The 242836-nt window shown below is 50.1% G+C and overlaps 6 protein-coding genes and 1 long non-coding RNA gene across 16 annotated transcripts; 5 read left to right on the top strand and 2 right to left on the bottom strand.

Annotated features, from left to right (window-relative positions):
* Window positions 1-9007: 9007 nt before the first annotated feature.
* POR (cytochrome p450 oxidoreductase) lies at window positions 9008-72153 on the top strand. 5 transcript variants are annotated; one of them, XM_019717669.2, is made up of 16 exons: window positions 9008-9139; window positions 36906-37097; window positions 59966-60014; window positions 63429-63557; window positions 65088-65237; window positions 65808-65932; window positions 66357-66446; window positions 66834-66932; window positions 68023-68139; window positions 68244-68362; window positions 70149-70330; window positions 70490-70639; window positions 70929-71199; window positions 71275-71420; window positions 71500-71585; window positions 71675-72153. In XM_019717669.2, the coding sequence occupies exons 2-16, from the start codon at window positions 36919-36921 to the stop codon at window positions 71817-71819; spliced, it is 2037 nt and encodes a 678-aa protein (XP_019573228.1). In that variant the 5' UTR covers window positions 9008-9139; window positions 36906-36918; the 3' UTR covers window positions 71820-72153. The 5 variants fall into 5 exon arrangements, with proteins under 5 accessions (XP_019573228.1, XP_019573226.1, XP_074184511.1 ...); XM_019717667.2 differs by having other exon boundaries at window positions 9117-9621; XM_074328410.1 differs by lacking the exon at window positions 9008-9139 and adding an exon at window positions 31641-31754.
* Window positions 72154-72306: 153 nt separating this feature from the next.
* Window positions 72307-78694, bottom strand: TMEM120A (transmembrane protein 120A). Of its 2 annotated transcripts, none has more exons than XM_019717671.2 (12): window positions 78490-78694; window positions 76726-76844; window positions 76412-76528; window positions 74404-74463; window positions 74079-74174; window positions 73911-74000; window positions 73443-73508; window positions 73278-73339; window positions 73081-73173; window positions 72884-72948; window positions 72722-72789; window positions 72307-72583 (listed from the first exon to the last, which is right to left on the bottom strand). In XM_019717671.2, exons 1-12 carry the CDS (start codon window positions 78568-78570, stop codon window positions 72325-72327), a joined length of 1176 nt encoding a protein of 391 aa, XP_019573230.1. In that variant the 5' UTR covers window positions 78571-78694; the 3' UTR covers window positions 72307-72324. The 2 variants fall into 2 exon arrangements, with proteins under 2 accessions (XP_019573230.1, XP_019573229.1); XM_019717670.2 differs by having other exon boundaries at window positions 72307-72644; window positions 72721-72789; window positions 78490-78691.
* Window positions 78695-80052: 1358 nt separating this feature from the next.
* On the bottom strand, window positions 80053-136145 carry STYXL1 (serine/threonine/tyrosine interacting like 1). Of its 3 annotated transcripts, none has more exons than XM_019717673.2 (9): window positions 135992-136145; window positions 125221-125324; window positions 115218-115279; window positions 110552-110708; window positions 105700-105845; window positions 99768-99913; window positions 89034-89131; window positions 87320-87432; window positions 80053-80295 (listed from the first exon to the last, which is right to left on the bottom strand). In XM_019717673.2, exons 2-9 carry the CDS (start codon window positions 125321-125323, stop codon window positions 80164-80166), a joined length of 957 nt encoding a protein of 318 aa, XP_019573232.2. In that variant the 5' UTR covers window position 125324; window positions 135992-136145; the 3' UTR covers window positions 80053-80163. The 3 variants fall into 3 exon arrangements, with proteins under 3 accessions (XP_019573232.2, XP_074184513.1, XP_074184514.1); XM_074328412.1 differs by having other exon boundaries at window positions 99768-99918; window positions 105705-105845; window positions 135992-136132; XM_074328413.1 differs by lacking the exon at window positions 135992-136145 and adding an exon at window positions 134985-135058 and having other exon boundaries at window positions 99768-99918; window positions 105705-105845.
* A 93-nt stretch (window positions 136146-136238) lies between these two features.
* On the top strand, window positions 136239-153966 carry MDH2 (malate dehydrogenase 2). The gene is made up of 9 exons (XM_019717672.2): window positions 136239-136425; window positions 143114-143282; window positions 144748-144831; window positions 145281-145390; window positions 146783-146908; window positions 149687-149764; window positions 150739-150838; window positions 151186-151337; window positions 152835-153966. Exons 1-9 carry the CDS (start codon window positions 136360-136362, stop codon window positions 152964-152966), a joined length of 1017 nt encoding a protein of 338 aa, XP_019573231.1. The 5' UTR covers window positions 136239-136359; the 3' UTR covers window positions 152967-153966.
* A 9199-nt stretch (window positions 153967-163165) lies between these two features.
* LOC141570382 (uncharacterized) lies at window positions 163166-167340 on the top strand. Its single transcript, XR_012494386.1, has 2 exons — window positions 163166-163385; window positions 167036-167340. It is a non-coding gene; the product is annotated as an uncharacterized LOC141570382 (long non-coding RNA).
* A 4791-nt stretch (window positions 167341-172131) lies between these two features.
* On the top strand, window positions 172132-226706 carry SRRM3 (serine/arginine repetitive matrix 3). 3 transcript variants are annotated; one of them, XM_074328408.1, is made up of 16 exons: window positions 172132-172349; window positions 192431-192710; window positions 199262-199363; window positions 207726-207854; window positions 207955-208035; window positions 208572-208601; window positions 209052-209114; window positions 209223-209258; window positions 211088-211138; window positions 211665-211772; window positions 212149-212326; window positions 221831-222192; window positions 222902-223126; window positions 223269-223406; window positions 223835-223913; window positions 225179-225390. In XM_074328408.1, exons 2-16 carry the CDS (start codon window positions 192463-192465, stop codon window positions 225248-225250), a joined length of 1902 nt encoding a protein of 633 aa, XP_074184509.1. In that variant the 5' UTR covers window positions 172132-172349; window positions 192431-192462; the 3' UTR covers window positions 225251-225390. The 3 variants fall into 3 exon arrangements, with proteins under 3 accessions (XP_074184509.1, XP_074184508.1, XP_074184510.1); XM_074328407.1 differs by lacking the exon at window positions 223835-223913 and having other exon boundaries at window positions 172135-172349; window positions 225179-226706; XM_074328409.1 differs by lacking the exons at window positions 172132-172349; window positions 192431-192710; window positions 199262-199363; window positions 223835-223913 and adding an exon at window positions 199414-204680 and having other exon boundaries at window positions 225179-226706.
* A 7399-nt stretch (window positions 226707-234105) lies between these two features.
* On the top strand, window positions 234106-235543 carry HSPB1 (heat shock protein family B (small) member 1). Its single transcript, XM_019752763.2, has 3 exons — window positions 234106-234564; window positions 235081-235144; window positions 235234-235543. Exons 1-3 carry the CDS (start codon window positions 234195-234197, stop codon window positions 235421-235423), a joined length of 624 nt encoding a protein of 207 aa, XP_019608322.1. The 5' UTR covers window positions 234106-234194; the 3' UTR covers window positions 235424-235543.
* The last annotated feature ends 7293 nt before the right edge of the window (window positions 235544-242836 follow it).

The following is a 242836-nucleotide window of genomic DNA, read 5'->3' as shown; positions in this document are numbered from 1 at the left end:
ACCAAAGACCATGTTTGTTCTTTCATTTCAGGGCAACTTCTTTGAAATTTTTGAACTTCGGTCCTGGTTACAGAGAACTCGGTGTATATGGGCAGCGGGGAGAAAGGTCTGGGGAAGTTTCTTTAGCACCTCAGGGAACAAAGCTGGTCATCACCTGGGCTTCACCTTTCATCCTCCTCTTCATCTGCTTTCCTGTTTGGATCCATCTGAGCCATACTGTGGACACCCCCACCCCCACCCCCACCCCACCCCACTTCTGGTCAAGTTAACCCAATAGGCGATGGTTCTCATATTCCAGTGTGGATAAGAATGAAGCTTATTTAAAATTTCAATTTCTGCCTTGCCTCCAGAGACTCTGATCCAGGGGCTGGGGGTAGGAACTGGCAGTTTTAACAGACCCCGTGATGATTCTGATGTAGGTGGCTCATTGATTACCTTTTGAAACATCCAAGGCCTCTCCTATCTCCTGTATTTTCATGGTCCCTTCTGGAAGCCCCCAGGTTGCAGTGACTTCTTGTCCAGCACCCCAGCTGCTTCTGCTCTATCCTTTTCTCAGCTGTTTCCAGGAGCAATTTATCCAGTCCTGACAGCACTGTCTACAGACAGCATATCCACAGCTGCAGCCAGCTGGCCAGCTCCCCCTGCAGCCAGCAGGTCACACACATCTGGCTTATTAAATCCAGCAGCCAGAGCCTCTGCTCTGTTTTCTAAGGACCTGGCTCTTAACCAGATAGGAGGCCTGAGCTTGGAGGCTTCAGGCAGGATGAGCCAGCTGTCCCTGACATCAGAAGGGAACCAGGATGTCTGGGGCCCTTTGTAAAAGAGGCTTGGGCAGAGAAGCATCCCATCTGTGGAGAAAGGGCAGCCTTTGGAGTGTACCAACAAAATGAGGCTGTTCCGCTTCTCTGCCTCAGTTTCCTCAATTGTAGAATGGGGCAAGACCAAGTGCTCATCAAAGAGCTTCAGGAAGTTCAGGGTCCTCCGAGCCACAAGGTCAAGTGTGAGGGTTGGCCGGGGGCTTAGATGTCCGGGAGGTGCGTCCTCAGGCTCCTACTTCCTTTCCTCTTTCACAATAAGACTCACAGGTGTGCCAACCTGCCTGCCACCCTGCTGTCACACATTCATGCTTTGATTATCACCACAAACCTCAGAACACCTGGGAGAAGTGACAGGGACAGGATTCCTCCCACCCCCAGTTTTGCTGATAAGGAAACTGATTTCTTATTCAGGGAGGGAGATAGAGAGACTTGACCAAGACCATGCATCTGGTTAGCAGTTGAAGCGGAATTTACCCCTAATCTCCAGATGGAGGTTCTGCGCTTCTGTGCTTTACTGACTGCCCCATCCCTGGCCCTGTAGGTGTCAGGGATCACAGCTCTGTGGGGTCAGGAAATCTGCAAACTCATTTCTCCTGCACTTTCACGGAAACCTCCCAAGGGAAAGGGCCAGGGCAATGCTTAATTCAAAGGGCTTGGAGTAGCCTTTCCAACACCATGCCAGAGAGCTGGTATGACAATTGTTTTTGAGAAATGAGGAGGCTTACATCAGAGGCTGACATCAGTTTCTCAACCACATCCCTCTGCATCTGTGGGGGATGTCAATCCAACTTCTCTGAGTGCCCAGCTGACCTGGGATCCTCTTTTTCTTCTTACTAAAAGAAGATCACCCCTTTCAGGCCTGCTTGGAGTGAGTTACTGCTCAAGGTAGGGAGTGGCACAAACTCTGTGTGCCCATGAAAGAGGAAGCCGGGGTCAGAGGGAGCAGGGGAGAAGCAAGGCAACTGGAACAGAAGCCCTGAGAGGCTGGAGCCCTGAGCCGAAGGGGCTGTCCAGGGTGTAAGTGTGCAGAGGCTGCACGAGCATGGGGAATGGTAGTACTCCAAAGTAAGAGCTGAACAGAGACCCCAGGGGCTGGGTAGTTACGCTAGGGGAGCCAGACCCATCACTGGGGAAGTTCAGCTCCTGGGCCTGGAGTTAAGTGGGAAGGCTTTGGACGTGCTTGACAAGCCCCCTGATAGGCGCCAGGCCTGCCACAATTTAAATACTTAACAATTTAAACACTTAATAGTTGTGGGGTCTTGGGGACTTTGGTACAAATCCCTTCACCTCTCTGAGCCTCTGTTTTTGCACCTGTCAAATGGGAATAATAGTGTATACTATTGAGAGAAATTTGTCGTAATGTGTGTTATAGAATGTTTAGCACAGCGCTTAGGATCTAGTTAGTGCTCAATAAATGGTAGTTAGCCTCTCCCCTCCATCCCATAACAAGTGAGTGCCCATTGTGAGTACTTAGGAAATGCTTGGTTCTATAGAACAAGGGAAGGTTTCGAGGAATCGTGCTGATCAAAAGGTACTGATACAGGGTAATGCCTCCCTTAGCTTCATGGGATGCTACAAGTTTAAAAGCTTCTTCCGGGGAAAGAAGCTTTGCTTTAGGGACCAGCTTCTGGCCCCCCAGTGCTCAAGTTTTCCTGTCTGTTGTAGGTGCCCTGAGTTTTCTGGTTGTTCACATTCAGGAGAAATCTGGCGGGGCGGGGGGAGGCAGTGTGGGTGTGGGACTGAGCTGTCTGCAGTAGAGAAAGGCCCACTATCCTGGTGGCCCCCTATCTCTCCCTTAGAAGATCACACCTTCCTGATGAGTCCTTAATGCAGACGCACCTACACCTACACCTGGACAGAACCTTCTTCCATCTATTGGAGAGAGCCCCAGAAAACCAACAAAGCGGGGCCCTGGACAGGCCACACGGTCCTTGTCCTGCGATGACCGTAGTCCAGTCCTCCAGCTCCCTCCCACCCCATTTGGCAGGACTTGGGCATGGAGAGACAGAGAGAGGAGGCCTCTACTACAGATCTGCCCTGGAGGGACAGCAGTTGACCACTGACAAATATTCTGGAGACATGATTTAAAACAAGAAATACTCTGGGCCTTGGAGGGCTGGACAGTCATTAGGCCATCACTTCCAGAGGGATCAGGGCAGCTTTCTGGGGGTAGGAGTATTGGAAGGGTACGTACATATAAACATGGAGAAGAGCAATATTCCTAATGACTCAGAGGAATCAAAACACAGCATGTATGAGGATTTGCCCACTTTTGCTAGAGTGTAGAGTTTGTGGAGGAAAGTTATGAAGGTCAAGCTGGAAAAACAGGTTGGGACCAGATTTTGAGTGCTCTTGGGTTCCAGACTAAGGAGATCCATTCATTCCACAAACTTTGATTGTGTACCTGCATTGAAAACTGAAAACCAGATAAGAATTCAGCCTCCATCCTTGACAATAGTTAATCTGGATGGGGGCAGTGAGCTGAGACCCTGGAGGAGGTCTCTGGAGAAAGCTTGATATACCAAATCCACGGAGAGATTGAGGATCTGTTTCTTTTCAATCACGCCAGAACAAAATGAACCTCTAGGAAGAGGACCGCTGCACAGGAAGAGACCTGTAATCTTAGAAGTGGTTGGCTCGGCTGTGCACACCCTAAACAATGTTAGAACAATGTTAACGCTGCTTGTTGATTTGACTTTTAGGCACAAGTGACAGACAAAGCAAAGAACATATACGGGGTCTGACAACTAAGTTCGCGAACTTGCCGCCATGTGCTTACATTGGCAGCACTGTACAAACAGCTCCGTAAGGTTTCATAACCTTGGTATATCAGTGTCTCACAGCTGTGCTCATGTCGACATGTGGCGGTGTCTTGCTGAGTGGCGTTCATTATTGTTGTTGCGTGTTTTTGTGTGCCGGCACGAGAATGTCTCAGCTTGAATTAGAGCAACGACCAAACATTAAATTTCCTGTTAAACTTGGCAAAAGTGGACGTGAAATCAGGGACATGTTAGTCCAAGTTTATGGGGATACTGCCATGAAGAAAATGGCAGTGTACAAATGGATTAAACATTTTTCTGAGGGGAGAGAATATGTCACTGATGAAAAGAGGCCAGGGCGGCCAGTAATGAGCAGAACTGACAAAAAAATTGCAAACATTTGTTGAATTGTGCATCAAAATTGTCACTGACTGTGAAAAGCATAGCAGACCAAGTAAACATTGATAGAGAAACAGTTAGGAAAATCTAAACTGCAAATTTTGGCATGAGAAAGGTGTGTGCAGAAATGGTCCCGAAGGAGCTCACCCATGAACAAAAGTAGAGTCAAAGGTTGCCAATATCTTTTGGAGAGGCAGGACGATGTTTTGGGCTGTGTTATCACTGGTGATGAAACATGGCTGTACCGATACGATCCTGAAATAAAGCGTCAAAGTGCACAATGGCAGTCAGCCAATTATCCACGACCAAAAAAGTTCCGTCAGTCCAAATCAAGAGTCAAAAAGATGTTGCTAACTTTTTTTGATATCAGAGGGATTACTCATTATGAATTTGTACCAACTGGATAAACAGTTAATCAAGTTTACTATTGGAAGTGCCGCAAAGGCTGCGTGAAAATGTTAGACGAAAATGACCTGAACTTTTCGCCAACAATTCATGGCTCTTGCATGACGACAATGCACCAGCTCACACGGCACTGTCTGTGAGGGAGATTTTAGCCAGTAAACAAATAACTATTGGAACATCCTCTCTATTCACCTGCTCTGGCCCCCGATGACTTCTTTCTTTACCCAAGATCAAGGAAATAATGAAAGGAAGACATTTTGATGACATTCAGGACATCAAGGGTAGTACGACAACAGCCCTGATGGCCATTCCAGAAAAAGAGTTCCAAAATTGCTTTGAAGGGTGGACTAGGCACTGGCGTTGGTGCACAGCTTCCCAAGGGGAGTACTTCGAAGGTGACTATAGTGATATTCAGCAATGAGGTCTGTAGCACTTCTTCTAGGATGAGTTTGCGAACTTAACTGACATGCCTCATAGACAGAATGTAAATGTTACCAGATTCAGTGATGAGAATGTCCAGGTTCAGACAGCTGAAGCTGGGAGGCAGAGGTGGAGGCACAGAGCAAAGGGAAGGGCAAGGAGGCAGATAGCGTCATCATATATGAGGTGTGATCAAAACATACAGTGAGTGTTTAAATAAAAAAAATTATTACAGTAAAAGACACACTGCCATTAATCTCCCTCAAAATACTCCCTCTCACTTCGAACACACTTATCCCATCGTTCTTGTCACTTTCTGAAGCAGTTCTGGAAGTCCTCTTTCATGAGTGTCTTTAGTTGCACTGTTGTGGCTGCCTCGATGTCCAATTGATTCAAAACATTTATCTTTCATGGTCCTTTTGACTTTGGGGAAGAGCCAGAAGTCACACGGTGCCAGATCTGGTGAATAAAGTGGATGAGGACACACCATAAAGTTTTTATTTGACAGAAATTGCCATACCAGAAGTGATGTGTGACATGGAGCACTGTCATGATGGAAGATGAAACCATTTTCTCATTTCATGTTAATAATGTGTTGTTTGTGATCCATGATTTATGGCACACTTTAAAACACACCCTCTCTCAACCGTAGCTCACACCCGACTGAAAACACTGAACAAGTTGAAACTTGTAACACACTGTTACTAAGGTTTGACACACCACTTCCGGAATTGAAGATCCCTGCCTTTTCGTTGGATAGCACTCGGCAGCAGCATTCACCATATTTTGTGATCACAACGGAAAAGCTCCAATTAATGGCCAACTGTCTTTTACTATAATAAATTTTTAAATTTAAACATTCACTGTACTTTTTGATCACACTCATAGCATGAAGAGATACTGCCAGCAGTGGGTGGACAGAGAAATGAAAGTCCCAGACCTATGTCAAGTATAAAGATGACTAACACAGGCAGTAAAGTAGCTATATAAATAATTATGCTGGAATGTGTGGGCAAGGAAGGCAGGGCTGTGGTTTTAATGACCCAGCTCATCATTAGCAGGACTCAAGAGGTGACACCTAAAATATAAGACAACAGTCAGCCACAAAAACATTTATTTACTGGCATGGAAATAAGGACCAGAAGAAAGGACTAAACAAGGCAAGAAGTGATTCTTTCTAGGCAGTAAAGATAAGAAACAGGGGAGCTGGCAGGAACTGTCTATAACATCACACATGTCTAATTTTGCTTTAAGAAAAATGAAGTGTATAGTCACTATTTAGGTCAGTAAAATAGTTGGTTCTTTGGCCAGTGACAGGTTACTTGGGTATTAAAAAAAGTATTTATGTATTCAACTCAGAATAAGTAAAACATTCATTAGGCACGAAATGTGAAAGATACAAAGATCACACAGTAATGCCTTCTTTCCCTCCTGGTCCCAATTCTCTAGAGAACCAATGTTACCTTTTTTTTTTTTTTGAGGAGGGCACAGCTCACAGTGGCCCATGCAGGGATCAAACCGGCAACCTTGGTGTGATTAGCACCCTACTCTAACCAACTGAGCTAACCGGCCACCCCAACCTTTTTTATTATTTTTTTTACTTGCCAGAGCGGTCATGCACATACAACCAAACATTTATACACAGTAGGTACATGCTTCCTCCACTTTCTCCACCTGCTGTTCATCACCTTGCTTTTTTTTTCTTCTATCAAGTTGTCTCAGAGATTGTTCTGTATCAGCAATGAGCTTCCTCAATTGTCTTTTTTACAGCCGGATGATACTCACGTATGGATGTAGCAACAGTAAATGTCAGTGCCTATTTCCACACAGCTCCACAACAGTTTGAGTCATCCAACTCGGATTTTGTCATCATCCGGGGTAAAAACTGATATCTCACAAAGTTTTAATTTGCATGTCTTTTACGTGTGAATGGGGAAGCTTTTCCTATGGTGAAGAGCCATTCAGATTTCTTTTACTGTGAACTGATGATTCCTGTCTTTTGCCCATTTATGTTAATCAGATTTTTTCTTATTAATTAGTAGGGGCCCTATTAGGAAAACTAGTCCTTTGACTATTAATAATTGCAAATATTTCCTCCTAGTATGTCATTTGTCTTTTGACTTTGCCTAGGTCTTTGCCACACATCAAATTTCGATTTTTATGTAGGCAGATTTCTCAGTTCTCTCATTTATGGTTTCTGTCATAACTCAGAAAAGCCCCTTGGAGATCAACACAAATTCTCCCATGGTTTCTTGTAGGACTTTTCTTTTTTTTTTCTCACTCTCTTTATAATCATTTAAATCTTGTATCTGTCAGGAATTTATATTAGTGTAAGGTGTGAGGTGTGTATCCAAGCGAATTTTTTTTTTCCAGCTGGCTAGTGAAAGTGTGTTTTGAGGAGGAAGGGTAAAAGGACAGGAAAGTGGGGCAGTGAGCACAGCAGTATATGAAGAAATATTCCTGGCAGTGAGTATAGAAGAAACTGGAGGAGACATGCGCAGTCAGGAGCTGCTGAGATTAACCAGGTAGACCTGAACACCACACATGGGCAGGGGCAGCAGGAAAGGTGAGAAGGGGGAGTCTTGGAGATAGACTCCATAGGACTCAGTTGGTTCAATGGGAAAAAGCAAAAGAAGATGCCTGCCTGTTTCCTGCCTCAGAGATGCTATTAGAGAGTGAGAACTCAGTGTTATGAGTTCTGGCGTCACAGAGTAAGGTGCAAGGATCCAGAGTCAAAGTTTGAAACCTCACTGGGACACCCATGGGAGATGGTCAACAAGGTGTTGAAAAGGTGGGAGGAAGTATCGGAGATCTGGGTGATGAATTTCCCACTGCTCTCTTGAGGATCTAGTATAGGAGTTACATGGTCAGTCCCTAAGGTGGACACGGCACACCCCATCCTGAGGGCTACTGCATTCATCAAACCTATTGGAGGGACTGGTTCCTGGATATAGGAAGCCTAAAACTGGGATCATGGTAACAATTCCCTCTGTGTAGGTCCTTACTATTTTCAAATCATTTGGTTGGTCAGTCTCGTTTTCAAAAAAGAACAGGCTTTGAAGGAAGTGAGTTGTCCACTGTTCCAAAAGAAATTTGAGGCAGAGCCTGTAATAATAATAGTAAATAATAATGTCAGTGGCTTACATTTCTAGAGCACTCACTATTTCATTGAGCTAAATCCTTCAGGAACACAAAGTATGTCACTTAATCCTCAGAACCCTATGTGGATTAAAAGGGGTTTCTACGGAAAGTGACCTCAGTGTTATCTAATCAGAAATTCTTAACTGGGCAGGTCATGGTGGGTAGTTATGCCCCAAGCATATAACTTCTTTGGTAAAAGGCATATTTATCTTTGTTTTAAGCAAAGCCCTGTCCACTGTTTCTGAACACCTAGGTTAACACACCTTTGAAATATCTTTTCAGATCCCTCCTTCTGAATTGTGACCACCCTCAAGAGAGCATATAATCTTGTTAAGTGCCCTGTAATCAGATCCCCAACTGCCTCGCTTTCTCCCACTTTTATGTAATCTTCCTTACATTTCCTCCTTAAATTCCAAATGCATAAAAGAAGCTACCAATTGTCATTTCTTGGAAGCATTTTTCTCAGTGTAAGATCTTGCTTCCAGGGTATCCTCTGTTTGGCGCAAATAAATTATTATAAAAATTCTTTAGAGGTTTGGACATTCTTGGACATCAACATCTATAATGTAGGAACTGCAGTAGGAGGCAGGGGGACCAAGGCTGCCAGACCTGTGAAACCCAAAGCGCCCTCTGTCCCTTCCCGCGTGGGTCCAGTCCTAGCTCCTGCTTGATCACTTCCCGCCCCGACCCAAGCAGCCACCATTCCCATCCCTGGTCAGGCAGGAGGGACCCCCGACCATCTGTGCACGCAGACTCAGGTCAGGGAACTGAGGGCCGCAGAGGAGAAAAAGCGGGGAACACACACGAGTGGAGGTCAGCAGCAGGCCAGACGGCGCGGCGCACAGACATAGCCCTGCGGTGACCCGGGAGAGGGTGGGCAGCGGGCCAGGGGGCCGCAGTGACCGGGCAAGAGACGTCACCCAGCCTGAAGTCCCGCCCCGCAGGGAACTACGTGCCTGGCCTTCAGGCCCGTAGCCCAAAGAGAGACGGAGGGGGCGGGGCTGGGCCGGGCCGTACCAAGAGCTCGGATTCGCAGGGGGAGACCTGGCCCAGGGAACACGCTCGTGTTAGGTGGGGCGGTGCCGCCGACGGCCACGCCCCTACCCCCGTGACCGGCGCGGGCAGTGGTAGCACCTCAGTGGTGTGGGCTTGCCGCGGTCTTGCGCAGGTGCGGGGAGTGCTACCGGGCCGCCCGTGGTGAGTGCGCGCGATCGCGGGCGCGGGGTTTGTGAGGTCCCGGCGCCAGGTTCTGCGGCTGCCGGGGCTCCGGGACCCGACTCCTTCTGGTCTCGGCCGCCCCGGCCCTTGGCGGTGGGGCAGCTTCGCGGGCCGGGTTGCTGAGTGTCTCATCTGGCGCTCGCACAGAAACCGCAGCTCCCACCTTGGCCCATCCCGGGCTGGCCCTTCCCCTCGAGCTGACCTCCTGCGGCAGCTTGACTGTCGGGTTTCCACGGCCGGAGGCGCTCGACAGGCCCTTCCACCGAGTGTTAAGTCTCGGCGTCAAAGGGCTCGGGCACCAGGCCCGGTGCCACCACCTAAGGGCTAAGCTGCTTTTCCTCTCCAAGCCTCAGTTTTCCCGTCTGTACGATGGGCCTCGAGGCAAACAGTTTTGGGGGTAACTCACGTAGGAGGCGCTCTGTGAGTGCGAATGGGGCCAGAATCCGATCCTGCAGCATTAGGTGGGCTCAGTCGAGGGCTCAGGGGGTCCGGCTAGCCCGGCCTCCCCTGGGAATCGCTCTGCGTGCTGGCGAGGCCCGGGCATCTCTGGGGATCAGTGTCCCTGGTGGGCAGGTGTCTTGGCGGCCGCTGTTACAAATCTTTGCTGAGCTCTCCTGGGCAGCCGTGAGCACCCTTAACTCGTGGCAGCATTTGGGTAAGAGGTCGAGGTTTCCTAGGCAGGTAAGATGGGGGTGGGGGCTTCAGGGAAATAGACCTCGACTTTGTTTTTTATTTCTTAAGGCAAATCACCATTGTGTAAGCTGGCGACCAATACTGAGGAGTTTGGGGTCATTTCGATGAACGCGACTGCCTCCTCCGTTAGACCCCCAAAAGGCAGACTTCCCTCTGAGTTTGGCCGCGCTAGAGAATAGTGCTAGCACTAAGGGAGACGGAGTGGAGTGGGTGGTCCTGGGTCTGAATCTTGGCACTTTGTCAGGATGCTTAACTTTTTGAGCCTCTTCAGTAGCACAGATGGTGATACAGCCCACCCTGTCCCCACAGGGTTGAGGTTCTGAGGATCAAAAAAGAGTCTTGAAGGGGAGGTGACATTGAGAATTGTCCTTTAAGCTGAGCAGCCTTTAAGCTGAGCAGTTAACTAACCCTCTGAGATCCATTGTCCTTACTGTGCAATGCTGTAATTCCTGTTGTTTGGGGAGGAGCCATTGATTCGTGAACCACTCACAAGTTATGCCTACACAAGTCCCCTCTGAGTGGTTGTTTTAGTAAAGCAGAAAGCCCAGAAGGGATTGCTTTCTTTGTGTCCCTCTAAGGAGTTCTTATTTCCCTTTTCAGAGAGTGGTCAGTTCTTGAGTTTCTCATGATTTTCATACACGTGATGTAGGAAACTGTTTCATGGGACAGATAGCTTAATCATTTTCTCAAGTGTCCAAAAAATAGGCCTGCATTTCAGAGCATGGAATCTTAGCTTCCAGTTGTGTTGTGCTGTTGAAAACTTCAGAGTGGTCTTAACTCTCCAAAATTCTTCATGTCTAGCACTTGAAAAAAAGGACAGGTAGGTTTGAAATAAAAGGAACCCCAGGGATGGACTTCAAGCCCTGGAAATAGCAGCATTGACTGCAGCCAACAGGAGTCAGGCAGGTGAATACCTCTGGGTTGTATGAGTTTATAATCAGCCAGAGAGGTCAGTTGCCTGACGAACTTGAAATTTTAGGACCTGCCAATGACTGGGTTGATCCTCCCTTAACCCCTTGAAATTCAGGATCTGAGTTAGATAGACCATGTGTATTTGGGAGATAGACTATTTGAAATCAGAACGGCTTGGCAAATCCAGAACGTTTACTTGTTAAACCCATGGAATGTTTCAAGTTAGTAAGAATTCAGATTTTAAGCAACTTTTTGTTTTTCCCCTGATGGAAGCTTCTGTAGTTATAGGACCTTTCATGGTTCCAGAGAACCAAGTTGCCCCTGCAATATCTTCGCTTTCTTGTACTTTAAGAAGGAGCAGACCCACTGGATTGGGAGTCAGGGAACCTCACTTTCAGCTCTGGCACAAGCACTGAGTGGCTTTTGACAAACCACTGCAGGCCCGTGGGCCTCGTTTAGTGCTTTGGCATTTAACTTATATGTCAGATTCATTTAAAATTTAAAAAAAAAACTGAAATGGAGAAATGACTGTTTTCATAAAAATGTAATTTTCTGTTTTCAAAAATACGTGCTTATTTCAAAAACTATTACAGAAATATGCCATATAGATAATGAGCACCCCTCATATAGCCTTACACTGGGACAAAAAGTCACTACTAGTGGTATAGTATATATTCTCCAGAGAGTTTTCTTCACGTATAAAAACATTATCTAACATTTTAAAACTTAAAGCAACAGAAATTGTTTACTATTTAAATTTTAAACACATAACCAAGATGAAACTAGTCCTACTGTTCTGGGGCTTTCTTTTTATTACTTAACATGATGAATTTCTATATCACTATGTAGAGATCTACTTCATTCTTTTTAAAATGACAGAATATTCCAGTAACCAGTATTATTGAAAAAGTAGGTGGTTTGCAGCTTTTTGTTATTATAAAGTCTGCCTGAGTAGTCTTGTTCTTGTGCAGTTGGGCAAGTATTTTTGCACAGTGAATTCTTAGAAGTGGAAGAGTTGGAACAATGTTTATAAGCTTTTAAATGTATTCATTTAACAAATATTGAATAGGAAGGCAATATTTGAGGTGTTGAGGGTATAGCAGTGACCGAAACAGACAAATCCTGCATGAATCTGATCTTCTAGTGCTGGGGGGAACAAGCAACACAAGGTTTGTCACATAATTTCGGATTTAACTTTTCGTTATATGTCAGATTCATTCTAAAATTAAAATCAGAAAAATGAAATGAAGAAATGATTTTTTGTAGAAATGTATTTTTTTCTGTTCACAAAAATGTTTAAGTGCTCATTCATTATTACAAAAAAGACTATTACAGAAACACGCAATACAGATAGGCATCCTTCATAGCCTGAGACTGAGACATATTTTTCTATGCAGAAAATTAATACAGAAAAGGGAGGGAGGGAGGGAGGGAGGGAGAGAGAGAGAGAGAGAGAGAGAGAGAGAGAGAGAGAGAGAGATTGCAGAAATGGTGTGAGTTTAAATATCAATAGATATTGCCAGACTCCCAAAAATGATACCTTGTTATGTTACCACCAACAGACTCATGGTTTTTTAATTCATAATTCTAAGGCCGGTTGTGAAGATTAACTGCTAATGGAGAGATGCTTTATTTCAGGAAAATTTATGCAGACTGTGCTAAGTGTGTGTGATGTATGCATGTGTGTACACACACACATATTTAAGTTCTGGTGACCCCCAAAGGTTGGTGTGTCCTTGCCCACTTCACAGCTAGGGAAGGGTCTCAGAATTGAGGTCACTTGCTCAAGGCTCTGAGGGTGAAACTGAGGCCTCACCAGGGCCGCCTTCTTTCAGTGCTGTGTCTCCTTTTCTGACTGGAGAGGATTTCTTTGTTTGTTTGTCCTGATGGAAGAGAAATCTCCTAACACATATAAGTACTTAATGATACGATTGTTCCTCCTCACTTCCAATACCACAAAGCACAAGTATGTGTGTTTTGTATGTTCACTGTACATACTAGTTTCATTCTAGTGTAAGAAACATAAATGAAATGAGTATATGATAGCTAGACGATGCCAGTTCTTTATTAATTACTATTATATTACTATTATTTTGTTGTTATATAGGCTACAGAACAAAACTTGTTTTCCTGTACAATTCGGTTATCTGGTATTTTATGGAAATTAGAGGCAGCTGAGCAGATTACACATCCATGCAGTAGGGGAATGGAGTCCGGCTCCACCTGCCTCCCGGAGCAACAGCTCAAGAGGTGTTTATTTTCCTGCAGTTAATGCTCCCTGTTCTTGGTAATGTTTCCATCCCTGTGGAATGACACTTAAAAAAAACCATATTTGACTTTCAGGGTCTAAGCTTCATGTTTAGAACCTGGTTCAGGCACTTGAGAACTCTGCTGGGGTGGGAAAGAAACATAAAGGTAAACAATTATGACAGAGTTGTGGAGTTTATTCTTGAGATAATGCACATGAGGCTCTTATTCTTGGTGCTGAGCCCCATGTGGGGGCGTCATGCAAAGCTCCACAGAAGAGATGACATTTGAGATGGTTCTTGGAGGGTAGTAGGTATTCACTGAGCCCACCAAAGCGCAACCCCTCTGGAGGGTGGAGGTGGAGGTTGCAGGTTGTGTGAGGCTTGGAGCAATCGGGACCTCTCTGAAGGTGGTTTGTGAACCCTGCTAAGTGATGGCAAGGCTTTTAAATAGGTCAGTGATGGGACTAGCACAGAAGCGTTTTTCTGTATGGGGTGTTCAGACTTTCTTCCTGCCTAGTGTCTTTCTCTTTGAATGACTTCATCATCTGGAAATATCTTCCTGTGCCTAAATCTGAATCATTACCATTTTAGAGCTCTACATTCTAAAAATATTTCTCCTCCCCCAACCGCCTTCCCAAGTGAGGTGTTTACATTAGTTGTGTACCTGTTGGGGTGTGTGTGTGTGAAGGTGGCAGAGGAGTCCCATGGGCAAACCATGGCTTTTTGCAGGCTGGTGGCTCCTGTTGGTTGGGTCCATTGGAGCCAAGTTCATCAGCCTCTGTCATGCCTGATGCTGGTTGGCAACTTGGTGAACACTTGGGTATGTTTTGAACAAAGGACCTGGGGAACATCGTTCTTGTGAGTGGCTTATGGATAAAATGGTTGATAAGGGGAGATAACTTATTTTGCTTATAAAGAGGTGACTATGTTGGGGGAAAATAAAAGAGTTATTCTTTAATTGGAGTGCTGGAGGTTGAGGCATTCTAATCTCCTTTGCACAGCATCGTTACACAGCTGAAAGAATGTACAGCTACTTCCCATAAATTAATCCATTTCAAAGGCTAAACTAGAATATAATGATGGGCCAAACTGGTGGCATCAGCCGTGAACTGTTTCTCAGAGAATTGGACTTTTTAGGAGACATCCTATAGTAGGAAAACAAACTAGAAAAAGTTGGATTTTGTCTCCCTGGTTGTAACAATGGAGGGAGATGGACTCTGGAGTGTGCCCTCTGATGTGGGACTTACGTAATTCCACGTGAAATTTCTGAATTATGTTTAGTCTTTTTTTTTTTAAAGATTTTATTGGGGAAGGGGAACAGTGTGTACTTCCAGGACTTTTTTTTTCCAAGTCAAGTTGTTGCCTTTCTATCTTAGTTGCAGGGGGTGCTGCCCACCATCCCTTGTGGGACTCAAGGAATTGAACTGGCAACCTTGTGGTTGAGAGCCCACTGGCCCATGTGGGAATCGAACCGGCAGCCTTCGGAGTTAGGAGCACGGAACTCCAACCGCCTGAGTCACCTGGCCGGCCCATGTTTAGTCATTTTAAAAATTCCCCTAGCTTTACCTTCAGTGCCTTTTCTTATGGTTCTGCGCACCCCACCCTGTTTGCCGAGCTCAGCTGTCCACGTTCCCTCGTCCTTTGGTGCTTATGTAAGAGCACCGTGATCTTGAATACTTTGATCCTCCAGGCATGCATCATCGTTGCATTGGGTAGGCGGGGTCTGTACAAAGGTTTGAGGGCTGGGTAGGAACCCATGAACTCATGCTCACCTTCTCTAAACCCAGATGTGTTGACTTCGTATCTGTAGGTCACTTGGGGTCGGTTTTCAACACTATAAACATGGATGATGGTTCTTGAATACACAGGAGAATGTATTAGCCAATCATGCCCAGGACTTTCGGGGGTGGGGTTTAGGTTGGGACACATTCCAGGCATCACGTCAGGTATTTGTGGTCTTGTGAAGGTGAGCATTTGTTGGTTTCAGTTAAGGGTTTCAGAACCTTTGCTTTGTTTAAGAAACCACAGTGCTATGTGGACATGTTGGATGCAGTCCCTTATGTAATGGGATTTGCAAACTCTAAAAGGTCAGTTAGCATGGCAACAGAGATGAAAAAGCCCATCCTGCCTACCTGACCCCACCCCACCCCACCCCACCACACCCCACCCCACCACACCCCACCGGCAAGGTCTCTATCCCTGTTAGTGACCTTACCATCCTCTTGGTCTCTGAAGCTCTAAGGACAAATGACGTCTGCCCACTTTCCCTGTCTTCATTCTGTGTTTCCGCCACCATGAAGTCCTGTCCGTTTTTAGTCTTTGAATCTCTGTCCGCTGCCATGGTCTTATTGTAGCCCCTTGTCATTTCCTGGTTGTGCCAGACCCCTAATTGGCCTCCTGAGTCCATAATTCCTCCTCCCCGTTCCCCTCACTACCTCCCGGTACTATTGCTAGATTGATCTCAAAGCCCTGCTTTTATCACCCCTCTTTTGCTCAAGAATTTACAATCGCTCTCACTGTCTTACTGCTCTGTGTTTTTCTTCCCTTCTCCATCTACTTCCATAAAAGATATGGAAGTGGCTTATAATTATAGGAGCCTAACTCGCCCTCTCCCTCATGGCAGTGTGCTTGGAGTAGAATGTGAATTAAGTGAGGACAGGAACTTCCCCGTCTTTTCCACGATTGTCAGCCAGTGTGTGCGGCAGTTCCAGGGGGAAGGCAGGCACTCAGGAAATACTAACTGCGTGAATGGAGGAGTGACTGGATGAACGATTATGGCTTCTCTCATCCCGTGTCATGCGACGCTTTCTCCTGCGTACTGACCGTCAATATTGGGTCTGATCTGTATTTTTCAAGATTATTCTGAGGTGCCATATGTTCTTTTTGTAAGATTTTAGTTTTCTATCTAGGTGTGAAATTTTAAACGTTTCAAATTCTCCCCATAATTGATAGTTTACTGAATAATTAACCATTTTATAACTGAAGAAGAGAAAGAACTTGGGTACCCCCTATAGTATTCTGTCTTTCTAGATATTTCTAGATCAGTTACCTGGATGCCAAAAACATGAATAAACTTGTTTATTTTTAAAAATCTAATTAAAATGAATAAAAGGGATCTAATTTCACCTTTGAATGTCTGTTGTATGTCAGGTCCTGTGCTGGCTGTTTTATATCTCATGCGATGATCATAATGCTGTGAGGATGGCCGGGCGGGACTGAGGCTGAGGTGCCCCGTGGTGTGCAGGCGGCACATGGGGGGGGGGACGGGCCCTGTGGTGTGCAGGCAGCGCATCTGGGGGACGGGCCCCATGGTGTGCAGGTGGCGCATGGGGGGGGACGGGCCCCGTGGTGTGCAGGCGGTGCATGGGGGGGGACGGACCCCGTGGTGTGCAGGTGGTGCATGGGGGGGACGGGCCCCGTGGTGTGCAGGCGGTACATCTGGGGGGCGGGCCCCGTGGTGTGCAGGTGGCGCATTGGGGGACGGGCCCGTGGTGTCCAGTCGGCACATCTGGGTATGAACCAAGGTCTGTCTGTCTGCAAGGCCCATGTTGTTCATGGCTCCACTGCATTTTAAGTTTGTTTAATTTCAAGGCCCACACTCGTCTCAGCAAAACCAAGATCATGGAAAGATGTAGTAATTGAGAGAAGGACCCTGGGAGGTAGGTAATTGTACCAAAAAACAATCAGGGGAAGCTTGTGATTGAGCACAAAACTCAGCTCAGACCTTTCTAGAGGGCGAGGCAAAGAAGGATGGGATTGCACAGCAAACATTGGAAAAAGGAAGCAGATCCGTTTATCACAAGAAGCACTTTTCCCTGGGCCTTCATATAAGCTTTGCGAATAAGGCAGAGGGCAGCAGCCTCTGTACTGGTTGGCGTTTGTAGAGCACCTTGTGTGCACCAGGCCCTCTGTGAGGTGCCCGGACCGCGCTTGTGTGTGGGTCATACTGACAGGGTGATGACAGCTTAGGCCACGGAGGAGGGAATGTCCTAAAGAACAGGAGCGTGACCCACAGGTAGGCCTTTCTGGGACCCACATGGTTCAGGGCAGGGAACTTGAGGCTCTCGTATAATAATAGTAAGGGCAGATCTTTGGGGCATGGGAGCAAGAGAATAGACTCAGAGTGATGTATTTTATCAGCAGGGGTAAAGTGGGAGAATCTGGGAGAGTGAGTGGGGAGAGACCCTTTGCCTGGGATAGGAGGCAGACAGTCCACAGTGAAGCTCCTGAGGTTCTTGGCACATCCCATAGGCAGTGTCCTGCCAATGTGGTGTGAAGGTTAGAAAGCCTAGCTTGGCTTCTTGCCCCTTAGTGGGGGACTGTAAGCAGAGCCAGGAGTTCTCAGAAGATGGCACTGGTTCTGTTCAAATGCTCCTGGCTGCAGGCCACGGTGCTGTACCACTGAGTGCAGAGAGATGACTGGTCTGGAACATTTTGTTGATTCAGTCATTGAGCAAATACATGGACTGAGCACCGTGTTATGTCAGGATTCTTGAGCACTAGGGGAACAAAATACAAGATTGCTCCAGCCGGATAGCAGCTTCTGTCATGTCTCCACAGGTTACTTAATTTTGAGTAATACTGTCATCTGATGGTGCAGCCAGAATGTTAACTGCAAAATAAACCCCCAGGTCATTCAATGAAGCAACTTCTATCTATAACTTTGCCCTGCTCTGAAAAGATTTTGAAGGAAATGCACATGGCTGATAGGATGGCTGTGACGCCACTTAGCCTGGGTTGGAATCCTGGTTCTACCACTTACCAGTTCCCTGACTTTAGACAGGACTTTGACCTTTGTGATAATTACAGCTCCTAGAACTCAGAAGGCTGTTGTAAGGATGAAATGAAATGGTAGGATGTCCGAGTGTGAAGGCTTAATACATGTTAATTATTGTTAGTATTTACTTAGAAAAAAATAGATGAGGCAAATAGGAAATGATGGGGGTTGACCAGGCTTAAGGATAGCCAGAGGCTTTTTCGATTTGTTCAGTTTCTTGATGTCCAGAGCAAAGAGGGGAAGACAAGTGAAGAGTGGAGAGTGACTGCTGATGGGTACGAGAATCCTTCTGGGGGTGATGAAACTGTTCTTGGAATTAGCGGTGATGGTTGCACAATGGGTGAATATGCTGAAAACCACTGAACTGTATGTATATCTTTAAATGGTGACTTTTATGGTATATGAACTATATTTCCGTTTTTAAAAACCCGGTTTATACATCATGAGTCTTTGAGGAGCTGGACTCCCACTAGTTCTGCCTCCATCTCATCCCTCAGGTGAGCTCTGCACTCTGCGCAGACGCACTCACTGCTCACTGCGTATTCCTGTTCCGCCCCCACAGCTCTGATCCTCTTGAAGTTAACTTTCGTTGGTGGCCTGTGAGAGCGACTGATGGGTGTCACTTCTGGCCTGAAGCATTTAAGAGCTGGGGCTGAGTCCCCAGTCTTCTCCCCATCACAGCAACCCTAGAAGTTACACATTGAGGTGCTGAGTCCCCTTGTGGAAGCCAAGTGCCAAGCAGGGTCCCCTTGCCTACACTGGGCGTTGCATGCAGTGATGCCTTAAGGCACGAGGATGTGGGATTTCCCAGTCCTGTCACCTGGAGAAATGTCCTCATTGCCCCTCTCACAGGTGCGCTGTGTGATGTGGTGGGCGTCTTTTCTAACAGGAAGAAGCCACAGCGGATGCAGTGGCACAGGGGTGCTCATCACCCAGCTGTGCCCCACAGTTTGCTGCAGCCAAGTCTGCAGCGCTCCTGGCAGAGGGAGCATCACACTGTCAGCCTTAGGGGCGTCTTGCAGGACCTGGTGCACCTGTCCCAAGTGACAGCTGCAATGTCAGGCAGCACCGGAGTGTGTTTGTCTTCCTGCTCCTTAAGAGAACGCGGTCGGGGCAATAAACTGTCGTCAGCTAATGGTTTAGTGCTGAGGCACTGTCTTATAAATGGAATGTAATAATTGTGGGTGCTTTTATAGACACCACAAGACAGTCCTCTGTCACCATGCCATCTGATTGTTACTGACTTGTTCCTGTTGTGAGTGTTTAATAATCCTGCCAAAGTGGTTTGGAATAAGTAGAGGCTACTCTTCACACCAGAGCAAACTGGTGAGTTTGGATTAAGGTGCCATCGGTTTTCCATTCTGGCCAGTGGAAGTTTGCCCCGGTGGAGCTGATGTTTAATGATGGTACAGTAATGAGGACAGAGAGGCATGGGGTTTGGCGGGAGTTCAGAGTCCTAAGCTACACGGAGTGATCAAACAATACAGTGAATGTTTAAATTTAAAAAATTTATTACAGTAAAAGACACTTTGCCATTAATCCCTCTCAAAATACTCCCGCTTGCTTCGAACACATGTAGCCCATCGTTCTTGCCACTTTCTGAAGCAGTTCTGGAAGTTCTCTTTCGTGAGTGTCTTTAGTTCCCCTGTCATGGCTGCCTCAATTGATCCTGCATCAATTTGAATTGATCCTGAATCAATTCAAAACATTTACCTTTCATGGTCATTTTGACTTTGGAGAACAGCCAGAAGCCGCCCGGTGCCAGATCTGGTGTGTAAGGTGGATGAGGACACACTGTGATGTTTTTATTCAACAGAAATTGCCGTACCAGAAACGATGTGTGACATGGAGCGTTGTCATGATGGAGGATGATTTGCGGCACATTTTAAAACACACCTTCTCTCAACCATAGCTCACAGAACAAGTTGAAACTTGTCACACACTGTTACTAAGGTTCGATGTGCCGCTTCCCATATGGAAGATTCCTGCCTTCCCATTGAATGGCCCCCGGCAGCAGCAGTCACCGTATTTTGTGATCACAACGGAAAGGCTCCATGTCACACATCGCTTCTGGTACGACAGTTTCTGTCAAATAAAAACATTACGGTGTGTCCTCATCTACCTTATTCACTGGATCTGGCACCTTGTGACTTCTGGCTCTTCCCCAAAGTCAAAATGATTCAGGACATTGAGGCAGCCACAACAGGGGAACTAAAGACACTCACGAAAGAGGACTTCTAGAACTGCTTCAGAAAGTGACAAGAATGATGGGATAAGTGTGTTCAAAGCGAGGGAGGGTATTTTGAGGGGCATTAATGGCAGTGTGTCTTTCACTGTAATGGATTTTTTTAATTTAAACATTCGCTGTATTGTTTGATCACACTTCGTATGTGTTCTTGACAAGAAGAGCTGTTGCTATCTATACTTTTTAGTCATTTCAGACCTTCTGAGCACTCTGCTGTGCCTGACCTTCACCAGGCATTGTCTTCTTCTGTCTCCCTCACAGTAGCTTCTGGGGCCTTGAACCACCCCCTGCCCTCTGCTGCTTTATCGAGGGACTTGAACCGCATCACCCATCACGTAACCTGACCCAAGCGTACATTAGGCTTTCCTGTTGGAAGTCAGGGTGAGCTGAGGCTCTGGACACGTCCTGATGGTTCAGGCTCCCTGAAAGGCAGGGTTGGACAGACCCTGGGAGCTTTGGGCCTCAGAACCCAGACCCTTACTTACCCTAAGGAAAGGTCGGGTTTCTCCAGAGCTTTTGGAGATCCTGTTTTTTCTAAACTCTTAAGGAAATCAGGGGCTTTTGGGAGCCACTTAGACTGGCTTCCAGGGGCAGAGCTGAAGTACTCTGCCACTTAACCTGCGTTCTCCCACTTTGAGCACACCCAGTACACGAGGCACAAAACTGAACAGTAGTGAACAACTTTTTTTCTTCTGTGGGTGTCACACACGGGGCACATCTATTGTCCTATATACTTCTGACAGCCCCTGGGAGGTTGGTAATGTCATCCTCCTTTTATAAATGAGGGCATTGCAGCACAGAGAGATATGTGCATGTGTGTAAATGTTGTCATGGCATAAGCAGTTTAAATGTGTGACGTTTTTAAACATAAATCATGTGTAAATGAGTATTGAAATGTGCTTCCCCGGGACTCTGATTCTTACTTTCTGGGTCACCCACTACCCTGCCTTGACAAGCTCCCCCCCAGCTGTCTCCCGGAGGAGGACTCGGGACTGAGAAAAGCAGACGGAGAGCTGAGTGGTGCATCCATTTGCCCCCAAGCTGTGTGGTCCTCAGGCTGGTGTGTGGTTGCGACTCTGGGCCCACATCTCCCACTGCAAACCTCCCACTTTCCAGCAGAGGGTCCTGTTTCCTAGGAATGGTTGCCATTGCTGAGACGGCCTGTCTGGTCTGTGCATCCGTTTCGCTGCCCACCTTCTGGGCCACAGGTGTTGTGGCCTCCCTTGAGTGCTTATTGAGTCTAGTATTTAGGGATTTTCCTTTTTATTGTTTAGTTGTTGTTGTTTTTCTCCTGTTTCCCTCCCAGGCTTCTGTGGGCACAGTGCTTTATAGCTCTGCTCCCTTGTGTCTTGCAGAGTTAGAGCTGCAGAGACATGTGGAAAATAAATTGCTTTTTGGAAAATAATTTAACAGTAAATCAAGAGGCTTAAAAATATTTACTCTCTTTGATTCAGAAATATTTCTAAGATAAATTTAGAGACTCTATTTTAAGGAAATAATCAGATGCACAAAGATTTATCTTGAAAAGATATCAATCATCATGTATTTATGGCATTATATGTAACAGAGAGGATATCCTGGAAATGACACTTTTTATAGGTTGGAATAACATTTGAGAATTTATGATGTTCACAATTGAATAACTGAAAAAAGCAGAAAAAAATTATATGTAGTATAAAAACTAGTATTAAAAATAAATATATTTTATAATGTACATGTAAAAACATGGGTAGAATAAAAACAAATAGTAGATGTTTGGGTTGTTCTCTTTTAACTTTATATTTTTTAATGTAGCATATTTTCTTCAGTAAGCACATATTTTTAACTTTTTTTTTTTTTTTAAAGATTTTTTATTGGGGAAGGGGAACAGGACTTTATTGGGGAACAGGGTGTACTTCCAGGACTTTTTTTTTCCAAGTCAAGTTGTTATCCTTTCAATCTTAGTTGTGGAGGGCGCAGCTCAGCTCCAGGTCCAGTTGCCGTTGCTAGTTGCAGGGGACACAGCCCACCATCCCTTGCGGGAGTCGAACCGGCAACCTTGTGGTTGAGAGGACGTGCTCCAACCAACTGAGCCATCCAGGAGCTCAGCGGCAGCTCAGCTCAAGGTGCCGTGTTCAATCTTAGTTGCAGGGGCGCTGCCCACCATCTCTTGCGGGACTCGAGGAATTGAACTGGCAACCTTGTGGTTGAGAGCCCACTGGCCCATGTGGGAATCGAACCGGCAGCCTTCGGAGTTAGGAGCATGGAGCTCTAACCACCTGAGCCACCGGGCCGGCCCCTATTTTTAACTTTTTATTCTGAAATAGTTTTAGATTTACAGAAAACTTGCAAAAATAGTGCAAAGTATTATGGAATACTCTTCATTCAGAATCCCCAAATATTAACATTTTACCATGTTTGCTTTATCATTTTCTCTTTTTTTTTTTAACACTTTTTTTGTTGACCCATTTTAGAATAAGTTGCCCATGCGGTGCTCATTTACCCCTAAATACTTCAGTGTTTATTTCCTAAAATTGAGGGACATTTTCTTACATAACTATAGTACAATAATCAATAGCAGGAAATTAACACTGACAACACTGTATTGTCTAATTGTAGAGTTTATTCAAATTTTGCCACTAATGTCTTACATCAAAAGAAAAATCTCTTTTCTTCCTGGTCCAAGATTGCATTTAACTGTTACCACCGTTTACTTTCCTTTGATCTGGAGTGGTTCCTCAGTCTTTTTTTATCTTTTGTGACCTTGACATTTTTCAAAAAGTCAGACTATTTCTTTGTAGAATGTCCTTCAGTTTGGATTTGTCTGATGTTTCCTCATAATAAGATTCAGATCATGTATTTTGGGCAGGATCTCACAGAAATGGTATTGTGTCCTTCGAGCACCATATCCGGTAGCAGGTGGTTTTACTTTGTCCCAATATTGGAGCTGTTCAGTTTGATCACTTGGTTATGGTGGTGTCAGCCAGGTTCTCCACTAGAAAGTTCTATTTTTCCCTGTGTAATCAATGTTTCTCATCATACTTTCACCCACAAGTTTTAGCATTCAGGATTCTTGGCTGAAACAGTTGTTACAATAGTGGTTGCCAGTTGGTGATTTTCTAAGTCTTCATTCCTCTTCATTTATTAGTTGGCATTCTACTGTATGGAAGAACTCGCCCTTTTTGCCCATGTACTTATTTATTCATTTATATGTTTATGTCAGTATTGACTCATAAGTTATTCTTTTATCCTATGGGTTATAATCTGTCACTATTGGTCTTTATTTTTATACTCAAGTTGTGCCAGTGGGAACCCCTCCCCACCCCCACCCCTGCAGCCTCCTGTGTCCTTTTGACACGTCTCCGTCATTCTTCAAGCCCTTTCTTATTCTGTTTGCACAGCCAGGTTAATTCACTGCTTTTCCTGCCCCAGTTCTGGAGTCAGCCATTTCTCTAAGGAGCCCTGATTCCTTTTGATGGAGAATGATGTTTAGAAACCAGGATGTGGGTGCTACATGGCTCCTTGTTTCTGGGATATCGTTACTTCTAAGCCTTCTCAGCAGACAAAAGTTGGAAATGCACATAAACATATACGCACTTCTATATCTTTCTATATCAAAAAACCATTGTGCATACTGATACCTCCAATTTCAATTCAACACTATGGTGTTCGTTTCTCGTTCTCTCTTTCTGTATTTCCAAACTCCCTTCTTCAATAGTAAGAAATACATCTCCCATGTATTATTTTTAATTTTGGAAGTAACTCATGAATATCAGGCGCCTCATTATAAAGGGACAGACAAAGCAAAGGTCCTTTTAGATACCCTTCACCTCAATCATATTCTAGACATTCCCTAGAGGAAATCACTATTCAATTATACTATCCTCCTGGATCATTTTCTAGAAAAATACATAATTTTCCTTTTATTTCATTAATGGTTTCATAATGAGAATATCACTTTTTATATAATGTGTTTTGGCAGTCTTTCAGCAAAGTACCTTTAGTTTCATCTAATTATTTTTAACTACTGCATAGCATTCTATTATTTGGAATTGAAAACATAAGTATCCAATTTGGGGTTGGTACAAGCAGTGCTATGGTGAACGTGTTACTGGGCCCAGTGAGAAGCACATTCCAAGAAGAGGATCACTGAACCCGAGGGCCTGGGTGTTTTATCCCATATGAAAACAGCTTTAAAAATATTTTTCTAGTTAGGTAAATAACACATGCTCATTATTTTTTAAAAAGAAAATAATACATTTTTAAAAAAATGGGGGGGAGACCTCTCACCCCTGAGACAATGTTTTTGTAATAATCCTTTCACATATCATCTTATGTATACAATGTCTGTTGACAAGTTTGAGAACTTGTTGCTAACCTTTGTTGATATCAGAGGGATTATTCATTATGAATTTGTACCAACTGGACACACAGTTAACCAACTTTACTATTTGGAAGTGCTGAAAAGGCTGCGTGAAAAAGTTAGACAACCTGAACTTTTCGCCAACAATTCATGGCTCTTGCATCACGACAGTGCACCAGCTCACACAGCACTGTCTGTGAGGGAGTTTTTAGCCAGTAAACAAGTAACTGTATTGGAACACCCTCTCTACTCACCTGTCTGGCCCCCAGTGACTTCTTTCTTTACCCAAAGATCAAGGAAATATTGAAAGGAAGACATTTTGATGACATTCAGGACGTGAAGGGTAATACGATGACAGCTCTGATGGCCATTTTAGAAAAAGAGTTCCAAAATTGCTTTGAAGGGTGGACTAGGCGCTGGCGTCAGTGCATAACTTCCCAAGGGAAGTTCTTCGAAGGTGACCGTAGTGATATTCAGCAAAGAAGTACGTAGCACTTTTTCTAGAATGAGTTCATGAATTTAATTGTTTGACCTCGTATGTACACATACACATCATTGCATCACTGGGGCCATAGCACGTATGCTGTTGCATTGTGGACACTTACTTATTTTGTAGTGTAACTTACGTACAGTAAAGTGCACAAATCTTCAATGTACCACTTCACAACTTACGCAGATAAACTCCCCGGTAAATGCTTGGTCATGATAGTACACACTATCCAGCATGCCAGAAGCTTCCCTGTTGTTTTCTACTCATGACCCCCACTCCAAAGGTAACCACTATTCTCATGTCTCTCACCATGGATTACTTTGGTCTGTTCTTGAAGTTAAACTATAAATAGTACTCTTCTATGTAAGGAACTCTGATACGTTTGGCTTCTCTTGTTCAACATTATGTCTGAGATTCCTCCATGTTATTGCATGTTGCAGTAGCTCGTTCTTTCTCATAGCTGCAGGAACTTAATCCTTTTTGTTGTTTACTTCTTATTCAAAAAAATTTTTTATAAATTCATTCATTCATTCATTCATTTTAAGGAGGGTGCAGCTCACAGTGGCCCATCTGGGGATCAAACCGGCAACCGTGGTATTGTTAACACTATGCTCTAACCAACTGAGCTAACCGGCTACCCCCAACATTTTCAATAGTAACAGCTACATTTATTATAGCATATACTCTGTGCTAGGCACTGTTCTAAACCCTTTACAAATTCAGCTTATTTAATTCTCACAATAACCCGACGAAGTGGGTACTGTTACTGTACCAACATGTCCATGATTCTATCAGATAGAAGTAGTTCCCTGTTATTCCTAGTTTACCCAGTGTTTTCATCATGAATGGATGTTGAATTTTGTCAGTTGCTATTTCTCCATCAGTTAGGATGATCAGAGGGATTTTTAAAGCCCATTGATACAGTGAATTACATTGTGTTTGAATATTGAACCAACCTGTATTCCTGGAATAAACTTCACTTGATTATGAGGTAGTGTTCTTCTTCTATGTTGCTGGATTGAATTTGCTAATATTGACAAGATTTTTGGATCTCTGTTTATGAGGCATGTTGGTCTGTAGTCTTTCTGTCTGTCTGTCTGTCTATCTGTCTTTGATTTCAGGACGGGGCAATACAGGCCCCATGAAATGAGTCGAGGAGTCTTGTTGTTTTCTGACAGATGTTGTGCACATTGGTATTATTTCCTCCTTAAATGCTTGATAGAATTTACCAGTGAAGCTGTCTGCTCCTGGTGTTCATTTTTGGTGATGGTTTTAACTACTAATTTAAATTCTTTTAGAGAAATCTTTAGGTTATCTACTTTTCTTGGGTGAGCTCTGTAGTTCATGTTTATTAAGAAATTTGTCCATTTCTTCTAAATTATCAAATGTTGGCATATTCTTGTTCATAATTTCCCATATTATCCTTTTAATGTCTGTGGAATCTAATGATGTCCCCTCTTTCATTCTCTATATTTGTAATTTACATCTTTTTTTTTTCCTTTTTTTTCGTGATCAGCTTGGCTGGAGGTTGATCCTATTTGAAGGCAACATATGTATCAAAAGTTATATGAATTCAAATCTGGTTGAGAATTTAAGGATTTTTTTTAAAGAGAAAAGCTTTTTGTTTAAAGGTGCTTTTATTAATATAATTACGGAGGAAATCAGAATGGACTTCAGAAACAGACACACATTTTAATTCAAGCCCCACCACTTTCCAGCTGTGTGACTCCCACAAACCACTGACACTGATCTGAGCATTGATCTCCTCACTTAGGAGGAGATGATAGTAACCTCAGTGGAAGGAGGCTGACACCCTCACACACGTGCATCCGAGCACTGCCCGGCCCAGAGCTTGCGTGTAGCGGGGAACCGCTGTACTGCCATTTAGCAAAGTGAGCCTTCGGAAGCAACTGCTGAAATTACCCGTTTGTGGAGTATTCCTCCATTTTCCTGGGCAAGTTACTCCTTTGCTATCCCCACAGCACTTTGAAAATGTTTATTTCACTGCATTTCTCACCTTTGACTGCAGTGTTTCCTTGACCAGACTGGGAACTTCCGCACGACGGGGCCATGTTTCTGTCATCTTTTCTTCCTCATGCCCGCATATATTTACGTGATCAAAAATACTTCAGTAAATAAAGACTAGGGAAATAATTAACAATGGTACATCAAACCAGTGGACTATTGGGCAGCCAAAAAAAAGTCATCATAAAGGATCCTCTAGCAGCATGAAAAAATATTTTATAAAATAGAATATACTTTATCTGCTTTTTATATGAGTATATGTATGTATGTATAATATATTTATGTATGGAAAAAATGAAGAAGACTCTGAGAGAAAGTAGCCATGTGGGTGGTCAGCTTCTGGCCTGACTTCACCCTTTAACATAAACGTTTGAGCAGGGGGAGATGAGGCCAGGAGGTGGTCAGTGTCCTGTGGCTGGAGGCTGCGCAGGGAGAGGCTGGAATTCCTGGCACTAAAGGTCATGGAGGTACCTGGGTGTGGCAGGCACAAGAGTCCCGCCTTCCTTTTTCTCTGTCATGGTTTGCAGATACCAAGTCTTCCGTCTTGGAGCCAGAAGGCAGCAGCATCTGTGTGCAGACCGCATTGGGTTTGCAGTGACACAATTAGGATGTAATGATGGTGTGTTTGGGGGAGCCAGAAGGCCAGTTACCCCAGAAGAAGCTCCTTGTTAAAGCTGAAAGCTAGCTCTGTGTGAAGCACAGACTGTTCTTGGGACCAATTTTTTAATTGAAAGAGTTAGTACTTCCCCCTTCCTGCCTTTTCTCAGAGGTCTGCCCTAAGCCTCCCTGTGTTTCTTCCTCTTTCTCAAGTCCTTAGGATACGTTGTGGGATGATGTATCACTGTGTATGTCTGCCCTTGCTTTCTGCAGCTCTTATTTAGTGTAAACTAGAACTGTGTGTGCGCACGCACGCATACACTCACGTTTAAAGGGTTCAGTGAAAGAGATCCAAGAATCAATATTTAAGTATTAATTCAGGTCAGAGAGTTGGTGTCCCCTCCTCCCCCACATTATCACAAATCAGCAAGTTCAGTTTAATGAACATTAATTTGGTTGGTCTGTGTCCCAGGCTCCTGGAGTGGCAGGTACTCTGTCATCAAACCCAGATTACCCAGCCTTCTGTGGGCACACGCCTGATGGGGGGCTGTGCCTCACAGCAGCTCATTCTCTTTCCAGGCCCCTTTGCCAGAAAGTTACGTCTCTGCCCTCCATTACCAGGCCCCACTTCTGCACTCTGAGGCCTCTCCCACCTGTTTGCCGACTACCCCAAGAGGAGGTCAGCTGCCTCTAAATCTTCTTTTCTTTAGGGTAGTAAACCTTTCCAGTTCCTGGACTGTTTCCCATGTGGTGTGTTTTGGGGGCTGTTCCATTCCGGGGACTCTTTCTGATTGTGTTGCAGTTCGTCTTGATGCCAAGTACGGAGCCCACCTGTACGTCTATTAACGAGCCTTTAGTTCACTTCGGAAGGCTGTGTGGGCATCGGCCCATCCCACTCCTGTTTCTGTAAAGTGGGGCTGTGGCAGCATCACCGTCCGTGCTGCAGGCGTGCTGCATGGAGGCAGGACGGGGCCATGTGGGCTGTAGCATGACCTGCCTGAGTGGGGGGTGTTCTGATAGCTCTCTGGGGGTTCCTGTCAGACTGTCACCCCTGTTTCTGCTGATGCATCAGAGGCAGAAGCAGCCTCCAGAACTGGTCTGCCCAGCATCTGAGTAAACTAAGGCATGTGTGGGGGCAGAGCCCCAGAAAGTAGTTTCCAGGCTCTCGGCCTCACATAGACAGGTGCTGGCTCAGGTAGTAAATGGCCAACTGTGATTGCATGGCCATCAGCTGTGGCTAGTTGGCCGTCAGCTGTAACCAGTGAGCCATTGGCCACTAATATAACTGCTGTGGCTACGCCAGCAAGAGAGGGAAGGAGAGAAGAGAGAGAAAGAATGGGGGCTAGCAAGAAGATGGCGGCTGGGCTGGCAAGTGTGGATGGCGGTTTGCGGACAGTGTGGATCCAACCTCCAGTGAGAGTATAGTGCCGCCAGAGAGAATATAGTGGTATGACTCCCCTACCTATGGCTCCGTGGGTGTTCCTTTTTGGCCTCACCATATCCTGCGTTCTTGTATGGGGAGCGGGAGCTGAGACCCTGCAGGCCTCCCCGCATGACAGCAAGTCCTCAGCTTTCTGTGTTTCTCTTTTCCTTGTTTGTATTCAGAATTAATTGAGGCAAAGGAGGGGTCAGGAGGATGAACCAGTATGAACTTTGTTAGAAAAACCTGGTCCTTCCTCCTGAGTCTCTCCTTTCCTCTTACGCGGCTCCCACACTCACAAACAAGCCTTTATTCTCTGCAACTCCCAGCTGGGAGGCCTGCAATTTAACTCAGTTCTGACACTACCCGCCTGGAGATAGCATCAGACCCCACAGGTTAAGGTTAAGGGCTCAGTTCCACGTAGCTGCTCCCACCCACTTCAGATGCCAATCACAAGTCCAGGTTGTCACCTGTGCTTCTGACCAGTAGGCTACAAATGGCGCTTCCCATGACCCCCTCCTCAGGTTCAATTTTGCTAAAACAGCTCGCGGAACTCAGGAAAGCAGTTGTTTACCAGTTTATTGAGAATATGATAAAGGATACACAAATGAATACCCCGATGAAGAGACACAAAAGGGGGGGTCTGGGAGGGTGTTAAGCACAGGAGCTTCTGTCCCCGTGGAGTTGGGGTGTGTCACCCTCTCAGTACCTGGATGTGTTCACCTGGAAGCTCCCCAAACCCGGTACCATGGGGATTTTTATGGTGGCTTCTTCATGTAGGCATGGGTCAATTATTCACTCCATTTCCAGTCTCCCCTCTCTGGAGACTGGGGCGGGGGTGTCGTGGGGGAAGACTGAAAATCCCACGCTTCTCACTGTGGCTTTGTCTTTCTGGTGACCAGCCCCATCCAGGAGCCCACCCAGAGTTGCCTCATTAGAACAAAATACACTCCTATCACCCAGGAAATTCCAAGGGCTTTAGGAGCTCTGTGCCAGGAACAGGAGGCAGAGACCAATATATATATACTTTCTATTCTCGCACAGAACTGCTGTGAAGTATCTTGTACCCATAAATTGCCCTGTGCTAACTTTTAATAGTGTTATTAAGTTATACCCACAGAAGGCCCTGGAGTACGTTGCCAAAGGCTTAGGGGAACAGTGGGTTCACCTCAGTTGGGGTTCAGGCCAGGTGGCTGAGGCCCCAAAGAGGCTGATTGAAACAGGACCGAGTGGCTCTCCACAACCAGATGCAGTTAAATGGCAGCCCCTGCGGGCTTTGTCAGCTCGATTTATGCTGAGTGATGCTGGCTCTTCTGCCTACTTCTTGCCAAGTCATGCTTTCACAGACCAGCTTTCCTGGCTGCCTTCCTCTTTCACATCATTGCATCAGACACAGTGGCAGTCATGTGTCTCCAGATCATACCCATAAGCCCTGTTATCTGGGGGAAAGGTCGTCAGCTGGGGGCGTTTGGGCAGCTGCTATGGCCGGTTAACCTGAGCGTGTTCTAGCCTCGACTGCCTTGGTCAAGGCTCTGTGACTGTATTGATGTTGTGGGTGCAAGCACCATTGTACGGGTCACTTCCCTATGGCATAGTCCTTTCTAATCATGCCACACCCTCGTCCTGTCAGCAACAGCTGCCCACGGCCCAAAGACCTTAGCCACTTCTCTTCAAGGGCTTATCACCCTTACCCACACACACAGAGGCGCCCATCGTGCCTGCTTGAGTCACCTCAGATGCTGCAGCTGCTGGTCTGTCATGGTTTAGGCCTTGGTACATGCTTCCTCTGCCTGGAACTTCTCTTATCTCTCTGTCTGACTGGTGGACCCTGTTCATTTCTCATGACCCAGCTCAGATGTTGGTGCAACCTCTTTGTTTTGGACCGTCTTCCCGTCTTCAACCTCAGAGCTCTGTTTCCCCCCACACCTGGCCTCCCCGTGGCATTGTCGCTGTTGGGATATGCCTATAAGTGACAGCAGTGAGTTGGCGCCCTGCATCCCCCAGCAGTGTAGTGGCAGACACCTGATGAAAGACAGGATTTAAATACGATGTAGAGTGTTGTAATACACGACATGTTCAGGGTACAATAAAACGGTCACTTACCATACTAAGAACTAGGAATATCTGAACTTGCTTGGGAGCAGACAACAGATGGCAACATCCAGACGGCACAGACGTTGGACTCATACAAGATACAAAGAAGAGCCAAACGGACGTCTTAGGACTGGAAGATACAGTACAAAAAACACCCCAAAAAACTCAGTAGCGGGCTCTGCAGTAGAGTGGAGAAGACAGAGGAAATCCCCAGTGACCTTGAAGATAAAACAGTGGAAATCATCCAGTCTGAACGACAGAGAGAAACCAGACTGAGAACTGAACAGACCCGCAGGGCTGTGGGACCTAATAAAACACACTTATGTCCTAGTCCCAGAAGGAGAGGAGAAAGGGTGAGGCTAAAAAAGTATTTGAAGAAATAATAGCTGAAAAGTCCTCCAATCTAATGATTCAAGAAGCTTAGAGAACCTGAAACAGTATAAACCCAAAGCAATCTACACTGGCCACATCTTGGTTTGGATGATAAAGTTTGTGGACACGAGCTAGAGAGGAATCTGTTCTGACTGCTCTTTTGAGCACTGCCCTTTAGCAGGCTGCCTTGGGGAGGCACTTTCCTCTGGGCTCTCAGTCTCTGGAGAATGAGCTGTTAGGCAAGAGCAGGCATTGTTTCCTTTAGGTTTCCCTCACCTTGAAGCCACTGAACCTTGGCAGAGGTTTGTGAACCTCAACAGACCTGTTCCCACTGCAGCTGGGGGATGGATGCCAGACCCTCTTCTGGGATGCCTCAAGGTGACAGTGACTGTTTGCTGCTGGGTGATTTGCCTGCTGAAGGGGCGGACTAACGCGCCTGCTGGCTTCTTTCCTTCCTTGTTGCTGCATGACATGATGGGCTCATTCTTATGTCAGTGGCGGCTTGGTTGGTCAGTCTTGTTTACTGACCAGAGATTGCATATAGCAAATGAAAGCCCCAACCACTTCCTGGAAGGGAATTTTATGCTCCAATGTTATAAACAGTTGGATGGGGAAAGGACCCTTCTGTTGTTGCCTCTTTGCTCTTTCAGAAGCTGGTGAAGCGCCTGCCGCACTCCTGGCCCACAGTGTGCCAGGCGGCCTGCTGGCTGGCACTAGGACTAGAGTTGCTAACCTTGGGGCGCAGGATCAGCAGGAACTGGCCAGCTGCTGAAATTCAGGGGGAATAGCACCTGTCTGTCTGTCTGTCTGTCTGTGCCCTTTTCTGTATGTATGTTGTCTTTTATAATAAAAATGAAAACTTAATTTATAATAAAAGATCAAATCAGATCTGCTCTATTTGGGTGGTCTCTTGACCTACCCCCTTTTCTATGCCTGAGTTTACAGATGGGGGTCATTAAAGCCTGTTGCTGGGAAGGGATTTGCCAGAGGTGGCAGGGCTGTGGCAGGAGCCTGGTCTAGTTAAGAGGTTACTCTTTCTATTTTCTCATGTCCATTTCTTTTCTTTTCTGTTCCGGAGAAATGTTGCACTTGGCCCCACGAGCTCTGCCCTGGCTAGTGTTCTTCCTTTCCACTAAACATGGAAAGAAGAAATAAGTCACAGGGCAGCAAGATCACATAGGGTTCCCCTAGTCCCCTTAGGGTGCCTGTGGGGACCTCAGACAGTCTTGTGGTCACTCTCCCACACCTGAAATGGAGAACACTCATCAGGCAGGATGTCCAAAATTGTCCCATCAGAATATTTCACAAGTGGTTGGAGTGCTGTGCTCCTAACACAGATCACTGGTTCGATTCCCAAATGGGCCAGTGAGCTGTACCCTCTGCAGCTAAGATTGTGAACAACAGCTCTCCCTGGAGCTGGGCTGCCATGAGCAGCCAGAGGTTGGCGTGGGCTATTGTGTGCTTCCATGAGAATGAGTGGCCGGCAGCTGGCAAGAGCTGCAGTGAGCCGCTGTGAGCAGCCGACCGGCGACCGGCTGCCTCAGCTGGGGGGAGCGCAAGGCTCATAATCCCAGCATGGGCCAGGGAGCTGTGTCCTACACGACTAAACTGAGAAACAGCGGCTTGAACTGGAGGGCAGGGGGAGGTGGAAAAAGGGGGGGGAAAAAGAAAGAATATTTCACAGCAGAGGAGAGTGACTTTGTGTTGTAGGGTCTTGGGTCCCAGACTGCCGAGGTGCCTGCCGCAGGGCACCACAGCAAACTCCCAGCAGTGTCTAATTTTCTAACGCAGGGCAAGTCCACTAGTCAACAAACTAGTACTAGCTGGGGTGCTTCAGTTTCAGTGTTCGGCCTTCTACATTCCTTTTGATGACTTGGTGTCTTACAAAGCTAGGTTTTTGGTGGTTGTTTAGACCTAACTATTTCCCAGATAGAACTTAGTTTGGGCCTAGAGTACCATGAAAATTTTACTGAAATACCAGGGGCTCCATGACCTGAGAAAGTTTGGGAACCTCTGTCCTAGGGGGTTGCCAAATAGGAACACTGCCACCCCAAATTTGTTTTAAATCTGCATGCTTCAAGTTACCGATTCTTGGGCAGGGATTCAGAGATACAGGCTGGAGAGGTGGGTGGGTGTTTGTGTGCGCTTCAGTGTGAAAATAATGGTTTAGGTGAGATAATAATGGTTTAACAGCTTGTTCACGGCTTCAGCCCCCAGGCACATACCCTAGTGTGGGGAGTGTGGGATCGAGGTGTTTCCTCCCAGGTTGACTTTCTTCTTGCCAGCCTGCGAGCCCTTCCCTACCACCGTGTGCCAGATTCAGAGGTGCCCACAAGTCTGGTCTTCCCTCAGGAGCTCACAGCAGAGCAGGGGGGAGACACATGTGCAGTAGGTCTTCCTACTCGGGTGCTGAGCGTAGCCCTCCCCTGGGAAGCTGGGGCCCCTGTTCCAGTTTGGCCATGCAGGCAGCTCCTCACCCATTTGGACCCTCCAGTTCCTCATTGTAGACCAGCCTCAGATAAATGAATGCCAGGTCCTTTCCAGGGCTCTGCAGCTCTTGTCTGTCTGAAGTTTCACACCTCAGAGTCAAAGCTCCTGGGAGCAGTCTCAGTTCTGCTGAGACCCCAGCTCCGATTGCTGGCAGTGTGCAGTGTGCTGGGGAGGGCTTCAGGGCCCGAGCCCCACCCCACCTCCTTCGGGGAACCAGTCACGTTCCCAGTGGGAGTGCCTGCTTGTTTCCACAGTGGTGCAGGGATTTGTGGTGTCCTGACTCTGAGCTAAGATGGAGAGGCCTGAAATGCTGCAGGAAGCAGTAAGTGCAGGTATTAGAAACAGTAAGAATGGAAAAGAGTAGACTTAGCCTCACAAACTGTGTTGTAATGATGTATTTGCGTTGTGCCTTTCAGATCATAAAATCGGTCCATAATCTGTGTGCCATGCTTTGCTAATCCAGCTACTCTAGGATCCTATGCTCATTTAGCCACACGTTTGTACTAGGGGCTCATTATCTGCCAGGGTGTGAACACAGTGAAGTCCCTGCCTTTGTGGGCTGACCTGGCAGGGAGATGGCCAGAGGGGGAAAAAATGTATGTCAGGTAGTGGTCGGCGCGTGAGGGGCAAGAGAAGGGAGAGTGACCAGATAGCTAGTCAGGCAAAGTCTCTGAGATGGTGACATTTGAGTGGAGACCTGAAGGAAGTGAGGGAGAGAGCCCTGGGCAACATGTTAACATGTGCAAAGGCCCTGAGGCCAGTGTGATTGGTGAGTGTGAGGAAAGGGCAGAGCAGTGAGAAACGTAGTGGGAGTGGTTTCAAGGGGCCAGATAAGGACTCTAGGTTTTGTACTAAGTATGAAGCCATTGAGGGTTTTGATTAGGGAGGTGACGTGATCTGACTTACTTTTTCAAAGGATCCCTCTGGCTGCTGCGAGGAGAAAGGCCTATTAAGAGTCTATTGCAATGGTCTGGTTTGAACCAAACATATTAAAAGAATGGAATTGTGTGAGCACCTACCACAGCCTCCCTTGCTCTCCATCACACCATCACCCAGAAACCACCCACCAGGAAGGAGCTTTCTCTGGAGTTCGCAGTCAACTTGTTTGTATGTGTCAACAAACAGTCTTTTAGCTCCGTGTGCATTAGCTCCCCCCTTGGTAAAGTAAGGGCACAGGGTGACCTGAGTTGGAAGGTGGGGGGACGGAGCGGATGTCCACTGACTGCTGCCCTTTGAGGGATGCCAGCTAGGGGCTTTCCCATGTCAGCACGTTAGTTCTGGTCGGAACCCCCAGCTGGTTCCGGCAGGGCTTTGAGTGTCTGCTGCCTCCTGTTTGTGGTCCTTCCAGAGTCCATGAATCCATCCCAGCAGGTCCTCTCTCTCCAAAGCTTTGTGAGAGCTTGACAGGAGGCTTGTGGGCGTGACAGACGACTGACAAGGTTGGAAAGAAAGACCTGACTAACACTGGGTAAATATTAAATGTGTTTATAAGTTAATATTTAAATATAAACAGTACTCTCTGTGGACCCTGGAGTTAGGTTTGGCCTTTAATGTAAGATATCAAAAGGAAGAAGCTGAGTTTATCTCAGGAACTCAGCCATTAGACAGCCCCTCAGATTGATGAGAAAGCAAAGAATGAAGTTGGAGGGCCCTTTCTGAATGGCCCATTCCCAAGAGGGCTGATGCCAGGAGCCTCAGACGCTCGGGTGCTCTAACTGCTCAGGCCGGCCCTGTGGTTTCCTGGAGGCAGTGTCAGCTAACAGAGGTCAGATATGAGGCGGTCTCCTATTGCCTGAGTTGCTGAGATATGACAGGCGTTCCTGCCTGTCTGGGAGTCACGGGTGTGGCGAAAGCAGCCCCATTGTAAGAGCAGTGATTACCAGCAAAATGGAATGGTGCAGTTTCAGAGCTGAGCCCAGCCTCATTGCTCAGTGACAAAAGTGGACTTCTGAGGTTGCATGTACTTTTTCTTTGGCCTTTGTTGACTCATACCAGATCTGCCTACCTGCCAGGTTTCAAAGGTAGAAGGGCCAGTTGAACATCTTTCAAGGGATCTAACTAGTTTGGTGTGAACCAAGACCACCCTCGGGTTCGGTGATTCACCAGGACTCACAGAACTCAAAAAAGCTGTTCATTCCCAGTTATGGTATATTACGGCAGAAGGGTACAGACTGAAATCCGCATAGGAAAAGGCTCCATAGGGTATAGTCCAAGAGAAACCAGGAAATCTGTCTTTGTAGCTTCCAGTTGTCCTGGAGTCACATGGACAGTACTTAATTCTCCCAGCAACCATGTGTGACAGTGCCTGTGAAGTAGCGCCAGCTGGGAAGCTCACTTGAGCCTGGTGTCCTGGGTTGTTTTCAGGAGTCAGCCTTATAGGCGTGGAGCGCCAGTGTCTCTGAGCTTACTTAGTCTCCAGCACCCCACAGGCCAGGCTGATATGTGATTCAGAGTCCCAAGCATTCACCCTGAACGGTGTTGCTGGCATAAACTGTCTGCATATACAAAGACATTCTTACTAGGCATCGTATTCCAAGGGCTCAGAGGTTATTCCCCAGGAGCCATCCAAGAGCCTCTCCTGAGGACCTGAGTGTGGAGTTTGGGGCAACCCCAGCCTGCCGCACATTTGGGGAAAGGGTTGTGGTGAAGTGCTCACATCTCTCATGTGGAACCAGCCCCTCTGCTGTGTCTTATGTGACTGGACGATGCTTGGTGGTCCCAAGAGTCGGTGGCTTCTGTTCTCTGTTTGCAGGGGGCCCAGTCCTAGCTCCAGCTGGAGCCTACACCTAAGGTACACCCTAGGCTGGGCAGGGCTGGGCCCATGAGGGCCACTTGCTGTTTTAGTTGCTATTCAGGGCTACATCCGTGTCCTGGCAGGGGCCTTGCTGAGAAGGAAGCTTCTGCCCTGGTGCTTAGCCTATTCCTTCAGCCCTTGGGGCATGAGGCCCAAGCTGAGCTTTCGGGGAGGGTCCTCCCCAACAGGCCTTAGGTGGACCCTGCCCTTCCCTACTGAAGTCTGTCATTTTTTTCTCCCGACAGTTTCTTGATCAACATGGAGGATTCCAACATAGACACCAGCGCCACCACGTCTGAGACGATAGCTGAAGAAGTGTCTCTTTTCAGCACGCCGGACATAATTCTGTTTTCACTCATCGTGGGTCTCCTAACCTACTGGTTCCTCTTCAGAAAGAAAAAAGACGAAATCCCCGAGTTCACCAAAATTCAGTCAACGTAAGTGAACTGCTTGGGATCCCTCTTTCTTGGCATTCTAGAGTGCTTGGAAGTCTCCATCGATCCAAGAAGCATTCTGTACTTAGGCCTCTGTCAGGATTGAGCCAGCTGAGAGAGACACAGGTTCCTTGCAGCATTTGGGGTCCAGTCTTGGCTTTTGCCTCATGGGTAGACAGACGGTGCATCAAATCTACCTTATATTTACACCGTACTTTAGAGTTTGCAAGGTCCTCTTATGTCTGTCTTACTTGAACTTCACAGGGACTATACAGAGTGGAAGGCACCATTTTACAGAGCAGACAACCTGAGGTTCGGGGGTGTGAGAGGCACTAGCCGCGGTCACCCGCCCAAGCAGAGCTGAGGCTGGCACTGTTTTTGTTTTACTCCAGGCCCCTGCGTGACCTTTCCATTTTGTAAACAGATGGGATCATAGAGCTGCTCTTTGCACAGGACCATAGAGCAAGGCAATTATTTCTTTTGCAATTTCCTTCCAATCCTTTTCATTACTGACAAGGAGAGAATTGCAGTTTGGTACGGATATGTCCTTTTTACCTAACACTTGCTAATTTCTTTTTTTACATGAAGAGAGCCACCTCAAGCTTAGAGCTTTGGGCAGCGACAGTATAAGAGGAAAACTCTTTTTTTCCTCTACTCCCAATACTTCAGCGACCAGGTGTGGAGGACGTTTTCCCCACAGCACGCAATTCTCCAACTCTCGTGACACCACCTGCCTGGGGTTGGCATCAGATCCCACAGGTTAAGGGCTCGATCCCATGAGACTCCCCGCCCCCTGCGATGCCCGTCTCAAGTCCAGGTTGTCGTCTATGCTTCTAACCAACCAACCAGCTATAAATCAGAGGTTCCCAAACCTCCTTTTCAGGTTTCATTAATTTGCTAGAGTGGCCCACAGAACTCAGGAGAAGAGTTGACCTACTAGGTTATAGGTTTATGATGAAAGGAGAAGTTACTAATTCAAGGTCCGTGTGCCCGACACTCAAAGGGCCAAAACTCAAAATGTCAGAGTTTGGAATAAGGGAAGTGTTATTGATCGAGAAGGCACCAGCTTGAGAAGACAGGGGACTTGAATGCTGCTGCAAATCCATTTTAGGGGCGTCCCAAATTCAGTGGTCTGATGTCAGGTGAAGGGAGGAGGGGCGGGGCCAGAGGTGGGTGGGGACTGGAGACAGCAGTGGGTGCCCACAGGGATGCAAGGGGGTGTGAAGTCTCCTTGAAGCACAGACTCTTCCAGCTCTTCAGGAGCGGCCGTCTGACTAAGGGCTGTTTTGTTTTATTTTGTTTGTTGTCTTTAACTTTTTTTTAAATTAGTTTCAGGTGCACAAAACAATATAATAGTTAGACATTTATCATTTATATCCCTCACACAGTGACAATCCCCCTGCCCCCATCCACTATTCCTCTGATGTCGCATACAGCCATTACATTTCCACTGCCTCTATTCCTAATGCTGTACTCCACTTCTGGTAACTATATATATATATATAATTGTAGTTGACATTCATTATTGTTCAGCTTCAGGTGTACAGTGCAGTGATCAGGCATCTACATCATCCCTGAGGTGGTCTCCCTAATGACACAAGTGTCCATCGGATACCCTACATCTTTACAACATTATTGATTACATTCCCCACATTGACTTTCGTATCCCCGTGGCAATCTTGTGATTACCGACTGTGCTTTCTAATCCTGACTAGGGGCTGTTTTTGCAAAATACTCAAGCCTGAAGCAGCATTCCTCTAATTAATTAGCATACCTGTAGCAGGAGCTGTTAGCCTGCTACAAATGCAGGCTGGCGCCTTTCACTGTTATAATTCTCCCTTTTTGTTTATCCCTCAGTCTTGAGGGAAATAGGGCAACTGGGTTCCAGGCTCCACAGGAGGGAGGAATTACCTGTAAGAAGGAGTCAGATTTGTCTGCCCATCGTGCCCCTTTTATCCGGCTCTTACAGTGTCACACGCCCACTTCTGATGGTCCCTGAGCCTTGGAGAGGGTAATCTGGGGATTCAATTTATAAGCAGAGACCACAGCAACAGTAGAAGTGGTAGGACAGGAACCTACTATGAGACAAAGAATAAAAAGTAATGAAGGCAGGCAGTGTGACAATCTGATAGATTCTCCTGGTCCGAACTCTGAATCTGTGATGTCATCATGGGCTCAGCTCAGGCAGACCTTCTGTGTTTCTTACACAGCACCAGTCACTGAGACACGGCTGATGATTTCTCTGAAGTTTACACCGTGTCATCTAGCAGCAGTCTGCAATTGCAAGGGAAAACAAAACAAAACAAAACAAAAACAGTTTTAGTTCTCAATAATTCCAAGACAAAGGATGGAAGGAAAATGAAACACTAGTTGAGAGGGTTGCATCCAAATACTTTCAGTAGAAAAATTCAGTTCACAGGTGAAAAATAAAACTACAGATAATTAACTAAACTAGGGTCTAATATCCACAATTGCGCATTATGGTTTCTATTGAAGCAATTTTTCTCTCTAAAGTCACCCTCATTTTTATCAAAGATAGGCAAATGAAGACTAATTTCATTGCATAGTCTACTTTCAATAAAGTTGGTCTGTTATTTTCATAAGTACAACAAGAATAGCAATTGATCAGACTTGTACAAGCTCCTTTAAATCTGCTTCGCTGGAATTTCATAAGGAATCTCCAGATTGAACTTCAGTTAGCCCTTCCTGCCATTAGACTTCACTTGCACTACCTTTAGATTTGGTTGTATTTCTCAGGTTCTTGAGGTCCCTGAAAATGTCTGGAGGTTGTTCCTTTGCCATCTCCCAGGAAAGCAACCTTTGTTCCTTACCAGAAAGACTGCTGTGAAACATGGAAGCAAGGTCCCAGGCTGTTTTTCCAACGGGCTTTTATTGGCTTCCAAAGTCGCTCATAATTCCTTAAAGCTTTCTGGTGATAGCCAGAGTCTGTGCATGTCTCTTTCAAACATGATATTCCAGCCTTATCAAGAGTTTCCAATTGTATCCTATCATAAAGAGAACAGATTCCTATTGAATTTATGCAAACAACCATATTGCCATGAAAATAATAATACTTATTCAGTCTCCAGATTTCTGGATGGATTAGGTAGGAAGAAAAATATAAGTGTTTCAATACTGCTTACAAAGGTAAAATTTATCAAACTGCTCTAAGGAAAAAAAAAAAGAAAACAAGTTACCTTGAAACATACTTGCTAAAGTACCAGAATAAAACAATATGGTGTCTGCTCGCTCGGGTCCTGAAGGAATTCATGAGACAGGTAGACATATAGAAGGAAGATTTATTAAAGTAAGAGAAGGATTGGCTGGCAGAGTCTGCTGGAAACTACTGCAAATCACTGCCTCTCGACTTGTTTTATATTTTCTAACCAGGATGTAAGTTGCTTTGGCCTGTAATGGAATTTTCTATTGAGTTTGGCTTTGTCCATTGGAATGGGGGAAAGTACAGTTAAACCGGTTATTCCAACCTTTGCATATGTTATTTAGATTTAAGTTGGAGCTACTAGGAGTGGATCCCACACAGACACAAAACCTCTCCCAAGTCACAGGCCAATGCAAATAGAAACATTGAAACTGGTATGCATAGTAAATGTATAGGAAGCAGAATCATTAAGAGGCAAAGAAAGAAAAGAAAGCTTTCAGAAAGTCCCAAGCTAAGTTACACTTGTTAAATCAAATTATACCAGTGATCCAAATCTCAAAATAGAAGATTTAGTGACACCATTACAATTCCTCTGTCTTTACAATATGTGTGTGTCTGTGTGTGTGTGTATGAGGTGTGATCAAAGTGTGAATGTTTAAGTAAAAAATTTATTTCAGTAAAAGATGCATTGCCATTAATCCCCCTCAAAATATTACCCACTGCTTCGAACACACTTATCCCATCATTCTTGCCACTTTCTGAAGCAGTTCTGGAAGTCCTCTTCGTGAGTGTCTTTAGTTGGCACTGTCATGGCTCCCTCAATGTCCTGAATCATTTTGACTTTGGGGAAGAGAAAGAAGTCACACGGTGCCAGATCCAGTGAATAAGGTGGATGAGGACACACCATAATGTTTTCATTTGACAGAAATTGCCATACCAGAAGCAATGTGTGACACGGAGCACTGTCATGATGGAGGATGATTTACGACACACTTTAAAACACACCTTCTCTCAACCGTAGCTCACACCTGACTGACTGCACTGCACCGAACAGGTTGAAACTAGTCACACACTGTTACTAAGGTTTGACGCGCTGCTTCCTGTATTGAAGATCCTGCCTTTCTGTTGGATGGCACCCGGCAGCAGCATTCACCATATTTTGTGATCACAAGGGAAAGGCTCCATGTCACACATCGCTTCTGGTACGACAGTTTCTGTTAAATTAAAAACATTACTGTGTGTCTTCATCTACCTCATTCACCAGATCTGCTACTGTACGACTTCAGGCTCTTTCCCAAAGTCAAAATGACCACGAAAGGTAAATATTTTGAATTGATTCAGGACATCAAGGCAGCCACGATAGCACAACTAAAGACATTCACAAAAGAGGACTTCCAGAACCGCTTCAGGAAGTGGCAAGAACAATGGGATAAGAATGTTTGAAGCGAGGGGGAGTATTCTGAGGGGGATTAATGGCAATGTGTCTTTTACTGTAATAATTTTTTTTAAACACTGACTGTATATTTTTCCATACCTCATGTTGTATAATAATTATTCCTAAAAAGTTTTATCAACCTTTTAATTACATCTATTTGTTAGTTCTTAATAACTCTATGAGATTTCAGTCAATTAATACCCAAGCTATTTTCTTGACAAATTTCATAACAATAACAAGAGCTTTTTTTTTGGTAAACTCACTTAAAACAAAAATACCATATTTAATGTTAACTCTAAAAAACATGTGTATTTAACCAAACCAAACCTAAACCAGCTTTAATATCAAATATTTTCCTAGCTCATATGATCCTGAAAGGCATTTGGGTTAGTTTCTATTATATATCCTTATTTATATAAGCGCTTAATTCCTTCACGCTAATCAAATATTATAAACTACCTTCCGGAGGAAAAAAACACCATGCCATATATAAAACACAGATATCACAAACAGAGGTCATACACATACACAAAATTATCAATAAGTGTAGAGAAAACAAGATTTTTCATTTGCCCTTGACAATTTTTAAGGAGGCTGGGAAATGGAAGGGGGTGAGGGTCTGGCATGTGAGACTAGCAGCTTGTGTTTTTAAAAGTTTTCTCTCCTTTTTTCCTTTCAGTCACCTCAGCCACAGGCAGCAGTGGCTGTGTTTACATTTCTGATTAGCCAGCAGGAAGGTCTTGGGGGGCAACGCTGAGACCTCCCTTCCCCCCTTTTTTTTCCTATCAGACTTTGAAAAATCAGCCTCTAATTTTGCTAAATTTCTGATCAGTTATTAAATCCTTTAACATCTGTTCAGCTATACTAATTCTCATAACCTCAGAAACTTTTAAAAAATTTCCACCTTGTTGGGAAATCTGTTGATTTTTCCTTCTGTCTTTTTGAAAATTCTCTTGTTAATTAACCTAACATCTGCATCAGCATCTGTAAGATCCAAGAAGCTTAATAGCAAATTCAAAAGTCGTAAGACTAGTTATATGTTTGAGAATTCTCATATAAGCACGTGTTTGTTTAAGCCAGTTTAATACCACAAATTAGCAGTACCATTTAGTGGTAGAAATATGCCATATCTAGAACATATTAACATAGAGATCTCATAGCTTTCATTTTGAAATGCAAGCTTTTGTGTCCCAGGTACAATATAAAACTCAGAGGTAATTTGCTCAGATGACCAAAGCTTTGCCTGCTATAGAAATTCCTTTAAAGCCCTTTAAGAGTTAACCTATACTCAAAGGATGCATTCTGTTTTCTCTGAGAGGCCTGAGAAAGTTGGAAGGCTCAGAGTTAAAAAAAAAAAAAAAAGCGGCTTCAGATCGCCTGAATTTAAAAGTGACAGATCCTCCTAGAGGAAGACGGTGCCAGGATGAAGCCTGAGCACAAGAGAGCGGTTACCACGTCTGGAGACAAAAAGGATGAGGAGTAGGGGCAAGCGTCAGGCACCGTGTCCTTTCTCACTTCCCAGTCAATAAGGGAAGAAGAAGCCTCAGATCCACACATAAATGATGCACAAGACAATAAATTGAGTGCTCTCCTAACTAAGCCTCAGGTACTCCAGACAAGTTACAAATTTCAAATTCAAATAGCCAAATAAACAAATACAAATGAACGGTTCACAAATCAGGTACAAGTCCTACAACTTTTCCCCCTCCCAACAAGTTACCTCAAACGAATGCAAAACAAATTGGCTTTTCCCATAGAAAAAGCCTAAATGAAGGAGGAAGTTCCCGGTTGCTGGTTGGCTGTACACATGGGGTGACTTACCTCCTTCTAAATTGAGCCTGTTGGCTCACAGATGCAACATGGGTAAATTCCCAGCAGTCCTTCCTTTTTTAGACGGAAATGCAAATATCTTTGGAGAGAGAGAAAGGGAGAAAGAGAAAGCCAGGATAGAGAGGAAGAATTCCTTCCGTCAGATGGAGGCCTCCCAAAATGCAAATGGCCTTGTTCTGAGGACAGAGCACCCAGATTGAGAGGAAGGATTCTCTGCTGTCCATTCCAGAACTACTCGACAGCTGACTGACAGACAGCTGACTGAAGTCCAAAGATGTTTCTTTACTCCAAATGTGCTGTGTGCCAAAGAGAGACCAGCGCCCACTGGGGAGTCCCTCCTGAGCCCCCAAGCAAAGCGGCTCTGGCAGGTGCTCAGGACTCACAGGGGGCACCCACCCAGGGTCCATCTACCCCTGGACACCAGCTCCAGGCTGTGGCTCGCCATTTGTTACTGGTTCAAGATTCGTGTGCCCAACACTTCAAGGGGCCAAAACTCAAAACATCAGAGTTTGGAAAAAGGAAAGGACATTGATCAAGAAGGCACTAACTAGCTCGAGAAGATGGGGAGCTTTAACGCTTCCGCAAATCCATCTTAGTGTTACCGGGTGAAGGTCTGGTTGCCTGCTGCTCATAAGCCAGTAACCTAATGGAGAGACAAGGATGGTGGAAAGAAAAGCAGGTTTATTCAAAATGCCGCTATTCGGGAGGGTGGCGGACTCCTGTCTAAAGGCCATCTCCCTGTTCCTAGGATGGCAGAAAGTTTGATAGGTTCACAAGCAGCAACAGAACAAAGGAAAGGGGAGTGAGTCTTGTTACTTGTCCGGGAGAACGTCTCCTGGGGTCCGGTATGTTCTGTGATGGTTATCTCGAACCCGGTCTTAGGGGTGATTCATAGTCATCTGACAAAAAATCACAGTCCAGAGTTGCAGCCTGGTTGCCGGTGTCCAGAGGGCTGACTCAGTTTCTTGCAAGTTAGTGTTCTGATTAATTAGATTAAGGAGGTATGCATGTAGCCTTGGAAAAACACAGCAATTAAATTGGACAGTGAGGGGGAGAAACAAAGAAGAGGGGGAAAAATGAACTACAAAATAAACTGTAATTCAGCAAACCACGCCAGGGTGCTAAATCCTTAAAAGTATATGTCATGCTTACATTAAAAACGCCCCAAATTCAGTCCTCTTTTATGTCAAGGGAAGGGAGAAAGGGTGCGGCAAGAGGTGGGTAAGGCCTGGAGACAGCTCGGTGCAGACTGGGAGACAAGGGAGAGTGAGTCTAAATCTCCCCAGTGGATCCATTGACCCCCACTGATCTCAATCAGGGTCTTGAGGCTCCTGTAAATCTTTGATAAACAGTCATTATTTTGTACATGATTTACCAGCTCTTCAGGAGAGGTACCTTTGGACAAGGGGCTGTTTTTGCAAAATCCTCAAACCTGAAGCAGAATTCCTCTAGGTAACTAATATACCTGTCCCAGGAGCGGTTAGTCTGAAGGCCATGGGAGAAATGCAGGCTGGAGCGTTTCAGTCTGTTACAGATACAACTCAGGAACAGCCAGATGGAAGAGATGCATTGGGCAAGGGTAGGAACCCCACTCTCCAGCACCTTCGCCTTTTAGCAGCCCTGAGGCTCTCCAAACCCCATCCTTTGGGTTTTTTATGGGGGCTTCATTATGTGGGTACGATTGATTAACTCGCTGGGCATGGGGGATTAATTCAACCTCCAGCCCCTCTCCCCTCCCTGGAGATCAGGGATGGGGCTGTGAGTTCCAACCCTGTAACCACAGTGTTGGTTCCCTTGGCTACTGGCCCCATCCTTAGAGGCTTTCCTAAGTTACTTCAGTAACATGAACTCCAGCGTGATAGAAAGCGGCTTGTTTTGAATAACAGAAGACTCCTTTATCTCTCTTATCACTTAGGAATTTCCAAGGGGTTTAGGAGCTCTGTGCCAGAAAGAGGATGAAAAGCAAATATATGTTTCCAGACAGTATCCAGCTTGACTTTACAAACACTGTTTTTATTTTGTTGATTTTTTTAACCTTCCATAAAGCTTCCTTTTAAGAAAGTTTAACTTAAAAGGTAACTTAGTTTAAATACAAATATTAAGGATGTAAGAGTTCAGAGGGTTTCTAGATATGAAAAAATGGTGGTGGAGGTGTGACTAAGTGACTACACCACTGTCTCCTCATGACTGAGTTCCGTGTCATGGCTGCAACCCGGTCATGTTGCAGGGAGGTTTGGGTGGGACCTACGAGGCCAGGCCCTGTGCTGGGAGAACCCCAGGGCACAGCTCTGCCCTGCAGGGCTCCCTGAATTCCACAAGGAGCTCTCTGGTAACAGTTTTCTCTCCCAGAAAAGTATAGTTCTTGGACTTGAAAGCAGATATTCAGGGAGTACAATTCTTGTACAGTATGTACAAGACGTTGCTAGGATAACAAAACCAGTTTTACCACAGGCTAATTGATGTAATGAAAGTCAAGTTCCTAGGGCATCTCATTAATATAATAAAACCACATTATTGGGGTCCTGCTATACCATTGACAGGGCATTCGTTTTACAGTTTAGAACACTCAGCAACTGTTTGCAGAGGCCCTACTAAGTGCCAGATAGCCATGAATAAAATAGATGAAGTCCTCATGTTTACCAAGCTTGCTCTCTAGTGCTGAGTAGATCCTGGGCAAGACCCTTAACCTCGCTCTGCCTCATTTCCTCATCCGCTAAATGGAGTCAATAACCCCAATCTCACAGAGCTCTTGAGAGTATGAAGTGAGGTGATATTTATGATATCGCCTAGCATTGCTCCGTGGTCGCTGCTTAATGTTTGTAGCAGAGTGTATTTTGCACCAAGCGCTAGGTGCTACAGGAATAGGGGTAGCATTTACGTTAAAGGAGCTGAGAAGTCAGGATGTTGAAATGTGCTTTTTTTAAATGGTTTATGAAGTGCTTTCATGTGCATTACCTAATCTGGGCCTCTGCGACAAGAGTGTGCGCTAGGCAGGGTGGGCGGCCTCATAACTCATCGGAGAGCTGGCTGGCAGGGAAGCCACGGGCTTCTGGAATTCTAAGAAAGAAGGAAATCCCCCTGACAGAGGGATGAAGATCTGCTGTGTGTGTGTGTGGGGGGGGGGGGGGGTTGCGAAGGTTCTAGAAAGTGGTGCTGTACCCGAGCCTGAGAGGTCTTTTGCTGTCAGAGGGCCTGAGGATGGGTGGGAGCTGGGCAGCTGAGCTGGCAGCCAGCCTTTTCCAGCTGGCGCTGATAACAGGTGCATTCCTGGTGGAGCAAAGTATTTTTGGTGGGAAAAAACGTGGTGGTTAAAATAAGGGGACTGGTGTCCAGGTCCCAGCTTACAGTGAGTGGCCCTGCACTTCCTTGTCTGTAAAATGGAGGTGTCCCTCCACCCCACTCCCCCCACGAGTGAGGAGTATGAATGTGCCACGGGAGCGCGTGGAGCCTCCGTTCTCCCCATCACTTCTCTGGCCTTGCAAGATCGACTTGAAATAAAACTCCTAAACTGTGGGAGCACTTGTATCTGGTAGATTCTAACTGTTTCTCTCTGCCAGGATGCTGAAACTGTATTTCCCTCTTCATAATCTTCAATTTTTAACCTTAAGTGTGTGGTGTCCTACCCTGCACAAATCCTTTCCCAGCCTTCATTATATCATGTTGACCACCTGCTGTGGCCGGGGGTTTTATGGCAACACTGTACAGGGAAGTGTTTAAAGTGCAGGGGTTAAGTCCTGGGCCGTACAGCTGGGTGACTAAGGCTTGAATCCCGACTCTACCACATAGGAGCCATGTCACGTTTGCTGTTACTTAATCTTTTGAAGTCCACGTCCTCAACTGTAAATCGGAGATAATAATAGTACTTATGTCATAGGGTTGTAAAAATTAAATGGCGAGCTGTTGTAGAACTCTTTGCACAGGTCCTGATGCGTGCCCTCAACTGGTATGTCTCCTTATTTTCTCCTTCTTGTTAATACCATCTCCAGTCTTACAGGAGACCTTCAAGGAAGGCGTTATAATTCCATTTTTCAGATGAGGAGACTGAAGCACTTTGATGAGGAGCTGGCTCAAGGCCACCTAACGTAGAAGTAGCAGAGTTGACTTTTGAACCCATATCTGCAAGCTTCACACCCCGCGTTTTCCCCACTTTGCCATGCTGCCTTCAGTCTCTTAGACGTTACTATCCCATTTCAAAGATGAGAAAACTGAGACTCAGAGAGGCCACTTAGCTGATACAGCTGGGCCACAAGCCTGGACCTCATGTTATAAATCCTGCATCACTGTCGCTGAGCACATACGTTCAGTGAGCACAGGTGATTTTCTCCACAGCACAGAGCTTCTCTTACCCACCAGGTCAGTGGGGTGTGATGGGGCTTCGTGTGGGGACTGTGTATGGCCCAGGGCTATGTCAGGAATTCTCACCACAATTTCTGGTAGCTTCTAGTTGGTGTTTTAAGGTCTTTTAGGCCTTAGCCACCTGGGATGCTGTGTCCAAACCTTTGGGCATGGATATTTTTTAAAACCAAACAAATAGGACCAACTGTGTCTGACCAGCAAGCACTTTGAATAGCATGGAAGCACAGGACACATATCTAGTCTCACCGACCCTGGACTTCTGGGTACAGGGCATCCAGGAGGAGGCTGTGTGCGCCGATGAATCTCCCCAGCTATGCTGGCCCCCAGGGCCCTCACCACCAGTCTGGATTTAGCTTTCAGAACCTCAGGAACCCAGATGCCTTCTGCTGCCACTGTCCGTGAGTGGCTGACAGAGACACCACCTGTGGACTCTTCTGGAGCCTGGAGTTTGCTCTCTGAGCCAGAATCAGCCTCAGTCCAGGAGTGTACCTGAGACAGTCTTTGCCCTCCAGGGTGGGGATGGGAGAGGGTTTAATACATCAGCCAGAGTAGACTTTGCCCTAACCCTCCTCTCCGGCAGAGTTCCGGTTCAAGAGCAACAATGTGGGACTGTAGTGCTGACAGGAGTGCAGGGGAAGCTGCCCAGCCTCTGGTAAGAGGGGTGGTGTGGGCATGTGGTGATATCGCAATACTGGCTAGCATCCTGGGGTCCATCAGTCAGGCAAACATTTATACGAGACTGTGCCAAGCCCTTGTGACAGACAGATCAATAAACCGGACCCTGCCCTCCGATCCCATGGGAAGGAAGGGCAGTCATGAGAATAGGTTCATCTGGAGTGGGTTACGCTGGAAGACGCGCATGTGAAGAGCAAGAGGCAGGGTCAGGCTCTGACGGGTTGTGGAAGGCTTTCGATGGGAGGGGGCGTTGGAGTTGAGTCTTTAAGAGGAGCGGGGTTTGACAGGCTGTGGTGGTGGATCTGAAGCCCGGAAGAGAAGGACCCTGGGATGTGTTGGGGCGCCAGTGCGCTGTTTGGTGAGGTCACCAGGGTGTGTGTTTAGGGTAGGGTGGGGCCGGGGCGTGGGAAAGCAGGCCGGAGCCGGATTGGACAGTGCTCTGTACACCACTGACATGGTCACACCCAGGCCTCACAAGGCCCCTGTGGGCAGCATGGGGGACACGTGGAGAGGGCTGTTGGCAGCGTTTCTTTGATGACCAGTGACCTGTTCATGTATTTATTGGCCATTTATCTTCCTTTGTGAAGATAAATGTCTGTTCAAGATCTTCTGTCTGTTCAAGATCTTGCCTATTTTGTCTATGTGGTTATCAGATACAGGTCCTTCGTTAGGTTGATGTATTGCAACTATCATCTCTGTTCTGTCACTTGCCTTTTTACTCTCTTAATAGTGTTTTTGATGATCAGAAGTTCTTGACTTAAACTTAGTCCAATTTGTCAACCTTTTGGGTGACCTTAACCTTCATTTCATGGTTAACGTTTTTGTGTCCCGTTTAAGAGGTCTTTACTTATCTTGAGGTCATGAAGATGTTCTTTTATAGTAGCTTTTAAACTAGCTCTGCCATCCTGCTGAAATTGACTTGGGGAATTGTGTGAAACACTTTACAAATTTTTTTTCATTTTTTAATTTTGTGGGTATTCACTCAACCTGGCACCACTTACTGATGCTTTTCCGACTGCTCTTCAGTGTCACTGTTGATATCAATCACGTGACTGTGTATGTGGGGGTACGTTTCTAGACTCTTCTGTTCTATTGATCTGTCCTTTATCCTTTCACCAATAGCTCAGTGCTCTAGTTTCTATGATTTGACAGTTACTCTTGACTTGATATCTGGTGGCTAAGTCCTCCAGCTTTGTTCTTCTAAGATTCTCTTGGCTTTTTTGGGCCCTTGACACTTCCCTACAACTTTTAGAATCAGCTTGTCAATTTCTACCAAAACTAAACAAACAAACAAAAAGCTGCTGGGATTTTAGTTGGGATTAGATTGAATCTATAAATTGACATCTTACAATATTGAGCCTTTTAATCCACAAACAAGATTTTCTCCCCCGGGGGCGGTCTTTTGAATTGTTTTTAATAGCAGTTAATGACTTAAAGAGGAGCAATTACAAGCAACAATTTCTCTTAATAATAATAATTTTAAAAGTGGCTCTTTCATATGCACTCCCACTCCCTCCTCAGCCTGTACCTCCGGACAGAGCATCCCGTGCCAGGCAGCTCCTGATCGAAGGGGCCTGGGACAGTGCCAGTTCCCACAGGAGTCTGAAGCTCCGGGGAGCCCCTCTGTGCCCCGCATACTTTGCCTCACGCATGTGATGCAGCGCTCTGCGTGGAGCCACCCATCTCATTGGATGGGCAGCTGTTTCTATTTCTGCTGCTCATGGTGCAAAGATAGCACCCCATTCCTGTCTGGGCCCCTGGCTGGGCTCAGGGCCTAGTGAGAGTGAAGATACGCAGAGAATGGCTGTTGAATTAGTAAGTAGTAAACTTGTGTATGTGGCTGCCTCTTGGGCAAACTGGCCCACAGGCTTACTCAGTATTTTTAAATTTTTAAATGAAAGGCTGGCAATTTCACATAAAACCTAAGCTTACAGCTTCTTTTGAACAAAAGTCAGAGGATCTGGCCACGTCGAGCCCACCGCGATGCCTGCCGGCCGTGGCTGTGGCTGAGCAGGGCCATGTTTCCAGATGGGGCCTCGTCCACAGCCCCCGCCCCCGGCTGCCTGGCGGCTGTGCCCCTCTGCTGGCTCACTGCCCTGTGCCCCATCCTCCACGGCCCCACCTCTGCCACATTTCTGGTGTCAGAGCGCTTTAAAGGAAAACAAAGCTTGTTATGGAACATTTCAAACAAACACCAAAGCTTAGAGCATAGAAGAGGGAACTCGTGCACGCATCACCCAGTTTTAACAATTATCCTCTCCTCACCCATCTTGCCTCCTGCTCCCGCCCCACTGTGCCTGGATTCTCTTCAAGCAATCATATAATTTTATAATTAATCATATAATTTGTAGGAATTATGAATAAAGCAATTATATGATTTCACAGAAAGCTGGAAATATTTCCTGTGAAATTATATGGAAATAAGAAAATATTTCAGTCCTCTAAAATTCAAGGACTCGCCTTTTTAAACATAACTTAATGCCCTATTCCTGAAAGTCAGCAGTAAGCGTCATTATCGTCAGATATACAATCAGCATTTGTTCATAGTTCCCTGTGGACTGATAAAATTTTTTAAACAGTTTTTTAAAAATTCAGGATCTAAACAAGGCCCATACATTACACTTCATTAATAAATCTTATAAGGCTCTCTTGGGGGTCAGGTATATTGAGGTATAATTTACATGCAATAAAATTCACCTTTTAGGAAAAATTAAGTAAAATTCACTGTGTAAGTATAAAGTTTTATGAGTCCCATGGGATGTATGTGGCTGTGTAACCAGTGTTACAACCAAGATACAGAATATTCCATCATCCCAAAAAACTCCCCTCACCGCCCTCCCTCTGGGCAACCACTGATCGGATTTTGGCCCCTGTAGTTTTGCTTTTCCCCAAATGTCATGCAAATGGAATTATGTAGCTACAGCATGGGCTTTCCCTCCATCCTTGTTTTTTCCTTGAAGTATTTTTGAAGAAACCAGATCATTTATTTCACAGAGTTTCCCACAGTCTGGATTTTGCTGATTGCATCCCACTGGGGGTGGCTTCTGAAAAGTCTCAAAAGAGCTTGTTTTCCTATGTAATCTTTATTTGGGGACTTGCTCTGGACAGAAAGGCCAGGGAAGCCAGGAGTCAGGGCTGCTGGCTTCGTTTCCATCCGTCTTTATCTTTTGAGTGCTGACATGTGGAAAGTGAGCTAGAGTTCTTTCCACATCGAGCTCAGGGTCACCCTCTTTATGGAGAGGTCCTTGGGTCTGCCAAACATGAAAATAGTAACACAGATGAGTTTGACAAAGAGAAAAGCACTAGGAGAAGGCCCTTGTGGACGTGGAGAGTGACCGTGCCTGAAAGCTCCCGTCAGGGCAAATGGCAAGGAGATGGGCTCCGGATAGTTACTCTGCCCCTGCAAGCACAGGCCTGGGCTTTGTCTCAGGGACTCAAAGTCCTCAGGGACTTTGTCTGCCTTTCCTTCTGCCTTGTCCCCCGATGAGATTGGGGTGGTGTTGGCAGAGCTAAATAGCCCAGCAGCTCCTTGGACCTCAGTCTCTCACTTCGCTCTCCTGCACAGTAGCAGTCACCTGCCTAACACGTGACAAGCCAGTCACCGCCCAGTGGTCTCGGGCTCAGGAGAGAGGCCAGAGGGCATGGCAGGGTGTGGGATCCCGGTCTGCCTATTGGGGGGTACATGTCGAAGGCTATATGGGTGGGGGGGGTGTCTATGAGGGAAATAGCAGCCCACTTGAGCCTGAGAGCACCCCACATGACCTAGGATCCCTGGGAAGGACTGTGAAGTATGATTTCTGAACATGCCTAGGGACACACCTGGGACTTGTGGGACAGGGAGGCACAGCCGTGCTCAGTGGGAGCGGACATGAACTTTCACAGGCCTGGAGTTGAGTTACTGCTTCACGCCCGAGCCTCCCTCTCCTTGGTTCCCAAATGGGGATAGAAATCCTTGCCCACTTCACAGGCTGGGGAGGATTCAATGAAATAAAATATAAAGCTCCTTGAATACTAGCTGGCATGCATTCAGCACACAGCAAGTAGTACTTCCCGTTCCCATCTTTTGTCTTTGCCTTGTGGCCTCCGACACCTGCTTTAACCTCCCACCTGCCAAAGGCCCGTGGTCACAGGAAGCGCCTTCACTCTGCTCATCCATCACTGCTGGTTTCCGTTCTTCACTCCATCAGTAGAGACAGCTGCTGTTGTTTATTTAAGCACCAGCCAACCACTCTGTTTTCACCAAAAGCAGCTCCCGTACCATCAGCTTTCTGCCCCAGGGTTCGGGACTGTGTTGCCCACGATAGAGAAATCGGGGCCTGCTTGTGGAACTGACTTTCCTGTAGTGGACGCCTCAGAGTCAGAGCTGGTCCTGTGCCGCCTGCCCGCCTCACAGCTCCAGGGCCATCATATGTGTGTCGGCTCTCCTTCCCTCTCTGACGGTGGGGGCCTGCTACCCTGGCGGGTGGAGAACTTGCCACCACACACTGGGCTCCAGAGGGGAGCCATTCAAAAGCAGCCATCCCGTGTGTCACCAAGGGCAGGAAAAGTCCCAGAAGAAACCACTTCTGCTGTGCAGAAGATTAAATCTGAGTTGCAGTTTTCAGAAATCCTTCTGAGTGCTGCCTGGGATGGGAAACAACATGAATCACACTGGGACGTCTTGGTTCATCTCTGTCCAAGTGACTCAGTGCTTTTGTCCACCCTCCCTTTTGTCTTCCCCACACAGCGGGCTGCAGTTGACTTCTGAAGCCTGAAGCGGGGAGACTCCTGCTCCCAATTTAGGAGTGGAGAGCCCTAATTGAAACCTTTTGTGCTCCATTCCGGAGCCGCATGGTCTCTGGGCTGGGAGCTTGGGCCAGATGCGGCCTCGGAGATGGGCGGCTTGTACTTGGGTTCTTTGACGGGTGCGCCTTAAAACGAAATCTCAGCAGCGAACAGTGACCACCTGGCCGGCGTACCCCTGCTGAGCAACGGAGGGTAAGATGTGCTGGTCTCACAGCACACAGGGTGCTCCCAGGTGACGGGCCGACTAGTGTCTTAGGCTCTGTTGCCCATAGTTCCTTTGCAGGGAGGAAGACATGAACCAGATCTAATTTAATGTGATCCTGAGGCCCCCTGGCAGCGGGACCAATGCAGCTTCCTTTATGGAGAGACGGCCCTGCCATAGCAACCTGCACAGCTGCCTTCTAGTGTTTAGAAGAGCTTTATTCAGCCTCCATGACTTCCTTTTATTTATTTTTTTTCAAATGGGAAAGGGGGAGGATGTGGAGAGAAAGGGCTTTGATATAAACAGTTTCCAAGGAGACCCGAGTTGGGGTTGGGAAGGCTTTCTCCTTCCCTCCGTCCATACCGAAGAAGGAGGGGTGTGTGCCCCAAACGCAGGGGATCACGGGAGGTTTCAGTCTGGAGTCCTGGTTCCTCCCTGCTGGAATCTCCAGATGTTGCAGTGTTCTCAGGCTCGTGGGGACGGATGCACGCAGGGCCTGGGCTGAGATTCCGAGAGGACTTTGGGGTACCCAGGAGCACATGCAGGGTTTGGGCCCTGCCAGCGCTGTGTCAAGGATGGATAGGACCCGACCTCCTAGCTGCTGGCTCCCAGCCCAGTTCCAGGAGAACACTGCAACCTGCCTTCTTCCTTAAGTCCTGGAGTTGGGAGTGAGAAACCATGGGGTGCACGTACTCAGCTCCACCGGACGAGCCCACCCTGAGAAGGTCAGTTCCAGACAGTGTCTGCGGCAACAAACTGTGTCGATGCCCCTCTGGCTGGGGGACACCTGACACTTATACTCGAGTGTGGATGGAACTCCTTCCTGGTCAGGAACACCCTGCAGGCGCGAAGAGGGTGCTGTGTAGAGTTAACCAGCAGAGCTGCGGGCATCTCCGGTGGGGTGGGGGGAGCTTGGCTGGGCAGGGGCACTGCTGGCCCTTCCAGTCCTGGATTTGCAGGCTGCATGTCCCTGTTTCCAAAGGACGGGATTTGGACTGGAAACCAGGAAGGCCCCAGTCACCAACTCCTCTGCCCGTGAAAGATCAGATTCAATGTGCAAATTCCGGTGTGAAGCTGTCGGGCGATAAAGCCAGTTGAGGGCACTCAGGTGTGAACCCCATGCGGGTGAGCAGCAGTGGGCAGACAGGTTCAGCTGCGCCCCAGCAGGCGAGGTGTAACTAGGAGGAATAGCAGGAAAGTGCACTGTTGGGCCAGTGGCTAGAGGCACGAGGTCTCCTCAGCCGCCTTGGGTTTCCCTTCCCCTCACGGACCTCAGTGTGCCCAGGATCTCTGGAAGCCATCCCTGGAGGGGGGGAGTGTTCTTCCTTTCCCTGGGGGTTGAAGCTAGTGAAGGGGTCAGAGCTGGCCTTCAGAAGTGTCTGTGCCTCTTGGGAGAACCCTTCCTCCGGGGACAGGCCGGGTAGCCCTCCTGCCCGCCTCTGACTTTCTAGCCAGATGTGCCTGGAGGCCTTCCCTCTCCACTCCCAGAGCCGCCAGCCTGTAATTCCAGCCCTGTGCAACTGCATCAGGAGGCCACACTGAGGCCCTCCTCCCTGCGCCCCTCCCCACACACGTGTGGGCCTCATCCGGGAGCCCCTCGGCTGCCAGTTCCCATGGCTTTCTCTCTCGGGAGGCATTTTGTCTCTGAGAACAGAGCACAGCACTTCTGAGAAACCCTTCCTGGTTCTCTCGCCATAGTGCCTGCCCCCTCTGAAGCCCTGTGGCCTGGGCCAGCCGATCCCATCGTTGGGTCTTAACACCGGCCACCTTGTGCTGCTGGGCCATGGGTATCACAGAGTGACCCAAACAGCCTCCTTCTAGAGAACACCCTCTTTATCCCTGAGAGTTAACCAAGTTCCAGGTGCTGTGCAAGGCACTGGAGGAGGCTGCAGAAGCCAAGAGGCAGTGTTTTCAGTAAGAGGAATCTGAGGCCTTGAGAGGCCACGACTTGTCACAGGCCCATTCAGTGGCAGAACGAGGATTTGAACTCGAGTCCCTGCTCCTGATATGTGGCCCCTCCCATCCTGCCTTGACTCCTTGGGGCCTGTCTTTCCCAACTTGGTGATTGGCGCTTGGAAGGTAAAGGCTGCCTTGTTTAGTCTCATGCCTGTGGTTTAGTCTCATGCCTGTGGTGCTGGCACAGTGCCCTCCCCACCCAGGCTGGCACACATACCCTGTAGGAGGAAGAGCAGCCCTGCACCACTGGGCAAAGGGGTGCCACTTGTCCCTTTCTTCAACAAGTCTTCAGATCCACCTTCTTCGAGATGTAGCTTCTGTAGAAGCCTGTGTCCTTTCAGACGAGACAGTTGTTGGCTTTTCGGCCCTTGAGTGGGTAGGGGAACCCTCCAAAGGCCTTCTCAGACCACCTCTGCCAACCTTCTGCTGGGCAGAGGACTCGTCAGCCCAGGAAGCCAATAAAACATGCTGAGTACTGGGCACTGTGCCAGTGGCAAAGAGATACATGGGTAACTCCCCCCAAATTAGTAAAGCCAGACCTCTGATTGAGCAATGAGAATACATTGAATTAAGTGCCTGGACGGAGGTGTGTGATGTACCAAAGATGGTGACAAATAACCTTACCGTCTGCGGAGCAGGGAAAGTTACTCCAATGAGGAAATCATACGTTCTGTCCAAAGTATAGGGAGGAGTTTGTGGGGACAGGTTAGTGGAAGGATATTCTCGGCGAAGGCAACAGTGTGTCCAAAGGCAAAGAGGAGCCAAGAGAACTGAGTCGTCTGTGTGGCCCAGAGCATTTGGCAGGTGGAGTTCAGGAGATGGGGCTGGGCCACGGTGTGAGATGTATTCCGAACCGGTGGCCTCCGTTCCCTTACCTAGAATGTCTTCTGTGATACGGGTCTCTACGTGGGCCTAGCTACTCTAACTGTCCTCATTAGAGCCTTCAGAATCAGTCTGTATCCACGCTCAACTTTTCTTAACATAAAAGGTAACTTTCATTTTCCTTTTACAAAAACATTACATGTTCATTATAGAAAAGAAGGGTGGGGGAGTTGGGAATGGAAATTAGCAAAAAATAAAGGGGATGGGGAAGACTCATAATTGCTCCCCTAGGAGAGAACTTTGAATGTGTTAGTGTGTATCCTTCTTTCCTTTTAAACAAAGGGATTGTGTCACCCATATTGTTTGTAACCTGCTTTTCCACTGCAGTAATGACCTGCGCTGCCCTGTTTACTAGTGAACGGTGTGTGTCATGTGGCTGTAACGTGTGTAGCCGCTCGCCTTTTATTAGACATTGGAATTACCCCCTCTTTTTCACTATAAAATGTATTTTGAATTATAAAAATGTGAAAAACAAAAATTGGGAACATTCTGGAAACCATCTCATTCATCCTTTATCCTAACCCTTCCATGTTGTCTCTCAAGACACATTTCTCTTCAGGTCCTTTTTCTGTGAATAATTAATAGTGTGCACTCTTTTTTAAGAGCACAGAGTCTCGCTTTCCTCCCGCCAGTCATACAGGACACCCTGGAAGAGGTTGAGTGTGAGGGAAGGTGTGTTTACAACCTTGGTGGCACAGCCATAGCTTATCTGTATGCCTGGCTCTGCATTATTCTAAATTTCTACCAGAATTTCTACCAGAGCTTCTGCATCCACACACCGTGACCGGGTGCGGTTGAGAAGTGGCAAAAGAAGTGTTCCATATAAGTAAATATTCCAAAACCTCAAGCCCAGCCCCTTTTAGATGTCAAACAAATGCATTTAGTTTGTTCTTGTTTTTCAATTAAGGTAAAATTCATACCCCTTAAAATTCACCATTTTAACCATTTTAAAGTGTACAGTCTTGTGTTTAATAATATAATCACACTGTTGTACAACCATCGTCACGATCTAATTCAAAAAGTTTTCATCACCCCAGAGGGAGACGCTGTCCCATTATTAGCAAGCTGGTCCCGCACCCCCAGCATCCCTCATCTACCTTCTGTCTCAGTGGATTTGCCTGGTCTGCACATTTCATATAAATGGAAATTGCATTTAGTTTTGTTTCTGCCTTTTTTCTCATAATACTTCGTCAGAAACGTTTGTCTAGGTTGCTGATAGTTTTCTTAAGTATCAGTTTAAATTTACGCTTGATTTATATTTGGTGGGTAATATATTCTCGTGACTCAGAATTCAAAAGGAACCCAGGGGCTGGGGTCACACCGCTGTACTCCTCGCTGTCGTCACCGAAGAGTGAGTCTCGCCAAGCCTGTCGTTAGTGCCGATAGGCAGTGAGTGTTCAAGTGTGTGTTCTAGTTCAGGCCGTGCATGATGTGGGCGGGTAGTAAGACATGGCTGTTGGTGGCTGGGCATCAAGATGTCCAGGCACAAGACCCCTTCGGAGTCTGTATCACTTGGAGCTGGGAGTGGGAAGAGAATGGGGCGGGCCTGAGGGCCTCCACTCCTGCTCTTGGCCTGGCCCTGCTCATGTCAGGATGGACCTGCCCTGGGGACACTAGAGTAATGGGGAGGCAGGGGGCAGCCGTCGCTGGGTAGGGAAACCTGGGCAGCCGGCCCCCAGCTGCCTCCCTCTTGCCCCTCATGGGGCCGCTGCAGTGACAGTGCCTTCAGAACAGAGGAGAGAAGCTGGAGTGGCCGAGTCAGGCACTGGGCCTTGCCTCCCATGGGGCCCCACGTGTAATATTGTTTAACATTAGGCCCAGAAAATAGCCTACTATTTCGTGCTAAAATAGGTTAGTAGGTCCTAATAGTCCTGGGCCTACTAATCTAGGAAAAACGCAGCAGGGGCTTACACATGGAACTTCTGTCTCTATGTTTACAAATACGTGTCTAAACAGCTTCTCAGAGGCATCCTTAAAAGACACTTTCACTTACGTAACTTTTTCCATGGACCCCAGGCCTCTAGCCCTGAGGGATATCACTTTTATGCAGTTGTGACACATGTGTACACACCCACTGGCACTCCACCTTTTAGCACACTTTCCCACTTGAGGGAGGATGTAAGGGAAAGAGCAGGCATCTCTGAGTCAGGCTGGGATTGGTCCCTGTCTGGCAACTTACTGGCCAGGGAACCAGGCACAAGTCTTGCCATCAGGCTTCTGTCAACTCGTCTGTAAAATGGGCGTTCAGGTTCCCCTGTATGGGGGTGGGGAGGGGCCTGCTTTGTGGCAGGGGCTTTCTGGGTGTGATCTCGTTACCCTCCCCGAGACCCCACATCTCCAACATGTCGCCCAGGTCTCAAAGTGCCTGGCCATCTCCGATTGCATCCTTGCCCCTTGGCCAGCCTGCCTGACCGGCATGGACTCCTGGCTGGCAGGCTGAAGGCAGAAGGGAGCCAGTGAGCTCTAGACGGCCTCCGGGGCGCCCCGATGTGGGGAGAGGAAAGATGGAGGCTCTGCACCTGCCCTGAGGCCACCCTCTTCTGATCCCAGCCCACCCCACCCAGACAGTCGACAGTGGGTGTCTTCATACCTCATCGAATCCCTTTGGCCCTGCTCTGATCTTATCTGTGGTCCATTGTATTTGATGAAAAATGCAGCTCCTTGCCTGGACTTTTCTGAATCGGAAATGGGGATAGTCTTGGCCACTCTGTGAAAAGGATTTGCTAAGTAAATAAATGGCATGAATGGAGAGGAGGCCAGCCTTCATCTAACTTTGGAAAAACTGTGGGAATACTCAGCACCTGCCTGCACGTCCGGCAGCCAGTCTGCACCACAAGCTTTAGCGTGAGGAGCTGGCACCCTCTGGCCACCCCGAGACCCTGCTATTGGCTGCGGGCTGGCAGGGGAGGTGGCAGGGTGAGTGGGAGCTCCCTGGAGGAGATGGGGCCCAGTTCAGGGCGCTAGAATGTGCCAGGATGACAGCAGGGAACAAAGAACTGTGGCCTTACTGCAGGGGTGGGGCGGAATCCAGGGGAGTTGGGACTTGGGCAGGGCCTTGGGCGGGGACAGGGGTCCGTGGATGAGGAAGTGGGGTGAGGGCGCTGTGGGTGGGAGCGATGGCTTGACGGGATTCTGAGCCATAACGGAGGGAGTCACGTGAGGTTGGGCACAGAATCTGAAGGGACTTGTGTACCCCTGTGCTGTGGGGCCTGGGAGCCATGAGCGTTTGCGAGTGGAGCAGGCAGCGGTGTGGTCAAACCTGTGTTCAGGAGACTCGGGCGCTGTGTGAGGCAGGGAATGGAGGTGAGAGAAGGCTGTGGGAACCGTTGCTGTGGGTGTTGAGGGATGGGAAGGGAGGCCCTTGACTGTTTTGTTCTCGTCTATCCGGGGGTAGGGGGCCTGGCTCTGCTACGTTGTTGGTATCTCGAGAGGCTTTGGATTTACTGTAGGGGGCGGGGGCGAGGCCTGGCAGCCCTGGCACTGGCCCAGAGGCAGCTGCTGGTGTGGTCACTGGGGAGGCGCAGGGCTGAGCTGAAACGCCTCGATGCTGCCACACGCATCCCATGTCATCGGGCACTTTTCTTTTTTAGGCCCTCCTCTGTCAAGGACAGCAGCTTCGTGGAAAAGATGAAGAAGACGGTGAGTTTTCTCTCTGTGCTCTTCTCAGTGAGTCTTGGCCTGGTGGACGCCTAGGGGACCCCAGCAGGTCAGCTGCACTGGACAGGAGAGGGTGGGTGGGAACCCGGGCCCGGCCCCCTATGTGTACATTTTTGTCTAACCAAAGCCCCAAAGCTGCTCTGTTGTTGCTGGGACAGTTCATTTTGGTTTTGAATGTTTCCTTCTTGAACAAACCAAACTATAAGAATAGACTGTCCTCACTCAGGATGCCGTCCCGTCTCCTCCCTCCCACGCCAGGCTCTGTCCGCGAACATATATGCACCCCACGTGGCTGTGATCGTGGCAGACACAGTTTTATGTTTGTTTTCATTTATTTAAGTGTTTAACTTGATGACAGGTTCTACATTCACATGGTTACAACCCCAAACATAAACTCTGCGGTGGAATGCCCATCTCCTGTGCCTGCCACTGACCCCCAGTGTCCTTAGTATTTTACGAATCTTTCTAGAGCTTCTTTGTGCCTGTACAAAAAAACACAGAGGCTCTTACACTTTTTTAAAACACAAAAAGTGGCATATGACCTACACTGTTACAGACCCTGCTGTTTTTCTGACTTAATGACATATCTCGGCGATCCTTCCATCGCAGTTCAAATACAGCTCCCTCCTCCTTCATTGCAGCTGCATCATGATTCCATTGTGTGACCAGAAGCGCTGTGGGGGTTTACACACGGCCCTTTGACGGGCACTTGGAACATTTCTCACCTTAAACTCTTACAAATGATGCGGCTGTGACTCTGTAGATCAGTGTGCACATTTGCAAATACAGTAAAATCCTGGAAGTGGAATTACTGGATCAAAGGCATATGCATTTGTAATTGTGATAGAAGCTGCCACGTTGTCCCCACAGGGGTCACACCAGGGCATGAGCAATGTGGGAGAAAACGTGTTTCTTGCAGCCTTGCCAACAGAGTTTATTATCAAAGTTTGGGGTTTTGCCCATTTTCTAAGTTAAAAAAAATTGTGTCTCTGTAGAGTTGTAATTTGCATTTTCCTTATGAATGAGGTTAAGCAGATTTTCATGTTATGATGGCCTTTTTTTTTTTAAATAGATTCTATGTTCAAATATTTTGCTCAATTTTTCCATTGGAATTGATCTTTCTCGAGGAATTCTTTAAAATTATTAGGGAGCCTTACCCCTTGTCTGTGATATGAGTTAAAAATATTTTTCCCAGTTAATAGTTTGATTTGACTCGGCTTATCATGTGTGCTTATTTGTTTTGCCATGTAAAAGTCACACAGTCCACTTCATTCTTCTTCCTATGACTTCTGGACTTTGAGTCATCATTTGAAAGTCCTTCCCCACTCTGAAGAGATAAAGGAAATTCTCTCGTGTTTTCTTCTAGTACTTTTACAGTTTCATTTTTCATATTTAAAATTCAATCTGTTGGGAATTTATCTTGGCATATGATGTAAGGTACTCAGCACTGCTTTTTTTACACAGCTGAGTTCCATGTAATGGAGGCCATCTCTTCCCCCACTGATTTTATCATACACATAATTCCCATCAGTTCTTTGGGGTCTATTTTCTTACCTTCCTATTCTAGTACTTTGATCTAGCAGTCTGCGTAGGTACAGTGCCGTACTGTTTTAATGGTTGTTTTAATATCTGGTCATGCTAGGCACTGCCTCACCCCGTCCCATCACTTTTTCAGTTTTCTTGGCTATTTCATATGTATTTATTTATTTTGGGTAATGGTTTTTATTGAGATATAATTCATATTCCATTCAGTCCACCCATTTAAAGTATACACTTTAGTGTTTTTTAGTATAGTCACAGAGTTGTGCAAACCATCAATCACCACAGTCAATTTTAGAACATTGCATCACCCCAAAAAAGAAAACCCATACCCGTTGAGTCACTCCCATTCCCTAATCCGCCACCTCAGCCCTAAACTGTTAATCTACTTTATGTCTCTGTAGAGTTGCCGATTACAAATGGCATCATATAACATGTGACCTTTTGTGTTGGCATCTTTCACTCAGCATCATGTCTTCAAGGTTCATCCATGTTGTAGCGTGTGTCAGCACTTTATTCCTTTTTATTGCCAAATAATGTCCCTACGGATGGAGTTATATTTATTTTTCCACAGGACTTTTAGGGTCACTTTGTTGAGGAAAAAAGAGTTCTTAAAATTTATGTTAGGATCATGTTACGTTTCTGTATTGATACAGGTAGAACTGACATCTTGTATGTTGAGGTTTCCTCTCCAAAATCAGAGTGCTTTCCATTTGGTTGAGTCCTTTATCACTCGGTAGCTTCTCATGTATTTCTCATAAGGTTGATTTCTAGGTACTTTACATATTTTTATCCTACCGTAAATATTTAGCTACTATTTTATATCCTGTTTGAGTACGTTTACCTGATATCGTAAGCATTTTCTCCTTTATGAAGTAGTTTTTATAGTGATTATTTTATAATGCATTTTTAAATGATTTGTAGAAAATTCAGGAAATGTAAAAGGTATGAGAACACTTTAAACCAATTGTAATCCGTGTTTTATTTTGTCCTTTGTACATGTATCAGTTAGGGCTGGGTGCAGAGACCCCAAACCTAGGTACTGGGTTACATAGGTGCAGAAATCCAAAACCTAGGGCCCTGGGTACCACTGCAGAGAACTCTCGTGCCTGCATAACCGGAAGGTGGCCTGTGCCTCACTTCTACCTTCCAGATCTTGCAAAGCACATCCAGTTGCCAGACCTAATTTGCTGCAGCCCTAGCTACAGGAAGTCCAGGGAACGGGATTGGGGCTTTTCAGTAGCTGCTGCAGAGGCACAGTTGCCCGGGGGGGGGGGGGGAGGGGGGCAGGTTGAAGAGCCGTGAGCCAGTCCATATGGTTCCTTTTCCTATTCTGTAGATTTTTTAAAGTAAGTATTACTTTTATATCATCCAGAAAAACTCGCCCATAATTCCCCATTTAGAGACTCTTGGTGTATTTCTTGCCTGTCTTTTTCTTTTGTGTATGCATGTATATACTATACAAAACATATACATAGACACATATGTGGGTGCGTGTATATAACAAAATTGGATTACACTATACATACTGTTTGGTCACCATTTTTCACTGAGTGCATTATGTTGTATTTTTTCATATGTCATTTTAAAATCTGTCCGAAGTGTGACCTTGAGTAGCTGCATGTGTAAGATTACACTGATGGCTGCAGTCAGCTGGGTGGCCTGAACCCCCATCCACACCACAAGAGCTGTGGCAGTGAGCTGCCAGCCCGGAGTGACCTAGAGAGGACTTGCGGCAGGAAGGAAAGAGGCTGCCTTTGAGGCGCCCCCCTGCCTGGCCTGCCCTGTGGTCACCTGGCGTCCCCGTGAAGCCTGTGGATCGCAGCCCCCTGACCCTGCGTGCCTGGCCTTCCCTAGGGCAGGAACATCATCGTGTTCTATGGCTCCCAGACGGGCACCGCCGAGGAGTTTGCCAACCGCTTGTCCAAGGACGCCCACCGCTACGGGATGCGGGGCATGTCAGCAGACCCCGAGGAGTACGACTTGGTGAGCTGTCCCCACGCTCTGGCCCTTCCTCCCATTAAGGAAGGCGTCCCTGGATCATGGAGATGCTTCATGGGCTGAGTTAACCAAAGGGACAGACAGGAATGGGTGTCTCCTGTCGTTTGTACTAGCAGCCAGGTGGCCCCAGTTTTAAGGACATGAAGAACACCTGGCCCAGGTGTGCACTTGTGAGCTCCCAGCACTGCTCACGCCCAGCCGTCCATGTTCTGCATGCTGTGCGCTTTACAAGTGCTGGGTGGCTGCTAGCAGAAGTGTACTGGGTGTGGCTTTAATAATGAAACGGTCTCAGCAGGTGAGGAGAGGACCTGTTTCCCATCTCTCCCCCACACCCCCACTCAAACCACAGCGGCAGGGGAACTGGATTGAGGAGTCGGGGAAGTGCCCTGATCCTGCTCTGCCCTGACTGCCTGTGTGACCCTGGGACAGCCCCTTCCTTACAGATGAGGAATGAGGGTGTTGGACTTGGACGGCCATCTCTGGGAACCCTTCTGCTGGGCTTTGAAATGAGGCCGTAAAGTCCTGTGTCTGGGCCAGGGCCGAGGAGCGGGGACAGAGCCTGAGGGAAGAGTGCAGCTTGGGTTGGAGCAGGAGAATCTGAGAACTGGGAAAGGCTTTGGGGCTGCGGGATCCTTTCCCTGCCGCCTCAGCCTCCGCCTGTCACTCCTTTGGGCCACTGCGGGACCATGCAGGGTTCAGTCCCTACTTCTGGCCTCACTGGCCTCAGGCTGTCTGAGGGCGTGGGGGAGGCTCTGCCTGCTCATTCTCCTCCTGGATTGGCTCCTTTGTCCTGTTCTTCCCCTCACGTGCTTGCATTCTCCAGTGTGCAAGAAACTTCCAGCGGTGTGCTTGCCTGTTTCTGGGCCAGGAGAACTAATGTCAGCCAGGCCACCTGCCCCAGGTAGAGGCAGTGGGCAAGGAAGCGGGAGCTGGTCCTTAGGTCCCAGGCGGGGAGGAGGCTGGCAGGGAGCATCTGGTCCTGGGAAGAAGCTTCCTGGGAGCTGCCTTCCTGCGTCTCCCTAATGGGGTCACCGCATCATCGCCCAGCTGCTCCTGCAGCTCCAACAACACAACAGATGTTCTTTCTCTCAGAACCACTGTCTCCTGAGCATCAGCTGCATGGACTCCATCTCCCAAACCAAACCGCCCACACTCACCCCCACCCTCTGTCTTAGGGACGGGCACCACCACCTGTCTGTCTCCAGACCTGGGTTTTGAGTTGGTGAGCCTAGGAATCAGTGAGAGCCTAGGCCCTGTGTGCTCCAGGGACCTTGTGGGACAGTAACGTCCACCTGCGGTGGCCCAGCGCCAGTGCACAGGGAACCATGTTCTGAGTGCCAGCTGGTAGCACGGAACCCAGCCGGTCTGTGCCTGTCCACACCCTTTCCTCTGTAAATGCACCCCCTGCACTTGAACCCTGGACTAGCTTGTCTGCACCCCATCGCGTACAGACCTGGGGCACTGAGCAGACTGAGTCATGGTCACTGGGCCTGGGCCCTGCCCTTCTGTCTCCAGGCCGACCTGGGCAGCCTGTCAGAGATAGAGAACTCCTTGGCGGTGTTCTGCATGGCCACCTATGGCGAGGGGGACCCCACTGACAACGCTCAGGATTTCTACGACTGGCTGCAGGAGACGGATGTGGACCTCTCTGGAGTCAAGTATGCGGTGAGTCCCCCACCTTTTCTCCGGTGGCTCCCTGTGGGCTCCCAGGTGGCAGCCTGTGGCGCTTCCCCTGGGCGCCCAGACCCCCATGTCCAAAAGGAAATCCTCCAGGTCTCACCTCCTCGTGATCAGCCAGGGCAGGCCAAGGTGTCAGGACAGGGGGCCCGGTAGGGAGCTCGTGGCAGGGAGCCCGGGACAGGCTGTTTATAGGGCGAACCCCTCTTCCGCTCGGGGCCCCAGCAGTAAGAGAGCTTCTCCGTCCACGTGCCCAGCCCCACTTGGCTCCAGGGGCATTTGTTGCTGGAGACTAAAGGCAAGAAAGGGGTGGCGGGGTGACCAAGATTCGGCTGGGCGAGGAGAGCCGGATGGGGGGGTGAGTTGCCCCTGCTGGCCACCCAGGGTTGAGGTTTAGAGCCTGGCTGTGGAGGGGAGTTCCGGGCTGTCAGTCACCGAAACAAAGCCACTTCCAGGGCTCAAAGGTGTCCCACCTCACAGTGCTGCCCAGTGGCTGGGCCAGCACTGCATGGAAACCTACCGCTGGCCAGGCCTCAGACCCACCCCTGTGTCACACAGGTGTTTGGCCTTGGGAACAAGACCTATGAGCACTTCAATGCCATGGGCAAGTATGTGGACAAGCGCCTGGAGCAGCTCGGTGCCCAGCGGATCTTCGAGCTGGGGATGGGCGACGATGATGGGAAGTGAGTGCCCCAGACCCAGCCTGCACGCGAGGCCCCCCCAGCTGTCAGGTGTCAGACACCCTCGGGGTTAAGGGTGGCTGTGGCACGTGAGGGGTGTACAAATCACAGTGTCTGCTGAAACGCTGTGAACACAGAGGAAGAGAGTCACACCCCCCGCCCCCCAACCCCTAGCGAGCGAGCCTTTGCTTTTCTTCATCCTCCTGGCTTGTCCATGGTTAGTGCAGACATCTAGACACTTCCTGATACCTTGGGATACATCACTGGGCAGGCAGTATGCAATGAGCCCTCCAGCTCTGGGGGCTGCTGAGAAGAAGAGGGCCCGGCAGCGCCACCTGACACCCAGGTGGTTGGGAAGCCAGCCCAGCAGGGTCTCATTGCCACAATTGTGTGGCCTGGGGCCTGGCTCATTACCTCCTCTCCCCAGCCTGGAGGAGGACTTTATCACGTGGCGAGAGCAGTTCTGGCCGGCTGTGTGTGAGCACTTTGGGGTGGAAGCCACTGGAGAGGAATCCAGGTGAGTGTGTGCCCAGAGTGGTCTGTGGGCCATGGGCGAGTTCCTCCTGAGAATGGGAGACCTGGCCTGGTGGGGTGGTGGTGGGAGAGAGGGAGAGGCAGTCTGGTGGAAGCTCGGACAGATGCAGGAGGGTGCCAGGTCCCAGGCTTATGTGTTGGGCTTTGTCTGAAACGACAGGCTTTCCTTACCTTCTCACAGAACCACCTGGAAGTATTCTGAACCCGTGGCTGCCCCACCCCTTCCGCAGCTGCGCTGGCTCCCTCCCACCTCCTAGGGCCTATCTGGACCCTCATGCACTGTCTCCTGACAGTTTCACTCCCTGACTCAGCCCCCCTCCCCCCTCCCCCCTGCCAGCCCCCAGCCTCACCCTCCGTCCCTCCTTTTCAGCATTCGCCAGTATGAGCTTGTGGTCCACACCGACATAGACATGGCCAAGGTGTACGAGGGGGAGATGGGCCGCCTGAAGAGCTACCAGAACCAGAAACCGTGAGTGGAGGGCATGGTTGGGGACCAGGCCCTGTGGCGCTTGTGCACCTGTCTCAGGTGCCTGGGGACAGCAAACAACTGGTAGTCCTGTGTGTCCCGCAGACCCCATCCCGTGGGGCATCCTTATCTCCACCCTTGTCCAGGAGTGGGTGTAGGTGGGGGCACCCACGTTTTCATCTCCACTGCACAGCAGTGCATGAAGCTCAGAGCAGAGACGGGAAGCTGCTCGGTGCTCAGGGCCCACAGGACCCCCCCCACACCCAGAGGTCCCTCGTCCAGGGCACAGCCTCTGAGAGACTGGCACTTGCTCAGCTTGTACTTAAATGCTCTGAAGTTTTGCTGTGAATATGCTGGGGTGGGGGGTGCATAGCAGTTCCTGGACCAGGACATAGTAATTTCAGTTTTGAGTCTATGTTGAACTTTGGCAGAAGGACACTCTTCCTTAAATTCTGCCCTAATATTTGGACTTTTTATCCAAAAACATAGTGTTCCTCTCCTGGGCCCCTGACTAGCCTTACCGCTGGGCACTGCTGATTCTGCTGGAACCACTCAGAAAAGTCCTCCTTTTACTCCCAGATCCAAGACCCAGCAGCCCTTCTTTAGTCAGTCCTGCTGCAGTCCTACTGTCACAGGAAGGCCAACATTTCAGTGACTTTAGAGCATAAAAGTTCATCTCCTGTTCATGTTGCCGTCCAGGGCAAGTGAGGGAGGGACCTCTGCTCCATGCAGTCACTCGGGGACGCAGGCCCCTTCTGTCTCGGGCATCTTCAAGGACTTAGTCCTCTTTGCTGTTAGCTCACCAATGGGTACACAATGTGGAGGGTCTCCCAGGTTCTTAGGGGCCAGCCTCACTTTCCACATGTGTAAATGGAGACACTGATAACCCAGCTCTGCCCACTTTGTGGGGTTGTCAGGAGCATTGCCTGGAATTGGGCTGGGGGAGCCCTTTCCATACATGAGGTTTCCTCCTAGCCCTTGGAGGCCGGCTCTGAGGTTCCCTGTGTTTTGTGACACCAGAAGGGTGTCTTGGGGGCAGGGTAATTCAGATTGAAGACCTAGCCAGTCACTGAGCTGCTCTCCTCCCCTCCAGGCCCTTTGATGCCAAGAATCCATTCTTGGCTGTTGTCACCATCAACCGGAAGCTGAACCAGGGAACTGAGCGACACCTCATGCACCTGGAATTAGACATCTCAGATTCCAAAATCAGGTACGAGCTGCCGCCACCCACTTCCCCGCACCTTCACTCAGGCCTCCTAATCTGGGTCCAGGGCCCCCTTCCATCCTCCTCCTGAGCCTCACGTCTCCCCCTAGGTATGAATCCGGTGACCATGTGGCCGTCTACCCAGCCAATGATTCTGCCCTGGTCAACCAGCTTGGCGAGATCCTGGGTGCCGACCTGGATGTTGTCATGTCCCTGAACAATCTGGATGGTGAGTCCTGGAATCAAGGCCACCCTCCCTGTCTGCCTGGGCCTGAGGCAGCTGGCAGGAGTGGGCCCCTTGGCAAGGCCTGTAGGTTGAGCTGTTTAGGCCTGGAGCCCTGGTGCCTGGAAGGACCCTTATACCCAAGATGCCACAGTTACAGGTTTTGGAGCAAACTCCAGGGTGGGGGGTCAAAATTAGCTGTGGGGTCTGGCCCTCTGCCTTGGGGCTCCCGCCATTCCCCACACTGGCTAGTCCCTTGAGGGAGGGAGGGGTGCCTGCAGGCAGCTGGCCCTGCTGCCTGCCCAGACCCCATGTCCCGTGGGGAAGAGGGGGCTGCAAGCCAGGTCCCTGGTCCCCAGGCTCGGATCCAGCACAGCTGATCCCTGGGGCCTGGGGCTGCCCTCTCCCTGCTCCCGGGGCTGCATCTTCTCACCTGTGACGTTTGGCATCACAGTCAGCATCCCTAACAGTCCTCGGGGTCCATTCAGGGTGCTGAGTGCAGGAGGCACTAAATAAGGCACAGGGTTTTCCCAAGGCCGGGGTACCAGCTGCCCTGGGTGCTGCCCACTCGTCCTGTCTCCCTCGCCTGGCCGCTCCTTCTCACCAGCTCAAGTCAGCCCTTAGGAACAGCATGAAAGGGGGCTGATTTATATCAGAGTTCATTGTGCCAGCAACAGGGGACAAGCCATTGGGTCTGTCGTTCTGTGGGGCATGTCCCTTGTACCACCAGAGACAGGAACTTGCTGAGGGAGGCTATGGAGCTCACTCCCCTCAGGAGACTCTGAATCCCTGCCGGGGGCCCTTCACTGCCAAGAGCGGCTGAGAGGTGCAAAGGCTCAGAACTCCCCAAGGCAGATGGGTGTGCGGCTTTAGAAAAGATGTGCTCACCCCACCCCCAGCCCCGTAGTGCGAGGCCTGAGCCCTGCTTCTGAGCTCAGCACAGAGGTCGCTGGGGTGCTGGGAATACCCTCCTTTTTGATCTGGGTGCTGGATACACAGGATGTTCAGTTTGTGAAAATCCATCAAGCTATACATGTATGACTTGTAGATCATACTAAGGTCAAACGCCTCCAGGAATTAGAACCAAACCCCTAAGTGCTGAGCCCACCCTGGGCCAGGCCCTCAGCCCTGTGGGCGGTTCTGCAGCAACTCATCTGTGCACAGACATAAAGAGCCCTGCAGTCTCACCTCTAAGAGGTGGAGCCCCTTCTCAGCTGCTCCCCAGCTGGGGGCTGCTCTCGTCTGACTGGGGGAGGGGGTCAGTAAAGCTGGCTTGGTGACTGGTGGCAGTAGACGGCTGCAGCAAGGCCTGACAATGGGGCCTGTGCCATGGCTGCACCTGGAATGGACAGGATGCTGCCCCAACAGCGCAGCCGTGGATCCAGGCGTAAACACCCATCTGGAGGTGGCCCTGCATCACGGTCCAAGCCCCTGTGTTGGCATCGCACGGTCCTGAGCCTGGGTCCCTACGGTAGACCAGGCCCAGCCCTCTGAGCTGCTCTAGGCAGGCAAAGGGCCCCTGCAGGGACTGAGACTCTGCTGGAGTGGGGACAGTGAATGCCAGGCCTCCCCCAGCAAGGTCCCGCTTCTGACAAGGATGACATGTGTGGCCTGAAGCTTAAGCCTGGCTGAAAGCCTGAGGCTCTGCCCCAGGGCCAAGGAAGGAGCACAAAGATCTGGCCTTGCTTCCGGTGCCAGCTGGGCTGCCTGCTTCCTGCAGAGCAGCCTGCGGCTTCCCGTCCCCTCCCGTGACACCCCACTCACCCAAATCCTGCCTTCTGTCTCCCTGCAGAGGAGTCCAACAAGAAGCACCCATTCCCCTGTCCCACCTCCTACCGCACGGCCCTCACCTACTACCTGGACATCACCAACCCTCCGCGCACCAATGTGCTCTACGAGCTGGCGCAATTCGCCTCCGAGCCCTCGGAGCAGGAACAGCTGCGCAAGATGGCTTCCTCCTCTGGCGAGGGCAAGGTGTGCCCGCCCCCCCGCCCCCCGCCCCAGACTGCTGCCCCCTCTGCCCTGGGCTGCACTCCCAGGCTACCCCCACCCAGCCACTCTCCACGCGGCTTGGGCCGAGCTTCAGCTCACCGCGTCCCCTCACGCATGTCACCTGCGTCCTGTCCTCCCCAGGAGCTGTACCTGAGCTGGGTGGTGGAAGCTCGCAGGCACATCCTGGCCATCCTGCAGGACTACCCGTCCCTGCGGCCCCCCATCGACCACCTGTGTGAGCTGCTGCCTAGGCTGCAGGCCCGTTACTACTCCATCGCTTCGTCTTCCAAGGTAGGCAGGCCCGGCCCGCCGACAGGAAGCATCGCCTGGGCTTCCTTGAGGTGCACGGGCGCCTTGGGGGGCACTTCGCTGGATCCCCGGGCAGTGCAGCTAGTAGGCCGGGCTGTAAGACTGCACACTGCTCACAGCCCCGCTGCCAAGAGCCAGTCAGGGAAGCTGTTTGGGCAGCACAAAGGGTGTGGAGAGACCCTGAGCAGGGACCCAGTGCCGAGGCAGCCTGGGTGACCGGGAAGGGGGCCTTGGCACAGCTGCTGCACTCACTCCTGCCCCCCGCCCCCAGGTCCACCCCAACTCCGTGCACATCTGTGCCGTGGCTGTGGAGTATGAAACCAAGTCTGGCCGCATCAATAAGGGTGTGGCCACCAGCTGGCTGCGGGCCAAGGAGCCCGCTGGGGAGAATGGCCGCCGGGCTCTGGTGCCCATGTTCGTTCGAAAGTCCCAGTTCCGCTTGCCCTTCAAGGCCACCACGCCTGTCATCATGGTGGGCCCTGGCACTGGGGTCGCCCCCTTCATAGGCTTCATCCAGGAGCGGGCCTGGCTGCAGCAGCAGGGTAAGTGTCTGGGCCCGGGCTGGGGGCAGGGCCAGGGTCAAGGCAGGTTCCACACTCACCGGCCCACCCCCCCAGGCAAGGAGGTGGGGGAGACGCTACTGTACTATGGCTGCCGCCGCTCTGACGAGGACTACCTATACCGTGAGGAGCTGGCCCAGTTCCACAAGGAGGGCGCCCTCACCCAGCTCAACGTAGCCTTCTCCCGGGAGCAGCCCCAAAAGGTGAGGCGGGGGGCAGGCATATGTGGCGGGGGGGGCGAGCTGCGGGGCGGGCCTCACAGACACCACCCTCTGCCCTCAGGTCTACGTCCAGCACTTACTGAAACGGGACAAGGAGCACTTGTGGAAGCTGATCCACGAGGGGGGGGCCCACATCTATGTCTGCGGGTAAGTGAGGGCAGAAGACAGGGCTGAGGCCCTGCCTGACCGTGGGGGTCCTTGCCCGGCCCCCAGTGCCACCTCCTTTCTCCCCCCAGGGATGCTCGGAACATGGCAAAGGACGTGCAGAACACCTTCTACGACATTGTGGCCGAGCTGGGGTCCATGGAGCACGCCCAGGCCGTGGACTACATCAAGAAGCTGATGACCAAGGGCCGCTACTCCCTGGACGTGTGGAGCTAGGAGCTGCCCTCGTGCCCTACAGACTTGCTTCCCCATGTAATCACTTCCCTCCCCCTTCTGCTTGTCTCCTGGGTGGGTTCTGCTGGGCCATCACAGGAGGCAGGCCCAGTGAAAAAGACTGCTCTAGGTCCGAGATGTGCCCTCCAGAGCCCCTGGCCACAGGGCACATAGCCAAGGGTGACCGGGCCCACACTTTGTGAACACCTCAGGCCCCCAGTGGCTGTACAGAAGGGGCTTTTCTCAGCTGAGCAGGAGCTTGGCCCCTCCACGTGATTTTCAATGAGTGTAAATAATTTTAACCTCTGCTCCTTGGAATAAAGTTCTGTTTTCTGTATTTGCCTGATGCTATTCCTTGCACAGGTCTGGGGCCTCTACCTGGGTCTACTAACTCAGACCCCAGAGAGACCAACAGCTCAGGAGTCCCATGAGCCCGTGCAGTGGTGGCACAGAGAGCCACTTGCCCTCAGTACAATACACACCGAGCCACTTCTCTGCCTCCCTTCCTTTATTGAGGCCACTGGCCCCAGATCCCCGCAGGCTGGGACACAGGTCCAGGTCTTCTTCTCCAGCATAGCCTTTGGGGCCCACAGAGCCCACAAAACCAAGGGAGAGCAGAAGAGACCCTCCTGGATGAGGGGAGCACGCACCCCCTCAAACAACACATGGGGTACAGAAGCCCCTTCCAGGCTGATGGCAGGGGAAGGCCCAGTCTCATTCTTTCTTGCTCCCGCGCCTCTGACTGTGGAATTTCTGGTGCACGACCCGCAGGGTGGTGAAGAAATTGCCAAGGAAGAGGATGAGGAAAGGGAGGCCGCACATGAGCACCTGGGGGAGGAATCAGGTTGAGGCCAGAGGCCAGACACCGGCCCTCCCAACGTCCTTCCCAGGGCCTCCAGCTCACCTGCCACTCCTTACACTCGGGGTCCCGGGCCAGGCTGAACAACGTCAGTGCGTTAAAAAACTGCCAGAACTGGGAGGGAGGAGGGTTTCCATTAGAACACAGTCCCTGCTCGAGCCAGAACGGGCTGGACAGCCAGACAGACGGGGACACAGATAGAACTTACATGTCCAAAGAAAAGAAAGGGCAGCAGGAAGGTGAGGCCCCGCCACATCCAGGACTGGAAGCCCTCTGCAGGGAGAAGGGGCAGGGCCCAAAATAACCAGGGACAAAAGGGCACCGCCACTCAGACCAGCTCTAGGGGAAAGGACTCCCTTCCCAGCTCCCCTTCAGGATCCACAGCGGGGGCCACGGCCGACTCACCCACAGTGAGGTCCATGGTATGCCTTTCACCCAGCGCCCGCAGCCGGTACAGGCAGCCGCTCTGGTAGTAATACTGGAGGAACTGCACAAAGCCTGGGGGTGCGGGGGCATCAGGACTCATCTGGAGCCCCCAGTCCTTTCCCCACCCCTGCCCGTGGGCAAGTCCTGAGCTGCGCAGGGACCTCCGAGACACTTACTCTGGTACATGGAGAAGGACAGGAATTGGTTCCGGAACTTCTGGTACATGAGGCCGTCGGGCCTAAGGCATAAAGCAGAGGGAGGGGGCGGGGAGCTTGGGGGTGCCAACTGTCCCTGCCTCCGCTCCCCGCACCGAGGCTCTGGAGCCAAGCTTGGCCACTCACCATGTCAGCATGACTCCCGATAGGAACGTAGACACGTAATGATGGAAAACCCACCAGCCTTTGATCCTGTGTCAGGAAGCGGCCATCAGTCCTGTCCCCTCAACCCCCAGGACTGGTGCTCGGGGATAGGAAGTGGGCTGAGGTGAAAGGAAACCAGCACCCCAGCCCCATTCCTGCTTCTAGCGGGCCATAGCTCCCTCCCTGCCCCAGGAGCTGGACCAGACCCTTGCCCTTGCCCTTGCCCTTGGCCTTGCCCTTGCCCTTGCCCTTGCCCTTGCCCTTGGCCTTGCCCTTGCCCTTGCCCTTGGCCTTGGCCTTGGCCTTGGCCTTGGCCTTGCCCTTGCCCTTGCCCTTGCCCTTGCCCTTGGCCTTGCCCTTGCCCTTGCCCTTGCCCTTGCCCTTGCCCTTGCCCTTGCCCTTGCCCTTGCCCTTGGCCTTGGCCTTGGCCTTGCCCTTGCCCTTGCCCACCGCGAGCCGTTGTTGATGAGGATGCTCTCCCGGATGGTCAGGGTGCAGTAGTACCAGACCAGCAGGAAGTTGAAGGCGGCGTCTGTCACCCTGTGGAGGGGGACACAGCGTTGGCAGTAGAGCCTAGAGAGGGCACGGGGTCTGGCCCCTGAGCAGCAGGACACCCACCTGGAGTTGAGGAGGAAGCGGCAGGTGAAGGAGATGAGGATGAGGATGATGGTGAGGTAGAGCTTGAACTTCTCGTACTCATCTTTGTAGGCAAACCTAGGGTGGGCACACACCCGTGGGACAGGCTGAGAAGCTATGCTGGCGGGACCCAGCCCACCTCCGCCAGAGGAGGGGGTGCCTACTCCGGACACACTTCCATGCATGGCATGGGCCAGCATGGGGGAGCAGCTGCTGAACCCCCAGGCTTAGCCCAGGCAGCTGGGACAGAGCGGAAAGGGAGCGGGAGGGTGGGGAGCAGAGCTGAGACCCAGCCCACACCAATTACTTAGCCTGCTTGCTCAGGAGTGTCACGTTGACGTTGCCCAGAACCAGGCTCAGGTACAACCTGCGGGAGGGGGAGAATGGGTGAGGAGAGGCCACGGCCGAGAGGGAAGCCAAAGGGCAAAGGGCACAGAGCCCCCAAGTGGGCCAGTGTCTGGGTCACGGCCCCTGCCCGGCCTTCCCATGGCCTTGGCTACGGGCTTTGACCTTGGGAGGCTGCAGATAAGCTCCATGGGGAACACTGACGCCCAGCCTTTGTCCTGCCTGCTCCCAAATCCTGCCCCAGGGGAAACCAGCATCCCCTCCCTCCCTTGTTGTCACCCACCTCCGCCACCTCAGGGCCTCCAGAGCACCTAGCTCTCCCGCCATGGAAGGCCCGCCCACATCTCACATCACCCCTGTCGCCTGGGCACTAGGCTTACCGGCTACGTGCGTGATCAGCATTTGTCACCTACCCTACAGTCCTGGCTACTTCCGAGCCTGAGCCCCAATCCACTGCAGCAACCCACACCCACCACCACACCAGGACCTCCTCCCAACCCAGAATGGCTTCCTCACAATGCTCATGATATTCTGACCCCCAAGAGCCAAGCCGCCCAGCACATGTCACCATATGGACCCACCCCTTCACTGAGGCCCCCAGGCCCTGCTGACCCTGCTCCCCTTTCCTGAGCCAGCTAAGTCCCCAAGCCCTCTCTCACATGTCAACCACTTTCCTGGCAACCCATAAGTCCCAGCTCCTGGCACTGCCACACACCCACCAGCTAAGCTCATCTCATCCTTCTCTGCCAAGGAAACTTCAAGAGGTGACCAGAGTCATAGCTGTGTACTAAGCAACTGCACCTCTATGTGGGCTCTTGTTCACACTCAAGCCACGTGGACGGGCTCAGAGTGGTCAAGGACCTTGCCCAAGGCTGCGCAGAGATTAAGGGGCAGAGTGGGGACTTGGACGAGGCTGCTAGGCTGCTCAGCGCCACCACCGGCTTCCTCTCCCATCCCAGCAGTGGCCTCAACCAACCCTCTCTTCCAAACCCTTCGTCCTGTCTCCCTGGCAGCTGACATCGCCCCTGCCTGCCTGGTCACACTCGCCTCTGCGCCCCCTCCCATCCCAAACCACAGGGACCCAGGCCCAGCCCTTCCCTTCTCCCTGGGGTTTCCCTCCATTACTTAGTGCCCCTTTTCTGATGAGCTCCCCTCTGCTGGCCCCACCTCTCAGCAAGCAGATATGCTCAAGTCTGTCCTATGTACAAAGTTACACAGACACCCAAACAAAAGCTGCCCCTCAGCCATCACGCTAAGTTCTAGGTACTATAATAGTTTCTCCTTCCACTCACAGCCAAGCTTCTGAAGTGTGACCTAAAGTTGGCTGTCTCCTCAGCTCTTTTGTCATCCCCAATATCAACTTCCAGCCACACCGCCCTGTGAAGTGGTTCTCGCCAAGGTCACCCTGACTTCCACGAAGCAGTTCCCCTGCATCACGGCCTCTGACCCCCTCCCCAGCCATCTGAGCTGAGGCTGCTGGCCACTCCTTCCCTTGCCTTCTGGAACACGCTCTCTCCCAGCTGTCTGGCTGCCTGCCATCTCTGATGGATTTTTTTTCACTTGGCCCAAGGTTCTGCACCATCCCTGCCCATCCTCCCTGGCGGCGGACATTCGTACTTGACCTGTCACTCTTCCCACACCGACTGGGCCTGAGGCGAGCTCTGCACTTCCCTGCGGTTATTGCCTTCCTGGCTCAATCCTGTATCCTTTGACTTGGCTGAGGCCTCACCTACTCCAGGTGGGCTGGGTCCCTTGCTCCCCCATTCCCTGTACTTCCACCACAAAGCACCCATCCTCGTGAGCTGTCACTGTCACTCAGCTGTCTCCCCCGAGGTAGGACTGGGCTGACTGCTGAGCCCGGAGTGGGCCCAAGGAACATCTGCTGACCAAATGATCACGCACAGGAAGAGTGCACTTCAAGCTCTTCTCCCAGGAGTAACTGTGAACTGAATTTGGGGGAGAGGTCTCACCCATTCTTCTTGGGCAAATAGGCCTCCATATCGAAGAAGAGGCCTTGGCGCTCCTTTATCTGGTTCTCCAGCTCCTGCACAGTCTCCTTGGCCCCCACTGGAAGGGAGGGTTTGCATCTGCAGGTGGGACCACAGAAGCCAGAGTCAGAGCAGGAGGCCCCAGGTATCACACTGACACTTGTGGGGCAGGAGGGTTAACGTGGCCCAGAAAGGGGAGCAGCCATGCCAGGGAGTCAGCACCAGCCCTCCACCCCCCCACCAGGTCAGACACCCAACCCCAGACAGAGGCTGAGGGAGGATGGTGGACTCCTAACTTCTTCAGGATGAGTGTCAGCTCCTGGAGCTGCTTCTTCTGCCGAGTGATGGAGCTGGTACAATTGTTCTGCAGCTTGGTAAGCTCCTCTAGCTTCAGACGGTACAGCCGGTGGGTCTCCTGGGGATCGGGTTGAAGAGAAGGGTCAGGCTGGTTGGGAGGGCCATTTAGCCAGAGCCTGCTGGCAGGGGACAGAGCACACACTCCCGTAGAGCTACTTGGGAGGGTCTCAGCAGGAAAGGAGGCAGCCAGCTGTGCCATCCCAGGGACCTCCTTAAGGCTGCTCTCTCCCCAAGGCAGGCAAGGAAATGGGGTTTTCCTGAAAGCCCAGAAGCCCCCACAGCACCCCTCTCCCACAAACAGGCTAGTTACCTGAAGGATTTTTTTTCGCTCTCAGCTCATCTACTAGTTGTTCCCACCCCTTTCTATCCCATGCCGAGTCTGGATTCTAGGCCCACAGGTCCACCTTCTGGACCAAGCAGGCTGCCTGAAGCCGCTACTGCACTCTCAGATCCTGTCCATCCAGCCTGCAAGAGCAGGGGAGCTGGGGTTGTCCAGGATGGCTTCGGCTCTGGCACTCCCAGCATCTTCCCCCCAGGTTAAAGGTCATCAGGCTTCAGCCCTTGGACCTCCTGCTGTAAGGCCAGTGCCCTACCCTCCCCCAGCACCATTGGCGCGAGGCTTCCCAGAGCACTTTGCCCTGGTGGGTGAAGTCTTGAGAAGCAGCAGCCTGAAGACAGGGCAAAGGACAATGTGAGGACAGGGTCCCAGGCCAGCACGATGGCAGTCAGGCTCGGGGACTAGGTTTGCTCTGTTCAGGACTCTAGGGAGAAGCACTAATAGCAGCAGGCTTCACTGGGCCAGGGGGCGGCCAGGCTTCCCTGCAGACAGGAAGGGGCTGAAACCAGTCCAGGAGGGGCAAAGGCCTGATCCAGCGCCCAGCTGGTCTGAGCTCTGCCCTGTCTGGGTCTGTTTCTCATACCCAGCGGGGCTGCCACGCCCCCTCAACTCCTCTGCCCATCCCCAGCCACCGCCTCCCTTGTCCAAAGGAGGCCAGCAGCCTCTTCCTCCCTGGCCTCCCCTTGGAACAGCACAGTAGCCCATACAAGCCAGATCCACTCAATTCTTCCTGCGGCTTCCCACTGGTCTGAGAGGCTCCAGCCGGCCAGGCCCATGAGGTTCCTGCAGGGTATGGCCCACCCACTTCTCCCCTCACTCTCTGCAGCAGCCACACGGGCCTGTCTTCGCGGGCGCTGTCCTTCACCCTCGATCGGCACCGTCCCCCTACAGGCCGGGGACTTCACCTAAACACCACTTCCCCCAGCCCAGGCCCGGCTGCCTCCCGGGGCGCTCCCACTCGGCACTCAGCCCCGACAGCGGGATGGCCCTGCTCCGGGCTCCGGCCCAGCCGGCGTCCGGGGCATGTTTGCCGAGTGACTGACCCAAGACTGGGCCCGGCCGGCTCTGATTCAAGTGGCCACACCCCTGAAAAAGACGGGGTCGGGTCTCTTTCCAAGGCTATCGCTGGAGGCCCGAAGTCCGCCGGGCACAGTGGGGTCCCGCCCGGATCGTGGCGGACGCTCGCGCGAAGGGTGCCTCCGTCGGACACTCAAGTGAGGCCGAGAGGAGGGTCCCTCGGGAGCGACACCAGGGTCCCCGACCCCTGACTCGAGCTCCCCGGTGCCTGACACAAGCCTGCCCGACCCTTGACCCCGAGCCAAATAGACGTGGCTCAGGACCAGTGGGCACCCACTTTGGCGCTCACCTGGATGCTCTGGAAGTCCTGCTGCAGCTCCTCCCAGTCCCGCAGGCAGTCGCCCAGCGGGCCCCGGGGCGTGGGATGCATGGTTGCCGGGCCCCGCGCCAGCTGAGCCGAGGGTCGAGGACGCCGCCGCAACCCGGCTGGCCGGAGGCGCCTCAGCCTCCACCGCCTTCTCCCCGGTCCGCTTCCGGGCTCGCGCCGCCGCGACCACCAATAAGAAAAGGTCCTGGAGCGGCGAACGCGCTGGCCCCGCCTCCACCCGACCCAATCCAAGTCCGGGGCGTGGTCTGGGCGGGGCCAAGTGCACCCAACACCGCTCGCCCAGCGACTCCTGGCCTGGACGAGGGCTGGGGCGGCAGCGGAGCCTCCCAGGGCTCCACGAGTCGTGCTAACCGCGTGATGCAGCCTGCAGTGACCCGGACCGTCATGCTGGGAGTAAACCAAGACCCAGGGAGGTGACACTTGCCTCAAACTCGTTCATCCTTGGGAAGCTGCGCCTCAGCGGGGAGGGGATTCCAAACTTCCTCTCCATATTTACAGTGGCTTCCTTACTGTCTCCTTGCCTTTAGCTCATTGCTACTGTGCCTTCACACAGCTACCAGACTGCCATTCCTAAAATACGAGGCTAATCTCCACCATGTCCCTCCTGAAAACTTTCCAACGGCTCTGCCCTGCCTACCAGGATGTCCGTAACCGACAGAGCCATCGCTCTGCAGCCATCCCAGGCTCTGTTCCAGCTCAGATCCTGACTAAAGCCTGCGTTGCCTGAAAAGTCCTTACTCCTCTGGCAAACCCCACTCCTTGAGGGTTTGGGCTTCCGTTTGGGATAGGGGAGACCTCCAACCCTCTGCAAAGAGTCCTAGGAGATAAAACGGTGTTCATCTCTATGTCCCAAGCCCTGCCCAGGTGGCCCAGGAATATTTGCTGAATGAACATTGAAGGACATTCCAAAAGCCCCATCAGTCTCCTTGTCTGTGCCCTCTCATGGCTCCAGGCTTGTTCTGAGGGCACTACCAGAGCTCCAAAGCACATTCGGAAGAAAACTCCCTTTAAGACGTGAGGAATTTCTAGACACCTGGGTGTGGGCGATGGAAGGGGCAGGAATCTCTTCCTGGTAAACACAACCAGTCAGAAATGAATGGGAGCACAGAAAGGAAATCTGTGCAAGAGATAAACCAGTGGAGAAATGGGGAATGCTGGGGCTGGGGATGAGGCAAAGGTGTGCCATATGCCAGGAGACTCTCAGAGCTGTGGAACCTGGGGCCTGGGCCTGGCACCTCTAGGTGGAGGGGAATCTCCACTCACAGGTGGGTATTGTGACACCCCTGTGAACCAACACAGAAAGCAGGAACCCCTGGAGCTCCCCCCAGGCAGCCTTCGAAGGGTCCAAGTCATGGGGGGGGGGCAGCTGCTCTGGCAGCCAGATGCTCTTTCAGAGGCAGCCTCAGGAGTGCAGTGGGGGTGATCCAGGAAAGGGGGTGCTTACTAAGTCTGAGCAGAGTGCACCTGCTATGTGGCGTGAACAAGGACCCTGGGAAGAACCAATATAGGAGGCTGACAAGAGGCTCCAGGTAGCGAAGACCTTTTCCACATCAACCTGGTTACACAGCCTTGGCCCACTACCCAGAAGAAGCTCTCAAGCAAGGTTTTTCAGGACCCATAGCTGGGCCACAGAGATCAGTAGAGTGGATCCGAGATGTCTGTGATAAAGTCTCCGAGGACAATCTTCTCCCACTCCAGCAGCTGGGCCACAAAGCCCCGATTTGGACGCATGTTGTTTTTGCACTTCTTGACGTAGGCCCAGGACCTCTGTTAATGCAAGGAGAGAAAACAGATTTCAGGATTGGACCTGGGCCCTTTCCTCTTAGATCAGAGCCAGCTCAGGAGGGAAGGGAGGCATTTGCTCAGGGGCCAGCAACATGGCTTAAGGGCCAGACACAGAAAAAGCACGGGTTAATACATTAGGGCAAAGGAATCACAGGAGCTGGCTCTGCCTTAAAGCCCCTCTGCACCTCTGCTTCTTAATATGGAGACCGTAACCATTCTCATTTCAGATAGCTTCTGTGAAGGTTGAGACAACATATGTGAAACTTCCCGTGGGCAGGAAAGCACCATGCCCATGACTGGCACATGGTGCTGCCTCAACAAAGGTTTGTGTTGTAAGTAGATACATTAATGGAAAGGGGAAGAAAACTGGACAAATTCTCTGAAGACGGAAGATCGAAACTGCCTTCTTTCAGGCATCCACCCTAAAATGCAGGAAGGTGACAAGCTAGTCTCAGGTGGATCGAGGACAGAAGAAAAAAGAAAAAGGCAAAAGTAGTGCCTCAACAAACTAGGAATAGAAGGAAACTACCTCAAAATAATGAAGATCACATATGAAAAGCCCACAGCTTATATCATACTCAATGGTAAAAGTCTGAAAGCTTTTCCTTTCTTGGATCAGGAATAAGGCAAGGATGCCCGCTTTCACCACTTCCATTTAACATTGTGCTGGAAGTCCTAGCCAGAGCAATTGGGAAAACAAAAAGCAAAAATAAATAAAAGGCATCCAAATTGGACAGGAAGAAGTAAAATTATCGGGATTTTTTTGCAGATGACATGTTCTTATATGTAGAAAACCTTAAAGATTACACTATAAATACTGTTAGAGCTAATAAATGAATTTAGCAATATACTAATATGCTAACAATGAACAATCTGAAAAGGAAATTAAAAAAACAATTCCATTTACAATAGCATCAAAAAGAATAAAATACTTAGGAATAAACTTAAACAAAGAGATGGAAAACTTGTACCCCCCCCCAAACTACAAAATGTTGCTGAAAGAAATTAAAAAAGACATAAATGAAGACATCCCATTTACATGGATTAGAAGACTTAATGTTGTTAATACTACCCAAAACAATCTATAGATTTAATGCAATCTCTATCAAAACCCCAACAGCATTTTTTGCAGAAATAGAAAAATATATCCTATAATTCATATGAAATCTCAAAAGACCTCCGAATAGACAAAACAATCATGAAAAAAGAAAAACAAAGTTGGAGGCCTCATACTTCTTGATTTCAAACCTTCAAAGTTATAAAACTATGATAATCAAAACAGTGTGGTCCTGTCATAAAAACAGACCAATGGAATAGAACAGACAGTCCAGAAATAAACCTTCACATATATGGTCAAATGATTTCAGTGAGGATGCCAAAACCATTTAACAGCGAAAGGACAGCCATTTCAACAAAAGGTGTTGCGAATACTGGATATCCACATGGAAAAGAATGAAGTTGGAACCTTACATTACACTATGTACAAATATTAACTCAAAATGACTGAAGACCTAAATAAAAGAGCTAAAAGTATGAAACCCTTAGAAGAAAACATATAGAAGGAAAAGCTTCATGACATTGAATTTGGTAATTATCTCTTAGATATGACACTAAAAGCACAGGTGATAAAAAAAATAGATAAATTGGACTACATCAAAATTTAAAACTTTTGTGGATCAAAAGACACCATCAACAGAGTGAAAAGGCAAGCTACAGAATGGGAGAAAACATTTGCAAGTTATACATCTGCTTTATATCCAGATATATATCCAGATGTTACTATGAAGAATATAAGGAACTCCTGAAGCTCAACAACAACAAAAACAACCCAGTTAAAAAATGGGCAAAGGACTTGAATATGCATTTCTTCAAAGATATACAAATGGCCAATAAGCACACGGGAAGATGACCAATATCACTAATCATTAGGAAAATGCAAATCAAAACAACAGTGAGATATCATCTCACACCCACTAAGATAACTACTATATATATAAAATAAAATAAAAACAGAAAACAAGCGTTGGTGAGGATGTGGAGAAATCAGAACCCTTATGTACTGTTGGTAGAATATAAGATGGTACAGCCACTGTAGGAAACAATATGAAGATTCCTCAAAAAATTAAAAATAGAATTACTATATGACCCAGCAATTCTCCTTCTGGGTATATAACCAAAAGAATTGAGAGCAAGATCTCAAAGAGATATTTGCATGTTCATACCAGCATTATTCACAGTAGCCAAAGGTGGAAGCAACCCAAGAGTGCATCAACAGATGAGTGGTAAACAAAATGTCATATATACAGTTGACCATTTAACAATGCAAGGGTTAGGGGCTCCAACCCACATGCAGTTGAAAATTCACATATAACTTAAGTCAACCCTCCGCATAAATTGATTCCCAACCACAGGTCAAAATTACACTTGACACTTGCACAACACAGGTTTGAACTGCACAGGTCCACTTATGCATGGGGTTCAAATCCGTGTTGTTCAAGGGTCAACTGTACATACAATGGAATTGTATTATTCGCAATAAACAAAAGGTGGAGACAAAAGGTGGACTAACCCAAGTGTCTATCAACAATGAATGGATAAATAAAATGTGGCTTATACCTGCAATGGTATGCATCTAGCAGAGCATCAATATACTCATGTGTGAGGCAAAAACTTATAGAGATACAGGGAAAGATAGATGAATCCACTATTGCAGTGGGAGACTTCATGGACAGATCCAGCAGGCAGAAAATAAGTAAGGACATAGTTGGACACAACAATACCATCAATGAACTGGATCTAACTGACATAATAGAACACTTCACCCAACAACAGCAGAACACACATTCTTCTTAAGCTCACATGGAACATTCACCAAGTTGAATGTTCAACTAAATCAGTCATCTAAGCTTCCTCCTTCTTAGTAAACTAAAAATAAAAGAGTAAATTAAATACAAAGTAAGCAGAAAATAAAAAGAAACAATACAAATGAGAGCAGGAATCATGAAATTGAAAACAGGAAATCAGTAGAGAAAATCAATGAAACCAAAAGCTGGTCCTTTGAAAAAGATTAATAAAATCAATAAGCCTCTAGCCAGGCTAACTGAGAAGAGAGAAAATCCAAATCACTAATATTAGAAATGAAAAAGGGGACATCACCGTAGACCCCATGGACATTAAAATGATAATAAAGGGATACAATGAACAACTCTATGCCCACATATAGTCTAGATGAAATGGACCAGTTCCTTGAAAGACACTATTTCCCAAAACTCATGCAAGATCACACAATCTGAATAGGTTGATATCTATTAAACAAATTAAATCAATAAAAAATCTTCCAAAACAGAAAGCACCAGGCCCAGATAGGTTCATTGGTGAATTCAGTCTTAAAAAAGGAAATTCTGACACGTGCTACATACAACCTGGGATGAATCCTGAGGAAATTATGCTCAGTGAAATAAGCCAGTCAAAAAAGGACAAATACTGTATGATTCCATTTATATGAGGTACCTAGAATAGTCAAACTCATGGAGACAAGGTGGAATGGTGGGTGCCGGGGCTGGGCGCTGGGGCTGAGTGCAACACGGGGGAGTTATCGTTTAATGGGTATTGAGTTTCAGTTTGGGAAGATGAAAAAAGGTCTGGAGATTGGTGGAACAACATGAATGTACTTAACACTACTGAACTGTACACCTAAAAATGGTAAAGACAATATATTTTATGTTAATGTGTTTTGCCACAATTTTTAAAGAAACAAAACACAGTGATGCCAGGGCAGAGCTGTGCAGTCGTAAGGTTTACTAAGTCCGGCCAGGTCAGAATAGGTTCTCGAGACCAAGCATAACTATAGCCCCACATACCCAACCACACACCCCATTTCCAGCCCACAAAGTGTCTGCTGGGACTCACCACACATACAGCAGTCAGGAAGGATGGCCCTTATGCTGTCTACCAGGGAACAGAAAGGGGAGGGGACGTGCCGAGGTCACTCTTGGTGAGGAGCAGCACCCAGCCATGGCCCCACTTTTCAGAGGCCAGGCCAGTGCTTTCCCTGCCACTTTAGGGCCCTGTGAAAAGCCCAGATTCTCCAGCTGGGTCATCTGGCTTTGAATTCCAGCTCTGCCATTTACAGCTGTGGGTCCTCAGGCAAGTTAGCCAGCCTCATATGCCTCCTACAAAATGGGGATAACAACAGGCCATGGGGTCATAGTGTTTCCATTACACATAAAGCAGGAAGCACTCTGCCAATGTCAGCTATTATTATGCCTCAGGAGTCGGCTTTTTGTTTTTCTCTGATGATCTTTAAGGGACAAAGCTACTCCCAGCAGTTGAAAGGCAATGACATTGACTTATTAAGGTCTTGCTGGCTCTGGGATCCTACACAACCTGTGTCTGTGCTTTGATGCCCAGGACAGGCAGGGGTGACTGGATGCCAGATTCTTCCCAGCTTACTGCTCCTCCTCACCCTTGGTACCCAGAGTTGCTGAGCGGGGACCATAAGGCCCAGGAAGCAGTATGTTGAGAGTGGCCCACATTCTTCTTTCCAGTCCTGTGGGCTCTATCACAGCTGAGCTGACAACACCCAGGGGACAGCTTCCCTAGTGCACCAAGGAGGACCTATCCCCCCCAGGACCACTCAGACAATGGGAGGCAGACCTGTCTCTCTGGACCCCAGGCAGCAGCAGAGCTGAGCCCAGGGCAATCCAGGGTCCTTGCTATCCAGGCAGCAGGAAAAGCTGACACCACACAGGACTCAGTCGGTCTGGAGAGGACCCAGCAAGGTCACAGCGGCAGTGCCTCCTCCCGCAGCTCCACGAGCTGCGCAGCTGTTTTGGCCAAGAGTTATCTAGATGGCATCGCAAACAACAGGACTTCTCTGCAGATGAGAGGATGATTGCTAGTCCAGGAAGGAAGTGCCAAGGTTCTCCTGAGAGTGGGACTGACCTTGACCTCAGGGGGCCAAGTGCCTGGCGACCCACTGACCAGGATGACCATGCCCAGGTGTCCCTGACCCTCGCTGCCGGAGCTGTGCACCTCCGTGCAGGAGCCAGTGGATATCTGTGTGTGGGCCTGCACATGCCCCATCGCCATGGGGACCTGGCCCTTGCTACTTAGAGGAACTGAGTGGGTGGAGGAGACTCCTCTCTCTGCTCTCACCCAGCCCACTCTGGAAGTGGCTGTGACTCTGTGACTCTTGCTTTGGATGTGGCCAGAGAGAGGACTGTGGTTTGCTTGTCAGGGCGAGGACACATCACTAAGTGTCAGAGCTGGAGGGCTCCAAAGACCTTCTTGTGCTCACGCCACCCTGTGAGCAATGAGGACACCAGGGACCACAGCAGGGCCAGGCTTGGTGACATTCACAGCCCGGCCCCATTCAAACTCCAGGGGAGTGCATGTCCTGGCACCCCAACTCCCTGCAGGCGGATGGGCTCAGCCTGCTTTTTGCCAGCTCCCCACCTTCTCATACCAGCTCAGAAAGGCAGCGAAGAAGAGGCCCCTCTGAGGATAGAGCCCATTCCTGGGAAGGTGGCTGGAGAGGCATCTCTACAGGAGCATGGCACAGTCTGCCTCCCAGATTTATCAGTATCGTCACCCCTCCACAGAGGGCAGTGACCCAGTGGGAGGGCCCTAACGATTCACCTTCACTGTAGGTGGGGTGCGAGAGCACACATCTGGGCCTCTCTCTCCAGACTCTTCTTTTTTTAATTGTGCTAAAATACACATAACATAAAACTGACCATTTTAACCATTTTTAGACACAGCTCAATGGTGTTGAGTACATTCACTGCATTGTGCAACCATCATCCATCTCCAGAACAGTTTCTTCTTCCCAAACTAAAACTCTGTATTCATTAAACAACTCCCCATTTCTCTCTCCCCCTCAGCCTCTGGCAACCCCCATTCTACTTTCTCTCTCTCTGAATGACTACTCCAGGTACCTCATATAAGTGGAATCATACAGTATCTGTCCTTGTGTGTCTGGCTTATTTCACTTAGCGTAACGTCCTCAAGGTTCATCCACATTATAGCATGCGACAGGATTTCATTCCTTTTTAAGGCGGAATAATACTACATCGTAGGTTCATACCACATTTTGTTTATCCATTCATGTGTCAGTGGACACTTGGGTTACTTCTACTTCTTGGCTATTGTGAATAATGCTGTTAATGAACATGGGTGTACAGATATCTCTTTAAGTCCCTGCTTTCACTTCTTTTGGGTATATACCCAGAAATGGAATTACTGGATATCCAAGACTCTTTTCAGCCTGCAATTTCACCCCCATAGAGCACACTGGGTCAATATCCAAAACCACTGGCAATGGGCCCTGACCATGGTTATCCTTGGCCCCTCCCCTTCTTCCTAGCACACTCATAGACAAATGCAGGGCTTCTTTAGGTCCTACCCAGCCCTCTGAAATCATGCACAAGCTGTGCCAGGCAAGGCTCCCCCATCCCCTCTCCTCAGTGTAGGCCTGCCATCTGGTGCAATGGCAGTGGGGAAGCCCTGCCCTGGGAGTCAGGAGCCCTGAGTTTCCACAGGGTTTGCTATGATGGGTCCCTGCTTCCTTCTCCTCTCTGGGCCCTGCTCCCCTCAAGTGTATAGGAATTGTTGGAGTGGGTGCCTGCTGAAGCCCTGCCAGCACGGCAATTCTGTAACTCCAAGCAGCAGCTAGGATATACCTCCCTTGGAGAACCATGAACAGACACTGGTGAATAGACTGATGGTAGTGGGGACTCACAGAAGGTGCTACCATCTGCAGCCTTGCCCAGCCTGTGCCCGGGCCTGCACCATACCCAGCCTCAGGCCTCCAGCCCTGACCGTTAGGACCTTACTGCTGTGCCGAGTAAAGCCCTAGGCATGGAGCGCCTCTCCCTGACCCTCCCCCTTCTCATCCCCAAATTAGGGCCCCAAGGCAGTATGGGATCCTGTCCCTCCCAGGTGCAGCTCGGACCCCACCTCCTGGAGGAGGCTTTGGTCCGAGCCTGGACCAGGGAATGCATACCTTCAAGCTCTGCTCATTCTGGTGCATGAGGTAGGCCAAGATGGCCGCACAGCTGCGACTGATGCCCAGGGTGGAAAAGACCAGGATGACAGAGTCAAGCTGGAGGTGGATCCCTGCAAGAGGAAGGAAGGGTGGGGGGTCACGTGTGGCTCCTTTCCCTGTGGACCTGAGTTACTGTAAGATCACTAGGTTCAAGAGTGGGTTCAGAACCAGCATTCCATGTCCTAGGCAAGTCACATGACATCTCTAGGACACTATTTCATCGCCTGGCAAACAGGATCCTCAGACCTAATTGGCAGTTCAAGAGAATCATACCTGGGCTGTCAGCATTATCATGTAAAGGCCTTTTCTTGGCTCTCCAGGCTTCCAGACCAGGAAGGTCTTCTACCAGTTGGCCTCCCCAGGTGGGGATGAGAGGATCACACCTCAAGGGCACTTGGGAACTGACAAAGGCAGTGAAGCCTGGGTATGAATCCTGGCTCAGCCAGTCAATGCTTGTGCGGTTTGGGCACGTTACTCTAAGCCACAGTTTCCTCGTCTGGAAAATGGGATAAGAGTATACTACCTACCTCCTAGGTTTTGTGTTGTGCTTAGCCCAGTGTCTAGTACAGATATGTGAGCTGTAATCATACCTAAAAATACCCGAGGCTGTGAGTCTCGCCTAGTGAGGAGTGCGAAGGAAAGCTAAGCTGGCACCCGAGGCTGGCCTGGTAATCCCCAAGAACTGAAGATAAATATTCCAAATGCAAAATCACATACTGTCAATGCTGGAGCAGGACCAGAGATGATTAAGGCCAAGTGCTTCAGTACATGGATAAGGAAAATGAGACACTGAGCAGTTCAGGGCTGGCCCAGAGTCACCCAGTGAGGGGGCGCTGGAAAAGGGGCCTCTTTGTGCCATGGACTCTGTCATCTCATGGTGGGACACATGGCAAGTCTCAGTCTCAGCTCATAGTCAAGTGATAGCTGCAGCATCCTGGGCAAGTAAGAGATGTTTGGGCCAAAATGTCATTCTCTGGCCCCTTGTGCACTAGGGGCTGTGTGAGTGCCAAGTGGGCAGGCCTGGGGTAAGGCCTTGGACCTGACTCAACCTTGCTGACTCCAGAGACCTTGCTCTCCTTGGGCAACGCTGAGCCCTGGGAATGACTGAAAAATCCAGCTGCAATGAGGTTAAGCAACGGGTGGGAACTGCTGTGTTTGGTGGGAGGACAGAGGGCCACAGGGTACACACACTGAAAATCAGGGACGTCAGAGGCTCTGGAGTCTTCCTTCCACCTGCCCCAGCTGACCAGACAAAAGAGCAGGGACAGAATGAGATTCACCTCCAGGATACCAGAGCACAGCCCAGAGCAGGCCTCCATGAGCATATGCACAAGCTGGGCCAACAGCCTCCTTTCACGACGGGCAACAGGTGCAGTGAGGCCAGGCCCAGGGCCTAGGGGTCCAGCCAGGGCTAGGACTCAGTGCGCTCAGTTCACTGTCTGGAGCTGTGGCCCCACTGCCCCCGAGGCAAAAGCGTAGCTGCCCATGTTACTGAGGGCCCCTGAGAGATGGGCGTGTCCTGGAGGTTGTCCACACCGGGCTGGGCACGCGCTGCCCCTTCTCTCCTAGCATTGTGAGTCGCCATCAGGAATAGGTGAGCAGACGAGGTGTCACAGTCCCTCTGCCCCCTGGGCACAGGACAGTTGCTGCCTGGTTAGAGAATGCTCCTTACCAATGAAGTGACAAATGTGGCGCAGAAAGGGGACGATGTTGGCTTCCAGGGAGTCTTCTATCTGGATGTGCAGGAGCTTGTCTGCGTCGTCCAAGAAACTAACAGAAGAGAAGCATAGGCAATCGGGCAGACTCACAAAGAGACCCCTGCAGTGTCCCTCATCCACAGAAACAGGACCACAGGGAAGGGATGCTGAGTCAGCATCAGGTGACGTGGGCAAGGAACCAACCTCAGAAAAAAAGCACCTCCCTCATAGGGGTAGGATATGGATTAAGTCAGTTAATCTATGTATTTATATGTCTGCTTGGCACATAGTAAGTGCTCAATAAATGTGACATTATTATTATTAATGAAACATGGTACTTTCCCAGAATAAGGTGTAGATAATAAAATGAGGATGGGAAGAAATATGTCATGACTTTGGAGAATGAGTCTGTTATGTTAAATGGAGAAAGCAAGGTAAGCAGGATGGAGAGTGGTAAGGGTGCTGTTTCACGAGTTATGACAATTAAATTCATGAACTTGCCACCATGCACTGACATTGGCAGCACTGTACAAACAGCTTGGTAAGGTTTCATAACCTCAGTATACTAGTGTCTCACAGCTGTGCTCATGTCAACGTGTGACGATGTCTTGCTGAGTGGCGTTCATTGTTGTTGTTGCATGTTTTTGTGTGCCATCGCGAGAATGTCTGAGCTTGAATTAGAGCAATGAACAAACATTAAATTTCTTGTTAAACTTGGCAAGAGTGGAAGTGAAATCAGGGTCATGTTAGTCCAAGTTTATGGGGATAATGCCATGAAGAAAACGGCAGTGTACAAATGTATTAAACATTTCTCTGAAGGGAGAGAATGCATCACTGATGAAGAGAGGTCAAGACGGCTAGTAACGAGAGAGGAAGGAGATGAGATGTGTGGGATGGTTAATAAGAGCATTCCTGCAAGGAGCCTGGCCCAGTGCCTGGCATGGAGTAAGCACTTAATAAAAGTTATTTGTGAAGAATATGACCTACTGATGACATTCAGCAGTATGCAGATCACTGTGGCCTGCAGAAAGTTCAATAGATTCAGAAACAAAAATAGACTGGTTTAGTTTCTGCATGAGTACTTCTTGTGACAAATAAAAGCGCAAGTCACCATCCATCCACCCATCTATCTTTTTGCCTCCATCCATTCCTCTTTCCTTCCCCATCCAGCCATCCATGCCCATCAATCCAGTCTTTCCTCAGACACTCACTCAGTCCCTATTGTGTGCCAACCTAGGGAGGGAAGACCCTAGTGGACACAAGAGGAACCAAATAGGGCCCCTCCCAGCTTCAAGGAGTTCCCAGTCGGATGGTGGAAGCAGACACATGAAACAAATGGTGTCAACTCAATTGGCTGGATGTTGGGATAAAGACCTGCACATGATACTAGACAGGAGGGGCATGGAGAAGCCGAGGGAACTGGGGAGAGCTTCACAGTGGAGGAGGTGCCTGGATGGAGAAGGTTTAATGATTGAAGGCTAATATATAAAATTCAATTGGATTTCTAGATACTAGCAGCAAACACTCAGAAATTGAAATTTTTAAATATCCCTTAGAAACACATCAAATACTTAGAAAGAAATCTGACAAAATGTGCAAGATATGTACACTGAAAACTATAAAACATTGCTGAGAGAGGTAAAAGAGCAAAGTAAATGGAGAGATAGACCATGCTCATGGATCAAGAGATTTACATTGTCAAGATGTCAATTCAATCCCAATCAAAATTCCAGTGAGCTTCTTTGCAGAAACTGATGGGCTTATTCTAAAATGTATTTGGGGGGCCGGCCCGGTGGCTCAGGCGGTTAGAGCTCCATGCTCCTAACTCCAAAGGCTGCCGGTTCAATTCCCACATGGGCCAGTGGGCTCTCAACCACAAGGTTGCCGGTTCAGCTCCTCGAGTCCCACAAGGGATGGTGGGCTCCGTCCCCTGCAACTAAGATTGAACACGGCACCTTGAGCTGAGCTGCCGCAGAGCTCCCGGATGGCTCAATTGGTTGGAGCGTGTCCTCTCAACCACAAGGTTGCCGGTTTGACTCCCGCAAGGGATGGTGGGCTGTGCCCCCTGCAACTAGCAACTGGCAACTGGACCTGGAGCTGAGCTGTGCCCTCCACAACTAAGATTGAAAGGACAACAACTTGACTTGGAAAAAAAAAAAAAAAGGCCTGGAAATACACACTATTCCCCAATAAAGTCCTGTTCCCCTTCCCCAATAAAATCTGTTTTTTAAAAAAAATGTATTTGGAAATGCAAAGGAAACAACTTTGAAAAAGAAAAACAAGATTAGAGGACTAACACTACCTGATTTCAATATGGTTATAAAGCTACAGTAATCAAGAGTATGGAAATGGTATAAAGAAAAACATAGATCAATAAAAAAGAGTAAAGAATCCGGATATAATCCCACACACATGTGGTCTCAAAGCAATTGAACAAGAAAAGGATCATCTCTTCAAATGATTTTGCATATCTCCATATGCAAAACAATGACCTTTGTTCCATATCTCACACCATACACAAAAATTATTTCAAAATGGATCAAAACACATGAAGGTTAAAACTATAAAACTTTTAAAAGCAAATACAGAAGAAAATCCTTGTCAAAATTCAAGTGTCGGGCCGGCCCTGTGGCTTAGGTGGTTGGAGCGCTGTGCTCCTAATGCTGAGGTTGCCGGTTCGATTCCCACATGGGCCAGTGAGCTGCACCCTCTACAGCTAAGATTGTGAACAACATCTCTCCCTGGAGCTGGGCTGCTGTGAGCTGCGGTGAGCAGCCCGCAGCCGGCGAGAGGTGCCGTGAGTGACCAACCGACCACTGGCTGGGGACCGACTGCCTCAGCTGGGGGGGAGCACAAGGCTCATAATACCAGCATGGGCCAGGGAGCTGTGTCCTACACAACTAGACTGAGAAACAAGGCTTGAACCAGCGGGGTGGGGGTGGGGGGGTGGGATGGGAGGCAGAAGAAGGGGGGAGAAATTCAAGTGTCTATATATGCATGGGTCTGTGCTTGCACTCTGTTCTGTTCTACTGGCTTATTCTTCTAGGCTGTACCAATATCACAATCCTTGCTGATACATGTCTAACCACTATGCTATATACCTGAAAATAATATAAAATAATATTGAATGTCAACTGTAATGGAAAAATAATAAAATAAAATATGGAAAAAAACTAATCCTTACTTGCTGTGGTTTTTAAGTCTCAGTATCTAATCAAGCAAGTTTTCCCACTTTTTCTTTAATATTCACCTATTTTTGCCCTTTGTATTTCCATATAAATTTTATAATTACTGTATCAAGTTTTACACACCTATTGGCATTTTATTGGCATTACACTGAATCTATAGATCAACTGAGCAAGAATCAACATCTTTACAAAATTCATTCTTCTAACCCATGACCACAGTATGTCCTCTGTTTATTCAGGTCATCTTTAACAAGTCACAGTAACGCTGTATATTTTATGTGTAAAGATCTTACACATCCTTCATGAGTTATAATCCTAGGCATTTAATATTTTTGTGCTATTGTAAATCACATGCTTTTAAAATTTCAGTTTCTGTTTTTTATTTGTATGCAGAAAAACAATTCATATTTGTATACTGATCTTATACCCAGCAATCTTATTTAAGTCTAATAAATAATTTATCTGTAGGTTGTTATATGACTTTTCTGTGCATACAATTATGTTGTCTGGGAATCATGAAAGGTTTTTTCCCTTTTGATTCCTATTTTATTTCTTTTTCTTGCTGTATTTCACCAACTAGGACCTCCAGTGCAATGCTACATAGGAGTGGTGACCCTTTGTCTTGTTCCCAGACTCAGAGGGAAAACTTTCACCACTTCACCATTAAGTGTGATATTTGCAGCAGAGATTTTTGTAGGGTTTTTTTTTAAGATCAAAGAAGTTCTCTTCTATTCCCAGTTTGCTAAGAGGCTTTTTGTTGTTAATCATGAATGTATAGTGAATATTACCAAATGCTTTCACTGCATCTGTTGAGATAATCCTGAGTTTTCCTCTACGTTATTGATATGGTAAATTACATGGGTTGATTTTTCAGATTCTAAAACAACCTTATAACCTTGGAATAAACCAAATTTAGTCATCATGTGTTATCTTTTTCATATATCTCTGTATTCAATGTGCTCATATTTTGTTTAGGATTTTTACATCTATGTTCGTGAAGAAAATTAGTGTATAAGTTACCTGTATTATAATGTCCTTGTCAGGTTATGAAATCAGAGTTACACTGGTCTTATAAAACAAGTTGAAAATTGCTCCTCTTTCTTTCTCTTTCTTTCTTTCTTTCTTTCTTTCTTTCTTTCTTTCTTTCTTTCTTTCTTTCTTTCTTTCTTTTTATTTTATTAGTTTCAGGTGCACAAGACAAAGCAAAACTTAGACGTTTATCATTTATATCCCTCACACTGTGTGAACCCCCCCTCCCCCCGTCCACTATCCCTCTGTACGTTCCCCAAATTAATTTTCAAAACCCCATGACCATCTTGTGGTTACCGACTATTTTCTAAAACTCTCACCTTCCCCTTATCCCCACCCCCCCGCCCCTCTAGCTTCTTTATTTTTTTAAAAAAATTTAATATTGGCTTTATTTCCTCCTTAGATATTAGGTAAAATTCATCACTGAAGCTATCTAAATCTGGAGTTTTCTCTATGAGAAATTTGCTTATTAGTTATTGAATCAAGTTTTCTATTTTGTCTGATGTCAGTTTTGATAGATTGTATTTTTAAAATATGTTCATTTCATCTAAATGTTCATATTTATTACAATAAAGTTTTCATAATACCCTCTTAAGACCTTTTTAATACCTGTAGGGTATGTACAATCCCCTTTTATAAATGATTATTTGTGCCTTCTCTTTTTTTTATCAAATATATTTTTTAAAAGCATTTTGACTTTTTTGACCCTTTCTATTTTGCTTCCAGTTCAGTAATCTGCATTTATTATTCCTTCCTTCTTTTCTTTTTCCCGCTTTTTCTGCCTCCCCAGCAACCTCGGCATTAGAAGCACAGTGTTCCAACCTCCTGAGCCACCAGGCCAACCCCGCCTTCGTTCTTCTTTATTTGGGTTTAGTTTTTGCTGTTCCTTTGGCAATTTCTTGAGATGAATGCTTAACTAGTTGGTTTTTAGCCTTTCTTTTCTTATCTAAATGCATTAAAGGCTATAAATTCCCCTCTAAACACAGCTAGGCTACATTCCACAAGTTCTGATATATTTTCATTATCAGGTAGTGGAAAATATTTCAAAATTTCCATTGTGAGTTCTTCTTTGATCCATGGGCTATTTAGAAATTTATTTCTATATTTCTAGGAATTTTCTAGTTATATTATTTTAAATATTATAATTTTTTTTTAAATTAATGCTTTCTACATTAATTTCACAGTGGTTAAAAGCCAAATGTATATGACTTTAATCTCCTGAAATTCATTGAGTCTTGCTTTATGGACCATCATATTGTCAATTTTTATAAATGTAAATATAAGCTTTTTTAAAAATACAGATTCATCAGCTGCAGGGTACCATTTTTTTAAAAATTTATTCTGAAGACAATTTTTCTCTTCTAGTCTATTAATATGATGAATTACATTGATTTTCTAATGTTAAACCAACCTTGTCTTCCTGGAATAAATACATTTATTCATGTAATATTATCCTTTATATATATATTTTTTGATCCAATTTGCTAAAATTTTGTTAAGAATTTTTGTTCATGATGATATTGGTCTGTGGTTTTCCTTTCTTGTAAAGTCTTTGTCAGGTTTACGTATCAGAGTAATGATGGTCTCATAATGAATTGGCAAGGATTCCCTCCTCTTTTATTTTCTGAAAGAATAATAGGTACTATTTCTTCCTTAAATGTTGGGCAGAATTCACCAGATAAGTCATATGGGCCTAGAGTTTTCTTTGTGAGAAATTATTTAACTATGAATTCAATTCATTAATATGAGGCTATTCTATTATCTATTTCTTAAGTGAGCTTTGGTAGCTTGAGTCTTTCAAGGAATTTGTTCATTTAATCTAAATTTCAAAATTATTGGCATATAAAGTTGCTCAAAATATTTCCTAATTATTTTTATTTTTTATTAAAATTTTATTGATATCATTGTAGAGTCACATGAAATTATAAGAAATAATACAGAGAGACCTCTTGTACACTTTCCCCAGTTTACCCAATGGTGACATTTGCAAAATTATAGGATAAAGGCACAACCAGGGTATTGACACTGATACAATCTGTCACTATTATTTAGATTTCCCCAGTTTTCCGTGTGTGTGTGTGTGTGTGTGTATGCGTGTGTGTGAATTTTATACAAATTTATCACCTGTGTAGGTTCATATATTCACCTCCAGTCAAGATACTGAATAGTTCTAAAACGAAGGATCTTATGTTCCCCTTTTGTAACCATATCTCCCTCCCTTGGCCCCCTTCCCTAACTCTTAATAATCACCAATCTGTCCTCTATTTCTAAAATTTTGTCACATTAAAAATGCTATATAAATGAAATCATTATAGTATGTAACCTTTTGGAATTGGCCTTTTTTTTTTTCTGCTCAGTAATAATTTCCTGGAGATTTATCCAAGATGTTGCATGTACCAATAGTTCATTCCTTTTATTGTTGAGTAGCATTCCATGGTACGTATACACCACAGTTTGTCTAACCATTTACCATTTGAACAGCTGCTACAATCATTTGTGTACAGGTTTTTGTGTGAATATAAGTTTTCACTTATGTGGGATAAATGCCCAGAGAATGTCTTTTAATATCCATAGGATCTATAATGATAATGTTCCTTCTATTATATCAAATATTGGTCATTTTTGTCTTCTACTTCTTCTGATCAGTTTGCTAGAAGTTTGTCAATTTTATTGATCTTTTCAGAAAACCAGCTTTTGGTTTCACTGATTTTCTCAATTGTTTTGTTTTCTATTTCATTTCTTTCTATACATATCTTTATCATTTCCTTCTTTCTGCTTACTTTTTCTAATTTTTTAAGGTGGAAGTATAGGTATTTGAGTTGACTTGACACTCTTCCTCTTTTCAAACATAGCTATTTAAGCTATAAATTTCCCTCTATGCACTGCTTTAGCTGCATCCATAAATTTTGATATATGGTGTTTTTATTTTCATTCTGTTCAAAAAACTGTCTAATTTCCCTTTTGATTTCTTTTTGACCCATAAGCTACTTAGAAGTATATTATTTAGTTTCCAAACATTTGAGATTTTCCCCAGATATCTTGCATTGGTTTTTAATTTAATTCCATTATAGTCAGAGAACATAATTTTTATAACAAATCCTTTTAGGTACACTGATACTTGTTTTAATGCCCAGAATAGTCTATCTTGACAAAACTCTCAGGTTCTCTCAAAAAGAATATTTATTGTAGAACACATTCAAGGACTAGAAAAACATTACTGTTACCTGGTAGAGTGTCTTATAAATGTTAAATAGGTAAAATTGGATGATAATGTTCTTTCAGTCTTTGAAATCATAACCAATTTTCTTTCTATTGAGAGAGATGTAGAAATCTCTGATTATAATTATGGGTTTCTCTATTTCTCCATCAGTTTTCACTTTATGTATTTTAAGCTTCTTTATTAGCTGCATACACATTTAAGACTATTATGTCCTCTAAAATTTAGAACCTAGGTTAATAGACCACTTTCCTATAATGAAATGACCCTTTTTATCACTGGTAGTATTCTTTGCTACGAAGTCCAATTTATCTAATAATAATATAGCCACTCAGAAGTTCTTTTTTTTAAAAAATTAGTCTTAGCCTGGAATATCTTATTCCATCCATTTGGTTTTAACCCATCTTTGTCTTTAAATTTAAAGTACAATTTCTTGTAGACAGCCTACAAACTCTGCCTTTAATTGGAATATTTAGACCACTTGCACTTTGATATGATTGAGTTTGAATCTATCATCTTGCTATTTGTTTTCTACTGGTCCCATCTCTTCTTTGCTCCCTTTTTCCTCTTTTTCTGTCTTTTGGATTGAATTTTTATATGACTCCATTTATCTCTCTTGTTGTCTTATTAGTTACATTACTTTGATTTATTTTTGTTTTGTTCTATGTTTTTGGTGGTTGCTTTAGAGTTTATAGAATATATCGTTAACTTATTATGGTCTCCCTTCAAGTGACATTACACCACTTCATGTAAACAGAGTAAGAATCTTATAAGTAAGTGTATACTTCTGTTTTCCCTCTTCCTGCCTTAGTAAATTGTGGGCATACACATTACTTCTACATATGTTATAATCTTAAAATACATTGTTATTTTTTCTTTATAAATAATATATACATTATTTTTTCTTTAAATAATTATATTTTGAAGAGATTTAAAAACAAGGAGACAGTTTTTTACATAATTAACATTTCTGGTGATTTTGATTCTTTTTGTATAGATTCAGATTTCCATCTGGTATTATTTTACTTTTGCCTGAAAGACTTCATTTAGTACTTTTTTGTAGTGCACATTTATTAATCATGAATTTTTTCAACTTCTGTATGCCTGGAAAAGTATTTCCCTTCACTTTTAAAAGATATTTTCAGGGCCGGCCCGGTGGCTCAGGCAGTTAGAGCTCCGTGCTCCTAACTCTGAAGGCTGCCGGTTCGATTCCCACATGGGCCAGTGGGCTCTCAACCACAAGGTTGCCAGTTCAATTCCTCGAGTCCCGCAAGGGATGGTGGGCAGCGCCCCCTGCAACTAAAATTGAACATGGCACCTTGAGCTGAGCTCCCGGATGGCTCAGTTGGTTGAGCATGTCCTCTCAACCACAAGGTTGCCAGTTCGACTCCCGCAAGGGATGGTGGGCTGCGCCCCCTGCAACTAGCAATGGCAACTGGACCTGGAGCTGAGCTGCGCCCTCCACAACTAAGACTGAAAGAACAACTTGAAGCTGAACAGAACCCTCCACAACTAAGATTGAAAGGACAACAACTTGACTTGGAGAAATGTCCTGAAAGTGCACATTCTTCCCCAATAAAGCCCTGTTCCCCTTCCCCAATAAAAAAAAAAAAAAAAAAAGATATTTTCACTGGTTATATTTCTAGATTGACAGTAGTTTTTTTCCTTCAGTACTTCACAATTTTCTCATTTTCATTGTTTCTAATATGAAGTTTGCTACCAACCTTATCTTTGTTCCTTAGCATGTAATATATCTTTGTTTTCTCTAGTTACTTTTAAGATTTTCTCTTTTTCATTGATATTAAGTACTTTGCTGTGGTTTTCTTCATGTTTTTTATGCTTTAGTTCTGTTGAGATTCTTGGATCTCAACAGAATTTATAGATTTTGTTAATCAAATTTGGAAATATTTTGGCCATTATTTCTTTAAATATGTTTTCTGTCTCCCCACTTTCCTCTCCTTTGCAAATTCCAATTACATATATGTTAGGCCACATGAAACTGTCTCAATCTCATTGAAGTTCTGTTCTTTTGTTTGTTTGTTTTTTAAGCCTTCAAGTGTTTCATTTTGGATACTTTCTATTGTTATATCTTCAGATTCTTTTCTTCTGTGGTGTCTAATCTGCTATTAATTCCATCCAGTATATTTTTCACCTCAGACATTGTATTTTTAATTCCTAACCTATGGCTAGTTTTCCCTCACTACTGAGACAATACTCTCCTGAGTACTCTCTTTGATGCCCTGTATATTGTGAGTTCTGTCTACTCTGACTTGAAACACAAAGTACACATCATCTCTGGGGATTGTGCTGTCTATTCATTTCTATTGGTTTTTCTTCCAGCCTTGAGTAGTTTCCTCACATCATGTGGTGATAAGTACTCAGCTGTAGACACCGGGGGACTCTCTGCAGGTGTCCAGAGCTTTCTTTACATTCAGCTTTCTATTCTCCACGCAGGTCTCTCCTGAAAATTCTAGCCAAATGACCTCTGGATTCCTAACTCTGTAAACTCAGAAAGAACACCAGGATCTGCTTTGACCCCCTTCCTGTACTGTGTGACCTGTAAGCAACCTCCATGAAATAAGCTGAATTGATGGTGGAGCTCCCCCCTCTCAGGCATCACTGTCCTACGCAGTTGTTGGCCATTGTCTGAAAACCCTTGTTTTAGATGTTTCGTTTGGCTATTTTTTTCAGTTGTTTAAGGCAGGATTATAAATCTAGTTGTGAGGATGAAGTCTCCGGAATGGGATTAGTGCCCTTATTAAGAAGGCCCAGAGAGCTCCCCGCCCCTTCCACCATGTGAAGACGTAGTGAAAACCCAGCTATCTGTGAACCAGAAAGCAAGCACCAAATCCGGCCCTGTGATCTTGGATTTCCCCACCTCCACACCATGAGAAGAAATTTCTGATCTTTATAAGCCACCAGTCTACGGTATCCGTTACAGCAGCCTGAAAAGACAGGGTTCATTACTCCGAGGGCCTGAGATAGGCAAAGCAGGGTAGAATAGGATGCACTGTACCGTAATGATCAATACCAGGAAAGCATTACTTTTGGTGAGATTTAAAGGGCGAGTATGGGGTCTCTGTTGGGGCAGAGATTATCATGGCCAAGCCGAGAAACAGACTATAGCCCAGGAACAGGTAAAGGTAAATACAGACCCTGCTCCAGCGTGTGCTGACTTCTAAGAGACTTTTCAACTCTATAAATGATTGGCACTAGGAATCTTGTAAACACAAATGATACTTAACATTAAAAACATCAATAGTATTTCTACTTACAAAGGCCCTGTCTCCATGGAGATGTTGACATGTGCTTTGATTTTCAAATCTTTCTGGATTTTAGGGTTGCAGGCTTGCACGAAATTGCCCAGGTAGATCTTACCTGGCACTATTTCAACAGGGTATGGCTGAAATTCATCCAGTTCCTGAGGTGGGGAAAGAGAAAGGTTGCTATAAATATTCCCCAGGGAAGAAGTTGTTTTCATTTGGGATTTTTGTTGCTGTTTTGCTTTTTTTTTTTTTGGTTTGTTTTTTTGTCTCTTGAAATGTGGCTCAGCAAACAGGCTTGGAAAGATAATCCAAGACAGTAAATAACACTGAGATCTAGGCATTCAAAGATATTGGCAAGTAACAATGTGCACGAGGAATTAGAAGGACTGAGCCGTAGCATCACGGTACAGCACGCTGAATCTGAACACTGACGCCCCACTTCCCTCCACGGCACCTGTTTGCATTCGGCCAGGTGCGCAAAAATTGAAGTCTGATACCCGATGGCCAACAACTGCATAAACCCAGGGTATGTCCAGCTGCGGGCAGGACAGCCCTTTTATTACAGTTGGAGGCCACCAGAATTTAAAATACATTTAAAAATAAAACCAAGAATCTTTCACAGGAGACTATTTGCCATGAGGAAGTGAATTCTGATAAAGTTCCGATGACTTCTGATAGAGAGGCAGGGAGAGCAGGGTACCACTTAAATGGAAGCTTACTGAATTCCAGGTCCAAAGTTATAAGAAGAAATATTTTGGTTTCTTTAAAAAACAAAGAGAAGCATTATTTCTATATTTCCCAAAGCGTGTTCAAAGAAACACTGGTCCCTCACAACACACTATGAAAAAAGGGTTCAGAGAACCAAGTATATATGGGAAGCAGTACCTGTGATATTCCCCTCTTAGAAACTCACAGTGGACATTAGCAATGAAAGGCTCAAAGAAATCTGGCAGTAAAGAAATCCACTAACTACAGCCACTATGGAAAATAGCATGGAGGTTCCTAAAAAATTAAAAATGGAACTACTGGGGTGGCCGAATGGCTCAGTTGGTTAGAGCGTGAGCTCTGAACAACAGGGTTGGAGGTTTGAGTCCCACATGGGCCAGTGAGCTGCGCCCTCCACAATTAGATTGAAGACAATGAACTGCCGCTGAGCTTCCGGAGGGACGGCAGAATGGCTCAGTTGGTTACAGCGCGAGCTCTCAACAACAAGATTGCTGGTTCAATTCCCACATGGGATGGTGGGCTGTGCTCCCTGCAACTAAGATTGAAAATGGCGACTGGACTTGGAGCTGAGCTGCGCCCTCCACTACTAGATTGAAGGACAACGACTTGGAGCTGATGGGCCCTCGAGAAACACACTGTTCCCCAACATTCCCTAATAAAAATTTTTTTAAAAAAGAAAGAAATTAAACTGTTTTTTTTAAAAAAAAAAAAAAAAAAAAAAAAAGATGGAACATATAGTCTAGTAATCCTACTTCTGAGTATTTATCCAAAGGAAACAAAATCACTATCATGAAGAGATATCTGTACCCCCACGCTCCCTGGAGCATTAGCCACTATAGCCAAGAGATAGGAACAACCTAAGTGTTCATCAATGGATGAGTGGATAAAGAAAATGTGGCACGCGTGCGCGCACGCGCACACACACACACACACACACTCACCCCGACAATTAAGTTCATGAACTTTCCGCCGTGTAAGTACAGTAGAGAGTTTACAAACTTAATTGTCCGACTTTTCATATTCCTGTGTCTATAATGGAATATTATTCGACTGCAAAAAAGAAGGAAATCTATGTTGGTGACAACATAGATGCGCCTTGAGGTCATTATGCTAAGTAAAATAAGCCAGACAGAGAAAGACAAATATTGCATGATCTCACTTATATATGGACACTAAAAAGCCAAACTCATAGGAACAGAATGTATAGTGATGGTTGCCAGGAGCTGGGAGGCAGGAGGCAGTGGGGAGATGCTGGTCGAAGGGCACAGACTTCCAGGTATAAGGTGAGTAAGTTCCGGGGTCTGATACACAGCCTGGTGACTACAGTTAGCAATGCTATATTATATACTTGAAAATTGATAAGAGTAGATCTTAAATGTTCTCACCACACACACAAAAATGTAATTTTGTGAGGTGATGAGTGTAATCATTTCACAATATATACATATATCAAATCATCATGTTGTACAACTTAAATGTACACAATATTATATGTCCATTACCTCTCAATAAAGCTGGTGGAGGGAACTATAAAATCTGATTGTTCCAAGGAAAGATTATTAGAGCACCAATCATGTTGTTAGAAAAAATTATCATCAAGTAATAAGACTAATTTTATAAATAAGTTTTAAAACAGCCAGAAAATCATGCCAGTCGAAGATTGTTTTCAAAGACTTCAAAGATTGTTTTCACCAGCTTCCGGGGAACTGAGAGCCGGTGAAAATCTTCCTAATGGTTCCTTGGGCTGAACTCATGTAGCTCAGATGTTTGTCGTAAAACTGTGGCTACATCGTTATTGTTGGCATGAATTACAAATCTACTTGTGATATTCAGTAAAATAAAATCTAGGCAAAACCTCAAAAAAAAAAAGAAAAAAAGAAATCCACTACCATCAGTATAAACTGATGTTTCTAATACGATCTCTCTGTTTAGGTGATATTTTTTTCCATCAGTATTCCATGGGAAATGCTGACCTATGTAATTTCAAAGGTCGAACCCAGTTCTAAAAACTCCTCTGGCTCCAAGTCTGACTCAGAAATAACATCCTAAGTACCTCACGCTACTCTGCTGTCCCCTGCGTCCTTCACAGCACTGTGACCACAGCACATCTCCCCTCCCAGGGAACACACGTCAATTCACTTTCCTCCCAAGCTGGCAGCCTCAAAAGCCTCCATCCATCAAAGAACAGACACCAGGCTGAGCCAATCCTCAAGTCTGCGAAAGAGACTTCTGATCCTTTTCCCTGCAGGCAGCCCCCTACGTGCAGATGTGACCCAAAGCCTCAGAGCGCAGGATGGCCTCGGCAGGATGCTCAGCCTGCTGGAGCCGAATGAAACCCTCCAAGTTCCATCCTCACTAAACACCCATCACAAATCTCTCAACTCTCCTCCTGCTGCCTTCAAATCAGCCTCCTTTCCTGTGATTGTACGGGCCGCAGGGGGAAGGGTGTGTATGGATGAAAACATGCTTTGCTGGCAAGGGCAAGCCCATGTTCATTCTAGATGACACAATGGTGACAGCCACATCGACAAATGTAAAAGAAACAGGTATCTGAAATGAACGTGTCTAAACTGAGCCCATTGCCTTCCTCTCACACTGCCTCCTCCTCCTGTGTCCGCCACCTCAGTGGGCCACATCACAGGCCACCGGTCACCCACACCTAGACCAGGGCATTATTCTAGATTCCTCCCTTTCCTGTACCAACCCACACTAATCCATGCCACTGCCTAAGCATTTCTTAAATCTGTTGTCTCCTCTCCATCCCTACCTCCTACTAGGTCTCCCCAAATCCTCCCTGTCCCCATTAATCTGCTCTCTGTACTGCAACTAGAGTTGATCTTTCTAAGGGAAAGCTGACCATGCCACCCCTCAACTGCAAACCATTCCGTGACTCACCATCATCTCTCTCTAGTGTGGCTTTCACGCTTCTTTTAGCCACAGAACCGTTTTGCTCAAGATGAAATCTTATTTTAGGGATGCCACATATGGAACAGGAAATGATAAATCACTCTGTCTAAGGCAGAGGAGCAGTCTCAGAGCCCAGAATCTATGACACCATCTCCACTCATAGAAGGAGTTCCTTGGGGAACAGTAAGAACACCCCTGCTTTACAGGAAGGGAGGGGGCTTTAACTCTCACTCCTAAATTAGTAACAAGGCAGGAAGAGGCAAAGAGTAGGCACCTACATTCTAGAGAGGGCCACACACAACTAGGGTAGAACTCACCCACCCAAGCCCTGCTAGCTACCACCAGCCACCACCCCACCCGTCTTCCCAATCTACATAAGACTGGGGGTGAGGCAAGTCACACATGTATACACATATCGAATGGACCAAATTGTGCATTTTAAATATGTATAGTTATTCCTATGACAATTCTACCTTAATGAAGCTTTAAAAGGTGGGAGCAATGAGTTATCAGCAATGTGATGTTTGAAGAGAAATACTCCCTCAAACACTGCAAATCCAGTAAGGGGTGCTCTTCTAGGAAGGAGGAGGAGTGCCTGCAGGATGGGGAGACCATCCGCTCCTTGAGCTGAAAATCGTAGTGTGGTTACCTCAGTGGAAGGAGAGGAGGTGGTCCTTTGATGAGCTTGACACAAGGACCCCGGATTTGGGAACGGTTAAGACCTCAGACATGAGTCCTCACCTTTTCACACAGGCTGATGTGAGCTGCCAAGTCAGCAAGGCAAGGAGGGGCTGCAGTGAGGTCTGCCTGGGCCTCTTTGCCCATCACCACACTCCCTCGGGGCTCGTTCCAGGATTCAGGTGGAGTATGGATGCATGGATGGGTGGGGTCACGGGCTCCCAAGGGAAGGGAAGAGAATCAGGCCCAAGCAGGAAGGACTTCCCCACCTCTGACAGCAGCCAAGCACACAAGCCAGGCCCCACTCTGGGCCCTCAGCACCACAGGGGGCCCGGCCCTGAAGGGGGAAGAGAGGGGTGTCCTGGGAGCTAACCCACACCCTCCCCACTCCCAGCCCCGGCAAACCCCAGGCTGCCCAGCCCCAGGGACGGAAAGAGATGAGATTTGGTTTGAGACCAGAATGTTAATCTAGCCTAGACTGGACTGGACTGATTGTTCTTACGCCCTTTTAAAAAAATATTTCAAAAATACACAGAAGTAGATAGAATAGTGTAATAAACCACAGGACCTATCACCCCTCTGCAAACATTATCAACTAAAGGCCAATTTTGTTTCGTCTATACTGACTGCCCAACCCACGCTGGATTATTTTGAAGGAAATTCCAGATATCATATTATTTTACCCATAAATATTTCATTATGTATCTCTAAAAGATATGGACTCATATTTTTTAAAACATAGCCATAATAATTCATCACAACCTAAAGAATATAATAATAATTCCTTACTATCATCAAATATCCAGTTAATACGCACATTCCCCCACCCCATTGTTTTATAATATGACTAGGTTAAAGTTTTCATCACTAAAAGTGGCCAGAAACTATGAAATCTGCCCAAGGCTTGGGTAAGGGCAAGGATGAAGGCACAGCTAAAGGCAACTGTTGGAAAACATGAAGGCCCTGCATGTTTACATCCCATTGCAGTCAGATTCTTCAATAAACCTGCCGCCCACAGTGCCCCCCAGGGACCAGTCCCTGCCTGCCTGTCACTGCCACCCAAAGCTTGCTTTCTACGCCCTCACCCCTCTTCCTCACAAGCTCCTCCTCCCTCAGGTTTGGCTCCCAGAGGAGGTCTCTCTCCTGGGCTCCATACACCTGCTGCGCCCTTGGCCACACCTCTGTCTCCCCACTAGACAAGAACTTCTCAGAGGCAGGGACTGCTTTCTCACCCTTTCTGTATCCTCTGGACCTAAACAGCTAAGAATGGCCAGGGATCCTTGAATCATGACACCTCTCCCGGCCTTTTGACTATGTACAGCCCACCATCCAGAACTCCCCTGGGACCCTGCCTTCTGAAAGGACCCCATCTCTTAAACACCATGCCGGCTTCTGCCCACATCTGACAATTCTACATTCACCGTCTTGGCAGGAACCTCCTGGATACCCTGAGTTCATTTCCCAAGCCCTGTCTTCAAAATTTCTTCCATCTTTTCCATGATGTCCATCTCCTCCTCTTCGTCTTCCCACTCTGCCTCCCCCGCCACGCCCCACCCCCACCCGCCTCGGGGTCCTCAGAGGAAGGTCGTGCTCCCATCCAAGCCCACCTGTGCTCAGCACGCTCTCTTACCTGAGGCATCCAGATAATTTTCTGCGTCCGAAAGAAGTGGTATATGGCTGAGAAGCGCTCATAACCCCCTTTCAGGATACGGATAGGGTGGCGGGTGAGGTGGGTCATGGCTCTGCCACACTCAATGGCAGCTCCGGCCACCAGTTCTAAGAATGGAGACCAAAGAAATGAGTGTCCCCATTTGTCTAAAGCTTCAGTAGATGGCTGCTTTATTCTGAAAAGCAATTATCTAGGAAGCTGGAGCAAATATAAATAAAGATGAGTGTTACAATTAAAATGTAAAAAGCCACTTACCACCAAGAAAGTTAATCTCTGTTTTTCTGTGAATACATACCAGGGTGCCAACAAAATGTGTACAAGTGGACACAGGTCAGCGTTGCCCAAGCAGTAGTTCACCGTAATCAAAAGTGTCTGGACGCTGATGGTAACCACTGTGAGCACCTCTTGTAATTGCAGACGTCAGACGTGACTTGTATTCGTCTCTTGTTGTCGGTATATATTGAGTACTACAATGTCAATACACTTTTCCTTTCTTAAAATGTGTATACATTTTTCTGGCACCCTCTGTATATAATGCATATATATATATATATATATATATATATATATATATATATATATATATATTCTGTGTGTGTGTGTGTTGTGTGCCACATGTTGTATACCATACAATTCACCTATTTAGAGTGTACCATTCAATGGTTTTTAGTATAGTCACAGATATCTGAAGTGAACATGTCTAAACCGAGCCCACCGTCCTCCCCTCACACTGCCCCCCCTCCTGTGTAGTAAGTCAGTGTTGTGTAACCATCACCACAATCAATTCCAGAACATTTCCATCACCCCAAAAAGAAATCCTGTGCCAGTTAGAGGGTTTCACTCTCATTTCCCCCATAAACGCCCAGCTCTTGGCAATCACTACTCTCATTTCTCTCTATGAAGTTACCTATTCTGAACCTTTCATGTACATGGAATCATACATTATGTGGCATCTATGTCTGACTTCTTTCACTTAGCATGTTTTCAAAGTTCATCTATGTTGCAGCATGTATCAGTACCCTGTTCCTTTTTATGGCTGAATAACATTCTATTGTGTGGATATACCCCACCTTTTGTTTATCCATTCATCTGTTGATGGACATTTGTGTTGTTTCCATTTGGGGCTGTTGTAAATAATGTTGCTGTGAACGCTCATGTGCAAGATCTTGTGTGTGCGCTTTCATTTATCTTGGGTACATACCTAGGAGTGAAATTGCAGGAACATACAATAACTCTACATTTAACTTCTGAGGAAAACGCCAAACTGTTTTCCACAGTGACTGCACCATTTTACATTCCGATCAGCGGCGTATGAGTGTTCCAATGTCTCTACATCCTCATCAACACTTGTTATTATCTGTCTTTTTTATTATGGCCATCCTAGTGGGTCTGAAGTGATAGCTCATGGTTCTGACAACAGTTTATTCTAAAACGCCTTCATTGAGCTGTAGAATTACTATTATATTAGACTGTATGTAAATTAGATATATGATAGGAAATCTACATAACGAAGGCAATGCCAAGATATCCTGAGAGCAGGATCTGACTCCTAAAGAGAAATGCTGTGTAGCAGACTCTGGAGAGCAGGTTAAAAGGAGCCGGGAAGGGCATGAACTCGGACACCTACATTGAACCTTTGTCTAAGGATAGAAGGCCAATTCCAGCAGGGGCTGCTAAGGATGTAAGTGGCCTTAAACCCGTCTGGAGAAACAGTATTTGGAGCAAGAGCCTATAGACGACAGCCAGGCCAGGAGAGAACCTGTAGCTGGCGAGACAGAAGCCAAAAACCACCCTTGAGGGCCTGGCTTGGAAGCCAGAGAGCTGAGTCTCCCAGGGTCTCACAGCCCCATTTCCCTCTTAAGCAAGAGACTGAGAATGACTGCGCAGGTCACAGGCCCCAGGGAGTGAGAGGGGAGCTACAGCCTTTAAACCAGACGGCTGTTCCCCCTTCAATGTTACAGACCTACTGGATGTTTATTCATGAGCAGGGGCCATGGGGTCAGAGTGGGGAGAACGCCAGTTACCAGGGGACAATTAGAGATTCAACCAGGAGACCACCCCAGGGCCTAAGTTATCCAGCCAAGGATGCAATGGGGTTAATATTTTTAAAACATTAAATTCGTTCATTTCTATTCCCGTTAATCCTGAGTTCTCAGTTGACATGAGGTTTCTCACACTTTGATCTGGGGATGGGGGTGACCACCTCTCAGCCTGAGATTTAAGTTAAATTGTTTGAGGTCCTTAGCCAAACAATTATTTTGAAAGTCAGGCTTCCTTGAAGAAGGAGAAAAGGAATTCCAACAGTCTCAAAGCTTCCCTTCACAGTTGGTGTGAATGTCCTGGCCCAGGGAACTCCACCTACACATTATCCCAGCGTGGTGGTCTATAACCCATGTGTTGCAAGGAAGGGTGACTTCACAGCAGGGAAATACAAGAAGGGGGCTTCCCTCTGCATGCAAAAAGCAGCTTGGAGAGAGGGTCCCAGAGGTCAAGACAAGGCAAGATACTTCCTGGATTCCTAAGAAGACACATAGCTGAGGGGGTAGAAGCATACTGGCTGGGGGTGGGGGAGGGGACTACAAACAGCTTGCGCCCCATTTCCCACTAGGATCCTGAGACCCCCAAAGCAGAGGTGGGGAGTGGTTAACCTAATGCTGGAAACAAGGGAAGCAAGAGCAGGCCTGGGGACCAGGAGCATGTGTGGAAGGCCAGGGCAGCCTACGTAGGAGGGCACAGGGCTGAGTGCCCCAGGAGCCATCGCCACACACTGCCAGGGTGGAGGGGGCCTCTCCTGACTTACACTAGACATGGACATTTTGGCCACAGGCACAGCAAGGACAAAGGTATATGGCCAAAGGCCACACAGGCTGATTGCACCTCAACCAGAGGCCAGAAGGAAAGAACTACACAGAGACTGACACCTGCTTCTAGGATGTGATGAAGGCTCACCCCACGCCCAGATCTCCTTGGGGATCATGGAGGTGGGAGCTTACCAGTGGAAAGGAGAAGGGGTGGTGAGAGAACCCTTGAAATGGTCTTTTACAAAAGACTCTGCATTTACCTGAAAAATGCCACTTCAAAGGGGGAAAGTCGCCTTGAGTGGGCAAGGTGTGTGCATGTGTGTGCTTTTGATTTTTGTTGTGTTGTGATTGTGCTTTCCTACCCAGTGAGAATGGGGCTCCATAGCACAGTGAGGTCATTTATAGAATGCAGAGGGGGTTCCTAGAGTTTCAGGGTGCAGCCCACAATCCTAGGATTGCAGACCAGAGCCCAGCAGAATGAGCTTGGGGAAGAGGGATGATTTCCTGGCTAAGAACCTCCTGGGAAGACTGGTTTGATTCAAGGTGGACGCCTAGTGCCACCCAGTGACCGTTGCTGTGAATGTTCCAGCCCATGGAATCATCACACATATCAGTGACTGAACCACACACAGCAGAGCCCCCATGCCAACGGCCAGGGGTGGGAAGCCCAAAGCAGGAGCTGAATGGAGAACGCTGTGGAGCCTCAGTGAAGCACATTAGAACCGACCACAGTTTAATGCTCCAGCTTGGGGCTGGACTGACTGTGCCTTGATCTTCAACATCACCACCCAGGCCTTAAAAGATTGGACAGAGCCAAACTGCCTGGGTTTGAATACTGGCCCCACCACTTACTAGGCATGGTGATTTTTCAAAAGTCTAAAAATTCTTTCAAATGCCTCCCTTTAAAAGGTTGAGTCCAATTCCCCTCCCCTTGAGGGTAGACTATACTCAGTGACTTCCTTTTCATGACTAGAATGTGACAGAAGTAATTGTATCAGCCCCGAGACTAGGTCATAAAAGGTGTGTGGCTTTCCATTTCTCTCCCTCTTTCTTAGATCACGGGCTCTGGGGGAAACCAGCTGCCATGCTGTGAGGCCATGTAAGCAGTCCTACGAAGAGGTCCTTGTGGCAAGGAACTGAGATGTCCTGCCACGGCCAGTGTGAAACTGAGGCCTCCTGGCACTCACCATGTGAGTGAGTCATCTTTGATACAGATCGTCCTGGCCGAGTCAGACTTTCAGATGACAGCAGCTCCGGCTGACATCTTGACTACAATCTCAGGACAGACAATATCAGACCCTTCCAGCTGAGCTGTTCTGGAATTCTGGACCCACAGAAACTATGAGATAAGTAATATTTGTTATTTAAGCTACTGAGTTTGGGGGTAATCTGCTGTGTGGCAACAGGTAACTAATTCACTAGGAGTGGAACCTTGGGCAAGTTACTTTGCCTTTCTGGGCCCCAATTTTCCTGTGTATAAATTGGGGATGTTACGTATTAGGAAACAATTCTCCATGATGTCTCGCATTTCTATATGTCCTTTGAACAAAGGCACTAGCTTTTCAAAGATATTTGTAAAACCAACCAAGGATGGGCAGGCTTTCTGACCATTATTAAAAATTCAGGTCCCCTAAGCTCAGAGTTTTTTCCTATAATACAATGTACTATGTGGAGAGTTGTACTTGGCCCTCTTCATGTCACTGGGGTTGGGGGCACCAGCGCAGGAAAATGATGACATTCTGGCTACTTCGACTGCTGTGAGTGATAAAGTTCTTTGTCCCTGACCCGGGGCTGCCTGTCTTCGGCCAGCATCCATGAAACTGTGGCAGGCTCACTTGTCATCTTGCAAGAGAGGAAAACTCTCAGCGCCTTCCCAGGTCTTCAGAGGGATGTTGTGCAGACTGCACGAGTCGACCCAGGTAGAGCACTTGGCATGGTTCCTGGCATGTGGCAAAAGTGTTCAATAGCTGTTCATTCTTATTCTTATTCTTGCAGCCAGTGTAAAAACCCACCTTCTCTGCTATCGGCAGACTTGCCATCATCATCGTCATCGTCATCATCATCATCTTTCAGGGTTGCCTCCAGGTGGCTGGTGGTGTTGTCATACACCACACAGTACTCTACACACTCCAGATCCACAGACTCTGGGATAAGATATGTATCTGCCTTCTAAAGAAAAGAAACCACAAGAGAGGCCTGTTGGAGGGTGGGTTCAGCTGAACAAATATGCCCTATTCAGCAGCACTGGTTGGAGCCAGAGGTGGGACTGTGCCCGCTTTCCTGACTTTATTCAGGGGCACAGAAGCACTGAGACCTGACAGAAAGTCTGCTCAATTATAAGGCTTTTCCACACCCACATCCTGGGCTGTGAAAAGATGACCACAGCTGACTGGACCAGGGATAAGTGCCTGGCCAAAGAACAGTTGGTCTACTGACCTGCCAACTGAACTAACACATCGTCTCTCTCTCTGGGGAGTGGGGTGAGGCGGGAAGTGGTTGCCCACAGGGGCCAAAGCCAAAATCCCCCATCAGAGGGCAATAAGCAGAAGTCGTAAGCAAGCAGATACAGTGAGGCCGACTGTAAACTCAAATGTAAGTTCTGTGAGAGCGGGAACATTTGCCCTTTTGTAAGGTGTATCCTGAGCTTCTACAACACCGCCTAGCACATGGTAGGCCCTAAATACGGCTAAATGAAGGAACGGGCAAACAGGTCCATGAGGTCCTGCCGAGTAGTGAGGAAGTGGCTAAGGCACCATGATGGCGGACCACAGGGCAGGAACAATGGGTGCCTTCTGCCAAGGAGGGAATGAGCTCTTGCAGAGCCAGACCTGCCCGGGATCCCACAAGGTATTCTAGAGCTGGGGGAGGCCGGGCTGGGCAGCAGCTGAGAGTTTAGTCCTTCTTTGTTCTCAATGCTTCCTGAAAGCCCTCACCACTCAGGGGAATCTGAGCCTGACTCTGTCCCTTATGACCTGTCTTGCTGACGTAGAGGCACTGACAGAAAAACTATGGGGGCGACAGGACAAGTGCACATCTACCAGAGGCCGTGAGGTCAGGCTCTGAAGGTGTAGACCAGGGAGGTTCCCTGGGACTCAAAGGGGAGAAATCTGATGTGTCTAAGTGAACTAGGAGACCGCTCGCGCTCGAGGGGCAGCGGGATTTAGACAGTGATGATGAGGAAAGTGGGGTTGTGGGTGTGAAGAAGAGCATGAGCAAAGGGAAAAGGTGGGAGCAGCCCACAGAGGCTGGAACAGGCGGGAGAGCAGCGAGAGATGTGGCTGTACATCTATACATTCATTCAATAAACGTTCGTTCAGGACCTACCTTGCACTGCGCTAGGGACTGGAATGCAGAGATTTTATAAAAGGGGGAGGGAATGCCTGCGTCGGTGTGGAGGACTCAGAAAGGCACATGAGTTAGGAGACATCTGAGCTAAGACTGCAAGGGCAAGTGGAAATTTGCCAGGTGGACAAACGCTGAGGGAATGTTCCAGGCAGAAGGAACAGCTTCCAGTCATTCATTTGAGTCAACAAACAGGTCCTGAGCACGTCCTGGATGCCAGGGACCAGGCAGAGCGTCAGGGAGACCATGATGAGCAGAGCACACACTCCGCTGTGCTCACAGGGAACCACACGTACCATGTTTCCTAGATCTGAAGGGACCACTGGTTGTAGGATGCACCACCGATTTACCAACAGTTACAATCAAGAGTGTACATTAAAGGAGGGATTTATGGGCATATAACAATATCTCAGGCAAGGTGGGGAGCAACTGGTCCCCAGGAAAACCTGAACCAGGGCTCCCAAGTCCAGCCCTCTCTCTCAGGCACTGCTCTACCCCTGCACCCTCACTTCACCCTCTCAGACAACTTCCTCCTGAGGCCCAATGGCCACGGGCGCTGTTCAGACTCCCATCCTCCAAATTCCACCACCAGAATAGAAAGAGCCGCCTTCTCTAATTCCAGTTCTGATTTGCTCAGTGTCCATTCTAGACCCATGTCTAATTACTGTGTGTTAGGCACACCGGAGGAATGAGTCGCGGGAGACCAAAATTGGTCTATTAGGATTTATTTGGCATCTTTGAACTGCGGGAGGTCAGGTTAGAAAAGACCATAACCTGCCCGAGCAAAAAGGGGTGTGGAGTTTTATAGGAGGGAGAAACGAAGCTGTTCCCCCTTCAATGCTTCAGGGGGTTTCATTGTATCGTCTCCCACAACAAAGTGTTTTGGGGTGTGACCGAGCCCTCTGGTTCCACATCCTGGGCCCCAGGCCGCTGTCTGGACCCCCAGTCCCACCCAGGCCTACTGATCAAATACCACCCAGGCCCCTAGGAGCCAAAGAACAAAGCAAGACAAAATGATTTTTAGGATAAGATGGTTTCTACATTCCAGGCGGCTTCTCCAGGCCTAAGGCAAATACAAGCCAGCAGGTACAAAGTACAAAGCAAGACAAGATAAGGTTTCTTCTCCTAGCCCAAATATGGCCTAACACTGTGGCCAGGATCTGGATACTATTTTAGGGCTCACCACTAGACTCCCACAGTTTGAACAGGGAAAGGAGTAGTTCCCCTAAAAAGGGGGTGGGGGGGTTGCCAGGCAGAAAACAACAGATGTCTACCACATGCGCTTTTGGAGAAAAAGACACTGCCACATTAAAAGAACAAATCAATTGTCAGATATATTTCAATTTCAGAAATGTTAAAATATGAAGGAAAGTACATGCATCTTAGAACCAAGGACACACAGCAGGGGAAGGCTATTGAGGTGTAAGAGGAGAGGGGAAGCTTGCCAGCGGGGAGGTTGGAGGGGGGGGTGGAATCACACCTGCAAGACCTTGAAGTTGAGGGGCTCTGTGTCCTGCTGGGGGTTCCCTGCAATCTTCTGGCAAAGGCGTTGGGGAGGGGAGGGGAGAGGTGTCAGTCTAGCTGAGGGGTTCTGAGGGGCTGAGGCAGAGAGAATGTCTCTTTTCCAGAGTTGAGGGTGCTGCCAGAGCCAAAGGAACATGCAGATTTGAGAGCTGAGTTGGAAACTTAGGGCCATGTCTCATCAAGGGGCTCTGAATAGTCTGTAAAAGCAGAGAAAGGTCTGAAATGGGGATTAAGAGCTAGAGGAGGAGGCAGAATTGAAAATCCAGAGGGGAAAAAACGCCAGATAATGATGGGTTGGGTTGGGGGAAGCTTGTCCTGTAAATACACTTGAGCCAGGGCCCACACTCCCTGCCCAGTTCTGGGTGGCAGTGGGAGTTTTGTGAGACAAAATTTTAGAAGTAAAATCGACAAGATAGCTAACTGCATGTGGATAGTGAAAGCTGGAAGCTTAGGTGAAACCTCTGAGCAAGAAAGTGAGAACAGAAAAGGGGACACAGGTTACACCTGACTAGGTCAAGAGACTGAAAATAACCACATAAGATGGCGTGAACATACACACACACAAAATTCATAACTAAGGTGGGCCATGGCGGGAAGTCACATCTTTAGCCTGAAGCTTCCTTCATAAAGTCAGTCTTCACCTTAAGTGGGCCTGTCTATTGCCTTATTGCACCTAAGATGGTACCCTTGGAATGTCAGTAATCCCTTTTTCTGGACCAGAGCAGGAAAGCACAGAGTCCCTCATTATTATTATTGTCCCTTGGTTACCATCCCTATGGGAACTATTAACTGTGCTGCACCCACCTGTGTGAAAGAAGTCCCTGTCTCTCCAATGTACTTTTATCCAACCCCAGAGATTTTCCCCGCTTTGCTTTCTCCCACCCCTTAATCTACCACCAGTGGATTTCATGTAACCCTCCTCCTTTGCTCCTATGTATAAAATAAGCTGCAAACCACCATTTCGTGGAGCATTTTCTCAATCTGTTGAGATTGTGCTTCCTGGCAACTGTCTTCAGTTTGGCTCAAATAAACTCTTACAAGCTTTCTCTTAGGATGGATGTTTTTCGTCGACAGAAGTATACTGACAGGTATAAAGGAGACCAAGGATAGAGCAGTGGTTTTCTTTAGAAGAAGGACAAAGTGAAGCTAAACCAGAGACAGAGAAGAAACCAGAGAAGCAAGAGATAACCCGGAAGTCAAGGGCGGATAATGTGGTCAGGACTACAGAGCTCAGCGATGGGTCCTGAGTGAAGGCTGCCAGGCTTGGCAATGACTTGAGAGAGAAGCTACCCTGTGGGGGTGGAGAAAAGGGCCTCCCTGCAGGAGTCGGGGCATGGTGACTGCTGCGAGGCTGTCTTTTTAAAAAGTTGGAATGGAGAAAAAGGAAGATGAAAAGGGAAGGGATGGAAAGCGAGAGAGGGGCCTGCCATCTTTGGGTTATAGTAACCATCTCTATGGTTTACTGTCTGTTCCCTAAGTAGAACAGAAGCTCTGTGAGAAGAGTGACAATGAATTAAGGGCATCTTGCATTCTCTTCTGTCCCCAGGGTCTGGAACAGTGCCTGGAATGTCAATGAGTTAAATCAAGATTTGCTTCATGAAGCAGCTGACCATGCTGCAGGGTGGGGCACCTTAGGGAATGTGTGAGAAGTGTGGGAGGCCCTCGTGGTGGATGCACGGGGGGGAGGGTTCCTGCTTCTGCTGCTAAGTGTCCAAGTAGATGCCATCTCCTGGATCTAGGATGAAACCTCCCATTCTCCCCCCACTGCTGTAAGGTAGCCAGCGGCCCCAGGTTCTGACCCTGCCAGTGTACCTTCTTCACTCGAAGGGCTGTAATCACATGGCTTTCATCATACTCCTTTTTGGAACGCACATCTGAAAAGGAAAAGGATTTATAATAAATAACTGTATTTGCAAAAGAGTGTATGACCAAACTACTTAGAGAACTTACAACATCATCATCTACTTGTTTGGCAGATAGGTGATAGTTACCATCGGTTTAAAACTCAAGGTGTAATTCCACTACTCAGAGCTGCCCACACCATGCCCCCTGCCCCATCACACCCACACCCACACACCCCCTTAAGGAATAGTGAGATTTTGTGTCTTTGATTTAGGAGGAGTTTTATATGAGGCCAAAGAGCAAGGAAGGGAGAAATCAAAGCCAGAGAGAGCTCATACTAAATGCCCCCATGGAATTTTAGATCCAAATTCAGATTCTAGAACCTAGGAGCTGAGGTTCTAATGCCACCGCAAGGACAGAAGTTGTGTTTTCAATGGTCCTTAAAGTTGGGAAGAACATAGAATAGAAATTGAGCCTTATTCATAAATACTAAAAAACACTGTTATCCAAAACATACAGAGTTCCTAAAATTCAACAATAAAAAAACAAACAACCCAGTTAAAAAATGGACAAAATATAGGAACAGACACCTTACCAAAGAAGATAAAGATAGCAAATAAGCATATGAAAAGATGTTCAACATCCTATGTCATCTGGGAATGGGAAATTAAAACAACGAGATACCACTACACACCTATTAGAATGTTGGAAATTCAAAACACAGAGGCTGTGAAGCCACAGGAACTCTCATTCATTGGTGGTGGAAACGCAAAACAGCCTGGCCAATTTGGCAGACGGTTTGGCAGTTGCTTTTTTCTTTTCTTTTTTTAAAGATTTTTATTGGGGAATGTTGGGGACCACTGTGTTTCTCCAGGGCCCATCAGCTCCAAGTCAAGACATTGTCTTTCAGTCTAGTTGTGGAGGGCGCAGCTCAGCTCCAAGTCCAGTTGCCGTTTTCAATCTTAGTTGCAGGGGGCGCAGCCCACCATCCAGTGTGGGAATTGAACCGGCAACCTTCTGTTGAGAGCTCCCACTCTAACCAACCGAGCCATCTGGCCGCCCCTTCAGTTTGGCAGTTTCTAACAAAACTAAACATTCTCTTATTAGCAATATGCTCCTTGTTATTTTCCCAAATGAGTTGAAAACTTATAACCACACAAAAACCTAAACACAGATGTTTATAGCAGCTTTATTCATAATTGCCAAACCTTGGATGCAACCAAGATATCTTTAAGTAGGTTAATGGCTAAATAAACTGTGGTACATCCAGACAATGGAATATTAGGCCATACGAAAAAGAAAAGAGCTGCCAAGCCATGAAAAGACAGAGGAAAGTTAAATGAATATATATAAGTGAAAGAAGCCAATCTGAAAAGGCTATCGCTGTATGATTCCAACTGTATGACATTCCTGAAAAGGCAAAACTGTTGAGATAGTAAAAAGATCAGTGGTTGCCAGGAGTTAGTGGGGAAAGAGGGATGAAGAGGGAGAGCACAAAGGATTTTTAGGGCAGTGAAACCACTTTGCATGATCCTATAATGATGGATACATGTCATTATACATTTGTCCAAACCCACAGAATGTACAAGACCAAGAGTGAACCCTACTGTAAACTATGAACTTTTGGTGATAATGAAGGTTCAAAGTAAGTTCATCAGTTATAACAAACATACCACACCGATACCGGATGTGGATAGTTGGGGAGGTTGTGCATGTGGGGCCAGGGAGTATATGGGAACTCTCTGTACCTTCTGCTCAGTTTTGCTGTGACCCTAAAACTGCTCCAAAAAAATAAAGTCTGTTTTTTAAAGACATAAGAGAGCACTAACCACAAGAGAAAATATTGATAAATCGAATCCTTTAAATTAAGAACGTCTATCTCTTTTCATCAAAATACAACATTAAGAAAGTAAAAGGGTAAGCCACAGAGAGAAAATATCTGCAGCACAAATCACTAACAGAAGACCTATCCAGAATTTATAAAGAACTCCTAAAATCAACAGGGGAGAAAAAAACTTGAGACATCTGAAGATATCTTTACGTGATGATATCTTTAGTATAAGACATCTTTAGAAACAGCTCAAGGTCACATCCCTAGGATGACCTCAGCCCCTCTTAAAGTGCCTGTTGAGAAAACTCAAGGTTGTCACAAGAATGTATTGTTTGTTCTACCCAACCAATACCGGATGGTATGGGGCCCCTGTCTCCCAGCCTCTGGGGAGGGTAGGAGCCTAATGTTGATAAGCACCAGTTAGCAAACCCAAGTGGGCTTCACATGGGCCAGTCCCCCTCCCCTTTTTGTAATTTTTCACTTCCCTGACTCTACTAAGCCCTTGCTTGCCCCCCTCCCTATGCTGACACTCTCCCTTGAAAACACCCAGTCACCTCTGTACAACTTGGACTCAGTTCACTCTTTTCTCCATTGCAATCAGTATATTACTGATTGAAATCTGTCCTTACAACTTTAACTAATGTCTGGCATTGTTTATCTTTGACACCATTAGCAACAAAAATGCACTAACTACAGTACATTTACATACTGAGTGAATCTTAGTAAAATAATCTTGAACAAAGGAAGTCAGCATATGGTCTGTATGGCTTAAAAACAAGTGAAACTAAGCACAGTACACTGTAAGCTAATTTCACTCATTAATGTAGTTGCAAAAATCTGAAATGAATAGTAAGCCAAATCTAGTAGTGTGCACAAAAAATATATTATGATCTAGTAGGAACCATGTAATGCTTGAAAAATCACATTAAGATATTAAAGGAGAAAAAATGTACTTTCACTTCAATAGATGTAGAAAATTTTCAATTCATAGCATGAAAAACATTCTTAGTGAGTTAGGAATATAAGGCAACTTCCTTAACCTGCTGGGCATCTTACTAAATATCTACAGAAAACATCACACTGATCAGTAAACTGAGAAGACAAAATGTTCACAATCACTGCTCCTCTTTAACACTGCACTGCAGGGCAGAGGGCACAACAATGTAGTGAGGAAAAAAAATAAGTGTATAAGAATTGAAAAGGAAGAAATAAAACTGTCATTATAAACAGACAATATGATGGTCCAAGAGATTCACAAACAATTAGAGTTAGTAAGAGAGCACACCAAAGTTGCTAGATACAATATCAATATAAAAAAATCAATAATAGTCTGTAAAAGTGGAGAAAAAAAGATAATGTTTCAAAAGAGAAAATGCCTGAGTGTGGGGACAGAGCCAGGAGTACAGTGTCCAGGCTCTCGGCCTCACATGGAAAGGTGCTGGCTCAGGTAGTAAATGGCCATCAACTGTGATTGGATGGCCATCAGCTGTGGCTAGTTGGCCGTCAGCTGTAAGCAGTGAGCCATTGGCCACTAATATAACTGCTGTGGCTACACTAGCAAAAAATGGGGGCTAGCAAGAAGATGGGGGTTGAGCTAGCAAGAGCGGATTGCAGTTAGCGAGGTTGGTTGGTTGGCAGAGAAGCAGACGGCAGGTTGTGGATAGTTTGCCTCCTGTTTCCTGTGTCTCCAACACAGCCTCCAGTGAGAATATAGTGGTATGACTCCCCTACCTATGGCTCCATGGGTGTTCCTTTTTGGCCTAGCCACATCCTGCGTTCTTATGTGGGGAGCAGGACCAGAGACCCCACAGGCCACCCCACACGACACTGAGTAATGCCTCAATGACCCAAGTGTCTACCACAAGTTGTAAATCAACAACAAAGACTAAAGAGATGGCTGTGCATACAGACAATTATTCAGAAAAATCCTGTAGAAAATAAGAAAAGCTATAGGAAGATAGAAGCTAAGCTCATTCCTGTGAATGATGAAGAACCTGTAACAAAAAAAAAAAAAAAAAAAAGAAAAAGATGGCGGGGACCGGATGGCTCAGTTGGTTGGAGCGTGATCTCTGAACAACAGAGTTGCTGGTTCGATTCCCACATGGGCCAGTGAGCTGCGCCCTCCAAACTAGACTGATGGACAATGACTTGGAGCTGATGGGCCCTGGAGAAACACACTGTTCCCCAATATTCCCCAATAAAATTAAAAAAAAAAAAAAAGGTAGAAAGCAGATTTAAAAAAGCAGTACCAAAAGGTGACAGCAAAGTAGAAGAGAATAAAAGCAAAATACCTGCATGAAAAACCAAGCTGAACATAATTCTTTCAACGAAGGATATAAAGAAGAAGCCACGATGAGACTGGTAGACGAGACTGGTAGGAGGGGCAGAGACACAGAACAGGCAGGTCCCACACCCACATCCTTGTGTGGCGGTTAAGAATCAGGAGGAATATCCAGTTGTGGAGGTGCCCCCCTGAGGAGCCAGGGGTCTGAGCCGCACACTGGCCTCCCCAGCCCAGAGCCCCAAGTTGAGGAAGAGGAGTCCCCACAACAGCTGTGAAAGTCAGCAAGGACTCAGTCCAGGTGAGGGCTGCAGAAGACTCAGGCATCCTCTTACATGGCCTGAGCACAGACTCACTCTCTCACACTTGCCCTAAGCAGGCGCAGGCAGAAATGCTGGCAGGCACCATTGTTCCTTTGTCAAGTCCTCCCATCCCACAGCCTACAGGTGCAAGTGGTCACCAAACTGAGTCTCCATCAACCTGGCTAACACAGCTTTCTCCTCACTCTGCTGATTCCCTAAGACCCCACCCCACCCAATTCACACACCCAGCCCAAACCTCTTTCAGAGGCTAATCCACACAAGTAGCTAGCCTAGGCCCACACTGCAGACTTTTCTAAAATCTCTCAAAGGTTCACAAACCCCAAACAAGCAGTGGCTGGCTTCAGCGTCCCTTATACCTCTTACTAAGCAGCCCCAAGCCTGGCACTAGTGGCAGCCAGCCTTGGTTCACAGCATAACCACTCCTAGGTGCCTCCAAGCCCAGCACAGGCAGCTACCAACTGCAGATCATTTTGTAGCTCCTACCAGGTGGTCCTGGGCCACACATAGGCAGCAGCTGACGTTGGCCTGTACCAGAGCCCCTCCCAAGAGGCCCCAGAATTAAAATACCTGGTGGCCAGCTTCAGACCACACCAGAGCAGCACCCAACTAGCACCACAAATGACATACCCAAAGAGTGGATTCAGAAGGCACCAAGCCCTGGTAAAGCAAATCCTGCTCTGTGGGGTCAGCCCCTGCATAACAGTTTGTTCACTGTAGTCATGGCCAGTCCTCACAGTCAGTCAGCCTGAGGGTCAATCCCACCCATTGATGTGGCAACAGAAATCAAGGCTCAACTACAGCACGAGAGCACACACAACCCACACAAGGGACACCCCCAGAGCACCCAGCTCAGGTGAACAGGAAGACTGTGCCACTGGGCCCCACAGGATATCTACTATATAAGGCCACTCTGCCAAGACTGGGAGATTTAACAGATCTACCTAATACACAGAAACAAACACAGGGAGACTGCCAAAATTAGGAGATTAAAAAATACGTCTCAAATGAAAAACAGGACAACACTCCAGAAAAAGAACTAAACAAAATGGATGCAAGCAATCTACCAGATGCAAAGTTCAAAACACTGGTTATGGTTACAAAGCTACTCAAAGAACTTAGAGGAAATATAGATGATCTTAGTAAGAATTTCAACAAAGAGATAAGAAACATAAAAAAAGAACCAGTTAGAAATAAAAAATATGATAACAGAAATGAGGACTACATTAGATGAAATCAATAGTAGATTAGATGAAGCAGATGACTGAATGAGTGATTTGGAAGACAAGGTAGGAGAAAACACCCAATCGAAACAGCAAAAAGAATCATAAAAAATAATGATAGTTCAAGGGACCGCAAAGATAACATCAAGTCTAATAAAGTTCACATCATAGGAATACCAGGAGAAGAGAGAGAGCAAGGGATTGAAAACCTATTTGAAGAAATAATGACAGAAAACTTCCCTAACCCAGTGAAGGAACTAGACATACAAGTCCAGGAAGGCAGAGAATCCCAAACAAGATGAACCCAAAGAGGCCCACACCAAGATACATCATAAATAAAATGCCAAAGGTTAAAGACAAAGAGAAAATCTTAAAAGTACCAAGAGAAAAGCAGTTAGTTACCTACAAGGGAGCTACCATAAGACTATCAGCTGATTTATCAACAGAAATTTTGCCGGCTAGAAGGGACTGGCAAGAAATATTCAAAGTAATGAAAAGCAAGGACTTACCACCAAGATTACTCAACCCAGCAAGGCTATCATTTAGAATCGAAGGGGAGATAAAGAGCTTCCCAGACAAGAAAAAGATGAAAGAGTTCATCACCACCAAACCAGTATTACAAAAAATGTTAAAAGGACTTCTTTAAAAAGAAGAAGAAATATTGAAAATATCACAAAGAAAAGAATTTTTACTGACAAAGACAAACATCATAAAAGCAGTGGATCAACCAATACTAAAGCTAGTACAAAGGTTAAAAGGCAAAAGTAGGAAGATCATATGTAATTGCAACAGTAAATTAAGGGATACACACAAAATAAGTAAAAAAAAAAAATAATGACAAAGACATAAATGTGGAGGTGGTGAGTAAAAATGGTAGTGATTTTAGAATGTGTTCAAATTTAAGCAACCATCAACAAAATGGACTGCTATAAACATAGCGTGGTATATGTGAAGCACATGGTAACCACAAACCAAAAATCTGCAAGGAATATACAAGAAAATACAGAGAAAGGAATCCAAACACAACACTACAGAAAATCAACATACAAGAGACGAGAGCAAGAGAATAAGAACAGAGAACTACAAAAACAATCAGAAAACAATTAATAAAATGGCAGTAACTACATACCTATCAATAATTACTTTAAATATAAATGGATTAAATGTTCCAATCAAAACAGGAATGGATAAAGAAGATGTGGTACATATATACAATGAAATATTACTCAGCCACAACAAAGAATGAAATCGTACCATTTGTGACAACATGGATGGACCCAAGGGTATTAAGGTAAGTGAAATAAGTCAGAGAAAGACAAAACCATATGATTTCACTTATACGTGGAATCTAAAAGGAAAATAAACAAACAAACAAAACAGAAACTCTAGCTACAAACCTGTGGTTGCCAGATGGGAGTGGGATTGCGGGGGTGGGGCTGAGTGAAAAAGGTGAAGGGATTAAGAAGTACAAACTGGCAGTTACAAAATAGTCACAGGGATGAAAAGTATAGCTTAGGGAATATAGTTAATGATATTGTAATAACTACAGTGTTTCCCCGAAAATAAGACCTAGCCGGACAACCAGCTGTAATGCGTCTTTTGGAGCAAAAATTAATATAGGAACCAGTATTATATTATATTATATTTTCGGGGAAACATGGTATATATAGTGTCAGGTGGGTGCGAGACTTATCGGGAGGAATGGCTTCATAAGTTATCTAAATGTCTAATCACTATGCTGTACACCTGAAACTAATATAAAATTGAATGTCAACTGTAATTGAAAATTTATTTTAATTAAAAAAAAAATTAACTTAACCAAGAGGTAAAATACTTGTACATTGAAAACTACAAAATGTTGCTGAAAGAAATTAAAAAACAAACAAATAAATGGAAAAATATTCCATGTTCATGAACTGGAAGACTTAATATTGTTAAGATATTAATACTATGCAAAGCAATACACAGATTCAATGCAATCCCATCAAAATCCCAATGACGTTTTTTGCAGAAATAGAAAACCCATCCTAAATTCATATGGAATCTCAAGGGACCTTGAATAGGACAGTCTTTTCAACAAATGGTCTGGGAAAACTAGATATCCACATGCAAAAGAATGAAGTCGGACCCTTATCTAACACCACATACATAAATTAACTCAAAATGAATCGGAGACCTAAAAGTACGAAACTCTTAGAAGAAAACATAAGGCAAAAGTTTCACAACATTGGATTTGGCAATGATTTTTTGGATATGACACCAAAAGTACAGACAACAAAAGAAAAAATAGACAAAATGGACTTCATGAAAATTAAATCTGATAATATCCAGAATATACAGAGAACTCCTAAAACTCAATTAAAAAAATACCTGATTCAAAAATGGGCAAAAGACTTAACAGACAATTCTCCAAAGAATATAAGTAAATGGACAATAAGTACATGGCAAGAGCTTGACATCACTAATCATTAGAGAAATGCAAATCAAAATTACAGTGAGATTCCACATCCCACTCATCAGAAGGGTTCACACACAAAAAACACCAGAAAATAACAAGTGTGTCAAGGGTATGGAGAAATTGGAATGCTTGTGCACTGTTGGTGAGAATGTAAAATGGTGCAGCTGCTATGGAAAACAATATGGCAGTTCCTTAAAAAATTTAAAAATAGAACTACCATATGATCCAACAATTCCACTTCTGGGTATATACGCAAAAGAAATAAAAGCAGGGTCTCAAAGAGATATTTGTACACCCATGTTCATAGCAGCATTATTCACAAAAGCTAAAATGTGGAAGCAACACAAACGTCTATCTAGCAATAAGTGGATAAGCAAAATGTGGTATATAATAGAATATTATTGAGCCTTAAAAAGGCAGGAAATTCTGCACTATGTTACAACACTGATGGACCTTGAGGACATTATGATGCTAAGTGAAGTAAGCCCATCACAAAAAGACAAATACTGGATGATTCCACTTATATAAGGTACTTAAAATAGTCAAAACTATAGAGACAGAAAATAGAATGGCGGTTGCCAGGGGGTTAGGGGTGGGGAATGGGGAGTTGTTTAATGGGTACCGAGTTTCAGTTTTACAGTTTACAAGAAAAGAGTTATGGAGATGGACGGTGGTGCAGTGTTGCCCGACATTATGAACGTATTTAATAACACTGAATGGTAGATTTAACAATGGTTAAGATGAGGGGCAGCTGGATGGCTCAGTTGGTTAGAGCATGAGCTCTGAACAACAGGGTTGCTGGTTCGATTCCCACATGGGCCAGTGAGCTGCGCCCTCCACAACTAGATTGAACGACAACGACTTGGAGCTGATGGGCCCTGGAGAAACACACTATTCCCCAATAAAAATTTTTTAAAAATGGTTAAGATGGTCAATTTTATGTTATGTGTACTTTATCACCATTTTTTATATTGGGAGAAACAGCATAATACCAATTCACACCAATCAGTTTGCAAAAATGTTAAAAACTGACAAAACCAGATATTGGTGTGTATGTTTCTTACACTGATGATGGAAGTATAAATTGATACAATCTTTTTGGAGGGCAGTTTGATAATAATGTAATGAAGCTGAATTTGCAACTCTGCAATTCCATTTCTAAGTAAATATCCCGAAGAAACTTACACATGAATAAGGAGGGATGTACAAAGCTGTTCACTGCAGCGCTATCCTTAAGAGTCATACAATGCAAGCAACACACTGCAATCCACTAGGAATGGATACATATCCCAACTAACAGTTAAAATAAATAAATTAGATCTTCACATTTAGACATGGGGTGGAGGGAATCTCAAAATTTTGAGGGAAAAAAAGCAAGTTGCATAATAATTGTACATTACGGTACTATTGGAATAAATGTTTAGACCACACATTATTTTGGGATGGCTGCATGTGCAGTAAAGATGTAAAAATATGGAAGCAACTCTTTTTAGGGAGCGACAGAAAGGGGATCAGGATGGGGTACAAAATAGGGGTACATCTGTATGTGTAACATTGAATTTATTATGTTAAAGTTGAGTTGCGAGTACATGGGTGTTTATCAGAATTATTATATATTTGTTAGATGTTTGAAATATTTCACTAAAACAAGAGGACTCAGAACACGAGTCTTGCAGGAATTTCTAGATTTTATCTGGAATGATTTCCAAGTCATGTGACGAAAGCAGCATTTTAAGCTATGCCTAATGAGTCTAATAGATTTCTAAAGTCATTTATTCCCCCATCCCCAAAAGTTTGTTGAGTCATCAAAAATAATGTTTGAAGGATGCTATCCACAAAATATTTTTTAAAAGTACTTACCCAATAAACAGAGATAGTTGGGTTCAGTCAATCTGGATAGTTTTGTGACCTGATTCAAGATGTTGTAAAGCTCTATTGGTTCACATAAAACCAAACGAGCCATCCTATTGGGAAAAAGCAATAATATAAAGCTTAGTACCTCTTTCTATTTTAAATGAATAGTCACAAAGTAAGATACTGATTTAAACTCTTAACACACCTTCAAACAAAGATGAAAGTAATCACGGAAGTGATCAGGAAAGCTTCGAAATTTTGTAGTGAAATGTGTGTAGAGGAGAATAAAATATTGAACACAACATGTCTGAGCCATATAAATACGAAGTAGGCTGTAAAATAGTCACCAACTCATTTGTTCTTTTAGCATATAATACTGAGCACCTACTACATGCCAGGCACTAGAAATAGGGTGATAAGCTAGACGTATCTTCATGAAGGTTACAGTCTAGTATGGAATGTAGACATTGGACAAAAAATACATTACAAGAGGAAAAGCACTATAAAACAGTCAGTGTCCTGTGTAGAGGAACAGCTTACGGGCGTGGGTGGGGGGGGTCTCACCTCGATGGGGGGGATCAGAGAAGGGCTGTCTGAGATCTGGCTGCTAAGCTGAGGTAGGAGGCTAGGCAATCATACCCAGGTGGAGGAGGGAGAGAGCATGAAGAAGGCAAGAACATCAGTACCTGAGCCTTCAGAGGAGCCTGGTGTGGCAAGAGCAGGGAGAGAGGGACCAGTAAAGATCCTGGGGAGGCTTGTAAGGCTCATGAAGGTCAGTGTTGGGTGGAGAACCCCCGATGTGTACTGACAGAACCACCTGGCCAGCCTGGGCTCTGGCTCCTGACTGCAGGGCTCCGCTTGAGATACTGGTTCCTGAGCACAATGGTCTCTGCTCCCCGGAGGACAGAGGGGGAAGGGCAGGGCCTGTGCAGCAGCTTCCTGCAGGGAGGCCTCCTTTCAGCAGGGTGGAGGCTATGGGAGCTACCCAGCAGGCCTCTGGAGCCCAGCAGGGGGCAGGCAGGAGAGAGGTTAAGGCCAGGTAATCTTGCTCAAAACAGAGCCCACTTCAGAGTGAGCTGTACGATCCTCCCAGGAAAGGCCAACCCCTTGACATTGGCCCTGGATCCTGCCCACTTCCTCCAGGACTTCAGTTCTCAGCCTCCCCTCCATCAATGTCAGCCTCCACATGGATCATTCTGATTGGCATGCAAATCTTCTCTGTACCTGTCTCTGTTCTCTTTTACAGCAAGACTTCTCAAAAAAAAGGGTGGTGTTGACTCACTGCATCCACTTCCTCACCTCCAAAATCTCTAGGTCCGAATCCCAGCTATGCCGCTTACTATGGGCTGCTCTATGGGGAGTAATTAGTCTCTCTGTGCCTCAGTTTCCACCTCTGTAAAATGGGGGTAATATTAGTATTGCCACTTCTGTAAATAAGCATAATAGTACCTACCTGTTGTATGTGGATTAATGAAATTACACGTAAGGCATTCTGAGCAGGGAGGAGATAAACACCATGTGTTGGCTACTGGTACAACTTCCTCCCTGGAACTTCTAACCCCATCACACCCCAGAAACTGCTCTTGTCATGTCATCAACAATATCCCTCTTGCCTAATCCATTAGTCACTTCTCTCTGTGCTCAAACAATGGAGTTTCTTAGCTGCATTTAACCCAGTTGAGATTTCCTCCTCCCCAGCACTCTCCACTTCCGGGATTTCTCTCTCTCTCCCTCTCTCCAAGCTTTCCTCCTACCTCTTGGACTGTTCTGCTGTCTTCTTTGCAGAAGGCTCTCTCTCTTCACACAAGAATGCCTTTGGGCATAGCACACTCTCACCCCAGGGCAGGGCTTCTCAGCCTCAACAGCACTGACCCTGGGAGCCAGATAATTCATTCTCTGTTTTGTGGGCTGACGTGTGTCCACATCGGAGGATGTTTAGCAGCAACCCTGCCCCCACCCAGTTATAACAATCAAAAATGTTTCCTGATGCTGCCAAGTGTCCCCTGGAAGAAGCGGGCAGAGTCCCCGCTCGTTGAGAACGACCACTCTAAGATCTAGCATAGGTGAGTGCGTCTAGCTGGCCCCTTGTACACCAGCGTCCCAAAGCGCAGCTCCTACTTGACCTCTCCACTAAGCTCCACACTCCACTCGGATGCCTGTTGGGCACCTCAGATATGACATGGCCAATATACAATTTGTAATTCACACATGCACACGCTTCCAATACCTGTTTATCTTTTGTCTTCTCGGTCCCAGTAAACAGCACCATTACCATCTAGTTACACAAGGCCACCTCCCTAACCCATTTCCCTTGGCCCCTCACTTCCAATCTATTAGCGCGAATACCTACATATGCGCCAAATCCACCCACTTCTCTCCATCTCCAGGGCTAACATCCGAAACCAAGGTATTAGGTTGGTGCAAAAGTAATTGCAGTTTTTGTAATTTTTTTAACTGCAATTACTTTTGCCCCAACCTAACACTATCATCTCTCTCCTGCGGATGTAACACTTCAGGCTGGACTTCGTGCTTCTTGCTTTCTCCCTACAGTTTAATCTTCACATGGTAGTCAGGGTGATCTTCTTCAAAATACGAGTCTCTTTGTCTTCACCTCCCTTGCCATTACCTGACATTTATCATGCTCTTTTGTCTCCTGGCTTTATGTCAGGCTCCTCCCACTGGGGTGTCTGGTTTATAAGGGCAGGGACTTTGCCCTTCGTGTTCACTGCTGTGTCCTCACCCAGTGCCCGGGATCTGGGGTAGAGTAGAGCCCAATAAGCATGTGTTGAATGAACAGTCACCATTCCTGCCTTCACCAACGGGGCCATCTCGACCTGATGCCATACGTAGATGCCACATGCAGATCCGTCCTAAGCACCTCCCCTCTCTCACCCCCGTCAGGGCCTCTGCCTCCGAAAGCCCGTTTTGGAGGTGGTGAATGCAGGGGAGAGAGGATGGGCTTTGGGTCGAGTCCCACAACTTCGTTAAGCCAACCTAAAAGCTGGTCTGTCACTCAGAGCCCATTCTCAAGCTCCCGCCTCCGTTCCCCCATGACAACCGCCATCTCTTCGTTCACTAGCTGAGAGATTGTCTCTGGGCACACAGGTTAAAAGCCAGCCCCAGGCATCACCTCCTCAGACTTCTCTCCTTTGCAAAAGGTCAGGTAAGAACCGCCCCTCACGTGCTGGTAAAGTGCAGGAAGGATGACAGCAGTCCCTGTAGCTCACAGCAGGGTTCTGGGAGATGACGCAGCCCTGTGAGCTGAGATCAGGGCCACCACGAGCCTTTTGGGTGACTAGTCAGCACTCCGAACTCGGTTGGGTTTCAGATGTTCTTGGCTCCACCACTGGGGCCCTAAGAAAATTTTGATATTGAACTTATACATAAAACCATGAAACTATGGATGAGTTTTTGCCCAAAGTATTTTCCGTAATGAATTCCATTAAGCCAATTGATTTTCTATATTTCAGTTAACCAATTCCAAGTTTTTTCATTTTCAATTTTGTTTAGCCAAGATTATTTTTCCCAAGATCAAGTCTTTTTTCCATGTGAATTTTACAATAAAGATTTGATTCCTCAATCAGATTTATTGTTATTGTATCAGATTTTACTGAGTATGGTTTCTGCCACTGTTTCATTTGTATTGATTATTTCTACAAGGTCTTGGTTTTTGGTGACCTGTTTGAAACAGTGGAGTCAAAATGGCAAGTTTAAGACATTGCCCTTCGGACTCTTTCAGCACAGCATATATGGCTCTTCTTGAGAGACTTTTAGGGTGTTTAGTGCATAGTTCCTGCAGGGTTGATGGGGAGGCAGGTGGCAAGGGAGGTCAGAACGAGCCCCTTCTGAGGATCTGGTTTGATGGTGTGAGAGAGACCAAATTTCTGATTAATCGGCCCATCTGGAAAATCCTCACAGCTTTCTGAGTGGCAAGCAAAGCCACCCACTTATCTGTCAGGAGAGCAGGGGACCAGCACCGGCCGTGTCCCTATACACCAGACACCCACCAGTAGGATGTTACACACTCTCCCTGTGATGACCTGAACTTTCAACCAGAGGACTTGTGTGTGGCTGTCTCTCCCAGTCAGCCCAGAATGGTCCCGCAGTTGGTCTGGCGAGCTCAGCGCCAAGGAGCACACAGGTCTACATTTGAGGAAAGCAGCCAATTGGGAAGGGGCTGCCATAGCCTGAGACTAAGGGGGAAACCAGCTGGACACAGCCCTTCTTCTGTGCCTGACCACACCTGGGGCCTTCCATTCTGACAGACGGTGTCACTGTCAGAGGCTAGGCCTGACCGCAGGCTCCTCACAGCAGGTGCAGGACCCTGAGAGCTTGGTCTAATGCTCATCCCCAGTCAGTCTGGGTGGATACAGTTGACGGGCATTTGCTTCTGGAGAAGAGACATTGTTTAATTCTCCTGGAGAGGGCAAACCATGGATGTCACCTTGGGCTCTTGGCTCAGGCTGAGAAGGGACCAGAGGACTACACAGATATGAGTCGGGGTCCACAGCCACCCCCATTAGCCCCGGTTCTCTGTGGGAAACTAAGGATGACCAAGGATTAAATACAGTGACAGGTATCAATGCCCTCACCTGCATACTGAGACAGGGATACACACTGGCAAGGCTGTAGGAATGTTACACTGAGATATCCGATATACATTGCCCAGCACGGGCCTGGCATAGAGCAGGAGCTTAGGGAACAGAAGTTCCTTTACTCCCATCCTCTCTCTCTCTTTTCCACTTCATCCAGGAGGCTGTGATGGCTACTAGTCCAATAGACAGAAAGCACCATTCAAAGAGCCTCAGGCCAAAGACCAGAGCAGGATCTGGCCAAGTTTATATGCGATTGGGGCAGGGGGCGCTGCCTGAGGGTCAGCACCCTAAGGGATCTGGTAGTCTTTCCTCGATCCCCGCCTGACACCTCCTGTGTGGCCTGAACCTTAACAAAGCTAGAGGTCACAGTGCCAGCCACAGTACCCCAGATCTGCCTGGTCCTGAAATCTCTCAGTTCAGAGGGGCACCAGGTCCCCTTGTTAGTGATCACTAGTATCTCTGTATTTCAGAAGCAGCAGGTACGGGCCTGAGGCCTAGACCCAGATGCTCACATCCCGACCCCTTGCCTTCCATCTTGCCTTTACTTCCACGTTTCCAAACCTAGGCCCACTGCACACCCTGAGGTACCCAGTGGTCGTGTGAGGTTGGCAGGCCTACCCATGCAGCAAGTCAGCTGTGAGAGGGAGGGGCTGGTGGACGGCAACAGTCTCCTGAGGCTGCGGCCCTGCTGGTCTCATCTCCTCCAACTCTGCCTCCAGCACTCACTTCTCTGGGCTGAGCCGCACCTTCCGCTCCTCTGACATGGGCCCTCAGCCCTGACCAGGCTCTGGACTCAGCTTTGCCCTCACTTCCCTGACCTCTGGCTGGCCTGGGGAATGTAGGCTCTGCTCCCGACTCAGATCTGCCACCAGCGGGGCCTCAGCTCCTGAGGGCCCTTTGCCCGCAGCTTCCTGCTGCCTCTGCTCTGGCCAGCCCACCGTTCCCACCTGTGCTGCTGGAGCGTAGCTGGGACAGCCACAGCCTTTTCACTTCCAGCAGGAATGGGCCACAGCTAAAAGTTCAAGCTATGTATGTAAACATGGTTCTGTTTTAAAATATATGTTCCATTTTCCTATACCCCGTGCAAGGTCTAATTCTTTGTTTTAGCTCCAAGGACCTGAAAGGAAAGATTTAAAATATTTCACTTGAGGTACAATTTTCGGGAGAAGGTAGGTTGGCATATATGTACCTAGTAGCAAAAATCTAATAGTTCAAAACATTCAGGATATGTGCATGTGTGTGTCTTGTGTATGTGTGGGGGTGGGGCCAGGAGAGTGTCAATGTATTTGTATATTGTTTATAAAAATATACAATGAAGAACAGACAAAATGAATCTGTGGTGATAGATTCGTCTACCAGAAAGTAGCTGTCTTGGGGGACTGATGAAAGGAGCATAAGGAAACTTTCTGGAATAAAAATGTTCCATGGCTTGTTTACGATGGAGGTTACAAGGGTGTAAATTGTCAAAACTAACCAACTGAACACTTAGGACCTGTATACTCTATTGCATGTGAACTATATGGTCATAAGTAATTCAAATAACTCTCCTGCAGATCCATGTGTTTACGTGTTCGAGGCTGTGAATACGCAGGTGTATGGCTCGAGTTTGTGTGCGTAGCCCTACCTGTACGCCAATGACCTGGGTGTGGGATCTGGGAACGGGACACCATGTGGACTGGGGCACAGAGTGTTCACTACAGAACTTCAGCGTGGCCCCACAGCTGCCCGCTGACCCCTTTGGCATCATTCCTCATTTGCCCAGCACTTCCCCAAGGCCTACAGCTCCTACCCAAACCTCCTCAGCCACCCTTGGGTCCCCATGAAGCTACTTCTCATTTTTAAATTCCTACCTGGGAAGGTTAAGGCCACTGGGTCTGGACGGCCCTTCCCCGCTAGCTGCCCCCAGGCTGCCCTTTTAGCTTTCTCCCAGAGTCAGAGGGATAAGCTTCCTCTGACTTCATCCTCTCCCACCCAATCCTTCCTCCTCCCCCTCTCCCCGGAGGCCCCTTTCAGCATCTCAAAGCTCCCACCATTAACATCCTTCTCTCTTTTTGCAGACATTCACAAGTCTCAGCTTTCTTGAAACAATTCATGAAACCAGAAAGAAAACCCCTAAAATAGCTTGCCTAGTGCCCTCTGAAGCCTGTGCGGGCACAGAAACTGGTTCTAGGCCTTTGCCTGGAAAAGTCTGAGGTTGGACAGCTGTTAACTAAGCAAGGAGACGCAGTTGCATTTGAACTGCCTGCACCCCCAGAGTTTCTTGAGGCAAAAGATGTGTGTTTCCTATAGACCAGATCTGAGCCAGGCAGGAGACAGGGCCATCTAGAAGCCATCTCAAAGGGACTTGGCCCAACAGGGCCACCTGGAGGGACAAAGCACCAATCATAGGTAGTGGGGGATTCCAGAAACCAGGGGCTGTAGGAGCAACTGAAAGCTGCAAGACAAGCGTAACCACCTAGGTAAAGCAAGGGAACCGCAGGTAAGAGAGACCCACAAAAGCACTGCATGGAGGAAAGAAGTCAGCTAAACTCTCATCAAGCTCAGAGACTACTAATGTCAGATGACAAAAGGGACCTTTCCTGCGCCATGTCTACTCTGACAACCCTCCTCCACCAACACTGATGGGTCTGAAGCCTGTCTGTGAGGTGGGGGTGGGAGACGGGTGAAGAAGGAAGATGAAGAAATGGAAAGTCAACCACTCTCCTCTCTAGAGGTGGGAGCCTAGTGGCAGCTAGAGAAGGGGAGTTGCTTTCACTTCAAATTAAGTTCAGAGCTTTGACTATTAATGTGAACTGGACATTTAGGCTATTTCATAAGTCTGTCCTGGCGACTAGATATAATCCAAGGGCAAGCAAAGATTTCAAGAAAGAGCGGGGATGAAGACATAAAGCTGTTTTATGACGGCACTAGGCTTCCTGAATGCCGCCCAGCACGTTCAGTGTAAGTTACAAAACAGCACAGCACCTGGCACAGAGCCAATGCTTGGTACAGCCGCTGTTAAGACTGTTACAATATTGGGATTCAAAGGGTAGCAGATAGGAGCTGAATGTGAGGACGGCTTTGCTGTCAAGTTGTTAGGGATGGCCTGGGAAGTAGTGAGTTTGTTGTGGAGACGCTGACAGGGCCAGTTTGACAGGGATGGGGAGGGAATCAAGCCCCAGATGTGGAGTGAGCCTGAGAACCTGTGATGCTACCTTCTCTCAGGGCCCCAAATCTCTCCTCTGTAGGGGTGACTTTAGCCCTAGCCTCTCTCCTGAGTTTCAATCCCTCATTTCTTCTAGGGAATAACTCCCCATCTGTCCACTCATAGTTCTATGAAGTCGGACAATTAAATTCATGAACTCATCCTAGAAAAAGTGCTACAAACCTCATTGCTGAGTATCACTACGGTCACCTTCGAAGTACTCCCCTTGGGAAGCTATGCAATGATGCCAGTGCCTAGTCCACTCTTCAAAGCAATTTTGGAACTCTTTTTTTCCGGAATGGCCATCAGAGCTGTTCTCGAATTACGCTTGATGTCCTGAATGTCATCAAAATGTCTTCCTTTCAATATTTCCTTTATCTTCAGGTAAAGAAAGAAGTCATTGGAGGCCAGATCAGGTGAGTAAGAAGAGTGTTCCAATACAGTTATTTGTTTACTGGCTAAAAACTCCCTCACAGACAGTGCCCTGTGAGCTGGTTGGTGCATTGTTGTGATGCAAGAGCCATGAATTGTTGGTGAAAAGTTCAGGTCATTTTCATCTTTTTCATGCAGCCTTTTCAGCACTTCCAAATAGTCACTTTGGTTAACTGTTTGTCCAGTTGCTACAAATTCATAATGAATAATCCCTGTGATATCAAAAAGGGCGAGCAACATTGTTGCAACAAGTTCGCGAACTTAATTGTCGTACCTCGTATGTAGACAACTCACCATCACTTCCAATCCAGCCCATCTAAAATGGAGCTCTTTATTTTGTTCTCCACCCAGCTCTCCTTCCACACAAACCCCGAATTCCGTTTCTGTACTTCTCTCTCTCAGACTGATTGTCCACATCACTTTCATTCATTTCTTCAATTCGGATGGGCATAAACTCTTAATCCTTCCCTTGAGATGGCTCCCTCTGGCCCCACCCTCTCCATTCCTATGACCACCAGCATCACTCAGATCTTCGTCATCTCATAAGATAATGGCCTAAGCAATCTCCCTGCTCTCTACATTTTTCCCTTGGAATCCTTAGCATGCCCAGGTCAGTCTAATCTTCAAACACCCTTCTGGTGGTGACATAAAAGCCTTTGATACACACTTGTTTTCTAAGGAATAAAATATGCACTTCTCAGCAAATGTTCGGAAGTCTTGCACAATCAGGTTTTCCCAACCTTATCTAAAACCATTCAACTCCCCTAATTCAAAGACCCACTCTCAGCCTGGCCAGTGCTGGACAATAAAGACACAGAGATGAAAGACACAGCTGACCCCAAGATGCTCCAACTTCTAGTGGTGAGATAGAGGGTAAATAATTAACCAGAGAACAGTCAGTGGTAAGAGACAGAGCATTGCGCGTCCTCATGGCCCCATTCCATCAGAAATTACAGCGGTACCTCGGTTTTCTAACGTAATCCGTTCTGGAAGACCGTTCAAGTTCTGAAATGTCAAAAACAGCCAACAGCTAGGCCTCAGGATCTTGCACTCAGAGGAAGCCGCATGACATGTTCGACTTCCGAGTCGTATTCAAAAACGAAGCATTTACTTCCGGGTTTATGGCGTTGGTAAACTGAAATGTTCATCAACAGGGACGTTCGAAAACCAAGGTCCTACTGCATCGGTTCACTGTCCCCTGAATATAGGCCTAGGCTTTCCTACCTCCAGGCTTTTCCTTGGGCTCTTTTCTCCCTCTTTCTCATCTCAACACTTTCCACTGTTAAAGGCCCAGCTCCTAGCCCCCTTCCTTTGAGAACTCCGATGCCCAGGCCAGGATCTCTCCCTCTCTCCTTCAGAGTTGACTGGTCCCATTGAATGACTCCTACTCCTGCTGTACGGCTCAGCTCAGGCTCAGCTCAGACGTTTCATCCTCCGAGGTCCTCTCTCACATGGCCCCCACCTACACCCCAAATCTGGGTTAGATGCACCTCCGCAGTGTTCCCACGGCACCTCATAATTCTCCTAGTGCTATCCTCATCATGCTGCTTGCAATTTACCTCTCTCCCACTAGACTCCGAGCATCTTGAAGGCAAAAAAATGTGTGGATTTGTTCACAGTTGAATACCCAGCTCCAACAGTGGGCTAGCACGTCTTAGTAGTTCAACAATCAAGTGAAAGGGAGGGAGGGAATAGTTAAGCCAGTCACGGAGGACTCCCTGGCTTTAGCACTCATGCTGTTCTTTTCACCCTCACCACTGTTGCCAAGCAAACTTAGTCATAGAGCTTCCCCACCCCCCACAGGGTTTGTGCATTCCCAGCTCTAGACGATGACCTGCAACACATCTATCCGCCCCACCTGACTCTGAACTTTTTGAGGGCAAGGATTCTCTGTGTGCCCAGAAAACAGTGTGTGGCGGGGTGAAGCTTAAATTTAATTTATAAATTTAAATTATCAACTCCTTGTGAGCAAGAACCATATCGTCACTTTTTCTGGGTAAACTCTGAATAAAACCCCTTACGCTCGGCCACAGTTCCTTCGTCCTAAAGCAGAATCAAAGTGTCCGTGTTCACAACGGTGCTAAGCAGACCTGAGGGGTAGGGACTGGGTGACTTAGATCTGTTTCCTCCTCCGTTAACACAGGGCTGCTGTCCTGTGAAGTTCGTAGAACAGTGCCTAGAGCTATCGGTGCTCGGTGTCAGCCACTCTCGGTGGTGATGTCTCTAAAGCTTTTCTAAACCGGAACGGAAGGTCCTGTGCACCTCGAGGGGCGACGGCACAGGTGGATGGGCCGCACGTGTGTGTGAGCAGCCGGGTGCACGGCAGGGGCCGATTAGAGACGCCCCATCGCCCCATCCTCCCACCCCGCCCCCGGAGCGCTCAACCTCTCCTCCTCCTCCCCCTTTTCCTTTCCAGGCTTTCCAGAGCTCGGAGGCCCCTCTCGCCTTCCAGAGGCAGGAGGAGTGGGTTTGGCGGAGGTTGGGGGCTCGGACCGCACCCAGTCAGCCGGGACTGCTGCGCGACCCTGGCGGGTCTCCCTGTCAGAACCTCTGTCTGGGGCCCCACCTGGAAAATGACTCCTCTAAGGCTCTTCCAGCCTAAAGTCCGTCCTCTTCCACCTTTCGGGTGCGGACTCTCCCTCCCACTCCGACCGCGTCTCCCCGACCGACCGCAAGGAATCGGACGCGCGTTAGGACCCAGTCCCAGAACGCGCGCCAACAGAGCTAGGAGCGTCCCTCCGCCTTCCTGCGCGACAGCCCGGAAGTGGCCGTGATACCGCGAGATCTGGAAGTGGGCGGGGCCGGAAGCCGGGCCACTCTTGGTAGGCCAGGCGGAGCGGAGCCAAGAGGCGCTTTGCAGTGTGGAGGTCGTTGGAGTCACTTGTCTGCCGCCTGCTTCTTGGCTTGCTGGTTCGCGCCCCGCCCGCCCCAGCCATGCTCTCCGTCCTCGCCCGGCCTACCGGCGCCGCTCTCCGCCGCAGCTTCAGCACCTCGGCCCAGGTAGGTCCGACGAAGGGCTGACTGAGGCTTGCGTTCCTGGCTCGCGAGCAGCCCTGACCCGGGAGGCCAGCCTGCACCGCATGGCCGCCGGGTAGGGGCCGGCGGCTGGGGCGCCCTGGGCTGGCCCTGCTACCGGGCGGGAAGTGCGGGAGAGAAAGCCTAGGAGAGAGAGGGGGAGGTAGCCCAGCTCCAGAACTGGTGCGGTTCTCGTCCCCCACCTCTTCTCCCGGTGTCCCCCAGAGGGCCTGCATTCCGAGGTTGAGAAGCCAGGGTCCTAGGGCCGGAAGTAATTTATGTTTTTATGCAACTTTCTATAGTACTTTGACTAATATCGTTCTTCTTGCAGTATCCATACAGATAATTTGTAATTATTAACTCCATTGTGCAGACAGGCATGGTACCGAGAGAGCTAGTCCAACATTAGTTATTTGGCCAGGTGTTTAAAATTGGGCTCTCCTGACCATTGTCAGGGGCTTTGGGATCACCAGTCCTTCCCTCTGTGAACCTGAAGACTTTGCTTCCTCCGAAGGACCTTTTTTAAAGGTTTCTTTATGCCGTAGGTGGACTGGGCCTGCCCCCAGGTGTTGTAACAGTACATTGGTTGGCCTGGGACTACTAAAGCCTAAGCTATTTTTAGTTGTTTCTTTTAGGACAGTGCTTCTTCACAAACTGGGGTGTGTTTCAGAATCACCTGAAAGCAAAGACTGGCGGCCTTACCCATGAAGGAGAGGGTAAGACCTGGACCTCTGTAATTTTACCAAGTACCCCAGGTGATTCGAATACAACCAAAATTAGAGAACCTAGGAGATGCCTACATTGCCACACCCAAACGGGAGGTGATTATTAAAAGAGACTCCACATTTCTTATTTAGCATCTGTCTTTCAGATCACTTTCCTGTGCATTTAGTTAACTTGAAAAATAAATATACAAATAAGTACATTGAGTATCCATGCTTGCCAAGAGCTGGACTGGGTGTTGCAGGGGATACCAAGATGAGTGAGAAGGGACACTTGACATCAGCCAAGAATGAGTAAACTTAAGACAGGCGGATGAAGATTGATGCTGAGGAGTGTGGGGAGGGAACTGACCAAAGGTAAGGCAGCGGGATTTGCTGACAGATGATTTGGTAAGGGGAATGGAGAGAAAGAGGAGCATGCAGGATGCCAGAGCTTTGGAGTTTGCTGGGAGGAAGGGACTACTGAGCAGGCGAAGGACATCAGGAGCTGGGTTTTAGATATGTTGACTAAAACGCCTGTACACATACAATTAAAGATGTTAAGAAGGCAGTATGTCAGAAAGATGAGCTTGAGCCAAATGGTACATTCATCTAGAGACTTTGGATCCCGTATCCTTAACAGTAAACAATGTGTTGAGCATGCAACCTCAATAAATTTCCACTGATATGTACTAATGTATATGTTATGACACAACAAATAGAAATTTAAAAACAAAATGTACCAAAAAAAAACCACAAAAACCCAGCAGACTTTAAAAAGTGAACGTGAATGAAGGAAGTGTGACTCTGTCCATTTTTGAAACAGTTGCTAAGCAGTTACTACTGTTGACAACCACTCCTCAACCTGCTAAAGGTCAGCAAGTTTGGCGACGGCTCTTTTTACAAAGAGATCATGACATAACCTCTGCAATACCAATGGTTCTCACTCACCCCTTTGTGAGGCTGTGTTTTTATACATATTAACTAAATTGATGAAATTTTGTAATATGCAAATAACATCACCTCAGCACACTGAAAGCAAGGGAGTGAGGTCACCTCCCTCCCGGTGTTGTGTTCATCTTGTGTGTATCGTGGGACTGATTGGCTTAAGGACCCTCGTGAGGGCATCACATCAGTGTTTCTTGGTAGGGTTTAATTATCAGTTAGATAAAAATAAAAACACAAACTTTGATATTTTCATTTTGTATCCCAGTGGATACAAACATGGAATTGGCTTATGCTTCCTACGTTGGAACCATCGCCCTGCCCTGGTCAGCCTTGGCAGCCAGCATGAGTCATCTGGCCATGAGGAACTTCAGGAGCTTTTTGAGCAAGGGAATGACTAAAACTTTGAACTTTATGAAGAACAGGTTAGAAGTGGTGCTGAGGACGTAAGTTAGATAGGAATCTGAGATTCCGAGTCCATCTGATGCTTTTTGAACAAGGAAATAACTAAAACTTTGAACTTTATGAAGGACGGGTTGGAGGTAGTGCTGAGGACCTGAGTTAGATCATAGGAAGCTGTTTGAGAGGCCGAGTCCTTTGTGTCCTAACTGGGTTGGTTCCAAAGGTTTGCATTTGGGGGAACACAGGTGCCATTAGGGAAAAGGGATGGGAGGGGTAGAGGGGATAAATTTATTTAGACAGTTGGGTTTGTGGGACCAGTGGAATGCCTAACAGAACTGGGAATGTGGAATTGGAATTTGGGAGTCCCTAGGATTAGAGACAAGATATGGGACTGATAATTGAAGATCTGGAAGTGGGTAAGATGGCCAGACCTCAGGTTCTGGGTTGGCCGGGCCCGTTTTCTGTGAAGTCACCTTTAAACCACCAACTGAAAAAAAATATTTTTTTTTTCAAATGCTTTTAAAGGTTTCACTCCTTAAGTAGATTGCACTGTGTGGAGTTGTTTTGGTTTGGGGTTTGTTTGGTTTGGGTTTGTGACAGCAGAATCCTGTTATTCCTACCACGATTGCGGTAAAGTACAGTGTGCAGCATACGGAGTGTAAGGACCCAGTGTAGACAGCTGCCCTAGATCGCCGCACAAGGTGCTTTGAGTTCTTATGTCGGCTGTTTTCTCAGTTTGTCCCCTAACTTCCTGCCTGCCAGGGATAAGCTCCCCTTCTCGTTTGTGAGTTCAGTTTAGAAACGACATCACTGCAATCGGCTGGAGTTTTGGTTAGGCCTTGAGTGAGACCGAGAGGTGAAGGATGCCTTTTGTATATAATGGGAGTGAGCTGTAGGGTAGGACTTAGAATAGATCTGTTTTCTCTAAGACTTTTTTCCCAAGAGCCCATATGCAGGGTTCGCATCAGCTATGTTTGGCTTGTATCCCCGTCTCATCACCTGGTAACTTTGTGAGCCTGGCTATATTACAGCCTCTCTGCTTCAGTTCCTCGTGTGGGACGTTGGTCTGTTAATATTACTAATGGAGTTGTGAGAATTCAATGAGGAAAGACTAAGCTCTGCCTGTCACAGAGCAGACCCGGATAAATGGGCCAGCTGGTACCATTTTGTTTCCAGTGTTCCTAGTAAATGAGGTGGTTGCATGACTTGCGTTTCAGGTGAGGTATTGCTGTATGCTAAGTTCTGGCCTTCATAGGAATGGCCACCAAGGAGCAGTCGTTGAATTGGTTGTGAAAACGTCCGGGGTGTGGGTGGCCATAAGTGCCAGTTCCTCCTTCCCAGACTCCTCCCTCCACCCCTTAAATGCTAGTGTCCATAGGGTTCTGTCCCCAGTACTGTTCTCACTCTGTGCCCTTTGGTGCCTTCTCCATGTCCGCGGCTTCCATTAATCCCAGTGCAGACACCGACCTGCATCCAGATCAAGCCCTTTGTCCAAGGACCTACTGGGCACATGTGTGCGTCTCGATGTCTCAAGGGGCACAAACTCAACATGCAGAACAATTCATTCTCCTTTCTTCCCAACCCTTTACCCCCCTCCTCAGTTCCCTCTGTGTAGTCACACAACAGCCTAGCCAACTGTCCCCCGTGTCTTTCCTTAAGGAAAGAAGAGTCTGTGAGACTGTGCCTTTCTGGGACTCTGTTCTATCCTTATGTTTACACCTTATGTCTATCTGGTCACCAAAAGATGGTTTGCAGCCAAAGACAGGTAAGATATCTCATGGGAGATACAACCCAAGTCAGGCGGAACCAAGTGGAGACCCCCGACGTGATGCCTTAGAAAAATATGGGAAGGTGCCTTGCCTCCTCTTCCCCCTGCCTGGGAAAGCTGTTGCCGTCTCTTGCTTTTCCCTGGCACCTGTTTGTGAGAGAAGTCATGAGGGCAACAAAGATCAGTTCTCTCCACTTATCTCAACGGAGCTGTTACAATATGAGAGACTTGACCCTGAGAAGGTACATACCTTAGGTAAGACTTCATGGGACCTTGTGCTTCGGCTGTTGACAGACAAAGGGTGATTGGAATAAGCATTTTTCTGCTATAATGTATGAGTCTCACAGACCGTGTAAGAAACAATGTTACTTTCTTGTATTTGTATATCTATCAATAAAAACCTCCAGTCGGCCTTATTCTGGGCTCCAGTCCTCTGAGACTGAGACGGCTGGCCTTCGGAGAGATTTAACTGCATTAAGTCTCTGTTTGTTTCTTTCTTAAAAACTTAACCCAAAGCCGCCCCTTCTCGTTTCCTCACTGCCTGTGTTGCGCGGGGGGACGCGACACCTCTGTTGCTTAAAGGCAGTGCTGTTGGCACAAGGCAGAAAGTTGTCACCCCAGGTTCCTCCCTCTTCTCACCATTTGGATGGATGAAGAAGGGGCGGGATGACTGAAATCTGTTGCTCCTGTTCCTCAGATCACTCATTACCTACCCATCCTTGCTGCTGCCTGCATCCCACCCGCAATCGTGCTTAGACTCGTGCTTAGTCCCCCTGCCTGCATTGTATATTCCCGGTCCACCTTCCACTCTGCCTCATGTCTTCCTAAACACACATCTTGTCATGTTCTCCCCAGCTTTTGAGGCCCTTCAGGGGCTCCCCGTTGCCTGCAAGGACCAGATTCGCTGTGCGTGTCCCTACCTTCTTTCCTCCGCATGCATCCAGCGGTGCTCACACCGCAAAGAACTCTTGGGACTGCTTCCCCTGAATGGGCCGCACTCCATGTCTCCTCCCCACACACCCACCTGTTAAACTCCTCATCCTGCTAAGCCGCCTTTAACAAGTCATCGCCCCCACCCCGCCCCAATTTGTGCTACTGCTCTTCCTTCTGTCTGCCTGTATGACCTTGTCACGCTAGGCGCTATTGATTCGATTTGCACGCCTTTCAGTTTGCACATCTCACTAATGCCAGCAAGTTCGTCGGCACGTGCAGGTAGGAAGTTGGTGCCTGTTGAGTTGTGGTGGATAGCAGCTACTTTGGAAAACAGTCTGGCAGTTTCTCTAAAGGTTGAACCTGGAGTTGCCACGTGACTCATCCGTTCCACTCCTCGGTTATATACCCAAGAGAATTAAAAACATGTCTACATACAAACTCGTACGCGCATGTTCATAGCAGCACTTGTCATAATAGCCGACAGGTGGAAACAACCCTTTGTCCATCACGTGGTAGGTGGCCAAGCAAAATGTGGTCTCTCCACGCGGTGAATCTCCAGCTGTAAAAAGAAACGGGGACTGACACCCCGGATGAAAACATTGTGCTGAATGAAAGAAGCCCACACTAAGGCCACGTGCTGCGTGATGCCATTCATGTAAAATGCCAGAATAGGCAGGTCCATAGAGACGGAAAATAGGTTGTTATTCGCCAGGGGTTGTGGGGAAATGGGACTTAAGCTAGTGGGTAAGGGGTTTCTTTATAGGGTGATGGTTGTGCAACTCTGAATATACTAAAACCATTGGATTGTACATTTTAAATGAGTAAATTGTATGGGAAGTAACATCTCAATGAAGCTGTATTAAAAAAATGAATGGGAGTCTAAAAAAATAAAAATTAAAAAAAAAAAAAGAATGGAACCAGTTGTTTGATCCACTTAGCTCTGAAATGGTTGTTGAAAGTCAGGTTTCTTGACTTTAGTTCCAGTAAGTTGCCCAATAAAGTGATACAGATGCTTTTAGTTCTGGCCTTTTAGATGTTAACGAGGCAGTCTAGTCTCTTTAGATCCCCACGAAACTATCCCCTTTTACACTGCTCCCAGCTGCCGTGCCCAGGGCCCGCTCAGCTGGGTGTGGAGCAGTAGTGATGCTCAAACTTTGGCCCGTGTCGGAACCACCTGGGGAACGTGGTAGAAACACAGAGTCCTCAGCCAGATCCTACTCCAAGGAGCCTGACCCCCTGTGGCCTTTCTATAGCTTAGCAGATGCTCCTGTACACGTGTACACCAAAGTGTGAGGACTGGTGTGGGGTGTAGGGTCTGAGGCTGCAGATCTGAGTTATCTGGTAGAGAAGGAGCCTTTTCAACATACACATCCCGCCTCAGGCTCCAGCTGAGATTGTGCTGCCTGGATGGAATCTTCCCTGATCCCTCATCCCAGCTGAGTGCCACCCTACTCTCCACCCTTCCTGCACACAGTACTTAGCTCTTCTCCACATCTTATTACTGGTCCCCTCCGAGCCAGCGGGGTCTTCTTCATGCCAACAGTCCCAGTGCAATGACTAGCCCCTTGGTGGATGCTCAGTAGTAAATGTTTGTTTATTGTTTTTAAAGCTGCAGATGGAAGGTAAGGCTGCTGTGAGCAATCCCGCTACCTGAATGAGTAAAGCTTACTCATCTTTCAGAGGATGTTTGAAGTATGACCCTCTCACAGCCCCTGTAGACATGAGTTCTCCCCCATTTTCCTGAGACAAGCCTCTAAATTTCAGAAGGAAACTGGACCTTTGGACTGGTAGAAATAGGATTGTGTCTTCCTTTGGCACCTGTGCAGTAGGAGACCAGTACAATACTGCAGGGAGATCCTTTTAATGTGAATCCTTCTAGTGCTGATTCCATCTTAAGAGTCCTTTCTTCTGTGCCTCTTTTTAGAACAATGCTAAAGTAGCCGTGCTCGGGGCTTCTGGAGGAATTGGGCAGCCCCTTTCGCTTCTCCTGAAGAACAGCCCTTTGGTGAGCCGCCTGACTCTCTACGATCTTGCTCATACACCCGGAGTGGCCGCAGATCTGAGTCACATCGAGACCAGAGCAACGGTGAAAGGTACTGGGCACGCTGGCCCTGGAGAACTTACATCTCTTCTCCCCAGTAGACCAGGAGCCAAGTTTAGAGTAAGAGTCTTAGATGAAACTAAATGTTCAGAGACTTGGGCTTTCCGTGTTCAGTTTAGAAGTAAATTTTATAAATGATGACACCTTTTTGGACTTGAGTCTATAAAATTTTAAATAGCAGTGTCTTTCAGAAAAGCAAAGGTGGTCTAATCTTCCCATTCTAAATGTTTTCTAGCTTCAAAAGTAATGTGATGGGGAGGGGACTTCTCCTGCAGGGACTCAGGGCAGTAAGAAATGCTGTTCCTTGTCGCTGCAGGTAGCCTTCCAGTGTCATGGCCAACCCTCCATCCGGTTACCTTTGCCAGCTTCTCCAAAGCACAGCCACCATAGGGAAATCTGCCTTCCTACTAGGGAAACGTAGGTGTGTTATCCAAGAAGTAACTCATAATTACATATAATTATACATCCTGCTTATTTTACCCTCACATCCTTGCGACATTGGTCCATGTCACCAAGTTCTTGGTGAAATCATTTTTAAAGATACACTATAATGTGTCTCTTATTTGTTATTAATACCCATGCTGTTGCCCATTGGGCTCTTCCCTGCTTTGCTCTACTGTAAATTGAAATGTGTAACAGCTGTGAGAAACATCCTTATCTTTTATCTTGTTTCTTAGAGTCCTCAAAGCAGCATTAGTAGGTATGACTATTTGAAAGCTTTCACTATAAAGTACCAAACTGCTGTCCAGGAAGGTTAAACAGGCAGGAGGCTGACTGCCCGGCCTGTTTATGTGCCTCCCCGGTCCCTCTGAATCGATGCGCTCGTGTTCTTTTGGGTTGTGTATTGGAGTTTCTGAAAGCTCCTGCAATAAGAAAAAGGTTAGTCAAAATCAAAGCAGATTTTGGTCCCTGGGGCACATTTCCCTGGAATCTTCAAAACGGACCTTTTTTCCCTCGGGTGATAGGAGTAAACAAAGCAGGTACTAATACTTAGAGTCCTTGTTTATCAGCGCAGGGCTTTTCTTTTGTGGCCGTTCCGATCTGACCCTGAGACGGAACTTTTGTTAGGACGACTGTGACGGATTAAGCAGTTCTTCTAACCACGAGCCCACAAGGACTTCCAGGTGCCCGCAAATCAGATAAAGACAAGCAGCCACCTTGGTCTGGTTTTGCGGAAACCTGGAGGGTTGCTCCGTCCTGAATCCAGGGCCTGGGCAAATGGAACCTGGAGGAAAGCAGAGTAAAAGGGGAGCCTTCGTGCAACCAGAACTGTCAGACTCACAGGGTGGTGTCCTCAAGGAAAGGAACCACAGCACAGGCGGGCCTTCCAGCCTTTCTTGAGGCCTGTGGTTGGCATTGGACGCAGGTGGCCATTCTTCCCGGGTTCTGACCCCGTAAGTGTGCTAGCCCCTCCAGGTCAGACATTGCGACATGGCTCTCATGAGTGTGTTTTCTAGGCTACCTTGGACCTGAGCAATTGCCAGACTGCCTGAAAGGTTGTGACTTGGTGGTTATTCCAGCTGGAGTCCCGAGAAAACCAGGTGTGTGTTTGAAAGCCTTGCCTAGCATTTCCCTGCAAGTCAGATGAGGAAGTGGTTTTCCATGAAAAATGGATCTAGTCAGATCTTTCTGCTGCAGAATAAATTCCCAAAGCTCCCCATTGCCTGTGGGATAAAGATCAAGGGCTCCCTGTGTGTCATCATCGCCCCTTGCCCCCAGGAATGCCACGCGTCTCCACCCTGAGACTTGTTCCTGATCTTTGATGACCCTCCTCACACATCACGCTCCCTGATTCCCGTGCCCGTGCTCCACCCCACAGACCTCTATTTTGGCCCTAGTCACACTGGACTGTTTTCCCTTCAAGATACATTAACTTGAAATGGGGACCCTGTCTCACTTATGTTTGAATTTCCTGTAACAACTAACACGCATGTTTGGAACTTGGAAATTGGTCCTGTGCTTTGTGAACTCTGAATCGGATCGTTCTCAGGCATGACACGGGATGACCTGTTCAATACCAACGCCACAATTGTGGCCACCCTGACTGCCGCCTGTGCCCAGCACTGCCCTGAGGCCATGATCTGCATCATTTCAAATCCGGTGAGTGCCGCTGGCAGGTAGGCTGTTGCTATTCTAGGAAAGCTCACCATTAGCCAAAGTGCTGATGTGCTGACTTGTAGGGAGAAGAATGAGACCGACACACTGAAACGGCACGTTGGATGAACGAACAAGAAGTCCTTAAGTTTATTTCCTAAGGATTCCTTCTGGCATGGACTGAGTTTTAAGAGGTTTTTCCATCAACTAACTATGTGCCTTTGGGCACATCACGTCCCCTCTCTGAATCTTAGTTTGTCCCCCTGGAAAATAAGTCCATTCTTAAGGCTCCTTTCCGCCATGCTTGTGGTAGCCTCTGAACTCCTTTTACTGTATTTTCCTCAGGGTTTGCAGTTCTGGTTCCGCATCATTCCCTTTCTCCTCAAACGTGCACACTCACCTCGTACACAACCACCCAGGCCCTGCTCACTGGCGTTTGCTGGGAGCTTATTCTTCAGCTCAGAAACTCCTGAGTGCTGTATCCTGTCTGAGAAGACAGCTGCGCTTCCCACGCCCGCCTGGCAGGTTCTTGGGTTGCATGCACTTAACAGCAGCCCTCTTCCATCCTGCCTCCCGGTTGAATCTGGATTCTGGTCTCTGAGTCTGAGGAGGATCGGAGTGACCTTGGAACACTCCGTGATGTTGACTAAGGAACGTGCCCGTTGATAAAGGCCCAGAGCTGGTGCCAGGGGCCTCAAAGAACAGGCTCCCGTCTTGCCCACCCGCTCACCCTTCCTCAGGGCCCGTTGGTCAGAAGTAGGAAGCAGTTGCTGCTTTTGTCGGGGAGCTAACTAACTAGTGCCTTATGTGTATCTATTGTTTCTATGAACCATGAGGTGAAGTGGTAAGCGCTTGTCATTTAGTAAGTCATGGACTCTTCACAACAACCTCATGAGGTAGTTGTCTCCCCCACTGACAGATAGAGACCATCCTGGGAGTTGACCTGGCTTGCCCAGGATTGCCCAGGATGACAGAGCCGGACTTGACCCTGCGCCATCTGAGCTTCTAGCCCTGTGCTGGCTGTCTTTTTTAGGAATGGCCATTCAGGTATAAGTCCCAGCTGGAGCTGAAGGTGCCCTGTGGAGCCATCGTCACATTTTTCAGTTGCTAGTTGAAGGGTCATTTGCATATTTGAACTACGGGCTCAGAGGCCGCCAAGGGGAAGAGTGCCTCCTGCAGTTCTTGTGGAAAGGGCAAGAAGCACTCTATGTAATAGGAAGTCCACTCACTATGACGTGTTCCATCACCAAGCCTCACTTGCCTATAAACAGAGTTGTCAGGACATTTTAATTTGGTACTTTGGACTTGTCGGTGGTCTGGCAAAAAGATTGTCCTTTTGCTACACGGCTTTGCTCTCTGGATGCAGGGCCAATTATGCCTGTCTCTTGGATTTTTTAGGTTAACTCCACCATCCCAATCACCTCGGAGGTGTTCAAGAAACACGGAGTCTACAACCCCAATAAAATCTTTGGCGTGACAACCCTGGATGTGGTCAGAGCCAACGCTTTTGTTGCACAGCTGAAGGTAAGAGCTGTATCGACTGTCTTTCTGAACTTCTCTGTCCATCCTTGGCTTGTTTTGGGGCATAGAAGACACCAGGCTGCTTACAGGTCACTTGTAACTGGGAGTTTTAAATGTTTTTAATAGCTTGTCCCCTTGGTGGGAAGTAGCTCTCGCATTTTCTTGGGGACTCGAAGCAGCAGCCCCTGCAGGTTTACACCAGCCAGCTGCAGTCTTGACCCAGCTCACGCTCTTCTCCCTGGTTCCTCAAGGGTTCAGGCTTTGCCTGGGTTTCTCACTGGCTGGGGTGAGTTGTGCTCTCCAAGTTCGTTGCCTCTGAAAACTAGTACTAACAGGATTTGCCTGCTAATCATTAGACAGAGTGATAAAATCAATAAACATGAAGAATTTGGGGACGTTCCCCAAATCCTAAGATACCAGAACTGTCCCTGGGCTGTAGTTCTGACCCCTTTTTGGGCTACCTGTAATAGGTAGCTTCCTGCAGACCGTTCTGACCTTGCCAGTTGCCTGCTGCATCATAGGCTGCTCAGATGAACTGCCAGGCTTGGCCTGAGCTGGGTTTGGCACCAGTGCCAAGTTGGAGTCCCCCGTGCCTTTCACAACTCACTGTCTAACCTTCTCTGTTGTCGATCCAGCAGAACCACTTTGGCCCCAAGAGTATCCTTCTTGAGCTTCAGACCATGTTTTTTTTTCTGACTTTTGAGATGAGGGGTGTCTCTAAAGTAGGGAACATTGTCATGGAACAGCTCAGTGAGAAGTGCACACACAGGACCACTGACCTTTATTGTGCTCCACTGTGCACCAGACAGATCTGCTTCTGAACTGTTGCCAAGGCCCCACTTTAATTCATACTGTGGCGTGTTCCCCGGGTTTGGTTCTAGGTGTGGGGGTCACCAAGATCTACAAAACATGGCCTCACGCCTTAGGAGCTGAGTGGAGTGGAGAGACTTTAATTAAGAGACAATTGAGTGACAGTTCAATTCAATGTGTATAGAGTGTGATTGTCTTTGAGTCAGGAAAGGCTTTATGGAGATTACATTGAAGCCAAGTGCGCAGGCCGGGAGGGCAGGGCTCCCAGCTTCCTGAGGCTCCTTCCCCAGCTTCCTAAGGCTCCTCCCCTAGCTTCCTGAGGCTCCTCCCCCAGCTTCCTGAGGCTCCTCCCCCTAGGACACCTGTGGTGCTCCCAACTCGCAGAGCAAACCATGTCCCCTGGGCCCCTACTCGTGCACAGTACAGTAGCTACATGTGGCTAGTAAATTAGAGAAAATTAAATCAAATTAGAAATTCATGTTCTCCATCGCACTAGCCAAATTACAGAGGATTGATAGCCACCTATGGCTGCTGCATTCTTGCCAAAAGCCCTATTAGACAGTCCTGTCTTAGCCTAGCTTTACTGTTTGGGGTGGAGAAAGAGGGATCCTGGTCCTGTCGGAGCTCGACAAGCTTCATTTGAGGGAACTGCCCTTTACCTCAGGCTGTCTGACATTCTGAAAAATTCCTAAAGAATCCAAATTGACCCTTAAGCTCCCAGTGTCTGGTTCCTCCCTCAGCCCTCTCAGCTGTCTGGACCTTTTCCTGCAGCCTTCCCTTTCCACTGGGCTCGCAGAGGTTGTCTTCGTTTACATTTCATAGTCTGCCAATGTCATATGCGTTCTATGCGTTCTTCATGCCCCTCGGCCTTTGCTCTTTCCGCTCCCTTTGCCTAGAATGTGCTTCCCTTGGTGAAGTCCTCTGTCCCTTCCCAGGTGGAGTTGAGTCTGTCCCAGGAAGCCCTCCCCCTTGCTGATGACATGCTCTCCTAGCTTCCATAGCCTCCCTGTGCGTCCCTCTGAGCACCTTGCATTGGGATGTCCCTTTGTGTCTGTCTCATGTTGGACAGTAAGTTTCTCAAAAGCAGGGCTCCGTCCGTTCATGCCTGTGTCCCTGATGCCAGCCAGCATGGTGCCTTGGTGTATGAGCTGCCTGGTCTTGTAGTGTCTGCCCCCTCAAGGCCAGGCCTTCCTGCCTGGGCCATGCTGGTTCCTAACTTGGGGCTGCTCACCTCCGGCCCCTAACTCCCACCAGATTCTGTTTTCAACTGTCGTTAGGAAATAACTGGTTCACAGATTCTCGGGAGCATTGGAGCTCGGTGTGACAAAAGAACCCGCCTCTCTCAGCCAGCCTGCCAGCCAGCCAGCGTGTTCTGAGCCTTCCCAGTTTGTGTCTTTCTGTCCCAATTGCTGTTTGAGTTGTCAGACTTCTCACCCCTGGATTTCCTGGAATCGTTTTGAATTTTGCTCTGAAACAAGGGAAAGGGAATTTGACTTGTTCTTGATGACAAAGTAGGGCACGTGAGTCTGGGCTTGTGCATGGGAATAACGTTAGCTGTGGGAAATAGGACGGTCATCCTTTGATTCTGAGAAGATAGCCGACTGATGGGGACCGATGGGGGTCCTTACAAGGAGGCAGCTTTGAACTCATCGTAAAGGGAAAGCCTCACAGTGACCTCACAGCACAGCATGTCTCACTGCGCGCATTCCTGTCTCGCTGCGCACGTCCCTGTCTTGCTGCCCGCGTCCCTGTCTCGCTGCGCGCGTCCCTGTCTCGCTGCATGTGTTCAGACTGACATGAGACCTGGCGTGCAGCCGGGCAAGTCTGAGCACGGCTGCATCAGTCTCTCTGATTTCTTTGTTTTGAGTTCTGTGGATTTTCCCAGTACATTGGTGCGTTGGGTGGATATGATATGTTTTATAATCAAAGAGCTTGTTAAAAACTAATCAAGCTTCACATTTTGGTAACTAGGGTTTGGATCCAGCTCGAGTCAACGTACCTGTGATCGGTGGCCATGCCGGGAAGACCATCATCCCCCTGATCTCTCAGGTACGGTGTGACCTTGGGTGTGACCTTGCCAGAGCTCCTGGAAGAGGCGCCACCTGGAGGCCCTCAGGACAGACTGACACGGATCTGTCCATTGTTGGACTTTGAAAGGATTCCTGCTATGACTGCAGTTGTCTGGGGGGTTCTTGACTGGTGTGGGGCTCCAGCGTTTTGGGGCTCCACAGCCGTGTGGGGAGAATGTATCAGAAGGTGCTCAAAGAGGCCAGCTCCAACGCACAGTGAAAACCGCTATTAGAAACGTGAATCAGGTCCTGCTGAGGTCAGAGCAGGCAAAGGGGCTTTGTTTAAAAAGTAGAGACAAAGGAAACACCACTAAAAATACATCAACCCCATACGCCTTGAGTATAATGAAAAAAACACAAAATATTTGTGGTATTCTTGCCAGAAATGTATAACCTTACAAGAAATCTGGAGGAAACACCTTACAAATCCAAATGTATAGACATTCTACAAAACAGTACTCTTGAGTGTCACAATAGAAGAAGGGAAGCCTAAGGAACTGTTAGAGAATAGACTTAAGGTGGCGTAACTGATTGCCGGGGTCCTACTCAGGACCGGGAACAGAAACGGAACAGTAGTGGGGAAACCGGTGAAATTTGAAGGAGGTCTGCCGTTGAGTTAGTCACGTACTGATACTCGTTCTCTATTCTTCATAATTACGCTGTGGTCCTGTGAGATGTTAACATGAGGGTAAGCCCAGTGAGGGAAATCTTTGTAGTTTTTACGACTTGTCTCTAAGTCTAAAATGAGTCCAGAATATAAAAAATTCTTTAAAAATGAGTAGGGAACTCACTCCACCTCCCCACAAAGTTGACTTGTCCTTTAAAGAAAGGCTCTTGGTTTCCCATGTAGTGGTGATGTGCGGGGACCCGCTGTGAGTGGGGTGAGGACAGGGTGGGGTCGGGCGTGGTGACAGCCAGAACCTGCTCATGGGTCCCTGTGCCTTTGGCTTGCAGTGCACCCCCAAGGTGGACTTCCCTCAGGACCAGCTGACAGCCCTCACTGGGCGCATCCAGGAGGCCGGCACGGAGGTGGTCAAGGCTAAAGCTGGAGCAGGTAGGCTTCCGGGGCAGCCCCCGGGGGGGCCGATGACGCAGAGGCCCTGCTGGAGTTCAGAGTCGAAAGCTGCGAGGGCCTTGGCAAGGAGCAAACCCTTTTCTAAGTGTCCTGTATGTTCGCTTGATGGCCCTGTGCCAGAGGGAAGCTCAGCTCAGAGGAGTGGTGTTTGAGGATGGCAGAGCTGATCCGTGCCATTCTCGGGTTTGTGAATTGAACGACGCTGACCTAAATTCTCTACGACTAAAGCTAGAGGTTGTACAGATGCGTTAGTTAGCGGGCACGGCAGGCTCACCTGGATTTTACAGTCTCTGTGCTGGCCTGCTCACCTTCCTGTGTCCTCCTAGGCTCTGCCACCCTGTCTATGGCATATGCCGGAGCCCGGTTTGTCTTTTCCCTTGTGGATGCAATCAACGGGAAGGAAGGAGTTGTCGAATGTTCCTTTGTGAAGTCCCAAGAAACGGACTGTGCCTATTTCTCCACACCACTGCTGCTGGGGGTATGTATCCTGGAGGCTGGGCCTCTTGACTGTGGAAGGAGAGTTCCCTCTAGTTAAGACTCAGGAGCGCTGTCCCATTCATCTGTTCCATAATTCAGAGTTCCTTTGTGCAGTAACTGCATCTCACTGCCTGGTGTGTGCTTGGGTTTTTGAGGGTGGAAACGCATCACAGAATTAAGAGCCAGGAGAAACTGCAAACTGGGGGGTTGGAACCTCCTGGCACAGGAATTTCATTCCCCAGAGGTCTGGCAGCTGGCCATCAGTGGCTGCCTGGGTGTGTTTCCTAATGAGACCCACGTTCCATCTCAAGGCAGCCCACAGGCAGCTCTGAAAGAAGAGGCTTCCCCACCAGCCTGCAGGCCGTCTCCCTGCAGCTTATACTTGTTCTTCTGACCTCAGAGCCTGCTCAGCCTAATTTCTCCTCCAAGGAGGTCTGGGGATGGCGCACAGCTGTCACACTTCCAGTTCAGGCGTTCCTGGTCCCTTGCTCCTCATCTCACTGGTTTTCCCTCTTGGAATGTGCTACAGATTGTCCCCTTGCAACTGTGGCGTCTGGGACAGAGCCCATCTAGTCGCATTGCTGGCTTTCAGCCAGGCTCTTTTTTGGTCTGGTGGACTCATAACGGATCTTCAGTGAGCTGAAACTCCTAGGTCTCACTCACACAAACCATCAGACCCAGGATTCCATTCCTTAGGTGTGCGCCACTGCTGAAATCAGGCAGCTGTGTGGTGGACTCAGCTTTGTGACTTGCTGGGCCATCCGGAGGCCCTTCCTTTGAACTAGGATGTTCAAAGATCAATGAGACGCGACCCCAGGCCTCAGGGATTCCCTGCAGCAGAGAGACTGACACCAAACATTAATTCAATCACAAATTCAGCGTGGTGTGTGCAGAGTGTGGTGGGGCCTGGAGGAAAGGAGCACACGAGGCTGATCGTCCAGGTCAGGGAGGGCTTTCCGAGGACGTGGCCTGGCAGCTGAGGCTGCTGGGGCAGCACAGGTAGGGCTCAGCTGTGGGGCTGAGACAGTGGCTACTGTCAGATGTTTACCTGCTTAATGACAGTGGACACACGTGGACGTTAAAATATTTCTTCAGTCCTTTACCGACTTGGGAAAGAGACTAGAACCCGAAAGTACTCGTGTGCTCTGTGACAGGGAGAGCATGAAATGCTACTGGTCATTGAGCACTGGGTGTGCCGAGTTGCCCACATGTGTCCACAGTCTCCCCTGAGGTAGAGTCCACTCGTTTTACAGATCAGGAAGCAAAGTTGGTGTGGAAGCCATTGTCCAGGGTGCACACGTAGCGACAGCCTGCTCCCGCCTGGGACTGTGCCAGGCCTGAGCTCCGGGCGCTTGCAGCTCCTCAGCAGGCTGCCCGGCAGCCACGGCAGATAGTCTGCGGGGAGGTGATGAAGCTACAGGTTGGGTTTGCTGTAACAGACTCATTCGTGGAAACTAACTTTGTTGTAAAATTTGACTGCCTCCCCTCTCTCCTTCAGAAAAAGGGCATCGAGAAGAACCTAGGCATCGGCAAAATCACCCCTTTCGAAGAGAAGATGGTAGCTGAGGCCATTCCTGAGCTGAAGGCCTCAATCAAGAAAGGAGAGGAGTTTGTAAAGAACATGAAATGAGAGCAGTTAGTGAGCGATCCGTTTCCTTAACTTATTAAGGCATCACGTCACTGTAAAGCCATTTCAGATACCTTTGTATTTCTGTTTGCTTTAATGATGAGTTGTATATCAATGTTATCATCCCTCCCCATTTGCGGTCAGTCTACTGGTGCATCCAAAAGTAGGCTTTGATTTTTCTTTTTCAAAGTCTCTTCCATAAATACAGTGCTTTCTTCCCCATTAAAACTGACTTCAGAGTGTCTGGTGTTTCTTTCATCACGAATCAGAACCAGATGTTTAAATATTAGACTGAAGCAAGACAGTTTCATCAGTAGCTTCAAGAAAATCTGAAATATCTATCAGTAACTACTCCTACTCTGCACCATTGCATCCCTCAGCTGTGTAAACTGAAAGAAGGGTCAGCTCAGGCCAGTTCCTCATAGTCCTTCCACCCACGTGGGTGCCAGGCCACTTCTCTGTCCCTGGGTCTGTGCAGCATTTCCCAGCTAAGCGAACGGCACCACCTTCTGCATTAGAGCTATCTTGGCTGACCTCTGCCCCCCTCTGAATTTTCTCCTCTCTCAATGGAGCCGTAATACTTAGTGACAGCCAATATTGTGAGGAAAGCTCGACAGGCAGGAACAGCCGAAATGCCAGCTGCCGTGCAAGGCTGAAGACACTGCTGTCTGTCCTCGGAAAGTGGCCTGAAAGGGATGTTGTCGCACTAGCTGGGCTTAGAACAAATGTGAGGAATTAAAGGGAGACCTGATTTCCTGTAGTGTTGGGTGCTGTCTGCTCCCCAGAAGCCATGGCCTGTGATACAGAAACAACTCCATGTCTGAGAAAACTTGCTGGCAACAGGTGATAGCCTTCCATTGATGTGACAGGGCAGGTGGGGGTGGAACTACACCCGGTGGATCTAAAACATTTTACAATCAAGTATGTCATTGTCTTAAACGAGTAATGTTCATTGTTTAAAACCTGAAATGGAGCCAAAAAATAAAGCAGGAAATACTCACTGGTTATTTGTCCTCTTAATTTTGCGTATTTCCTAAGTTGAGACAATGTTTCATGTGCCATTTTGCAATCTGTTCTGGTAATCTGTATCACACACACCGTGGCTTTTAAGCCATTTTACTAGGTCTCATGATTCTGCAGTTTCTGCTGAAAAGTTCTGTGGGGGCCTGTGGCCTGGCACATTCATGATAGCCGAGGCACATCGCTGGTGTTTGGGGGGTACAGGGACAGATGGGCTACTCCCTGAGGTCTCTGGCCTCACTTCATGGGGCCCCTACTACAGGTTGGGCAGACTTCTTACTCGATGGCTCAGGGTTCCCAAAAGTACGAGGGCAGAAGCTGCCTGACATTGAGCCTTAGGCTCAGAACTGACATGGCATCACTTATGCCACATCGCTGCTAAAGCGAGTCACAGGCGAGCCCAGGTGTGTGGTAGCAGGGCGCTGACCTGTCTCAGAGGCCTTACAAGTCAGACACGTGAGAGAAGTGTAGATACAGGACTGCAGGACTAGGGAAGACGAGGTCGCTTCTGGATGATTGGCAGAGGAAAGGATCAGAGACGACTGCCCCATCTAGATATGCCAGAGGGAGGAGGAGGCATGGAGCTGGCCTTGCAGTCTGGGCGGAGGGCAGCCTGCAGGGAGGGCAGGCTGGGTGCGCTAGGCTGCGGCAGGAGCAGACGCTTCAGAAGGGGCTCAAGATGTGTTTGAGGGATGGTGAAGTGTTTGAGTTGCAGCATAGGGCACACGATGAGGGCAGTGAGGCCATGGGCGGGGGTGTCTTAAGTGCCAGGCGAAAGCGCTTGGACGTCATCCTGTGGGTAGTGGGAGCAGAGGGTTGTGAAAGGTGCTGAGCAGGGTGGGGACACATCCAAGCATGGGGCTCGTTAACTCGCAGATTGTGATTCAGGAGCCTGGGGGCCCCCCCCCCCGCACTGCAGGCCACGCTTAATAGGAAATTGTCCACTGAGAACACGCAGCAGAAGAGCTGAGGGCCCAAAATGGGATGGCGGTGAGTGGGAGGAGTGACAGGGACGTGGAGAAAAGCAGCCTCTCGCAGCCCCGTTTCCACCACCCAGAAGTCCGTCAGCCAGTTAGCAGTGTGGGTTAGACTAACCGTGCCCCCACTTTCAATCTCCAATTATACGCCTCCCAGTCGGAGCACAGGCTGCCATCCCTGCCTTCTGGTCGCCTCCTGACATATGACTCCTGTCCTGCTCAGCGAGGAACAGAAACCCAGGGATTGAGTGTATGGTATTCATGACCATAATAAGCTGGCCGAGGCCCTTGCCAGGGGAAGGCAGGAACCAGCCGTTAGAAGAACAGAGAAGAGGCTGATGTGGAAGCAGTGGGGCACCCACGACGGTAATTAGATGGCAAAAGATTTGGTCCTTCAGAGGCTGCCGTTCAGGTCCGAGCTAAGTTAGGTAATTACAAGGAAAGCCAAGTATCAAGTCCTCGCTATGAGGCCAGCAGGTGGACGGCTTAACCTAGAATGACCCTGACCTCTCCCAGGAGGGATCTTTGCTGCAGTTCTTCCAAATAGCCTGGAGAGGGAGCCAGAGGCTCGTGCCACAAAGCCGCTCCTTGGGACTGTCTAGGTCAGGTAGTTGGGTGAGGATTAGCCTTCCAGGGCCAAATCTGGCTCCCTGCCCTGTGTGGGCTCTGCTCACCCAGATGAACGGGGCAGCCACCTTCAGGCAGGGATAATTCAGGTGGGAGTGAGTCCAAGGAGGGCTGTGGAAACGGGCTCCCAGGTGCGGAAGGAGGGCCTAGCGACAATATCAGTGCAGGGTGTCCCCTGGGGGAGTAGATCTGGGAAGATACACACACACAGACCCCCATTAGCCTTGCCCAAGAGACTCAAGGCTGTGTCCTCCAGGATGAGTTGGCAGAGCAGCGTGGAGGATAACTTCCCACTTCTGTTAACCAGGAACCTTGGACTCCTTCCTGTGTAAACAGCAAGGCAGGCCACAACTTCCAGCACCCCAGTGGGGTGGGGATTAGGTAATCCACACCCAGGGTGGCCAGGAGGGAAAGGCCCGGACCAGAGGCCTGCAGCCACGAGGGTGAGGGCGTCTGCAGCTGCTGCTCCGTCAGACTCTGCGAGGGCCTCCTCGCGCTTGCAGCGCTGAGTTCCAGAGGACGGCTTTCTGACAGCTGCAGACAATCTCAATTCACCCACTTTCAGAGGCCGCCCACCGCCTCCCCTGCCTGCCATCCTGGGCCTGTGGACTCACTAAGGAGGCAACTTCCAGAAGCAGGGGAGCTGACCTACCAGAAAAGGGTTCTTTTTTCCTCCTCTTCTGGATGCTGAGTTAAATCCCCTCATGAAGTCCAGTAGGATAACCCAGAACCAGGTGCCGAAAGTAGGGCCAGGGGCGTTGATCTTTGACTGGCCTGTACCAGTACAGCTGGTCTGGTTGTGAAACAAATACCTGAACCAACTAATCAACAGCTGCTGCCCCAGGCTGCCGGTCCCTCCCTGGGACCCCCGGCCCTCCCCATGGTAAAGGAGTAATGCCCGCAGCATCGGTCTCTAAAACCTGATTAGCCAGTGCCAAAGTGTTCCTGGTGGTTAAATATTTAATACCATGGTGGAGCAGGGCCCCTTCTGCAGGTGTGAATGAAAGAGGAGCTACATGGCAGGCCTGACCAGCCCAGGGGGCTACATGGCAGATCTGACCAGCCCAGGGGACTACATGGCAGATCTGACGAGCCCAGGGGGCTACATGGCAGATCTGACCAGCCCAGGGGGCTACATGGCAGATCTGACCAGCCCAGGGGGCTACATGGCAGATCTGACCAGCCCAGGGGGCTACATGGCAGATCTGACCAGCCCAGGGGGCTACATGGCAGATCTGACCAGCCCAGGGGACTACATGGCAGGCCTGACCAGCCCAGGGGGCTACATGGCAGATCTGACCAGCCCAGGGGGCTACATGGCAGATCTGACCAGCCCAGGGGGCTACATGGAAGATCTGACCAGCCCAGGGGGCTACATGGCAGATCTGACCAGCCCAGGGGGCTACATGGCAGATCTGACCAGCCCAGGGGGCTACATGGCAGATCTGACCAGCCCAGGGGGCTACATGGAAGATCTGACCAGCCCAGGGGGCTACATGGCAGATCTGACCAGCCCAGGGGGCTACATGGCAGTTCTGACCAGCCCAGGGGACTACATGGCAGGCCTGACCAGCTCAGTGACAGAAAGTATCCACCCAGGATGGTCTGATCATAAATTCCTAACTGAAAGCACGTCACGGTGGGTAGGTTGTCCCAGGCCTCCAGCTTCCTTAGCAAAGGTCAGTCTCTACCTTAAGTGAGCCCTGCCCATTGTTCTTATGCATCTAGGATAACATACATCAGTGTTTCATTTCCTTTTGCAGCACCCTCACAGGCACAGCCACAGCACCAGGGCACAAGCACGAAACCCCGCGTTATCATGTTGCCCACACACCATCTCTATTTACTGCAAATGTTAACTGTTAACTATCCCATACCCACCAGTGTAAAAGAAGGAACTCTTCATTTTACTTTTTATCCAATCCCAGAGATTTCCCCACTTTGCTTTCTCCTACCTTCTTAATCTGCCACCAATGGATTTCATGGAACCTTCCTTACTTTCTCTCCTTTGATTCTAAAATGCATAATTGCCATTCTCCGGAGCATTTTCTCAGTCCGTTGAGATCTTGCTTCTAGGCACGTCCTGAGATTTGGCTCAAATAAACTTATAAAATTTTTCTATAGGTTTGTATTTTCTTTCATCAACAAGAGGAACAATCTCCCCACCCCAGCACAGCCTCAAATTATTGACCCTCCAGCCATGCTTCAGCCAGAGGGAGGGTCCAGGTGCTGGGTGGTTTCCCCGCTGGTTCACCTACCCCATCTCTCTCCCCAAGACCAAAGCTAATAAAGCACTGAGCTGACACAGAAGGCTCTCCACAACCTATTAAGTGCAAACAAACGTGTATATGACTCCATGTATGGTAAAACACACACACACAACCTCCCAAAAACCTGTTTGTATTTTAATGTGAATGCATAGAAAAAGGTCTTGAAGGAATACACACCAGTTGGTGTCTATGCTAGAATGTATTCTAGAATTTGTAGGATGGGAAAGGGAGTTGCCTTTGGAATGTGTGCTGTATGTAGGGTGCTCTCAGCTTTTTACTCTATATATTTTGTGTTATGAGTTGAATTGTATCCCTAAAAATTCGTTTGTTGAAGTCCTAACCAGCACCTCAGAATGTGACCTAATTTGGAAATGGGATCGTTGCTGATGTAATTAGTTAAGATGAGATCACACTAGAGTAGGGTGGGTCCCTAATCCAAAATGACTGGTGTCCTTATAAAAAGGGGACATTTGGACGCAGCCATGCACGCAAGGAGAACGTCATGTAAAGATGAAGGCAGAGATGGGTGATGCGTCTGCCAGCCTAGGACCACCCAAGTTTGCCCACAAACCACCAGGAGCCAGGGGCAGGGCCTGGGACAGATTCCTCCTGGTGGCCTCAGAAGAAACCAGCTCTGTGGGGCCTTCACCTTAGACTTCCGGCCTCCAGACCGTGAGACACTCAATTTGCGGTGCGTTGTTACAGCCGCCCCACGAAATAAATACACTTTGTATAGTTGAACATCGCACCATGAGAACTCCCTCCTGATAGCGGTCAGACTGCACAATGAGTGTTGCTTGTGAAATTAAAAATCACATATGTATCTTTCCAAAGCATGTTACTGAGCTAACCCCACACTCTAGCACCACTCCCTGTGCTGATGCAGAGGTCTTGTCATTTAACACAGCCACCACCCGTTACTGCCCCTTTTACGGATGGGGTGACCTTCCTGTGCTCACACAGCTTGACTGAAACGGTGCAGGATGGGAGCTTTGGCGCCTGGACCCCAAGCCCAGTGCCCTGCGTACTTCTCAGGGGCTGTGCCCACCCCCTTTCTGGCCTCTATCCCATCATGCATTTATCAGCTGTGGTGGGCAGAGGCACCTAGGGGGTGGGGTGAAGACCCTCTAAACTGGGAGTCAAATAGTCCTGGAATCAATTCCTGACTCTACCATTTATACCTGAGTGACCTTAGGTGAAGCGTCATTCACTTCGTGAGTCTCAGTTTCTTCATCTATGAGATCATAAAAAGCCCTTTACAAACTGTAAAGAGCTGAGCACAGGGATTTGTTATAATGCCTTATCCTGATGTCACTTTTGCCTAAAACACAGCCAACTTTCCCCAGCAGCCCCTGCAAACCCCTATTGACTAAAGCATCCCCAGCTGTGGGGCTGGGAAACCCTCCCCAGGCCGTGAGCACTTCTTTTCTCTCTCAGGTCTGCTGAGCGCTCCCTACTTCCCAAGCGTCCTTGTGGGAGGTAAAATAATGGCCCCCATAGATGTCCACATCCTAATCCCTCGGACCTGGGAATATGTTACCTTCCAAGGCAGAGGGGACTTTGAGGATGTGATAAAGTGAAAGACTTTAATTAAGATGGGGAGATTCTCCTGGATGACCTGGGTGGGCGTGATGTGATCACGATGGTCCTTACAAAAGGGAGGCAAGAAGGTCAAAATCAGAGGAGATGTGATAACGGAAGCAAGTCAGAGAGAGAGATTTGGAGATGTTACACCTGGAGCCTTGAAGAGGGAGGGAGAGGCCAGGGGCAGAGGAGTGCAGGTGGCCTCTAGAAAGGCAGGCAAGGAAACACATTCTCCCCTAGAGCCTCCAGAAGGAAAGCAGCACTGCTGACACCTTGATTTTAGAACTTCTGACCTCCAAAACTGTTAGATAATAATAAATTTGTGTTGTTTTTAAGCCATAAAATTTGTAGTAATTATTGTAGCAGCCACAGAAAACTAGTATACCCCTCCAAGATGTTTTGCGGGCATATTCCCTTTAATCCTCATCACAACCCTCTAAGGTGGATACAACTAACATCTCCATTCTAGAGCCAAGAAAATTGATGCCCAGAGAGGTTAAGTAACTTGTCCAAGGTCACACAGCAGGTAAAGTGAGTGGGATTCTAACCCAGGCAGTCTAGCTGCAGAGCTTTCCCCCTTCAGCAAGGTGACTGCAGCCTGTGCAGGTCTGTGTCTCAGGCACCTCCTGTCTTCCAGTAGCTCCCTCCACCGCTGGGCAGACCCTCCCTGCAAGTGGGTTGATTCTGTCTCTTGAAACCAGACCCTTGGATTTCTTGAGTTTCTGGTTCACCATGCTCTGATGTCTTACGTGCTTCTGGAGGGGGTGGGAGGATGCCCTGCCGTGCCCTCTGCTGGGAGGCAGCATCTTGGTAGCACTTCATAAGGGATGGGAGAGGGCATTGACCCCAGATCAGGGGCCTGCATGGAGGGGACCAGCCATTCAGAGTGACTGACAGGCCCTGAGAAAGTCATAGCCCCTGCCACTGCCCAGCTACTCTCAGAGGCCTGACAAAGAAGCACCACCTTGCTGTCCCACCCTGTGTGTGTGTGTGTCTGTCTGTCTGTCCCCTCTGCAGGTGTGGGAGAGGAGCTGTCAGATCACACAGAGCCCTCTCCCCAGTTTAGAGTCATTTCACATTCGCCCCAGCTGGCAACTCAGCCAGTCACAGGAAAGATCTGGTAGGAAGTCTTGGCAAGTCCCTCTTCCATTCTCTCAGCCTGTCCCTCCCTTCCGGGAGCCTCAGGCTGCCCTGGGCTCTTGGAGAGGCCACAGCCAGGCTGCCTTGTCCCACGGACCTGAGCCCTCCATCACTCTGGAGCCCCCTCCTGCCTAAGCCACCAGCCCAGCTCCACTGCAAACCCCGCCTCCGTTACCTAAAAATAACTCCTCTCCGCCCTACTCTCTCCCTCCTGGGCTTCTGCGGGTGTTAATATTCTCCCAGCCAGGCTGAGAGCCTCGTGCTAGGCAGACTGCAGGCCAGTAATTAGGTTAACTCCCCTCCTGCCAAGGACAGAGGCCGGTGGGCTGATGGGGCTGGGGTAGGGGTGATCGGAAATGCTCCTTTCATGAGCTGAGGTGATTTTGTGTGTGTGGGGGGGGGGGGGGGAGTATGTGGTGTGTGCAGTATGTAGTGTATGTATGTGTGTGGTGTGCTGTGTGTGGGATGTGTATGTGGTATGTGATGTTAGTGTATGAAGAGCCTGTTTGCATCACAGAGGATCTTGTCCTCGCCCAGAACATTCCATAGCTGCCGTCTCCCAGTGTGTCTGTGAGGAGGCCTCTGTTACAAACGGGAAAGCAGAGAGGGACTGTCCAGCCAGCCCCATCTCACTAGGAGCCCAGTGCAGCTTTACCCACTTTTGGGGGGCAGCGACCCAGTCCCAGGCACCTACTGAGACTTAAGTCAAGTGACTTTGCCTGCAGTGATTGGTGGTGGGACCTGAGTCCTCCCTGAAACCTGACACTAGCCCTGGGCACTTTCCTCAGGGGAGAAGCAGGGTCGTGCCAGCCTGTTGGAGGGCAGGGGCTGTCCAAGCAGCTGTGGGAGAGGCCCCAGGAAGGGGCGCTGACCTCACACTGGAGAGTCCCGGCAGCGAGGCAGAGGCCAGGGCCAGTGCGGGTGCCAGGCCAGACATCTCCAAGGGGCCCTGACATGATGTAGGCACATTTATTGTGATGTGTGTCTAAGTGTTAGAAACAGCACGTCAGGCCTGTCATCCTGGGCAGCACTGCTCATACAGGCTGAGTACAAACACGAGCTGATTGAAAGAAAGAGCTAAGTGGCATTACAGAAGGTATGCAAAGGAGCAAAATGTGGAGACAGAATACAAACTGCCCACGTGTCAGTGATACCAGGCTGCTTTATAAATTTGACTCCATGCATCCCAGTGCAACAGAACCTTCCAGAAGGAAGAATCCAGCAGGGCTGGAGTGATCCATAAGGACAGCCTAGAAGGTGAGACTGCTGAAGGCCAACAAGAGGTCACCTCACTCCGGACCTCCCCACTGCCCCCCACAACCCTCCAAGGCTGTGTAGCCTTGAGCAAATTACTGAACTTCTCTGGGCCTCAATTTCCTCACTAGCAAAATGGAAATGATAAAGCCCATTGCCAGGCTTGCTGAGATTAAGTATCCAAGGCCCACAACACACAGTAGGCGCTCAATAAATGGCAACTTTGCCTTGATTTTCTTCACGAGGCGGTCAGGGTCCTCCTGGGCTCACAGGGAGGCTCCCGGTCTGAGGCCGGGGCTGCTGAGAGGAGGGCTCTGGCTGGACTGCACAGGACCAGAGGTGAAGAAGCAGAGATCACCCGAGGGGCAGGGGCAGCCGCAGGCCCAGCAGATGCACAGGGCCTCACTGCTCCCCCCGCAGGCCTGGGCCAGCATGAGCACCGGCTTTGTCTGAGCTGAGCAAGCTGCTGGGGCTTAGGAAGTAAATTCAGCTGCCAGCGTCCCTGGAGGAGTAATTAAAGCAGGACCAAGGGAGAAGAAAGAGACCCTGCTGCCGTCAGTGCATTGGGAGGCTTTTCAGTGTGAAATCTATACACCATATTTATACCCGCACACACGTGCAGGCCTTTTCCAGGGAGCCCAGCTCTCTCCCTGTCCCACACTGACAGCCTGCTCCAAATCATCCATCTCTCCCCAAAATACAGCCGCCGGAGTGGGCAGGCTGGGGTTGGTGCAGGCCAGGACCCTGGAGCTCCGCAGGGCTCCCACGTGGCTCTGCCTCCAGCTCACTCAGCCTGCCGCCCCAGCTGGGGCAGGGCCCAGGGTTCTGGCAGATCCCTGCAGGGACATGAGTTTTCTGTCCTTTCATGTACACTGGACTTCTGCTGCTCAGAGGGGGCTCCTCCTGGGCCACTGGCCAGGCAGGAAAGGCCTCATAGAAGAGCTGGGCCCAGGTTAGAACCCCAAGAGGGGACCCTCAGTTGATCCACGCCTGCCTCTGGGTACCTGGGGATCTGGATCACTGAGTGTGTGCTCCTCTAGCCATGTCTGTCCCACGGTCTGATGTGTCGGTGCATGTATTTGTGCACGGATGCACATTGGTGGGGCCCATATTGATGTGGGGGGTGCTGTGTATGTCAGGAGTTGCTTGATGTGATGTGTGTGTCTGAAGTTTGGGTCATACAGGTGCAGAGGAGGTGTAGATATGTTCATGAGTGTATGTACGTGGATGAGTGGCTATGGCGTGGGTCCTAGAGCAAATTAAGCCTGAAACGTCGCTGGAGGCAAAAATGACAAAACTAAAGCTGTCCTATTTTGGGCTCATCATGAGAAGGCAGGGTTCTTTGGAAAAGAAAAAATGCTGGGGAAAATGGAAGGCAGCAGGAAAAGAGGAAGAGCAAATATAAGATGGATTGATTCCATTAAAAAAGCCATGGGCGTGAGTCTACAGGAGCTGAGCAGGGCTGCTGAGGACAGGACCCTGTGGACGTCACTCATTCACAGGGTTGGCAGGAGTCAGACCGACTAACAGCATGTAAGAATGACAATGAGGTATGTATGTGGAATGTGTATGGGGCATGTGTGTTGGGTGTGCACATGAGGCAGGGGTATGGGGCGTGATCGGGATGTGTCTGTGAGACATGTGCATAGGGCATGAAGGAGCGCGGGGGCCTGCAGGTGGCATGTATGTGAGGCACCTGTGAGCTGTGCGTGAGTCTGGTGCGTGTGTGTGCCATGCGCTTATGTGCAGTGGGTTCAGGCGACTGGAATCTATTCTGCTGGCAGATGGATGCTGGAGATAAAACTAGGTCACACCCTCCAAGACAGCCTCAGCTGCCATCTCTGCGCCCGTCCCCACCCATTCCCTCCTCCCCCACTCAAACCAGTGCCCTGTCCTGGTCTGAACATGGTGCTCAGGCGTCCGAGGACAGTTTGCTGCACACTCCTTGGGGATGAGGGTTCCCAGGCCAGATCCCTGCCCAGGGAGACAGCCTGAATGTTTCCTGGACCTGGACACAGAAGGTGCCCAGCAGTGATGGAGGGGTGATGGGTGGTGGGTGATGGCCTGTGGTGGCCTGTCAAGGAAAGAGAGGAAGCACACATCCCAGGCCGCAGTGATGGATAAAGGAGCAGGGCTGCCCTCTGCCCTGACAACACCCCTCCTTTGTCCCTCTGCTGACATTCTCCACTTGTTTCTATCCCATCTTTTTTCATGTGTTTTCTCTCCTCATCCTAATCCTCCCTCTCCTGAGCATTAAATTTTTTTTCTTGAAATACGATATGCATACAAAGAGTGTTAAAATAATTCATATACAGCTCAATTAATTTTCTCAAACTGAACACACGTGTGTACCCAGCATCCGGATCAAGAAACACATTACCAGCCTTTCTGTACCCCTTCTAGTCACCACCCCCCAAGGATAAACACTATCCTGACTTCTAACACTACAGACTAGTTTTATCCAAATAGTCATTTTAACCCCAACACCTGAGTCCCTTCCCCAACCCAGCAGCAATGTTAACCCCTCCTTGAATGTGAGAGGTAAGGAGAAAGCTGTGAGCTTATGCTATCTGTCCCCACCTCTCCACCCCCTCACCCCCCTGCCCCGGCTTGCAAGCAAAGGATGAGGGACTGGCTGGCTCTTGTCACAGATGTCTGTTGAGTCTCCACAGCCCCTGCTTGAGTGTTTTGGGGCTAAATTCCATAGCTTGACAAGGAATAATTAGCTTCTGTAAGTGTGTCAAGGCAATACAATCTGCTATAACGAAGACACTAAAATTTCAGTAGCTTATTACTACTTATTATTATTTCTCATTTTCTAATAACCTTACACTGATGTTCTTGGTCAGCAAGCAGCTCTCCTCCACGTGATGATACAGGGGCCCAGGCTCCTTCCATCTTGTGGCTCCCTCCCCGCTCCCCAGGGCCTTGGAGTCTTGAGCATCCTGTCAGCAGATGGGGGAAGAGAGGCCAGAGAGGGCACACCTGCTTCTTAGGTGCCTCTTCCAGGAAAATATCACTCTGTCTGCATTCCATTCGTGAGAATAGTCACATGGTCTATCTACATGCAAGGAATGTTAGGAGATATAGTCCTTGCATGGGCATTCACATCCTATTGACATGCTTCTGGAAGGGAAGCATGAACGTTGGGTGGACTTCTGTCACAGTGGGCTTCATGGGGAGGGAAAGCCCAGAGAGGATACAACCTCTTTGCTCCTGCCTCTACTTTGCCTGGTGGGCAGCGTTCACTGACGCAATGCCTCATTTACTTATCCCTTTGAGTGACTTCTCACTCATTCATTCACTTGCAAATTCATTCACTCATTTCCCCCAAGCCCTTTACACAAATATCCACTCTTCTGTGCACACACATCCGATACACCTATAAGACCTAGTCAAAGCCAAAGGTGCAGAATAACTGCTCCAGCCAGAGTCACACACCCACCATGTGGCCAGCTCTCAGGGGTACAGGCTCTGGGGTGCCAAAATGTCCAGGGAAGAGCCAGGGAATTGACAACCTGGTTCTAGGAGGTAGGTCCTTCCCACAGGGACAACATTCAAGGACCTGAGTGAGTTCTAGCTCCAGGTGTGCCCTGGTGAGGGCAAGGGCCAGGACCCAGGAAGAGAAATGAGACTGTGCACAGTTTTGAGGCCAGTGATTCAGGGGACAAGCCTGGCTTTGGTCAGACAGGTGGTTTGAGTCACTGCTCATGTCACCTATGGACTGGATGGCTATGGGCAACTCTGAATCTCTCCGGTCTTCAGCATCCTCACCTGTGAGATGAGACAATGATGCCCAGCCACAGGCCTATTGTGAGAATTAGAGGTAATGAGGATGAACATAATCATGGGATATAACCGTGTTCAAAGGGGGTCATTCTCACTCCTGGGCCCAGGCTCAGGGACACTTGCATCTGTGGGGGATTTGATTCCAAGTCCCCGGAGTAGATAAGGCTTAGGCTGCTCATGACAGTCCCCCAACCCCAGCCCAGGATAGCCTTGGGCCAGGTTGGGGACTGAACTATTGGGACAGTTGTGAGGCCTTTGTAGGGGAGGAGAAGTCCCATGTAAAACCCTAAGACAGAAAAGTATGGCCCTCTCCCCCCTTCCACCTCTTCCTCTGGTCCCAGCAAAAGTTTCCTTCTTTCCCACTACCACGTCCCAGGGATCTGCACTCTCCAAAAGGACCCTAACGAGGGCAATGCTTAACCCAGAGCAATGGTCCCTTATGATGGATTTACAAGTAGAGAAGAAAGCAAGAGACAGGAAGGAGGAGGCGAGTGGGGGAGGCTGCCGCCTCAGCTCATTTTTTATTAAAGATCTGCTTCAAGGTCAGCCCTGCCCGTCTGCCACAAGGGACTCCTCAATTTCTCTGCAGAGAGAGAGAGAGAGAGAGAGAGAGAGAGAGAGAGAGAGAGAGAGAGGCTGGGAGCAGGGCTAGGAAATGGAGAGGAAGAAGCCTGGGGTAGGCCAGGCAGAGAGGCACAGAGAGAAAGAGGCACAGAGATTCATGAATGCAGTGTAGACCCAGCAGAGTGCTGGGCACTGAGGGAGCACCAGGGCAACAGGGACGGGAGTGGGGAAAGAAAGGACGACAGCAGAGAAACACTGATGGGTTTGGCCGGGGCAAAGAGTGAGCAGTTATGGTATCAGATTAAGGGAGGGACCCAGTAAAAGGCAGCAGGACATCCCTGGCCTTTCATTTGCATCATTAATTCACTGTAGGCTATGGCAATGAGCAGACCCATAGTAATTAGAAAAGGAATACAACCCTCAGAGACAGGTATTATTAGCCTCGTCTTACAGATGAGGAAACAGAGGCTCAGTGAGGCTTTCCAAATCCACACAACCAGCAGCAAATCTGGGCTTTGGGCAAGGGAACAGCCCGGGGCACGAGGAGCACGAGCTCTCAGGCAGATGAGGGCCACAGCATCCGTTCTCAAGCTCAGGACAATGATAGTGGGTCTATTCCAAAGCGTAGGACTTGGTAGATATGGCAAATTAAAGATGGCCACCAAGAGGGGGGATCTATGTCTCCCACCTTTGAATATGAGTGAGAGGGCATGATTTTAAATGCAGTGGGCTCTGTAACTGCTTTGACAAAATAGAAAATGGGTAAAGTAATGTCATGCCTTCTGAGCTCAGGTCTTAAGAGCTTGGCAGGTTCTCTTTCTCCTCTTTTTGGAACACTTGCTCCCAGAACCCTGAGCTGCCACGTGAGAAGTCTGATGGTCTGTTGGAAACAGCACATGGAGAGGCCTGAGACGACCTGGAGAAGGAGTGAAGTCAAACTGAGCCCAGCCCTCCACCCAGCCCCACCTGGGCCCAAGACGTGTGAATGAAGGTGTCTTGAACCTTCCAATCCACAGCTCATCCATCAACTGAAACCACCAAGTGACCACATTTAATGCCTCGTGGAGCAGAAGAATCACCTAGCCAAACCCTACTCAAATTTCTGACCCACGAACTTGTGATCTATAATAAAATGGTTATTGCTTTGAGTCATTACGTTTTGGAGTATTTGTTATGCAGCAACAGATAGCTTTAGAACAGGTCTGGAGAGAGTGCAGATACCGTCACATTTAACAAGCACTCAAGGTGGTTCTGATACAAAGGGTCAAGGAAACACTTTGAGAAGCACTAGAAGAGAGGGGCTGACTTCAAGGCCAAGTGCCCCCAAGGTGTGTGTCTCCATCACATCATACAAAGAGATAAATGGAAAGAGACAGGGCAGAGCCAAAGGAAAAGGGAGCAGAGTAGACCTGGGGGTAGAAAGGGGGAAAAGTGGAAGGGGAGGACAGAGAACAGCTTGGTGACAGACAGAAAACCAGACAACTCAATTCATCAAGCAATGATTCCTGCCTCCTCTGTGCTAGTGTGGGCTATATGGAGACAGGCACGACCCTGCCCTGCCTTCACGGAGTTCATGTTTCAGATACAGGATGGTCCAAAGAGAGCGCGGCAGAGACAGGGAAGAATAAGAAAGGGCAGGGTGAGTTCTGTGGTCCAGGCGACTCCCTATAAGCTGCTCTGTGGGCGTGGGAGCCCTAGCGAGTGAAGACATCAGCCTGGCCTGGCCAGGTGTCTCATCACAAGGCCTTTCCCTTTCTTGCCTCTGAGCATGAGCCCCCTGGAAGGGCGAGGTGGGCACCAGGATGGGTGGGCACCTGGAAAGGAAACTTGCCCTGGACAGGGAAATCAAAAAAGGTGCTACCGCAAATTAAAGGCCAGTGGGGCATGCAGGGGTTGGTAGGGGAGGAGAAAGTGGAGGTGGGCAACGCCAAATTTAGTGACAGGTTGAAGGCAAGTGGGTCTGGCTATGGGAGGAATGGGAGAACATGAATCCACTCCAGGTGCAGGGCTCTGAATCAGACACTGAGTCTGCGTCTACTTTGGAAAGGTTTATTCAAGGCACTATTGTTCCTTTAATACAAATGGCAGAATGTAAACAGACCAAATTTTGGCTGGTGAAGCTAGGCAGAAGGGAAGCATTTAGATAGCCAATCAACAAATATTTACTGAGCACCAACTATGTGCTGGAACTGGGAATACAGCCGTGAGCCAAGTCCTCACTTTCATGCAGCTCAAGGTCTAGGGTGTGAAGAGAAAAAACACACAAGTGGATGAGCAATGTGACAGGTGGTGATAAGATTGAGTATAAGGGAGAGTCCTCCACCGCAGGGAGACAAATGGCCAGTAAGCACACAAAAGATGTTTAGCATCACTAATTATCAGGGAAATGCAAATCAATACCAAAATGAGACATCACTTTACACCGATTAGGATGACTATTATTTTTTTAAAAAACAGAAAATAACAAGTGTTGCCAAGGACGCAGAGAAATTGGGATCTTTGTGCATTGCTGGTGGGAATTACAATGATATGGCTACTGTGGAAAACAGCATGGTGGTTCCTCAAAAAACTAAACATAGAATTACATATAACCTACTTCTGGGTATATGCCCTAAAGAATTGAAAGCAGAGACTCGTTCATAGATAGCAGCACTATTCACAATAGCCAAAAAGTGGAACCAATCCAAATGTCCGCTGATGGATGAATGAATAAACAAAATGTAGTATATAGATACAATGGAATATTATTCAGCCTTATAAAGTCCTGAAAGGGGCCGGCCCGGTGGTTCAGGCGGTTGGAGCTCAGTGCTCCTAACGCCAAAGGCTGCTGGTTCGATTCCTACATGGGCCAGTGGGCTCTCAACCACAAGGTTGCCAGTTCAATTCCTCGAGTCCCACAAGGGATGGTGGGCTGTGCCCCCGCAACTAACGGCAACTGGAGCTGGAGCTGAGCTGCGCCCTCTACAACCAAGATTGAAAAGACAACAACTTGACTTGGAAAAAGTCCTGGAAGTACACACTGTTCTCCAATAAAAGTCCTGTTCCCCTTCCCCAATAAAAAAATAAAAAATAAAAAAAAAGTTCTGACATATGCTACAACATGGATGAGCCTTGGGGACTTTATGCTAAGACACAAAAAGGCAAATTCTATATAATTCTACTAACGTGAGGTACTTAGAATAGTCAAATTCATAGAGATGGAGAATAGAATGGTGGGTGCCAGGGACTAGGGGGAGAAGAAACGGGGAGTCACTGTTTCACATGTATAGTTTCAGTTTGGGTTTGAGTGACGGCTGTGCAACAATGTAAATATACGAATGCCACTAAGCTATACATCTGAAGTTGTTAAAACTGTAAATGTTATGTTATGTGTACTTTCTCACAATCATTTTTCTAAAGGAGGGTAAGAGGGAAAAATAGTGCTGAGTGAGGAGATGAGATTTTACATGGGGAGGTCTTGGAAGGGTTCCTTGAGCAAGTGCTATTCAAGCAGAGAAGTGTCTTCCAGGGGAGAGTGAATGGGAGGGGAGGACACCAGGAAGGACTAAGGCTTGGCCCAGGCAGACACCACGGGGGTGAAGAAGAGGGACAGTTCCAGGAGGAGGGGGGTCTGCAGGGAGAAGAGAGGGCTGGAGAGCTCCAGGGACCACAGGGCTCTGACTTGAGACGATACTTGAGAAAGGGAGAGTGATGGGTCAGGGACCCAGAATGAAACAGACAGCCCCTCCAAAGATTGAATTGAAGAGCTTGATGAAGGGAATCTGCACAGAGGTGTGGGTGGGGATGTGAAAATGGAGCAACACGGGATAGAGAAGCACCCAGAGCCCTTCCCACCTCCAGGCCTGAAGTGGTTTCTCCCGCCACAGGGAGAAACTTAATGCCAGAAGTTGGCGAGAAGACCTGGAGCTGTGGAGAAGGGGGTACTAGACCAGAGCTGAGCTGGAGAGGGGCTCAGCAAGGGAATAAATACCTAACCTCTCTCTCCTCCTGCACTTCATTCTCCTGGTGGTGCTTCCCCTTGGGTGAACCCAACCAGAAGTCAAGAGCAAGGGAGCCTGGGTAATCAGTCTCCAGAGGTTAGCCTCCCAAGGCCCAGAGCAGGGCAGAGATGGGGGGGAAGGGACCCACAGGGGCAAACAGAGGAAAGCCAGCACAGATGGTGATGCCATTTGCTGAAATGAGTAACACAAGGGTAGGAGCCCTTTTTGAAAAATTAGCAGGCTGATAGGGAAACCAAGGTAGAGGTTTATTCCTCTGAGCCAGGGCAAGGGAGTGCAAGAGGTGAGAGGGCTACTGGGGGCACCCCATCCCATGTCGGGTAGACATAGGAAGTCTGCCCAAGGAAGCGGGGAAAACTTGCAGCCAGCTTACAGGGCCCTCTCCCCTTCTCCCCTGAAGCAGCTGCCATGGTAAAGCTAGAGGGGGCAGGTGCTTCCTAGGCAGATGAGGGGAGGGCAAGAGAAGGTGTGCCAGCTGGAGAAAAGTGTTCCCGGGCACTCGTCCCAAATAGAGTTGAGGCCTGGGCAGGTTAGGATCCAGATCGGTGTGATGAGGTTTACAGTTAACTTGACTTCCTTTAAGGAATGGGTGTCACTCTGAGAGGATGCCATCCCTGCACCTCCCCTGGCCTCCCGCACGTCCCCTCCACGCACCCAGCCATGGCTCCTCAGTCAAGGAGGGGCCCTCTCCTAGTCCTTGATCTGCTGACTCCCTGCTCTGCCTTGGTGAGTTCAGTCAGGCAAAGGGGGCAGCCCCTGCCAGGCAGGGGAAACAAGCACACTGGTGTGAGGCCAGCTCAAGGCCCCAGCAGATGAAATATTCATGCAGCCAGAAGGCGAGACCAGCAGAGGACTCGCCCCTGGGGCTGTGGGGCTTTGGTAATGGCAGCAGCAGCTGCAGCCCACCTCTCTTCCCCATCCCAAGCTTTGTTTTGCAGACCTCACTGGGCCAAGTTTGAGGGGATCAAAAATACACACACACAGACAGACACACACACACACACACACACACACAACGAAGACACGTGTAGGTGAATAAATTTGGGGGAAAAGAGAGAGGAGGGCAGGAGGGCACACTCAGACACTAGACAGGGACACAGAAACAGATGCACACGGACATACATATGTACAGATGGGCACACATGCACATACACACACGCAGACTCACGACAAACATGCACTTCACCCAGGAATGACTCTCAGTGTCATATAAATGCCTTCTTAAAATCTGTGCCCCAGGAGCCTCACTTGGCTCACCCTAGTCCAAGCTCTGCTCAAGCCTGCGTGGGTACTTCCAGCCCTGCTTCCTGAGACAGGAACTTTCCACAGGGACACCACTGGTTGGCTCCAAGCAAAGGCCTCTGTGTTCCTGGCTTCCATTAAGGAAAGGTCTCTGGGCTTCCAACGCCCCTTCAGGAACCTGCCTCTGAATTTCCTCCCCTCAGCCCACTCACTGCTCAGTCAAGGACAGGGAGGTGGGAGCTGCAGGATGAACAGGCCATCCAAGGTCAGGAGAGAATAACCAAAGGGTGACTTGATCTCACGACTCCAGATGCCCAACCCAGCACCACTGAAGGTCCAGCGATTCCATTCTCAAAATCCTCTCATCCGTTGGGATGTCCCCCACCACTACCCGGCCCAGCCACCAGGATGCATGATGAAAGGGGCTCCTAGGGGCATCTCCCAGCCGGATCCCTGGGCCCTCTTAGACAACTGCTGCAGTCAGGGTCCTGGCCCGAACTCAGCATACTGAGTTCTACTCCCAATTAATAGCCTCCTTTGCCCCGGGCTCCTCCAGGGGCTGGCGCGCCCCCACCCTAAAGGAGTGGAACCGGTGTCCCTGCGTGGAGAATCCTCCCACGCCCCAACTCTCGCCTCCGCTGCTGGGGGCCCTCCAGACCTACAGAGGGCGCTGTGGGAGCCAGGCCTCTCTGGCCCGCCGGCAGGCAGGGAGGCCGCCTCCATGGTGGTGCGCTGTCCAGCATTTCAGCAATCGGCGGCGGCGGCGGCGGCGCCCGCGGGGAGACCGAGGACGCCGGGCCGTGGGAGCCGCGGAGCTGCCCTGCTGAGCCGAGCCGAGGAGGCGGCCCGGAGTCGGCCAGGACAAGCGGGGCCAGAGGGCCTGGCTCGAGCGCCCGGCGGAGCGCGGCGGTCAGCGGGGAGGTGAGAGCCCCTGGTGGGGCGGGGGCATTTCCCAGAGGGGCTGGGGCTGGGTTGAACCTTGGTCCTCCCTAGCTAGACTGGGGCGCAGGGTCCGCAGGCCCCCTAGCAGACAGTAGGTTGGAGGACTGCTAGAGTGTTTGGTCGGGGATGCGAGACATCAGGGGAACAGAGACGAGAAACATTGTTCATTTCACAGAAAAGGATGGAGAAAGTGAGAACCCTGAGAGGTCATGGGCAGGACTCCCCTGAGCATAAATGACCATGGCCTGGCCCATGAGGATGCCAGGAAGCCCCCCAACTGCAGTTCAATTGCCCTGCACCAGCTAAGGAAAAGAACCTGCTCCCTAGGGAAGGGAGAGACCAATGCAGGGACCCCGTGGAGATGTTGTTCATTGAGAGGGGTGGAGGGAGCAGGCCCCCACCTTGAGGCTGGGTTTCTGTCCAGCAGGGAGTGGCACCGTAGGGGACCGTCTGGCCCCTTTCTCAGCTGCCCTAATACCTCTGGGGAAGCATGAGCTGGCAACAAGAACTGGGTCTCACACAGGATGGCATTTACTCTCACACTAGGAAGAGGATAGAGGACCCAGAAGTGAAAATAGCCACTAAGAGTTTAGGGGGTTTCTCTGTGGGCTCTCTGGATGCCCAGGGAGAGTGTCTGGATCTCAGAATGAGCCCAACCCCAGAACAAATTCCTGGTAAAAAGGAGAGATGAGAAAAGAGACGCAGCCTCTCCTTGTATCCTCCTCCCCCTCCTCCCAGCGCTCCTGCCTGGACAGTGTTGAAGCCTCCTGCAGTGCCTGCTCCTGGCAGCAGGTTCATTGTGGGGATGGATTTGGGGGAGAACAAGAGAAGGGCAGCCAGGTCTGGCCTGCTACTCCAGTGCCTGCGCTTTATCCTGGCTATAACTTCTCACTCCCCTAAGACTTCACTCACTCACCCACTTCTGGCTTCAGGGGGCCTAGGCTGGTCTTTTGTCCTGAGTTCAGAGAAAAGGCAGATACTTTAATGGAGAGCAGGGCAGGGGCTGGAGCTGAAGAGTTTCCCTGTCAAGGGGACATCTTACGGTCATGTCCCCAGCATATGCCAAGTTCTTCCCCAGCCAAAAATAGGACCAAGCTGGCGGGGAAATTTCCCCCCACACACAATACCAGCTTCTTGGTTCCCTAACTTTATGCCCCATCCCACTCTCCTGTGAGGGGTGGGGGAGGAATTCTTGAAGAGTGAATAGTTGATTAGATTTTAAGAGGTGGGGGTGGGTGGGTTTGGAGCCATGGATTCTGAAGTCTGAGAGACATGGGTTCAAATCTAAGCTATGTAACTTCAGGTAAGCCACTTAACCTTTCTGAGCCTGTTTCCCAATTTGTAAAACAGGTAAAAAGCTTTAACAGTATCTACTTTGCTGTTCAAATAAATAATCCAGATAATGAATGAGAAACTACTTTTAAGCTGTAAAATGTTGGGCAAGTGTTAGTAAATTGAATGCAAGTAAGAATTTCTTAAGGAGGAGCTGGATGAAGGCGGCAAAGTTTTCAGCATTGTCTGAAGCACATCGTTCTCTTCCCAGAGGAGGTGGACATTGGCTGAGGGCCTCGTACCAGGCTCCATGCTAGGCACAATGCTACAATTGACTCAGTTAATCCTCACAAAACTGCACAAGGAAGCCATCATTGTCCTTATTTCACAGCTGAGAAAGGAGACTTGAGTGACTTTCCCAAGGTCATGAAGCCACCCAAGCTGTCTTCCCTAGGGCAGGAATGGAGCTAATGACCTGTCTCAGTCCTTTAATATCAAGACCCAGTTAAATGCCAGTTTCTTGATTCACACTGCCAGCTTTCCAGGTGGGGAGCCTGAAGCATATGGGTGAGGGTATGCAGTTCAGGGAGAAGCTGACACCCCCAAGGTCACTGGGATATTTGGAGGTAGAATGTGCTTTGAACTGGCCAGTGGGTGCCCCCAACCTAGCCCACCCCTGCCACTGTCATGCCTGTCTGAGGGGGAGTCTGGGTCTGGCAGGCCCATCTGCTCACTGCCGCACCCACTTCTCGCCTCCTCTGCCTGCCAGCCTCTTGCTGACCTCGGCAAGCCAGTGACTGCCTGTTCCTTTCTGAAGCAGTTAGTCGTCACCCCCTCAGATGGGCCTTGGTCACAAGTAACTGCCAGCACTGCTGGTATGTGCCTCACCTATTGATGTTTCTCTTCCTCTGGCCAATTTTTATTGCCCCAAGGGGCAGAATCATAGTTCCTCCTGTCCCAGCAGCCAGCCAGGAGCTCTGCTGAGGGGATGGGGGGAGCCCACCCTCTTCTTTAACTCCTACACATACTCTGAGCCCCTGCCATGGACCTGTCACTTCACACACATTATCTCATTTCATACTCACATCACCTGGTCCCATTTCATCTTCACATAACCTGGTCCTTTTCACAGAGAAGCAAAACAAGGCCTGAAAGTGACATGACTTTCCCAAGGTCACAGAACAATCTTGGTGCAACCCTAGCCCATTGCCTCAGGACCCAGTGTGACTTCCACAACACGACGCTGTCCTCAATCCTTCAGGTTCTCCTGGGGGAGGGTCAACCAGGCCACAGTGGGATGGTGGGGCTGGGGGACAACATGTGGTGGAAGTAATGGAAGGCCTTTGGAACAGGAGTCCAAAGACTCCTTTCTGGGCCCATTTCTGACCCTGCTTCTTGTATGACCTTGAACAGGTCCCTTCCTGTCTCTGGGGGCTCAGTGTCCTCAACCACAAAATGATAGGGCTTGATTAGATGACCCCGAAGCCCCGGCCAGCAAGATTTTAAGATCTCCCTGCTCTATAAATCTGTATGTCAGGAAGCCTGTGGTTCCATCAGCAGAGATAAAAGTCACCTCTGGTGTTTCAAGGTTTGATTTATTAGTAGGAGCTGAAATTTAAAATGCACCCATCCCTCCTACCTACAAGCTTGAGGTCTTAACTCGAGGGGGGATATATGACTTGGAGAGACATAGTAGCTCACCTGGAGATCCCAGGTGGAAGCCCTCCTTGCCCAGGACTTGAGATGACCTGCAAGGACACTGAGGAAGCCCTGCACACACATCCCGGAGTTGTTTGCCAGAGTCCAGGAGGCCCCCCAGACACAGACGCACAAGCCCAGGGAAGCGGCAGGGGTGCGGTGATTGAGGTTTATGCAGAGTGTTGGGGACAGGGCAGGATTTTGCAGCTGATGCTATAAAGGAAGGGTGCAGGGCCCTGCAGAGCGGGTGTGTCGACTAGTCCAGGCCCAGTGGGGAGGGGCAGCCAGACAAGAAATGGAGAAGTTCCTTCTCAATTCCAACACCTGGGCTCAGTGAAGCGGGGAGGGAGCTCAGAGAGGGAAAGGGCTTAATGAAGAGAGCAAGGATCAGAGACAGGGCACTCAGTAAGAGTGGGTTCAGAGAGGGAGGGGGTGGGGGCTGCACAGTGAGCTCCATGAGAGACGGTGGGAGGCCCAGAGGGGCAGAGGGGTCTAGGACCGTGAGGTGCTCATTACAAACAATGAAAGACCCCAGCTTGGCCCAGCCTCGTTCTTCACTGTGGCTTAGTCCTGTCACTTGACCTCCCTCTGGGACCTGAGCATAGGAGGGCAACAGTTAGGCCAAGCCCTGTTGACTCCATGTCACCCAGAATGGGGTCCTCAGGGGGCCTGGGCAGGTGCACTGGTTCCAGGCTGCCCAGGCTGACTATTGTATTGGCCTGGGAGAAAGCCCTCAGCGGCCATGTGTGTCTTGGCTCCAGAACTGCCCCCAACCCCCAGGGACTCCCACCCTGTAGCCAAAAGTTACTGGCCCATCCATCTGCAGCCCTGCTTCCTCAGCAGTCAGCCTGGCCTCCGCCTCCTGCCACCCCCGCCCTGGCCTGCTGCCCACTGCAGAGGCTGCTGTGCCAGCTGGAGCTGGCGGGCAGTGCCACAGCTCCCTTAGCATCCTGCCGGGGCCTGTACGGACTGAGGCAGCCTGGCCTCAGGGGTCTGGCCCTAGGGGTACAGACAGCTTACTGCACTGGGGAGCTCTTGGCCTGGCAGTTTCTAGCTTTGAGTGTGGCCTGTGGCTCCTTACCAAGCCCTATCCCCACCACCATTCCCCAGAACTCCCCAGAATGGAGACAGGTGAAAGCAAGTTTCACTGAAGTCTTTTGATTTGAGAAAATGGTGCATCTTTATTGTACAAGACTTGGGAAGTAGAGAAATGAAAGAGAAAATAGGAACCATCAATATTCTTACCACCCAGAGGTAGCCACTGTGAACAGAGGAGGTTGATGGGATTTCCTTCCCGGATTTTGCCCATGCATTCATAAATCCATGCCGTTAAATCACTGGAAACATGCTCTTGGAGGAAGCCAGCATCCTATTTTTTCACTCTACCATGCGAATTTTCTGAGACTCTTTAAAGATTCTTCAAAAAGCATAATTTTAATGACCATGTGAAGGCTAGGCATGGGTGGAGCTGCTTCGCAGGGAGCCAGAGAAAGCTGCAGAGAGAACCTTGCCCCGCCCTTACCCTCCTGGCTGGGGTACACCTTCAGGGTCTGCTTTCCCTTGGAGAGATGACTATGCGGCCTGTGACAGGGTAAGCCAGGGGCTGAGCTGAACCTGCTTCCTCTGTCTGCCCTCTGCCAGGACCAAGGCGGGAGGGCCAAAGCTGCTGGGGAGGGGGAGTGTGAGAGAGCCATACATATCCCCTGGGGAGGGTGACCGCCTGGATCCAATAAGACCTCAGGAGAAAGAGCTCAGGACTGGGAATCGAGCAATGGCTTGGGTTCGGATCTCATCTGGGTCCCAGCCTCCACAATTGGGTCTTTTTCCTCTCCTGTAAGATGGGCATAATGATACCTTCCTCCATGTGCCATGAGAAGTGACTCAGGTAATGGGCATGAAAGCTCCCAGGGAAGGAGAAGGCCCAGTGCACTCCCCAGAGACGCGATCATGTGGGTGTGAGATGACACACTCAGCATCTATCGAGCGCCTCCTGTTTTCTGGGCACAGTAGGAGCACCGAGGACACAGGTGAATCAGACACTGACCCTGACCTTGAGGAGCCCCCAGACAAGGGACGTGTGAGGGGACTGACAGTGATGTCCCGTTGAGATTCTGCTGGGACTAAGAAGTCCACAGTGATGTGGGCAGCCAGGGGAGGCTTCTGGGAGAGTGGCATTGAAGTTGGGACTTGGAGAATGACAGGGAAGGGCCAGACAGAGAAGGCAAGGGCATGGCATTCTACAGGACAGCATGGGACACTGAATGATCTAATGTAGCTGTAGCACAGAAGGCATTTCTAGGAAGCCAGGGGGGGTGGTAGACAGGTTTCAAAGGACTTTAAAAACCACTGTAAGAGCTGGGAATTTATTCGGAAATCAATGGGAGCCATGGAAGGCTTTGGAGCAGTATCTTAAAACAGTCAGATGCACTTTAGGAAGCCCACTCTGGCTGCATTTGGTGGGGGGAGGGACAGGGAGTGGAGGGTGGAGAGAAAGAGACCAAGGGCAGAGAGGCCAGGAAGAGGGTGATGGCACAGCGGGAGAGGGGACAGGTACCAGAGACACACCTCTGGGGTATTTGACAGGGTGTATGTGCACGTGGCCCAGACTATGCTCACCCAGGTAGAAAAAAAGACCCATGGGGCAGGGGCTGGGGCAGGATAGGAGGCGGGGCAGCCTGCCCTCCATGCCCATCCCCGCGGCTGGCACAGACCTCAGTGTCAGACAGAGAACCCCAGGCTGGGGAGGGTTGGGCTTCAGGACTGGCAGAGGAGCCCAGCCGTGCTTTCTCCCAATAGAGTGTCAGAGGGGGCTTCTGGGATGGTAGGGAAGCTGGGGCACTAGGCAGGTCCTGCCTCGGGCAGTCCTGGCCCCCCTCCCTGTCTGGCACAGTCTGGCACATGCTTCTTCGTCCTTGTGAGCCATCCATTATTGTCCCCAGAACACCTCTCCTCTCTGTCTCCCGATTTCTCTCTTCCTTTGTCCCCTGCTCCTCAAACATCAGAAAGCATAGATGGTCATGCATTCATTCATCAAACATTTGCTCGGCAGCTCCTCTGAACTGAAAGCTTGATTGTCATTGCCGTCCCCAAGCTCTGTGCTAGGCACTGAGAAAGGGAGGAGCTGCCCTCAGTCTAGTGGGGAGCAGGGCCCATAAACTGGTGGATGTTTGGGGTGGGATATGGGTTACATGGAAGCACCCCAAGGGTTCCCAGGCCCTGGTGGGGGAATTGCCTGCCTGGGGAACTTCGGAGCTGGCTTCACAGATGGACCCCATAGGATGAGTACAGTTTTGCCAGGGGAAGAAAAAGAGGAAGGGCATTTCTGGCAGAGGGAACAGCAAGAACAGAGCTATGGAGGAGGAAAGAGAACGAGGCACTCGGAGAATGGTGTGGCCGGAGAGTCAGGGCCTGGCCCAAGGGGCAGAGGGCCAGGCTGGAGAGAGAGGCCTCACGAGGGGCTTTAGTGCCAGGCAGGGGAGTCTGGCCTCTCTCCTGTAGGCAGCAGAGTAACCAAGGGATGTTTCCAGCAGGTAACCACACAAAGCTGTTCAGGAAGGTCACCCCTGAAGGGCAAGCATGATCTGGACAGATGGAGAGAGCAGGAGGGCCTGCTGTGTGCTTGCAGGACACAGTCACATGGCCTGGGGCCTCTCTTCCTGTGGCTCCGCTCCTCCCAACCTGGGACACTCAGAACCATGGCAGTCATGGTCTCTCGGTGCCAAGTACCTGCCTCGGCATGTCCAAAACATTCCATGAAAAGCCAATTCCTGGCAGCCACCCACTCAGAATGTGAGTGTGGGGCTTGGGGGTCTGCATTTTTAAAGCTCCCAGGTGACCGTGCCTGTTAGAGTTGAGAACTGGTGCCTCATCGCTTTGCACCCGCCGTGCCCTTTAGCTGGATGCCGTCCCTCTTCCTCTACCTCGTTGAACTTCAGCTTCTGCTCACGTGTCTGCTGTGCATTGTCTTGTTCTCAGCCCTCTCCTCCCTCTGGGTGCCCCCAAGTGCCCGGTGTTGCCTCTTTCTCGGCCCCTCTTATACTCTATCCCGGCTGGTTGTTTGCCCTTCCGTCTCCCTCAGTAATCATCATGAACGCTCACTTGGCATTTCCCACGTGCTGGCTACTACTCTAGGGGCTTCGTGTGTACTCACTCATTTCATCCTCACAACATCCTATGAAGGAGCCAGGTGACAGCAGAGGGACACTGAGACATACCAGCATCTGCCAGCTAAGACCAGAGAGGCTGTGCTTTTCTGGGATGCCCGAGGCAAGGAGTTCTTTGAGGGCAGGGACCCTGCATTATTCATGGTTGCACGTCCCCAGTGCAAGTACAGCGCACGGCATACGCTCAGTTTCCCCATCTGTAGGATGGGCTTAAGGATGACAGTTCCCCTCCAGGGCTGCTCTGCAGCTTGGAGAAGTCCCTGACTTGTAAGCTGTGAGGAGTGTGGTCTGGGTGGGAGTGGGGCACTAGAGGCCAGGACTCTCTCTGCAATTTTTAAGATGAAAGTTTCCCAGAAAGAAGGCCTTTCTACCTCCTTTGCTGTGCTAAGGTCCAGCCTCTCCCACAGAATTCAGACCCTCTCAACCCTGGCTAGGGGTTGGGAGAGGGCTTGTAACTGGGGTTGGGTTGGACACCCTGGTGAAGATTCTGGGGCTGGTGGAGGAGCAAGGTGGTGCCTGTGAGAAGCCACAGCAGCAGAAGCAGCCCTTGCTCCCACTCTGACCTTAAGTGGCTTGCCCCTTTCCAGAGCAAGGAGGGACCCCTCCCCACCATTCCTGCCTCCCACCCACAATCCTTCAGGGACCATAGGTTTTTGTCAATGATGTTGCTAATTAACTGCTTAATTAACTATTTAGGCTAATCAGATTAATCGACATTAATTGGCTACCATTTGTCAAGGACCCTGGAAAGCTATGCCTCTCAGAGTTGAAGTGTGTGGCTGGGGCTTCGCAGGGGAGTTGGGGAGGCGCTGTCACTGAGCTTTGGAGCTGCAGGGAAGGGTGGCAGGCCGTGGTAGGACCACGGGCACCAAGACTGCTGCCCAGGGAGTGTTTACCTCCCTGTGGCCCTTGGACTGCTGAGTTCTGGCTCTTCACACTTTGGGAAGAATAGCACCTCTTCCTCTTCCTTAGTTGCATTTAAAAAATAAAATAAATAAAAAAAAGACAAGGTTTGATGAGGGACCACAAGGAAGAGCCAAATACTTTTGATTCCCAAGGGTTGGAAAGACTTTGGAGGGGAAGAGACCTTAAAAATTCTAAACAAGCCAAGATATAATATATGTAGGTCACCCCATGACAACTGCTGGGATGAAGTGCGCGTACTCAATCTTTTAAAAGGGGGGAAAGATGAGCAGTATCAGGTAGATAAAATGCAAAATATTAAACTGTGATAAAATGATCAGATTTGCATTATTTAGTCAATTACAGTCCCCAAAACCCACAGTACATTTTTATGCCTGTTTTAAAACACAACTTACAGTTTGAAATTATAGCACTTGAAACAGAAAAGAAAAAACTACTATGAAATCCATCCTACGTTTTTTTGGGGAAAAAAGCCAACCCACTCAAAACTGGGAGTGTGAATTTGTCTTCTGCACCATTCTCTCAAGATTAAATGGCTCCCACATCTAGTCCAACGCTGGGCTGGAAGTTGGTAGCCTGCCGTTTCGTCTTGACTTTTTCACTGACCCCCTGAGCGTCTCCTTCCCTCTCTGGTGAATCCCTGGCGTTTATTCCTGAGAGAGTACTTACATGGAGCAGAGGAGGGGTGGGTTTTGAGTATTCTGGAGATTAATGCAAATGTGAGGGGAGAAAGGGGTCCATTTTAGTGAGAGGGTCAAGCTCCCCAAATGAGGGATGCTTCTTGGGCAGGTGGAGGGGCTCCCCACTTGGCGACAGAGATCTCTAGCTTGGTAAGGGAAGACCTAGAAAATGAATGTGTGGTCTCTCTCCCCCTTTACTGCCCTATCCTGCAGCCCCTGGGGGAGGAAGGACCAGGAGAGACGGGAGGCTGTTGCCTAGCAACGAGAGGCGCATCTGGATCGATGAGAATGGCAGGCGAGACTCCAGCCCCCAGCCTGGCTCCCTTTTTGATCTCACCCAGCCCAGCAGAAACCTGGGGGGGGATGCCCAGGGCAGCCTGCCTGATTAGAGCTGAGTCAATAGAGGGAATTTTCCGTAATGAGATTGTGTGGCCAGTGGAGGCAGCTGCGCCTGGCTTCTTCTGTCACCCTCCCCAGTGGGTGGAAGGGGCTTATCTGTCTGTCCAGCACACCCTTCCTGCTGATAACTCCTGGGGAGGCACATCACCACCCAACTTTGATTTTTCTCAGTCTGGACTGCTAGGGACTCAGAGTCCAGCTTACCCTGGCCCCAAGCTCCAGACACATCATCCAGATGGGGAAACTGAGGCCCCAAAAGGAAAAGAGATCTGGTCATACAGCTTCTAGCGCATCTTACCTTTTCTCAGCCCAGCTCCCAGGTGGATCCTGGTGGGAAGGAGATGGAGGAGAAGGGGTTGATGGCAGCTGATGAGAGCACACTGGCTCCCCTCATTTCACTCCAGGGTCAGCCCCACAGACCAGCTTGGGAGGGTTCTGACACATAGGTGGCTCTCCCTAGGACACCTCAACAATGCCATGTGTCTTGGATCCTCCCCAGGACACAGAGATCACCACCTCCATGCCATCAGTGAGAGCTCAGCCATGCAAACGTTCTTTCTCAGGTTCCTGCCCCACCCCAAATCCCATTCTAGCTCAGGCAGCCATAGGGAAGCTGTTTGCTCCCTGGCTGGAAGCCCCTCCCAGGCCAGGGAGGGCACTGAATAGGAGCAGAGTTGTCGGTGGGGCAGGGAGTCCTTCATCCCACTAGAGCTCAGAGGGAACTAAAGCACTACTTGCTTGTTTGGTATCAATACTGGTCTTTACAGGTCTATCAACTGGGTAGAACTGGTCTAGTCTATATTATTTTCAATGACAGTATTTCGTGTTCTGCTCAATTCCACTGGTCTGTATTACCGGTTTGCAGGTTCCCCACCATCCTCTGTTGATGTCCCGTCTGGTTCAGGCTCTCCATGGCCTGTCCTGAGCTACAGGGGTCTGCCCTGGCCTAGACTGTAGGTTCCTCCTAGTGCCCGGGCTCGGCCACTCAGAACCTTTGCTCTGGGAACCCAAATCAGAGCCAACAGGAGCAGGGACAGGGACCCTGGGCTGATGGGCAAGGGCCTGGGAACCAGGCAAGTCCTCCCTGTCTATTCAGGACAGAGCTGGACCCCAGCACTTACAGTGTTCGACCGTGTGGCCCATGCAAATGTCAACACACCAAGCCCGAGTGTGGTGAGAGCAGTCACCAGGGACCCTTCCCACTGACGTGCCCAGCGAGGACAGTGAGAAAAAAAAACAAGTAGTGAGCTCGCTGTCACAATAAACACAGGGTGGGTTTCAACCAACATTCATCGATGGCTGCTTTATGCCAAGCTCTGTGTTGGGCACCGGGGACACGAAATGGAAGCAACCCAGCCACTGCCCTTGGAGAGCCCTCACTGGGCCAGGAAGGAACAAACAGTCTCAATAGAACGAGGTAAACACCAAGAGTGGCAACCAGAGGGTGAGGCTCCAGTAGCACTGCAGAGGTGTGTACCCCCCGCCCCCGCCCCCGCCCCGTGGAGGTCAGGGAAGGCTTCATGTAGAAGGTGATGCTTGAGCAGAGTCTTACAGGATGAATGGAAGGGTACGGGCATTCCAGGCAGAGGGAACAGCATGGACCAGTGTATTCTTGGTCAGGGTGGAGTGCCCTGTGTCTCAGACAGTGTGGGGGCGGGACAGGATGCCCAGGACCCAGGGGCCAGCAAAGCCACCTGGGCTTTCTCCTGTGGTCAGTGAGCTTGCCCCCCTTCCCTCGCCTGCCCCAGACACCCCATCTTGGCTTTGGAAACTTGGTCAGCGCCAGCACCTCCATTCCATAGCACAGAGACTGCAGGGAAAAAGACAGTTCCAAGCCCTGCCCAAGCACGGCAAGGCCCAGAGCAAGGCGGATAGGGAGGGCAGGAGAGGCACCAAAGGCGCTGTGGCCCAAGCCCAGGCTGTGGTGCCAGCACCCTGAGGCACAGGCCGCCTGCCTGTCCTGGAACCAGACCTTCACCAAGCCAGCCAGACCCAGCCTGGGGGCTCTGGCCAAGGCCTTCCTCTGGCTCCAACACGGACAGCAGGAAGCTCTGGCTGCTGAATAATTGAAAGGAAGGCTTTCAGCACTTCTCCCTCCCCCTGCAGTGTCTTCTGGAGGGTTGGGTAACAAGCAGCTGTGCCAGCTCCCCCAGCTTCCCGAGAGACTCCAAGGAGGTTGGGAGGAAGCTCAGTCCACTAACCCTCTCACTGCCGGCCTGCACCGCCGGCACCTTCCTCCCAGCCCTCACCCTGCAGCGTTTTCTGACGTAAATACTGGCCTCTGCGAGTCCGTGTGGGTTGGTAGCTGTGAAAAGTGACCTTGTTAGCCTATTAGTCTCCACAAGTTGGTAGTGATTTGGAATGGCACATTATCTACCTGCTCTGCTCTCATTTATACTGATCTATATGGCTCACTGGTTAACTCCTGCCTGCAGTGGTTTAGACGGCTTGGCGTTGTTTATGGGTAACACCAGCAGTTCACACTTACACATGTAGCTTAGTAAGTACCCTCAACTAAAAGATGAATTCCTTCAACCTTAAAGGGATCACTTGTATTAACACCATTTTATACATCAGGAAACAGCCCAGAGGTTGTCACGTTAGGGCACATAGCAAGTGATTTGAACCCAGGCTGGCTGTGCTGCCACTTGCTGATCTGCACACGTCTGTGTTGGTTTACGTGGTCTAGGTGAATGTAAAGTTAGGATCAGACCTTCTCTAAAGGTCAGGGGCCAGCAAAAGTGAAAACAGAAGGCAGCAAGAGAGATCTTTCCAAGATGCAAATCTGACCATGACCTCCCCAGCTCAACAGCCTTCACTGGCTCCCTATTGCCTGCAGGATATAATCCTAGGTCCTCTGTCCCTCCCGGTCCACTGTGCTCAGTGATGCACAAGCACACACTCCTCCCTTTTCAGATCTTCATCCCACACGCCCACACGCTACCCAGGATGTCCCTCCTCCCCTTTTGTCCCACCAGCTCCTACTTACGCTTTAAGATCTCTCCTCTAGGAAGAACTCCCAGCTATGCTACTCCCCACACACTCCAGCTCAGTTTCTACCATGTCCCCACTCCCAGCACTTATCTTGCTGCATTTCAGGTATCACTGCTCTCCCCCTGATCTCTCCATCTCTCTTTTAGCCTCTGGTGGGCCCCTGAGTGGCCACCTGCTGAATAGCTGTGACATGAGTGCATGACTCACCCCTAGAGCTGAGGGGCTGTCTCCCAGCCCTGTGGCCCTTACCCCCCAGCCCCACCCTCTTGGGCAGGGAGTGCGAGAGGCCTTCCAGTGTGTTATAGCCACTCGGCTGGAGTGGCTCACGGGCTGGAGGGCTGGAGAAGGGTCTTCACAGGGAAGGGAGGGGTTGACAGGAGAGCCCCCTCCTTCAGTGCTCCAGGAGACTTGTCTGTGTCATGGGTACAGCCTGGCTTCAGTGCAGGGATTGGGGTGGGGTGGGGGTACATCAAGCTTCCTCGGACACAATGGAGATAAAACAGCTTCGCACAGCGTTGTTGTGGCACTCATTTTTACAAAGACCCAGACTTAGTTTCACAACCCCAGTACCTGGTTTCATGTGTGTTTGTCAGTTCCATCACGTTTCTGACAGTTACAAAGAATTTGTTTCCTCCAGAAACTCAGGAGGCATATCTCTCCCCAACCTCTCTCCCGCACTGGGCTTTTCTCTGGAAGAGCTCACACTGGGTTTGCAGCCCCCATCTCATAGGAAGGCGGCTCCCCACCACGATTGCACTCCACCCTGGTGTTCTTAGTCCCTGCTCCCCGCACCCTGCCTGCCGGCCTGCTCACCCTTGCCCTCAGCCTGTGTGTCACCCGCCCGGACTCCCCCTTCCCTATCTGGAGCAGGCTCTTCTCCCAAAGGGCCCGTTCAAACCCCGTTGCCTTTGTGAAGCCTTCCCTGACCATCCCAGGCCAACTAGACCTTCTCTGGCCTCTTTTTTGTTCCCCCGGTACTGGGTTGGGGTGCAGAAAGATGGCGTAATTGGGATCTGTCTTCATCATAAGCTTGTCACTGAAAAAATGAGTGATCCCACCAAGCTCTGAGTTAGGAAGCATTGTCTCCATTTTATATGTGAGAAAACTGAGGCTCAGGAGGTTTAATGACTTTCCCTGATCACCCAGGCAGAAGTGGGGAAGCCGAATTCGAGTTCAAGTCCTCTGACCCCAAATCCAGTGCTCCTTCTTCCCCCCCCCCCCCCCCCGCTTTCCTGGGCCCTGGGAGACAGCAGAAGACCTTAGTGGCAAGAACATGGTTAAATTATGTGTAACTGTGGATCAAGAACTTCCTTGAAGCTGTGGGAACCTGTACGTGTGAGGGTGTGGAGGCCTTGAGTCCTGGCATTATCACTGGGGAGGTGTGTCTCTGGCAGGTGAGGGCAGAGAAAGGGACCCCCAGGGGAGGGGTGCTGCTCCCTGGTGAGAGGCTTCTGAGCCCCAGGAGCAAAGGGCACCCCTGGGTTGGTGCCATGGGTGGGAGTGAGATGGGGAGGGCAGGACTTTGCTGAGGCCAGCAGTGGGGAAGGGGAAAGTGGGCCAGGTTGTCCCAGCCGTCTCCTCCAAATGACACCCACCCCAGTCCGTTCTCTCCTTCTTCCTCCAAGATCAACGACCTTGTTCACGCTCCAGTTTTAGTCTCCAGCGATGCAATGACAACTCCCAAATCAGGCCCAGATCTCTGCGTCCTGAGGGCTAGACCCATGCTCTCAGGCTCCTGAGTGTCTTCCCTGGAAGTCTAGAAGCTCCTCGCACCCACCATGTGCAGTGCAGACAGCACTGACAAATAATAATCACGACACCAGGACCGTTTCTGAGACGTTCGTGGCACACTAGGCACTGTGGTAGCATTTCGCATGTATCCGTCCTTTACAACAAACCTACAGGCAGGGTGCTCTTAGCGGTTCCATTTTACAGGCAAGGAAACTGAGGCACAGAGTTTAACTCACATGACCAAGTTCATTCAGTTTATGAGTTCCCTAAGAGCATAGCCCTGTCTCCCCCTCAAACCAGGTTTTCCAGCGCAGGGCCCAGTCTGCCCCTCAAGCACATATGTAGTCCCCTGCTCCCTCTCCCCAGCCTGGCCAGGTCACTAGTGTCCTGAATGTCCTCCCCCCTCTGAGCCCTAGGGTGAGTGATGACCTCATTAGCTGGAGGCCTCTGTGTCTGTCACCAGACTGGTCCCTGCAGTACAGATGGGATGTTTCACCTTCAGTTCCCCAGCAGGGCTGGACTTGCAGGCACCAGCAGCCAGACTGCTCCATCCTATCCTCATCCAGGCCTGCTCAGGTGACCCCGGCTTGAGTTTGGGAGTAGGAGGCAAGCCTAGGGACTCAGCCATGAGGCTCGGAAATCAGGTGTCTGGCTTTTTTTCATGACTTAATCTGGCCCAGCATCTGGACTTGCCCTGGGGACCTGACTCAGTGCTGAGCTCTGGGGGTAGCTGCTGGGGCTCTGGTCCCTGGCTGCATCGGCGGGTAGGGGGTGGGCTGAAAGCTTGGCAGTATACAGACGTAGTTAGTATCATCTAGATTTCCAGAGCAGGAAAGGACCTGTGGTGTCTCTGAGTCCAGCCCCCACCCCATGCATCGTCCAATCGGGAAACGGGCTCCAGAGGAGGGGAGAGACTTGCTCAGGGTCTCACAGCCAATCAGTGGTAGAGAAAAGACTTCCCATTGGCTGCTCTGTCTCCGAAGAGACTCAGTGTGAATATTCCCAAGGACTTGAGCAGTCAGTGTCAGGGTTAGGATTAGGACTCCAGACTCCATATCTGCCTGCCTGATCCCACAGGCCTCTCAATCTGCCCTCCATGTTCCTTCCCATCACGGTAAATGGCTACCATCCACCTGCTCACCAAAGTCAGTGTCATCCAGGATGCCTGTCCCCACCCCACATCCAGTCACATCCTGCCACTTCCAGTCACATTTCTTGACTCTGGTTCAGGCCTCACCAGCTCTGGTGTCCCTGCCTCCAGTTCCCCACCCCCACCCCCTCTGGGAAGCCGGCCCTTGACCACCCAGGCAGAGCGGCAGACACGCCTCAAATTCTGTTTTATCACACTACGCTCAAACCTGTGAGTTTCCCAAACCCGCCTGTGAGTTCCCAGAAGGCCAGGAAGGGACGTTGTTCATCTCTAATCCCCAGCCTTTCATAGGGTAGGATGTGGGTGGATGCTGCGTGAGGGTCTGTTGGGTGCATATAGTACCTATCTCCTGTTTGAACAGTTCCTATAATGGAGAACTTGCTCATCCTGGGATGAACCGAACTGCTTAGTGTTTGTTTGCTTGTTCATTTAAGTTTTAAATGTTAGAGAAAAGTAATTCTGTCTTGCACTTAGCTGAAGTCCACTCTAGATGACTTCCCTGCAGGATTTCTGGCTTTGTCTTCTAGAACAAAGGCCTGCAGTGGGTGAGGCTCTGAAGGGGACAGACTGACAGTGGGACAGACAGACAGGCTAGGGCCTCTCAATGTGGTCCAAGGACAGTGCTTGGGAACTTGTTAGAAATGCAAATTCTCAGGCGCCACCCCAGATCTAGTGAGTCAGAAACTCTGGGCATGGGGCCCAGCTATCTGTGTTGTAATGAGTTCTCCAGGTAACGCTGAGGCCCGATAAAATTTGAGAACTGCTGCTCTGACAGGGCTCCCAATTGCTGGTCCCCAGGTCATCTGTATCAGAATCATCTGCTGGACACTAACGATGTCACCTCTAAGATTTTGATTCAATAGGTCTAGGTTGGGTCCCAGGTAGTAGTGGCGTATAAAATACAATTCCATTTGAATTTCAGATAAGCAGTGAATAACTTTTGTAATATAAGTATGTCCCAAATATAAAATTCATGAAATTCAAATTTAATTTAACCGCACATCCTGTATTTTTATTTGCCCAATCTGGCAAGCCTCCTTACTTCTTCCCAGCCTCCTGGCAGATTCAGCCAGGTTTGGCCCATATCCTCTAACATCCTTCCCATACTTGAAGATAATGACCCTGACAGCCTGTCTCTTCTCATCATCTCCCCATTCTGGACGTCATATTCGTGTTGACGTAGAGTAAGGTAACATGCACTCTGGGCAGCCACGTCATGATATTGACCCAGATTGCGTCTGTGACCATTGCAAACCCCGAACTCCTTCCTAAATGTGCTGATTCTAAGCTCTGCCTACCCCACTCCCCTGAGAAAGTTAGTTTGGGGCCCAGCTTCAGAATGTGGCATTTCTCACTATCCTGTTTCACCGTCTCAGATTCCTTCTATCTTCCCAGTCCATGGAATCCTTTTAGATTCTGACTCGGAATGTCTGAGCCTTCCCAGGTGGTGTCCTCTTAAATCTGACCAGCAGGTGTTCACAGTTCCCTCCAGTCAGTGGTGAACATCTTGGATCAGTGGTAAGGACAGAGCCCTATGGTCCTCTAGTAAAAACCTCCATCTGATGTGACACCGATCTACTAATTAGCTCCCTTGAGCACAGGTTAATCTAGCCACCAATTGCAACAGTGCAGAATATTAGTTCCCACCAGCACAATGTCTCTCTCCCTAGGAAATCTCACAGAATTCCATCAAAGATAATGTCAGATGCCTCACAGAGAAACCCTGTGCCTGCAGTGACTCCCTGGTTTACTGGTCCAGCAACCCAGTAAAGACTCGGAAAGCAGTGGCTTCATGTGCAATGACCTCTGGCCCCTCTTCAAGGGGTTCAAGGGTCATCCTTTCAATAACCTGCCTGAGACTCCTGCCTGACACACTGCAACTGACCAGGTGGAGTTGGTAGAATCTGCCATCTGTCCTAGTGAAAATGCAGACTGCACCTGCCCCTGTGCCTCCACGCTCCTCTCCTTTCCTTCTCAGTCATTCCTGAAGGATTGCCCTCAGCAGCCTGGCAATGTCACCCTGGCATTCTCTAGTGCTGGGGATAGAATTTCCTGGGGTCTGGAGATCTGAGTGTGTCCAGAGCTGTCTCCATCAGCTTCTCCTCCCTCCTTGCCCTCAAGGAGTTTGGGCCAATTCTAGGCTGAGGAGCCTCACGTCAGAGGGGAAGGCTGCAGAGAGAGCAGCTCTGAATCTGGCTCCTCCACGGCTCTTGGCTCTCGCTGGGCCTGGACGCTTTCTCCCCACACGCTCAGTGTGCCTCCTGCATTGCCAGGTGCTGGGGAGCTCTGAGGAGCCAGAACAAAGGGATGGTCTCCTCCCCTCAAAGGGCTCATAGTCTAGAACAGGGTTCAGATGCAAACAACAAGTTGAACCTCAGTATCTAAAGATAAAGAGGTAAGGACAAAAGCCATGGGAGTCAAGGAAGGAATGAGTCATCCTTCCTCAGAAGTGCGAAAGGCTTCCCAGGGGCAATGACATTTGAGCTGCGTCCTGAAGGATGAGAAGTTCCCCAGGTGGGAAAGAGGGGAGTAGGTATTCCTGCACAGGGGAACCGCGTGGGCAAAGGCACAAAGGAGTGAGAGTGCTTGTTCGGGGGCAGATGACCAGGGCTGAGGCTGGGCATTGATTGCAGGCTGAGGTATAGCAAGGGAGGAAGCTGTAAGATAGCATAAGGCAAAACATGAAGGGGTCTCGAGGGCTGTATTGAGGACCGTACCAGGTAGTTCTCCATCGCACCTATCACTGTAATTGTCTGCTATTTGTCCCACCCATGAGCACTGAGCTCCACCTGCTGAGGCACTTGGCTGGCACTAAGAGCTGAAAGCTAAACTGCCCTTAGTCCAGGGGGAGCCAGACCTGTGAGCCCACGATGACAATAGTGTGTGGCAAGAGGTCTGGAAGGGCAGCACCAGTCAGAAGGCTAAGGGAAGGCTTCCAAAAGCTGGTGATGTCTAGGAGCAGTGACTTTGAGGACGTGTAGGAGTCAGGAGAAGAGTGACTCGGGGAAAGGGAGAGGCAAGTGTAAAGGCCTGGAGGCAGGAGAGATGGAGAATCTGTTGGGAGGGCAGAAGGTTACAGCTAGACCAAAAGGCAGGCCTCGTCATAACTTTAAGCCAAGGTGACAGGCAGCCACTAGAGGCTGTTAGTCAGGGCATGACACTGTCTGATGTCTCTTGGACCAGTCTCCCAGGTGGCCGATGCAGCATGGACAGAGAGGGCAAGGGGACCAGGGAGGACACTGAGGCTAGCATGGACCAGTGAGGGGCTTGGGTTGAGGTGGTCCTGGGAGGGGAGAAAGTGGATAAATATGAGCGATGCTGAGAAGAGGGGATGAGAAACCAAGCTTGATGACAGGTAAACTGCAGTGGGTCAGGGCATTGTGGGGTCTCTGAGCTCCATACATGTCCCTGGCTAAGGTGACTAACATATGGAGGGGTCACCGCTGAGCCAAGCACCATGGCTAAGGCAGATGGGGAACAGGGTTCCCAGAGCTCTGTGTGGGGGCTGGGTGAGTAGGTGATGCTTATAGGGTACCCCAGGTGAACCCCTGGTGGAGCTGGGGTGCAGAGCTGGGATAGGGACAGGCAGGAAGCCAGCAAGGTTTAGGGGTGGAGAGAGGTTAAAAAAACAGCTTTGGTCTGTGAATCCCCCAGAGCCCTCCTCTCCTGGGAGTAGGGATGATACTCCCAACACAGGTGGGAATCAGAGGTTCAGAGGGGGCAGTGATTTCTCAGTGACATAGCAAGGAGTGGGGGAGCCTGGCCTAGAACCCAGGGACTTGAGATTTCAGGGGATGGCCGCATAAAGGTGCTTATGTTCTCATCACCACTGTCACTCTGTCCCCTTCAGAGCCTCTTGTCCCTCACAGTCCCCCTTTCTCTTCTCTGCCTTCCAGTCTCTGTGGTTCTGAACGCCCCCACCCCCATCACGCTGAGGCCAGTGAACGGAGTGTGTTGGGGGTTGTGCTGCAGGGAAGGTCCATCCAGGATGTCCAGACATGCCTGATCCCTCCTCCTCTTCCCGCCTCCCTCTACCTCTTCCCTCCTTCCTATCCCACTCCCTGAGAAGGAGGCCTCCCTGTTGCTTAGCAACTAGCAGAGCTTTGGAGAAAAGAAATGGAAATAGCTCAGGAGGTGCCTTCCTCTGTTAAGATAGGTCCTTGGTATATGTGTTTGTGTGCATACGTGCGTGTGCCCACAGACATGCGTGTGCATGCTCTACTTTGGGCCTAGCGTGGAACCAGGCTTCCCAAGTCATGCTGACTCCCATGTCACCCTGAGCCTGTAGAAGGACGTGGCTGCCTGGAAAGCTAATGTCAGTGCCACATTTGGTCACATCCTCAGAAGCAGTGTTTCCAGAACAAAGGAGGGGACAGTCCTGTGGGCTGCAATCTGGATCTGACCCCCACCTGATCTGTTGGCTTTAGAGAAGTTGGCCAGATCAAAGTGGGAACTGAAAACTGCATCTGTGGTGGAAATGCCCCTGAGCCTGGAGAAAGCTCCACATTCCCATCTGGAGCAGACTGGAAGGTGGGAGCACATATGGTCTGTGATCCCACAGGCCAGAGCCAGGACAATGAGTGTTTGGGGGAGTAGGGATTTAAACTGAGCCTGAAGGAAAAACAACAATAAAACTAACAAATTTTCCCAGGGACCAATCTGGTTGCCTGAGGAGTTGCAAGCAGGTGTGCAGGCAGGGGCTAGGCCATCAGGCCCAGGCATTGGTACAAGGCAGAGAAGGTTGCCCTAGGTGGTTAGTAGGTCCTTGGAGATGACTCCATTCCAAGCCAAGGGCCCTTAGAGGCCAGCTAGTCCGGCCTGCATCCACCCATCTTACAGATGGGTAAAGCCCAGGGTCCAATACCGCCTCATACCCTGAAGCGTGACTCAAAGGTGCAAACCTGGAATCTACCCCCCTCCGCAGCCTGAGGGAAAGTGGATTAAAGCCCTGAGTGGACCTTTAAATCTCCAGGATTAACCTGCTCAGAGAGGAGCTTAGCAGGTGGCCGAGAAGTGACCACCCCGCCTGTGTCTGTGTCTGTCCTGCAGGGCCGAGACCAGCGGCTCTGAGGCCAGCCGCTATGTCGTCCACAGCTATGTCCTCCACCGTTAACAACGGGGCGGCCAGCATGCCGTCCCCGCCCGACGCTGCAAACGGCTTCCCGCAGCCCGGCGCCTCCTCCGCGAACTGGCCGCGGGCGGAAGAGGAGCTGCGCGCCGCGGAGCCTGGCCTGGTGAAGCGCGCGCACCGCGAGATCCTGGACCATGAGCGCAAGCGGCGCGTAGAGCTCAAGTGCATGGAACTGCAGGAGATGATGGAGGAGCAGGGGTGAGCGTGCCGAGAGGCTGAGAGGGGCGTGGCCAAAGGGGGCGGGGGCAGGGCGGGGCTGGGGCGGAGGGTGGGGCCGGGCAAGCGTCATGACCCTGGAGCCAAGTCAGGCAAGGGGACAGAGTCTGAACCAGTCGTGGTGGAACCATTGCAAGCCCAGCAGAACTTTCATTCATTAGTTTATTCAACCAATAAGCTGTCTTGAACGAGTAATCTATGGCAGGCTCTGAACTGGGCTCAGATTCGCAGACGCCAAGGAGACACAATTCATGCCTCCAGAAACATTCAGTCCAGTGGGGGAGAGAGGCATGTAAACATCAATGACAATTTAAGGACTCGGTCTCCCCTTCTATAAAATGGGTAGATGGAGCTTCCTGGACTCTACCAAGCAGGTGCCGCAGCCAGACAAGAAAGCACAACGGGCCCTTATTATGTGTGAGGGCTGCCACATCCAAAAGCTTAGGTTTCACCCTCTCCAGTTCAAAACCAGTCACGGGGGCACACAAGTGTGTCAGGCAGTGATCTGCTGGGCGATGCTGGGACCCAGAGCTGGATTGGAGTCACTTCCTCACAGTCCCTCCCCATCTCAGAAAGGAAACAAGCATGTTAACAACCAACTCTACCACAAAACAGATTACAATCATGGTTATAGGACAGCACTGAAGAGGGCCAAGTGCTTCAGGAGTCCAGAGGAGAGATTCTGGGAGGAGAAAACATTTGAATGGGCCTTGAAGGGTGAGTAGGAGTTTGTCGGGCTGAAAAAAGGAGGGTTTGTGAGTGACCTCCCTCCAAAGTCTAGTGAAGATGGGATAGTCCTCACCCATGGAGCTGGAGGCAAAGAAATAGAAAACAAAGCCTACCCGTTTGTGTAGCTGCAATAAAGCTGGCAGTCCCAAGGCTCCCTTATACATCTGCCCTGAGTACTTTGAAACAAGAGCGCTGGCTGTGGAGGGAGTCAAAGTTAGGAGCAGGACCTGTCCATCGGACATACACTGTGAGTGAGCTGAGAAACCAGAACGCCAGGGCATGGGATTGGGCCTGGAGCCCGATGGGGGCAGACAGCCTGCGCAGAGCAGTCCTTCCAAACCACACTTCTGGCTGTGTAACCAGGCTTCTTGGACTTCCCAAGAGGCAGCCAAGACATGGCTCAGTGTTCCTGTGAGCCCAGGAAGACACTGAGGCTCAGGCAGAGGCAGTGACCAGTGGAAGGTCATCAGGAAGGCGGGCCAAGGCTGGGCCTAGGCAGAGGCACCTGTGGAGTTTATAAAGGGGGGAAAAGGCACAGGGACTTCATGTCACCTCCAGCTGGGGACCAGGTTGGGGAAGGGAGGGTCTCTGCAGAAAGGGATGGATGGATGGATGGAAGGCTGATGAAAACAGAGCAAAAGGAGGCCTCCAGCTGGTGCTGAAAACAGGTTTGATGAACTGTAGATGTGGGCAGAGGAAATGAGATCCCCAGGGCAGGGTTGCGTAGGGAGTGGGACAGAGTATCGTTCTGCAAAGAGAGCCCCAGGACCTTAATTAAATCTGCAAATCCTGCTGAGGTGGGTGACTCCAGGAGGGAAGGGAGTATGTGCCCGGAGGAGGTGAGGAAACTGGAGGGATGGCTGGGACAGAGGAAGGAGGGAAGAGCCCCAGTCCCTTCCTGAGTCCCTCTCCCCTCACTAAGCCCCCTCCTCTTCCATTCTGAAAGCCGTCCCCCTCCAGAGCACCATCCTTTCAGGGAAACCCAAGGCCCCTCCCTCCTGGAGCTCCTCTCCCTCCCCAAGCCTTCTTCCCCTGGCTGAATCTACAGCCCCTCACTGCACACGAGAGGGTCGTTACCAGGTGAGGGAAGCCTGAGGTAGAGAGGGATGGCATTCAGCCATGTCCTTGGTGTCGGTCCCCATCTGTCAAGAACCTGTGCCTGTCTGGGAAGTACCCACTAGGTCTCCAGATTTTCAGTGAGGGCCCCTTACCCCTGCCCAAGGCCTCACCACAGGTGCTCCTTAGACTGGAGTCTCCCACAGCTGCTAGCTCTCCAGTCACCCTCCTCTCCCCTCCCACCTCTTAGTGGCAGCCTCGTGGGTTGACAGCACAGCCACTCAAACCCAACAATCCAGGTTTCCGGCCCAGGTTGGGCAAGGCACCATTACTCACCTGTAAAACAGAAACACCTGTCTTCCAGAGTTGTTCAGAGAGTCCTGTGGACTAAGGCACATACGGGGCTCCTTCACCCCAACCAGTCCCCAGAAAGTGCTCTACAAACACGAGGGACCCTTGCCCTGTTATTAAATTCAGTCATTAATATCCATTTCTAGAAACACTGTTCATTTGCATTTATTTACCAGGTTTTCATGCATTTGACAAATATTCCCACTAGTCACAGGAACACACATTCTTTGGCCCCATTAAAAAGCAATCCTTTCCTTAATATTGATGGATGGCCAGCTAATTCACTAGTGATTGATACTGCATTTGGAATCACCTTCCAGGGCAGCCTCTGCATGTAGACTGCAATCACCGTGGGGGTGGGGACAGAGCCCCCAGCCTGAGCAATGTGACTCCCACCCCAGCCACAGCATCCCCCCCGCCACCCTACCCAGGCCTCTTCTTGTGAGGTCGTGGTGGTGGGGAGGTGGACAGAGCCGGCTCTGCCCCTAGCTGGGCTTGGAGTTTTACTCCTCCCTTCTGCCTTCTGTTTCCTCATCTGTAAAATGGGAAGAGTGAGGCTGCACCCTCCCAGAGCTACAGTGAAAATCAACTTAATGACCAAGGAAGGGATTATCTAGGAGACCTGGCAAGATGAACAGGCAGAATGAAACATTTTCCACTGTGGGGACCTCGTTGAAAATGCAGTGTCCCCTCACCCCACCCCAGACCCAGAGGGCAACCCAGGAAGTCCCCAAAGCGGCAACCACTGTAGCATGTCCTTCCCATAGAGCAGCGTGGGGACGAGGAAGCCACACTGGCTGAGACAGCATGTCTTCCCTGTGCCCCGCCCCCGTCCAAGGCCTGGAGTTTTCGTCTGAGGCTTTGGCCAATGCCAGCCAGGCCTCCTGTACGGCCTTAGGTTGGCAGATGCCGCCATTTCCACAGGGAGTGGATGGCTTGGTTACCAGCCTCCCCACTCTCTCAGCCTTTGCCTCCTGGGAGAGCAGAGAGAAGAGGCCCAGCTGATTTCTGACCAGGGACCACGCTGACCTGGTAGGGGTCTGGGGTGGAAAAAGGCAGGAAGCCTGGAATGGCTAGACCCTCTGTACCCACCACTCTGGAACAAAATCACCACGATTTATTGAGCACCTACTTTGTGCCATGCACTGCACAAAGAACTTTATATGCATCATCTACCTTAAGCCTTATAACAACCTTGAAAGGCAGGTTACTATCCTGTTTCACAGGGGGTGGAGGGGCTAAGGCTAAGAGAAGTATATGGACTTGTCCAAGGTCACAGAGCAAGAAAGTGCGGGGCGGGGGGTTCCCAGGACTCAAAACCAGGGCTGCCTGGCTCTCCTGCCGCACCTCTGAATCACTGTCCTTCGTGGCCTCAGCTGAGAGGAGTGACCTCAAGGGCTATCAGGGGAGGCAGCCTGGGAAGTGCCGGTCACACTTGAGATCTCTTTGCCCTGTAACCAGATGGCTTCCCTGGGTCCTCAGCTTCTCCCAGCAAGAAACACTGGGGCATAGAGGGGTCTTTCCCAAGCCTCCAGGTCAGTTCAGTCGAGCACCCCCAGTTCGCCAAGAACAGGTGCTGGAGTTAGTCCACATGCCTTCAACCCACCAGCTCTGGAATGAGCTCCAAGTCCCTGCTCCAGATCCTTTTTTTTTTTTTTAAGATTTTATTGGGGAAGGGGAACAGGACTTTATTGGGGAACAGTGTGTACTTCCAGGACTTTTCCAAGTCAAGTTGTTGTCCTTTCAATCTTAGTTGTGGAGGGTGACGTTCAGCTCCAGGTCTAGTTGCCGCCATTAGTTGCAGGGGGCACAGCCCACCATCCCTTGTGGGCGTCGAGGAGTCGAACTGGCAACCTTGTGGTTGAGAGCCCACTGGCCCATGTAGGAATCGAACCGGCAGCCTTTGGCATTAGGAGCATGGAGCTCCAACCGCCTGAGGCAGCGGGCCGGCCCTCCTGCTCCAGATCTTAATGACACCCATCTCGCAGCCTCACATGCTCCACAGACCCTCAGACATCGACTTGGTCCCTGGCCTGAAGCCTCTCCCATCCAACAGGGGCTGTGGCCAGCTTCACTCTTGGGCCATCTCCTCTCCACCCCCACCAGGTGCAGGGCCCCATGCCAATGGTCCAGCCAACCTGTGTCTCCCTCCCAGGGGTCTATGAGTCGGGAGCTGAGCTGTGTTAAAGGGCTTGTGCTATTTGTCTCTGTGCTGGTGACAATGACAAGCTGGTCTCCTGAAGAGACGTTGAGATGGGAGCAGCTCCTCTGTGCCTACACTGCTCCGTGAAGCTACCACCCCTCCTACCTGGGCACCAGGCCAGCCCAGCCCAGCCATCCAAGGGCTCTGTACTGCCCAATGCACAAAGTCAGGGACCCTCCAGCCATACGCTAAACAGGGGCCGAGGTGGACACCAGGAGCCAGGGCACAGAGCTTGGTGAATTGGGCTAGAGTTGTCAGCACAGTGCTGCCTGAGCACCCCCACGCACACCCTCTGCAGTAGGGCAGACGGTTGGAAGAGATTGGCCTTTCCCCCTGCCCGGCGGGATTCAATCTCCCTGTGGTGGGCTACACAGGTGCCTGAACCTGCAGAGGGTCAGACTGTAGCTGGGGGCCAGGGGACACCTGGTTAAGAAGCTGTGCTCCTCATCGAATCCCCCCCATGTTCAGTCAGTTCCCAAGGCCCAGCCATCCTCCCACCTAGACAGTGTTTGTCCACTTCTTCCTCTCCACCCTCAGGCCCACTCTCTAGCTCTGCCCTCACTATCTCCTGCGGGACCCCTGCAGTAGCCCGGTGCCAGCCTCCCTGCCTCCAGGTCCCTCTCCTCCAGCCACACAGCCACCAAAGCCATCTTTCCAAAATGAAGTCCAACCTTCAAACTCTTCGATGCCTCTCCATCACCAGTCACTCATTTATCAAAAATTTGGGGTGCCACATGTGGCCAGGCAAGGTGTCAGGTGCTGGGGACACAATGGCACTCCAGACAGACAAGGTCCTTGCCCTCAGGGAACTCTCAGGCCAGTGCAAAACACAAAGACGTCAACAGACAATGAGTAGCAGATGAACCACCTGCCAGGATCCAGGAGGTGGAGGTTGCTATGGAAACATAAACATCAGCACCTAACCTGGTCAGGGGAGATCCATGCTGCTGTAAACATCCCTTGAGTCACGTCTTTGTGCTTAGCCACCATTATTCCCTCCAAGTAAACCTGGAAGTTAATTTATGAGTCAAAGGTTGTCTTTATTATTTAAGGCTTTTGAAAAGAATTGCCAAATTGCTCTCTAAAGAGGCAGGGTCAATCCATAAATGTTTGTTGAAGGAGGGAAGGAAAGGATTGAGGAGAGAAGGAAGGAGAAAAGATAGGGGGTCCCTGAGAGGGAACAACGTACCATTTCATAGAAAGGCTGAGTGGGGAGGGCTGGACCTGCTCTGTGGACAGAGAGTGGATGGTGAGCAGATGACAGAAACAAGACAGGACCCTGTTCCTATTTGCCACCATGTTTTCTGTCCAGAACCATGACCAGCAGCCCAGAAAGGAGAAAGGGTGGTGACCCAGGACCCCAAGATTTATTTAGCAGAAGCCACTGGACACCTGCTGCATGTTGGGCACAGGGCAAGGGGCTGAGTGAGCAAAGACCAGCACCACCAGGCCGGGGCAGCGTGGACACAAGCTGGAGGGAGAAATGCCAGCGGAGCGGCCAGGCCCGGGCAGTGGCTATCAGAGTGGTGCAGTGAGAGGATGACAGCTGACCCAGGGTGTGGGAGCGAGGACAAGGAGGAGAAACTTCTGGACTTTGATCCCTAACCTGAGACCTGGGTCCAGGAGAGAGGGAGAGGGGAGTAGGGAAGTGAGGAACTTCTATTCAAGGCCCAGAGTTCATCCACTCCCACACCCCTAAGCAGCAGAGGGAAACAATGGATCCAGCTTTGGGATCCCCAGCAAGCCACTTGGCAGCCTGGATCTTGCAGAGGGGATGCTCTGAGGACCTCCCAAGTCTATTGTGAGGATCAGATGTCCTTGAGGCCAGGAAAGGAGAAAAAGCCATGGATTCTCACTTCTCTCCTAAAATGTGTCCAGAGAGCCTGGATGTGGGGGCAGACCTGCGCTGCTGGGAGAGGCGGGGCAGGAGGAAAGGCACAGCCTCACCTAGTCCGTCTCCCACATCTGGGAACAGCTCTGTCTTTAGTTTACAGGTTTGTCTGGCTGGTTGTTAGTGCAGTTGGTTGGCTGCCTGCTTTGCTACAAAGTGGACAGGCCTTGAGCTTCCCCAATACTGACAGCCTTGCTTGGTGGTGCTGGAAAGTGCACTTGTGACTGAGGTCTGGGGGACGGGCTATGGGGACAGGCGGGAAGGGAACTGAGAACAGCCCTCACCCTTCCTGCACCCCTGCAGGTACTCTGAGGAGGAGACCCGGCAGAAGGTCAGGACTTTCCGGCAGATGCTGATGGAGAAGGAGGGAATGCTCACCAGGGAGGACCGGCCTGGAGGCCACATGTGAGTGCTGCCGTGTGGGGGCAGGGAGGGGCGGGCGCAGGCCCAGGCAGCAGTTGGGTGCCAGAGGGGCAAGGAAGAGGAGGAGAGAGGCACGTGCCCTGTCCACTGGAAGTTGCAGCCGGCCCAGGCACAAGGCAGGGGCTGCTGAGCACCGGGGCATCACCAAGGACCCGCCCCTGCCACCGCGGGTCCCACGTATGGCCCAGCAGTGGGGGAGGCAGCCCAGATCTCAGCTCAGGGAAGTCTGGGCTGCACATCAGGAAACCAGAAATGTTATGACCCCAGCACTGTCACTGGCTGACAGTGGGACCCCAAACTCATCCCTCTGCCCCACTCTTCCCAGCCGCACAATGGGCTCCAGAGTAAATGCGATTTGTGGAAAGTAAGAACCAACCCAGCAAACGCCATTGCTAGCATGGCCAAAGTCTTGTGAGGAAAAGAGAGGTCACCTCTGCTCCTGTCACAGGACAAGAGGAGCACCCAGGTGCACTTTGGATCAAACAGAGAAGTTATAGGGAGCTCGCGTTGTCTCGGATTAGAGAAAAGCTGGGACCACTCACAACCACACAAAGCAGAGCAGGCTTCCATCGGAGGGCGGGGCAGCCTGTCCCAGCAAGTGTGCAGGCCTGTCTGGATGGCCCGACGCCTGGCAGGCAGTGTGCACTGAGGGAGTGTCATTGAATCCACTCTGATCATCAACCTTCCCCTTGCTAAGCCTCGGTGTCCCCACCCACTTCTGGCTTTGTCCCCTGCTTCTCTGGCTGGAAGTAAAACTGAAGCTGAGTGAGAGGCTGGGGTGAAAACCACTATTGGTCATTTCCTCCCGAGTAGGACCTGTGTAGGCAGCGGGCATCTTGCTGAGGCCCTAAATCCCTGTCACCTTTACTCGCACAAAAATCAAATGACAGCAGCACTTTCTGAGAGACTTTTTTTCCATTGTCATTGTCTTGAGAGCAAACAGCACTTTGAGAATAATGGACTGTAATGGGCAGCAGGTGGGAAAGCCCTTTCCGCAGACCAGAAGTGGAGGACTCCCCACCTTATCCCACTTAACCTCCCCTCTCTGGCTTGGATAGGAGCAAAAGCAGAGTCAGAGCAGCCCTAGGCATGTAGGAGGCTCATGGGTGACCTGGGCGAGCCAAGCTCAGCTGGCCTCTCTTTCCTCCCCTCTGGTGGGAAAGGTGACCCCACCGCCAAGTCCTTCTCTCCGGCCTCCAGGAACTCAGAGCACCCTTCAGCAACTCCTGTGCCTTCCCCCGCAGTGATGCCGGCCAGTTCCCTGCAAGCAAGGCTGGCCCTTCTCTTTCTTTCTCAAAAATCTTGACAACCAGATCCTCCCACCGCTGCCTGCACCACCCCCAAACCCAAACGTCCTGGCTTTCTGAACTGTGCCGCCGCCTCTGAACTCTACCTGCCACCTTCTCTCAGCTTTCCAGCTCAGGCCTGTCCTTCTTCCCTCCCCCGGCTCCTTCCTCCTAAACTAATTCCTGTCCTTCCTCAACTCTGCTTTCTCCTCTGGCTACCAGCCCACGTTTTTTCTCTCCTTTCTCCACCAAATTTCTGTAGCCTGTGTGGCATGCATTGTCTCCACTTCCTTAAACCATGGAGGTGAGGCTTCTGCCACGTGACTCCCGTGACCTGCTCGGGCTGTGACCACCTGAGTCCCACTTACCACGGCCCATGCTTTTCTGCAGGCCTAACTTCTCTGGCAGCTGCCACCATTGTGCTTTCCCTTCTGGAAACCTACTTTCCCCCTGGCTTCCAAGATGCAGTGCTCTGTGAGTCCCCTCTGGACCTCTGACAGCCTCTGCCGTCTCCCTCACTCCTGCCCACTTCCCAGATGTTGGTTCCCCGCAAGGTTCTGTCATGTCCTCAGGTCTCTTCCTTCCCTCTTCTCTCTGGGGGATCTCATCCCTTCCACTAACAGGAGAGAACAGAACCCTGTTCTCTCCTGTTAGTGGATGATTCCCAAGTCTTTTCCAATAGTCTTGATCTTATCTTTCCTTGAATGAATGAATTATGTATTTAAGAACTGGGACACACTAGAAAATATGCCACGAAAAGGCTGCAGTGTCTCCTTCAAAAGAAATGTCCTTGAGGATCTGGGCTGCATGCCTAGCCCTGTGCTAGTGCAATGAAGGGGGAGGAGAGAAGGGGAAAACGGGCCTCCTGCTCTCTGGGTGGAAACACACACCTGAAACCTGAAACTTGAAACCGGGAATTACAGGCAACTCCTGACAATGTGGCCACTTGAACCCTTCAGCCCTGTGTGTGTTCAGTGGGGGATGTGAGGGGGACAGGCTAGGGTTGTCAGTCAGGAAAGGTTCCTTAGAAGAGGCAGTGTTTGAAAGGCTCGACGGTCAGGGAGGACCCCTGCTCTGGAGGCAGGGCAGAAGGAAGCCTTGGCATGATTCTGGGACATTAGCTCCGTGAAGACAAGATCTTTATCAGCTTTGCTTACTGCTCTATCCCTGGTGCCTAGAACAATGCAGCTTGACAATTTTCCCAGAAGCCTCAGTTTCCTCCTTTACACAGGAATGGGGTTCCACTGGAAGGCTTCTTATGGCTCAGGCAGCCAAAATGGGGTGAAAATTGCACTCCCAACAGTGACTGCCGCAAGCTAAGGAGGCTGATGGCACGCGAATTACTGAGAAGCAGGGAGGAGCTATTTGCGGTGCTGAACCCAAAGCCAGAGGCAGAGGTGATGGAGGAATGGCCACAGGTGGTCTCGTGCATGCCTTCCTGTTGGAGCTTCACTCCTAGCTCAGGGTGTGGGGGAGTGGAGGGAGAGTGAGGGCTCTGGTGTTAGACACCCCATCTGTCCAAACCTCTAAGTTCAGTGTGGATCCCAGGTCCACCGCACCATAGCTGTGTGACTTGAGCAGCTCCTTGGCTCCTCTGGGCCTCCACTTCTTTACTTATAAAACAGAGATATTAGTACCCACCTCATAAGATTGTTGAAGAAATTACATGGGACAATGAATGTAAGTGTGAGGAACAGTCGCTAGCACGCGGCAGACATGCATCTCTACTAGATGGTCAACCACCACCGTCTTAGTCAGCTCAAGTGACTGTAACAAAATGCCACACAGACTGGGGGGCTTATCAGCAACAGACATTTATTGCTCACAGTTCAGGAGGCTGGGAGTCTGAGATCATGGTCAGCTTCGGGTAAGGAATGTCTTCCGGATTGTAGACTGCTCCTTCCTTATATACACACATGACAGAAAGAAAGCAAGCTAGCTCTGATGTCTCTTCTCACAAGGGCACTCATCCCATTCACGAGGGCCCCACCTCATGACCTAATCACCCCCAAAGGCCCCACCTCCTAATACCATCACCTTGGGGTTAAAGTTTCAACATACGAATTTGGGGGGAACAATCTGTAACAACCAGGATCCCCAGGATCCCAGGAAGACCTGGCAATGGTGAGTACTAGATTGACCTTAACTTGTTCCCCTCTGCTGGCTGTCTCCACCCTCTCTGCCAACTGTGGGGTTCTCTCCGGAATCTCTGAAGCCCTCTGACCACCCAGCAGTCCCTGTGCTCGTGACTTCGGTTTCCTAACCCTGATGCTCCACCCTCACTCACAGAGTGGGCATTTGAGACATGGAGAAATTCAGTGACCACTTAGAGCGAGATGACAAAGAAGAGCCAGCCGAAGGGTCTCCACACTGGTGGGGAGGGGTCTGATTTTAACCTTCTACAGCCTGTTAGAGCCCGTAACACCTCTCACTCAGGAAAGGGTCTCAACAGGGGCCCAGTCCCTCCCAGAGCTTTTTGTCCCCGGGGATCATTCTTCTTCCTTAAGTTAGTTGACTGGTTTGAGTGACAGTCTCTTGTGACAGTCGTCCCTCCAGTCTCCTCTCTGTACTGGATACCAGGATGTCACGCTACTGCAGTAACGGGACGTGATCTCATAGACAGTAAGAGCCAGTGGAAGATTCTGAGAGGTGTGATGTGGTCAGGGAGGTGTTTGGGGACTTTCTCTTTTGGATGATGGATCAGAGGGATGACATTGCAGGAAGAAGAGTGGGGCAGCTAGCACTCTATTCTGGGGGAGAGAAGTGAGGTCCCAGAGACACAGAGCGGACACACTTTTGTCCTTGGAAATGATTAATGTGGGGAGTCCTGTTTTGTCCCAGAAACATTCTGTGGTTCACCATCATCCTTAGAACCAAGTCTAGGTTCCCTGGCCTCCCCACGCGAGACCTAGCCTGGCTTCCCACTCTCAGTGTCACACAGCAGCCATGAGCTGCTGGCAGTTCCCAACTCTGCCCCACATGTTATCACTTCCATGACTTCGCTCATACTGAGCCCTCAGCCTGAAACACCCTAGCCCCTCTTGCATAGGTTCAAAACACCCCATCATCCAAGGCTGCCTCCAAACACTACTTTGCCCATATTCCTGGGATAAAAGTAACACCTTCTCCTTTTGGAATACGCACAATGTTTTCTTTACTTCTTCTAGCTGCTATCAGTTCTTTTTCCCTATTTCACTCTAATAAACAATGACAACTTGTAAAAATCATTGTTTTCATAGTTATGTAATATAATGACATGTTTGGGAGAGACGGTTTATAGAAAACAAAATTCATAAGCTGTTACTAACACAGTGAACAAATTCTTCTTTTTTTCCTTGCACCTAATTTTATCCGTGGTGTGATATCTCTGTGCCTCATTATTTTATCTGTAGGATGGAAATATTAATTGTGGTACCCACATCAGAGGCTTGTTCTGAGCATTAAATGATTAAGTGAGATAAATGTAAAGTGCTTAGAATAGTACCTGACATCTGCCTGTTAGAGCCCATAACACCTCTCACTCAGGAAAGGGTCTCAAGGGGCAGAGTCACTCCCAGAGCTTTTATTATTTTGTGAATTACCGTCCTGATAATATGACAGTCATTATAATATGCACAGTGTCATATTTCTGCCCTGCACTGTGAGGAGCTAAAGGAGAGGCCCCAGGCCTGATGCATCCCTGTCCCTGCTGCCACTACCCCACCCTCCAGGGCCCTGGCAGACCTGACACGCTGGCTGAGTGAAAGAGCAGACAGGGCAGAGCCTTTGCCTGGGATCTGCCTCCTCCTCTGTCTGGATTCATTCATCTGTCAGTTGGCCATTATGCTCCTGGCTAATAGGAAACAGAACCAGTTAATTAGCGAAACTGCTGGCGTGAGGAAGAGCATGTGACGGGCGGTCTTTTCCCAGGTCAGAACCTTGCCCATGGCGGCCAGTCCAACACGTGTCCCGTGTTCAACCTTGACACGTTCTTGGCCCCTCTGCAGTGGACTCTTTGGGCCTGCTTTGGTCAGGTATGTAGGGCTCAGCTTGTTCTGTCACAGGGAGGAACACCTCCCCTGCAATTCCATGGATGTGGTGAGAAGTAAACTAGGTCACAAACATGAACTTAAAAGCAGGAAATGTTAAACAAATTTAGAACTCAGTATGTACACCCACAACCGTGTCTATAAAGTAGGGAGAGGACGGCTGAGCTAACATCTACATCAAGAAAGCCCAGCCAGCTAAGTCAAGGGCTGTCCTATCCGGATATGACTTCTCAAAGCCAACTGCATAGGTGAACAAACTTACATTCTTCACGCAAAGGTCCCAAAACCACAGGGGATGTTCCTTTCCTTCTCTGGGCCTCAGTTTTCTCATCTGTAAAATGGGGGTGCAATTTCTCTGAGTGGCTCTGCACGGGACTTGTGAACTGCAGAGAGCTATTTAAACGTTAGAGAACATTATGGCTAGTGATATTGTCATCCAGAAAAGGCAAGATAGGAGAACCCAGAGTTCTAGCCCTGGGAGATCTTGCAAAGCAGATGTAGTGGTACCAGTCCCACAAAGCCAGAAACAGAGGCCTCAGCCTATACCCATTGATATCCCTGGAACTGCCAGGACAAGTCTTACCAGGAGGTTCGGCACAAGTCTGAGACCTTGTGCCTCTCCCGAGCCTGCTGCTCATACCCTATGCCTGTCTTTCAACGCTCTCAAGTAAACCTCCCAGAAGGGATGGAAGAGTAAAAGCGGCTGAATGGTAAGGCCTCAGGGAGAGAGAACGGAGTTGGGGGGGAGGAAGTTCTGTCCTTGGGACAATGGAAGGCATGTCCCTGGGGGTGTGGCCAGCAGAATGAAGAGGGCACAGTGAGGGAAAGGAGGTGCTCGGTGAGGGCCTGGACTCAGTGGCTAACTCAGCTCGGATGTCAGGAACAAGATAGGATCCCTGAAGAAGACAGTGCCCAAATTGAGCTGTTTTATTATTTTGTGAATTACCGTCCTGATTTTTGTGTCCCGATAAATGGAAGCCCCTCCTCTCAGTGCTAAAGACTACGTTTTATGTGTCAGGCATTTGTGTGCCTGAGGGCTGTGTGAGGTTGATGAGTCCTTGGAGGGTGGGGGCTGGTTAGGCCGAGGAGTTGGAGATTTCAGGGACAGAGACAGGAGGTGGGAGGCCACTCGGCTTTAGGAGGAGGCATGTGGGGAAGAGCAGGGAGGTTTGAATGAAGCGATATGGGGGTGTTTGATTCTGTGGGAGTGAGGGGAATGACATGAGCCTCTCCTCCATCCCCCCCCCAAAAAAAACCCTGTCCTACCTGGGTGACTTCAACACTGCCAGGCGCAGGCTGGTGTTTGGGAATTGAATGGCATTCTTGAGATTCAAGATTAGCAGATTAGTGGGTGCTCTGCTAGAGATTGTCCCTGAAATATTTTTCCTTCAGTAGCTGTGGTCTGTCTTCCTTGCTCTCTTTCATGTGTCACAACACTTTTCTCCCTGGAAGAGAAGGTGTTGGTGTCAGACAGAGGATCCTCGTCTAACAATGGAAACTGTATGTGGGACAATAGGCGCTTCAAAGACAGAATCTCACTCCTCTCCTCAAAGCTAGAATATTCTTCCCTTCGTTGGATAGATAAGGACCTCGAGGCTCAGTGAGCTTGGTCATGCCTTGGATTCAGACCTGTCTGTGTGAATCCAAGCTCACATCATGTTCTTAATGCTCTGCCATCCAAGACCATTCTTTCGGCCTCCCTGGTTGGGGCAGGGAAAGAATGAGCCAGGCAAATGGCACCAGGAGCGAGGGTAGTTCTGCCAAAACCAGGGCTGACCCTCTGTCCGGGAGGGGCACTGTCTGAGGCAGCAAGGAAGGAAAAACAGAGGTGGGGGACACTACCCTGGAGCCATTATCCTGGAGCTGGGCCTTTAGAGGGTTGCTTCTGGGCTTGTTCAATAAAAAACAAAGTTGCACAGCAGCCGGTACCTCAGCAAATTCTCCCAACAGTCCTATAACACAGTTGTCACTCTCATCTTGAAGCAGAAGCTCAGAGACGGGGCACGACAGGCACCAGGTCACACAGTGACTCAGGGACTGTGTGTGATTCAGGCACATCTGCAGCTTCAAAGCGCATGGGCTTGCCTTAAGCCCAGCTGCCTTTTGGAAAAAAGCATTATTCTTAGATGTGCCTGCAGGGTGCAAACATCTGTGACAGAAGGCTGGGATAGGACAGGGGTTCCCGCTGAGTGTAGGGGAGAGCTCTGCAAGATGGATGGGGCGCATCTGAGGCGGGCAGAGTGCTGGGGCCCGAGCCTGCTGCCATCAGGCAGTGATTGATGACAGCCCAGCAGCAGAAGAGCAGGGAGGCCTCTGGAGGCTGCAGAAAGGAGGGCGAGGAGAGGCTATGAATATTTCAGAGAGGCGGCCAGGGCTGGAAGAAGGAGGGGTGTGAGGGAGGGAGGCATTTGAGCAAGGGGGGACGGCTCAGGGACTAAGACAGCTGGCTTAGGGAAAGACAGATATCAGTGAGGGGGGGTCTCAGTAAGGGAAAAGGAGGGTTAGGGAGGTGGAGTGAGCTTAAAGAGAGGAAGGGGGCTCAGAAATAGGGCAGTGAGGTTAAGGGGGACAGGGATCGATGAAAGGGGCTCAATGAGGGGAAAGGGGTTTGGGTGGGGGGGTGCAATGAATGGGACCGAGGGACAGAGACTCAGTGCCGGGAGGGGACTTAGTGAGGGGAGGGGCCTCACTCTGGAGGAGGGGGCTCACTGATGAGAGAGGGAGAACTTAAAAGGGGTATGGCTATGTGAGGGGGAAGGACTCCATGCGCTTGTTTCTCTTTCGCAAAATATGACACCATTGAGGTTGGGGGGGCGGGGATCTGTAAGGGAGGCTCCCCGTTGGGTTCCTAAAATCCCGGCCTGACCCTTTAGGGGTCGAGGCCGCAGACCCCGGAGCCGGCCGCACCCCCTCGACCTTGGACCTTGGGGGGGGGGGGCGTACCAGGCCTGGGACGCCCTGCACTGAGAAAGGGGCAGCGGGAAGGCCCCGCCCGCGGGAGCGGGTGCTGAGCGTCCCTGTCGCCGGCAGCGTGGCGGAGACCCCGCGGCTGCCCGAAGGCGCCGAGCCGGGCCTGGAGTACGCACCCTTTGACGAGGAAGACAGCCCGGTGGACTGCGACTGCCCGGCCGCCTGCTACCGCGGGCACCGGGGGTACAGGTAAGCGCCCCGCGTAGGGGGTGCAGCGGGCGCGGGGTGGTGCGGGCGGGGCCTTCCCTCCCCCTCACCGCCGCCCCGCCCCCCGTCCCTTCTCACTCAGGACCAAGCACTGGTCCAGCAGCTCCACGTCGCCCCCTCCCAAGAAGAAGAAGAAAAAGAAAGGCGGCCACCGGAGGAGCCGGTGAGAGCGCCGCCCGGCGGCGGGGTCGGGAGGGGCGTGGTGTGTTCCCCGCTGTGTCCAGCTCTCGGCCCGCAGGGACCCAACGCTGCATTTGTGAGCCCGTCCTCGCTGCGCCCCTCTACCCATGTTGAATTCCAGCCCCTCACTGTGCTGCCGCCCACCAAGTGCCCTCTCCCTACCTGACCCCTCCCGTCACTCAACTCCCTTCCTTTAACCAAGCCCCACCCCCAATGAGTTCCTCCCCTTCACCAAATTCCCGCCCCTCTTTGAGTCCCCCACATGCGCGCTCACCAGCCTCAGAACCAGACATTGACCGCGCCTTGACTCAGTCCACCTGTGGGGTACCCTCCGCCATCCCCCAGCGGTCCTGCACCCACTACAAGTGTGAGTGGCCGGGGGAGGAGGAGTGTGGCTCGGTCTCATCTGTGGTTCCCATCTCTAGATCCCCTTCCCCTGTCCTGAGTGACACCCTGGCAAATGTATTGGGCTCCAACTAACCCTGTCCATCTGTCTGTCCTTTCTCCCCTGGCCCTCAGCAAAAAGAGAAGACTAGACTCCGAGTGCAGGTCAGTGATGAAGGCGGGCAAGGACCAGGCCTGGCTGGGGGGGGTGTGTCTATGTGTGGGTAACATTCCAGGGCCATCCCCCAGAGGCAGGAGGCCTGGCACCTGAGGGCCTGGACCCTGGACACCACCAGCTTTCCCCCCACAGAGGCCAGAAATCCCACCATTACAGCCTCTAATCGTTGGGTTTGAAACTGTTCTCTTACAATGCCAAGGGGGCTGGACAGGTGACCAAGGGACAATACAGGCAGCTCCATCAACTACCCTTAGGGACCTTTCGGACCCTCTGGGCTTTGGCTCGCTCTGTATAACAGGCAGCTGGTTTCATGGCCTGGGATCCCCTGTCCAGCTTCAATGTCCCAAGCATGCAGGCTTCCTCAGCCATTTCCAACTGCCCCTCCCCATCCTGGGCCCCAGTTCACTAGAACCCGTCTCCCACCCCTGTGTCTGCAGCTGTGGGAGCTCCTCACCCCTGCGAAAGAAGAAAAAGAGTGTGAAGAAGCACCGCAGAGACAGGTATCCCCCTCCCCTGGGGACTCTTCTCCCTTCCGTGGGGCGCAGGACCTGACTGGTGCCCCTGGGTCACCCAGACAGGCTCAAGAGAACCTTTTTATGGCCCTACAGGTCTGATTCTGGGTCCAGGAGGAAGAGACGGCACAGGTGAGCGGTGCCCTATGGAGGTGTGACAGGAGGATGTGGACAAAGGCTAGCACCCCACTGCAGAGACCAAGGCCCAAAGGAAGCCATAATGGGAGGGGGGTGGTGAGGGTCCTTCCCTGCTGAAGCCTCCCCCTCCAGGGACTCCTTCTCAGAACCAGGCAGGGGACTGAGGCTGGGGGAAGGAGGATGAAGGCCAGTTGTTTGCAATTCTTGCCTGCCCCATGAGTCAGCCTTGACTTGGAGGCCCCAAGAATTTCCAGCCAACATAGCAGGTCCAATGTCCAAGCGGTGTGTCGGTAGAGGTGTCAAGAAGGCAGAAGCATTAGAACCCTGAATTTGTAGGGAAAGGGCATGCCAGGCAGAAGGAAGCCTCAGTGAGTAAGAGATGGGGTGGATGGACTATGCCTAGAGATGGAGTGTCTGAGGGGCAGGTGTCAACCCCCAGCTGACTGCCAGGCTATGGAGCTGGCTCCACCCCAGCGGGGCTCTGAGCAGGGGGAGCCAGCATGGGACTCTGAGCAGGACAGTGACTTGTTCAGGATGGACTGGGGGAGAGGAGAGGAAGAAGTGAAAGGCAGGAACCCAGGCAGAGAACCAGGTGGAGGAAGTAGAACGCTTAGCATGGAGGAAAAGAAGATATGGGGCAGTCACATCCCCATGGTTGGCATGGAGCCAGAGCCCCTCTCAACAGCCCTGAGGGTGGGCAGAGCCCCAGCTGCATTCTTGCAGTGGGAATTTGCCCAAGGCTATTTACCAGGTCAGGAAGGAGCCTAAATTTATAAACACCTAATCCTGGCCCTCCAATTTCCCCTACCCCTTCTCATGGGCCAGTGTGGGCCCCTGCTGCACCCATTGCTCACCATCAGCTTGCACAGCTTGCACTCGGGCCAGTTCCCATCAGTCCTAGTCACCTAGAGATGACCTAGGCTAGACCAGCTCCAGATGGGGAGAATGACGCCCAAAGCAGACAATATGGGTTCGAGAACCCAAACCTTTGCTCCCCTGTCCTGGACCTGCCCCCCGCCACCCACTCTGCTCCTGTGAGAAACATGTTCCGGTGTTTCTTAGCATCCATCTCCTCGTTTTTGGTAAGAAGGAGGCATCTGTTCAGGACTGCAAGGATTGAGGCGGAATTTGGTGGCCTCAGGGAGGGTGGGGCTGAGAGACCTTAGGGAATGGGGTGAGACCTTAGAGGGGTAATCAGAAGCTTTTCAATCCTTTTGTCAAAGGCAGGAACAGGGCTGTGGGGCCCACCCCAGAGAGCTGGGTAACATGGGATGGAGGTCCAGAGGAGTAACCCAAAAGTAGGGAGATCATGCCCCAGGGAAAGCATTTCTTTCCTAAACCCCTGGTGAGCTGGCCCAGGGCTGGGCCATAGTCTAGAGGACAAAGAGGCAGGAGGAGTGGCTCTGCCTAGGAGGGCCCCATCTGAGGGGACCTGGGGCACAGGGAACGCAAAGTATGGAGGGGCCACTCCCCACCCCGAAACTCATCAGAGGGGCGTTTTTTGAGATTGATGCCAGAAGATAAGGGCAAGTCACCCTTCTTCTGGGGCTGGGGCCACATCACCTTTGGCACTCCCAGAGGGTGCAGCAGTTGGGGCCCAGGCAGGAGATGGTCATGCACCAGGACTTACAGGAGAAGGAATGAATGAGAGTGAAAGGGACCAAAGCAGTGGGTGGCATGGGCAAGTCCACACCTGCTAGGGACGCTGAGGTGAAGAGAGGAACAAATCTCAGATCCATACCTGGGCACAGCGGGGCTCATGAGGCCCGCCCTCCCCTCCCTGGCTCAGGCTGTGCTGTCACTGTGGTCTCTGTTCTCTGTAGATCACGAAGCTCCAAGAGCAAAAGAAAAGAGAAGAACAAAGAGAGGAAGAGGTGAGCACTCTTCCCCATTCACCAGCCCCTCAGTCCCCACCCCTCCCCCACACAGCGAACCTGGCCTTCTAGAATCACAGAATCAGGCCCTTGGAGATAGCTCATTTTGTACCCAGATGGAAAAATTTAGAACCAGAGAGTAAGCCAAGAGCCCCTGTGAATCAGTGGCAGAGCTGGAACTGGAACCCAAGCCTCTTGCCTCCCAGTGGCGGGGTCTTTTCAGGTCAGTCTTGTCACCCCACCTCCCCCAGCTCTCCCATCACAAGAGCACCAGCTTAGGGGTGAGCGAGATCTTGCGGCACTGGAGATGTCTAGAGAAAAGAGCGCCTTTTCCTGATTCCCACAAATGACCCACAGGGATTGGCTGGGCTTTAGGCCAGAATGGACATCGTTCAGCGTTTGTGTTATTTTTGTAGGAGACTGGGGGGGGAAGGGGGTGGTCAGCAGTGGCTTCCATCAGGCCTTCACGGGGATCCCCCATGGGGAGGTCAAACAGAACTTTGGCACAGGCTAATTTCTCTCCCAGGCCACATGCCACCGAGTCCCCAGGCCGGAGGTCCCATCACCACAGCAGCGGCAGCTCCCACAGCCCCTCGCTCTCCTCCCAGGACAGTGATTCCAGATCACCCAGCAGGTAGCTTGTGGGCCACTGGGAGGGCTCCACCTGTGGTTGTGCTTGGGGGAGGGGACTTGCAGATTAAATGCCCCCAAGGGCTGTGGAGCCCCCGCTGATAGATAGAGCGGCAGTTAATCAGTGGGTAGTTTACCAGGGCAGTGCTGATGCCAGCCTGGAACTGGGCGAGGCAGAGCTGTGGCCCCTACCCAAAGGCGGCCTCGACCTTGAATGGAAATGCCGCCTGTGGCCTGTGTGAGGGCTGCGGCCTTCTCTCTAAATGGAAGAGTTCCTGGCCCAGTGACTGGGCAGGTGGGGAGCTGCCTTTCCCGCGGGGCAGAGGCCTCTTACAGAGGGGGCATCCCACGCTGTCTCCCCTCATGTCCCCTGCCCCCAGGCTGAGCCCCAAGCACAGAGACGACCGGCGGAAGACGGGCAGCCAGCGGTCCAGCGGGAGCCGGTCGCCTTCCCCGTCAGGCGGCAGCGGATGGGGATCGCCCCAGCAGAACGGCGGCAGCAGGCAGCGGAGCGGAGCTCACGGGGGCCGCCCAGGTTCGGCGCACAGCCCGCCCGATGTACGTACGCCTTGCTTTGCAGACGGTTCCCGTGCCCGCGGGCTGCGCCGAGCTGGGGCCGGGAGGGTCGCTGCCGGGCCATGGGGCAGTGAGTGTGTAACGGGGCGGGGTCGCTGCACACCTCCCTCGGGCCGCTTCCCCCCTCCCATGCGCCCTCCCAGCACGGGAGCGGCCAGGAGTGCTTGGTTGTTGCGCCCCCCTGGTCTTAGTGTCAGGGTGAGCCCCCCCCACCCCTGCAGGCTTGGGCCACCCTTGAGCTTGGCAAATTGAAGGCTAGAGAGGGTTGACCACAGTGGCACTCAGCCATTTGGATAAAGAGCTACAAATGAACCAAGATCTCTTGCTTCCCTTTCCCAGGCATATTGGGGTGGGAGGGGGCATGGCCATTGGAACAGGACTCAAGAGATAGGATCTCCCCTGGGCATCACTTGAGTGGGAGCACCCCTCTCCCCACCAAGCCCTTTCCTCCTCTCAGAGCACCCTCTCTCCCTCAACCCCCTTACTAGCCCCCACCCCTCTCTCAGATCCCTCCCCCTATCTGTGGTGGCAGTCCCCTTGCCACGACAGAGCAGTATTTCTCAAGTCCCTGCTCCAGGGAGAGTCTGTGTTTGCCCCAGCACTGCCCTTGCTTGAACAGGTGTCTCAACCTTGCGGTTCCACTTCCCAGGGCCCATTCCTTTCTAAGGCACCCCCCAGTGTACCCATTGCTTCCTCAGAGACCACACCAACATCACCCCAAAAACTGTCCCCATCCATCTTCCAGGCGGGGCACAGATGCCTTGAGACGCACAGGCAGGTATGGTGATGGTAGGAGCTGGCAGCTGAATGATCTGGGCCAGGGTGGGGGTTCTCCCAGGCCCCAAGGGAGGCCCACACCCCCTTTTGTCTTTTGATTTTAGAGTACAGGGTAGCGGTGCCCTCAGGGAGAAGGGGCTGTAGCACTGGCAGGGGGCACTGGGTAGACACAGGGGACTTGGGGTGGGTAGCCTGCAGGTTGCCCCCCAGACCTGCAGGCTGCCCCAGAAGCTTCAGCAGGGAGGCGGGAGCTGCTCCTCTCCAGACCTCAGGTCTCAGCAGCAAACATGTACGTGTTGGTCAATTTCATTTTGATTTTTTTGGCTGTTTTCCTTTCACTCCCTTTCTTTTCTCAAACACCCTTAGTCCCACAGCCTCAGTGAGGAAAGCCAAGTGCACCTGACAAAAGGCTCTTGGTCTCAAGGTTAACTTTTGTTTAAGGACATTACCTGACTGCCCCCACCTGCCAGGCTCCTGAGCTCAGAGGGACCTGGATCTGTCTTGGGTGTGGGAGAGGGCATGCAGAGATAGCTGAGGGCAGTGAGGACAGGGACAGGCCCCAGACCTGATGCCCAGCCTGGGCCCCCCCACCACTCCCATGGGCACAGAGTCCTAACAACACAGTGCCCCAAGCCTGCTCATGAGAGCTTCGTGTCCTCATGCCCACCCCCCATCCTCAGAGCGACAGAAAGTTTCTCTCCCCAGATTCTCTCAAGCCAGGATGGAAAGGATGTCTCTTCCCACTTTTGGTCCCCACCCCAGCCTTGGAGGCCTGAGCCATAGCCCCCACAAGGGCCCTGGGCAAGCAAAATGGCCACAGCCGCTAGGTAGAGCCCAGGAGCAAGTAGTCAGGGAAGGTGGCCTAGCCTCAGGGAGAGGGGGGAAAGGAAGCCTCAGCAGCACCCCAATCTTACCTCCCTCCTAAAACTCGACTCCATTTTGACATTGCCCTGGGAGTTTTCTAGGAAACAGCACTTGGTGACTCCTTTCACAAAACATGGTCCCCAAATCCTCTCCCTACCTTCTGGGCCCTGGGGATCAGGGCCTTCAGAATGTCCCCTGCCTCTCACCTGCACACTGACCCCCTCCTTGCCCACAAAGCCTTTGCTAGGAGTGAAATGAGCCTAGTTTTCTCTGGTCTCCAGGGAGGTGAGATGGGGCGGGTCACAGACTTTGCTAGTAACCAAAAAGTGCTTTTTGGGAAAAGCCTGGGGGTGGTATTTTTGGACACTACCTTAAAAAAAAAAAAAAAAGAGAGAGAGACAAACGGAAAAAGAAAAGCTCACCATTTTTAACCCCGTCTATGTTTTTTTTTGTTTTTTTTTTTAGCCTCCCATTTGAAACGTGGTAATATTGTGATTCCATTTCTCCTTTAGTGGCAAGGGAAGAGGGTGGGGAAGTTTATGTAACTTTTCCTATTACTTTATTTTTGTTTGTATTTTCTTTTCCTTTTTCTTTTCTTCTTGTTTTTTTTTATTTTTTCCTTTTGTAATGTACAGAAATGCAAAATGCAAACTATCTCTCTGGGGTTTTTTCTCTTCTTTGTTGTTCTAGAATTTTGCTTTTGTGTGTGTTACTATGGGAGCCTCTGCTCCTAATGCAGAGATGGTTTTTGAATCTCAAGTGAACATTAATCATATACATATCTCTATATACTTATTTTTCCTTTGTAATCAGAATTTAAAAGGGAAGATAACTCTTAAAAAATGATTCCCACGCCAACAGCTCCAGCCTCATCCACAGCAGCAGCCGGTCCTCAAACCAGGGCACTGGCACGTGATAGAACTGCCTCAGCTTTCAAATTAACACAAGCGATGCAGACTGTGCTTCTGTGTGCCTGTATATAAGGAACCCCGGAGAGAAGCTGGGAGGCCCAGGGAGGGAAAGACCTAGCCCAGTCACCCGAGGAACTTCCCAGGCCGTTGAGCTTCACTCCCATCGAATTTGAGATGGCTGGGCCAGATAGGGTCAGGCTGCTTAGCACCTTCCTCCTTAGGAGGCCCCGGAGGAGGGAACCGGAGAGAGAAGGGAGCGATTCCAAGTCACACAGGGTGGGATGGAAGAGTCAGATGCTGAGCCAAGGCCCAGCATGTTGGCCAGATGGGGTGTGTAGGGTCTGCGGCCTGCACAGTAGGGCTCTGCCTGTCCCCAGCATTGGAAGTGTTGAGGGAAGCCTTACCGCTGCTGAAAGTGCCAGAGACGGTTGTGAGCAAGGCGCGCAGGCTCTCTGGCTCAAATGGGCAGCCTAGGGTGACCTGAGGAAGAGGGGCCCATGGCACTCCCTGACCTGCCTCACCCCAGGCCTCCCTTCTCACCCCCAGGAAAGAGCAGTGACCATGGCTGGAGCAGGGCAGTCAGAAGAGGGACATCTTGGCATTTCTTCCAGGATGAAGCCAGAGGAGGCAGGAGGGATGAATTTTGTTAAATTATGCTGAAGACAGGGAGAAAGGGAGTGGGGTTGACTTGAGGCAGGATGGATCCTCCAAATTGAATCTGTGGTTGCCTTCCCTTTTAAATGCACAGTTCTCCTTTCACCCCACCTGTCCACTCTGGCCTGGTTTAAACAGCTTCTCTTTCTTCTTTCTGGCTGAGTCCACCTTTCTCTGTTTCCTTCTGCCTTTGTTTCTGTCTTTCTCTTTCTCTCTCTCTCTCCATCTACTTCTCTCTCTCTTTCCCTGTGTCTCTCGGTCTCTCTCAATTTCTCTCCATCTCTCCCCTTGAAATGGGCTCTCTCCCCATGCTACCAGCCCCTCCTTTGCCCACCCTGTGGTTCTGCTTCCATCATCCGCTTCCTGCATGCCCTCTGGAAGTTTTCTGTTGTTTGAAGAGTTAAGAAAAGCTTGGCTATTGGAGCCTGTGGGGGGTGGGGGGGGGGAGCAAACAGAAGTGGCTGGACAGGAGCCCCCTCCCCTCCCTGGGAATAGACCAAAAGCCACACTTGGCTGCCCACGTGCTGACTCAGAGGGGGGAGCACAGCTTAGAGTCACTGTCTTTCCCCATTCTGCATTCCCAATGCGGAGACCTTCTTTTCTTTTTTATTATTGCATTCCTCTCCCTGACCACTGAGAAGGTAGGTATCCCGGCTCAGCTGTGCGCTCGCTCGCTCCCATCTCCAGATAAGCCCCACCACTCTGCTTGGTTTGAATGTGGTTTTCTTTCTCTCTCTTTCTCTCAGTCTCACTCTGGTTGGTTTTCTTCCCTTTCCTTTTCTTTCTTTATTTTAGTGACTACTCATTTGTAACTTGCATTTTCTCCAAATGAGCTACAAAGCTGTGTTTCCTGGTTTGTCATTTGGTTTTCTTGACTTTCCCCAACAACTTTTCTGGTTCATTCTTCCCTCCTTTCCACATTCCCTACTCCTTTTTCTTCCTCTCCACCCCACCCCCATCCCCTAACCTCCCTTCTCTTTCTCATTTTGTTGTCCGAATGCATTTCTGTGTGGTATAGCATTCCAAGTTTGTGTTCCCTTCCTGAACTCTATGCTGCGGTTGAGCCAATTTGATTTCTGTTGTCTGAAGTAGCTGCTGAGCCTCTTGCCTCTCACTCCTCACCCCTGCTAGCCCCTGGAGCCCACTTGGGCAATAAGCAGTGGTGGTGGAGCCTGTGCTGGGCCTTTTGGCCTCCAGATCCTGGAGGAAGTTCTGGCTGAGGTCAGACCTGGGGAAAGAGCCCTGTCCCACCTGTCCCTGTCCCCACCCTCTGGGGCCTGCATGGCTCCTTCAGGCCCTGTCCTGGCAGCAGGTGGACCTATAGGGTGGGAGCTGCAGGACTTTGGGGGAGCAGCTGACACCCAGGCTGAACCTCACAGCTCCATCCTTGGGACATGATGGTAGCTGAACTTTGGGTGGGGGGCGAGCTGGCCAGGAGCAGGTACTGGACTTAGAGGGCCTAATTAGCAAAGTCTCTGGGGGGGCTTCTTGGGGGATGGAGGGAACTCTCAGCTACCCAATCCAGACAGGGGCTCCCTCCTTCCCCCAGCATCCTTTTGTCTTCCAAATTTGAGCTGAATGTGCAGAATGACTTAGAAGGGATAGTCAGTAGGGGACACAATACCCCTGGGTATGAGGACAGAACCAATCTAGGTCCTGGGATTTGTGACTCCCAGCCCCGTGCTCATCCAGCCACACTGAGGGCATATGTCAGAGGCAGGTCCTCCCAGCTCCCTATTCCTGCCCTTTCAACTATTTCCTGCCCCACCTGGGAGCAGCTACAGAAGTTTGACATCCCAACCCTTGTGAAGCCTCACTGGGCCTCCATCCTCAGCTTTGAAAAGAGAAGGCCTCGTCTCCCCCATGTTGATCCCAGGGGTAGGCCTGAGAGCTCAGCCACTCAGAACATTCCTCAGCCTTGGGTGATGCTAGGAGTGCAGACAGGGAAATTGTTCATGGAGGGAGAAAGTACTGCTGGTCTCTAATGGAGGAGACTGTCCCAGCCTGATGGGGGGAGTGCAGGCCTCACCCTCAAGGAGTGCCTGATATGACCAGCAACCCAGAAACAGGATGCTCAGATGCTGAGTCAGAGCAGGTACTTGTTTGTCCGACATTCACCTATTCTTGTCTTTAAGAATACCGGGATCAGGCAAGGACACTTCCTTGCTACTCTCTTCCCATTGTCTTTTCCCCTGGAAAATTTCTTCCACAAACAAAAGAAAAGCTGTCAGATAGGAAGTCAATGATCAATCAATATCATCGTACTTTCTTCTCTCCAAATTAACTAAGTCAAAGGGTTGTTTACATAGCACATAAATGTAACCTGAGATAAAGTTTCATTAAAACAAGAAGTTTAAAAGAAAGAAAAGATGTTGGGGAGCAGGTGGTATCAAGGAACAGAGGGGCTCCTGGGAACAGGGATCAGAAGCAGGTGAAGTCTCATTCATTCATTCATTCATTCAGACACACACTAAGCAAGTATTTGCTGAGCACTTCTCTGCCAGGCCCTGTGTGGGTGTCCATGCCAGGGGAGAGGCAGGCAGAGCTGGATTTGCAGCCCCCACCTGCCAGGCTAGAAGACAAAGATCACGCAGAATGATGACAGGGGCCACGCTGAACTGTAGATGGGAAGTTCAGCTTGTTACTGTAGCCCTTAGCACGTCCTGGCGCTGTCTATATTGAAGGAACCAACAAGGGTCTGTGGGATCATAGAGAAGTGCATCTGACTCAGGATGAGGCTCAGGAAAGGCTTCCTGGAGGTGGTGACCTTGGGCTGACTGTAGAGGTAAGACAAGGTATTAGCTAGGCTGTGAGTCAGAGACGGGAAGGGGAAGAAGAGAGGAGTTCCAGGCAAGAGGGACAGGAGATACACAGAGCAGGCTTCCAGAGGAGATGTTTGGTGGTCCTTGGCTGCCACAGGCCTGTCCAGCCATGAGGTTCCATGGTGTCTGGGCTTTGATCATTCCCGCCAAGGTGTGAATAAGGCTCACCCTCCGGCCAGGACCATGGCGACCCTTTCAGAGGGCTTTTGGAGGGATGGGAGGATAAGAGTGAGATTGGCCCCAGGAATCTTCCTGCAGCACCTTCCTCCCATCCTCTGCCATCCTAGCACTTGGGGGACATGCCATGGGGCCCCAGGCCTACCTGCACTGCCTGACCCTGTTTGTTTGTGAGTGAACAGTCAGTCAGTTGTACTGTGTAAAGAACCTCTCAACCCCTAAGAGGCCCACTCTCTTCAGCAAAGAACCCAGTTATGTCCATTTTACCAACAGGAAAACTGAGGCCCCAGAGTGAGGTCACTTCCTTAAGATCTCACAGCAAACTTGCATCAGGGCTGAATCCAGCGTGTTCACTCTGCCGCATTAGTCCAATTACTAGTATCATCCTGGGCTATGGCAGCCTGTGGGCTTGGAGGAGGTGAGAGGAAAATGGGGAAGAGATTGGACTTCAAGACATGCCTGGCAGGAAGGGTCCAGATCAGCACAGGCGCTTGCACCTCACAGGTTGGGGACAGCAACCTCGTGGGGGTGGGGGTCCACCCAACCCAGACCCTTTTTGTACCTAACACTCCCACCCCCTCCCAGCCCAACAGTGGGAAGGAACATTGTGGCCCTGAGTCTTCTTTCCCCACTGCTGGCCTCTTCCCAGGAGTCAGTAGTGGCTCAGACCCAGAATCTGGGTTGGAGAATTCACATCCAGGTCCTAATTCCCTAGTATTATGCCTCCTTGCCTTGTTGCCCCCCACCCCCCCGCCCCAATCCCCAAAGTAGCAAGCAAAGGCAGGGTCCAGTGTTTCCTTGGGTGTGGGATACTATGCATTGGCTGTCAGGGCCCCCACTCCCCGACCTAGTATGTGTTCATTTTACACCCTGACAACCCAGGGGATAGGAAAGAAACAGGAAATCTGAAGAACCTGGAGACTTTCTCATTTGCCTTCTCCGGAAGGAAAAGGATGCTGGATGACAGAACCTAGTGTTGGGGGCTTGGGAGCTGTACCGGCTGGGGTGGAGGGTGTATGTGTTGGAGAGCCAATGTCTCCTGGTAATGCCTATTGAGAATGGAACTGCCATCGCAGAGAGGCCATGGCTGAACAACCCAGACTCCATCTCTCCTAGGCTAGGTTCAGGGTACTCAGAGGGGTACCTTGGTACCCAGTAATATCTACTCTGCCCACCTATGCCTGCCTTTGCCCCAAAAAGAGGCCCCAGACTCCCCCAGGAGGAGGTCTTCGGGGCCCATATGGCTCTGGTCAACTGTTCTCACCTGCTATGGCTGGTGTTCATTGGCTGCTTCAGCCACCAGCCACGAGCTGGTTGTGCCTTTCCACTAATGGGTCTGACTTCTTGGCTCTACCTCCATGCCCAGGCGGATCCAGGCTTGCACAGAGAGGCCTTGGCACCACCCTGCCCCCTGCAGAAGCAACCACTTGCCTTCTAGTCCCTGGCAGCAAGATACCCTGAGGGTGGCAGCTGGTTTTGTTCTCTCATCCCACGAACCTGCCTGAAGAACTTGGCCAGGACCCTGCCCCTGTCCTAGGACTGACTCCCTGGTTTGGCCCTGGCCCTTATAGGGCACGTCTTCCTTCCTCAGCAAACCGCATTGAGACCCTACTAAGTGCCAAGTTCTGTAATAAGAACTGAAGTTGCAGGGGAATTCCGCACCAGTCCTGCCCTGGAGGTGCTCAAAGCCAAGCTGGTGCTGGTGACTGGGGTTGAGTGGGGGTGAAGGACAGACTTATAAGCAGACAAGGGCAATCAACTGCTATCAGATGGAAGGAAGCCCAGGGACAGGAGGGCTAGCTCTGGACAGGGAGGAGGATGGAGAGGGTGGTCAGGGGTGTACAGAGAATCCTGGAATATTTGCTCTGGAAGGAACATCAGGAAGCAAAGCCCAACCCTCTCATTTAGTGGATGGGGAAACTGAGGCCCAGAATGGGGAAGTGACTTGGCCAGGGTCACTCAGTGAGGCAGTGACAGGCTCTCAGGCCCTGGTTCCCAGCCAGGGCTCTTTTGAAGGTACCAGGTGCCCTTTCAGGTTTTCTGTATCCAGATCCTTGTGTCCTAACTCCACTTTTGGAAAAACATTTGACATCTCTATCCAGTGGTCACCCAGGAGGTGCCCGCTCAGGCCGGAGGAGCCAGGCGCTGCCAGTCCTTCCTCCAGAGGCAGTGTGGCCTCCTCTTGGCCTAGAATGGGGTGGTTGAGTTTTTCTCTCTCTCTCTCTATCTCTCTTGCATTTTTGTGAATCTAATGATGAACTTACGCTACCACACTTTTCCCTTCTCTTACACATCTTACCTACTAAAGGAGGAAGTGCCACTTTATTGGTAAGTGGACGTTAACCAAGAGGGACTTAAAAAAAATCAGAACTTAAAAAAAAAAAAAAAAGAAAGAAAAAGAAAAAAGAGAGAAACAGAAAGACAGTCAGGTGCTACTGACAGCTCCACAGGTCTCTGCAGGGCCGGAAAACAAAGAAAAATGTTAACAGAAAAATGTCAGTTCCCCAGGAGTTGAGACATTGTTTTTGATTTTGGTATCTAATGACATTTGTGGATTTTGTCTTTTATTTCTGTTTTTCTTCCCTTTCTTCGGTTCAGTTTTGAGTTCAGTTGTCCAGCCCCGTCCCTACTCCCATCTGTGTGCCGTGTGCCCCCTCCATCCCCTCACCCACCCCCAAGCGCTGGGGAGCCTGGTCTGCTGGGCTGGCACTGGCCCGGCCTCCCGGTGCCCGCCCTCTCTCTTCTCTCTGCCGGGATCGTCCGTCCCATCGGGGGGGCAATGCCAGCCCCCGTGCCCCTCCTGGAGCCCCCTCCCTGTCAGCCCCCCGCCCCCCCACCGCTCCGTCCCTCTTGTGTTTTGCATGCTGAGAACCTTGCATGAGCTGCACTGTTGAGGCCAGAAGGTGGACACTCAGGAGAGGCAGAGGCAGGGCAGGCGCGGGGAACCGTGTGTGCGATGCTCCGGGACTGGCAGACCTCGGCCTGGGCCCGGTGAAAGCCCCCTCTTCTTCTCTCCCCCCACCCCACCCGCCCGCTCTCTCGCTCTTCTCTTGGTCTGTGTTCTCTCTCTCTCCCCACTTTTTCTCGGCCTCCTCAAATCCGTTTTGTCTGTTTCCCTAACTTGTCCCTATCTCTCCTCTCTGTTTCCTCTGACTCTGCCTCTCTCCTCTGGGTTCTCCATCTTTTCTGTTTTCTCTGTCTCGCTTCCGTCTCTCTGTCCCCTGTCTCCGTCTCCCTCCCCTCCCGCCCCCCCCTGCCCTCTCTGCCTCTCTCCCCGTCAGAAGCCCAGCTCGCCCTCACCCAGGGCCTGCGACCAGGCGGTGGCCGGCGCAGCCACGCCGCCCGCGCGGGAGAAGGAGAGCCCAAGCCCGCGCTCGGCGCCGTCGTCGCAGGGCAGAGGAGGCCGCGCGGCGGGCGGGCCGGCCAGGCGGCGGCGGCGACGGCGGCGGCGGCGGCGACGCTCGCGGTCCCCGGCGTCCGTGCCCCGCCGCAGGGGCCGCCGGCGCGCCCGGCCCGCGCCGCCCCGGGGCTCGTCGCGCTCGCTCAGCAGGGCCGGGTCCAGCAGCGACTCGGGCGGGGGCGGCGCCCCCGGCCCCGGGCCTGAGCCGGGCTCCGAGCGAGGCCACAGCGGGCACGGGAAACGGTGAGCAGGCGTGTCCCCAGGTAGCCGGGGTTCCCATCCCTGCACTGAGCACTGCCCTTTCCCGGACGCTTGCATCACTGAGCTCCCCACCTTACTAACCACTCTTTCTCCCCACTAATCATTTCCTCCCACCTCCACCGAGCACCCTAACCCCCGCGATCCCTCTGAGCTCCCCCCCCCATCGCTCTCCCTCGACCCCAGGCGCCCTCTCTTGCACAAAGATACTCTCCCCGCACCTTTCTTTCTACTACTCCCCCCCAAAAAAATCCATGTTCTCCCCGGCACCACGGATCACCCTCCTCCCTCACTTGGACCCCCCCTCAGTGATCACTCTCCACCGACACCACGGAACAACCTCTTCTTCGCTGATTCCTCTCCCCGCCCCCCTTCCTTCCTCTAGTAACTTACCCTCCAGGAGCCTCCCACCGCAACTCACACACAACCTTCTCCCGCTCACTAACCCATCCCCTCCTCGTTAAATTCCTCCCCCATAGAACCCCTCCCCCTACTGAGCCTCTTCTCTCCACGGAGCCCGCTTTCTCCCTAGCTGGGATCTCCCACTCTGCTCCTCCTAGGAGCCCACTTTCTCCCTAGCTGAGCCCCCACCCTATCACCGGGCCCCCTCTCTTTCCCCTTCACTTCACCCCTCCCCTCCACGGAGCCCACTTTCTCCTTAGCTGAGCCCCCTGTCGCCGTGCCCCTCCTTCAGGGCCAAGGAGCGGCCCCCGCGCGCCCGGCCGGCCAGTACCTCCCCGTCCCCGGGCGCGCATGGCCGGCCCGGAGGCCCGGAAGGGAAGAGCTCGTCGCGTAGCCCGGGCCCCGACCCGCGCTCTTGGAGCTCCAGTCGCTCGCCCTCCAAATCCCGCTCGCGCTCAGCGGAGAAGAGGGCCCGCAGCCCCAGCCGCTCGCCGTCGCCCAAGAAACCCGTGGGCCGGTAAGTGCGGCCCGGATCCCGACTGGCGGTGGGGGCAAGAAGAGGTGCGGGGGGCCGGGGAGAAGGCGCGCCCGGGGCGCCCTCTTGCCGCAGCGGCGGCAGCGGGCGGGTCGCGGCGCTCACCTCCGGCCCGGTCCCACAGGGACAAGGACGTCGAGGGCCGCGCGCGGCACGCAGAGGCCGAGGCCGCTCGCGCGAGGCGCCGCTCCCGCAGCTACTCGCCCATCCGCAAGCGACGCCGGGACTCGCCCAGCTTCATGGAACCGCGGCGCATCACCAGGTATGGAGGGGCCGGGGGACCAGCCGCAGAGATCTCCGGGGTGAGGGCACCTGGGACTTCCTGGAGGGACCGACTAAACTTGGTGCTGGGAGGGGAGGAGGTGAAGGAGAGGAGGTGGGGGTTCACTGAAGGGAAGAGGGCTCACTGAGCAAAGCGGCTAGAACTAGTGGTGCTCCAGAGGGAGGGGGCTTGGAGACAGAGTAGAGGTTCGCTGAGGAGAAGGCCTCAAAGAAGGGAATGGTCTCTGGTTGGGGCCTGAAGGCCCATGGACAGGAGTGGGCTCTGTACTTGGGTATGGGTGGTAAGTGGAAAATGTGGAATTAAGCTCTGGAAGATTCCAGCCATCCCTCCTGGAGTCCCTCCCACCCTTCTTGCCTACCCACATTCATCTCCTGGCAATGATGTCTCCTTTTCTCCTTCATCTCAAGGTCCAGCCTGCTGAGTGGCCTGTGGCCAGCCTGGGGGCCAAGTGGACCCCCTCTCCACAGGCTGCAGGGAGATGCCCAAGTGAGCTGATCTGGCTCTGTTCAGCTGTCTGTCTGCCTCTCCTTTTCTCACTAACCTCACTGCTCACCTCCCAGCCCCCTGGGGAATTTGGAGGAGGGGGCACCAGCAGCCTGGTCTCTGGGACAGCTGTAGGAGGAGTCAGTCCCTCCCACTTTCCCCACACAGTCCAGTGGTGCTGTGCTATGATCAGAGCTTCTCTGCTAGCACTGGAGGGTCTGGGCCTGGGTCTCCAGGTGAGCCATAGTCTGTATTTGCATAAATCACCTCGAAGCCCTAGACCTCTGACATGGGGTAGAGGGCCACAAGCAAAATTCTGATGCCAGCTCTGCCACAGCCTTGCTGGGCAATCTTGGGAGATCAGTGGGCCTCTCTGGGTCTCTAGTCTCATGTCTGAACAATAAGCAGGCCTCCTTGAGTATCTTTTCAGCTCTCACATGGTCTGATTCTCAAACTGGCCCTTCCTAGTCCTTGATGTTCACATTGCCTCCTCCCCTCACTGCAGAGCTAGAGGATAGACGTCCAGGCTTGGGACACCCCCCAGATAGGTCACACACCCCACCCATATGCAGGTGGGTCCGAAGATGGCTGGACCACCACACCTTCCACCCGGCACCCACCTCAGCCCCTCACCCAGGCTGCCTCCTCCTCCTCCCACTAATGTACACCTGTTTTCTTCCTCAGAATTAACCCCACATGATGGGGCATTGTCACCCCCTTAACCACTCTCTTTTCTTTTTTCTGGGTCACAGCCTCCTGGCTTCAAACTAACTCCAGGGCTAGTGGGAGGTAGCTGAGTGAGGAGAGGGGGCCCGTGGGCATGGGCAGAAGTGGCCAGGGCTCTCTTCCTTGTTCCCTTCATGAGTCCTGAAAAACCAAAATTCTCAGTTCTGTGGGGAACAGAGGAGCAGGGTTGGGCCATCTCCATGGACACTTCCATGCACAGAAACCACTGCTTGGTTGGTGTGAGTTGTCTATATTTAAGTTTTATTCATTCAACAAACATCTATTGAGCACCTACTCAGATCAAGCTGAGATTCGGCCCCCTTTCCCTGCAGACAAGTAAGGAAAAACAAAATGATCAACATGAAACTGGCCAGTGACCATTGACTGTCCAGTCCTGTTGGGATGGGGGGGGGGAGGGTGGAGCACTCCAAGGCCAGGGCTCGGGAGTCTGAGGCAGGGAAGCCCTGGCCACTGCTGGGGAGGGGCTTGGGGCCTGAGTGAAGGCCCTGGGTGGCCTGTAATCAGCTTTTCCCTCCCGGCAGTGCCCGAAAGCGGCCCATCCCCTACTACCGGCCCAGCCCCTCATCCTCCTCCAGCTGCCTGAGCAGCAGTGACTACTCAAGCCGGAGCCCCAGCCGCAGCCCCAGCCCTGGCCACAGCCATGGAAGCTACAGCAGCCGCAGTCGTGGGACCCGCAGCCGCACGTGCAGCCCCTCCCGGACCCCCAGTCCCAGCTACCACAGCCGGAGCAGTTCAGAAAGTGGGGGCTTCTGAGCCCAGACAGACCCAGTTTAGTGCCCCCTGGCACAGTGACAAGCGAGGGGTCAGGCCCCAGGACTCATGGGGGTGCCTGCACCCCACTGTTACAAAGAGGTCCCAGGGCCAGGGAAGACCTTGAGGTTGGGTTCCCTGCAGACGAGGAGGAGCTGGGTTCTGCTGCTTCTAGAGGGTTCCCACCCCCACCTCCTGCCAGCCCACTGTGTCCAGGGAACAAAGAGCCTTTTCGAACACAGGGATCACCCTCCCCCCTTCCTGCTTGATGCCAGCTCACCAGGCTGGGGACCTCCGCTCAGTGGACCCAGAGCCATCTCAGAAGGTGCCAGTCCTGGGAGCCTCCGCTAACCACTCTGCAGGGTCCTTGGCTCTTCTCTATCACTGGGTGGACAAAGAGATGGAACAGCAAGCAGGAGCTAAGTTAGACTGAATGGCCTAACTCTTGGTGCACCTCCATCCAGGCTACGGAGCTACTGCCTTCTGAGCTGGCTGCAGGAGGGCCCTGGCTGAGGGCTGGAGGCTGGCCCCACAGCCTCCCTAAATCCATCCCCTGGCCCAGGAGTGCCAGACTAGGAGGGCCTCTAAGCCCCAGCCTCGGGTCTGGGAGCTCACTTTTGATCCCACCTCTTCTCTCCAGGCCAGGCTCTCCCCTCCAGCCCTCACCCCATGCCCTGAGCCAAGACCACACCAGCCAGGCCGTCTGTATGATAAGAGGTGGGACATAGACTACAACTGCATCTGACCCTGAGATTAAAAGGGGTTCAGCTCAGGAGGTAGAAGAGAGTAGGGGTGGATGAAGGGGGGGCCTGTGAGAAGAGAGAAGCAATTCAGCCTGATGATCCAGTAGGCCCTGCTTGGTGTCCCTGTGTGCCCCTTGTCTGGGACATGGGCCAGATGGCAGCACAGGGTCACAGGCACGATAACACGTGCTTCAGGCATGCCCAAGGGAGCACTTCCTCCTCAGGGTTTGGTGGCGAGAGGGCCAGCCAAGGCTCTCCAGAGAAGGGTGCTACAGCCCTTAGAAGAAAGGGTAGGATCTAGTCTGAGAGCATCAATAGGAAACAGTAGCCCCCAGCCCTCTTCTGCTGCTCCCAGCCCCCTCCTCCTGGGGCCCTCAGGGATCTCACGAAGTCTTCCTTGGCCCAATAGGGCAGATGCCCTGGACTCCGGTGGGGGGAGGGGTCTGGGGTCTGGTCCGGGTTCTCCCTCTCTCTATTTCCCCCTCCCTCTCTCCGCAGTGCGGGTAAAACTTGGACTCTAATAAAACACTCGGTGCCCGGATGGCAGGTGGTGAAACCAGGCCTCTGTGGATTTGGGTACCTGGGGAGTATGGGTAGGGCATGGGGTCCTGGGGTCCTTCCCTCCAAGAAATGGGAGGGGCTCAGGCTCTTCAGGACCCAGAGAGAAGAGCTGGCACCAAGGAATCAGTTCTACTCCCCACCTTCATGTCTGAGTCTGCAGAGCCTGCTGCTCAGTGGGAACGGAAACAGGGACCCAAGACCACCTCCACTCCCCCAACTCCCACACCCCATCTAGCTTCAGCAATCCATGAGAGTGGAGCAGAGGGAAGAGGCACTGGGCCAATACACAGGACCCTCCCTATAGGTGGAATGTTCCAGAACAGCTAGAACATAGCTTGGAGCATTACATGGCTACACATCCAGGCCCCAACTCTTTCTAGCTATGTGACAAACAGGGCTGAAAAGTACCGTGTTTCCCCGAAAATAAGACCTAGCTGGACAATCAGCTCTAATGCATCTTTTGGAGCAAGAATTAATATAAGACCAGGTCTTATATAAGACTGGGTATAATATAATATAATATAATATAATATAATATAATATAATATAATATAATATAATATAATATAATATAATAAATATAATATAGTATAATATGATACAATACAATACCGGGTCTTATATTAATGTTTGCTCCAAAAGACGCCTTAGAGCTGATAGTCTGGCGAGGTCTTATTTTCGGGGAGGCAGGGTACCAGAAAGGAAACACTGTCCTGAGAGTGCTAAGCATCAGGTACGGCCTAGAGTGCATATTCCGTAAGTGGCCACTTAAGGAAAAATACCCAGTGTCCGGCCCTAGCTGGGCACTAGTACGGGCCGGAAAGGGAGGGTTGTTTTTAGGTTTTTTGTTTTTTGAACAGTTTTTATTTCTTTTATATAGATCTAAACAAATGCACAAAATCTCCTTCTCCCCTTTCTCCTCTTCCTCCTTTTCTCTCAAACTGGTAGGTAGCTTTTAACCTTGTTTCGAATCAGCTGCTCTTTGGGAATCTGATGCAGGTTGGGATGTGCACGTGCCCAGATGTGCACGTGCCCACAATTTGGCGTACAATGTCAGATCTCACATTCACTCTGACGCCTTTAGGGCCCCACAGGTTAAGAATCCTGGCCCACTGCTGAGGGAGCAGCTGGCGCGTCCCTGGCTCCTGTGTGCGTGAGCCATGATGCTTATGTCCTTGCTCTGGTCTGGTCTCCAGAGCAGGGGGCCATGCGCCTGAAGCTATGGCTGTGTCAGCACATGGCCTCCTCTCCAGTCTCTTTTCCCTCTGACCAGAAAGGGCACCTGAAGGGCCTTTGGGCAGTGGTTGTTTCTGCCACCTGTGTCAAAGCAGCACCTGTGTCTCTTTAACCCTTTACACAAGTGCAGCAAAACCGGGCCTCAGGCAAGCAGTGGGGGCCACAGGGAGCGCACTTGGCCCTGCTCTGGAGATGCCACCTCCTGAGCAGGGGGGCATGAAACACACCCAAAGGTGGGCATGAAAATTCAGCCTGTCTCACACTGAGCCCCTACCTGCTCCTTTTCCACTCCCCCATTCCATTTCCTCACTGCTCAGCTTCATGCCTTCCTCCCTGCACCCCACAGCCAGGAGGCCCCCAGATGTGCCACTTCTTCTCTTTCTGTCCCTCCTCTGTTCCTGGCCCAGCAATCCTGGGCCCTCTCATTAGGACCCCTCACATGACCCCTTCCTCCTTAGTCGGCCTGCTTCCCTCTTGCCCCCTCCAATCCATCCTGCTGCATCTAACATTCAAATCCGACCTTTGATTCACTCATTCCACACATACTTATTGAACACCTACTGTGTGGCCATGCACAGTCCCTGGCTCTGAGGATACAGTGTTGAGTTAATGAAACGGAACTGTCTGCTCTATGGACCCTGCATCCTGTGACCACGTCTACTTTGTAAGGCCTTCCAAATGGCTACACCTGGAATGGCTATCCCTTCCTCCTGCCAGCCCTCCAACCTCCTCTCCCACCATTGCCCTTCACTCCTGTACATCCCAGTCTAGCTGACCCTCCTTCCTGGGCCCCCCATGCAGGCCCCCTCCACCTCCACAGGTTTGGGTGAGCTCATGGTTCGAGGCCCAGTTCAGCTGCTTCCTACTCTGAAAAGCCTTCTGGTCCCCAGCTGTAGTGGCTACTCCTGCTTCTGGGTTCCTCCAGCTCAGGGGGCTATACCTGCCTTCAGGGCCTTAAGCTCTTGTTGCAGTTGTTTGTTGGCAAGTCTCTCTCTCCCTAAATCTGTGAGCTTCTGGAGCCCAGGCAATGCCTTATTGGTCTCTGCCATCCCAAAATAGGCAGCCACCCTTGAAATGTTTGGCGAATGAGTAAATGAGTGAATGAGGTAATGAGTGAATGAGGTAGCCAGGGAGTGAGCCGTTCCAGAAACCCTGGGGGGGAGGGCAAGAGCCAAAGACCAGGTGTGGTGGCAGCAGAAGACACTAGAGGGCGACAGAGAGGGGAAAACTGCCAGTTGGTATCTCGCCAAGAGGGGCCCAAAACAGGCCGACGGAGAAGAGAGCCCAGGTGGGGAGGGTCCATGTCAGCCTGGAAGTCTGAAGCTCTTGTCCTCAGCGCCCTCCCTGGCTATTTGGGGAAGCGGAATGCGTTCCCCGGGCGGGGAGGCTACCAGGGTACCAAGTCCCCGTCCCTCCCATGGACTGAGGGTTCAGCCTCCGCTCATACCTTGGGAAAAAGGAAAAATACTGCCAGAAGGCAGGCAGGAAAACAGGAAACTCCAATTCTGCATTGGTAACAAGGAGGGGGAGATGGTATCGGGATGGGGGAACCTTCCCAGGATGTGGGCCTTTGGGATGCAGTAAATCCTCTCCTGGTTTCTGTTTCCACAGATGGGGGCCACGGGGACCCCCCCCGCAATCTTTCCCCTCCCAACACACACAGCATCTGGGAGACTGGACAGGGCTTTCCCATGTTCTGTTTTCCTTAACTCAATTCCCTCAGCCCCAGACCCAGGGTAGCAAGTCACAAGTGCACACACCCAGTTTGGGTGTCCCAGCTGGCATCCCCCATCCCCAGCCTCTCTGAGATGCTCTTGGAAGCCCACTGGCCTCTCACCAGCCTTTCTCAGCTGAGGGTGTATTCAGCAAATCAATCGTAACACCAGGTACCTACCCTTCCTTCTCCAGGCCCCCCTTCCACCTGAGAAAGGCTCTCAGGACATGAGATATGAGGGTGCTTCAGCTACAGGGCCTCCCACCTCCGGGGGTGCCACACCTCCATGTCCTCCCTCAACCCTTCCCTCTACTCACCATATATACACCCCCTCCGGCAGCATTAGATGGCAGAGCGGGCAGTGTAGGGGACCTGGGGGGTGGTGGGGGAGTGGAGGAGAAACTGTTGATTCATTGTGCTGGAAGGAGTCTTAGGGAACATCCAGTCCAATGGTCTCATTGTACAGATGAAGAAAATGAGTCACGGGAGCCGGCTGCGGGCCAAGGTCAGAGTCAGAGACTTGCAGGTCCCCAGGCTCCCAAGCTGACAGATTGTTTCTGATGGACAGAGGAGTAGGAGGGGCTAGAGGATGGGTCTCCTCCCACCTGGCCCCTCCTTGGCACTCCACCCGGTGATGGAGGTGAGGTGATCCCAAGGCCAGCCAGAAGCCGGAGGCCTATGGGGTGGGCAAGCTGGAAATGGGTTTTTGGAAATAGATTCCTAGAGGAACAGTGTCTAGACGTTTCCGAAAGACCTAGTGCCCCCCACCCCCATGCGCTCTAATTACTGCTGCCCACATTTTCAGTTCCCAGCAGGCCCAGCAACCAGCACAATCCGTCAGCTGTCAGGCTTCTCCAGGGAGTTCCTGCAGCTGCCTGAAGACTCTCGAACTTTCTCTGGGACTAAGCCAGGAAAGGAGGGCCTGGCTCAGCCACAGTTGGCAAAGGCCAACCAAGGGTGTGACTAGTATGGCCAAGTGCCAGGCTGGGAGGCTGTTCTTGGGACTGCTGCAGAGTACCCCAGACTTTGGGGCTAGGGATGAGTGGAGGGACCCCTCTGATTAAGGAATTCCAGACCCTGCACTGCCCACTTCCCCTCACCACTCACCCTGCCACCCCCACCCCTGTGGCTTCCAGGAAATCCCTGGGGGTGCAGTCAGTTTCCTCTTCATCCTGGGAAAACTACCCCACGGCAGCTAGAGCAGAAGATTGATTGTCAAAGATCATTTGGGCAGGTGGGCAAGTGTGGGGCTGATATCCAGCCCTTGCTCCTCTTGCCAAGCCCTATGCCTGGTTTCAGGGTGCCACCTCCTAGAGAAAAGGCACCTGGTCTGAAAGGACCCCAGAGAGTCTGGCCCAACCCTCCCTGTCCCGACAGGCAACACCTCACCCTGCACCTAGAAGCCCACAGGCCTCCCTGGACTGCCTGGGAAGTCTCCCCCACCGGACAGAGGATCAGGAGGCCTGAATTCCAATCCTCCCCACCCCCTTACCAGTTTTGCCACCTTGGGCAGTTCTGACCCTCAATTTTCTCATCTCAATAATGGGACTCTAATAAGATACCTGGATACGCTAGAAAGTTCATACAACTGCATAATTCTCATTAATCTACGTTTCAATATCCAAAAGTAAAAGCCCTCTTCCATTAATAATGATTAATACTTAATGAGCACCAGGCACTTCATGTGCATAGCTGTGTTTGAGATTCACCACAACCCTGCAAGATGGGCATGTTATGGGCCACGTTTTGCAGTTGGGGACATGTGGGCTCAGAGAGGTCACCAGGCCAGTGAACAGCAGCACCCAGATTCAAGCCCATCCTTGTCTGACCCCAAAACCCAGTTTCTCCCACACCCCACCCCCTCTTACTATGACCCAGAGCCACCCATGTCCCCTTCGTTGTTACTGGCAGGGTGCCCTAGAGTCTCTCGAGAACTGGCCATTTGAAGATGGATGTGAATTCTCTGTTCTGTGTCCCCCACCTGCCGTGGGCAGAGGGATGGAGTTATTGCACAACTTCCCTGGCTGGGGTAGTAGGATGGATCCTACCTGCCTGGTTTTAGGCAAGATGAAGGGAGCTTGTGCCTACAAGCACTGGCAGCCAGCCAGGCAGCCTCCACCCAGAGCGTGGCTGGGCCTGGCAGGGCCACACTTGAAAGCATCCATGACCACACCTGACAGCTCTTTGTAGGGTGGGGCACCTGTGTTCCAGTCTGAGCCAAAGTGGGCAGGCAGGGGCGGGTGAGGGCCCTCCCTGGCTCCTGAGCTCATCCCGACTTTATAGAGGTGAGGACGGGTGGGGCTGGGAATGCCAGGGACCAAAGACCTGGGGCTTTCTGAAGCTGAGACCCTTGGGGGGCAGCCAGGAGCTCCCAGCTGAGACCTACTGATCCAGCAAGGGAAATGGGGCAGAGGTGTCTGTCCCAGGGGTGTCTGCCTCCCACCCCTGGCCCAAGAGAACCCCAGGTGCTCAGAGGCTTTTCCAGAGGTGACATCAGATTCATGGCCCAGCCCCAACTCTTTCCTCATGGGGTGCAGGTGAGTAAGAAGGAAGGCATCCAGGAGCTCTCTTGAAGAGGAAATTGAGGCTCAGAGAGGGCATGAGACTTGTTGTTACCCCCAATTCATTGAGGTGAGCGCCCTGGAGTCTAGCTTCCAGCCCCTCAGATGTTCTGAGCAGGGCAGAGCCCCTGCAGAACTGACAGAGTATAGCCTCAGCCCCAGAAGAGGGGCAGCAACATGGTGGGTCTCAGAAAGAGAGAAGGCAGGAAACACCAAGATAGGAGCCCCTGAGGTTAAGAGCCCCGAGCACTAGAGAGGCAAGAGGCTTACTCTGCTGGTGTCTTACAGGAGACTGAACCTCAGTTTCTTCATCTAAAAAGGAAGGATAATAGGACATGTCAGCAGAAGGAAGGCTGCCAGGGTCATGCCTATGAAGGAAGGAAAGAGGGAATGTTAGCATTATGGCAGGAGCCTAGGGACACCACCCTCTCCAAGCAATGGGAGATGGGGACCTGGATCCCACAGGGGGTCAGATAGGAGGGGTCAAGGGGCAGGCCCCAGGCTCCAAGCAAGAGTGAAGCAAACTGTACCACCTGGAGCCCCCTCTCCCTTTGTGCTGTGGGAATAAGAAACAAAAGGGGCTTCGAGATCACCATCTGCAAAAAAGAAAACAGGCCTAGAGAAAGGACGGGCCTTGCCCCAAATCACACAGTAAGTCGGTGACAAACCCCAGAGTAGATTCAAGGTTGCTGCATTTCAGGCTTCCTGTCCTCAAGGAAAAATGGATATAATGCGGAGACTGACAGTAACCTTCCTCCTCAGCTCTTTGCAGCACTAGGACCCAGGTTCTCATCAGGGCCCCACTGCTGAGGGCAGGGGGGAAATGGCCAGACCCACACATACCATGTTTCCCGGAAAACAAGACCTAGCCGGACCATCAGCTCTCATGCGTCTTTTGGAGCAAAAATTAATATAAGACCCGGTCTTATTTTAACATAAGACCGGGTCTTATAGAAGACCAGGAATATAATATGATATGATATGATATGATATGATATGATATGATATGATATGATATGATATATAACATAATATAATGTAATATTAAAACAATACCGGGTCTTACATTAATTTTTGCTCCAAAAGACGCATTAGAGCTGATGGTCCGGCTAGGTCTTATTTTCGGGGAAACACGGTACCACCGCCTCTGCAATAGGGCTAGGTACACATCCTCCTCCTTCCTCCCTCTCTTCAATTCCAGGTAGGTAATAACAATAATTATCATGTACCCGGCCCTGGGCTAAAGTCTATGCTTGCATTAAGTCACATAATCCTCACACCAACCCAATGATGTAAGCATTATTGTCATTATCCATTTTCTCCATTTCCCAGATGGGGAAACTGAGGCACACAGAGTCTAACTTGCACAAGTTCTTCCAAGTAGTGGCAGAACCAGGAAGAGAACCCAGGCGGTCTGGCTCCAGAGCCTACACACCTAAAACCACACCAGACTGCTGCTTACAACATAATTTTACAGGGAGTGCCCTTCTAGTTGCTAGATGAGATGCTGCCCCATTCCTGAACTGCTTAATTAAAGCCATTTAAATCTTAAAAACAAAAAAGACATTATTTTACAGACACCCTGTGGTTCAAATGCTGGCTCTGCCACTTCCTAGTTGTGTGGCCTCTCTCAGCTTTGTCCTCCCCGACACAGGAATGGGACTCTCCTCAGCCCGCGGGCCAGCGCTTTAGCACCCAGACCTGTCGGGCAGTGGTCACTGTATCAATATCGGTGCTCCAGTCATTTGTTTGGTCATTTGAACGAGAAGGTTCCAGATGTGGGAAGTCTTCCTTGCCCCGCCCCTGCGCCGGTATGCAGGGGGAGGGGCTGCCCCCAACCCGTCATTGCCATTAATAGAGACCTGAAGCACCGCCTGCTAAAAATACCCGGCTGGAGCCCCATAAAAGCGCTTCTTGCTCCAGCGCCCGACACTTCTCCGATCCTCAGCCAGACGCGCAGATCCGATCCAGCATGGCAGAGCGTCGCGTGCCCTTCTCGCTCCTGCGGAGCTCAAGCTGGGACCCTTTCCGCGACTGGTTCCCGCCCCACAGCCGCCTTTTCGATCAGTCGTTCGGGATGCCGCGGTTGCCCGAAGAGTTGTCGCTCTGGTTGGGCCACAGCGGCTGGCCGGGCTACGTGCGCCCTGTGCTCCCGGCCGCCGCCGAGGGCTCCGCGGCAGTGGCCACGCCCGCCTACAGCCGCGCGCTCAGCCAGCAGCTCAGCAGCGGCGTCTCGGAGATCCGGCACACGGCCGACCGCTGGCGCGTGTCCCTGGACGTCAACCACTTCGCCCCCGAGGAGCTGACTGTCAAGACCAAGGACGGTGTGGTGGAAATCACCGGTGAGCCCCCGGCCCTTCGGGGACTGAGCGGGCGGGACGGGACGGGGCGGGGCGGGGAGCCCGAGCAGCGAAAAATTAAGCTTCCTGGCCCTGCCCCAGGCCTGTGTCCCCTTCTCTAGAATTGGGTTAGCGGATAGCTCCCAAGGGACCTTTCGGTCCTAAAAACGCCCCATTAAGGGAAGAAATGCCCCCTTTCAGTTAAGACCCCCCAACCTACAGATGACCGTTTCCCTGCGCTCACCCGCTCCCGGGCCTGCGGTGGCTGTGAAGAGAATTTTGTCTTCCAGCGCTGTCCCCGCCCCTACACCGGGTCCGTGGAGGGGGCGTGTTCGCACGCCCGGCGCTGCACTCCCCACCCCCAAAGTCCTAAACAGAACTCCAGAAGCTTCTGAGGACAGCCCCCGGCCCCCAAATCCCTCCACCAGTCTGGGTCTGCCTTGAGTCCAGGCCGCCAGGTGGGGCGTGTTGGGCTGCGGGCTGGCCCCTCCCTCACCTCTGACCGCCTTCCCTCCCCAGGCAAGCACGAAGAAAGACAGGATGAGCATGGCTACATTTCGCGGTGCTTCACTCGAAAGTACACGTGAGTCCTGCGCCCAGTGGTGGGGAGTGGGAGGGGGGCACAGTGACTTACCTGTGTGTGACTCTTGTCCTTCCTCTCTGCGTGTCCAGGCTGCCCCCTGGTGTGGACCCCACTCTGGTCTCCTCCTCCCTGTCCCCTGAGGGCACGCTCACCGTGGAGGCCCCCATGCCCAAGCCAGCCACCCAGTCAGCAGAGATCACCATCCCCGTCACCTTCGAGGCTCGTGCCCAGATCGGGGGCCCAGAAGCTGGAAAGCCGGAGCAGCCTGGAGCCAAATAAAGGCCTTAGCCCTGCTTCGAACCCCCCATTAGCCATCACTGACCATCCTTACCTGTCAGCCTGTATGCTCTTTTGATACCTTTATGTTGTTTTTCTCAAATAAAATTCAAAGCAACTGCCTGCCACTGCCTCAGACCCTCGTGTGTGTAGAGGCCTAGGGGTTGGCACCGTCGCCTGGCTGACACATTCCTTGCTGTGTGCAAAGCCTCATGCTGGGCCCTGTGGGTACAGTGGTGCCCATTACAGGGTACAGCCCTGCCCTCTAGCCCCTTGTCCATTAAGAGAGAAGTAATGATTGTAACCAGCAATTAAAACCCCAAGGGCAGGTGTGGGAGCTGGGGAAACCAGGAGAGGCACCTGGCCCAGGATTGGGTACTCAGGGACTCCTAGGCTGGGGTCAGGTGAAGGGGGACAGAGCAGGGCCAGGGGAGGGGAGCTGCCTGGGAGCTCAGAGTCCCTTACTGACTTCATCATTACTTTATTGTCCTCCCAGAGAGGGACAGGACCATGCAGACTGCATGGGAGGTATGGCAACTTCAGGTGACTCTGAGCGGGGTGGGCCTCGTCAAAGGACCCATCATCCCCTGATGCCCATGCATGCAGGATGGGGCCTGGGCTCTCAGGCTGAGGGTGCCCTGCAGACAGTGAGGGCAGAGTGGCCTGGGTTTCGGTGAAAGAGAGGCAAAGACCCTGACGACAATGAGGGTTGTCACTCCAAGAGGGCCTGCCTTAAGTGGCCCAGGCCAGAGCAGTCACACCTACCGTGCCCTTTTCCTTTGTCTGCCCTCACCCAACCCACCACCCTCTCACCCAGCCCAAGGAGGGTTCAGAGGGACCTGGGGAGGGAGAAAACAGATGGGGGCTTTAGAGCCCAGTCTCAGGTACCCAAGAACTTGAGAGACCCCACACTGTCTCTACAGACAAGGTCCTAGAGCCTGAGGCTGTGGCGAGACACTCCTACGGTCTTTTCTAAACCCACAGCCCTACTTCCCCAGGGTCCCCAAGAGGAGTAGCAACCCAGGGAAGAGCCTGGACAACACACACACATACACACACACACTATATGCCCCAACACTGCCCAGCTTCCTGACTTCCCCTCCCTATAGGGGTTCCCTGTTGGGACAGCACAATCTGGAGCAGGCATAAAGCCAAAGCAGGTCTCAACCCTCATAGTCCTCCACAGACCTGGAGGGAGGCCAACAGGGAAATAAACACATGGAACTGCCCAGCTGGCAGCACAAGTCTGGGCCTGAAGGCCAAGGCCCTGTCCAGACTGCACACCCTTCCACCCCTCATTTCCTGAGCTCCAGTCTCCTAAATTTGCTGCCTTCCTAGACACACGTCTCAGGTATAACCTGGACGCCTCCATGCTCCTGTGGCCATGACCCAGAGTTAGCCATCCAATTCTCACCCTTGCTCTGATCACCAGCACCCTGACGGTTGGCAGTGGGATGGCCCTGGCCTCCACAGGCGTGGCTGCATCCTCCCGCCTTGTCAGAGTTGTAGCAAGGCTGCCAGCTCCTCCGCCAGTGCCCTTGATGCGTGGGAAAGCTGCTGCCAAGCCTTTGACAAAGTGATCTTCACATCAGCCCTGGGAAGAGGTGCAGTTGGTTAGTCCTGCTTGACTAGGCACAGCGAGCCTCAAAGGAAATGAAGAAACTCGCGCTGGTCCACGTAGCGAGTCCTGGAGGGGGCGGGGGCCATCTTTGTGGCCACAGGCAGGGGAGGGCAGGTTAGCTCGGATAGGAAGGCTGGGGATGGGGAGGATGGGGTTCCACAGCTTAAAGTGCTGCAAATGAGGCTTGTGAGACCTCAGGAGGAGGAGGACAGGTAAGCAGCTGATCTTGGGGGCCGCTGCCACTCCAGGGAGCCAGGCTGCAAAATGGCCTGGAGAGAGCTGCCAGGGGCCTCAGACCCCGAGTCCAGGGCCATGTCCTGGGGCAGGGAGGGGTGAGCGCTATAGGAGAGGGTCCAAGGGCAGCAGCTTTGAGGTTCCCAAGGTTCAGGCCATCCATCATCTGGGACACAGCTGGGGAATGGGGTAGGTGGGAGGGGAGAAATTTACTCCTCGTAAAGGAAACAGGCCCGAGTCTCTATAGGAAACTAATGTAAGAGACAAGGAAACTGAGTAGATGCCCTAGGCTGCATACGGGACAGAAGCAGGAGGGGGTCTGAGGCTGAGCTGGCCCGATGCCCAGAGCTCAGCTCAGAAGATACGGGATCTGAGGCAGCACCATTGGGCAGAGTGGACAGCGCTGACTGGCTCAGGTCTGGGGTGTCTCATTGGAAGGGGCTGGTGAGCCCCCTGCACTACTGCTGTGATGCAGGAGCAGTTCCAAGCCTCTCCAGGCCTTTCCCTGATTTTCAGTGGGTCCTTCTCTATCTAAAGGCCTCTGATGTCCTTCAAGTCTGCAGATTCAGACATAGGCCTTGATTCGATGAATGCTACCAGTAGCATCTGAGCCTGTCTGCTCAGTGAAGTGTGTCCATGTTCCGTGCTTCAGGCTGATGACAAAGGCTCCCTCTGGGACCTCTAGTCCCTGTGGCTGCTGGTCATACCTGGCTGGTGCCCGTTTCCCCAGGGATCTGTAGAGTGCACAAGCCACCATTAGTTCTGACTCTCTCCTTTACTGTCTCCCTCCCAGTTGTGAAATCTGCCCTTCCTGTTGTCACATCCTCTGGGCCCAACACCCAGCCAGTTGTTTCAAGCCCCTGCTCTCAAGGGGGCAAGTGGAGGAAACAGCTCAGTGACAAGCAGCGTTATGCTTTAGAGAGGGGCTGGGACATCCTGTGGTGTCTCAGTGGAGTGGGAAAAAGGGATTTCCAAAAGTGACCCTTGTGTGACAGGCAAGGAGAAATAGCGTGGGCAAGGGCTGGAAGGCTGGTGTTTCAGGCTGGAGGAGAAGCGGCAAGTGAAGGAGAAGGCAAATGAGGGAGGTGGGTGGGGCCCTGTCCTGGAGGGCACTGAAGGCCACACTACTGTGTTTCCCCAAAAGTAAGACCTAGCCAGACCATCAGCTCTAATGCGTCTTTTGGAGCAAAAATTAATATAAGGCCCAGTATTTTATATTATATTATATTATATTATATTATATTATATTATATTATATTATATTATATTATATTATATTATATTATATTATATTATTACATTATATTACATTATATTACATTAAAGACCGGGTCTTATATTAAGTTTTGCTCTGAAAGACACATTAGAGCTGATGGTCCGGCCAGGTCTTATTTTCGGGAAAACACGGTAAGTGCAGGCTACTAGAGTCAGCAAAGGGTTTAAGCCTCTCTGCTTTAGCAACAAGTTTCCAGATCTTAAAGGAGAGTGGTTGGGAGGGGCCAGCCAAGAGATAGGGGGCAATGTGCTACTGAGCTGTGGTGGACATGGGTCCTGCCAGGGAAAGGGGAAAAGGGGCCAGGTGCCAGGATGTAGCAACAGCAGGCTCTGCAGCGTGGGGTAACAGATTGGCTGTGGAGGTGTAAGGAGTAGACGGGGGAAGGGGGGGATCTGCTGAGACCTTGGCTTCCTACCCGGGGCTTGCTGACCTCACAGTTTCTGTAAGGTCAAGGAGACCTCAGACCTTGGCTGCTGGGGGCGTGAACTGTTTCCAGACACTATCATTTTCCCTGCTACAGAATCAACCTCCGGTTTGCCAGGCACAGACTGCTCTGTGGAGAGGGTGGGGTGGGAGGCAAGAGCTGCCCAGTGGACCCCAGGGCTGGGTCCAAAAGATGTGGCCAGAGAGCCTTTGTGATTAGGAAGGGGCAGCCACGGGAAAAAAGGAGAGGAGGGTCAGCCAGGACTGGAGCCCCTGGCCAGGAACTGACCAGGGCGTTAACAGTTAGAGACCCCAGACCCCCTGGTCTTCTGGCAGCCACCAAGCCCTACCTTACCCTGGCAGAGCCCAAGGCAGGGCAGGGATCAGGCTGGCCAGGTCCTATCTGCTGGTCTTACCTTTGATTTCCTGCCCCTCTGCAACCCACCTCCTCATGCACACAGTGGGACCTGGGGGTTTGGAACAGCCCCGGAGCACAGGTCTTGGCCCCAAGCCCAGATTTGCACAGCAGCAATGAACTGCCAGGCCAGGACCAAAGCAGGGAAGGAGATGGAGGTAACTGCATGGGTGAGAACCCCCACAGGCAGGGGTTCTGGAGCCCCAAGGCAATGGTCTCTGGGTGAGAAGAGTGATTCTGGAGGAGTAATGAATCCCACCCAGCAGGCAGCAGGCCCCACCAGCGCAGGCCTCATGTTGTACTGGCCAACTCCAGAAGGGAAGCCTGGGCCCCACCTGCCACGGGGATGGGCAGTGCCAAGGCAGGCCTGGCTGGGTGTTTCCTTCTCTGCCCCTCCCTTCCTCCTCGGCCTCGATGAGACATAAAGTAAGTGACTGCCCCCTGGTCAGTCACTGGTGCTCTTCTTCCAGAGACATCCAGACACCTGGCACCACTCACCCCAGAACATTTGGGAATATCTGTCCAGGTTCTGGGTCCTGCCAGTTCCAGAGCAGAAATGGGAGCAGGAGACCCACTCTTGGAAAAAGCACTAACCTCTCCACCCCACCATCCCAGTAGCTACTATGCCTTTTGGTTCCTGTTTTTCTCTGCTCTGGGTCTCAGTCTCTAAGAGCCATTAAGTCTCCTAAGAAGTTCCTCCTGGAGAACCCAGCTCACTTCCCTGGCTGCCACCCGTCTCTGCTTTGCAGGATTTGGCAGCCAAGGCCTGGAGCCGGAGCCCCTGCCCTACCTGCTACATACATATTGACCACTGTTTGTTATTAAACTAATCATAACTGGGCACCTGCTAGCTGTCAATCACTCCTTAGCTTATTAAGGAGCGATTAGAGCAACTCTATGTCACCCCGAGGCAGCACAGGGCTGCAGCTATGCTTTTGGCCACTGGTGTCAAATTTCCTGGGTTCAAATCCCCATTGGGCCACTTACTAGCTATGGGACCTTGAGCAAGTTATTAAGTTTTAGTTTTTTCCTCTGCAAAATGAAGCTGATTATATGAATTAATACATGTGAAGCCTTTAGAACAGTGCCTGCAGCATACAGTAAGCACCAGTCAATGCTAGACCTTTTTATGAGGTAGACTGTATTATTCCCATTTTACAAATATGGAAACTGATGCTCTGAAAGGCTAAGGAACTTGAAAAGTTACGACACATAACTAGGACATGGTGGGATGGGAATTCAAATCCTGAGCTCTGAAGCTTTCTGCCACTGACAGCCCTTCATTTAGAAAATGACAGACATTGCTGAGTGACAGAAATCTCACTTTTCTCAATAGTCAGTAACCACTCAATAGTCAGTAATCCATTCCTAAATCTAGGTTTGATTGTGCCTTGGGCACCCCATCCCCCACCCCAGGCATCAGATCACACAGCTCTATGTTGGGAGATGAGAGGATATATTTGACATCTGATTCTGGCGGAAGCCCTGGGTGGCTACCATTCAGTTATGAGCATCTATCCAGGAGTGTGGGGGAGGGGAGGGCATCCAGTGGGGAAACAGCACATGCACAGAGGAGAGTGGGGCTGTGACACGGGACAGGCAGCAGATGAGGCAGGTTGGGGCCTGGCTGTACCACAGAGGACCTTGAATGCCAAAGAGAGGAAGGGGCTGCCTCAGGGTCCTCAGGACAGCTGGTCTACTCCCTATCTCAGAGCTCTGCCACAGCGCGAGCGTGTGAGGTGACAGAACTGACAGAGCCAAGTCGCCAATCCCCTTGGAGCCCTTCCAACTGCTGTGTGGGTCAGCGAGCTCCACAGAGCCCTGGCTTCCTTCCTCTGCAATAGGCAGACCTCCCGGGGCTGGCTCCAGAATGAGCGATATGTAGGTAAGAAAGCACAGCAAACCCACACCGGACACTAGAAGTCGGGTCGTTCGTTGTTCTGATGAGAAAACTGCGGGGCAGGCAAGGAGTCAAAGGCCCAGTAGGAGCCTGAGGCTCCGCCCTCCCAAACCAGTTCCTTCCACCAACACGGCGAAAGACAAAGCCAGAGACGTCGCTAATGCCCTATAAGGCATTACAATGCTCTGTAGAGCCCAGACCAGGTTACTCCGGGTGACAAAGGCGCACGCGGAGAGTGGTGGGCAGAAGGAGGAGACGGAGGAGAGGAAGGTGGAAAAGGGAGGATGAAGCCCAGCCGCGGGAGCGCACGGAGCCTGCTAGCGGCGCTGGCGGATCCTGGCACAGGGACCCAAGCCCTAGCAACAGGCCGACCATTGGAGGAGTGGTCAGACTGGCCTGTGATTGGCTCTCGCCAAAGTCCGCGATTGCAGGCGGGCCGCGTCCGGGCTCATGTACCGGTGGGTGTCTGGCCTTTCCTGGAAACTTTACGACCCTGGGTCGTCAAAGGCCCGCGTTCTTCAGAGTGGGGGCTCGCCGAGTCCCGCAACGGGGCTATCACGCGCGACAGGGCCGCAGCAGCTCACCCCCGCGAACTCGCCTAGGGCCCAGGTGTTTGGGTGTGGAGTGGCCAGAGAGAAGCCCGAGGACAGAGCGCCTAGTTGGGTTGGCGCTCGGGGCGGGATGGGCTCTGGGGCGCTTGCTGCTGTCACGGGACCTGGGCCAAACCTGGGTATTGTGAGGGCTTGCAGGAAGCAGAACCTAGCTGAAACCGCCGGGCTTGGGTCGGGCGGGGATCCATCCGTGCGGGCCTCCATCCGTGCGGGCCTCCATCCGTGCGGGCCTCCATCCGTGCGGGCCTCCATCCGTGCGGGCCTCCATCCGTGCGGGCCTCCATCCGTGCGGGCCTCCATCCGTGCGGGCCTCCATCCGTGCGGGCCTCCATCCGTGCGGGCCTCCATCCGTGCGGGCCAGCTGCAGAGTCGGACGGCGCCCAGCGGGGGGCAGCAGAGGACGACACCAACCTAGGTGGGGGCGGGGCCGGGGCCCAGACTTGCTCTATGATTGATGCTGAATCCCCCCTTCAACTCCAAGGCCCTGCAAACCGTTTGGTAACCCAAGTAATGGGTCGGGGGCGGCCTGATCAGTCGTCGCTGATACATTTTTGGGTGCAGAAGCCTTGAGGGATAGGCCAAATCTGTTATGTTTTGCTACCCAGGTTCACTTTGGCTTGTCACCGCTAGGCTAAGGAAATCTAAATCCTAATATGCCACTGGGAGCAATTGTTACACCTTTTGCTTACACCCTGCTACCCAGCAGTGCGATGTAGTATCTGTTTCCTCTTAGAGATCTGGATAGCATTTAGGGAGATCGTATGGAAATGCGTGCAGTCAGCCACAAGCTGCTCCTACTTTATCCTGGTTACCCATCCTTGACTTCCTAAATTGACCTTGTCTGTATTTTGAATGTAATCTAATTTAGGGCAAGAGAGTGGTTTTCACTCAGTCTTCCCATTCTCCAGCCTAGAACTAATCACCGAGGGACCACAT

Source organism: Rhinolophus sinicus, linkage group LG03 (genome assembly GCF_036562045.2).
Source record: "Rhinolophus sinicus isolate RSC01 linkage group LG03, ASM3656204v1, whole genome shotgun sequence".
Classification (NCBI taxonomy): Eukaryota; Metazoa; Chordata; class Mammalia; order Chiroptera; family Rhinolophidae; genus Rhinolophus; species Rhinolophus sinicus.
Note: the sequence above shows the minus strand (reverse complement) of the source record. Positions and strands in the feature narration are given on the sequence as shown.

Excerpts from the sequence above, each read along its gene's own strand:
- POR (XM_074328411.1), top strand. The coding sequence starts at position 34,864 with ATGGAATTGTGTGAGCACCTACCACAGCCTCCCTTGCTCTCCATCACA. Across the intron at positions 37,098-59,965 it reads TTCACCAAAATTCAGTCAAC|GCCCTCCTCTGTCAAGGACA; the intron begins GTAAGTGAACTG and ends TTTCTTTTTTAG. Across the intron at positions 66,933-68,022 it reads AGCTACCAGAACCAGAAACC|GCCCTTTGATGCCAAGAATC; the intron begins GTGAGTGGAGGG and ends CCTCCCCTCCAG.
- TMEM120A (XM_019717671.2), bottom strand. The coding sequence starts at position 78,570 with ATGCATCCCACGCCCCGGGGCCCGCTGGGCGACTGCCTGCGGGACTGG. Across the intron at positions 76,845-78,489 it reads AGGACTTCCAGAGCATCCAG|GAGACCCACCGGCTGTACCG; the intron begins GTGAGCGCCAAA and ends CCCGATCCCCAG. Across the intron at positions 72,949-73,080 it reads TACCATGGACCTCACTGTGG|AGGGCTTCCAGTCCTGGATG; the intron begins GTGAGTCGGCCG and ends TTCTCCCTGCAG.
- STYXL1 (XM_019717673.2), bottom strand. The coding sequence starts at position 125,323 with ATGGCTCGTTTGGTTTTATGTGAACCAATAGAGCTTTACAACATCTTG. Across the intron at positions 110,709-115,217 it reads CAGCCCTTCGAGTGAAGAAG|AAGGCAGATACATATCTTAT; the intron begins GTACACTGGCAG and ends TCTTTTCTTTAG. Across the intron at positions 87,433-89,033 it reads CCACATTTGTCACTTCATTG|GGATCCACCTCCAGCTTGAC; the intron begins GTAAGGAGCATT and ends TTCCTCTTGCAG.
- MDH2 (XM_019717672.2), top strand. The coding sequence starts at position 136,360 with ATGCTCTCCGTCCTCGCCCGGCCTACCGGCGCCGCTCTCCGCCGCAGC. Across the intron at positions 136,426-143,113 it reads GCTTCAGCACCTCGGCCCAG|AACAATGCTAAAGTAGCCGT; the intron begins GTAGGTCCGACG and ends GCCTCTTTTTAG. Across the intron at positions 150,839-151,185 it reads CAAGGCTAAAGCTGGAGCAG|GCTCTGCCACCCTGTCTATG; the intron begins GTAGGCTTCCGG and ends GTGTCCTCCTAG.
- SRRM3 (XM_074328407.1), top strand. The coding sequence starts at position 192,463 with ATGTCGTCCACAGCTATGTCCTCCACCGTTAACAACGGGGCGGCCAGC. Across the intron at positions 209,259-211,087 it reads AGGAGGAAGAGACGGCACAG|ATCACGAAGCTCCAAGAGCA; the intron begins GTGAGCGGTGCC and ends TGTTCTCTGTAG. Across the intron at positions 222,193-222,901 it reads CACAGCGGGCACGGGAAACG|GGCCAAGGAGCGGCCCCCGC; the intron begins GTGAGCAGGCGT and ends CCCCTCCTTCAG.
- HSPB1 (XM_019752763.2), top strand. The coding sequence starts at position 234,195 with ATGGCAGAGCGTCGCGTGCCCTTCTCGCTCCTGCGGAGCTCAAGCTGG. Across the intron at positions 234,565-235,080 it reads CGGTGTGGTGGAAATCACCG|GCAAGCACGAAGAAAGACAG; the intron begins GTGAGCCCCCGG and ends TTCCCTCCCCAG. Across the intron at positions 235,145-235,233 it reads TGCTTCACTCGAAAGTACAC|GCTGCCCCCTGGTGTGGACC; the intron begins GTGAGTCCTGCG and ends CTGCGTGTCCAG.